The sequence below is a fragment of the Triplophysa rosa genome, linkage group LG15, assembly GCF_024868665.1.
Source record: "Triplophysa rosa linkage group LG15, Trosa_1v2, whole genome shotgun sequence".
Lineage (NCBI taxonomy): Eukaryota > Metazoa > Chordata > Actinopteri > Cypriniformes > Nemacheilidae > Triplophysa > Triplophysa rosa.
In genome coordinates, this window is record NC_079904.1 from 2,502,454 (window position 1) to 2,746,246 (window position 243,793).

The following is a 243,793-nucleotide window of genomic DNA, read 5'->3' on the forward strand; positions in this document are numbered from 1 at the left end:
CGGTAGAGAATATAAAGCAGAATATCCGATGCCAGTCCACCTGCGGCCACGGCAAGAGTGTCGAGTTTATCCTGAGAGTAAACCACAGCGCACATAACAATCACATAAGAGTTAAACAGAGCCGCAAACACGATCAGAACCAGTAACGTCTCCTCCCGCTGGCGCATAAAGTACGTCTGATAAACTTTCTCAAGGGACTCGGGTGCGAAGGTGAGACGCATGAAGCGCGGGAGTGACAGAAAGTCACCGGACCGCCGCGTCGTCTCATGCGTGCCCCCAGCGGTATGCGCGTCCGATACGGTCACCGGACCGTCCTGGATCCCGTTCACCGACATACTCAGGCTGGCTCTAGTGAAGTTTTATGTGTAATACTGCTTTGTGTGAACAATCCGTCACGGTTTTCCGAGTTTATTCCGCTCGGGTTTGAATGTTGTCTGTGTTCACACCGGAGAGAATCAGTCTGTCAGTCCGTAATGATCTCGAGCTCCGTTTCCATGACAAACACATCTCGCGCTGCTCTTCCACATCCTTAAACACAACAATAACAAAAGCACGAGAACTTTAGAGAGATGATCAGAGAAAGTTTTACATAGGGACTAAACATATTGTGAGTTACGCAAAATGGATCATATTTAAAAATCTTTATAAAAATAAATGAATTTGTATAGTGACATAATGATGTTTTGTTATAGCTTTTTACTAACGTAATCTCAACCGTTTTTATTTGAGAATGAAATACAAGTACAAATATAATACAATATTAACGACAACAACAAAAAAACTTTGTTTTAAACGCTCGAAAAGTAACCAAAGTTCGTATTTTTATTATTACTGTGTTTAAATTTAAAAGATAAAATGATAGATTTTAATTCATGAAAGTGCCATCTCAAATCATTGTCCACTAATCAGGTCATTGGCCAAAATGCACCTTTAAGTGACCACATAAGATAGGATACAAGCAGAGCCTTGAAAGAGAGAGTTGCGCCAACGAAGTTCAAATTATTCGCGTACACGTGATTCATGCAGCCTTCAGATAGTTCCAGGAAGTTATGTTTTCTCTTTAAATGCTTTATTTCTTTCATTTTTTATTCATTAAATAACATAATTCTTTGAATGTGTTAAAAGTTTACCTCAGCTGGTCTGTTTAGCCGCAGCTCCAAGTGTTACTAGCAGGGCTGGCTCTAGGCATAGGCAGGGGGGGCTGAGCCCACCTATACGTCTGTCTTGCCCACCCAATGAGAATAAAAAAAACACCAAAAATTGCTGTATTTTCTATTGGCAACACTCTTCACTCACAGAGCGGCTTTAGTTTGTAACAGAGAATCATGCTACATGCTACAGGTGGAAGCAAAGTACCGTGCAAAGGAATTTTAGGCGCACTGCACGTATGTAAAATTAAGCATGTAAAATTAATTGTACAGTAAAATAAAATTCAATTATTGTAATGGGAGTTTTTGCGGTCTTATTTTGTGCTGTTAACAAACAGCCATTATTTGCTTGCAATATAGGCTAGATTTTAACCTATTGACTTTCAGCTCCCGCTTCAGAAATAAATCTGCCTCCCTCCATCTCAAGCACCCCAATTCACGCTGCAGGTGGTAGTGAAACACTGTGCAAAAGAGTTTAGTTTAGGCGCACTGCACGCTCAAGGACCTCATAAACAACAGCAGATACAGATGTAAAGTTCATTGTGCAGTGTAATCAGATTAATTCATTAAAACAGGAGTTTTTTTGCAAAATTAAACAGAAGTCAATGATCATTCAGTGATGGGGAATGTTCTTAGCCTGCTTTCTTTTGTAGGCTTCTATTTATGTCCAGTTTACATAACCGCTTTATTAATGCGTAAAACATCAATAAAATCAAACGCCCACAATTACTATATAAAAGGCAATAATCAACAATAATTATTTTTTGTTTTAATCTTGCAGTCTTCTGTAATGAATTCTTGTTTTGTATATTTATAACATCATAAATCATTTAAATCCTGGATGTACTGCAGTCATATTTCTAGTGTTGAATTCCAACAAAAGCAAACCTCAAGAGTGACAGTCAACAGCAATATGAAAGTCTGAGAGCATGAAAATAAACTCGTTTAAACATTTGTTCGACTTTTTCTAATACATGTACAAACATTAGTTTTCTAATACATGTACAAACTAATTATAAAACGGTCAGTTCTGGTCCTTGGTTCTGATTGGCTGAGCCGAGTTCTAAGCCGTTATAAAATACCCCGATTTATGGCTGACCGCATTACATAGCCTTAATATAATTTTATTTACTTTATTTTATGAAACCTTGCATATGAAATAACCATTTTATAAAAGCAATAAGCCCCGCGAAGCAGTGGCTTACAGTTTATTTTATAACAGCTAAGGGCGTTGTGGCACGACGCGAAGCGGAGTAACCCACTGCTTCGCGGGGCTTATGCTTTAATATGAACGGTTTTTTCTGCGGCTATTTAATGTCTGTGTGATTGGGGTATATGCCCACCCAGGATATCTGCTAGCCCACCTTTCTGCACCTGGCAGGAACCGGGCCTGGTTGATAACTTCCTGGAACTATTGAGCCGCCATTGCTGTGAAAAAAACTGTTCTATTGGAGTCAACGGAGTTGACGCGACTCTCTCTCTCAATGGCTCTGGATACAAGTTGGTAAGAGCGTTTGCTTGTAACCATGGCAACAGTCATCTGCATCACCATATTGCAGATTTACCATAGTCTATGAAACTGTAGTTTAATAGTTAATATTAATTTAAATATACTTAAAAACGGTTTAAAAGATTTTAAAAGACAACTTAAGCACCACAAACCCAAATCTTAAGACTAATTATAAGAACTACACTTTCAAGGTTAATAATAATTATACTGATTATAATAATAAAACAGAAAAAAATAAACTCTTACCTGCATCAGAAGGAAACTTGGCTACCACAAAAGGCTATATTGTGTTTAAAATAAAATAAAAGTAAACTAACGGTGAACAAACTAAATAACTGAATTCTAAAATAAATTAAAAATGACACATTTTGTCAAACATTCCAGTTTTGAGTTTTTAAAAGTTCCATGTATTTCTGAAGGAGCTCTGAAAACCTCTGCCAGAAGACTGAGCCCCAGCAAATCTCTCTCTCTCTCTCTCTCTCTCTCTCTCTGTCTTTCTCTCTCTCTCTCTGACAGTGTTGCTGTAACCAAACCCACTTTTTCCAGGTTGCTACAGTGTGATCTCTCCGGAGGAAGGCTCGCACTTCAGAGGCTACAGAATGTACGGTCATATTAGGTTTTCCATCCTATATGCTGTCATGTTTAACAAGTTGCAGTTTAATTGTTGTTTAATAAACACTTAATCATTTTACTGAGGTTTATCCCTAAATGTTTTACAATAGTTTTGTGTGTTTGTTAGGCCACTTTATTATTAACATGGTCTGTAATTTTTGAGTTGATAGTCACGGACACAGGGGGCAGCAAACACTGTGATATGATGTTTGAATTGAATGTGGCTTGCATCCAAACACACACTGATGTACACCAAGGGATGTACTTATGAAGCATATTAGCACAATTTCCTAGTGTTTCAATATATTTCCTCCTGTGACTTTTGTCCTCCCGACGGCTCCACCTTAAAATGACTTTATTATGTATCCAGGTTAATTAAGTTATATTATATATTAGTTTTTTTGCATAAAACATAATTCAGATGTTTTTTTCATAACCCACACAGGAGCTAGAGAAGATGTTCTTGTACCCTAATAAATCAAAAGAGGGCTTTAAAAGTCCATTCCGCTGAAGAAATGGGTATTGTACATATTTAATTTAGTTCTTCACATGTGATCTTAGATGATCACAGATACAATTTTTTCCTTCTGCCACATTTGAGATATAACACAGCAGTATAAAGTACATTCAGAATGTTGGACCAATTCAACATCTTCAATGAGTCTAATAGAAAAACATTCGCACATAAAATTCGTGAACAGGATACATAACCAACATAATTTTCTTAGAATCCAATCCAGTCATTTCATAAACATTTCACAGAAATAGAATAAAACAAAGGACCATATGAATCAGCAGACTGGCATCTAATGAAATCTAAATTTTAAACATTCATTGTGTCATTGACATGCACCTTTTGCAAATATATAGCCTACGTTGCACACTACAAATAGAAACATGTTTGCGTTTAACAGACATGTTATTTGTACTTAAAGATTTTCTTAGTTTTGTTTCATGAAGGGATTGTTTAAAGCTGCAATCTGTAACTTTTTTGTTAAAATTAATTAAAAAATGGTTATTGACAAAGACCATTGAAATAAAATATAAAAACGATATATAATTTGAGCTGTCCAGACCGATTTCATGGGTCAGCTTGACATATCATTTGACTTCAACCCACTTAAAGATAAGCAGGCCTACATTAAGCAACCTGCAATTTTTTGTTTTATACACAGATGGCTATAAAGAAAGGCAAAAGTTGCGGATTGCAGCTTTATGACCAATGAAATAATAATAGAAAAAACGATGATCTAATTATCACCAAAATCGTTACATTAGCAGGCTTTTGCTTCGTTTCTCTAAGTCATTACGCAGTGGTCACGTTTGTAGATCACTTCAATGACTATTTACGCCGTTTATGACTCAACCAAAGTTCATTGACTGCCGTTCACCGGCAAATTCCGTGCGGAACTCTGACGGCCTCTGTCGGTCAGAGCGGGTAGTGCGGCACGCTGATGTGCTGGTGGAACGCGCCGTGATGCGCGCCGTACAGCAGCTCTGTGGACGCGCCGCTCAAGCCCGTGCACAGCGGCTCGTGGTTGCTCAGGACCGTGGACAGATATTTGGCCTCCTCTGTGAGTCTCTTCACCTCTTTCCTGAGCGCTGCATTTTCTTTCTCCAAATTTTCACTCTCCTGCAACACAAACAGAACCAGAAACACGTCAGTGATCCTCAGTGAACTGGAGCAGACTTACCCTGACTGACACATATTTGAACAAATGCACATGTATTTAGCTACATACTATTAAGATTAAGAGTTATAGCCTAAATAGATATGTACATTATTTTAGTTTGAAAAGTTTCATGGGAATTGTGATGTCAAGGCAAAAGTTTGAATACAAGGGATCACACATACTGATAATAATGTATAGCTTGAATGCACAGTAAGTTGGTTTGGATAAAAAACAGTATAGTGGGGTAACAGTATATGCAGTAATACACCAAAACGGTTATATTTGCAACTCTTTGTTGTTCTGTTGTAATACAAAGCTGAGTCAAATCTAAATATTTTTGGGTTCATTTAACTCACGGTTGGGTTTGTTCCTTTTTTTGACCCAACGCTGGATTAGAGTGCAGGTTTTCAACATCCTGATTTTTTCTTTTATTCATTTTAAAAATGCATAAAAAAAATGAATAAAAGAAAAAATCAGGATGTTGAAAACCTGCACTCTAATCCAGCGTTGGGTCAAAAAAAGGAACAAACCCAACCGTGAGTTAAATGAACCCCAAAATATTTAGATTTGACTCAGATTTGTATTACAACAGAACAACAAAGAGTTGCTCAAATATAACCGTTTTGGTGTATTACTGCATATACTGTTACCCCACTATACTGTTTTTGCTACAGATTGTTTACATGGTTAAGTGCTCATGATGGTTCCCGCTCAAAGACGTCACTGGTCTGCGAGCTTCACCTCCGCTAGATGCTTCACTGCCTTCCAGTCACAGCAGGGTAAAACCCCTCTGACAAGCGTCATTCAGCTTTATCTGCCCACGGCCCATAGCGACACCTTACCAGAAATGACAGCTGAACACTCCCCTCGACAACCCACGTTTCTCAGGCAGGCCTCAAGCAAAAAACACAGCGCGACAAGACACTACAGGAAACGTGTCATACGCAGGGAAATTTCAGCTTCCTGTTTATCAAGTATAGCCGTGAAGAGCGAAACCGCAGATTAACTCACACTGAGCCAGTAGACTACCTCTCATTGAGTTTTTGTCAGCCAAATATTTCATATCAACACAATGTAGATCACCATGAGGATTCTAAATCTGTACGTCTTTTCTTTCTTCTGCAGAACACAAAAGAAGATGTCTCGATATCATTGACCCCCATTGACTTCCACAAACATTTCTCGAAATATCTTATTTTGTGTTCCACAGAAGAAAAAGTCATATACATGTTTTTAATGAGACATGGGTGAATAAATCATGACAGAAATGTTTATTTTGGGGTGAACTATAGCAGGTTTTGTGAACTTCCACTCGAACAGGCCTGAGAATCTCTGAGCTCTACACAAACCACTTGTAACCTTTTCACGTCTACTGACGTCTGACCCACATGCACATTTCTGAAAAGCTGCACAACCTCAAAAATAAATTGATATGCGGTTCCTGGTAAGTGGTGTGTGGCTGTTGGGGAGAATCTCCAACTTTGCGTTTAACCTGATGAATTCAGGGGAAGTCGGATGAGGTCAGTGTGTGTGTGTGTGTGTGTGTGTGTGTGAGTGTGTGTATTATCAGATAACTGATGCTCAGAAGTGTTGCAGGGAACTGTAAGGAGAGCGAGACGGTCCACAAGCTAATAATCAGACCTCTGTCTTCCTGAGAAAATGACTAATATGTTCATTTTGAATTGTTTTCTTTGCAAATCAGACTAGAACTCATTCTCAACCGTACAAAAAAGAAAATTATTTAAGCGTGCCATTAGTATAGTTCTTTTAAACAAAAAAATAAGAAAGTATACGTGCAGTTTACATTTTATGTGTTATACACTTAAAATGACAACTAAGTGCACTTGACTTATACTGACAGAAGTATATTTGGCCTATACTTGTACTTGTAGTTGTGTTTACACTTAGAAATATATTTCAAGTATAATACTAGTATTAGTATACAGTATATTTGGTAGTATACAAAAATAACACATAAATAAATAGTAAACTATAAATATGATTTTAAAGGGTTGGTGCAACCACGTTTCGTGCATTCTGACTTCTTTAAAATGTTAAACGTGCTGGCTGGTCAAAAAACGAGTTGGACGTATCACGTAGTATTTCTGTGCTCGAACCACCCCCCTAGGGTTCGTATAGGTTTCGGAAAGTTTTTTTCGAACATGAAATTCCCTTACGTAACAACTTTTCTTAGTCCCTTATTGGGCAATTCTCCCGGAAAAGCACGCCCACGCGTCAACCAGCAAGAGTCCGCCCATCAATGGGCTTCGTTCGTTGTAGTGAAGTTCAGCTGTGTTTGTTAGTTCACTGCATATCGGCGAGGAATGTTAAATAAATGGTGGATATAACGCTGGATTTGGAGATCGTTTAAAACTGATAGATGGAGCGGTCCCAGCGCTAAAAGATGCCACACACGAAGTGCACGCGGTAAGTGAAGTTTTGTCGGCAATCAGCGCGTACGTGCATTATGTAAACAACATGAACTTATAGTAAATCAACCTGTTATGCAGGGATAATGCGATGATGTATTGTGTGCTGTAGTTCCCCCCCCACCCCGCACGCCTTCAGGAGCTCGCCTGTTTTCGAAAAGTCATCGTACAGCTGTATCTGTCTTTTATAAATGAGATCAAACTAAATACTCTTCGAAGATACGAAGTATGCAATACTACTCTATAGGCACTCAAGATTAATATAAGATTGGCAGATACTATGTGTGCTACCTCCGCTTTAAGTTTACTTAAAGAAGACTTACAAATATACTTGCAACATAAAAACTATTAAACTAGTAGTCTAGTAGAGAGTATACTTCAAAGTGTACTTTCATAAAGTAAAGATGTGCTACAAGTATTGAACCGGCACTATCAATATAAGTTCACTTGTAGTATGCTTGCAGTACAAATACAAACCCTAGTGGCAAACGTATGTACTTAAAGTTTTCTACTGTGAGTAGTGTACCTTTATAAACTAAAAATGCTCAAGTCCCAAGTAGTACAATTCACCAGTGTACTATAGTACACTTACAAGTATACTACTAGTACATTGATATAGTTAAAATATACTTCAGCTTTACGCTAGTATACTAAATAAAATAAACTTGAAGAATACTTATTCCTTGTAACCACAAGGAAAATGGAAAACAGACCTCATTTAGTAGATTTATACTGACATTGTTTAAAAGGGATAGTTTACCCAAAATGACAAATCCAGCATCATCTATTCACCCTCATGTTGTCCCAAACCGTTATGACTGTTTTTTCTGTAAATATATATTTAATCAAAACATGTTTTGCTAACATTGAAGGAACGCTAGCCAAAGTTCCCTGTTGCACAGAGCTGGCTGCAGAAGACATAGCATGCATGCATTCGGCCGATGCCTTTACCCAAAGCCACTTACAGTACATATAAGGTACCGTTTTATCAGTATGTGTGTTCCCTTTGCGCTTCTAATGCAATGCTCTACCAACTGATCACTGTTTTCACCTACTATACAGAAAGGGCCGGATTGAGTGTAGTGTGCACTTTAGTCTGTTCTGTTGAGGAACACTGTGCCTCATGATGAAAGATGCTGAGGAGCAGAACCTTCAGATGGAATGAAAGCACATGAGTAATAACAGAGGGAAACACCCATATAACACAGAGAGAGAGCGAGAAATGCTGAATGAAAGTGGTAGAGCGTTTTGACTAAGGGCCAAATGCAGTCCAAGCGGTTTGATGACTGTTAGACAGGCGTGTGCTCCAGCTCTACACCTCACGAAAAACACACGACAGGCGCACACAGAATAAGTCACGGCGAAATCAGGATTGTTTGCAGAACAGTAACGGAAAAACAGAGTTTTCACTAGGTGTGCGGCCGCTCGATTCAGCCGAGCGTTTCACCCACGCGTTGTAATTAATGCCAGAATCTGAAGCAAACAAGACCAGAGCCACGACAAGTGTGAAACACGACAGAAGCCGTGACGCATCACCACATGGTCAAGCACGGCTCCATGTAAATACAGTCAAAGCAGATCAGAATCAGGCCTGTAACACAGCTGGACACATGAAACACGCGTTCTCTTGTAAGCCTTGTTTGTTTGTTTTCATTTGAGTCTTTACTGTTTTTGTGTTTGGTTGTTAACACTAAAGACGGATTCTTCTGCGTCTCAGATATTTCTACTGAGAAAATGTCCGAAATGTCTCTGTCAACAGAGTTTCAAAAGAGATGTCAACAATGTGTCAAACTGAGCTCAGATTTGTCAAGTCTGCAATCAAATGTCAATATTACTGAAGATCTCAATATGAGCTTCTCATCAAATGTACCCAAATCCAGATTATTTTACCTCTACAATCGACATTTATGTTACACCTTCATACTCTGTACAGAGTTTATTGAGTATAGTTTGTTGTATTAAACACAAGGGTCATAAATTGTGTGGAACATAAGTGATAATCCACGGCTAGCCGTGCATTAAAATCCTTGGAGGCCAAGAACCACGCGATGCGAAGCGGAGAGTGGTTGCTTCCATGAAGTGCATTAAGTAAGGGATAATGGATAGGCAGCCGGTTGTTATCGCAGAAATATTTGCCACATGAGAAAAAAACTGGACATAAAATGTGAATTTGAAATATTTTATTAGCTTTATTAGCTTTTACCGAATGCAGACCTTCCGCGAGGAAAAGCCGTTTAGTTTCGGTTTTAAAGTAAGAAACGACGTTCGAACGTCAGGAACAGGCAAATTGGTTTAATCATTTGTAGTGTCATATATGTTATTAAAAGACATATTTATAATTCATTTTTGTGTAATATTAAGCCGCCCCCCTCAAAATGATTTGCAGCATCCGGGTTACAGGGTGTTATTAGTTTTGAGCGGTTGTTATTTGAAAATAGCAACCCTTCGAATGTCGCGACTGGCCAATCAGAATCAAGCATTCAAATAAGCCGCGTAATAAAATCCTTTAACGCACGGCTAGCCGTGGATTATCTCACTTATACCATGGTCATTGCAAGTAAAAGGCGTTATTGATGTTTACAGTGCAATTTTTGATCAGACTTATTTTCGTCAGTTAATTTCAAACGTTGATCAATCTGACTGGAAATGCCTGTGCATTAAACGGTTTTAATGCACACCTTCCGGCCAATCAGAATCGAGTGTTCAAACAGACCACGGTATAATCTACGGTAAATGTTCAAATGAAGCGCTCACCAAATGCAGATTGTCGGCTTTCTGAGTTTGTCTCATCCGGCTCTTCTGCGCCGCGATTCGGTTCTTTTCTCTCCTCATCACCTTCCTCACGTCATCCGATGAACCCTGAAAACCAGCACACGAGTTCATGAGGCCAACTGGAAAAACTGGACATCAGTATGAAATGGTATTCGTATATTTATTACTTATTTGATGTACTTATAGTGATGTAACTTCTATTACTTCTATTGACATGATGTTAGACAGGTTGCTCTACCTACACAAGTCTAAAACAATAACTAAAGAGTTATTTGCTATTATGTTTCCCGCCAACCCGGTCATGGTGATGTCACCCGTAAGTAGTATTAGAGACCAAACAAGGTATTACCTTTGATTAAATAGTCTGTATATATATACTGTATATATGTATATATAGAGGAACAGAGATGCATATTACAAAATCAATAAGGTCCATTTTTTATCTATTCTTGACCCAAATTTATAACATTTAATGAGAAGTAGAGTTACTTTCTCTTGCACTTTGGTTGGAAGGTGCCATGACTGCATGTTGATCACATGTACTTTAGTAGAAGATAAAAGATGTGACATTTTCAAAAGATGCAGAGCAGTGTTTTCCCACAAGCCCAAGAGCCCCAGCTGAGTGTGATGACGCCCTCTGTTGAACCCACAAGAATCAGACTTTTTCCGACAAATTCCCCACAATGAGAGAGACCCTCTAGATCAGAGTGTGCGTGCGCACATGAATGCATGCATGTTTATGAAAGGTTTCAGATTATGTTATGCTATGAAATTCACATATATAAGATTTATGACATGATTGTCACATAAACACAGAGCATATCCCAAGTTTAACATTTTGCTTTTGTTTGCTAGATCAGTTTTAGTCTCATAAGTATTGACAATTCATTTTAGCTTATGTCAATGTGGTTTTTGGTGAAGGTAGGATGTAAGATCCCCTCAGGTTCACGCGGGTGTCCTAGCAGAGTAGTTTATGCTAACATTTCAAAACCAGCCTCAGAATTCTTTCATTTTATACACTAAGCCTGTGGTTTTATCATTCAAAACTGTGCTTGTTTCTTTGCAACAAATCTGCATCTAAAAGAGAAGAAAGAAAGATTGACAGCGCTGTTCTGGCTGAATATCATCCTCTCAGTGTTTTTTTGCCTCGTCCAGTGAGGTTGGAGAGGATGTGAGCATTGCTCATGTCACCTATAGTTCTCCTGGCCTCGTGCCATCCTAACGACACTTTCACAACCACTAACGTTCTCTCGCGCCGTCTCGCTCACAGCACGCTGCCCATGGACGATATTTCTTACATCTCTATAAAGCAAATCTAGGTCTGAGTCAAGTGATGTTACACGACAGCCTCTCTCTTGCGACTTGTACTCGACAACCTCTCTGAGACACGTGTGAATCATAATCTCGCACGCTTGCACAAGCGCATAGACATGCATGGTTTTTTAAGCAGCCATGCGTTTGAAATTCAAGTGTGATGTACATAATAAGTGGAATGAAGAGCACTAGGTGTTCAGATTATAATGTCAAATGCAAAAGTGGTGTAAGTTATGAACGCTCTTGTTGGACATGTGCCTGTTGCATCGTGTGCTTTAAATTGCATAAACAAAATACAATCATGTACTTTCACAAAACTTTTGCTTTGTAATTATTTCCTGTATTGGTAAAGTGTGTGTCTGTGTAGATGCCGGTTGACGGTTCTCTTACCTGTTTATTGCCTGGCGAGGGAGATTTGGTGTAGCTGGAGTCGTTATTGTCAGAACCCTGAGCCATGCCACTTCAGTCCCCGAGAAACCTTTGACCTCCTTCAGAGTCTGTCTTCTGTCAGCGTCTCTTTCAGTCTGTCTGTCTGTCTGTCTGTCTCTCCCTCTCTCTCCGTCTCAGGGCGAGTGAGAGTACATGTGCTCAGAGGAGAGATGTGAAGTGATCACGGTCCACTGGCGAATGCGTAGAGACTGCAGCTCGCACTCTTTCTTGCTCTGCTTCACCCTCCCTCTCTCTCTCTTGCTCTCTCACACACTGCCTAATTAGCGACGTGTGATGTGGTCTTAGATAGAAAACCTCTACAGCACTAGACTGGAAGTCACATGGTTCCTGGAAACTTTGCATAAAGTCTCTCGTTCGCAGTAGAGCTGATGAACCTTAAGAAAGGGGACAGACACAATAACAGAGCATCACTTTGGACCAAATAAGTATTTGCACACAAAAGATGCACACTTAAACATTTATAAATGTTTGTAAATGAAAATTCTGTCCTCATTTGCTCGCCCTCAGATTGTTCCAAACCTGTATACATGTCTTTGTTCTGCTAAACGCAGAGGAAGATATTTGGAAGAATGTCAGTAACCAAACAGACCTCTTCCCCTATTGACTCCCATAGTATTTATTTTTCCTTACTGTGGGGGATGAGATCTGTTTGTTTACTGACATTCTTCCAAATATCTTTCTCTGTGCTCTTCAGAACAAAGAAATGTATACAGGTTTGGAACAAGTGTATTAGTGAAATAAAGTATGAATAAGTGCCATTTATGCGGTGTAGGATGTAGCTCAGAGATTTGTGTTAGCAGTGCATCCTAAATGCATCGTAAATTGCTTTACTGTATATAAAGATGTCTGCCAAATGTGACCCTGGATCACAAAACCAGTCTTAAGTAGCACGGGAACATTTTTAGTAAAAGACAAAAATACATTGTGTGGGTCAAAATTATCGATTTTTCTTTTATGTCAAAAATCATTAGGATATTAAGTAAAGATCATGTTCCATGAAGATATTTTGTAAATGTCCTACCTTAAATATATAAAAACTTTATTTTTGTGAGTGGATGGTCTGCCACAGTGCCCCTGATTAACAACTTCAAAGGCGATTTTCTCAATATTTAGATTTTTTTGCACTCTCAGATTCCAGAATTTTAAACGGTTGTATCTCAGCCATATATTGTCCTAATCTAACAACTCATATATCTATAGAAATTTTATTTATTCATCTTTCAGATTATGTAAAAATCTCAATTTTGAAAAATTGACCCATAAGACTGGTTTTGTTGTCCAGGGTCACAAATGTTTAACGTCATTTGTGTTAAAAGAAACACAGAACAAATAAATCGATCAAATAAAGAAACAAATGAAACGAGACATAAACACTAAAAATAGCACTATTATTGGCCTCATGTTTTTATTTTACTTATAATTTGCATTATTTTTGAATGCACTTATTTTGCACTGCTTCGGCAATATAAATGTATACTTTTTGTCATGCCAGCAAAGCACACAAAATGTAAACATATTTAAATTGACAGAGACTTCGAGAGAGATGGAGAGAAAGAGCGAGAAAGAGAGAGCGAGAGGGAGAGGGAGAGGGAGGCAGGTGCTTTCCCTTCTGATCTGGAGTATTTCAGCAGGTGCTCACTAATATACTATACCGCCACTTATGTTCAAAAAATTCCATCTGACTTCACCCTCCGCATTACCATAAGATGTACCCAGCCAGATTTTTTTAAGCAGCAGATTTTCATAAATGCTGTCGATGACAGATCTCCCACCAGAAGCCCGCTGGCAAACCGGTGACGCCAAAAACAGCGCGTTTACTGTCAGCGATGCAAATCGCACCCGGTGCCAAGCAATGAAGACATTACACTGTGGGATTTAAACACGGAGATCTTCCCCCAAACTCACAAGGATGCAGAAACGTGAACAAAAGCTGTGTTACGACATTTATATTCTATTGCCAAAGCAGTTGAAATTGCTTTCAGAGAGTCAAGCATCACTAATGCAGTGGCTCAAACTTTGAGTCAAGCCTCAGCATCAAACATCAGCATCGGCCCGAGTCCTCAAATCCCTTTGACTACTACTTTTGTAAACGATAAAACAAACACAAATCCTGTAGACTTACATTGAAGTAGGGACTACAGCCAGATCTATGAGCCAGAATTTGCTCTATTCAACCATCCAGCAGCATCCAAACAACCACTCTGAACACCTTAGCAACCGCCTAGTGCATCACCAAAATGCACTTTGTTTAAAGTTTGCGATACTAAGACAAAGTATAACTGAAATCTGCACTAAATGTGTGCAGGTTTTTGAATTCTGCTTGTGTTTTTTATTAGACGGGCTCAAACAGAGCTGCAGGAATAGATTCGAAACAGCACACTTCATCAGCATCTGCGTAAATCAGCAGAATTCAGCACAAGGCCACAAGGACATGCGCTGAGTGATCTGTGAGGTGCGCGTGTAGGTGGAATATCCAGTAAACGCAACACAATAGAAAAATATCCATTCACATTTCTGTGGCTTTGCATCTTACTCATACACACTGTCCAACATCTGCAATGACTTCAGAAGATTAAGAGTTAAGGCGTTAAACGGTAAAAACTCAAAAAGTTTTGTTCGGTAAAGATGCGAGTGACTTTCCCCACACACATCGCTGCACATGGACTAACCGTCAGAAAGAGGGTTCATTGTGAAAAGTGGACATTCCTACATTTTGAACATAATAAAATCATCTAATCCAATGCAACTAAACTTTAACATTTGAATGTTTGATTATTGGATTTGTTTAGTACATACGTTACAAAGGTTAGATGCCAGGTTATATGACGCAAATGAGTGTGGGAATGTGAGATGTGTAATATGTTTAGGTCGTTCTGATATTTTATGATAAACACCAGTTGAAGACTCTGTATGTCTTAGTTTTCATTTGCGTCATTCAAACATGGCATTTACCCTGACTAAGGAAGAGCTTTAGTTTGTCATGAAACTCAAGGTGATCCTCTGCATGTAAGTGTTCACGAATCCTCTGAGTCAGACTGCATGTGAGATTCCTCAATATATCAGTCCAATATCACAGCTGAATTCTTACTCATTCTTCAGCAGGAATTACCACATAACATGTTAATTATTACAACCACACAACATTTCATGTTCATTACTGGAATCATGTTGGAACCAGGCCCGGCTGGACTGGGGGGCAATCCCATATTCTGGTTGGGCAGATACATATTCATAGTTTATTGCATGCATACTTTTTACATTTTTCTGTGATTAAGATCAGATCATTGTTTCATAGATCATACAAATAACTATTTAAGTATTTCATTTTTACTCAATTTGATTTTTATACAATTTTAGGTAATTTTTCATATTTTAATTGCTCAATAGTTTTGGAGGGGCCCAAGAAAAATGTGGAGGGAATTCCCCCTAGAACAAATACAAATACAAAGAATCCCCAAAACCGAGTACTGAGACAGAGACATACTGATTTATGGCAATATTGATACACTGAAATATTGATAGCTAAAACAACACCGTGAATCATTGATCTCATGTGAGAACTGTTGTTATCAGGTCACTGCGGTGGTCTCGCGAGGGATTTCAGCGCGAGCTGTTTGTGTTCAGATCTGCCTGTAGAAATCAAACAGTTCTCGAGGCAGCACTCAATGGCACCAAACCAGCGTTTTTTTTCCCCGCATGCGCTTAGAGAAACGGGTGAGGAGCAGATTCTGACAACCGCCCACGTGAGAAACCTGTTCTGCCAAAAAGGCGCATTTTTAAGAGGCTGGAACTGCTGAGCAGAAGGTCAGACATTTGATCAAAGCAGCTTTGAAACTCAACCAGACCTGATCTGCCCAAAGCTGACGTGACAAAAAGTACTAAAGACAGAAGATGAAAAAAACAACAAGCAGCCCACTCAGGTCTGCTGTTAAGTGTATAATTATAAAGATAAGAATTCACACCGGCCGAAAAAAAGTTGGACACTTTCACACATACAAAATGTCACTGCATTGGACATTTCAAGCTGGACATTTCATAAATATATGTGGTGGGATTTAGAAGACGACATAATAGATACTCTATACTGTGTTTTGACATTTTCTGGTTGACGAATGTTTAATGTTATATGAATGCAGATGTACATCTGTATATAATTTGGAGACATTGATGATTTTTTAAAATGTTATAGCAACTATATACTAGTGCAAAACAGGACTACATTCTTAAAGGGATAGTTCACCAAAATCATTTCATCATTTAATCGCCTTGATGAGACTTTCTTCTGCAGAACACAAAAGTAGGTCGAAAAACGTTGGTAACCAAACAACCTAACCGTTGACTTCCATTGTATGAACACAAAACCACTGAGACATTTCTCAAAATGTCTTCTTTTGCTTTCCACAGAAGAGTCATGTATAGGTTTTGAATGACATGAGGGTGAAGTAAGCGATTATGTACAGGCAGCCGGTTGTTATCGCAGAAATAAGCCCAGACAGAGTGATCAAGACCCGACGCGAGGCGTCATTTTTACATTTTCAGCAATGAAAAGCCGTTTACTTGTGGTTTTAAGGTAAGAAACGACATCCAAATGTCACGAACAGGCCATTTGGTTAAGTCATATGTAAATATAATGTCATATGTGTTATTAAAAGACATATTTATATTTAATTGGTCAAAAAACCTGTCAATATGATTTGCTGCGTCCGGGTTACCGTGTGTTATTAGTTTTGAGCGGTTGAATAGGCGCTTTTCACAATGACGTCACTTAACTTCCGCATTTTCGCAAAGCAGTGTATCATAACATCCGTCTGGCAACAAACAATAAGAAGAAGAACTTCCGTTTTTCGTCGCGCTGGAATTTAACAACAGTAAAAAAAAACTGACAGAACACTTATTCAAGCACTTATCCTAGCACCGTCGCTAACACAAAAAGAAACAAAACACTAACCTTCATAATCAAACTGTTCAACTTAGAATTGGTATCCTTTCTCTAGGTTTGATCTTGTCGTAAGCGAAAATTTGTTTGCAAGATGTTGTACATCATCTAGCCGTATTTGTGGCAGCTGTGCAAGGGACTTGGTAAACTCCATTCTGAGGCGCTAGCGGAAGTAAGGATACACTGCTCCGCAGCAGAACGGAAGTTGCGTGACGTCATGTGAAAAGGGCCTTACGAACCTGCAAATGTCGCGACTGGCCAATCAGAATCAAGCATTCCAACGAGCCGTGTAATAATAAACGATGACAGATTTTTTGGTGTACTGTCCCTTTAAGCAAGAAAAGGAATAATTTGCAAGCTTATTCGTCAAATCTGATTTTACCATGTGTATTTCTTCTTGTCTGCAGCAACCTGTAATTTCCACAAGACTGAAGCAGTTACAATAATTGTAAAAAAGTGATGAAAGTATTCAAATGATGTATTTGAAAAACAGGCTTTATTTTGATGCAACAATGAAACACAGGTAACAAAAGTGCCTGTTCAACAGACACCCTCATAATAATACAAAAACAGATATCATTTACCACATCACGTGATAGAACAAACTCAAACGAATAACATAAAACACAAGAGTGCAGAATACAACTGAATGTATTAATACGAACAACTGTAAACAAGAAATCCATTGAAACGCCAGCATCAGGGAGCAATGGAGTTTATCAGGCAGCGCCATCTGGCGGCACTTCTGAGAATTTGGCATAAATGTCAAGTTCAATATTTTACATTCCGTTAAACTGAAAGATGCTACACTTGGTTCTCAACAGTACGAACGATCTGCTACCATGCAGATTTATGTCAGAAGTGTCCAAATCTTTTGGCGGATCTCAGGGAAGTTCGCGTCCATACAGCAGATGAGCAAATCCGTTCCCGTTCCCACGCGCGCCGATCGACAGACATCCCTTGTATGTTTTGCAACAACTTTCAGACCCACAGTTTGCAAAGCAGTAGACGTCGTCGTGGTCTGATAATAGTTTCATACTCAGTTTGTTCCTCCTCATCTGTGGCTGTACAAACGTCTCGGCACGCGATACAGACGGCTGCAGTTCTGCTTCTAGACACGTGATCTTCGGTGGCCTCTCTCTCTCCCAGCTGTTTTGGGTAGGTTCAGTCAGACTGCTGTTTAAAGTGACTCGAGACGTGCTCGTCGCTCTCGGGAGTTTTTACGCTGTCAGTGCGGACGATGCATGTGGGTCGATGGTGGTTGAGCATCACAATGAGCTGTTGTTTCTCCGATTTCAGATCCTCAATCTGAGACTTCAGACCCGAGTTCAACATCTCCAGCCGTTCAGACTCCTAATGGAACAACCGGGAGTGTTTGGTTAAATTGCGTCATCGTACATTTTTGTTCCAAATTATTTTTGTGGTCTCGCTTTATTTTACACCGTAGCCTGACCCCTAAATGAACGTCTATATTTTAAAGTCTGCCAAAAATTTAACTATAGCAAACTTAAAATGTCTCTGCACGGGACACATTTTGATTAAAGTCTAAGTACAGTATTATATGTAGTCCCAGTTACGTAGTAATAAAGTGAAATTCATGTTCTTCCCTCTATTGAAAACTCTAAACGTAAGTGAACTGTAATATTTATATTTTATTATAATATTTTATTCTGCTCACCTTCTGCAGAAAGTCTGTTCTTTCCTTTTTTCTGTTCCGACAGCGAGCGGCTGCGACTTTATTTTTTTCTCGCCTTCTTTTCTTGCGGTCGTCATTATCATCATCATCATCATCATCTGTCTGTGAGTCAGAATGTTCAGATCGTTAGAAACACGATTATTCGTTTATGTCTAGTTAAAGTTTCTATTCGTAAGCAACGCCAAGAAATGTTCCACAAAACTGTGACACGCAAGACTATCATTTGTGTCCATTTGGTGTCCACTAGGTGTCACTCTTGAACAGTTAAAGAGCCTTTACAGGTCAAAACTTTTTAAAGGATTCACAAATACCAGAACAATTTTTTACAGACCTCAAGCTTAGTTTTCTATATTTTTAAGACTTTAGAAATGTAACATTTGTTTTAATGAACAAAGTTCAGCATAGTGCATATATACTGTCATTTAAAATTGATTTATAATTATGAAATAATAACAAATGAATCAAATAACAGATCCTAGTCTAACAATAAAATTCAAAACAACTGAAAAGCACAAATGACTTGTTTTTATGATAAGCCTATTTAATTCAGCTATCTGAATTATAAAATAAGAAAGCATTTCATTTCAAAGACAGACTTTATTATCTTCAGTATTTTTATTAATAAACGTTGTGTTGAGTTCTCACCTCACTCTTAATGATGCTGAGCGGTCTCTTGCCATGTCTGTTCAGGATAAGAGGGGACAGAACAGCGCCGAGGCTGTAAAGTTCCGCCAGTTTGAGTTGGTCTGTTAAAGTGGTAGCAGAAATACCAGCCAGTGGACCGATGCTGGGCAGAGAACCGGCGGTGACCGTGGGATCAGGGATTTGACCAGGCATCATTACTGATTCAGAAAAAAAGAGAAGGGGATGTTATCGTTTCTGCACAATAAGTGCCACTACATGTGTGCATTTAAAACAAATATTATCTCTTAAGTTTAACAATACACGTTTTTACTTTGGAAGTTTTTAACAAAGACTGAGAAGCAACTATCAACGTCTTTACATGTCACAACGGAAAGCCACAGAGAATAATTGGAAGTTCATGGAAGTTTCCATGAGAGGAACATAAACATTTTAAATGTGCATGTAAATGTGCTTCTCTTAGAGTTCTAGGAAAACTTCAAGATTCCCAAGCGCACAACAACACCTACGCACATTAAAACTGAGACTCAAAACAGATTTTGAATGGTCTGTAAGGCCCATTACAGGATTATGTAACAGTCAAACATGCTGCAAATTCTCCAAATGTTTCTGTCCTGACAAACTACAACCTATGAGAATGAAAGCAGCCTGCAACAGAGCTGAAAGCACAACTGCAGATTCTCTCCTTTCAATGTTTCCAGTCTTTCCTGGTCGTCCTGTGGATTCGTTTTACCAAAGTGGTGATCTACGCATGTATATGTTCTTCAAACATGGATAGATCAATAAAATAGCGAAATAAAATTACAGAGATATAAGTACCATAGAATTTCAAGAAAGTTATACTAATCTGTACAAAAGCTTTGAGATTTTGGAGCATCTTTGCTTATCAATATCAAAACTGCACAGTGGTTGATAAAAATATATCTTTTTATCATTTAACCACAATTATATGAATTCATACATTCTGTGTATGCGACTCAGTTCAGTGAGTTTAGTATCCCACCGTTTTCACACAGATTTGGCTTCTAATACGAGTTTAGAAAACTGCATGTATTAAAAATCAATTACAGTAAAAATATTTGTTGTAAGTTTGAATGAAAAAAAGTTGCAATATTGCAAGCTACAAAAAACTGCAGTACGATTGTCCATGTTTATAATTAAATATTGTGAATATTCTCGTAATAAAAGAGTAAGGAGTTATGAACAAATATCACCCCCTCACTGAAAGCAAGTCTATATCCATGTAAATCTGCAATAATTCGGAGTGAACACGTTATTGGTTATAGTCTTTTGTTCAGATGGATCTCCACACCCTTATGTAACTGAAGCAAACATCTGCAGGCCGGATGAAACTTATTCGAGTCAAATGTTACAGATGTTTTCAAACACGAAGGATGATTCGACATTTAAATCGCGTCTTGCTTCAACACATTTCGTGCTGTAATTGCTAACACTGTTAAAGGCCTGCATTTGTCATTAAACGATCACAACACAATAGCAATAATGTAAAACACTTACTGGTTGTGCGCTCAGGGTTCGCGTCGGTTCGTCCGTTCAGTTCGTTTGTCGGTTCGTGTTGCATCAGCGCGCTTTAAGTATCGCTGTGTCTCTGGAATGCGGAACTCTGACGTCAACAGACATTATAAAAATAAAAGAGAATGAGCTTTAGGCTCCGCCCCTAGCAACCGAAAATACAAACAGAGCAACGAGTGGGACTCCCTCTTGTCTGACGGGATATCCCATCAAAACAAACACAAGAGAAAATATTGACTCACATAAGAAGCAGATTCGAGTTTCAGTGCGAATATTTTAGATTCCACAGTTCTTGAAAATCAGCAGTAAAAAAAATATGATAACATTTTAAAGTGATGAAATAATAGCTGTAACCGACTGATGAATACTAAATCCAGAAGGGATTTTTCCACACTTTTTGATAGAAAAGTATGTTATAGATTTCAATTTAAAAGGATTGAAAATATGTCAACTTGAATTTATATCTGTTTATGAATAAAGGCAATCATACAGAATGAGGTTAAGGAGCATTGTGATTGTTTTCTGTAACATACATTTGTGTTTTAAAAAGATGTTGTACTTTACTGTAAAAATGCTTTCGCAATTTTCAAGATGGACTAACAAATTCTGAAACTGCGATATGGGTCAACTCAAAAAATGACATTGAAACAACTAAACCGCAAAACCCTTTTTACAGTGTTTGTTATTTAATCTGTCAATTTGACTTTTGTAGCCAAAAGAGATCATCCAACCCAATGGGACTACTTGGTATAATAAAGGTAAATAAATAATAATAATTAAATGTATATATAAGCCTGAATGAAAAAAAATACATTTATGTATTAAAAATAAATATATATAATATAAAAATATTATTTAATACAGCTTGAAAAAACATTTTGCATTAATAAACACGGCCTGAATATAAAAACTGAAAACCTTTAAACGATTAAAACACATATTAAAACATACACTGTAAAACTTTGCTGTAATTTTGCTGCAGGTTTGCCATTTACAGTAGATTTAATTTACAATTTTGTTTTAAACATAAACTTACCTAGTTCTTATATTTTCTTTCATAAAACAAGACTAAATATCTCAGGTCACTTTTCTTGTTATGTTAATGTATCGTAACTTAAGAACCTTTAAATATTTTTACTAGAAAACAAAACAAAAATGCTTAGGAAGAATGTCATTTTTGCAGTGTAATGCCATGAGACCAGTCTCTTATTGCTCATTTTGAATCTCAAAAGTCAAAGTGTTTTAATTTTGATTAAAATAAAGTTTAAGTACTAATTGGAAAACATTAAGTAGATATCAAATCTCCAATAAGTTACTAGCAAACCTGCTGCAAGATTACAGCAAAGTTTTACTGTGTATAAACATACCAAAACCACGAAGAAGTACTCTGTAGAGTTAATTCTCCAAATAACACACAAATAACAAATAAAGAAACATTAAAAACAGAAAACCAAAATTTACATATATACAAATAGTAGGCCTATAGTGGAACATAATGTGATAATACGTACCTGGGTGAACTTGAGGAGAACTGATCTACACAGCCACTGTTGGACATATAATCCACGTTTATAACTGACTGTCTTGCTATTTTTCGCTAGGTTAGTCATTTAAAGGGATACTCCACCCAAAAATGAAACTTTTGTCATCATTTACTCAGCCTTAAGTTGATCCAAACCTGTATATACATTTCTGTTATTCATTCACTACCATGGGAAAAATTATTGTATCATGTTTTGTTGAACACAAAATTTGATATTTTGAGGAATTTAGGAAAGCAAACAGTTCTATGGCACCTTTGATTACCATTTACAATTGTCCTACTATGGTAGTCAATGATGTCCCAGAAATGTCAGTTGGTAACATTTTTCCAAATATTTTTCTTTGTATAAATTTATACAGGTTTGGAACAACTTGGGGGGGAGGGGAGTAATTCATGACAGAATTTTTATTGATGGGTGGAGTCCCTTAAGTTTTCCTGCAGATAATATGATATAGTACATGCATGAGAGAAACAGACTATACCTATTAACCTCATATACTGTATATGACATTATGTCTGGTTTGGCTGTCTGGAGCTGTTACTTTTACAATAAAACTTGTTTAGTTCCATTAAATATGGAAAGGAAGGTTTTTTAAAAGCTCAAAACAAGTACAGCTGGGCTCTATATTTTAAGCCAGAAATGTACAATTATGCCATTTGTTGTCATTAGGACCTCTATGCTACAATTGTTGTATTTAATTGTGTTTTGTCTGTTTAGACAGCTCTGGTGGTATTCATGGTTGTTATATTTTTAAAGATAAGACACAATTTAACGACCGGCAACATTTCACGTACGTTATTTTTTAGTGACATAGCCAGGCCAGATCATGTAAAGTCATCTCCACTTTACGTCAGGTTTTATTTTACAATAATGACAGGCTGACTGTACATAATCTATCATATATCACACCAATGTGAGAGAGGCACTCGCCTATAAAATGCCATTTTATGAACATACGTGCATCTCTTATTACAGATTAAATACAACAGACTTGAGTGGATCTTTTTGTGTGCACTGAAACACTAACAATTTTAGACATACCGCAGACATAATCACCTTACAGTCACAGACACACTTCCTCTTCTAGATTGGTTATCTGACAGCTTTATTGTATCATAGGTACAGTCATCAGGATTCATGAAGTCTAGGATTTTCGGACTGAAGTTAAATGTAATTTAAGAGAAGTTAATTGTGTCGTTGAATTCTAGGTCTTTGTCACACAGAAGTACTAAAAACATGGTTAAATGTCATTACCTACAATAAAACCACTGCAAAGTATGGCCTCAAATAACTTATTTCTTTGTTTAATAGCAGCAACTGATACAGTAATGAATTGACTGACTTTTAATTTTTTATTAAAAGTTACATTTATTTATAGATAAAAATAAATTCTTCTGCCAAGTTATGTGCATTAATCAGAATTTTATCCATTTTAAAACATAGCTCAGTCAGAACTATCTGCTTTATAATTGAATGTTTCAGTACTTTTCTTTATCACAGGAATGAGGATGTTCATGTTCAGCACCTGATGAGCAATGCTGACTAAGGTACTTCTGCGTCTGACAATCATATAAATAAACACTACCGAATGATGAACAGTTATTTTTGATCACCTCAAAGTGAGAAAACAGCAGCCAGACATTGTTCCAACTTTTCGGAAATATGGCACAATTGGAAAGACAGTCATTTGAAAATGCACAGGAGGTCAAATATATTTGAATTCTGACTTACTGGTTTATTTTTATGCATTGTTCAGGCAAAAATTATTTGTCAGTATCTTACATTTAAAAATATATACAAAGACATTATAAAAGAAGGTCTAACATTGTACCATGCAGGACAAATGCAGTAACTCTCATTGATGGGAACCGAAGAGACATTTGATACATGAGCTGTAGTCCAGATTGCTGTATATGTGACTGTAAACTTAATTATAAAATAGATAGTCTGGGATGCTGATACAGGGCCAATACACTTAAAGCACCTAAATAGGGTAAATAAAATTGTATTTTATTTACAATATGTCTGCTTATATGTTATGTAAAATTGCTTTATGTGAATATAGTCTATCTGTATGTTATGTGAATCATGTTATATTGAAACGACATCCTGAATTTGTCAAGAATGAAGGGGAAGTTGGTTTTGTTTTTGCTGCCAGTTTAAACTCATTAGCCCCAGAATATGTTGACTAATCATTTTACACTCTATGTAATATTTTACATAACAAATACAGAATATGTTACTGTATCAATAATCTACGAATTTCTGATATGTGTTTACAACAGTAAATCATCAATATATATTTGGGTCCAAAACACAATTGTTATTTTGACACAAATTAAATTGGAATATGTAAGATTCAGCACTATTTCGGTCACTAATCAAATATAAACAAATGTGTGACACTGCCCATCTTAACTCAGACAAAAGGTCAGATTGTCTTGCATGCATTGAAGCACACAAGATGCTCTTTGGAGCATTCTCAAATCATGATAGAATTGCATGGATCACCAGATTTTGCTCAAATTTGTGGAGTGCATGCTTGCGCCAGTGAATCTGTTTGTATAGAAAAGCAGCAAACAAAGCCTGCTATAATTTATTAAGAACAACAGAGTGAAAAAAACAAGCATTAATAGGCTAAATAAAAAACACAAGTCGTTTAATATTTTTGGACTCCAATGATTAATAAGGTGTAAATAAAAGAACAACAAGTTAATTACTCGAAATTAGCATTTATTTATGGCTAAGTTACTTGTATGCACAAGAGTTTAGCCACACAATATTTTATGATGTTTTTATATAAAATTAATACATTTTAGCAGTGCAGTCAAAAAATATTACATAAATAAGGAAAGGAAAATAAATGCTAAAACATTTATTTTGTTACAAACTCTTCGACCATGTGACCATGAATAAAGGCTGCCGCTAAATGACTGCAGCAATAAACGCTTTAAATATAGGCTACATTTGGTGGCCAAATCAAAACATTAAGACACATGTCGATTGTTTAATAACGGTAAATGCGATATAATGTACATTTATTCCTTTGTTTATTCATTTAGCAGAAGCTTATCCAGTTCCCGTAACCTACCGAGATGTCTCTCCGCTGCCCCTCCTCTCTCTCTCTCTCTCTCTCTCTCTCTCTCTCAGAGAGTGAGAGATTCCGGAAACCTTTCACTGGCGAAACGAGACTCTGGTGTTTCCATAGTGACAGAACAACATCGCATTACATTTCCAAATTTGGGCACGGAAAGCCGAGTGAAAAAAGCCGCGTGCGTAGAAAGACGCACTGACGTCATGCTCTTTTCGTTACGTCCCAGGCGGAGAGAAATATTCCGACCGTGATAGCAGTGCAAGTATCGACAAATTGGTGTGGGGTGAATCGATACACAGATACTTTCAAAAATACACTTTTAGAAAACCGAGCGCGATGATATGGGTTTGCGTGAAAAGAAAGACGTGTGACGCAAGACACGCACGGATGCGTGACAGTGCTGTTTAGGCGCTGTAGAAACGACCGGTGTGCAAAAAATAAAGGTGCTTTTTCGCGTGGACATTTTGCATGTGCAATAATAACCTGTTTGTTCTTTATTGATAGAAATTAGACTTTTACAACTCGCTCGCCATAAATAAAGCAAGAGACGCAACACTCCACACATTTTTCTTTATTTTTCCCTTCTTTTTTTCTTTGTTAATAAGAGACATGCGAGACCACTGAAAGGGAAGCAGAAAGAGCAATATGCATAATGTTAAAGGAGTCGATAGATTTTTTGCCACCATGTTCAGGATCACATTTTTAACAATACCACAAAATACAAGCTGTTATTCAGCTAGTCACACACTTAGACACTGTGTAACACATTGCACAGTACAACACAAAATCACCTGATACAGTTACAAGTACCTACAGGTACAAAAGTGCATGAAATCGTTTATAAGCATGTCTTTCAAATGAACAACAATACTTTTAACATCTGGAAGCAACACATCTGGTACACAGGTGACTCCAGTGGATATTAGGATCACATTACATTGTATGTCTTTATCATTTTTTCACACAGCATTCACCATATTCTGAAGTGTTGAACCCATATTTGAAACACTTTGCATTAGGTTTTTTTGGGTAAGGTGTTTCACATCATTGACATATTCCCCTTTTTCATAATTTCATCAAGATTTCTTTGGCAGCGTTAGTCTTGCTCAAGCCCTCTTTGTTGCTCTCATGTTTCTCCAAATCTGCACCGTTGAAGCTGAAAACAGGCACAGTGTTGCTGCTGCTGCTACAGGTGGGGCTACATGTCAGAGAGGTGATAGGTTCTAACCCGCCTCCCATTGACATGTACAGGGTTTCCCATTCGCTCAAACCCAGAGAGCTCGTGAGATCGATATCCGGCACCAACAGATCCATGTCATCACTGCTGTCAATCACATCGCTTATGTCTTCCATGGATACATCCCTCATATCAATGTAAGGTTCCACCTCAACGGCTCCCAGTTCTGCACTGGAACACAGCAGGACATCAGAGTCCCCGAAAATCGCAGTGCAGGGGGGTTCGGCTTGCTGGGGGGTGGTGGGCACCTGGTTAGGTTCTGGGGTGGTGTCTGGGGAGTGAGGGGGTGTCTGGTCCTCCTGGGCTTGAATTTTCTCTTCTGTTTCTCCTTCTGTGTCCTCTGTGATTTTACAGCGGGGTTTGTGAGCAGAAAGAATGAGCTCCAGACTTTTTTTCTCCTTTAACAGACTGGCGATCTCGGACTTCAGAGCTGCTTTGTCTTCCTCAAGACTGTCGGTTTCCTGAAAACACGTAGTGTTTAACAACGTCATGCAGAAATCTCAAAGGTTATCGGAACATAATCACATGCGTTGATTTGTAAACTTACTGCTTGGAGACTGTTGGTCAGTTCTCGTCTGCGATTTCGACACTTGGCCGCTGCAAGTTTGTTCCTCTCTCTTCTGATTCGCTTCCTCTCCTCTTCCTCTGGTGAAAGCTAAACCACACACACGCACATACATGTTATAGATTGCTGAATGTGAAATCTTTGAGAAAATGGTAATCTCTTGCATAAAAGAAATTTAGAAAACCTTCAAAAATGCATATTTACCTGCTCTTTCGTCCCCTTTTTCCTGCACGTGAAAGTCTTTCGAGTAGCCTTCGAGTCTTTGGAGCGAGATGTGCTCTGTGGTCTTTCATGTCTCGCAGCGCTGCAGGGTGACACTGAAGAGATGTCCGTCGACAGGACCATCCACTTCAGGTCTGGAGCTGAAGCTACAGCAGTGACCGTGGGAACAAAGGGATCATCGGCTGCCTCTGTGTTTAAACACTCGTCCTTCTCAACACCTGCCTTCTAAAACAGTGCACAGAAAAATATGTGGTCATTTGACATGCTCATAAACAGTATGCTCATGCACAATCTTTTTCACACAATTTCAATCAAGAGGGTGTTGTTCAAGAATCATTAGATCATAACCAAAAATTATTAATTGAAGCAAAATGAAATAGTCCAGTTATCATGCAATTCATTTTTACCTGCGTATCCTTCATCTGAGGGTCTGATGCGTGCAGCTCTTCTTCTGCAGACACCTGAGAAACACTCCGACACGCGGATACGTTTTTAGGCATCATTCCTGGCAGACCACACAAAGAGATGACGAGAGCGAGATTAATGTGTGACTAATGTCACCGATTGCAGGTTTTGCGGTATTTTTTCAAATCTAGATTTTGGTCACTACGCAAGAAGGCATCAGCCATCAGCGCTGCTTCTTTTTATAGTGAGGCAGATTTTTATGAATGAAAACTGTGAGACGAGACTGTACCACTGATCCGGAGGGGAGACGGTCAACACGAGCCGACTGCATTTCACATATTTCCCTGCTTTTAACATTTTAATTTATTTCGTAAAATCTGACAGTGCCAACCGTATGCGTAACCTCATCTTTGTGGTAGGTAATTATGTTAAAGCGTTCACATGAATGAATAACATACGTCATTTTACGTGCTTTGTTTGCAGTCTGTGTATATCCTGATATCATTTGCATATTACAGAGATAAACAGTTTAATATCCCGAATGCAGTGAGCTCAAGAAACATATTATTAAGACAAGATGTGCATTTGATATCATCAATAGAAAAGAAGGTGGTATTTAGGAAACGCAAAAATAAAAACTAGCTGATGACAAAAAGGGCAACACGATATGTGATAACAAGCAAAGGAATGTTGTGATAGTTCAACGACGCCCTTGCTATTAAAAGATGTTTTTTTTCTCGCATCCATTGTCAATTACAATGATGGATCTCCCACTCAAAGCGCTCCAGCAACAACCCTGTCGCTAATGTGAGCAGCCAATCAGAGAGCAGCGTGTCCTGACCATATTTGGCGTATCCGGTGTGGAGCCCGTGGCTGCAGCGCTACTGCGGCACAACCTATTTTTATCATATCATGCTTAATTCAATGACATTCTTATGACGATATCTTCACCAAGTAGCCCAAATTAGCGAAGTGTGTGTTTTTCATTACAGGTGTTTATTTCATATCTGCTGGGAAACGTTTCTTATTATTTTCTTGTGAGGCGCATGCAACATCACGCTTTTTTATAATTTTCTAATATAGCCTACACTTGGGCTGGAATAAAACTCTGTTGTTCGTATCCAAGACCTGTGTGAAAATGTCTATTCATAGTCCAGATGAGGTAATCCCGCTTGCACATGAAGGCGAGGGGCCTCCCTGCTGTCAGCGGTCCAAGTGTTTCCCGGCAGATCCGCCCCTGGCTTCTGATCTGTGTGTGTCCTCATGGACGGAAAGGGGCGTTATGCAAATAATAAGCTAACGGTCAACGCAAATGCATTGAACAAGTATTGTCGGTAAACTGTCAAGAATATTAGCCTACAAACACAATTTATTGTGTAAACGTGTCAACCTTGCTTACACTGGCAACCACATCTAAATATATTTTTCAGTAAAATACATATTATAAGATTGTTCCGTCTTCCTCATAGTTTATTCTTATGTTTATTTACTGTTGGTAACAGACGTCTGTTGTTTACAGGTGAAACAGATTTGCACAGGTTCAGGTTGCAGTGACGTCAGTGGGAGAGGCGTCGCTCAGACAACGCGGAAGATCAAACAAAACACGCGCAGAAAAGTGGAGCAGTGAACGTGACGTAACATGGGAACGCTGATAGAGCTGTTTTTAGCTGTTAATTAATAACAAAGGTCATCTGTTTGAGTAATGTTTACCTAATCGTGGAAACATATTGAAATAGCCATGACTGAAAATATAGGCCTATAAAGAACATTTTAGATAAACCTCATAAAACACATAGTGTCGAAAGGTATGACGAATAACCCAAAGGGCGAGTATAGGTGTTTAAATAAACATTATATTGTTGTGTTCCATTTATTTGTCTCTTAAAATCGAATTTACACCATAGCCTGTGTTTATTTCATAACTTGTTTAATGACGCAACGCTAGGATCTTAAAGACAAACTCAGCATCCTCAAAACCTGCTGAGGCGGTTATTCACACTTCCAGCCTACGTGTTTGTAGGTTACAGTTCGGCCATATATTACGCCCTATGAGCCTATACGCAAAGGTACGAACACTGCCTAAGGCCGTGAATGTTGTCTGTGGTTTGTAGAAAGTATGAACCGTGACAACAGTAAACTCTGTTTGAAGGTGAAGTGAAACAAACAATTTTGCATCACAACAAATAAGATGTAGCTAATTTGATCAATTACGTGTATATAAAATGCTATAAGGTTCTAACAAGAAATACAATCGTAGTAGTTTCCAAAGAGTATCCAAAGCAGACTTTATTTTGTTTTTGACAACACTGTTTCTCGAAGTATTCTCGAAGTATCTTTACATAATGCTCTACACTGCACAGAGTATTTCCCATCAGCGCTCCGCCTGTTCAGGATGTATTCCATATAAGGTAAATGACGTCTTGGGATACCCTGCTATGGAACTTCGTGCATTCAGTCCTGTTTTTGCTAAACTCTTCATCTATGAACTATATTTATAATCTTTTCAGAACGTTTTAAGACCTTTGACATAATATGTCTTTTAAACCGTTACATTTTATTGTGGAAAATGTCGTTTTTAATGTTTAAACGCAATCGCTGGAACATAGTCGCCACGCCTTCCCTTGACGTCATTCGGAGAACCCAATAAATACTGCGCCAGGCGCAGAAGCTCACCAGTCAAACTTTGGATACGGACAGAGAGAAGAGCAAAAGACGAACAGGGAACTAACCAACTGCAGTTATTTGAACACGCTTTTCTGGATATTGTAGTACTGGATAGATTTTGCTTCTCGACATTTGACAGGATGATGTTTACCAACCTTAACGCCGACTGTGACGCGTCTTCTCGGTGCAGCACGGCGTCACCGAGCAGCGATAGTCTCGCGTATTACCCCGTCAGCCAGACTCAGGTATATATAACTCTTATTGATATTTAATTCATTCACAAATGTAGAGTTACTCATTCACCAATTATGTTTGAATTGTAGTTGAATTGTTTTTCGAAGAAATTCAAGTAGTCAATGCACCTTAAGAATAGGCTATACGAGCATTATCATATACTCGTTTGTTCAGTAGATTAAACGTGAATTTTTGTTGTTGTTGCGTTTTTAGGAGTTCACAGATCTGAGTGTCTCAAGTGCCTCTTTCGTGCCAACCGTCACGGCGATCTCTTCATGCCCGGACCTGCAGTGGATGGTTCAGCCCATGGTTTCATCTGTGGCGCCATCCAACGGCGAAACTCGGTCCTACAACCCGAGCCCTTACTCAAAAATGAGAGTCACTGGAACAAAAACCCTAGGTTCAAACAAGAGATCCAGAGCTGAACAGGTAAATAATGCATTGATTTGATAGTTTAAGAGATTATTCTGTATTCTTCATATTTTTTATATGTGACTATGCAGGAGGTAAAATGTTCATATTATTTCTTGTGTAGGTTTCACCTGAGGAGGATGAAAAGAAAAGGGTCCGCCGTGAAAGAAACAAGATGGCTGCAGCAAAATGCCGCAACAGAAGGAGAGAACTCACTGATACTCTGCAGGCTGTAAGTGTCCCTCACATCTTTGCTTTCTCAAATTCTTTACAGACCAAAGTATCTACAGAATGCCAGTGTAGTGTCTATCAAACAATCTGACAGTCCTCCTCTTTGCTCCAACAGGAAACTGACACACTTGAGGAAGAGAAATCCGCCATTCAAAATGACATTGCTAAGCTGCTCAAAGAGAAGGAGAGGTTGGAGTTCATCCTCGCTGCGCACAAACCCATCTGCAAGATCCCCTCCGAGATGGTCGTCAGCTTTCCAGAGCAGTCGGTTTCTCCCATCGCCTCCAAATCGGTCCCTGAGATTCACAGCGTTACTACCTCAGGAGTGTCAACGCCAAACGAACCAGTCACAACCTCTTCCAGTACCTCGCCGTTTTCCAGCACACCCTCCACCGACAGCTTCAACTCCACGGTGAGGATCTCCGACCTGGAGCCCACCCTTGAAGAGTCTCTGGAGCTCTTGGCCAAAGCAGACCTCGAGACCGCTCGCTCGGTGCCTGACGTGGACCTGTCCAGTTCTCTGTACGCTCAAGACTGGGAGCCACTCTACACGTCGGCTAACAACGACATGGAGCCCCTTTGCACACCTGTTGTCACCTGCACCCCGGCCTGCACTACCTACACGTCTTCCTTTATGTTCACCTACCCAGAAAATGATGTGTTCCCCACCTGCGGGCTGGTTCATCGAAGGGGCAGCAGCAGCAACGAGCACTCGTCTGATTCCCTGAATTCCCCAACCCTCCTCACTCTTTGAGAGTCCACTATAGACTATTAGCATTCGAATTCTGACAACTTGATATAAAATGGCAACGCAAGGCTATGGAACTGACTCTATCAAGCAATCATCATTGCTTCCTATATTTATCGAAACCATACATGCCCGCCAAATGTAGCAAGATAAGCATGGATAAACTAATTTTACATTAATGATCTATGTTAAGTTAAACTAATAATAGAGTCTTGAGTTTATTGGTGCTAGATTAAATTGTTGTATTAGTGTTCCGAGCAATAGAGAATTAACTTGTTTTGCCTCTATGGTTGATTTTGAATGTGTGAACTTTATTAACTTAAATGTGTGCTGCCTCACCATTGCATTAAATGGTCTCTAATGTCCAAGTATGAAGTTTTCTGTGAAAACGTAGTCCTTTTCATTTCTGGGATTTATTTTTGTACTGAAATGTGTGAACGTGCAAATCATTTGCAAAACTAGACAATAAATATTTAACGTACTATATCTGTTTGTTGCATTTGTTTTACCTTGATCACGACTGACTTTAGACTTCAAAATGTCAATTGCATATCAGTCTACAGTGTGACAAAACTTGCTATTGATGTTTAAGAGCTCTCCGATGTGTGTTTAGGATTTTCCTGTTTCTACGTTAATCGAATTTACCAAAAGGCTAAGTCAAATGATTCTGTAAATGAACATGATTGGGGTTTTAAAATGAGCCATGATTTAAAGCTGCAATCGTTGGTATTATTTCCTTTAACAAATATTGCAGCCGTATGAAATTACTGAGGAAATGACGTTGTTTATGTGCGTAAGAGATGGTGATGCAATCACATATTGCACCTTGGTCACTTCCTTCCCTTTTCATTCTATCACAGTTACACCCATTTGAAGAAAGAGGGAGCAGCTGTAAAACTTCATCAGCTGCTTCTCTTCACCCTCCCTCATAGCCACAGATTTGTAGTTTCAGATGCTCCATTTTGTTATTCAATTGCTTATTCAGGTGAAAACTATGCCTTCAGTTGCATAGAATACAAAAGGAAATGAGGCAGAGACATATTAAAGGAACAGAATGAAAATCAGATGCTAAAGAGATGAAAGAAAAAACTGATAGAGGTTATGTTCAAAATTACCACTTTTAATCACACAGCCAGTCAGAGACAGTTGTGGCCATGACGTGAAATGACGTGGAATGTAATAATTCTCTGTCTAATAATACAATTGGCAGACCCCTGAGAGAGGCAGAGACAGAAATAGCAGGTGCGCTGCCTTCACCATCAGCATCAACAGCAGTAAAATTAGAACACGGTGACGCCAACCTGCGTTGATGCTGAAGCCCAGGGGAGAAAACAGGCAGCCAACGTATGCTGGAGAAGAGAAAAAATAGGAGAAAAAGGGAAAAAAGAGAGAGAATTCAAGATAAAGATAGACCATAATGCATTGCTGCCTCACTAAAGATGGATAGACACAGCTGGACTGCCACCATTTCCTACATCAGCTATATGAAAATGATCTAACCGAGCCATGAGCAGAAGAGATTTTTAAGAGAAAAAACACTTTGCATTCATTATTCTAGACCATGTGTGTGTGTGTGTGTGTGTCTTTTTTAAAAATGGTGAACTTCTGATTTGAGATTACAAACATTTTGTGTTGCATTTAATCTTTAGTCTTTTTCTTATTACTCTTTGTTATTATTCTTTACAAATTTTCTATACAGTTTTATAAGTTATATATTAGATTTATCTTTCTAGTCATTACATTGTAGGCTACATTATGTTGGGTGCTGCATTTGTATTGTCTTCACAAGTAGATATAAGTTTCCAGTGGTCTCATTCTCAAGGTTCGTAAGGTCACATGACAATGTTGTGAAGTAGTAATTTTCCACTGTCTTTGTTTGTATAATAACACCTGCTCAATGTGTTTTTATTCAGACAGAGTTAGAATGAGCGATGGAACTTTGGAGTTCAAGATGGCATCTAAACACAACTATGATTTTGTCCATAATAAACTATGCTCATTTTATAATATCATCACTTCGTCTCCTGCCTGCTCCTGCATCTTAGACATAAGTCGGATAGTTCTATCTATATTTTTTGGTTTATGAAAAAGATTTGAACAACTCTACGGTATCATTGTGGATCAATATCAAGATAGTATAATAGTTTAATATAATCAGATCTATCCAGAGTTAGATGATTTAGGTTATGGGTTATGTTTTCTATAGAGAACCCACTATGTAAGCAGTAAGAGGGAGGTTAATGTTGTAAAAAAAAAAAACATTCTCCCAGATATCATCTATAGGAAAATTAAGACATAGGAAAAGACTTTCTTTCTTCTGCAGAACACAAAAGAAGATATTTTGAAAAATGTTGGTAACTGAAAAACCGCGGTACCCATTGACTTTTATTGTACAGACACAAAACCAATGCAAGTCATTTTCATTTTTAGGTGAACTATTCCTTCAACCCCTTAAGATTCACAGCCCTTTTTGAGCCTACATGAAATGCACTGTTGGAACTTCAATGGCTATAATGAATTCTCATGAATTCTTTGGAATACATACCTAAAGTTGATCTCGTTTGAAAGAAAAAAGGGCAAGATTATTGCTGAAAAAATCACAATATAAAATAAAACAAACAAAGTTATTTTAGGTTACGTTTATTGCAATAAAAATATAAAAGTTTTTCTTTGAAAAAATAATACATACAAAATATCAGCCCAAAAATGTTATATGTCAAAGTCCCAAGTGTCACCCAAGTGTTGTATCTATTTTGGTCTTCTTGATACACCAAATTATGACGTGTCAGTGAGTCTTTTAGCTTCTGTACCACAAAAATCCACTAGGGGGCCCCTTTGTTTTTCATTGGTATAAAGGGATACTTCACCCGAAAATGAAAATTCTGTCTACATTTACTCACAGTTGAGTTGTTCCAAATGTGTATACATTTCTTTGTTCTGATTAACACAGAGAAAGATATTTGGAATAATGCTTATAACAAACAGATCTCAACACTTTGCAGTTCTTTTTTCAATTTTTACCATCAAAATTAATCAAATGAAAATTGGTTTCAAACTTTCATTTTCAATGTTCATGGTCACTTCACAAATGGATAATTGTCTCTCAGTTTCATTTTCAATTATACGTGTTTGGGTAATTGCTTCAGAATTTCAGATTTTCGAACAAACACAAAAATTACTGTTTTTTCTAATTTTACATTTATGTGCTTGCGCTTGCAGCTGGATCGTACCATTATCGCCGGTGGTAGGGGTTTACAGTGCGTACTACTGTTTATATCAGATCACCGTTACCTTTGCACGTTAACCACATTGTCTGGACAATGAGTGAGTGGAGTGCGCTTGATTCATATGAAAGTGTGATCCGTCGGTTGGTAGAATGTCCATCTAGAAAACATGTCGCTTTCACGGTTAATGTGTATAGCCTAATTATTATGAGACGTCATATTTATGGAGGACTAAACCTGCAAAAATTATAAATAAATAAATGTATAAATAAATAAATATATAAACGAATAAATGTAATAATATGAAAATAAATACAGGAATGAATGGTTTGATAAAACAAAATAATTCGTTTTAGCTATTATTGATCTTAGCTTTAACTTTTCTTTTCATTTTTAAATTGATTTATTATTTTTTGTGTCCCTTTTTAATTATTTATAATTATTATTATTTTTTATTTTTTTATTATTTTATTTATCATTTCCTTGTATTTTTACATTTATTTATTTATACGTTTATTTATTTTTATATTTATTTATTATCGCATGTATTTATTTCCACTTTTATTTATTTATTCTTGAATTTATTCTTACTTTTCTGTGTCTTGTATGATAATTAGATGGGTTGGTCTTGCCTACTATTGGTTCAGCGTAGATTGAAGCGTTTGATCGATTACTCTTGACTTGTTTTGGACTAACGTCACGTCACTCACTGATCGTTTGCTTCGTGTATAACGTTAAGTAACTATGGCGGGCGCACAATTAGCTAGAGAGTTACAGCATTTAGCCAATGAAGTCGATAACCATGCATCAAATGACTGTGTGTCATTCAGATTAGATGCATTTATTGATGATTTATTACAGATTGACGGCGAGATAAATGTTCTTCAAAATCTGTGCGAGTCAGGGGGTGCTAAGGTGGTGACCAAGCTCCGGTTACAGGTCCTCTGCCAAAGAGTGCATGAACGACCTCAGCAGATTCGTCGATTCTGAAAGCACAAGACGACTTGATATTAAGATGTCTAATAAACACAGACTTTCTTGTTACATGATTTTGACATTCTTGTTAAGATTGCAAATTATTGGTATGATCGCCCGTAACGGCTGAAGCGAGGTGAAAAAATAAATAAAGCGATTTGACACGGGATTCGTACCCATACAATAATAAAGCGAGGCAGCGTGTCACTACGGTAACAATCACACTAAGCTATTTCGCAATGCTAGCTGCTGCAGATCTTTGCAATAATATCAAGTTGTCACACAACAATATGCAGCTGGATGAATCAAGGGAATATGCCAGTTTTAAATTGTGACCTCTGTGTTATTAATCTCTTATGGAATGTAGTTTACGAGTACCGTTTAGTAACCACGTCTTTTTAGAAGGAATGGTTTCCATTTGATGGCCCCTGTAGTGAAAGAACGATGCTCATTACTACCGTGTTAACTTGTGACTTAAATTCACTATGTCTCAATTCATTTACATTATGTTACATTAAATCTTTACGCTTTTTCTAACCGAAAGGCTGCTTATAACTATCACTTTGACAAAGCGTTAGCTTGCGACTTCGGTTTACAAGCTCATCTGTGTAGTTAAACCTTATTACATTTTGTGCTTTATGATTTTCACCAGTTGAACTGTAACGCCACCATAGCATAGCACCCTCTGACTCGCACAGACTTTGAATGTGCTGCAAAGAGGCTAACAACCGAGGGAGAACTTTGTCATTTATCTCGCCGTCAATCTGTAATAAATCATCAATAAGTGCATCTAATCTGAATGACACACAGTCATTTGATGCATGGTTATCGACTTCATTGGCTAAATGCTGTAACTCTCTAGCTAATTGTGCGCCCGCCATAGTTACTTAACGTTATACACGAAGCAAACGATCAGTGAGTGACGTGACGTTAGTCCAAAACAAGTCAAGAGTAATCGATCAAACGCTTCAATCTACGCTGAACCAATAGTAGGCAAGACCAACCCATCTAATTATCATACAAGACACAGAAAAGTAAGAATAAATTCAAGAATAAATAAATAAAAGTGGAAATAAATACATGCGATAATAAATAAATATAAAAATAAATAAACGTATAAATAAATAAATGTAAAAATAAAAGGAAATGATAAATAAAATAATCTAAAAATAAATAATAATTTAAAATAATTTAAAAATGGACACAAAAAATAATAAATCAATTTAAAAAATGAAAAGAAAAGTTAAAGCTAAGATCAATAATAGCTAAAACGAATTATTTTGTTTTATCAAACCATTCATTCCTTTATTTATTTTCATATTATTACATTTATTCGTTTATATATTTATTTATTTATACATTTATTTATTTATAATTTTTGCAGGTTTAGTCCTCCATACATATTATCCCTTTATAACAAGAAAATATATCATTTAAATGCCATATTATCCCAGGGACGTCATTTCCACAGGGGACAGGGGGAACATGCTCCCTCACTTTCCAAAATCATTTTCAAATGTGTTTGTAATGATTATTTTAACCACACGCCGTCATCGCCGCACGGAGATGTAGCCTACTAGGAACGAGCAGGACACAAAGAGTCTGCCTGTCAATGCGCGCGTTGCGTGCACACTAAAAAAAGATCACTGAAAGATTGTTTTCAATCACGTGGTTTTTATATGAATTGAATAGAAACCTGTTTTTATATGGTCGTTGTTTCGGTAGGCTATAAGCTGTTTCCTTGTAATGGACTTCTGTGGGGAAGAAACGCGCAACGCGTGATTTATTACTTTTTTTTGTTTAATAAGGACTCGTTTTTTTAACAGCAGTTAGTGTTTATAACAAGGCTTGACATGACAACTGTACGTTAAACCTCGTTAAGCATTTTAGAAAGTCATCCTCGTCTCCTTCCGACCGCAGATTCAGGTTTACAAGCCCAGTTTTCCTCCGTTTCTCAGTCAATACTCGCATTTCCCCCTTCATGAACATCCACTTTTGCTACACAATAAAAACACATTTTGGTTTAATAAATTTAAACAATCAAAAATAACGCAAAATATAGGTATTTTGAATTTGTGATAGGATTCAAATCAAAAACATTTCTCCCCATTTTGTGTCCCCCCACTTCTCAAACCAAAGTTACACTTGTATTATCCCGTCAAAACTAGAAAATATATTGTTTTAACGACATATGATCTCGTTATTATGACATAATAAAATGTATGTGGCAGCAATACGCCACTGTACGTAATATCTCGGGCTGCGACTGATACAAGTTATCCATCACTTCTACTTTTTGTGCGTGCACTCACTGCACTTGCTGCCCGGCCGTTCCCAATGACATACAGATCCGCAGCATTACCATCTACTGACTAAAACCAAAACGGCAACCGATGTCGAATAGATTAATGATTACAGACCAGACAGTAGTGTTAGTAAAAATATATTTAATACATGTGTAATACATAAGGGAGATAAATATGATTAGATAAACCGTAGGCCTTTCATAACGCGACAGCGGTGTGGGTCCGTGGGCGGCTGTAGACTACACCCCTACCACCGGCGATAATGGTACGATCCAGCTGCAAGCGCAAGCACATAAATGTAAAATTAGAAAAACCAGTAATTTTTGTGTTTGTTCGAAAATCTGAAATTCTGAAGCAATTACCCAAACACGTATAATTGAAAATGAAACTGACAGACACTTATATAATTCATTTATTCGTTTTTGTTTTCAAAACAGAAAAACGAATAAACCGTTCATTTTTTACATATTCCACCGTATACGAGACTAATTTTGGGGTTGTTTTCCTCAATATTTCTTTAAGTGCATCAAATTAATATACAACAAAACCAAAACGAAACATCAAGTATTTTTCTCAACAAAGCGCATTTTAGTCCACCGGAAGTTCAGCTGCACTGCCGCCTCTGGCGACGAGAGGTGGTAGCACAAGACCACTCTCTGAATTATACATATGTTTTCAGTGGTGTGTGCCACTAAATCCGTAAACATCCATACAGACACATAGGTAGACATTTCTGTGCAATGTAGAAGTATACACGCAGTTAATGAAACGGTGTTTTACGTGCAATTAATAATTATATCCTCCAGATAATACACTATCTATTTTTATACAACTTTTCATGTAAATTATATTTCATTCATTCTGCTGTATATAGCACATACCTTGTACTATAATAGTCTATTTTTATTTTTTACTTGTACATATTTACATACACGCATAGTTTACTCTCTATAGCTTTATCTTATGTTTATTGAATTGTATTTCTTAAATGTTTTATACCCATAGGCCCTTATTTAAGTCATCTGTGTACTGTATTCTATTGTGTTATGGTCTCTGTGTACTGTTGTTGCTGTTTCTGTGTTCTGGATGCTCCTGTCACCAAAACAAATTCCTTGTATGTGCAAACATACTTGGCAATAAAGCTCTTTCTGATTCTGATAACAGAATGTTGCCAGTTTCCGCATAAGCATGAAATCGACAAGTTAAAGCGTGAACTGGAAGTGAACAGTTAAAACACTTAAAACTGCGACTGATTCTGATAAAATAAAGAATGTGTGTGTGCGTGCGCGGGCGGGTGCATACATGCTTGCAAAGCTGACAGCAAGGGAGGTTTAACCATAGCCCCCATTTAAATTCATAGTGAGAGCAGCTCGTTTTGCACGTCTGAAACAAGTTTGCACCTTTGTTTGCACTAAAAATGTGAAAGTTCATGAAAATGTTAAACATAAAAGACTAAACATTTCTATACAACTCTACATGTATGATAGCTGTTTACAAAAATAAGCTGAGTTAATCAAAACCTGTCCTTATCATTGCATATTACATTATAGGCTAGCTGAGTTTGGTAAAAAGTTATAACTACTAAGAGATTGTACAAATAAGCAAAGTGAGTGTCTAAAATAAAGGTTTGTTAGGAATGAGAATCACCAGAGACTGCTCTCACTCTCGTCACGGTCTGTTTGAACTGTTGCCATCTGGCAGGCGTTACAGATCAGCCAAAACATACACTAGCCGATTTAGAGACAGTTTCTATCCCAGGACAATACATATCCTAAACAGTTATCTACAGTAAATGTTCAAATGTGACTCTGCTATCTCACTGCACTTTAAGATCTCCCTTATCTGGTCTATTACCTTGTTGCTCATTTTACAGTGATTAGTCAAAATGCTGTTTTTCCAATTTTTTGCACTTTTTTCAGAATCAGAATCAGAAGAGATTTATTGCCAAGTGTGCTTTCACACACAGGGAATTTTCTTTGATGTTGGAAGCTACAGACATTCAACACAATGACAATACAAATGTAATAAGATTTACAGCGTAAAAGATTCTAAAATATGCATATATAAAATAAAACACTATTGTACAGAAAATGGGGGATAATAACATATAAGAGACATTGTACAGGGTAGTAGAAAATACATATTAACAGATTGTATGTACACTTGTGCAAATGGATAATGTAGTAGAGGTAGTGTTATATACAGTACATGTATAAATGAAATGTACATATAATAAGGCACAATAGTGCACACTATAGTGGAAGTGGAATATTGCTCTTAAGGAGCAGTTATCTGTTTAGGAGGGAGATTGCCTGGGGGAAGAAGCTACTTCTGTGTCTGGAAGTCCTGGTGTTTGGTGCTCTGAAGCGCCGGCCAGAGGGCATTTTTGTCGTATTATATTACAAATATTTATTTATGTTTTGTGTTACCGGTGCTCTAAGAATTTCGTTGTTTGCTTTGCCTGCAATGACAATAAAAGCTATTCATTCATTCATATTCAGGTATGCGAATGTAAAGGTTAACCGGTCATAGTGACCCATGATAAAAGAAGAAGTAAAGTGAAGAAATAGTTTTTATAATATACAGTCTGCTTGATCAACATGTAATGTCTCATACACACCACTCACTACATTTTATTAAGAATAAAAAAACAATAGAACCCTACCCAAAACACAATAGAAAATGTAATGGATTTATTAGTTATAATAGGAATTTAGTTTTGGTTTTAATGCATAAAAACCCAAAGGTTCATAATGGTACTTACAAGGAAACCCATTACATTTTCTATTGTGTTTTGGGCGGAGTTTTTGTAATAGAATGTAACGTGCAATGAAAAGTACAGGTTTTTTATTAACTCATCTTATTTTTATAAACATAGCATCATGTATGTCTTTCTACATACAGTATAAAATATAAAAGACAAAACAGTTCTACATACAACAATTGTATGTAGAAGTGTTCAAAAATTGCACTTTGTTTGCACTGTTCGTAAAAATGTTAACATAAAAGACAAAACACTTCTACATACAAAGTGCAAACTAAGTGCAATTTTTGAACACATTAAAGTGCAAGACGCGCCTCTCTCACTATCCATTTTAACGGTGGCTATGGTGACCTCCCCCGCTGTCAGATACATCGCTGCCACGAGCATTGACGCATGCGCGTGCGCGTCCATATAGGTCCATTCTTTATTTCATTAACTGCGTGTATACTTCTACATTGCACAGAAATGTCTACCTATGTGTCTGTATGGTTGTTTACGGATTTAGTGGCACACACCACTGAAAACATATGTATAATTCAGAGAGTGGTCTTGTGCTACCACCTCTCGTCGCCAGAGGCGGCAGTGCAGCTGAACTTCCGGTGGACTAAAATGCGCTTTGTTAAGAAAAATACTTGATGTTTCGTTTTGGTTTTGTTGTATATTAATTTGATGCACTTAAAGAAATATTGAGGAAAACAACCCAAAAATTAGTCTCGTATACGGTGGAATATGTAAAAAATGAACGGTTTATTCGTTTTTCTGTTTTGAAAACAAAAACGAATAAATGAATTATCCGAAGGTACACGGACCCATTAACTCCCATAGTAGGAAAATTTACTTTTGTTCTGTTGAACACAAAGACATTTTGAAGAATGTAGGACAGCAAACAGTTCTGGGGCACTTTTGACTACCATTGTTTATTTCCTACTATGGTAGTCAATAGGTGTTGAGATCTGTTTGGTTATAAGCATTATTCCAAACATCTTTCTCTGTGTTCATCAGAACAACTCGAAGGTGAGTAAATTATAGAATGAATTTTCACTTTTGGGTGAAGTATCCCATTTAACACTTGATCTGACGACATTTGACCACAATACAGACATTAAGATGCTTTTTCACTTTTTTTCACTTTTCAAATAAACAGACACAATGAAAAAATACAAAAGCACAGAAACATGTAAACAAAACATTATAAAAAACATGACATGTGTATCAAACTATATTTTTGATGCACACTCATTTTTTAATAAATTATCATTTATGAATCAATAACTCTTCCTACATAAATTATTTTACAAAACATTGATCAAATATGTGTTCTAGAGTCTTAGACCTTTCCAACGATACAATGTTTTTCATGATATGATAAAAAGTATTGAAGTAAAATAGGCGTTCCTCAGGCTGTACTTATTTTTACATTTACATGATACATAGACTATACAGCTTTTGATTTAAAAATGTATTAGTAAATGTTGAAAATAACATTAAGAAATGTTAGTTCCTGTTAAATAATAATATTAAAACGAATGTTAACAAATGGAACTTTCTATTAAAGTGTTTAATGTAGTACACCATAGGGCTGTCGCAGAGACCACGACCTGCCAGCTAATTCATTGATATCTGTGAAGTAATAGGGATGCTTTATGCGTAATGTTTTTAAAAAACCTTTACATTAACAAAATATATATTACAAAAATAAAAATGACAACGTTTTTATTAAAAAAAACGGTGTTCTAAGGAGCACTGTTTTACTCACGCATCTCCACAAGGTGGCCCTCAAGATTACGAGAAGCATCAGAATCAGTGCGCATGCGCTGTGCGAAGGCGCAGGCGCAGGCGCAGTGGGTTGAGTGTCCGGGGCCTGCAGCAGTGGAGCGATCGGCTCGTCATGGCGCGGTTCGGTGTGTTGTTGCTCCCGCTTTTACTATCGTTCGTCGTTCAGTCCGTCGTGTCGATCTCGTTCTACCTGCCGGTGCGCAGCAGAAAGTGTTTGCGGGAGGAGATTCACAAAGACGTGCTCGTTACCGGAGAATACGAGATCAGCGAGCAGCCGAACACGAAAACCAACCTGAAGGTGACGTCACTACAACTCTACGGGATTAACCATATTAAAATAAAAGCAAAGAGTCACTAAAGCTAAAATCAACTATGCATACACGTTCATACTGAGTGTTCGGTTAAATCGCGATGATTTTAACGAATCTTTTGGTTTTAAATCGAGGCCGTATGCTAGCGCTACATGGCGCTTCCTGGTTGGACGGTCGTTTTATGACACATATAATGTGTCTATGTAGCTTTAAGTAACGGTCAGCTGATTAAATAAATGTAGTTAATCTGATTAAATTGAGTTTTGTTGTTATTTTGCAGTTTTGAATTTGTTTAAGGGGTCTATGTGGATATGTTTCAGTGTTTTTTCCGGATCTCATTGAATGGGATTGTAACACGTCAGTCTTTTACACACACAGGCATTGGACAGAACTCTTTACATTTTAGTATCAGCTCTTAATGTTTGTGTTTACCATGTGTTGTAGGCATTTACTAAATATGAAGTATTTTACTCAATGTTGTTAGATTACTGATTCCTCTGGACACACCCTCTACTCGAAAGAAGATGCAACCAAAGGCAAGTTCGCCTTCACCACAGAGGATTATGACATGTTTGAGGTGTGCTTCGAAAGCAAGTCTCAAATGGGTGAGTATATCTGCAGAATAACTCCTTCTTATAAAGCAAGTCTTTCTTGAGTCTTTTAAAACTTTAGTTTTGAAAAGGAGAGGTGTTTTATATAGGCAACTTGGCTAACATATGTTAAGCAGAAAGTGTTATAGCATGTAGGTATGGGGTGATGTTAAATAAATAAATATCATAGGATAATGTATACATTCATTCAGAGACATGTTTTTGATGAAAAAAATCAGATTTTTTAAGTTCCTTACTTATTTTTCCCTGTTTTTTAGGAACTGGAAGAGTTCCAGACCAGCAGATCAACTTAGACATGAAACATGGTGTTGAGGCCAAAAATTATGAAGAGGTTTGTAGATATTTGTTGGTCTTGATTGATATTTTAATTAGTTTTAGAATGACAATTAAAAAGTATTTTGGTAGTTTTTAAGTTTTTCGGTATTTGAAATGTTGTGAATCACTTCTTCGTTAATTGCTTAGAATCATTCTGATGACGTCGCTTTGTTCAGATTGCCAAGGTAGAAAAACTGAAGCCCCTGGAGGTGGAGCTCCGTCGGCTAGAGGATCTGTCGGAGTCCATCGTGAATGATTTCGCTTACATGAAGAAGAGAGAGGAGGAGATGAGAGACACGAATGGTAAGATTCAACATTGAAATGTAGATTGATGAGGATGTCAGGATGATTTGAAATGTCATTTTTATGAAAAAATTTTGTACGTCTTGTAAACACAGCGGAAACATCAGCGATCAGTTGTGTAATCAAAGACACTTTGACCTGCTAGTTTTGTTATCTGGACCAGGATCTGTTTTATGCGTTTTCTGATTTTCCATTTGTCGTGTCTTACAGAATCCACCAACACACGTGTGCTGTACTTCAGCATCTTCTCCATGTGCTGTCTCATTGGTCTGGCCACGTGGCAGGTGTTCTACCTGCGTCGTTTCTTTAAGGCCAAGAAGCTCATTGAGTAAATCCTGCTTGAACAATCAGGGACAGAGAACTACTTCCTGACATCACAACCTTCGGCCCCTGACATTTGCTCTGCCTCGGCAATTGCTTCCGGTTGCCACAGGCAACTTGAAGTTCATCGGAAGTGGACGTGCATCAGGGAATTCTCTGGGAATGATTGATGCTTGGCGGCCAAATTTGTCTTTTCAGTGCGTTTTTGATACAAGATCGCTCAGTATAATTTGGGGGGGGGAAACGCAAAGTTTTTGTTCTTTTTTTGCAATGTATTTATATAAAATAACAGCACAAGCCCCTGTAACAGCTAAGAGACGTGCAACCGCTCTGTGAGAGAAACTAAAAACATTCTTTGTGGTCATCGGATGTGTGTGTTAATAATTACTCTTGATTCAGTGCTTATATTGTACTGCTTTAATCTGTTTTGGATTCTTAGATTTTTTTGACTGATTATCGTTATTTGAAAAGAATGATTGTGTCAGCCTTTGCATACAAAGTTTTCACAAACCGATTGTTGACTGATGTGTTTGACTGTCTATTCTTTGTTAAAATGACTAGTGTTTGGAATTGCAAAGCCATTTTAAAATTCAAAATGAAGTCCCACACCCTGCAATTGAAGCGAGTAAAAGCACATCAGCGCTTAAAGCTGTCATACATCGTTCTAACTTTAGGAAAGGGATTTACTTAGTTTTTTTTATCTGTTTTATTTTGTGTGGTTGCATCTCTTTTTAGTGTGTGTGTAGAATGTAGCTTATGGGAAAGGTTGAGTTGATCTATGATTTTCTTTTTTTGTTGTTAGTTATTGGTTTCTCCACAGATTGAAATAAACATTCAGTTTAACAGAATTTGCATTGGTCTTGCGGTTAAAGCTAATGAAAAATGGCATTGCTGGTCCCGTTATTCTAATAATATTAAAGATTTGCCTATGGGTTCTACCTGTATTGTGACAAAATTCAGACCGTGCAATAACTGCGGTTAGTATTCCTCTTCATTTGTAATGTATGGAATAGTGGTTACACATATTTGGGGTGGAAGGTTAGGATTTGGTTTATTCCCGGATGTTTTGGTCCAGTGTTAAATCATTTTCAACAGCAATGTTTTTTCTCTGAATAATATTTGGTGGGAGTTGATTTCAGTAAAATCATTGGCTTGTCATTCAATAAAAATTATTACTAAAGTAGTTTGAGTTTGTTTGTTAATGATTAGAGTTTTAATATGAACAAAAATCTATATTACAGCACCATTAAGGCATTTTAGAAGAATATTAATATTAATTAATTAATCTGAAACAACTATTATAAATTAAAGAACATGTCCAATTACTCATTAGAATAAATAATACATTAATGTTAAAAATGTCAATAAACAGCGATTAAACCTAAAATTAATACACCCCTATATATTTTAGTTATTTTTAATATAGACATTACTATTCAAAAGCTTATTGACACTTAGGCTTAAATGGTTCTCTAACTGCAATCCCATCAAAACTGCGTAAAAACACAAACCTAACACTGGAAAACATGTTGTGACTAAAAATATTCAAAATAAATTAAACGGTCTGTCGCTTTTTATCAAACACCTTTTGATCATTTTTCCATTTGTTCAAACAGCTTATTCAGAAGAAGTCATCCATTAAAAAAAAGTTTCAGTCAACTGACCCTACGATTCTACACAGTCCGCTGTCCTACTCGAGGGGTAAATTATTATAGCGTTTAAACGAACATGTTTACCTTTTTGAGTAAAGGTACATTTTGCAAAGTAATTGTTAAAATGACTGAATGGAAGACCGACGGCTGGCAGCGCTGTTAAAGAAGCGCATCGCGTGAGTCAATCGACGTCATGTGGTGTTGCGCAGATTGATTACAGTATGACATCAAAGTATCGCGAGAGTGACTAGAAAGCTTAGGTTTTGGCACGCTCTCGTGATACTTTGAGGTCATACGGCCATCGGTCAAGGCAAGGCCGCAGCCGAACACGCTTGTAATAACCCGGACGAGCTTTGCGTATTTAGTTCCGTGAGTCAAGTGAACACCAGTTTGCATCAGCGGGGTTTTTTTACATTATTGAAGATGCCAGGAGGAGATAAAGAGACGGATCTGTCCGAGCGCATTGAAGCGTTTCTGGCGGAGCTAAAGCGATGCGGCAGCGGCACGGGATCTCTCCGGGGCTCCGCGGAAACTGCCCGAGAAACGACCGCTTTACTCCGCAGAATCACCGCGCAGGCCCGCTGGAGCAGCGCTGGTGAGTTACAACCATAACACGGGGAACCCATAGAGATCAGAAGAATGTTCTGGACACGGGAAACCAGAACCAGGATCTAGATGGTTAAAACCAGAGATCGTACAGCAGTCTTAGACATCTGAGATCAGAAGCCTGGCGATGTTCTAGACATGACAAACTAGAACCCACAGCAGTTCTGAAATCAGATGCCAACTGTTGATCTGTCAAAAACCAGAACCTTATTTTTGATATTTAATCCTGCTGGAACCCATATCTGCTGTTCCAGCCACAAGTAACCAGAACCTTACAGCTGCTGTGGACACTAGAGATCATCCTTCTGATGTTCTTGAAGCTTGAGAGGAGAACCCACCTGACATTCATCAATCCATGTGCATAATAATGTAGAGAAGACAGTTTTGCGCGTTTCTTCTGGCTGTGGAAGATCTTGACGGTTCTAGTGTCATTTTCCAGGTGAGCTGATGGAGATCATACGGAAAGAGGGCAGACGCATGACAGCAGCGCAGCCATCAGAAACCACCGTCGGGAACATGGTCCGCAGGGTGCTGAAAATAATCCGCGAAGAATATGCGAGGTGAGTCTTGCACATGGTCTGCGTCAACGTTTCCCAATGCATTGAACTACATGGCCGAGCGTCTCAACCCTGTCCTGGAGAACTGCACTTGTTGGATGGCTCCCTTATCAGATACGTCCCAATTCAGATCTTGGAATCTCCACTAATGAGTTCACTCAGGTGTTAGATGAGCGATACACCCAAAAGGTTCCAGGACATGATTGAGAACTGGTTTACAAGATGCCTTGTGACGACAGATGCGCTGAAGCCCCACTCACTGGAAAGAAATCATAGATGAGATCTTTTTAGTATCGCAGTTATTTCTCCTAGACATCGATGAGATGAAATGAAGTCTCTTGGCGTTTCAAATATTTGTTTATAATTCCAGCTGTAGTTTTTTTCTCTGAGTGTAGATCTTGTATCATTTCTCAGGTCGAGAGGCAGCAGTGAGGAGACGGATCAGCAGGAGTCGTTGCACAAGCTCCTGACGTCCGGAGGATCCAGCGAGGACAACTTCAGACAACACTTCGCCCATCTCAAAGCCAATGTCATCGAAGCCATCAATGAACTGCTGACAGAACTGGGTGAGAATCCAGACACGCGCAATAGCTTGTTTTCAGAAGAGTGCGTGTTGTGATTCGTGTGTGTTTCTTTAGAGGGAACCACAGACAACATCTCCATGCAGGCTCTGGAACACATCCACTCGAATGAAGTCATCATGACTATCGGATGCTCCAGAACAGTGGAGGCTTTCCTTAAAGATGCAGCGCGGAAGCGCAAATTTCACGTTATCGTTGCGGAATGCGCGCCCTTCTGTCAGGTCAGTGCTTTTTTATTGTAATAAAAAGTTGATTTGACTAAAACCTCTTAAAACTGGCAACTGCAGAATAGACGGCTTTGAGTTAAACCGACATGCTTTAGATGTTAAAATAATGTTTAATTATTGTTAGGAAGAGGGTGAACATATTTCAAGTTTTATGCGGTTAGTTTTGAGTCTTTTTTCTAAGATGCATTTGTCTCCTGTTGTCCATCAGGGACACGAAATTGCCACAAGTCTTTCCAAAGAGGACATCGAGACGACAGTCATACCAGATGCTGCCATCTTTGCTGTGATGTCACGANGTACAAGGTATGTGCTATATACAGCAGAATGAATGAAATATAATTTACATGAAAAGTTGTATAAAAATAGATAGTGTATTATCTGGAGGATATAATTATTAATTGCACGTAAAACACCGTTTCATTAACTGCGTGTATACTTCTACATTGCACAGAAATGTCTACCTATGTGTCTGTATGGTTGTTTACGGATTTAGTGGCACACACCACTGAAAACATATGTATAATTCAGAGAGTGGTCTTGTGCTACCACCTCTCGTCGCCAGAGGCGGCAGTGCAGCTGAACTTCCGGTGGACTAAAATGCGCTTTGTTAAGAAAAATACTTGATGTTTCGTTTTGGTTTTGTTGTATATTAATTTGATGCACTTAAAGAAATATTGAGGAAAACAACCCAAAAATTAGTCTCGTATACGGTGGAATATGTAAAAAATGAACGGTTTATTCGTTTTTCTGTTTTGAAAACAAAAACGAATAAATGAATTATCCGAAGGTACACGGACCCATTAACTCCCATAGTAGGAAAATTTACTTTTGTTCTGTTGAACACAAAGACATTTTGAAGAATGTAGGACAGCAAACAGTTCTGGGGCACTTTTGACTACCATTGTTTATTTCCTACTATGGTAGTCAATAGGTGTTGAGATCTGTTTGGTTATAAGCATTATTCCAAACATCTTTCTCTGTGTTCATCAGAACAACTCGAAGGTGAGTAAATTATAGAATGAATTTTCACTTTTGGGTGAAGTATCCCATTTAACACTTGATCTGACGACATTTGACCACAATACAGACATTAAGATGCTTTTTCACTTTTTTTCACTTTTCAAATAAACAGACACAATGAAAAAATACAAAAGCACAGAAACATGTAAACAAAACATTATAAAAAACATGACATGTGTATCAAACTATATTTTTGATGCACACTCATTTTTTAATAAATTATCATTTATGAATCAATAACTCTTCCTACATAAATTATTTTACAAAACATTGATCAAATATGTGTTCTAGAGTCTTAGACCTTTCCAACGATACAATGTTTTTCATGATATGATAAAAAGTATTGAAGTAAAATAGGCGTTCCTCAGGCTGTACTTATTTTTACATTTACATGATACATAGACTATACAGCTTTTGATTTAAAAATGTATTAGTAAATGTTGAAAATAACATTAAGAAATGTTAGTTCCTGTTAAATAATAATATTAAAACGAATGTTAACAAATGGAACTTTCTATTAAAGTGTTTAATGTAGTACACCATAGGGCTGTCGCAGAGACCACGACCTGCCAGCTAATTCATTGATATCTGTGAAGTAATAGGGATGCTTTATGCGTAATGTTTTTAAAAAACCTTTACATTAACAAAATATATATTACAAAAATAAAAATGACAACGTTTTTATTAAAAAAAACGGTGTTCTAAGGAGCACTGTTTTACTCACGCATCTCCACAAGGTGGCCCTCAAGATTACGAGAAGCATCAGAATCAGTGCGCATGCGCTGTGCGAAGGCGCAGGCGCAGGCGCAGTGGGTTGAGTGTCCGGGGCCTGCAGCAGTGGAGCGATCGGCTCGTCATGGCGCGGTTCGGTGTGTTGTTGCTCCCGCTTTTACTATCGTTCGTCGTTCAGTCCGTCGTGTCGATCTCGTTCTACCTGCCGGTGCGCAGCAGAAAGTGTTTGCGGGAGGAGATTCACAAAGACGTGCTCGTTACCGGAGAATACGAGATCAGCGAGCAGCCGAACACGAAAACCAACCTGAAGGTGACGTCACTACAACTCTACGGGATTAACCATATTAAAATAAAAGCAAAGAGTCACTAAAGCTAAAATCAACTATGCAAACACGTTCAGACTGAGTGTTCGGTTAAATCGCGATGATTTTAACGAATCTTTTGGTTTTAAATCGAGGCCGTATGCTAGCGCTACATGGCGCTTCCTGGTTGGACGGTCGTTTTATGACACATATAATGTGTCTATGTAGCTTTAAGTAACGGTCAGCTGATTAAATAAATGTAGTTAATCTGATTAAATTGAGTTTTGTTGTTATTTTGCAGTTTTGAATTTGTTTAAGGGGTCTATGTGGATATGTTTCAGTGTTTTTTCCGGATCTCATTGAATGGGATTGTAACACGTCAGTCTTTTACACACACAGGCATTGGACAGAACTCTTTACATTTTAGTATCAGCTCTTAATGTTTGTGTTTACCATGTGTTGTAGGCATTTACTAAATATGAAGTATTTTACTCAATGTTGTTAGATTACTGATTCCTCTGGACACACCCTCTACTCGAAAGAAGATGCAACCAAAGGCAAGTTCGCCTTCACCACAGAGGATTATGACATGTTTGAGGTGTGCTTCGAAAGCAAGTCTCAAATGGGTGAGTATATCTGCAGAATAACTCCTTCTTATAAAGCAAGTCTTTCTTGAGTCTTTTAAAACTTTAGTTTTGAAAAGGAGAGGTGTTTTATATAGGCAACTTGGCTAACATATGTTAAGCAGAAAGTGTTATAGCATGTAGGTATGGGGTGATGTTAAATAAATAAATATCATAGGATAATGTATACATTCATTCAGAGACATGTTTTTGATGAAAAAAATCAGATTTTTTAAGTTCCTTACTTATTTTTCCCTGTTTTTTAGGAACTGGAAGAGTTCCAGACCAGCAGATCAACTTAGACATGAAACATGGTGTTGAGGCCAAAAATTATGAAGAGGTTTGTAGATATTTGTTGGTCTTGATTGATATTTTAATTAGTTTTAGAATGACAATTAAAAAGTATTTTGGTAGTTTTTAAGTTTTTCGGTATTTGAAATGTTGTGAATCACTTCTTCGTTAATTGCTTAGAATCATTCTGATGACGTCGCTTTGTTCAGATTGCCAAGGTAGAAAAACTGAAGCCCCTGGAGGTGGAGCTCCGTCGGCTAGAGGATCTGTCGGAGTCCATCGTGAATGATTTCGCTTACATGAAGAAGAGAGAGGAGGAGATGAGAGACACGAATGGTAAGATTCAACATTGAAATGTAGATTGATGAGGATGTCAGGATGATTTGAAATGTCATTTTTATGAAAAAATTTTGTACGTCTTGTAAACACAGCGGAAACATCAGCGATCAGTTGTGTAATCAAAGACACTTTGACCTGCTAGTTTTGTTATCTGGACCAGGATCTGTTTTATGCGTTTTCTGATTTTCCATTTGTCGTGTCTTACAGAATCCACCAACACACGTGTGCTGTACTTCAGCATCTTCTCCATGTGCTGTCTCATTGGTCTGGCCACGTGGCAGGTGTTCTACCTGCGTCGTTTCTTTAAGGCCAAGAAGCTCATTGAGTAAATCCTGCTTGAACAATCAGGGACAGAGAACTACTTCCTGACATCACAACCTTCGGCCCCTGACATTTGCTCTGCCTCGGCAATTGCTTCCGGTTGCCACAGGCAACTTGAAGTTCATCGGAAGTGGACGTGCATCAGGGAATTCTCTGGGAATGATTGATGCTTGGCGGCCAAATTTGTCTTTTCAGTGCGTTTTTGATACAAGATCGCTCAGTATAATTTGGGGGGGGGAAACGCAAAGTTTTTGTTCTTTTTTTGCAATGTATTTATATAAAATAACAGCACAAGCCCCTGTAACAGCTAAGAGACGTGCAACCGCTCTGTGAGAGAAACTAAAAACATTCTTTGTGGTCATCGGATGTGTGTGTTAATAATTACTCTTGATTCAGTGCTTATATTGTACTGCTTTAATCTGTTTTGGATTCTTAGATTTTTTTGACTGATTATCGTTATTTGAAAAGAATGATTGTGTCAGCCTTTGCATACAAAGTTTTCACAAACCGATTGTTGACTGATGTGTTTGACTGTCTATTCTTTGTTAAAATGACTAGTGTTTGGAATTGCAAAGCCATTTTAAAATTCAAAATGAAGTCCCACACCCTGCAATTGAAGCGAGTAAAAGCACATCAGCGCTTAAAGCTGTCATACATCGTTCTAACTTTAGGAAAGGGATTTACTTAGTTTTTTTTATCTGTTTTATTTTGTGTGGTTGCATCTCTTTTTAGTGTGTGTGTAGAATGTAGCTTATGGGAAAGGTTGAGTTGATCTATGATTTTCTTTTTTTGTTGTTAGTTATTGGTTTCTCCACAGATTGAAATAAACATTCAGTTTAACAGAATTTGCATTGGTCTTGCGGTTAAAGCTAATGAAAAATGGCATTGCTGGTCCCGTTATTCTAATAATATTAAAGATTTGCCTATGGGTTCTACCTGTATTGTGACAAAATTCAGACCGTGCAATAACTGCGGTTAGTATTCCTCTTCATTTGTAATGTATGGAATAGTGGTTACACATATTTGGGGTGGAAGGTTAGGATTTGGTTTATTCCCGGATGTTTTGGTCCAGTGTTAAATCATTTTCAACAGCAATGTTTTTTCTCTGAATAATATTTGGTGGGAGTTGATTTCAGTAAAATCATTGGCTTGTCATTCAATAAAAATTATTACTAAAGTAGTTTGAGTTTGTTTGTTAATGATTAGAGTTTTAATATGAACAAAAATCTATATTACAGCACCATTAAGGCATTTTAGAAGAATATTAATATTAATTAATTAATCTGAAACAACTATTATAAATTAAAGAACATGTCCAATTACTCATTAGAATAAATAATACATTAATGTTAAAAATGTCAATAAACAGCGATTAAACCTAAAATTAATACACCCCTATATATTTTAGTTATTTTTAATATAGACATTACTATTCAAAAGCTTATTGACACTTAGGCTTAAATGGTTCTCTAACTGCAATCCCATCAAAACTGCGTAAAAACACAAACCTAACACTGGAAAACATGTTGTGACTAAAAATATTCAAAATAAATTAAACGGTCTGTCGCTTTTTATCAAACACCTTTTGATCATTTTTCCATTTGTTCAAACAGCTTATTCAGAAGAAGTCATCCATTAAAAAAAAGTTTCAGTCAACTGACCCTACGATTCTACACAGTCCGCTGTCCTACTCGAGGGGTAAATTATTATAGCGTTTAAACGAACATGTTTACCTTTTTGAGTAAAGGTACATTTTGCAAAGTAATTGTTAAAATGACTGAATGGAAGACCGACGGCTGGCAGCGCTGTTAAAGAAGCGCATCGCGTGAGTCAATCGACGTCATGTGGTGTTGCGCAGATTGATTACAGTATGACATCAAAGTATCGCGAGAGTGACTAGAAAGCTTAGGTTTTGGCACGCTCTCGTGATACTTTGAGGTCATACGGCCATCGGTCAAGGCAAGGCCGCAGCCGAACACGCTTGTAATAACCCGGACGAGCTTTGCGTATTTAGTTCCGTGAGTCAAGTGAACACCAGTTTGCATCAGCGGGGTTTTTTTACATTATTGAAGATGCCAGGAGGAGATAAAGAGACGGATCTGTCCGAGCGCATTGAAGCGTTTCTGGCGGAGCTAAAGCGATGCGGCAGCGGCACGGGATCTCTCCGGGGCTCCGCGGAAACTGCCCGAGAAACGACCGCTTTACTCCGCAGAATCACCGCGCAGGCCCGCTGGAGCAGCGCTGGTGAGTTACAACCATAACACGGGGAACCCATAGAGATCAGAAGAATGTTCTGGACACGGGAAACCAGAACCAGGATCTAGATGGTTAAAACCAGAGATCGTACAGCAGTCTTAGACATCTGAGATCAGAAGCCTGGCGATGTTCTAGACATGACAAACTAGAACCCACAGCAGTTCTGAAATCAGATGCCAACTGTTGATCTGTCAAAAACCAGAACCTTATTTTTGATATTTAATCCTGCTGGAACCCATATCTGCTGTTCCAGCCACAAGTAACCAGAACCTTACAGCTGCTGTGGACACTAGAGATCATCCTTCTGATGTTCTTGAAGCTTGAGAGGAGAACCCACCTGACATTCATCAATCCATGTGCATAATAATGTAGAGAAGACAGTTTTGCGCGTTTCTTCTGGCTGTGGAAGATCTTGACGGTTCTAGTGTCATTTTCCAGGTGAGCTGATGGAGATCATACGGAAAGAGGGCAGACGCATGACAGCAGCGCAGCCATCAGAAACCACCGTCGGGAACATGGTCCGCAGGGTGCTGAAAATAATCCGCGAAGAATATGCGAGGTGAGTCTTGCACATGGTCTGCGTCAACGTTTCCCAATGCATTGAACTACATGGCCGAGCGTCTCAACCCTGTCCTGGAGAACTGCACTTGTTGGATGGCTCCCTTATCAGATACGTCCCAATTCAGATCTTGGAATCTCCACTAATGAGTTCACTCAGGTGTTAGATGAGCGATACACCCAAAAGGTTCCAGGACATGATTGAGAACTGGTTTACAAGATGCCTTGTGACGACAGATGCGCTGAAGCCCCACTCACTGGAAAGAAATCATAGATGAGATCTTTTTAGTATCGCAGTTATTTCTCCTAGACATCGATGAGATGAAATGAAGTCTCTTGGCGTTTCAAATATTTGTTTATAATTCCAGCTGTAGTTTTTTTCTCTGAGTGTAGATCTTGTATCATTTCTCAGGTCGAGAGGCAGCAGTGAGGAGACGGATCAGCAGGAGTCGTTGCACAAGCTCCTGACGTCCGGAGGATCCAGCGAGGACAACTTCAGACAACACTTCGCCCATCTCAAAGCCAATGTCATCGAAGCCATCAATGAACTGCTGACAGAACTGGGTGAGAATCCAGACACGCGCAATAGCTTGTTTTCAGAAGAGTGCGTGTTGTGATTCGTGTGTGTTTCTTTAGAGGGAACCACAGACAACATCTCCATGCAGGCTCTGGAACACATCCACTCGAATGAAGTCATCATGACTATCGGATGCTCCAGAACAGTGGAGGCTTTCCTTAAAGATGCAGCGCGGAAGCGCAAATTTCACGTTATCGTTGCGGAATGCGCGCCCTTCTGTCAGGTCAGTGCTTTTTTATTGTAATAAAAAGTTGATTTGACTAAAACCTCTTAAAACTGGCAACTGCAGAATAGACGGCTTTGAGTTAAACCGACATGCTTTAGATGTTAAAATAATGTTTAATTATTGTTAGGAAGAGGGTGAACATATTTCAAGTTTTATGCGGTTAGTTTTGAGTCTTTTTTCTAAGATGCATTTGTCTCCTGTTGTCCATCAGGGACACGAAATTGCCACAAGTCTTTCCAAAGAGGACATCGAGACGACAGTCATACCAGATGCTGCCATCTTTGCTGTGATGTCACGAGTCAATAAGGTAAAATGAAAAAACAAAGAAGGATAAAAAAGGAGAAGATTATTTATCTAGAATCACATGGCAAAAATAGACTTTTTCATGTTTTTTCTTGGTCTAGAAAAAAGATCTTTGCTCACATTTGGCTTCTGAAGCCTGGTAAATAATTGTATTTATTATGTACGCGTGTGTGTTGTGTACTCCTCAGGTCATCATCGGCACACAGACGGTTCTGGCTAACGGAGGTCTGCGGGCTGTTAACGGCACACACACTTTGGCTCTAGCTGCCAAACATCATTCAACCCCTCTTGTCGTGTGTGCACCCATGTTCAAACTCTCGCCGCAGGTATCTGACACACTTCCCAATCACACTTGAATGATTTCGTAACACTAAGTCAGTGTAGATGAACCACTTCATCATATTATTATACAACTCTCAATTGAAAAAGCTTGTTTCTGTGTTATCATGGATAACCGGGATGTTGTGCAGATGTCATTTTTGCTCAAAGATCAAACTGTCTCACTTATATTAGTCAGATACTTTGCTTCGAGTTTAAGCGTCTCGCTTCCTTTTCAGTTTCCTAATGAGGAGGACACGTTCCATAAATTTGTTTCGCCACATGAAGTTCTGCCTTTCAGTGAAGGTAACATCACTACTAGAATTTGTTTTGTATATACAAGCAAATTACATATAGAAAATGTTTAGATTTGTCAGATACCATCACAATATAATTTGACATGAAATGACTCTTGTTTGCAGGTGAGATCTTGTCTAAAGTCAACGCTCACTGTCCAGTATTTGACTACGTGCCTCCAGAACTCATCACATTGTTTATATCCAACATCGGTGGAAACGCTCCGTCATACATTTACCGTCTGATGAGTGAACTTTACCACCCTGAAGATCACGAACAATAGACTAACAATAAAGAATCTCTCACTCGCATGTGTGTTACGTTTGACTTTCAGCATGATGCAGTAAATATTTTGAAGATTGAATGAATTTTATTGAAATTGTATGAACTATTTATGGAGTAAAGACAACACTGTTTGTGTACTGGTACTGTTTAATGCAACAAAGATATTCTGAAACAGCTTACAGAAGGCTACTGTTTATAAAACGTTTTGTTTTAAAATTTAATCAGAAAAAAAAAGAAACGTTAAAGCACCAAATAAATTCTGGCTCATGAAAAGGTCACAGGAAAGGAAGCTCTGTGTGAGAGTAGAAACATTCTGTAGCTCAGTTCTGAACATTCACGGACGCTGCGTTCACAACGTTGATACGTCTCAGCTGTGAGAAAAGAAACGGATGCTGTCAACTAAAATGCACTCCTCGCATTACAGAAGTGAGATTATCTTGACACATTTCACTGTAAGAGTTTGTGGTACCGGCTAGGTGTTTTGGTCCATTTTAGAGCACTTCTGGGCGGCACACCGACGGCTGGATGGTAGAAGGTGCAGTCAGTACGCTTACACCATGTTGAAAATCTACACGGCTACACCAAACAACAAGAGAATAAATTAAATTGTCACGAAACTGGATATGACATCATATGTATGAAATCACCAATTTAGTATAAAATCAGCAATAAAGAACTGCATACTAAATATAATACACTTCAATTTAGATCAGGAAAACTAAATGGTGTTCAAACTCACTTTAGGGTGATAGAAAGGACAGTCCGTTTTTTTACACTCTGGGAAGAAGCGACACGTGTTGTTATTTGGTGCTGGAGCTGCAGGGTCAGAGGTCATAGGTCAAATCTTAATGTCATCATCAAAACTGACACTTTTAAAGTCGGCATGAAACGGAAGTAGCGATTGTCTTTTTTTCCATATCGTGACGTACATCCAAGTGAAATGACTTCTGAAATGAGGGGAAAAATGTAGGGCGGGACTTGATTTCGTCCACCGACAACTGATTGGATCGTTAAAAGGTGAAAGATTTGAACGCCAGTTTGCAATCTGTCAGTCATTACAGGCCCGCCCTCGCGCCATTCCTCCTGACCAGAAGTGAAGAGAGGTCATTTCGAGAGGGGGAGGAGGTTAACGTTTTTGATTAAAGATTACAAGTGCAAATGAATTAAAAAAATGTATAATGTGCACAGATAAATAATTCATAATAAATACTTAACCGCTGTGTAAAACTACTAGAATGATCATTTTTTTATTTCATGCCGACTTTAATACTTTCCTGTGTATTTTCTCTTTCATCACACATGCACACGCACACACACCTGCTATGGTGGGGTTGTTGTGAAGTCGCCGGCTCACGTGTGTGAACGGACAATCTGTTTTGGTGCACTTTGCGTCGAATTTACAGTTTGGGTGAATGAACAAACATTTGTCGCCAAATTTGCAGTTGGGGAACATTCTGCAAGAGAAGAGAACACAACCGGTAACATGTTTTTGGGGACATGCAATACTATAGGATTCTGGTTTCTAGCGTTATGAATGGCTGGTAAAACTTTACAGAAAGGTTCTTTTTGTTAAATCATATGAAAAAACCTTGCTTGACGCATTACATTAACACAAATTAACAATAAAAACCATTATATTCACATATTGAAAGCATCAATTTAATGAATTATGCTGCAAGACTGTTTTTCATTGCTCACTGGAAGAGCTGATGTTAACGAACTGAATCTTATTGAAGTGTCTTAATTGAATTATTTCATAATAAACAACTAGCGTTGTTTAACAACATGGTGTATATGTTGTGTGCCTTCCTCACTTGCACGGTGTGTTGGGGTGATGGTACAAACACTCGTCTCCACTCTTGCATGTGGGCCAGAACTTGCAGCGTTCCAGAAGTTTCTGTCGTTTAGTCTGATCTGGACTTACATCCATGTCTTCCACTTCATCTATCTCTCCATCTGAACAGAAGCAGGAGAGAGAAAGAGAGAGAATGAAGGTGAGCAGGAAGCAGATTTACTTTTTGTGAGATTTCCGTCACACGTGACTCGTCTATAAGTGGACACACATATATTCCTCTTACTGTCAGTATTCACAAGGTCAGTGCCAAGTCTGAGGTGGACGGCAGGTTTAGGTCTGTCATTTTCTAGAAGCTCAGAGGTCGCGTTAAACTCATCCTCAGGCTCCATCTCCTGCTCGGTACGACTGGCTAACGGACTGGGAACTCCATCCAAAGTCACGATGAACTTTGGACTTGCTCCACCTGCAACCTCCGTTCTCTCTCTGCATGAAGATGGATCTTAGATTAGGTGGTTGAGAATTCAACGAAATGTTAATCTGAATGACTATCATACCTGGCCTGCACCATTCGAGAAGTGATGGGCGGGTCTTCGTTCTGACTGACGATGCCAAGCCGGCTCCTGATTGGTGGTCTCTGATCAAGCTCTGGTTTTCTCATGATGAACGAACGAGTGTCAAGGGCTTTGAGTCTCGCCGCCTCTAAAACCTGCAAGTCTGAGTAAAAAGACACATCTAGAGTCAAAAATCAAACTCGGCCTGAAATTAAAGGTGCAATGTGGACCAAAATAAATTTTTCAAGTTTTGAGTAAACCTTTAAAACAAAGAAACCTTAAATATGGGGTAACACGCAGTTTCTGCAAATCTCATATTAATCTTGAGTACCGATAGAGTAGTATTGCATACTTCGTATCTTCGAATATTATTTAGTTTGATCAAATTTATAAAAGAGAGATACAGCTGTACGATTATTTCCGGAAAAAAACGAGCTGCTGGAGGCAGGCAGTGGGAAGGAACTCCAGCACGAGCACACAATACATCATTGAATTATCCCTTTGTGTTGTTTACATTATGCCCGTACGCGCCGATTGCCAACACAACACAGAAATGCGAGTTAGTTTGAGTGAAGCGGCACTGATGGGCGTGACGCGTGGTCTTTCGCTCTGTGGATGACGCGTGGGCGTGCTTTTCTGGGAGACGAAAAAGGGATCCAGACTTATAAAAAAAAAAACTTTCCCAAACAAGTTGGAGTGCTGGGGGAGTGTATCGAGCACAGAAATACTACGTCATACGTCCAACTCGTTTTTTAACAAGTTGACCATGTTAAGTGTGAGAAGCCAGCACGTTTAACAGTGTAAAGAAGTCAGAATGCATGAAATAGCATGTTACCCCATCTTTAAAACAAGGTCAAATCACTCACCGTATTCATCACGCTGCTGTCTGCTTCCCTGCTCAGGAATCTCCAGCTGCAGACAAGAAGATAAAGCTCTGGAGTGTGCTGCAAAATACGAATAAAAAAGAGAGTGAGGAAGAAACACTTAACATTATTATTATTAGTGTTTTTAGGGTTTGTCAAGATCATACTCAGATTTAATGTTTCGAATTTATCCAAATTAGCAAAAATGAAAAATGTCATACTTCAGCTTTTGAAAAGAGGTTTGATATTACATTTCTAAGCATTGAGTCACAGCCAGGGACCTAAACATTAGAGCTTTGCTGTTTGTATTTGGCACCTGTGTTGTCATACTGACTGCTTTGCAACGTGTCCTGAGGTGTGAGAGCCTGCAAGTGCTCCTGGACCAATCGAACGGCTGCATTACTGATCTCGTCGCTGGCTGAACGCGTCCGTGGCGCGACTGGAACTGTCTGACGCTGGGAAACTGAAATAACACAGACAGATCAACTTCAGGTACAAAATATGAATTTAAGAGCTGGTCGGAATAACTGGTATTCTTATTTGTCATATTAAATGTCTATCGTGAAACCTGAATATCCGGTGGTCCTATTGATGGAATCCTGAGCTTCTGAGATGGCTTTGAGGATGAGATTTTTGTTGGCTTGTTTGGCTGGTGGAAGCGAAGGCCTGTCGAGGAACACGAACTTCTGTCAGTATTACTCAAATCTCATAGAAAATTTACATTAAAGGTCCAGTGTGTGAAATAAATCTAGTGGTGAGGTTGCGAATTGCAATCAACGGCTCACTCCACCCCTCGCTTTCGAAGCACTACGGTGGCTGACACAGGACTAAGATGTCGTCACGTTTTTGCCGAAGGAGATAACGTATTTACGAAACACGCTCTGTAGAGCAGTTTGTCCGTTTAGGGCTACTGTAGAAACAACATGGCGAATTCCATGTAAGGGGACCCGCGGTGTATGTAGATAGAAGTAGCTCATTCTAAGACAATAAAAACATAACGCTTCATTATGTAAGGTCTTTATACACCTCTGAAGACATACGTGATTATGAATATTATATTGCATTTCTGTCAATAGATCCTCCAAAAAATAACACATTGGACCTTTAATGCCATAAAACCCTTAGTTTCCAGAAGGACGCACTTGCGCTCTAGTTTAGCAGGCAGCGACACTTTGCTGGAAAGACCGTAGTCCTCCTCATCTTCATCCTCCTCCAGATCTTCACTCTCCTGCCCGCGGTCGTAACCTCTGTGGACCCGAACCACTGAACTGGCCATGGGGGCCTTGCGTTTCCGAAACATCTCCTGCCACGAGAAGAACATGGAGCTTTAGGTGCATCACGGAACAAAAACACACATTTGTGACCATTCACATCACATTGAACATGTTCTTGTGTTTAAAATGAAATTGTGTATCTTAACTGGCAGAGCGTTGAGTTAGCACTAGCGGTAAGGGCCTTTAGATTAAAAAAATCTGCCAAAGGCGTAAATGTAAGAACGTAAGGTGCAGAATTGAAATCGGAAAACATGAAACTGGAAATAACAAAAATAGCTAAAAAGCAGAAGTGACGGCTAATACTTTTAAAATGAAGGGACAAGATTCTAGCCAAGGCCATATGTGACCTTTGCGTGAAATGACTGGTAAAAATAACATAACCGGCTCTAAACTCTCACCCTCATGAAGTTCATGGAGCTCTATGAAGCCCATACAACTTATATGAAACCATACGACAGCTTTGTGCAAAGTAAAATTTACGTTGTTTTTTACCAACCACCTCTGCCGTTTTTCTCAAATCCTACCCGCAAAACTATTTGCAAATTCGGCATTTCAAGACACTTTGCAGCAGATTTTATGCCAATAAGTACTGGGTTTTATTTTCTTGACCAAACATGACACACTATTTGAATATGCTCATAAGCAAATGTGCAAATAACTAAAATTTCAACCTGTTCATCATACAAAGCTGCCATATAAATTCAGAAGCTTTGAAATATAGTGCACAGATCTTCTAAGATATCTCACATATAGCAACTACTTCTGTAATTCAAAATTGCTATTTTTGTTCCCCTTAAGAAGTCTAATAAGTTTAAAACAAACTGTGTGTGAGTAAATAATCACAGAATATTCAACAACATGTTTTGCTTATATCGTACAAAACTTCTCACTCTCATTATCACTTACCCTGCTGCTCTCCCCTGAGCTCCTGTAACCCCGTCCATGGCTGGAACTTGACCTTTCCTGACCTCTCGTGACATCCGAGGACCTGTACGCCTCTGCGGTTCGTACTGACATCTGGCCGGACGATGCCACCGCCGGCCTCGAACACTCCGCAGCCGAGCGGCTGTATAACCCCCGTGTGTAACTGGAGCTCAGGCCCTGCTCTAAGGGCTCATCGGTGATGAGGTCATCATCCAGGTCAGGTTTGATGTCAATCACAGCTTCAGCTGACGCTTCAATCAGAGGTTTGACGGCAGATGTGAGTCTAGATGGTCTTTCAGAAGAGCCTCTCCTGTGACACAAAATAAAACGAACAACGGCTTGAACACATGAATAGCAAAAGTGTAGGTTCAAAACAAAAAGAAATAAGTTACCTGCCACTGTGCTCATGGGCGGAGCTAGACACCCACCCCTCTACCTTATCGGAGCGGGAGCTGGACACGGCGAGGGTGCGAGGCTCCTCCCCACTTCTGACATTTGCCGTCGGGATACTCATCTCAGTGTGAGGAACCGGTGGGCATGATGGGGGCTCTACTACAGAAATAAAAGAAAATATATTAAAATAACAGAAAAGACAACGGTATCGTAAGCGTAAACAAGGTCAGTGGCAATAAGCATACCGACTGCAACTGATCTCAGCTTCTCCAGAACACCATGTAACCTACAAAAAAACAAAAGATGACTTACTTTTTTTTATTTTCTCTTTGTTGGCTTTTGGCTACTGAGCTCAAGATTAATTCCATTTTAATCTGAAGTGTTAAAGTTATAACAATCAAATGCGCATGCACTCTTTGGTACAAATATGTTGAAGCTTGTTTTAAAGTGGACCAGTATAAAATAATGCCAAATATTGCATAAAATGGCATAAAATGCATTATCACATATCCTCTGTGAATTTTTTTTTTCGTGTTTGCTTTTTTTTGAGGACATCAAATGTATAAAAGAAAACGGTCACCTACCATACAGTGAACGTAATGGTGTTGTTGCCTAGAAACAAGGACAGGTCCTCTGCCATCTGCTCCATGCTCTTCTTATTGGCCACCATGACCATGATGTAATCTGGAAGCTCCTCGTCTGACAGAAACACACAATCATATTTTTACACATCAACAACATACATACACACTTTTACCAAGTTACCACCAGTCAATAAAGTTTAAAACTGATCTAACATGACATTTCCAAACTACAAGACTACAAGTTAATAAATCTAATGTTGCACATAGAATAAGAGAATGTTATTTCTTTTTTCAACATTTCTAAATGCAGCTGTAAATGTTCAAAACTTAAATATAAAACACAAATTATATCCCACCATTGAATAAAACTGAAAGTGACAGTTTTGTGTTTAATTTGAAATGATGTGAAATCTTACCAACATAAGCTCCCAGCTCCTGTAACTTCCCTTTGATAGCAGCCTTGAAAACAGGAAATGACATCATTACAGCCGAAGTTGAATAAATGAAAACTTAACTTAAGCGACACAGAAACTAACTACCATAAAAATCCTTAACATAAATAACTGAAGAGCTTTAGAAGGTAATACCATGGTACCCCGTCACATACTATGGTACAGAGTGATTACCACATTCACATAACATAGTATGCACACGGTACTTCTGAAATCCTTCAAAAATAACCTTTCTGTTTGTAAAGATCACCCAAATACACAATACACACCAACAGCGCAGAAAACATTTCAAACATACTCAAAAACTCATTTAATAAAAGAAAAACACGCCTAAAACGACCAATAGCAGTCAAACACACTTTTAGAGCAGACAAACGGCTAACTTAACACAGCTGTTGTTAAGCTAAGGTTGCACGCTTAACACGTTTGCAAATGTTAAGTATTATAATGGTTTTACCCGTATTTTCTTGCTAATTTCAGTTCCGATCTCCATAATTATTAGATTCGACGTTTTCCCCGACAGAGGAGTTTAGTTAAAGAAATAAAACATTGAAGAAAGACGGAAGTGTTAGACGGTTACTAGGCCTGAAGGCCTCGAGTGGAGCGTATGTTTCAAAGCGCATGCGCAGTCCGTTAAACGAGAAACGAGCAAAACGATGAATCGTAACAACAACAGTATTGCATTTATTCGTTTTGAAATTAAACGATTCGTAACATTTACATTTGTTTAATATTTAAAATATAGTTAAATAACATTTTTACTTGTAAATCTTCCAAAGGTGACAGGAAAAGAAAACAAAAACGCATTACTCCTCCAATCCAGCAGGGGACGGTAATGAGAACGCGCACGCACACACACGCACACACACATACGCGTTAACGTCTGTCATCAGCTGTCAAACGGCGTAAGTTTGATGCTCTCCATATGTTTAGTGTCCCTTAAAGTAAATTAGAAAAAGAAGACGCTCGGAAGCTCTGTCTATATCTGTGAACGATGAGTATAACGTTCCACGTGAAAGTGAAAGCGAGTCAGTTCCACGCTTGAAGAGGGCTGATGTGCTGATAGCGGATCATTCAGGTGGATTTCACAGGCGGTGAATGATGAGCTGGTTCGGCAGAAACGCAGTGATCGGTCTCGGAGTCGGTGTGACGGTCAGTACCGGTCTGATCGCGTTATTAATCATTAAAGACACTCTGAGAAGGAGAACCCGCCGCCTGCTACTGCACGACACGAGCTCCGGGCTGCTGAACGACACGGGTATGAATCAAGTACAATACAAACACTAATGCTTTCCATTATGAAACATCTACCATTAAATCTTTATGCTTCATTCCCGTAGATGTTCTGTTCATTTCTATTCACCACGTAATATCCCAACAATAGAACCCAACACCAGGACCATAATAGTTTCCATAAAAACCATTATAAAATCCATTGAAAATTCAATGATGGTTTTCTATTGTTTCTTAGCAGACAAAAGCACACCACATTAAACGGACACGTTGCTCTATCTGTGTTTATGTGATCAGTTGAGACGGCGGCCCTCTCTGCAGCGGTGAGGGGTTTGTCCCCTGAGCAGGACGTGGAGCTGAGGAAGACTCTGGAAGATGTGATGAAGAGCGTGTCCAGTCTGCGGAATGAGATCGCTGAGATGCGCGAGGGTCTGAGGGACATCACCACCACCATAGCTGAAGATGTGAAGTGAGTGAACAGACAGTTGCCTTGTTCTGTTTACTTACAGAGTCTATCTGCAGTCTCGTCTGACTGTCTGTGATATCTCACCTGAGTCTCTCCTTCGTCTCATCTGAATCTCTCTTTTCAGGAGGACTGTGGAGGAGAGTCGGAGATCTAGGCGGCGACGTGCCTTTCTGCCAAGGGAGCGTTCTGAATCCGTGAGCTCCAGCTCCATTTATTTCACTGCCAGCGCGGGACCGGACAGTCTCTATGGCGACAGTGAGGTTGGGTATGTCTGCTGTTTAACACTGCCCGTCTGTGTGTCAGAATTCTGTTTCCACGTCAGAAATGATGATGTCATTCACACAGATACTCCACGGCCTACTCCAACGCTGAGTCCGACTACACGGACAGGGAGACGGATAAAGACGGTGAGGACGAGAGGGACTCGGACGAGGCGGAGAGCTGTGCCACAGTGCTCACGCTGAGACAGGAAGATGATGAAGACGTCGGGTTGGCGGTGGACTCTTTGTTGGAAGTTCCCAGCGTTGAACTCGCCCTCCTGCTCGCCCAGTCTGATCTGCTGCATGCAGGGGATTCTGGGAAAAAAGCAGAGGGCTTTCAGTTGTTGACGGAGAACAGGCCGCTGGTGAGTATCAACACAGGTGCACGACCAGATGTGAGACGATGTTGATGCTAATGTATGGAGTGCAGGTGGATGATGTGGGTGTGATTGATTTGTTTCACTTTTTTTTTGCAAAATATTTTATTATTTAAATATTATATCTGTACATTTTATATATCTTTAAACTACATCTATAAAATCCACAAGCGCTCCTTTATTTATTGAGATATTTTTACAGTGGACTGATAGGACCACACCTTATGTCGCAGCTGAATGTTTAATAAGCGTCAGTCATATCAGCTCTGATATAAATTGTGTTCATGTGTGTTCTTGTCGTCAGTACGGCGATAACGTGGAGTTTGTGTGGCGATTGGCTCGTGCCTACAAAGACATGTGTGAAACAACAGACAGCAGAGAAGAAAAGAGAAACTACGCTGAGCAAGGTGAGACTGACCTCTGAAGTGATGACAACGTGCACAACTCGGGGTGCATTACATATTTGTTCTCTTTGTCAAGTAAACTTTTATATACATCCCCTGCTGAGTTCACAGGGAGCAGTGAACACTACATAGATGACCACGGATTATGATTTACTTACACGTTTTTTACCCCGAAGGTCATTATGAGGTCGAGGCGGCGCTGAACAGGAACGGACTGAGCGCTGAATGTCACAAATGGTATAAAAACAAAACGCGTACACACTCTCTTCATCTCTTCTGTGTGATGTGATTTGGAGATAACTGTGCACTCTCGCTCTCGCTCTCTTTCTCTTACTTGTTATATCTCTCTCAGGTTTGCCATCCTGGCACATGTGTCTTCACAGCATGAGAGCATTCATGGAAAAGTAAAAAGCAGTTATGTACTGAAGGTGAGGCAGTTCAAACACAATGAATCGGCGTTTCAGATAAACACCAAATGATCTTTCAATAATTTTTTCGACATGTTTTAATGGTCTGTATGTTAACGATCGTGTTTATTTCTGAATGACAGGAGCATCTGGACCGAGCCCTAGCTCTGCATGATGATGATCCCATATGTTTCTACCTGCTCGGCCGCTGGTGTTTGGAGGTCAGTTTCTTTATTCTAACTCTATTGTCATTTCTCATAACTATCATTTATATAAACTCCGAATGTTATTGCTCCGTATAAAATGCAGACACGGTCTTATACGTGTGCTTGTAGATGAGTTCTCTGAGTTGGTTGGAGAGGAAAACCGCTGCTACGCTTTATAAAACTCCTCCCATGACCTCAGTGAACGACGCTCTGGAGAACTTTCTTAAGGTATCGAGAAGTTTAGCGTTTTTAGAACAAAACTGTAAAGTTTGTAACTTTACTGTTAAAGATTTAACGTGTTTGGTTTGATATCCAGGCGGAAGAGTTAAATCCAGGCTCCTCCAGAACAGTGAGGCTTTATATTGCCAAGGTAACTTGGTACTGTCTAAATAATGTTTCACGTGTCCTGTTAAAGGAACTTGTTAACCAAAAAATAAAATCTCATTGCGCACTAGTGAAAGACAGATTTGGTGGATTATTGCTTGAGAATTGTTTGTTTTGCAGTGTCATAAGGAGCTTGGAAACATCTCCGAGGCCAGAAACTGGGTCCGGTTAGCACTGAGCACATCAACCGAAACAAATGAGGTGAATCACGCTACTGTTCTCTGTAGAGGATCATCAGTATTCATGATTCCTTCTTCATTTGGAAAGATGTGATTCCGTTTTTGACCTTGTTTCAATGATTGTTTTGTTTCTTTAGGATGCTGGAAACATTGCTTTACAGGAGGAGCTAAAGGCTTTGATTGACAACACAGCTGACCTATCGACAAGCCGTTTGAATAATTAGGGTGGGGTCTCAGCTGTCCTCAAATCATTCTCATATTTCACCTGGCAATTGCTTGATTTTAATACTGTGGTTTGCGTTAAGCTGCCATGACTGTTTGCAGTGGATGTTCATTTATATTTTCCATGCAGAAAACTATATTAGTATTAAATACAACATTTGACTAGTATTATGTGAAAATGTTATCAGTAACATCTCTACGTCCTGCACAATGTCCTACATTTCATTCCTTTTAAAAATAATTGAAGGTAGCATTAAAATCATTCCTATTTTTTCATATTTAAACATGCTTATGTAACCATTCACAAAACTGCCTTTGTTCATATTTGATTTTATATGTGGTGATATGAAGTGAATCCCTAAAATATGAAAATAAAAAATAAACAACTCTGAATTGCTCGTTTTTTAAATTATATTTTAATGTTCCACTGCTCTTTTTAAGTAAATATATATTTAAAGTCAACAAATGTTTGTGTAATAAAGAGTTCAACAGTTAAAATACTTCAATTCAGTGTAGTTTATGTACAAGAAAATCACCCGTTCAAAACAAATACAACAAAAAACATGTAAATAAGAAAAACAGTTTTCTCCACAGCGGACCTCAAATAATAAGTGATTTAGCTCTGTAAAACTGTACAGAAATAAACGAAAACACCATCACACAATGCTGTTAATATTGCGATGTATTATAGAAGCCGCTCTTCTGTACGGTGCCAGTTTCAGGCGAAATTTCACCTTTCATTCTCTTTCAAAACCTTTTAACATTTCCAGCCCAACAATGTGTATCTGAGAAACCGTCAGGTCACAAACACTTTCCTGGTTTCACACAGTAATAAAGGTTTCTCTGACCAGCATTATTTCTCAGTCTTTGGCATCACCCACTCCATCTGCATTGATGGCGAACATGGCTTCAGCCTCGGGCAAACACGGAGAGTCATAAATCTTACAGATCCGCGTCTCACCTCGACCCTTCCGCAGATACAATCTACAAGACAAACACCAGGATAGAAGATTATCAAGCTTTAAACAAGTTTATCAAAGACAACAAAGCTAAGTTTTACCGAGTAGTTGATGCGTGTGCCAGAATGTTTCCACCAATCGGCTTCTTGGGATCGGCAGAAAACATGGCCGCTCCGTCCACCTGCGCCACCACCTGGTTACTGATGACGACAGCCACACCAAACTACCAACAAGAGAAATATTTCCATCAGCTCCTCTCAACACATACAGGACACCTTATCTTCCAGTAATTTTAACTTTACAGTTATGCATTTGGCAGATGCTTTTGTCCAAATGCAACACAAATCGTACTCTGTAATCAGTGAGCGTTAATAGCTTTTCATGATAGTTGTGTAGTCCCTGCATTGTCCAGAAGAACTACAGACAGTCATTGATGTTTAAGCAGACAACAACAGATAATATAAAGAACCAGACTGTAAAATTGAATATCAAGCATGCGATCTCTTGCGTTTTACCTCATCAGCGAGACGGAGCAGCATGCGTAGAAATCGCCCCAGATGCCCCTGACGGGCTGACAGTTCTCCTCGCCCAGAATAATCTGTTCTGTAAAGTGCTGTGGCGCTGTCTACTATCAGCAGAGCGTATCTGGAGGAAGATTTACAATAATAAAAATGCTACTCTGTGTATACTGTATAAGCAAAGACAAGAATGAGTGTAGAGCACATTGTTATGGGTCAAAGATCACAAATAAGATGTATGCCAGGTAAAATATTAATACAAATAAATTCATCAAGTAAAGTAGAAATGAAAGAATGAATAAATTGGAGCCTTTGCACGTTACCTGGACTCGGTCATCATGGCGGAGGCCTGGTACAGCAGCTGTGTTTGATGGTCTGTGTTGAAGGCTCTAGCATACGCTACATTATCCAGCACATCGCTGCCCACCAACCCGTACCTGAACCACCAAACAGAAACGCACGTAAAAAAAAAACATTTCATACACCGAGAACAGCAAACAGAAACCGAGGAGTGTTTATGAAGCTGATCTGACCTCTCAGCCACAGCCAGGAGTCTCTCTGGACGAAACGTTCCTTCCGTGTCGATGTACATGGCTTTTCCCTCCCCGCCGCCCTGATCGATGGGCAACTGAGAAACACAAACATGAGAAACGGTCAATTCACTTTAGCCAATAAGGTCTGGATATGTGTGAAAATGTTTTAACCTATAGTTACAACCTACAGTTATGGTTATAAAAAGCTTCAACAACTGTATATTAAGCGAGGCTGTTGCACTGCACCTCAACAACTCCAAACGGTTTATTAAATATTGGCATATTTTACTTCTTTTATATGCTCTGCAAGAGTTCAACACAAAGACGATTCACAGTTAAAGAAACGTTCAGTATTTCAGTAATCTGTATAAAGTGACAAACGGACAATAAAAGTTGCGAGGAGTGTTACCTGGCAGGTGACGGCCAACGTGTGGCACAGCTGTGTCTTTCCTGTACGGAACTCTCCGAACATCTCAGTGATGGATCCCGTCTCGATTCCTCCTGGAGAAAACAGACAGAAGAGTTTTCATTTCTGTGCGAAATCGGGAGAGTGTTGTACATTTAGCTCCTGCTTATAGTAACTGACTGACGTACCCTGCAGGAGATTATCCAGTTCTTTGGATCCAGTGGAGATCTGGATTATTTCAGCTCTGCGTTGATGGAACTCAGTCGCCGTCGTGAATCCCATGGGAACCATTTTAGCAGCCTCAGTCTGTTTATTAAAAAACAAGACGCATAACTATTTCGTTCCTGGGAAGTATGAAATGCATACAAATTTATACAGAACTCAAACAGACGTGTATATTAAGCACATATGCATGTCCTCGGTAACACCACAACCTTTAAGAAATCATGCATGTCTGCGATACATAAAATACATACAAATGTTCAATACTTGGGATGAAAGTTGCGTTTAAATTTAGTGAGATCTCACCAGGATCTTGTCGGCTTTGGCTTCACTGATTCCCTTGATGTTCAGCAGTTCTTTCTTGGGTGCGTACGCCACGGCCTCAACAGTGTGAAAGCCAGCGTCTTCAAGCTTTTTGATGTCACTGCTACTGATGCCAGATTGCTGCAGGATGACATGAAACACATCATCATTAAATACAGACTGAGATTATAGTATGCGGGTGTGTGTTTCGACAGTCATACCTCCAGACGGGAGACAGGCTGTGGCCCAAAGTTTTCCTCCTCCTCACCCTCTGCTTCCACCTCCACCCGGGACGCATTTCTCATAGCCATATTTACTGCTTAAAAAAAGAAAAACAATACATCACATCACATCCACATGCAAAGATTCTCGTGTGCTTTCCATGACTTTTGCTTTTCTAGGCCTAGACTTTTTCTGTTTTTATTCATTTGCTTATCTTGTGCTAGATTGTTTTCCTGGTATTTCATGACTGTGGTTTTCCTAAATGACACACAAAGAAGCACCAAAAAAAGTCCCTTAGTATCAACTCATATTGAACAACGGTACAGCTCCTGTACTTTCTTTGCAGTGATCAAAATCAGCAAACGAACAAAAATATTAAACAATGATAAATTCTGTGTCAGTTTAAGACCGTCAATGTAACGTTAGTTCATGTTGTGTGTTACGATACAAACACTGTGCTAATCTGGTACATACAATCTGTTACACAAAACGTTCAAATATAGAACTGCACAAAAATATCATGTTAAACGTATACGCTGAATTAGAAAACCCTTTTACATCTCGATTATTGTTGTTTTTCTCGCTCACCCGCTCAGCTGCTCGCAGGCTTCTCAACTTTCCCGCGTGCCGCCGTCACCAACGTAATGACGGCATCACGCCACTGACGTAGCCACTTAAAAATACCGCAGATAAGTTTTTATGTTTATTGTTTTTCCTTACCTAGCTTTATTTGATCCTGTTAAACTGTATGAAACAAGGACATATTTTATGTAAAAAAAAGAATTATAATAAATGTCATGTTTTGCATCGATTTTAGCCTATAATAAAAAAACGTTTCATTTTAAATTATGTTGACTACTATTACACTGTGTAATATTTTGCATTAAATAAAGATCTCTTTTAAAATATTTTAAATACATTTTTAATTATATTCATATTAACATTAACAAAGACACCAGGAGAAAAGTCCCATATGATTTAATAAAAGTCCCATACGATTTAAAATAAGCACACAGTAAAGTAAAACAACATTTCAAAAATAATGCAAATAATTCGTTTTTTTATGTGAAACAAACTCATTAATAAAAACAAAGAATCATTTAACTGAACAACATTAGTAACAATATGCATTAGTATTATGTGAAAAAAAGTGGTCTAGATAAACTGAGCTTATTGCTGTTTTAACCAACATGATATCAAAGTAACAGTTACTTTCCCATAAAATATATACAGTCAGCCGCAGAAAAAAAAAATTTTTCATTTCAAACCAGCATTTCTAGATGTATTGTGGCAATACCAGTCCAGTGTCTGTTGTATTTTAATAAAATCAAAATCAAAGCTATATAGAGATAAACTGGAAATGCATTTCACATTTCAATTCAATTTCCAAATGGCAGCACTGTACAACGATTATGCCCAACTCTGTTAAATAGCACTGATTACAGATCATTCTTATAGAAACAGATACATGCATTACAGAGAACATTTTCTAAAATAATAAATTGCATTATAAAGAAAAAACGTATGTATGACAAATATGTGGCAATGTTTTGGTGGCTGTCTGTAGTTAGTTAACATATGGATTTTCTGTAGTGGTGTCCTCAGATGTCTTGCTGCATTCTGAGGATGCGGCATCCCCAAAGAGGGTGCTCGATTTTATGTAGTATATGAATAAGAAGAATCCTACAGGAAAAACAAGTCTCATCAGATTAAGCATAATGCTTTTTACCAACCAAACACCTTGTGAAAAACTGTAAACACAATATAAACGACAAACCAACAGTTTCTTTGTAAAACAAAACAGCTCAGTATACTGAAACTCTAAAATGAACATACGCTACTGAAACCCTCTCACCTTGGAAGGAGTTCAGGATGGTGAATATGTAGTACGAGGGCACGCGCAGAGCTCCGAAACTGAAGAAACTGAAACTCCAGGTGAGTCCCAGCATACAGCAGAGACCCATGACGGTGACTACGTCAGAGGTGCCGGTCTTCGAGCCATTTATCTTCTCCATCTTGTTCCATCTTTTCTGCCTCAGCATGCAGATCCATCGCAGGATCACAATGAAGGTGCTTAACGTGAAGATGAAGACGAAACAGTAATATCCAATGTTCACCCCATAATGCACAACAGGGTCGTTGATCCAGCACCTGTGGGGACAACAGGAGATTTTTTGTAATGTTTTCTCTCCTTATGTGATGTAAATTGTAGCGTGACAGTGAGTGAAGCTTACATCGTTCCATTGTTGCTTGTTTCAGTCTGTATGGTCTTCTCACCGTATTTGCCCAGAAAATACATGAAAGTCACGACAAGAGCCGGAGGAACTTAAAAACACAACAGAAAGAACGAGTCTTGATCAGCAGAGATTTCAGTTTTGTTGAAAAAATGCTCCGTTATTTCAAACCATGGTTGAGTCAAATATGAAAAAAATCAACCATTGGGGGTAAATAATAAATGATGACAGAACTTTAATATCCCTTTAACCTAAAATATTGAAGGAGCAAAACTGATGTTCGTCCTAGCCAACTCTGCTTATTATGAAACATCAATCGTCCACATCCTTCAGCGTGCATACACAGAGATTTATGAAACCGAACTCACCCCATCCAACAACAGAGATCTTGGTGATGTAATGGTCGATGGTGACCGTGGGTTTGGCCATTTGGAGGCAGAGGTGAAAGGCTTCCACAGCAAACCAGGTGAAGCTGGCCAGCATGCAATAGTGCATGAATCCGGCCATGACCCGACAGGCGGTAATCTGATTCATGCGTGCAACGTACTCGTTGGACAGGAAGGTCAGATTCAGCAGGAACAGTGCCACGAAGAGATTTATTAACACGTGGACCGAATTACTGGCTTTCGCTTTCCTGAAATGTACAATGCAAAAACCAGTAAAGATCAGAGGCTTCAGATGTTAATCCTGTTAATCGCTTTTGAACTCAGATTTACACTTTTATAGCTTATACAAACTGTGAAGCCTCTATTGCTGTAAAAATATACATATTAATCTAGGTTGTTCCTTTCGTGTCTATTTGTGACTCAATTTGTGACTTTGGTGTCTCACCTTAACAGAAAGTGCATGAAGAGACCGATGCCCAGGAAGAACATGGACAGGCCGCAGCCGATGTAAGTGATGTAGGAGAGAGCGACGAGGTCTTGGTTAGAAATGGGTGTATCCACAGGGCTCTGTGTGAAACAGAACATCACCAACGTTAGTTTTTAATTCTTTTGGCTGTGATTTGTAAGCGATAAATAAGAAACCCTGCACCACCAGAAGACGTAAAGTTCCCGACAACTTCTTGATCTGGTGAGAAAAGGACAGAATGAAGACTGAATCGCAGAACCTACCATGAGCACAGCGAAGAAAGTCAAGTGATAACATGAACATGTTATCTTATCCTTATCATAAGTCGTGTTACACCCATCAGTGATCCAAGTTGGTTTGCTTCCTGATAAGATGATATTGGTTAGTTTTTAGACATTCGTGAAAAATAATACATAAACCGTCATTAATCCCACAATGACACGTATGAACAACGTAAAAAAGAAACAACACAAGAGCATCACAGACCATTTCCATCCCACGAGACACAGACAGGACGTGCTTTATCCTGCAGAGAAAAATCAGTTGCATTTCAGTAAATCGTGTATTGTATCGTATTGTTGTCATTTTCATACATTACATTTACGCATTTAGCAGACGCTTTTATCCAAAGCAGTTTACAGTGCATTTAAGGTTGATGTATATGTGCGTGTCCTGGAAATTGGACCCATAACTTTAAAAAAAAATTACCTCTTTATACTGGAAGCGTAACTGGATACCCTCAGTTAGATTAGAAATGTCTGTCCCCATTTCAATTGCATAAACATCATTATTTAAAACCTCACTGTTGTTTTCATCCTTAAAGGAAAGTAATGAAAAATAGTTAGGAATTGGAATATATAATCTCAATACAAAGAAAACATAAATGGAACACTTTCAGAGTCTGGCATTACAGAAATGAATAGATATTTATTTTTTACCTTTGTCATGTTGGAAAACCGGAATATGCCCAGAAGAGCTTTTCCTTGGGTTTGATTGAATGCTTTCTGAGCAGCTTCTTTTGGAATGATGAAAGCACCGGGGAATTTTTTTATTTCATCCACGTCATCTAAAATCTGCAAACATTGTCATCACTGTAATACAATTTGTTTTTTTTAGATTCACCCTTATTCATCTGAATAAAATTGAATGGCATTGCAATCTATAATGTACAATTATAAAATACAATAAAATGCAGTGTCAAGCAAATAAAAGTCATTGTTTTTTTAAGACCGAAGCCATCCATCTACTTACAGTGACCCCGTTTTCTGACGAGTATATAAAGGCAACTGTTGTGATAGCTTCTTCAGTGTCAATTTTCTTCACAACACCCTGAACATCACCCATACACACACATACTTCAGTCAAATTCCCCATCAGAGGCAGCAATTGTTGGAGGTTATCCATGACCTTACTGTAGGAGAAACAAGAAATGTGACCCAGACTGTCAAACCCCAGCTAAAGTCTTCTTTTGTGATAAAAAAACCCGTTTTTTTCTAAGTAAAATATAATGTAAAGAACATTCTGTGAAAATATAACCTGGATATCTTTAATGTCAATTTGTGAATAAAAGTAATCAAACCTATGAAATAATAATTGAAGTATGGGAAATGGTGACCATAAAATTAAAAAATCTTTTATTCAACTATACGCAATTAATGTAAAACCCTACTCCTCAATTAAAATAACTGCATAACAAACCCTGTTGTTATCAAATTCCCCTTATGTTGTACTGACCAAAAAGTATTTTTTGAATTGAATTTGAAGTTTATTTAGCTGCACTATTTAAAAAATATTTCGTTAATAATATATATTGTTTTTTACGTACTAATTTCAATTTATTTGGCTCAAATTAAAAAAGCTGCAGATCCAACAACAAAAAGGAAATGACCATTTAGGTTAACCATTGAACACATTTGATTCTACACATAAATGCACAGAGATAAAGAACTTATAGAACAGGAACAACATTCAACAAACATGAGATCCCACTTAGATTTTCCCAAAGTACAAACAAAACCACCACTGTTAAACCTCAACAAATAAAACTCCTATGTACTTACGCTGCCTTCCCAGCATCTACCTCTTCTCCTTGAAATGTCTGTGAAGTATTCAGCCTAATAGCTGTCAGATTTTGTACAGGAGATCCACACTTATAACAAGTAGCAGTACCATTCTCATGAATCCCAATTATGTTTGTATTATTACTGGCTGCATAAGACACACACACACACACACACACACACACACACACACACACACACACACACACACACACACACACACACACACAAATCAATTAAAATGATACAAATCAAACAGGTAAGATGTTGGTTATGTAATATGTTTAATCTGAAGACATTTTGATGTCACTCTTACTGGTGCAGCTTTGTGTTTTGTATTCTGCCTTCTGACATTTCTCCGTTGGTTTCAGGCAGGTTATATTAGGCTCTAACAACACAACACACAACAGAGCAATATTAAGAGCTTTAAAAGACATCAGAGCTTACGCAAGAAATAACTTTTCGTGAAATGTTCTTTCTCTTCACAGAAATGATAACATTTTCAATCGTTACTCAAAAAATCCCCAGAAACCTTTAAATACATATTTAAGAGAAACTGAAATATATGTTTAAGCCCTGAAAAGAGAAAAGTTATTCCTCTTTTACATCGTTTCACATCTGTGTCATGATTTTTTCCCCCAAGACCATTAGATTTTTATGAAACCATTTTAAGAAATCATAGGAAGCTGGTCTGACACCATTCTGTAGAAATTAAGTCATCATTTATAGTTAATTATAGATGTGCTAGTATTAATAATAAATAATTGACACGTGGTTTTGCCACTGACAGTGTTAATATTACTGTCTGTAATGATATAGTGGTAATTTACAATAAAGTTCCGGTCCTTCACATTAGTTAATACCTTAGCTAACATGAATAATGAGCAATATAGCATACATACAGCCGCAGAAAAAATTAAGAGACCGTTTTAAAATGATTTTCAGTTTTTCTAAGTTTACTATTTCTAGGTATGTGTTTAGGTAAAATTATAATTTTTGTTTCATTCTGTGAACGACTAACAATATTGCAAATAAAAATATTGTTTCTATTTGCATTTATTTGCAGAAAATGAAAACTGGAGAAACAGGTCAAAAGAAAAGAAAAGATGCTCTGTAATTTTTCAGACCTCAAAGTCTGCAAAGAAAACAAGTTCATATTCACTTTTACTGTAAGCAAGACAACAGTCATATTTCTATAAATGTATTTAGGAAAAGCTCAAAAATTGTTTTTTAATGTGATAACCTCGAATTTATCACAGTTTTTATGTTTCTTGTCATGCTGTCAGTCTTTCACATTGCTGTTGGGTGACTTTATGTCACTCCTGCCGTTTGATTTTGTTGGACACAATATACACACAGCTAGAAATGTTGATTAAATGGAAATTTGGAATGGTCTCTTAATTTTTACCCCGCTGGATATAATGATCTTTTTCTTAATATTAGTTAATACAAATATAATTGTGGATAAACAAATTCATCCACAGTTATTTGTTGATACATTAACATGTTTCAGCCTGCTTCGTTCAAGAACGAAAAGAAAAGAATCTGATTTCAGTTGTTATTGCCCAACATCTTAACTATCAATGTATTTATTCAAGTAGTCGAAAACAAAGTTCTACTCACTGTTCAGTTGTACTAAGGATGCAGTATTTGGGGTGGGCCACTTACATACTTTCACAAAGAGAACGGATAAAATGACATATTAGAACTATCAGACCTGAAAACATTTTCAAATTGAATGAATGTCATCTTTTTTCTAAAGTTACTTTGTTTACTCAGTGTTGAGGCAGACAGATCAAATGACAGAGCGAAAACATTTGATTGATAAATAACTTAACTTGCACAACTGTATTTAAATCTAACAAACAAAAAATGCACAAAGAAATAAGTATAAAAGTGTATTTCTTACCAAGACAATTTGTACTGTCTGTGCTGTCAAAAACTGCAAGACAGAAATAGAAAGGGTGACATTTATTACCATTAATATCCACACAAGCAACAGAGCCCACTGTTGTGATTAACAGGAATATAAAACCTAAATTCTTTACCCTCTTTAACCCATGACCTTCCTTTAATCAGACAGACAATGGCAGGCGCATTATTTCTGCTTACGCTCAGCTCGTACACACTGGCCATTTGAAATAAAGACACACCAGGATCTGGAAAGCAGTGGGTTGAAAACATTACTCTACCCTCATCTTTCTGGGCATAACATAATTCTAAAGTTCAACATTTTACTACTTCGGAAGAGCCATCAGTCTCCAACACTCACCATAACTGTAATTTGTTTCATATGATCCATTCAGAATTGAACTAACAAACAATACTTTCTTGTCATCTGAAAGAAAAAGCAACAATAATTTTAGGCTGATAGGCCTACAAAGCAAGATATTGTGCTCTTGCGAGATTTGTGGTCTCATTTTTATACCTACTTTTGAACATTTCAAAAGACGATTAATTACATAAAAATTCTGTTGAAGTTGATTCACATCCCACAGAATGAAAAATTATATTTCCATTGAGATAGTATTTTCACATTCCGTTTCTTACTAAATAATAATTTATACTGCTCTGATCTCATTTACCTTTTTGCATTTGTCCCACAAAACCATCTGTACCCATTATGATGATACTGTCATGATTTTTCACATCGTGCCTCTTTCCAGCTACAAATAATATGTGAAGCATTATAACAAAACACAATCCTTAAACTAATTCTTTATTTCATTTATTGATTAGTATTAAATAAAAAAATGCTTGATTGTTTTCATTTGTTTACTGCTGAATCAAATTATAAGATTTTCATACAAAGTCCTTATAAACTTACAGGGATTGTTGATTTTTGATTGATTGGCATCATTTGTTGAAGAAGTAAATATGTAAACGAAAAGCAAATGTTTGCAGGTTAGCAGCTTCATCCCTCTTGAATCCATTTACTCAATAACATCTACACAACAGCAAAGGAAACAGATTAAACAGAAAGCACTGCGTTTAAAGAAGTTAGCCTACCTGTAAGATACTGACCAACACTTGAAAAAAATAACAATTAAATATAATTTCAACACAAAAAAATAATGAACTAATAGTCAACTTTTCCTGAAGTGTTTAGGTATGGATTATGGTTCTCAGTTGGTTTCGCTTTAACCAACTCTGCTCATAATTCATTTCCAGATTTGATATAATGTATCTAATTCGTTGACCTTCAGACATTTGAAGTGTTCTTACCTGGTGAAGAGTCTGTCCAAATGCTGCGTATGTGTCATTTCGTCAGTCACAAATGCTCCATTATTTTGCATGTAGCATTTCCTCCCTGTCGCTGTGGTTTTCTCTTTTGTTAATCACATCTCACATGCAAACCAGCTGTCCTGCAAACAGTTGCACTGTCACTGAATAAACTGTCGCATTCTTAACTCTTCAACAGCAAAAACATAAATCAAAAACTGGGCAGGTCATATAAAATTAATGTCGTAAAGTTTCTTGGTCTTACACAAAATGTGTTAGCAGTCATCCACCAACAAAATTCATAGAATAAAGAAGAAACATTATAGGCAAATTGACTTATGAGGAAGTTGTTACTACATTTTTCACTAGTTTGTATGTTGGCTTTGAACACATCAAATAAAACAGAGTAATTATTGTGAATTCTAAAACAAATCTGGAAAAATGTTGTGTGGTCCTAAACGACTCATATCAATACTTCATTAGAGTATTTATTAATTAATTTACTAAACTGAGCTATTAAAATCATATCAGTCGGTGCATTTGCCACGGTCTTGTGAATTAAACATCAATACATTTGAATCATAATAAATTATTTATGGAAAACACACCAATGCTCCAAAAAGCTCCTAAGAACTTGAAATTCTCAAAATAACTCTTTGTTTGGATGACCTGCGATCATTATGTAGAGTACTTCTTCTAGTCAGACAGCTACATACGGTAACTAAACAAATAATGGTTCCATATAATGACTGTGGTACGGCAAATATGACCTCATCATCTGTTTAACAAATGAGATGTTCCATTACAGATTATATCAGCAACGAACAAAACATAGGTTTAAACAGGAACATTCAAAAGCTTTTGAAATAAACAGAATACATATATAAAATCTGAATATATCTGAATGTTATAGCGTTTGATGACACAACCAATGGTACTAAAATACTGTCACTCAATTGAAATAGAAATGCACATTTTACCCCTATATTCCTCACCGGAGAACCTGACTCAAATCTTTTAATGCATCAGTTGATTCATTTCACAAAACCTGTTGGATTAGGTCATGTATTCTATTTATTTGTTTTCTTTTTTACTCGTTTTAGTTGCAGATACACACGAGGTGAAGTATGTTAGTTAATCATTTTACAGCTTGATGTATATTTTAGTTAGTCCTCACACAAAGACTCAAAAACTTAGTATTGACCTTTACCATGGTATTTACATACTAAGGTGCCATGTCCCACAAACTAGTAAAATGGAACATATTGGTACTATTTTTGTAGGGAGAAACAGATCAGACCTGCACTGGGGTAAGAACCTGGGTCACCTCAATTTCTTTGTATGTTTAATGGGTCATTGCTGGAGAAGAGATTGAGAGTTAGCTCAGTTTGTTCATATAGTTTAAATAGCTTTTAAGTTTTTGCATTATATGATTGTCAGTTTGTGAACAGGATATGTCAGAATGAAACAAAAAAAAAACTATACCACAAAACATCACACAACCTATACTTCTAAAATCACTAATGTTTTCCCCACAAAATCTAACTTAGAAAATAGAAGAATTGTAGTAAAATATCACAAAAACAAAAGTTTTACTGTAAATGATAAGGTATGAATAAACTGTAACAATTAACCATTAATATGTATAAAACTATGCATTGGTTGCCCATAACAATATTCACAAGAAATCAAATGTAGTTAGCAACACTTCAATTAATTTATGAGAACAAATAACCTGAAATATTTCTTTATATAGCTATATTTTTCTAATATAGCTCTCAATTTAAGACATGAGTTACAAAATTGTGATGACATTTTTCTAAACTTTTAATTATTTTGTCCAAAAGTTTTACACGTGTAAAATGGGTCCAGGAAACTACTTTGTACCAAACGACACGTGACAACTGATGTAGTGACTCAGTATCGCCGGTAGAGGGCAGAGAAGCGCATAAAATAAACTTCAGCATTCAGCCAGCCAGTCACCAAAGTTCAAGAACACGTACTTTTCATATGAAATATATTTTACAAGTAGATTCAAGTTGTTTAGGGCAGGCTTTGATAATGCTGACACACACACGTCTGGTTTACTATCTCCGTGGGGACAGTCCATAGGCGTAATGTTTTTTATACTGTACAAACTGTATATTTTATCCCCTACCCCTAAACCTAAAGATCATAGTCAACTTTTTGCATTTTTAGATTTTTAAAAAATTACACGTTAGGGTATTAAAACTACAAAGTATAAAGACAATTTTACGATGTGGTTTAGCTCAACGTACTAACTTGGTACTCATTTACCATGTTATAAAGGGTGTCCTTCACATAACTTTACTGGAGACAGTTCGAGTCGTATTCTACCATGTCTGCATGCTCGTGCCAAAAACTCTAACCATGACAGACAGTAATGTATTAGTGCAATCTAGTTACTTAAATTGTGTTCATTTCCAAAGAGCCACTGGTATAAATATATGTTTTTTGGGGAAGGTAAGCGATCGCCTTTAGTTCAATCTATGCACGCGTCGCTTTACGCTGTAAAAGTGGGATTCAGGCGCAGACCTTTTCCGTTCAAGTGGAAAGTTGTGGTAAAATTTCTCGTTCCAGAAGATAATGTAAAGTAAAATACCGAACATATGACATACGGTTGACCACAAACTTTATTCTTCATAGCTAGTTTAAATGGATGAGTTATTTTACATTTACAATAGCATTGTGCTGTTTGTACACTAGAGGGGGCACTATAGTACACAATACACATTAGTATTATTTTTTACCTGTGAGAAAAACATGAACTAGCCTGTGTCCGAAATAGCCCCCATACCCTAATATAGTGCACTATTTGAGCGGACATCCCTTTTTAGTGGTGTCCGAATTCATATTGGACATTATTGAGTGCACTCATTCAATCCCATGATGCATCATAATAACGAGTGTACAACCGATGTACACTCACGGCTAGCCAATGCTCGCGCTGAAAGAATTCCCGCGTCTCGGCAGAAGATGGCGCCCGCAGCATTACCAGTGCACCGACTGTCCGGATTTACTCACTCGTTTTCACCTACTCCAAGTGGAGTATATTATTGAACTAATGTAGGGAATAGTGAATGAGGGTATAGTGCGCGATTTCGGACAGAGCCTAGGTTACCTGTTACTCGTTTGTGGACGAATGCTTTATCTTAAATCGTGTTGAAGGTGCATAACTGACTAAGTACATTCAAATACTAAGTACATTCAAATACATCCAAAGACACTGACTATGACAGAAAGTGAATAAATGTTGTATTGTAAAATATCTTTTTTGGGTGGTGTTTTCTCACAACAGCTTCAAAAATACAGCGTTTCATACATGATGTGACCAAATATCATAAACAGGATACTTTAAGAACACATTTGAAAAAAAAACACATATCTTAAAATTAGAAGTATTAAACAGACTACCTTGATTCCTGAAACAATCCGATCATTCATATTCAAATCTGACACATTCAGATGTTTTCTAAAGCATGATGTCATGCAGTCTTTGCCATGATGTCACCTCTGATTTATCAAGTGAGCTGCAGTCATTTGTCTGGGGACTCATTCTTCTTTCTAGGTGAATCAATTGCAGTTTCCTAGCATACTGCTCTGTTTAAACATCAAACAGCACCCAGGATGACTTTTCAATACTTTGTGGACAATAAGATCTTCACCGTGAAGTTGTAATTGTTAATAGAAGCCGTGATGTTTGTGATTCATAAATAACAAAACACATATTTAAAAATTTCTCAATAAAACTCTTTCTTGTTCAGAAGGTTTTCTAATAAGATAAAAAAATACTTCAAAAATATGTGCTGTTGAAAAGACACTAGGTACTATTTTCGTATACATTTAGTTTAATAAAAATTAAAAAACATAAAAGTTGTGCAAACTAGTATCATAAGCAGTTTGACATCATTTGTATTATTTCTTTAAGTTTGCGGAATTACAACATAATTGTGATATAGATTTTCGACCTTAATTTGGGGATATAACAGGCAAAAAAGAGTGTGATTTTTGGTTAATGAATGCCTGTTTGTTACACAATTCTCACCAAGAGCAGAATGGCAGCAACAACATCATGTTTGGCCAGCATTTGGATGATTGACAGAAGTCTAACTACACCCTGTTTTAGCAATTGTGGTTTGTTACTAGGAGTCCACGTTGCTGCTCAGCCAATCAGGATGAAGAGAAACTGACCTTCTGATGTGGGCGTATCACTTTGGGCCAAAAGAGAGCAGATACTAAACATATGAATGACTGAGAGATCGTAACCAGCGGCCAATGAGGATCGAGCACGGATCCCACCAATCAGAGCTGGTTTCTGTTCTGCCGGACAGTTACCAAGTCACTGTTTCTGCCTGGGTTAGCTGGGACTGTCTGCCATTGGCTGTAAGTGAAGAAAACTCTGTGCCTGATTGGCTGAATAAACACACGCCGTTGCTAGGGAGCCGAACCAATCACGGTGAGGCAGAGGTCAGCTGTTTGGTTTCTAGGCAGGATTTACATGCAGAGATGTTTTGGCGGGAGAGCAGTGGGGATGGGGTGGGGGGTCTTGTAGAGCTAAGTGGAGCATGTGATTTGTGTGTGTTTAGCTAGTAGGATCTTTCTGATGCAACATGCAGTTGTGAGGGAGGTGTCTCCTGGGCCTCTTGTGTTTTTATTTTTTTACAGATCTTTACTATGAAACAAGAACCAATGATGTAGCTGTTGCCACGGAGGCAGCGTCAGTGTTTGTTTTGCCTCCGTTATCATCTCCCGTACCGCCTCATCCACAGTTACCGTAGAAACAGAGTCACTTCGAGTCTATTTCAATCCTCTTCTTCTAGTCCGTGATTTGCTTCCTCCTCATCTAAAACCATCCCAATCTGCACTTTCTAGAACACTCAAATGCCTGCCAGCAATGTGTTGGCCTGTACTGAATAACTTTGTATGCCTTTAAAGCATAACACAAGCTTTCACAAAAACAAACCTATTTTATTTACGACTCTCCTTTTTTGCCTGCAAGTAAGCTTTTTTTTCTAGAGCACCAATTCATCTTTTAAATGGCCAGCACGTTTTCACAGTTCAGAACTGCAGCAACAGTGTGCAGGAATGCTGAGCCCGAAGGCTGCCAGAAAAGATGATGTCATCGCAACCGAGTGAGAACAGGAAGATGTTCATGTAATATGCAGGTGACTCACTGCCCATTAATAACACAAGTGCACTTGAACTGAAATGAGTAAGTGTGTACAAACCACAGTAGCTTTTTTTAACAATGCAAAAAAATACAAAAATAAAAAGTAACACATTTTTATGCAATGTTTAGGGAAGTCACAATATACCAGTATTAATAACGTTGTGATTATTGATGTCAAGTTTATACTACACATATGATAAAACTGTATTTTGTAGTGGTATCGTGTTGACAGTTTAACATATATAGGTGTTGGCTTTTGCACCACCTCCCTGCAGTCATTGGCCAAAAAAAAGTGAAAACAAAAAGCAAACAAAATAATGATGAATTTGACTAATAAGGTTATTAGTTAACAGGCTAATAATGGTCGCTGTGCAGTATGAAAAGGTATTCGGAGTCATAGCTATTACTATATTGTGTATTTTAGCATGACTGAAATCTTTTTAAGACAAGAACTCTGAAATCTTTTTAAGACAAGAACTTTGCTATGTCAACGTCAGATTAACATCAATTACATTTAGGGGCGGTTTCCCAGACAAGGATTATCTTAAACCAGGACTAGGCCTTAGTTAAATTAGGATAATTAAATTGTTTTAATAAACATACTATACAAAAAAACATTATTGTGTGCATCTTGAGACAAAACAATTGCAGTGATATATTTTAAAACGGTCATATGACACGGCTAAAACAAATATTATTGTTTGTTTTAGATGTAATGCAATGTGTATACACGATTTAAGGTTCATAAACGCTGTATTTTCCACATACCGTGCATGTTTGTATCTTCTATTTGTCCCAACTCTCTGAAACGCGCAGATTTTTTACAAAGCTCATCGCTCTGAAAAGCGAGGTGTGCTATGATTGGCCAGTTAACCAGTGCGTAGTGATTGGTCGAATACTGCGTGTGACAGATATGTAAAGCCTCTTACCATATTTGGAACATCAGGTTCCAAAGCAATTGTACTGACAGGTACGCCCACCTTACTTGCGTATACATTTGGGCGGTCTTAGTCAAATCATACCACGAACTGATGTAGATTTGTGGGGGTGTGGTTACACGAGGCGTTTTAGGCAGGTCTAGGTGAGCATTCGCTTTTAGATAGAATACATCTTTTGTTCCGACACTTACATTTTTGCAATTTTACGTGTCTAATACATGCATGGGCAACTTATAACACACCAAAGACACAGAAAAGTGTGTCTTCTGTCTGGGCTGAGCCCACGTAGAAGCCGCGCTTAACGGGTCTGACTGTCCCTACTGCGAGCAGATGCCAGTCAAGGCCCTCCGTGCTAGGATCTCTGTGATCCTCAACTGCACACCTAACCCAGTGCCCCCCCCTCTGCCGCTGCCGAGCCGTGCAGCCATGTGCTGTGGGCCTCTCTGATGGGCGCATGTCGACCTCTGTCCTGCATGCTCATCATTTAAGAGGACCGCGGGTATCCTACGCGGAGCTCACCCTCAGCCCCATGGAGGATGCGCAGGATCAGTCGTTTGGGGCTGTGGCTGGAGACGACAGTGACTGAGCGATGTCATCTGCGGCCTCTGGATCGGATGATTGGTCGTCCCGCTGCACTGAAACATGTGAGTCTTCAGCCCAGGTCGAAGAAGAGCTGATGAGGATCCTCACCGAAGTTGTTCAAGACTTGGGGCTTGAATGGTCGCCCCCCGAACAACCAGCCAAGAACAGGCTGGACATGCGCTTTCTGCAGTCGGGTCGCCAGGCTGCCCCACCCCAGAGACCTGCACCTTTCTTTCCTGAGGTACACGACGAGATCTCACGCTCGTGGTGCTGTCCCTATTCTACCCGGATCCAACCGGCGGGATCGCGCATGTTTTATGCTGTCGACGGAGCCGACTGCGTGGGTTATTCGAAGCCGCCTCCTATCGAAGAGGCAGTCGCGACTCACCTCTGTCCGGCTGCAGTTGGGTGGAAATATGCTTTTTCCGCCAGCTAAAATTATACCGCTAGTGCTGCACAAGATCAGCGAGGAGAGACAGACTGTGCTGTTAGTTGCGCCGAATTGGCCCAACCAGCCATGGTTTCCAGAGTTGGTAGGGATGCTGACGGCTCCCCCGTGGCCGATCCCCTTACGGCAGGATCTCTTGTCGCAGGTGAGCAGCTCGGTGTGGCACCCCAGACCGGAGTTATGGAACCTGCATGTTTGGCAGGTCAGCGTGAGGAGCATCTGCTGAACGTTCCACAACGATTTTTGCATACGATCGCGGAAGCGAGAGCCCCATCGACCATACATATGTACAGTTTGAAATGGCAAGTTTTCGTTTCATGGTGTAAGACGAGAACGAAGATGCAGCTAGCTGTGACGTATCGGTCATCCTGTCATTTCTGCAGAATTATCTAGATGCGGGGCGCATGCCATTCACACTGAAGGTGTATGTGGCTGCTATTTCGGCCTTTCATCTGCCCATCGATGGCCGTGCAGTCAGAAAGCATCATCTCATCGCTGGATTCTTAAGAGGTGCACGGCAGTTATGCCCGTTTCACCCCAACATGATGCCTGTTTGGGAGTTATCCTTGGTGCTTAATGCACTCTCCGGACCGCCCTTTGAGCCACTGCATACGGCAGAGTAGAAAGTGCTCTCATTTATGATGGCACTTTTACTCGCGTTAGCGTGTGGTAAGAGAGTGAGTGACTTACACGCACTGTCTACAAACACTGCTTGTTTGCAGTTTAGTAAGGATGACTGTATGGTCAGGCTGCAGCCTAGAAGAGGATATGTGCCCAAGGTGCTTTCTACTTCGTATAGAGCGCAAGTCATTACGCTGCAGGCCTTTGCTCCTCAGAATTCGGAGCCGGGGCCACATCCACTTTGCCCAGTCCATGCTCTATGGATTTATCTGGACAGGACTAGTCATTTCAGACTGGCGGGGCAGCTGTTTATCTGTTTTCGGGGGCCGCTCTAAAGGGCTGCCGATATCAAAGCAACGGCTATCACATTGGATTGTAGAGGCGATTGAGTTGGCGTACGCTTCTAAGAAAGAGCCTTGTCCGTGGGGAGTGCGCGCCCACTCTACAAGGAAAGTCGCCTCATCTTGGTCTTGGGCAAAAGGTATGTCGATTCAGGACATTTGTCTGGCGGCAGGATGATCTTCGCGAGACACTTTTGCTAGATTTTACAACCTCGAGATTCCATCATTTGCACCGCATGTTCTGTCTGTGCAGTGATATGTCTTGGTATTGGTTGTTGCCGGAGCTTGTCCACGCCCCTCAATGAGTGGTAGTGGTGGATACTAGTTGTGGTAGTAGTGGTGGATACTATTAACGTGCTTAGTTCCACTCAGGTTGAGCTGAAGGGCATTTGTTATCCCCGGGGAAAAGCAATCGGGCTCGACCCTATCGGGTCTGGCTCTTTAGGCTGTCTTATAGAGGCGGGAATACATCAGGATTTTAAGCGTTCCCCATAGCGTAAGCTATACGCAATGTAGAGAGACCGAATTGAAAGGGAACATCTCGCTTTTTTCTTGTTTTTGCAGGTACAACTTTGATTGTTTTGCTTGTAGTCAATGTGTCTCATGTACAGCTGCTTTGTAACAATGAAAATTGTAAAAGCGCTATATAAATAAAGTTGAGTTGAGTCGGTTACATATGTAACCTCGGTTCCCTGAAAGGAGGGAACGAGACATTGCGTACGCTTCTGTGTTGTAAATCTCAGGGTTTTATCCATGTTCGTTCAGTCAAAAGATTCTGAGTCAATGCCGCTCGTCGTAGACCTATATAGTGGGTGGCTCCGCCCATAGCTCGGCGCTCGAATGTCATTGGCCGGTAAAATTTACCGGCGCGATGCAATCAAGCTTCAGTATTTGAGGAAGGAGGGGGAACCCCCCATAGCGTAAGCTATACGTAATGTCTCATTCCCTCCTTTCAGGGAACCGAGGTTACATACGTAACGAGACATTTTTTTCAATCAAGGCATCACTCACATTTAAGTTAGGCTTAAGCCCTGTCCGGGAAACCGCCCCTTAAGAGTTTGGGCATTTATTTAACTATTTAACTAATTGTTTCTAGTTGGATAAAATGTTTACTTTGCAGAACTATTTGAGTATACTTTAATGCCCCTTTTTTGTGGAGTTTCATGGGGTAACTGTTAAGTTTCCAGAGAAGCATGAATATTCTTATGGTTTGGAATAACATTATAGAATAGTTGACAAAATGCATTTTTTTAAGAAACTATCACCTTACACAATATATTATTTATGGTGAGTTTAAAAACAGTGCATTAATAATTTCTTCATAATTGCCTATCCAAGGATTTATTTCAGATAACGTCACAAGACGAATTCAAATCTAACTGCCAACATTTTTTTAAATATTACACAAAAAATATTAATTCACTGCCCTCACGTGCGCCAAGACATACGCCTGAATCCCCAAAACCTTTAATCTGATTAAAATTCTCGTCTGTGTTTAAGAAAAGAGATTCTCTACTCAACACGTAAACCCTAAACTGACCTTTTCCCTCGGGCGCCAACTAGGGATGGGGATTCGTCTTCAAAAGAGTCGATTCCTCGACTCTTAATGTCCCTTATGTCATTTTTAATGTTGTCATTGACTCAAATCAGTTAAATTGTCTTTGTGATTGGTGGAAAGCAACGAGTAACATTTAAAAGCAATCACGTTTAAGGTGAAAGTCATACCTCCACTCTCTCTGACTGTACACGTTTACATCTGATCCAAAACACTGAGGTAATCAGAGCATGAGAGACGCCTGGTACTCTCACAAAAGGGCACGCAATATTTCCTGTTCATTCTTCACCTTCAATTCTCACATTCTTATTAAAAACTCAACTATATTTCATCTGTCCCTCTTCAAGCTTTTATTTCTCTAAACAGCTGTTAAGACTTTGTGAGTTGCTTTGAATGAAAGCGTCGCGCAATGCTTAAATGTGAGTCTGTGCGCAGAACTGGACACAAATCAAAATCAAAGTTTGTGAAAACAAATTAGCCTATAAAGCGTTTCATCCAGCTTAAAAACTAAAAAACCAGCAACAGCCATGAAGTCACAAATCATAAATCCAGTTCTTGTTGCTGGGTTGTTATTATTATAACATGTTTGTTGGTGGCATGTTGATCTTTTAAAGCACGTTTTATTGTTAAATGCCCAACACAGAAAGACAATGAGTTACATTAAGAAAAGAACTAGGCCCCACGTCTTTTCTCCTTTTTTCAAAAAAATTGTTGAAATTAGCCTAGGGTGAATATATAAATTCTTAAACTAAAATAAATAAATAAATGTTTTAGGCTTGTTTAGTGCGCATTTACGGAGCCTCAATCAAAACAATGAAACGCGGTGTCCTACAAAACATATTAATTTGTGTAACTGTAACTCTCCAAAATCGATGCACTTTAAAAATAATAAAGGAAACTAAATGTTTTTTTTACCATAAGTCTATAGCTACGGACCTGTGCGCATGGAAAACCAAATCGGTTTAAGACCAGAAAGGATTAACTGGTCTGTCAGCACAAAAAAACTCTCCGTGATGGTGTTCGTTGCACAAATGCATGTGTATTTGCTAGAGATTGGTTGCCAGCCCAAAGTTCCCAAACTTGTGAAGTTACTTCGTTTATTTTATATTCGTATTCCTGAGCCCGTTTTGAAAGGCAGTAAATGGATTCCATCGACTCCAAAAGTGGGAGTCGAGAATCGGGGTCGACTCCAAAAAACCCGGAACCGAACACCCTTTCCAACAACACACAGCGACGCCCCGCCCCTCCCAGAGATATTTCCTTATCCTGTGAGGTCACCGCCGACGGGCGTGGCCTCACGCAGCGCTAGTGTCAAACCACTCGCGCCGAAACCGTGTTAGTAAACACGAGCATGTTGAGGAGTGAACACGGATTAAAAGAGCATTGACAGCGTTTACGGAATAAAAACAGCTCTGAGAGACACATTCGCGCATTGGCGGTGAGGGTCTCAAGTTTCTGTGACTCATTTGCGTCTTTCTTTGTTTATTTATTTTTATAAGATGTGAGTTGATTTGTGCTTTTATATACGGTAAAAGTGTCATTTTCCTTGAAGAGTACGTTTCGTTCGAAGTGACTACAGAACAAAGATAATCTAAAACACAAAATTATTATTACTTTCAGTTTAACCCTGAACATCAAACAAATAATCTGATATGTCTAACGTTATGTCTATTCTGTTTATTTGTTTTCTAAACATTTAAAGCACGCATCTCTAATGGTGACTTTGACATATTTTATTGTATGTGTTTTGTTTTCTTTTAAGACTTTGTAATAAATAATCATCTGTGAATATCATCTCTCAGCATTACACACAATAAGATAAACACAGGAATCACTTTCAAGGGTTTTTGTAGGGATTTGTAGCACTCCTGCACTGTAAACATGTTACATGTCTGTGCACGTCTCTTGTTCATGCAACTTGTCCTTTCACCCTTCGCCGTAACCATTGAACCAAAGCGAGTTCTTCTCAGTCTCGGCACAACAGATTTGTTTTAATAAGGATTTGAGATTGTTTTCTGAGAAACACAGTAATACAACCCTTGAGCGGAGGCCTGAGTCTTCCTTTCATTCAGATGTCACTTCTTTAAAATGTGTCTGTTTGTAGCGAAAGGCTTATCTCGGTGATCTCACCCTTCTTTGATTCGAGAAGTTGCACTTTTATGCAGATCTACTGTGAGAATACTTCGTTCTTAAGCAACCCAAAACCGCCTTTAAACACTTAAGCGTCTCTTAGATCAGTCACTTTGATTTATGTTCATGTGAATGTATGATGATGAGAATCTAGAAAAATAACAAAACCTGCATCAGCTGACCAAAACACAAACTGTGATAAAGTGTCCGTGTGATTTTATGTAACGCTGACCGATCGAGAGACGTGTATGGCAAGCCGAATTAGCTTTTAATCATTCTCAGGATATGAATTTTTGATATCAACTAGTAAACTAGTAAAAATTTACTTTTTTTTAAATTTAAAAAAAGTTACTAGTAAAAATTATAATTCTTGATATCAAGAATAGAATTTCTACTAGTAACAATTGCTATTTTTGATATCGGTAATTACATTTTCATTATTAAAAATGTGAATTACAATGACGTCATCACTCGCAGAAATGTGCATTCTTGATATCAAAAATTGAATTTCTACTAGTAAAAAACGTCATTCTTGATATCTGTAATTGCATTTTTACTAGTTAAATATCACAATAGGCTGCCATTCAAATTCAATTTCAGATATCAATAATTCATTTCTTACACGTTACAAATCTTATTTCAGATATCAGAAATGCAATTCTTACTAGTAAAAAACATAATTTTTGATAACAAAATGTAACTCGTTGCTAGTAAAAATGCCAATTTTGATATCAAGAATTCAATTTTTACTAGTTGAAATGCTCATTCTTGATATCTGTAAATGAATTTTAACATGTTGCATTTGGTATTTCTGATATCAGGAAATATATTTCAGATATCAATAAATCTGAGAGTAATTGTAAATATCTAAAATGGCTTTCTTACTAGTAACAATCGCATTGTTGATATAAAGAATTAACATTGTCACTAGTGAAAATGTAATTACTGATATCAGAAATTGGCATTTTTACATGTAGTAATTCAATTGTAGTAAATCAAGAATAGACATTGCCACTAGTAACCACACAATTGTTGATATAAAAAATTATGTTTTTTACTAGTAAGAATTGCATTTCTGATATCTGAAATAAGATTTTTAACACGTAAGAAACGAATTACTGATATCTGAAATTGAATTTGAATGGCAGCCTATTGTGATATTTAACTAGTAAAAATGCAATTACAGATATCAAGAATGACGTTTTTTACTAGTTGAAATTCAATTTTTGATATCAAGAATGCACATTTCTGCGAGTGATGACGTCATTGTTGATATCAAGAATTCACATTTTTACTAGTGAAAATGTAATTACTGATATCAAAAACAGCGATTGTTACTAGTAAAAATTGAATTGTTGATATCAAGAATTATAATTTTTACTAGTAAAAATTGAATTGTTGATATCAAGAATTATAATTTTTACTAGTAAAATTGAATTGTTGATATCACAAATTCATATCCTGAGAACGATTAAAAGCTAATTCGGCTTGCCATAGGACGTGTGCTTTTTTTAGCTGCAGTGTGGACACAGACTGACATTGTTTGTGTGTTGTGTTTTAAGGCGGCTTTGGTGCATCTGATGGAGGATGATGAAGAGGAACAGCTTCCTCACAGCCGTGAAACGCCACTGACAAACCAGAGCACAGAGAACAGAGACGCCTCTCGTGAACAAACCCCTACCAGACACGGACGGTTCGAAAACAGATCCACGCAGACTTTAAATTCAGCAAGAGCCGGAGAAATGGCACCGTTCCAGGGTCCTGAAAGAGGAACATCATCTCACTGTGGAGATGCGGAGGCCAGGACTGCCTTTAGAGGGCTTTGTGGCTTCGCGTCATTTGCGACGGCCCCTGGGGTCCCGGAGGGGCCAAGAGCACTTTTTCACGGTAGGGAAATATAATGTTTTTTTTATAATGTAGTAAGTAGGTGCTTTACAAGAAATAAGCAACATAAATGTTTTTTTTTCCATCTTGAAGGCAATGCTGGGTTTCGTGCACACTTCCCCGCCCTGTTTGAACCCGTCCCGGATGCAAACTCGGAAGAAAGCGAGGTGGAGGAAAGGAGTCCAGAAGACAAAGACGACGAACACGAGGCAGGAACCAGAGTGGAGGTTCAGATCGGCCGCAAATTACGGGAAATGGGTGACCGCTTTCAGCGCGAACATCTTCATCTGGTAAGAATGACGTCAGACTGGTTCAGATTCAAATGCAAGCATGTGATTTAAGAGGGTAAACAAGGTTCACAGGTGCTTCAACCGAGACTGTGGTTTTCACCGCAGTGGTTCCTGTCACGATGTGCGGTGACATCATTCTCTGTTGTTACTGCTCTGCTTAATATGCAAATGCTTCAGTGAACCAATGACATCATCATTGGTTCATTTTTAAGCTCTGTTTACATATGTCCTTCCTTATAGAGTTTTTCAGGCGGTTCATTCACTTTAACAAAAGAGATGAGTAAATATTAATATGAAACTGAAGTCACATGAGTGTTGATGACGTCATTTGTGATCATGGTGTTTATGTATAAGTGTATGTTTAGGTACATATCATAACAAATTCAGGTTAATATGAAGATTAAAAGGATGAAAAAAAGTGCGAGGGTGAACAAAGAGGTTGAAGATAAAATAGTACAGTACAATAAAATGGTCAGTTTTGATAGAGGCACAAGATGTTTGTGAGCAAGTGACTTATAAGAGAAGTAGTAACTCACAACCCCTGAAGTATATTTCTTTCAAAAGTTAACATGAATACATTTAGTCCTGTCAGGGGTTTCAAATAAGCCGGTTGAGTTTATCATCCCCGCCGGCCGGCTGTAGTTTGTGTTGTGCGATTTCCAGAAGAGGAAGTGTGCGTTTATACTGCTGTCTAAATTTAGACTCTGACGTCAGCAAACATGTGACCACTGTATCAAACACATGTCGAAGTACACTTTCTGTAGGCCTATGTGTTATGTTTCGAACATTTCGACTCAAATGTGCCTTTTAGATCTCACTGGAGAAAACAATAGCAACTATGACATCATTTCTATTGTTTTGAATGGGAATTGTACTGGTTTTAATGGAACTAATAATGCTCTCTGTTGGGTTCTATTGGTGGGATGTTAACTGAGAATTGAAACCAATAGAACACCATTAAATCCTTCTAGAAAACACACAACATTTTGTATTTGTTTAGAAGGTAAACAGCTGATAGTTCAAAATAATATTTATAATTTAAACCATTATAATTTGTATTGTTTTTAGCAAGGTACGTCATGGAAAAATGTGTTCCGTTGTTGTGCCAATTTATGCTACCCTGTTAAATTTTGCTATCTCCATACAAAACAGGACTAACCCCTCCCCCAACCCAACCCTTACACCTAAGGCACCCCTCCCCCAACCCAATCACAACACGAGGGTAGCAAAATTCTATGGGTAACGTTAGCATAAATTGACAGAACACCGTCACGATCTCAGAAACATGAAAATACACATCAAACAACACATTTCCACACATCAAACTAGATAAAAATGTTAAAAGCATTACATTTTAACTGGTTTGTTCTGGGATCACTAGTCAATGGGAATTAAAGTTTGCTAGCTCACCTAAAACCAGTCGCTTACGCAACACCCTGCAATCGAGCTGAACTGTAACGCCCGCCCACAATCGCGCTGGCCTGAGTGTAGATTGGACACTTTAGCTGTCCATCGTGGAGAGCGAGAAGCGGCGGTTTAAAGTGATACTCGAGGTCACGGCGACATCTAGCGGCAGACACTAGCAACTGAACTAAAACAACTGAAAATTTGTATATACATCATGTAAGTGTAAATTGACACTAGGTAATTTATAAAAAACATTTTATTATGCAATTAAAATAGGTACACGTTACTCCAAAGAAAAAGTGGTTGATAAATAAAAATGTAATAATTCCTGCTTAAATTCTGAAACATTTACATTTAGTCATTTAGCAGATGCTTTTATCCAAAGCGAATTACAGATGAGGGAAACAATGGAAGCAATCCATTGTTTCAACAGAAACAACTTTCTGTTTCAATTTGTGTTACTTTATAACTTACTTGAAATTTACATCTCATTGTTGTTTCTTTTTGCAGTTCACACAGCATCAAAGGGGCCAGATGGGTTTGTTCCAGCTAGTGACATCACTGTACAACTTTCTATTTCCACAAGAAGGACCCCAAAATGTCGGAGCGCAGAGATGAAAGACCACCACACCTGTTTAGGACGCAAGTGTGTTCAACACAGCACTAAAATCTGGATTATATGGCTCCAAAACAGTGGCAAGAGGAACACTGGAAAGTTGCTGCTGGTCGGAGACTTTCCTGCTTTTTCATTGTCAGAGTGGAGCGTTGGAGCAAGTGTGACTCTTTCTGGAGGTTGCATATCAATATAAAGATCTCAATAATCTGCCTTATGTCTCCCCAACATTTTTATTCCACATGAGCGACTCTCGTCAGCGGATGCTCAGGCAATGTCTCTGCTGAAGACACCAGAAGAGATTCTTGAGCTTTCTCTGCTGATTCACAGCTTGACTCACGAGTGTTATTGGGATAGAGTTGAAGAATTTTGTTCAGTCTCAACGGATGATGTCTTAACCAGTACAAGGCTGGTAATCCAGATGCCAGTAACGTGCTTCATAAAAGACAGACGCACAGAAAAACGTTAAAATGTTTTACTACCTGAAAATCAAAATCGAGCCATTTTTGATAACAAGAAAGAGAGAGAAATATGATTTTTGTTATTTAAAACTGATACATGTTGGTCTTTGCTAAAGAAGATGTTTTCTCATTAAGGGTGAATGTACCACATTCAATTCACAGATGAAAAATATGCGAACTAAACATCTAGCATGCTTCTTTGTTGAACAACGAAAAGATTTTAAAACGTATGAATTTGCCTTAATGAATTCCCCTGTTCTGCATTTCCATTCTGCTGTTTTATAGCGCGGATATATGAATTACTTAATGATACTTAGAGATGAAATTCATTTCTCTCAGGCACCGCGGTATAAGTTTAGATGCCAGTGTTTTAAACCACCTGTTAAATAATTGACCCTTTGCTATGCCCCACCCTAAAAACATTACTGACCAATACACAATACATGCTTTGTTTCTAAAGCAGGTCTATGGAATTGACACAATAAAAAAAGTATTATTAAAAACCTTAATCAAGAGGCAGGACATAGAAAAGGGTAGATTGTGGACAACCGGGAGTTTAAAAACCACCAAACCATCTTTTACAGTTTAACCCAAGCGATACATGCAATCATAATATTTATTAAATGCATATTTGTATATAGCAATCACTGGTTATAAAGAGGAGCTTTTTATGACTGTAAATGTATTAGAGGGAACGTGTCCTCCTCTATAAGGCATAAATATGCTTTGCTTAAAAACGAGGACAATAATGAACTCAAGAGATGTAGATTTCTTCTATAAGCGTCCAGTGAAACGGCCAGACTGCGTCATGAGCTTGGCTTATGATCTGGTGTCTGTTAATATTTTAGAGTTTGTATTTGATAAGTAATTATTTATTTTCCATATATCTTAAACCTATAATGTAAAGTGAAATGAATATAAATATGAGATTAAGTTCTAAAATCTTTCCATTTCCGATTTCTTATATGCTTTCTTTGTGGTACAATCTACTGAGGTGCCTGTACCTTGCAGTTTACAACTTTATAATGTATTTATAATAATAGCTTGTGCATTATTGATAAAGGGATACAGTTTATGACATATTCATGTTTTCTATGATTGCATATTATTTTCAATTCCAGACCATTTTGTTTCTTGAAAACATTCCATGGAGGTTATTTCCAGTGCTGTGATGTATTGTTGTCCTGTTCTTTTGACGGGTGTGCCTGTAACGCTTGTGTGTTGATATCAACAACACTCGCAGACAATCAAACAGCTGAAGGTGCCTTAACAGCAGGCAGGTGATGAAGATTCATGACATCATCACCCCAAACAGATCTGAGCGTTGCGAGCGCTGGTTCTTTGGGTCGAGGGAGACTGCAAAAATGACCTCGACCTAAATGACAGAGACTATCAGATTTATCTCGCCAGCTGAAGATTCACGGGATAAAACCTCTGCCATCTGATTCCTCCAGTATGAAATGCTGTTACAAATGCACTTGCTTAAACCATTTTTTTTGTCAAAGTCGATAAATCGATGATGTTATTTGGAATGTTTACGGGACTTTTTTAAATTTCGGTACTTTGTCATAGACTCTGAGAAATGCACAATTCTCGTATTAAATGCTTTTATGAAAATGTCTTTTTTTATCATGCATCATAAAAGCTGTCATATAAATGCTGAAAATTTCTGCAATTACCTGCATTAAAGTATTTATGGATACTCATTTGGCAGCTTGTTTGTTTTCTATATAGGTTGAAAATGAACCATGGTTTTATCCAAAATACCTATAGATCTCATTATTACTAAAACTGTGGTGGTTTTGAGTATGTTTAGTTCTTTTTAGCATAAAATGAGTGAAATTAATATAAAAGTTATTAAGAATTAAGTCTGAAATATGGGTTTCAGATTACAAGAGCTATAGACAATAAAAAAAAAAAACAGGGGAAAAAAGTTCATAAATGTTAAAAAGTATTTATGTTTTATTCATTAAAATTTCTCTGGCTTTTTCACAACCTCGATTAGGTAAAAAATACAAAACAAGCAAACTAGAAAATGGTATTTTTATCAAACATAAAACCAATACTTTATATTACTGCATAGATTTTACATAGACTTATTTCTACTCTTTAGTTCTTTAATAACACTGATACTTTCTGAATTCTTGTGGATTTCATAAGAGAATGTTAACATGAATATTTCAAATCAGCATTTGTTAAAAACTAAGCTATGAGATGATATCTTGAGATGATTAGTTCAGACAAAAATAAAAATAATAATTTTGTACAAACATACTTAAATAGCAAAACAACACTGTGTTAAACTACACGTACACACAAATAATACATCAGATTGATGCACGATACAGAAAACATTTCAGCCTCGACTGAAATAAAACGACACTTACAAATTTATAGATAAATAATCTAAAAATTCTAAAACAGATCCGTTCTCCGATCACATTTTGAGGGCAAAGATGTGCACGTGTTTAAAGTCTGGCCTCATTTACAACAGAAGGTTGTGCAGTCGTTCTGTCCAAACGTTCCTATGAACAAAACACATTACAGTATTAAACATTACAGTGTGTGAAACAGCGGCCCCTGTCTGTCTGTAACGCACGCACGCACACACACACACACACATGTCTGTAATTCACATATGAGCTGAAGACCTGAGATTCACATGAATTAATAAGGCTAAATACAACAAACGACAGAACAAATCTAGCTATGATACATGTGTATAGAGCTCCAGATCAAAGTTTTATTAAAATTAAAAGCAAAGCATGTGTGCATCAGTGCAGAAGCCATAATCAACATGTGTCAATGATTGTGAATTAAAGAAGCAGATTGGTGCGTGTAGCCAGTACCTGAACCCCAGTGTGTGATAAAATCAGACAGTGAGTGATTGATCAGATGTGTGTGGACGGGAGGAGAGAAGCGTCGCTGTGATCCTTAACGTCTGACCTGCCTGCTGAGGCCTAAAGACACACACACAGAGGTCTGATCTGTAAACATGAGCACGGGTAAACTGAGAGGAAGAGCCAAGATGGAAGTAAACAGGAAAAAGCATAAGCAAAAACAGGAAACGGGATGAGGGGAAACAGGAAATGGATGAGGATAAATAACAAAAGAAAGGGTGGAAAAAGTACATGGATGATGACAAAATAGAAAAGGGGAGGTAAAGAACAAATCTTTCATAAATTCTGTCATTTGATCACAATACTGGAATCTCGAATTGTGGAAGAATTCACAAGTGTGCTCAGAACATCAGACGGATGAGCCATAAGAGTCATCATATGAAGACGGTCAACGTCCAGCTGTGGACTTGTGGAAAAAAACAGCTAACAAATCAAAGAAAGCTTTTAATCGACAGATATAAACGAATGACTAAAGCTTCAGTCACAACAACACAGCAGAAAATGTTGTAAATCGATTAAACTGGAAGGTATGTTTAGCACTTACAGCTGTCAGTGCCTGCTGGTTTGCCATCTGTCTGCGCAGATCTGCTTTAATACAACCTGAAATAAACAAACACGATGAGACAAACAGGACAGCTGTAACACTGAGTCATGGGAAAACCTCTGAAAAAACAAAACCAATCCTAGATTCTAGTTTACTTGATACAAAAGTGTGAATATATAACACACCATAGTCATGTAGTTTCACTGTAAATGAAACTAAAAATAATATTATGTTTAAAGAAGCTTAGGCTTTATGTGTGTTTGTGGGTCTCCTCGGTTTTTACCCCTAGAAACAGCCTTTATTTTCTTTGTGCAAAGCATGCATGGCTTGCATACTTTATTCAAGCAATTACAGAGCAAACCGAACACTGGAGAGTTAGTGAGATCACATCCTGCTCTTTGTTTGAGCCCCGAGGTATTCTGGCTGCAACAACACCAAAACATCAGCGCTCGCTCCAGAATCCAGTGTTTTTCCGTGCATTTAAAAGCTTGTACATTAACCATTACATCACATTTACATTTCATGCATTTGGCAGACGCTTTCATCCAAAGCGACTAACATTGCATTATACTATACATTTGTTTTTTCTAAGTATGTGCAATCCCTGGGATCCAACCCAAGACATTGGCGTTGCTAGCGTCATGCTCTAACCACCGGAGGACTTCAATGTCACTCATGTTGTATAAATTTTAATAGCAAATGCATTCTATGAAGCATTATCATAAGCGGTGCCATTACACTTCACAGAATGACGGTAAAAAGCAGTTACACAATAACCAAATGAGTAAACATTTATAAACACACTTTGAAGTAAAGAAAAGAGGAAAAACACACTCGAATAAGAATAAGCCAGTTGAATTCTGGTTAAGCTGATGATATCGATATGCACCTGTCATGATGGTTCCAATGAGCAGGAAGACACAAAGGAAGAGATTTCCAGCCAGAGTATTAAAGGAGTCCATAATTTTCCCCTGAGAGATTGTGAATATGATCCCAAACACCTGCAGTAAAGATGGGAGAGATACTTTTAAGGATTTGGAATAATGTTGTAATTCACCTGGTGATGATGCTGCGCATCCTTTAGTGAGCAGGCAGATTTTTCAGAGAGGTTGTAATTTGGACCATCTTAACACACACACACACACACACACACACCCACACACACACACACACACACACACACACACACACACACACTTGTGCGGAGCAGTTCAGCAGTCCCGAAGATGTTCCCTCAGACTCTGGATAAGTCAGTTCAACAGCAAACTCGAAGCCGAGAGGAAGATATCCCGTCATAAAGAACCTGCAATGGAGACACATTATTTCAGTAACATACAAAGCCATTGTTTACAATCTTCCACCTCATTTGTTTTTTTATGTATTATACTGAATTGACGATTCTTTTCAATACAAACATAAAAGTGAGGAAGAATGTTTCTCGTACCCGAGGGTTCCTGCCGTGATGAACACCACCCACAGGTGACCCAGATTTAAGGTGAAAGCAAAAAGCACCAAACCCAGAAAAGACATCAGATAGACGGCTAGAGTGGTCTGTCTGTGTGGGCATCAGAAAACATCGTAACGGTTAAGAATAATTCTGAATCTGGAATAACTGGATGGAGAGATGCGACAATATGACCAAAACATTCACAGCAGCTGCAACTATATCAGAAATCATCTTATCTGTATTTGCTTTTGAAAAAAATCGCCATCCTTTCCAGTGTGTGACCTTAGTAAGAAATCAGTTACATTTACTGAAAAAGTAAAAGACCCGTTGATTGTATAACGGCTTTTAAATCTGCAGTTTTGTGGTGTGTGTTTGCGGCACATGGTGTCATGTAAATAAAGCATTTTGTTGTCCTGAAGGGGAAGTCATGCTGCGTGAGGGTCAGGCACAAAAGGTCACGGGTTCCCCGAAGTCCACATCAACACACCTGATCAAACAGAGTCACGGCAGAGAGAGCTCAATAACAAACTTATCTTCCGCTGTGCGATCGATGACTAATATTTTATGACTGCTGCCTCCCACTAAAGGCCGTTTCAGGAAACACATTTGTTTGAGATTGAAGTCCAGTCTCTTACTTGTATGTTTTGGATTGGTCCAACCAGATACCGCAGATGAGGGAACCCACCATGCCCGCGATCACGATGGTGAGCCCGATCCGGCCCGCGTTCACTTCCTCTCCCTGCAGAACCACGGCAAACATCACACACGTGTATATTGTCCACATTCAACGCATTCGCCCACCGTAATGCAGTTGGCGGGGACTTACACGATAGTGTTCGATGATCATGCGGTTGAGAAGTGTACCGACGGCATAAAAACAGCCAACGTTCAACCCTGAGGAAAGACGGACAGATCAGACAGCCAATCAGAAACAGGGCTAAGGCATGAAGTACAAAAACAAAGTCCAGTATAATGTGCAAAAAAAGGTCACGTTTTTTAGACTACGGAAGTTATATAACGTTCTGGCAGCAAAACCTTTTTATAACCTGATAGCTGATAAGCAGTTCTGTCAATGTTCAGCCAAGTTCAATTCTGCTACAAACGTCCCGGCCCGTGTGTTTGGCGTGTATCGAGGTCATAAATTCACTTAATGTTGTTCCTGTAGCTCAACTGCTAAATCATTGTGTTGGAAACAAAAAATGACCCCACGGAACGCACGTACGGTCACGTTGGATGAAAGCGTCTTCCAAATGCATAAGTGTCAATGTTACGCTGCGAGGTCCTGAACGGGGGGATTAGGAGTCGCGTGCAGGGCGAGGCGAGACATTCACCGTAAGTGATGGCGAGGAGGATGAAGGCTTTGTTGCGGAGCAGTCTGAGGATGGAGGCGGTGTACGAGTAGCTTTCCGGAGAAATCTGACGGGCCGCGGCCTGTGCGTGTGTGGGGGGGATCTCTGGACAGTCCTGAAACACTGACGACAACACAAAACCACAAACTCGTCCAATCAGCAGTCGGAATTACATTGGTAATCTTCCAAATCTTAGTGAACCGAAATCAGGCAAAATCGCATGGTTGTTTTGTGAGTAAAAGCAAGCAAGCAAAAAGGAAAGCATAAAAGAACATTCTGACATCTGCGGTTGTTTGTGTCGAGTAGGAATTTAACATGTCGTCCCCAAAACTGCAGGTGACTGAACTGAACCGAACTCTTTTTCAAACAAGCTTCAGATATAAAACCTCTGAACTGTAGGAGAAAAAGCTTTACTTAAGAATCACAGGACAGAAGAGACAAACGGGGTTTTTAAGGAAAACTAACATTTTAAATGCGTTGCTTCTCGTTCCTGTTTTTGAGCAGAACGGAGTTCACGTGTTCCTCAAAAACGTGATCTGCTTCCTGCGCACGGCTTGTGGTCGTGTCAAGATAGAAAACATGGCAGCTCAGCATTTTACCAGCAGAAACAAAAAGCACGTGAGAGATGTGTGCGAGAGAGAAAGAAAGAGACGGATGGTGAAAAAAGACTTCTCTGATTTGCACTGTATCGGTTTATCAAAGACACTTCGTTTGACATGTTTTTGTACATGCAAGAACAGGGTAAAGCAGAAAAACAGGAACAGACAGACAAAGGAATAAAAACTGCACTCTAAACTGCAAAACACTTTACACATCACCAAAATGTATATTATGGAGCTAGTTATAAATATGAAATATCACATTGATTTTACTGTAAAATGACTTAAACATCAAGCTGTCTTTAAGCAAAATGATCAGAGAGCCAGTTTAATGTAAATGCACTGTGTGATCATAGCCACTGTGACATCGGCGCGATTGACATGAGCACTTACCAATCACAACCAAGACGAATAGGAAAGTGGCCACACCCGCCGTGATGTAGAACATAATTCTGATGTGACCTGCCAGCTCATCCATATCATCCACATTTGGAACCAGGATCGGTGGCACGAGGAAGCCGATGGCAATTCCCAACTGCAAAGTAAACAAGCATGTTTAAAACAATCCGGACACACGTGTCGAGCATGTCGAGGAACGCAAGGGTGAATGCCAAATGCCATTTTTGCCCCCATGAAGGGCACAGCAAGAAGGGGACACTATTCTGAGCCAAATACCAACTGAAAGTTTACAAAGGAACACCGTATCTCTTAACAACGGTCAATTGCAGACAATGTTCACTTCATGAAGGTCATGTTGACGTGCATAATCATGTGATTCTGAGCATTGTTTAAGTCACGATTGAATGAAACGTTCACTCGTATACCCAAGAAATATACAGTGTATTTCCCCATATAATATCATTTATTCCATTCCATTCAATATTGTAAATACAAATTGATTAGTATCCAACATGGTATTAAAGACTGTAGATATGTTTTATTATGACCTTAGTCAGCGATTTTCAATATATTGGGCTTCCTCATTCAAGTAGATAGAATTTGGTCTTGAAGAACTTAAATAGCTGCCTGGAGGTGTTGCAAATATGGCCACCAAATGCTGAGATTTCTTTCAAACTTAAAACCGTGACACTTGCTTGTCATTTTTATTTGATAAACATATAAGAGAAATCACATTTCTAATGAATTACAGTGGTTTTTGATGATTTCGCGTTGGCTAATGCATTAACTAATTGGTTACAAATACAACCCTATAGTAAAATGTACCAAATCTTTTTGACTTGTAAGTCTATATATTGTGCAGGACTTCCCCGTTTCACTGTTTTTTTGGCCTAAGCTCTCATCCTACAAAACTATTAGTTACTATGTAGGTGTGTTAGATTAAGTGTTTATTGATGAATGTCCAACATTTGTGTACATTTTCTTAACATTTTAAAACTGACGTTTTTAATCCAGTCAATGTTTTCTGTACCAAATACATCAAAGGGCCCTCCTGCTTATTAACTTGATTTTTAACCAACCCTTGACTGTTTTATTTAGATGACCTCATCACGGAGTTGTTGTCATAGCAACAGGTAGATCATCGCAAACCTGCTTGGCAGAAATGGATTTACCATATTGAACAGTGTAGACATAACTAGACTTTAATCTCTGTCCATTTATTGGCCAATGACTCATTCAGAAAAAAAATGAAGCTGACATTATCATCTGACAGCCCACAGTTACATTTAAATGCCCATTCAACATTAAATCCTTTTCTCACTCATTTCACGTGTGGACACGTTAACCAATTATAACACTCTCTTTTTGGAAATCCCAACAAAAGCAGAAAATGATAGAGAAAACTAACGTCGTTCCATTATTTTGTTAAAACCCACCTGGTTTCCAAAGACCCCGATGGAGCACGCGGTGGACACCTCATCCGAACCGAACCAGACGGACGCGATGCGCGAGGGCATCCCGAGGATGAACACCTGAGCGACCGAGCATGTCAATTGACCAAGAAACGTCACCGGAAACAAGTCGGGTCTCGCGCTGGCCACCTTGATCCACGTGCCCGCGCAGTTCAGAGCAGCAGCCACGAGCGCGATGACCCGCAGCCCTTTCTTGTCCAGGAGCCACGAGACGGGGAAAATGAGCGGAATGTACGTTAGCATGTAAATCATGGACATCCAGTCGATAGTGAAAGAGTTGACACCGTAGAAGCGCATGAAGATGTTGTTGATTATTCCGAATTGGATCCATTGATATGAGTTACAGAGCGAATACGAGCTGAATAAACACACGATGAGCCATCTCTTTTTATATAAACGCGTTGCTGGAGGCTCCAAACGCGCGTTTGAGTCGGTCACCGCTGGGTTTGTGAAGTTGTCGTTTACCTCCCGATCCGTTGACTTCGATTCATCGCCCATATTTTCATTCGTTTACACAAACGAATTCACTAAATCTTTACCTGACGCTTTTAATTCAGTCATTCATTCAAGTTGAGTCATAGATATCATACTGAAAGAGACGCAGGTTAAATTATCTGCGTGACCAAATAACATGGCAAACTCTTCTGAAATACCTCACATGACAAATAAGTGATATAAGGCGTGACATTAAATGCTTAATAAACTCCCCATATCAGTTTTAGTTATGCTCATCTCCACTTAAAGATCCGCTGCTTGGACTGGTCTCCGACTGCAGCACCGGAAAATCTTCAAACATTCGCTTAAAACTTTCGACACGGTTGTGAAAGTCCTGGCAGAAGAATGAGAGTGTAGAAGAGCGATTGCAATCGCAACAGTCACGAAATGGGCGGAGCTTAACTGTTTGGACGTTCTGTCAGTCAAAGGTGCAAGTTAGCCAAAATTGTAGTTTAATTTCAAGATTTGATGTTCACTTTTTATTTAGCTAACAGTTTTACATTGTTGAAAAGTCTTTTTTTTTTTTTTACAAAAAATACATTTTAGGACAAAAATATTATAGACATAAAAATACAGAAATGTATCGCTGCTGTCCTTCTGAAACCTTGTATCTCCATATTTGGTGATTTTTATTAGTCACCCTTTTTGTTCCTCACCGGGTTTTGCAAATATATAACCAAAAAGCATTAAAAGTGTTTGTCAACTTTGAAAACAGTTTTTAATCATTTAAAAAGTAGGCCTACAGTCCTTTTCCATTTTCTGAAAACAGAGAATTTGGACATCCGAGGTTTTAGAAGGACAGCAATGATAAACAGTTATAAAAACATAACAGAGAAAACATCTGCTTTGATTACAGATGATCTTGAATAACGTCACTATGTATTTGTGTGTGTGTGCGTGCGTGCGTGCGTGCGTGCTTAAATCCATAAACGTTTTTGAAAAGTTTAATACAATCATCATACATGCTTTACGATAATATTTTTAAGCACTTAAAATAAATACTTTATTTAAACAAAATTTGTTCTATGAAAAGTCTTCACAAAAACATAGTTTATGTCGAGTCCTGTGATATTAGGGAGTGTGGACCAATCACAGTCGTTTGTGGTTACTGGATTAGGCATTTTAATCTGTACTTTAATTTTTACAGAGATGTTTGGGGGAATAGTCAACTGTCTGAGCCGCAGAGCGCCCCCTGGAGGAATTGAAATATCACATGAATCCGTTATAAGATAAAAATCATAATAGTGGATCAAGTTGCCCCCATTATGGGGAGGGCAAGACCTATAAAGTCCTACCCTAATGTAATGATATATACTGATTGTGCCTGTTGTTCATTCCATCACATGGGAATATGTTAAATAATATGGATAAAAGTTCCAACAACTAGTAGAATAACCACATGTTGAAGTGTTAGTAAAGAATTAATTACAGACACGTTGAGATTATACGGTCACTTAACAAAACACATAAGGTAACACAATTTAATAAACGTGTAAAATGTTTTTCCCCTCAACAACATGGCGGCACTGTGCGAAGGCTGCGCTCATGAATATTAATTAGCCTCACTGACGCTCTTCTAGTGAGTCACTGAACGTATTTACATTTCATAGACGTCATTACGTCCTGTAACGTCGCACGCCGCATTGGCCGCTGGATCGTATGAAAATCTATCGTACGCCAACTTCGCCATATTGGAGCGGGCGCTATAATTCGTAATAAAACTGGAGCAAAGATGCCAGACTCGTGCGCAGCTTGGGGCTGTAAAAACCGTCGCACAACCCAAACCAGATCGCGAGGAATTACTTTTCACAAGTAAGAGTAAACGGCTGTTTATGAACATTGTAATATGTTGGCCACCCCAGTCAGCCTAACACATAGCAGCTAGCAATAACGTTAGCAAGCCGAGACTTCAGAAGAAATGATGTAATGTTCAAGCATGCAGGTCTTAGTTTAAATTATTGTTTCTAATAAGAAACCAAATCGAAACTTTTATCTATATTCTTTTCTCCAAATCGACGTTTACAATGAGCTTTAGATGAGCGACGGACGTGTTGTTAGTTTGCTAGCTAACTTTTCTCCCACTTCAAAGGTTTCCTAAAGAGAAGCATCTGAGGAGGCAGTGGGAAATCTCTGCAAGAAAAAACGTAAGCGTGCACTCCGTACTATGTAGTGAACACTTCCGGCCGGAGGACTTTGACAGGACAGGTCAGACTGTAAGGATCAGAGATGGAGTTAGACCATCTATCTTTAGTTACCGGACCTGCAAAAAGGTATGTGCATCCATGGGATAAAATGTTTTGGTGCTTGTCATTCTGACTCTGTCTTTTTTTCTTCCACTTTAGCCCAGGAAAACACGAACATCACAGAAGGCTTTGGAGGAGCTGCCGGTGGACTATTCTATAAAAAAACAAAAGACTGCACAATCACAGAAGACTTTGCAGGACCTGCCAGTGGATTATTCTCTTAAAATCCGAAAGATTTCACCAGATTCCAACACTCTATCAAATTCGAAGGCTGTACCTCATAACATTGTGAGTATGTGTGGATGGGTTACAGGGACAAAATTTAGCCCCCCTCATGCCATCCCAGTTGACCACATTTCTTAAATTCAACACAAATTAATTTCTCTTTCTATATTTTCCACTGTATATTGTATATACATGTTAAAATCACATACATTCATCAAAAAGTTGCCCCAGTGACTCCAGTGGGTCAATAATAAATGGCCCGGTTTCATAGACAAGGTTTAGCCTAAGCCAGGAGTCAGGACTATTCCTTAGTTAATTTAGGCTATTAGGTCGCTTTTATTAAAATGCCTTAGAAAAAACATTACTGATGTGCATCTTGAGACAAAACAATGGCACTGACATATTTTAAAGGCAGGGTGTCCGATATCTCTTAGCCGTTGTTGATGTTCAAATCACCAAAACAAACACACCCCTACCCCCATCTTTCGCTTTCGTCAGCGCTCGGCTCGGCTGATGTCCATCCTGTGCACCTTACTGCTGATTGGCTACAAGGTTGTTTTGGTACTCGGCCCGACTCAGTTGTCTAAAGCGTAATTCGGAAATCAGTTACCCCGCCTTTAAGATATGTCAGGGCAAGTTATTTTCAGTTGAGACCGCTCAAAATTCCTTTTAGTCTGGGACTAGTCTTAAGCCTTGTCTGTGAAACCGGGGCAATGTCTTTTAAAGTAAAGCAATAGGTGTGAGTGAGAAAAGTATGTACATTTTGAGCATATTTATCCAAGTTGAAATGAAATAAAAAGTAAAAATGACACGCATGTTACATTTTTGGGAGGAATAATCTTTTAAACTGAAACAGTGATATAAACATTTTCATCTTTTTTTTCCAACCAGGACCACTGCTATGCTTTGCCGTCATCTCCCGCTATTATAAAGGCAAGACTCCATGAAGCCCTGGCGAGGGTAGAGAGTCTAGAGCGAGAGATAAGGAACATGAGGAGCCGAGAACGGAGGGCAAAGAATTCAGTGCACGAGCTTCTCGAGGATCTGAAGCAGAAGAACCTCATAAATGGGGAGCTGAAAGACAAGCTCAAGGTCTACTCGGGTAAAAATCCAAATACAAAAAGTCTATATCTTATTTTTGTCTTTTTTTATTTTGGGGGATTATTATTGCAAGAGCTCGTACTAGTTTGTGCTGACTGCATTTCAGAAATTCCGATAGACCTCCTGGTAAAACAAGGCCATGAGTACACACAAGACCAGAAGGACTTTGCCATTAATCTTCACCTGCACGGTCCCAAAGCATACAACTATCTGAGAAAATCTCTCCATCTCAACCTCCCACATCCATATACATTACAAAGGTGTTTGTCACATATGATTGCACATTTTACATTGTACTGCTTCTATTACAACCCACAACCATGTTTTTGTTTCACAAAGGTGGATGGGTACTGCAGGTGACAAGACTGCCCCAAACATAACGTCAGAAACATGCTGTATAAGCCAAGAGGAAGACCTGGGTATGTACCTCTCATGACTATTAAAAACAGTACAACAGGGGATGATGTGTAGATTTTTAGTGAATAATGCATCGTATGTACCATATCTCTGTCACCAGATACACAGAATGTCACGGTGGTGCAGTCGCTGGAGGAACTGCATGAGCGTGGGATAAGAGTACTGTGGACGGTGGATGACCTTCCCTCTGATATTAGTATGTCTACCGAAATCGACAGTTAAAGAGGGGCCTAAGAACTTTTTTGGCTAATTTAAAGACAGTGTTTGTGATGACTGGTGCGTGTCACGTGTTGAAGGCGGATTATAGTCGAATATAACCAGCACCACTGGCCAGATCAACAGGACATACATGATGTTCAAACAAAAATGGACAGCATGCAGCCAATGAGATATCAGACAAAATGTGTGTTTTGATGGTGTCCCGGCTGCACAGACACTAAGACGCTCGGTCACAGCAGCTCTGCGCTCAAATACTCGCAGTTTAAACACTGTGATGAAACGGACATATTCATTGAGGTTCTACAACATACGGACATGTTTAAGTCCAATGCTTTGTTATTGCAAACATTTAAGATGATCGACGGCCTCTTTATTGTAATGAACAGTCCACGTGTTGAAGAGTTCAAAGCTTCTCTGTGTTGTTCGAATTGGACTCATAGAGATCTTGCTGGTGAATACTTCAGTTTCTGATGATGAGGTAATCATCAAAAGTTTATACCTTTTTTATATTTGCTGTTCAATTCGTTATTTTGACCATGAAACATGCCCCGCTGTTTATTTCAGTGTGTAAAATGTGTATTTTGTAAATAAACTGTAAATCTTTTTCTTGGACGGTAACAGTGAGAATGTTTAATAGCTTTATTGTCACGTGACCACATCGTGTCGCTTGGAATGCAGTTATCATCTCATAAATAATATTAAAAATCATCTTAGCTGAAGAAATAGTCTAGCATGCGATCTTAAACATAACCACTTTCACTAAAATGCATTTCATCCTTACAAATGTAATCATGATACATGTGCAAAGATTCTAGTGTGGTGCTGTGTAAAATGTCTCGCTTTTCTATGTCCTCAACGTCACCAAAAGCAGCTGTGATGTTCAGAACTCATGAGTGTGTAAATATGACCTACCGTTTGATGTTGGACAATCCTAACCTTTTTAACTTTAAGGATTTGTTGGGGAATTTCACGGCTCTGTGCTTACCTGTGAAGATAGGATGTTAAAAAATGTACCAGACATTCCGTTAAATCGCTTTGACAAAATAAATGGTTTCATAAGCAGGTGGCAGAAACATGCGGACCTGCAGAATGCTTTGAATCTGAACCGCAGATCATTTACGACTGGGAAAGTGTTTTTAGACATGAACATGGATCTTACTTCTAAAAAATGGCTAATGTCTTTGCAGTCATAGAAAATCTTTTTATTAAAGAAACTATTCGACGAGTTGAGCACCAATGGAACCTGGTGAACCTTCGCCCAGATCTCGATGAACTTCAAGACTTTGTATTTTGGCAGAAGAATCTGTTCACTGAGAGGATCGAGGGAGACCTCGGGTGTCTTCAATCACCCGTATGACCCAAATATTGGTGTTTGCTGTGAGAATTAACATGTTACATTGAAGTCATACCTGAGCAAAGCAAGCACTGTGCAGGCAGATGAACATCAGTCACTCCTGTCCGTATTATTCCGTCTGCTGGCGACTGGATGAATACCTTCCCTATTTGCTTTAACAGGTGATGGAGAAACATCAGGTTTGGTGCAGAAAAGACTTGCAAGAAGAGATGTACATGCCAGGGACTGTGAACTGAGTGTAGCTGGGCTTCGGGTTTAGAAGAAAGCTTAAAACATCAGTCTGTCTGAATTTGTGCAATGTTTATGTTTGTATATGGCTTATCTGTAGAATTAAATAGTGAATCACAAAAATTGTCAACAAGATGACTGCACATTTAAAAAAAAGGTGCTTAAAAGGTTCTTCACAATGCCATCGAAGAACCATTTTTGGTTCCACAAAGAACCATTCAGTCAAAGGTTCTATAAAGAATCTCTTTCTTACCTTTTCATAATCTAAAGAACTTTTTTTCGCCACAGAGAACCTTTTGTAAAACAGAAAGATTCTTCAGATGTTACATGTTCTTTATGCCATTTAGACGAAAAAAATATTTTGAATCAACTTTATCATTTTTAATTCTTTTTTTTTAATCTTAATCTTTTAATTAGCATACTGTATATATCTGAAAAAACAAATAGTATTTAAATATTTTATACTACATTTAATTTGTGATATTTTGCTGAGTAATAAAGTGATGGAAAATGTCTATTCAAATTAAATCACAATTTAACAATATTCATATGAATCTGGACATTTTCCACGAGATTTACCCGAGTAGTATGTTAAGTCTATGGCTAGACTGGAGGTCTAGAGTACGTCTATTATGGCGGAGATATTGATTTATCTCACGCTGGTAGCAGACAGACACATTTTAACATGTTACCGTTATACTGCTATAGGCTGTCTACTGTGTGACGACAGACATAACACTGATTTATATGTTTGCGAGGGATGTCTGTACATTTTCACTACAAATAGCATTCAATTCTGGCAAATATTATAAACTGGACAAAGAGACTGAAAACTCAGTGTCAAGTTTCAATTTAATGAAATACTATTCACCAATGAATAGTAATTAGATATTGTAGATTATACATTAATAGTGTCTTTAACTGTATATTTAAGACATTGAGAAGAAACAATATTAATGTGGATAAAAAGGTTATCTGACATTTAAAGCAACATGAAATAATCTAAAATCTGGAAAGGGCAAACATAAAAACAAAATATAACAAGCAATAAAAATACAACACAAACAAATTGTGATTATGACTGGATAGCAGATTAAATAAGAATAAATTGTCAATAACATTCCTCAATATTTTGAATACTATTATTTTAATACTTCATGTAATTTTGTGATAAGAAATCTGACAATTTTATTCGAAACAACATCTGTGAAATGACATTTGGAGCCAAAATTCAGAAGCATCATTTAAACATCAGCCTCTGTGCAAATGAAACTGAAGTTGTCCTGTCCGAGTCTCAGGTAGGTCTGCTGAAAGCTCTCAGGACATTGACCCTGATGAACAGAAATAAGAACTCAAACTTGTGTTTTAAGGAAATGTAGTCATTAATACTCGGAGAATCAGAGCTTACCAAAAATGCTCCGTTACATTCGCCCCAGCATGTTCTGCATTTGCTCCATCTTTCTTGTCACAGCAGCGAGTGAAACAAATGTTAAAGTGATTGCTTTTTTAGGATTATATGACATACGAAGATAAAAAGGTTATTTTTCGGACAATGACACAGAATAGAGACTGGGCTTTCAGAAAGGATATGTTTGGCGTTGAGGTCCTGAATGGAGGTTTGTGTTTGTCTCTGGAAAGCCAGTCTAGCCTCACACATGCAGGGATCCTGAATGATCTCCACCTTCACCTCTTCACACCACAGTCAAGCAATAAACATCACAAACAAACCTCTCAAATGGCGTATATGATTTAAATGATCTATCCTCAAACCCAAAGTACGTTGTTTTATAAAGTCCATTAGTAACTTTGTAACACTTTGCAAAACAGCTTATCCAATGTTGGGTTTTTGTAATGTTTCCAACATTGCGAGAGTGTTACAATGTGTGTTTAGTGTTTAACCGATTCAACATGTCAGAAATTATACAGACACAGACAGATGAGATTATTTCCTTAATGCGTCTTAGATTTTCAATGTTCTCCAATGTTTCTATTGTGTTTTTATTATGCCTCCCCGGTACCTACAATCTATTTATAGTCACTGGCGATTTATAGAGCTACGCAGTTGCACGTATAAAGACAAACAATTATAGGCCCATATAGCTTGAATACATATTTGATTTATTCTACAAAACTATTCAACATTGTTTCCTAAAAACAGATCATTCCTCAACCATGAAATGGACAACCAACATAAAATACTAGATTTTCAAATGTTCTGTAAGAATAAAATTTGTCAGCCAATGGAATTTATGATATTTTGGTGTATGTGACATTCATGGTTACAGGAAACATGGTTCATGTTGAATAGTTCTCATTTCTTACGTTTTTTGGAACATGATTTCTTGTCTTCTTTCAACACAAAGCCCCTCCGGCATTCACAGTGATAAGAAGCATCGCCGCTAACGCAAATGTGATCACAGCCGTGACCCCGCCCACAGTAATCCAGACCTGCAATAAACCGAGCCCTCAACCTAACAAACTTTTGTAAGAACACATGAAGCACAATAGAACTAAACTATCTGAAATGTGTCGTTTTCCTAAAGAACTTTTATATTCGCATCATCTTTCACAACAGCTACAGCTACAGAAACCATCATAAAATGGTATAAAATGATTCGTTATACCATTTATGAAGGCTAAAACTCACTGGCACTACCAACATCATGGTCACTGGCTTTGAAGCATGATCTCCTGTCCTGCATCAGTAGAAAACCAGTCAGACACGTGCAGTAAAAGGAAGAACCGCTGGTTACACAAGTGTGTTGGCAGTCGTGACCCGACGCACAGGCATCTACACCTAAAACAAGCCATAAAAGCAGCTAACACATGCTACTTTCATAACTCCCAAAACACTAGCTCTTATGTTTCTTCCACATGGCCAACCGAATCAGGACACCTGGCAATGTTTCAATGCGGAGCAAAATTGTATTTGCCTTGTCAACTGCTTCTAATTCATATACATGACTGGTACTTGATTTTATATTTCACATCATGAAATGGCATTTAGGAGCCATTTATGATTGTGAATTCATTAACTCACTAGCACTATTATCTCCATCTTGGTCGCCACCGGTGTAAGCACCAGCACTTCTAAGGGAGCATGTTTTCTTGTCGTCGTTTAAGAGGAAGCCCGTGTGGCACTTGCAGTGATAAGAGTTCCCACTGCTAACGCAAATGTGTTCACAGTTGTGTCCTATTTCACAGGCATCCATATCTGGAACAAGCCACATGACATCTACAGTGACATGAAAGATACTGGGCACAGGAGTTAACAAATAAAAGAAACCCAATGGAATATTTGGGTATTCAAAGCTTAATCTGTACATCAAATATCATAATAGTCTAAAAAATCTGGGGTGATTTCAACCCATGGTTGGGTCAAATATGGACATGTTCTAGGTCCGTTGGGTTTGTCCATAATAACCCAACCATGGGTTGAAACCACCCCAGCATTTTCAAGTGAAAGTAAAGTGGTTCTAAAGAAGACCAAAGTTGTAAAATATATTTGAGATGTATTTTAAGTTTTGGTAAATGATACTTTTAGGCCATCATCTGTCTCTCAGAGTGCCGGCATCACACACAATGATGTTGCTGTGAGGTTTCAGTAACATCATGAACAAGAATATGTCCATGATAATTCAACAGTGATTTAACATGGGTTGGATCATCAGTGATCGGAAACCAGCTGAATAATAGAAAAAAATGTTACATTGCACACGTATAGCTGACTTATACAGCTCTGTTCCAAAACCTATAGTGAGCAGCCTACAGCATTTCATTTGGGATAGTTCACCCCAATATTGAAATTCAGTCATCATTTATTCACCCCCATGTCATTCAACATCCATTAAGTCTAAAATCTAAAGCAGTGTGAAATGTATTCTTAACAGAGAATGACAAAAAAAGAATCCGAAAGAGTGGTCTATTTGAGTGACGTATGGAGAACTTTTGAGGGCCCCTAACTAGGTTTTGAAACAGAGCTTTCATGTAACTTCATGTAAATTGCAAATTAGCACAAACAATAAAACTGATGAATCATCGATTGGGACCGGATGATATCAAGCAATACAATAAGAACACATGTAGACTCGGTGGAAAGCAGATCAACAATTGCTAGCTAAATGGGGTAGTTAAATAGGATTAAGTATGGTTATAACGTTAGCATTCGCAGTTACAGAGCTTAAATTAGTTGCTGTTAGTGAAAATCCAATGTGTTTGTACTAAGTATGTCTTCAAAATCTACAGTAGAGCAGTTAGCAGAATCTGCTGGCTCTTACGTTTCAAGGAACATGTTTTCTGGTCTTCGTTCAAAATAAAGCCATTCCGACACTTGCAGTAAAAGGAGGGGCCACTGCTGACACATATGTGTTCACAATCATGTCCCATAGCACAGGAGTCCATACCTGGAACAAGCTTTCATTACTCAATGAGACCGCTAGCACTCGAGCAAGAAAAATATATGGTCAAGCAACTGGATTTAAATTGAGCTTTTAAGAAAAACAACCTGATCCTACGGGAATTCGTAAATATTTTACGAGGGGGCTAATTTGTTTGAATTTGTACGAAGTGAACTATCCAAAAATGAACAACTATTAGTAGAAAGCAACACTTGGGTGAAAGCAAACCATACTAAACCATACGGATGAAATACGAAATCATGCGAATTAGCTAGCTTGAAAAATAGTTACGAATTGCCAAGAGATTGCGTCGATGCATTGATAGGGTAATTCAAATATTAAAAGATTTAATCTACAAAAATTAATGTCAAGTCCCAAAAAGATTCATTGGCAACTACATTTCAAATATAATCATCTATACTGAGCATATTTTATATTTTAGTTTGCATGCTTCAATAGCATTTATGTCAGTATGCTGACTAGCTGACAGCTAGCTGTAAGCTTTGAGGGAGTCGCTAGCACAGCGCTTCACTAGCATGGCACTTGGTTGAGTCATTTTAATATCCATGAACAAAGTTTGACTCTTGTCCTGAAAAAGACAAACAATTTGAATTATCCACAAACAGTCAAATATTCAAAGCTCTCTGCAACGAGAATCATCTAAGGGTGAAACACATTTGATCGTGAAAAGACGTTGAAATATTAAATACTGAGAGCATTCCATTCAAAGATATTCATTCCACAAAAAATAGACAGAGAAGCACACACATGAGCTGATTTGAAGCATTCATAAGAACCAAGAAATGATTCTTTGAATGACCGTGGGCTTATCAACACTCTCATGCTAAAAAACATTTTCTTTAGAATGTTTTACGATCCAACAATTCAAATGTCTGGAGAACAAAACAAATGCTTTAATAAAGTCTACAATGCCATATCATCATGATCACAATGGTTACGTTAACTATATTTATAAGACCAAACTGTTTTCCAGAGAATGAATCATACAGGACTATTACAGATATATTCTGAAAAAAGAATAAAAACCCATCTCCCCCTCTTTTGCGTGAACCCTACCGCACAGCGTCTCCCGGAACTTCGAGGTGAGCTTCTCGATCACCCCATAGGTCTCCACGTAGAACACATGGTCCTCAAGAGGGTTGCTGGCCATGAGGTTCAGCGAGCGCATATCAGCCCTGTCCACTCCAACCGCATAAATCTCAATCCCCGAAGCCCGTGCGGCAGCCGACACCTCTTCCACCTGGTCTTGAGGACGGCCATCGGTGACGACAATGGCGACCTTTGAAATGTTCTTGGATTTCGGCCGCGCTCCTGACTTATCCGTAAAGGCTTCATCCATGGCTTTCTTGATGGCCATACCTGTCATGGTTCCCGCTGCCAAGGGGCCGATGCGGTTGATGGCTTGCTTTATAGAGTCCTTCGTGAAATGGTTCTTCAGCAGGAACTCGATTTTGACCGTGCTGGCGTAGTTAACCACAGCGACACGTGTGGCATCTTGACCGACATCAAGAGTGTCAACCATGTCTGCAAGGAAGATCTTGACCTTCTCAAACTCACCTGGACGCACGCTACGGGAGCTGTCGATGATGAAGACCAGGTCCAACGGACGGCTTCTACATTGGGAGTCTGTTTCTGAGTTAAGCAAAGAATAAACACTTTTTTATGTCGTGGCTTAGTATCATGGTGGTGTTTAAGTACATTATGGCATTAGTGAGAGAAAATTAAAGTTGACAGTCATTGGTTTGACCCAAAGGAATGGCCAGTCAAGCAAAGTCATGCATGCAAGTGCTAGAGAAACAAGTCTTAACGGTGCCTAAAAAAGGTGTGGAAACTGTACCAACATGTTATACCAATGTATATTGCTTTATTTCTGGGATCCTCTACTGGATACATTTGCTTAGAAGCGTGTGAAATCATAAGATTAGCAAATTAATTCAAATAGAAGTGCCCACTTCTAAAACAAATTTCCATACGTAGACCCAGCAAAATGACACCAAAGATTCTTGATACTACTAGAATTTGAAAGGGTTTTTCATACTTATGATACGGCAAAACAGTAATAGTTTCAAAAATTGAGAGTACTTAAATAGACCAGTAAAGTCATTTTGGCAAGTCCACCTATGAATGTAGAAATTGTAAGCTTCCTACTGCTTTTTCTAAAGTATTTGGAGGGTTAACCAAACATCAGATTATTAATGGATTGATACCTGTCCCCTCTTCGATGACTATCCTGCTGTGGACAAGAATCCTGTCTGGTGTCTCTGGTTTAGGTAATGATTCTTGCATCACAGTAGACATTACTGGCAATCGTTGCGATGCGGTCTTACGATGTAGCTTGTCTGTCAGAATTGATGTTGACATGGACTGGGGTGCGATATTTCGAGGACGTAGCTCTTGGGTGTCTGTGATCTTTGGCAAGAATTGAGCTGAAGCGCTTTGAGGATAAAGGTCTGCTGTCAGGGTGGAAGCAGGTAGGGATTCTGGGATGGTACTTTGAGGGTAAACCTCCAGTGTCAGGGTAGAAATGAGCAGAAATTCGGGTGAGGTGTCTTTGGGATATGTGTTGGGTTTTAGGGTAGATGTTGATAGGGATTCTGGAAAAGTACTTTTAAAGTAAGTCTCCGGTGTCAAGGTAGTTGACAAGGATTTAGATTCGGATGAGGGATTTGGGGGAAATGGGCTTGGTTTTAGGGTTTGAGTTGGTAAGGAATCTGGGACGGTACTTTGAGAGTAAACCTCTGGTTTCGGGGAAGATATTGGCAGAAAGTTGTCTTGGGGATCTGGGTTTGGTTTCAGGGTAGATGTTGTGAGCAATTCTGGTAAGACATTTTGGGGATATTGCTCTGGTGTTATGGTAGTAAATGATTGCTCCACACGAGACTGATCTGGGACTAAAAGGACTGTTGTGGTAGCGGTGGAGAATTCGGAGTGACCGCGGCCAAGCCTGTACCTTCTCTCAATTGTCCCGTAACTACAACCGTTTGTCGCGGATCTGGAACTTTTCTGCAAACAATTGGTACCCATTCGCCTTTCAGCTGCCTGCGTGCCACGGGAAGAGATCGGTCTTTATTTGTATTGTGTTGTTTAGTGGATGATATGTCGTTGAGCTGAGAAAGTTTATTTCGAGCTGCAGGCCCTTGATAAGCTACTGGGATAGGATGGGGTATAATCTTTCTCCTCTGTTTGTGCAGTCCATTTAACTCGAATTTACTCCGGTATACTATTAGAAGGTTGGAGTGGAAAAGGAAATTGGACAAAAAGACGATCAAACAAATACAATTGTTTGCAAGTGTTTATCTACAATACATGCCATAATTATCCTTATTATGTGTAACGTTAAACTCTTTACATAAAAATAAATGCACATAGATCGACATTAAAAATACATCCCACTTAAATGTCGTACAAATGCTTTTTTGTAGCATTCGTTTCAAACTGAATGTATTTTCCTATGCTATAATAAATGCACAACACCCATTTAGAAAATTGTTGTGCATTTCAGTAAAAATTACATTCATAGATGTTACATCACACACAAAGTTATTCTTGTGCCATGTAAACTGAAGTGCATTGAGGAAAATAATGAAACAAAGTTTCATTTCAGTGATGCAGCGTAAAATAAAAAAATTCAAACTTTTAAAGTAACAAAAACAAAATCAGTACATACGATTTGGAAATAAACATACCTGCTGGGTTCAGCGTCCGGTGTGGCAGGGCATTATTTCTCCTCTGTGCATAACTTTGGGCTAAGATGTCTGATGGATCGTGAGGGTCGTAGGATCGAGCAAGATCCACCAGCAGAAGAGAGAAGCAATAAACCAAACTCCCAAAGGACTTCATTATGTCTCTGTTCTTCTTGAACTTATTTCAGGTCTGTTCCGTCCTCTCGGTTAACTCACACCAGTGTGCTTCTTACAGCACCTGACCGCGCTTTTGAAAGGCTGAGGAACAAGGCGTCACATTTTTCATCCAATCCAAACACAGGAGGCGTTCCCGCTCATCTCAAATTGCTCAAATTGACTGACTGGTCAAAAAGTGCACAAAAAAGTCTGATATGTTTTGAAATGTTTATTGAATTAGATACAGAACATGTACAAGAAACAGAACACAAAATAAAATAACATGCATCCATTGATTTAATACAGCACTAGCAGTTTCCTTTTTTAAACTCTAGAACATTGTCTCTCATGAGAGTTTTCACTCATCAGTCGTGTGTTAAACAGCATTATTCTGCAGTTACCATGACAACACTATGATGGCTGCTAATGAGATGGTGCACATGGGTTCAATGGATGGAAAACAATGCTAATTCTATAAACAAGATAAAAAGTGCTTTGCGCTTTCACTTCTGAAAGGATGAAAGTCTGACGTTCACTATTAAAGTACACAATGGAAAAAATATAGATTTTAACCATCACACTGGATTGTCTAAACAGGTTTATACTAGCAAAACAGATTAGCCAAGGTTGGCGATTTTAAACGCCCTGTCAAACTGTCAGGCAGTGTTGATTTCACAATACTTCCTCAACTAAGACATCAGCAAAACAAAAACACAAGCTTTGAAACATTAAAAATAAGATCTCATGATGGGTGGAGCTTACGGCGAAAGCTTTCATTGGTAAAAATTTCAAAAGACGATTATTAGCCCCGCCCCAAAGAATCATTTCATTAGCAACAGACTACGAATTAACTACACAATTCTGTCGTAAGCATGATTATTGCAGAGCCCGAGTCGTGGTGTCCACAAAAAAGAATGGTATATCATATCGCGATACGCTGTTGAAAACAAATCCTGCCACAGTCGCTCCCTTCCGCAACCGCCTGGCGCTTCAAAAGATTACACGTGGTTTTACAAAAATAGATCTGCAGTGAAGTGTTACGAAAGTCATGCGAAAAAAAGTCACGGGCGAGTCTATGGGATGTGTAAAGCTGGTGATGATGATGACGAGTGTGGACGCTGGGAGTCTAAACGCCCTCTGTGAGTTGGAATGGAAGGCAGGATCGAAAGGCAAAGATGGGTGTTTGCACTGGCTCTTACTGCAGGCGCCAGGCTGGGGAATTTAAGCTGGCATGTAAGGAGGAGGCGGCTCCTTTGCTGGCATCGTCATGGCCATTTCGTAGGTGGGAAGGATGTACTGTGGGAAAAAAAACCCAATGTTAAATAAGATGTCATTTATCTGAAAGAAACTGTAGAAGCAATTTTACAGCTGATGGGTCTCCTCCAACCAGAATGAATCACTACTTAACCAGTTAGTTGTGTTGTGCATTACTTTGAAGTTACAGGTGTGTTGTGCTTAAAAGGCTCATTCAGACGCAAAGAGCGCCCTCTACTGTAAAACAGTACTGAACTTCCTATATAAAGAGATTTTAAATTATATACTTCTTAGGCACAGTAAGACATATACATTTTGCACATGCAAAAAATGGGTATTAAAATTAATGTACGCCAACTGTCCATGCACATATGGGGATTTATAAAAAATAAATTTATACCTGCACTAGGGATGCTCATACACTGACAGTTTAACCGTTAACCGATAGTAAAAAAAATTACCGATTCCGATTAATACTATCAGTTTTTTTAAGTTGAATAATATTAATATATATTTTTTAATAATATCAATAATGTAATAATATTAAATCATACATGTTTTTAGTTTTCTGTATAGTGAAATATGCTATACTTATGTTAACTCACGCGTGCAGACGCGTGCGACCAGGTGTAAATGCCCTCCTTTTAGACGTGACGTAAAAATATGAATGTGAAATATGAATAAATAAATAATGATGTTTGTATTTTGCATGGGTATAGCAGAACGGATTTATATCTGTTTAGCTAAGACACATTTTTGTCCTCTTTGGATATTAATCCTGGCTGATGGAAAGCAAATGAAACACGCTTCCCAACGCGTTATCTGTGCATTCCCGGGACATCTGCGGGTCTAACTGTCAACAGGCTCCAGACTGTCCCCACCACACGTTACTTTATTAAATAAAAACTAGCCAAGCTTTGGATTGAGGTAGGCCTGCTAGTTTTATTTGATGAAAAAACTTTCTGACGGAAATAAACTTTGCCAGTTCTTCTGTGTTTTCGTTTTGTCATAATTTGTTCATTATTTCTTGCCTGTTTATTTTATGCTTTGGATTTATATTATTATTGTCCAAAACGCTGCAGGTTCTTGAAAATGTGATAAGGATGCAGGTGCTGTTGTTGATATATTCGTTATGCTGCTGTTTGCATGTTAAAATAAAAATGTTTGTATTTTTAACGTGTCACAGACCCTCATCAACTGTAGCTGTGTCTCATTTCGAAGTCTGCATCCTCCGGATGACGCATGCGAAGGCGTATGCGGCGGACAAACGCGACCTCCGGAGGACGCCTTCGAAATGAGACGCAGGCACGCAGCATGTATTTTTATTTCATTAAAATTTAATATTAAAATCTTATCAGTTAACGGTTAATGTTCGGATAACGAGTGTCAGTTCTCGGTTAGGGAAGTTAACCGAAATGAGCATCCTAACGTGCACATTAAACTCAAAGCAGACTGGCCAAACCTGAGGTGGGGTTTCAAAAGCAGGATAGACGGCAATCTCTGGAGCGTTCCTGTTGTTTATGTACTTGTAGCAGTTCCACACACAGTTAATCAAATAAGCCTGAAAAAAGGAGAAAACATGCAGCTATTAATTTATAAATATACACTTTATTATAAATAAAAATACTATCAACAGATTCTGATCTTTCGAGAGTTCAATGACATTTACCTTAAGGACGATGAGAATGGCAAAGAAGACAAGCACAAAGAGCAGGAGACAGCTGGAGTCCAGAGAAAGCAGGTTGTCTTTGTAGGGGAAGTCAGGCTGAGAGAGACAAGAAAGAGTTTTTTTAATAACCTGTCTGTGATAAACAGATGGTAAGAGGCGGGGACACTGACCAGCTGGTCCAGGTAGTCCTTGATTCTGGGCAGGTATGTCAGAGAGCTGATAGCTACCAGGCAGCTCAGAGCGAAGTCAAAGAGCTGGTAGCAAAAGAACGGGATGAGCCAGCCATCACGATTCTGTGCAGGTGGAAAAAGTGTGTGATGTCATCATCCAAATCAACACTGAAAAGAACTTTCTCGATGTGGCAAGCTCTATTGGCTCGATTGGCTAGCCCCTGCCAGTTCATTTACATTTGGCAAATGCTTGTTTGCCTACCAGAGAGATTTATAGTGCATTCTAGGTACATTTTATCAGAATATGTGTTCCCGGAAATCAAAGCTATGACCTGGCTATGTGGGACTGATGTATGAGTGTTAGTCCCAGCAAGTAAGAATCAAGGAAACGATGAATCATCTGGTTCTGCTATGGCATGAAAGGGAGTTACAAGCAGACAGGGGTCTAAAGGAACAACAGCCTTTTACAATCTATATGCCTAAAATGGTAAAGGACACAGTGGATCTAGCACAATGTTCACTACAAGTAATATTCAGCAAGGACAAATGTGCATTTAACTGTAACTATTATAATTTCACTCGGAAACTATGGGATATACTTGTACTATGTGTCACACATCCACAGACTCAACCTCTTTCTGATGACATCATGAAGCAAGACTGTAAAGAACAGATTAATATACAATGTTGAAACCTAGCACATTTGCACAAAAATGAGGTTGAACAGTAGTGTGTAATGACAGACACCAGTTTACTGTTTACCATCTCATCTGTTTATTTTCAGGTTTATATTAAATCCTGATTTTCAGATTCTCTTTTATTGAACAAAAAATATATATATTAAAGATGTTTTAAATTATTTTAACTTACAGTAATAGCTCCATACACCATCATTGCACTGATGGTGAGCATCAGAAGAGAGATGGCAAAGCCCACACAGGCATTCTCTACAGAGACAAAAGGCAAACGATAAGCAAATATTAACATAATAATCTTTTAACTTTTTTAGTCCATTACATTTGATTGTCATTGAAACAAAAGTGTACGTGGCTTTAGGTACATACGAAACATATAGCATTAAATAATTATTAGATATATACAGATATTTTAGCATTCTGTTGGTTTTGAAACATAACATCAGCAACATACCTGACATTCTGTCTGAGGCAAAGTAATGCTCAATAACCTCATACTGCAGATCAACCGTAGGGACGTTTTCAGGCTGGGTAACCGCCACGGTCAACAGAATACCCATCAGCAGGTTCACCACCTTTAAACAGAGATACAGTTCAGCAAAAAAAGTCAGTCTAATTACTCACTGCATCATGTGACCTTTCTGGAAAGTTTTACTTTTGGAAAGGAGGTCAACGGCACTTTTATCTAGGAAAAACTTCGTTTCATAAAGAAAAAATCTGCATGCTCCAAGTTGAAACAACCAGCTGACAACACATCAGTTACTTAAGTTAAATGGAAACTTTGGTTTCCTGTAAACATTGAGCCCAAACCCTTGACATGGAGGCATGTTCAAAGACGTTCCATTGACAGATGTTATGAAATAAGATGTTTTACCCACAACACCAGTTTATTTACAGATACTAGAAGTCGCCAAGCAAACCTATAAATTCACCTGTTTCACCTTTACGTTGTCAATCAAACAGCAAAGCAGAATATCACAAACATGATAAGAGCTTTAATACGAAAGTAAAACCACAATCACATGCACTTTCAATTATATAACACACAGTTGTTGTCAGTTTACTGTAAACAGTATCAGTATATCAGTCCCATGAAAGGTTGGTAAACTCAAACGTAGGCCTCTGCTAGCGCGAAAGCTAGTTAGCTAAACACACTTATATGAAAAATAAAACATTTTAAAACAATCTCGGCGATTCATTTTCTCACTTATACCAATGTATAACAACGTAACAATACTTGAAGGCGATTAACTCATGTCTAACCTCGATTACGTGTCATGTTTGTCGACAGTTTGATTTCAAAACATTCAGTTAGCATTAGCATCGCGCTAACGCGGATCTGTCAGCCGATACATAAGCAACAGCAAGGCGTCATTACACAAAAGTAGGCCTGATAAGTCTTACGTTACGTATAGATTACTGTCATATTTTCTTTGGGTTGACAGTTATACAAAAAAACGATGGCATGTAACGTTATGCTTGTCATGTTTTAGTTCTCGTACCATGTACCAGGTGCCCAGAATGATGGTTCCGGTGCGCACGTGACAGCAGCCGCAGCAGCGAGCGCTGTACAGTCGGTCTCGAGACGGTTTGAAACGCATGTCGTTCTCAGTGCTTTGAAGAAACTTCCAGAAAAAGAAACGAGACGAGTGTCTGCCGTCCAAAACAGCAGCTACGAGCGGCCACCGAGCTCTCGAGCAAAACTCCGCCTGACGGGAGACGGGGGCGTGGTCACAACGGAATCATGCGAGAAATGGAGGCGTGGCTTGTTGTTTAATCACGCATTGTATATATCTCCATTGTAGGGTCCTTCAGGAGAAGTTACGCAGAAGTGATGATGGTGTGTCTCAGCCCATTCAGCCATAGACAGATGTATGGAAATTTATAGCTGGTTGATTTTCAGGGAAAAGCTTTGATGGGTTGGGAGGGGTGTTATATAATAGATAAAATGATGGAAATTATATAAGGATGAGATGGATGTTGGTAATATTGGTAATCTCACTAATCTGTCTCTTCCTTTCTTTTTGCTGCAAGGATTTGGTAACATTTTACATGATCATAATGTGTATATAGGCGAATGCAGTCTGAGGTCTTATGAATTATCAATGCACTAAGCTCTTCATTAATTATGAAAGAGTTTATATTATAGTAGGGACAAAAGTAACATATTCATGTCGATTTATAATTTATATTTGGGTTGATATACTTAATGCTTAGGGTACACTAAGTCAAAACAATATACATTATATTGTTTGCAGTTTACAAATTTATGACTTTTGGTAACACTTAACAATTAAGGTTGTATTTGCTAACATAAGGTAATGTATTAGCTAATAATGAATAATACTTCTATAGCATTTATTAATTTTAGTTTATGTTAAATTTAGCGTTAACTAATATTAAATGTTGTCACTGTTACAATTGGTTAATGCTTAATGAACTAACATTAGATAATACAAAATATAACTGTTTTAATGAACTAACAAAAAATTGATAAATGCTGAAAAACTGTATTGCTCTTATTAGTTCATGCTGCTAATGTATATACAATCTTAAAGTGATTTTTTGCAATAATGTTTAAAATACGTTGGCTCTTCATAGCAAGTATGCAGAGCTGTAACGGCTTAAACATGGTACAACAATTTGCATATTTCCATTTGTGTTCATGTAGTATTTATGTAGTGTGATCAAACCTTTGTATAGTACACGTGCTCTCACATGAACTTAAAGGACACAACGCTTGCCGGAAACAGAGTTTAACTAAAGATCAGAACAATGTAATGATGTATCTCAAGTCCTAGCTGTGTAAATCCTATGAAATGTTCCAACGTTAATTTTACAGATGATAAATGTTGATTTGCCTTTGTAGTCAGTTCAACAAAAGCCACTCTGCAAATCATTGACTTTCAGTTGTTTTAATGGAGACACTGATTAACCTTATCCTGTGATGAGTTACACGAATTCCCATAGTTTCCGACTCACAGCCAGACTTAGAAAAAAAAAGTATATCAATATGTTGCTGTTGCAAAACTAAGGTACATTATTTACACTCCAAAAAATGAAAACATCAAGACAAAATAAAAACAGTGCCAAAGGTTTTAGAGATGGGAGTGAATACTGAGCCTACAAATGGCAAGCTAAAGTTCTGAAATGTGTCCCAGAATGACTGATGCACGCTGGGGTCAAAAGCAAAGACCGGAACATTAAAAAACACTTAATTAGGAAACAAAATACTCAAACAGACCAGAAAGTAAACTGTTCCTGATCTTTTGTCTTTCTATCTCTTTGCCGTCCATTGCAGTCGCCCGTCTGAAGCAGTGAGGGTGCCGTGCCCAGGAGCACCAGTGGTTCGACCTGTCGGATCCCGTTTATTTTTAGCACTTGAAAACAACAGGTTTTTAATTTTCCGAAAGGGGAGGTTAAGAAAAACCGATGCTTGTTAAACTGGAGGAATGGATGGATGGAGAAACATCTACAGACACACGACATGGGCGCTTTTTGGGGGAAATGTGTGCAAACATGTTTCCTATCTAAAATATAATACAACATGGCCATTTTTGTTTTGGCATTCAAGGACTGGGAGGGACATAAAGTGAAATACTGGAGTGCTTAATAATTCCGCTGCCATTTTAAACACAAGTCTTCAGTCTCTGGTGTTACTATTAGTCCCCAAAGGGCATCAACTGCAGTAGTGCATAAACAAAACAAACAAACAAAAAACGAAATAAACCGTCATTTTGTTTTCCTACAGCTTGAAACCATCCAACAATAATAATAACAACAATAATAATATTAATAATGCTTCAAAGATGCAGGAAATTATTGCCTAAGGCATGATTCTATACAATATTTTCAGTACATACTTTGTAAGTGTTTGAGGAAAACAATCCTTGTATCTGCTACTTGTTCCGAAAGAATATACAGCTCGATTACTCTAGTTTCGTGTGCCTTAGTCCTCTTTGTTGCTTTTCACATTTTTGACCGATACATTTTGTCTTTTTTTACAGCTTTAGTTCATTGGCAATTTTAGAGGCGATGTTCTTGAAAGCGATGGATGTTCCTGATATCCGCTTGAAGCGCACGCCGTTGAGCGAGAGGCGGGGCAGCTTGCACACTTCCATCTCCCATTGGACCAAGCTCTCGGCGTGGCCGTCGCCGTGGACACACAGAAGCAGGAAGCGCTCGCGCTGCTCGTAATCGCAGTTGTTGGCGTCCAGGACTTTGCGGATCTCGCGCATCATCTCCGTGGGCTCCATGGACGAGGTGGTCTTCATGCTCCAGGTGAAGCGTAGCGAGCGCGGTTTGGAGTCTTTCTGTTCCTCTTTCTGATCCCCAGACACGTTACGACTGTCAGAGAGAAAGTAGAAGAGTTAGAACAACGTATATTTACGTGTGTTTGTTTGTTTTTTCACACATTTGTGGTAATTACAACATTTAAAGGGATAGTTCACCCAATAATGAAAATTACTTCTTTGTTTACTCAGACTCGTGTTGCTATTTCGGTTTACAATGGAAGTGGATTGTGACCACCCTTTTAAGGTTCATAAACACACAACACTTCATCAAATAAACGAACTTTAAATAACTAAAATATAATGAAATCAAATAAACTCCATTTCATTCTATATTCTAGAAAGTTGTTTTATGAAAAACAAACCTAAAAAATCCTATATTTAATCAAAGTCTCCTTAAAAAAACTTAACTAAAAGTTTTAAATGACACAAGGGTGAGTAAATAATGACCACTACTATTTTTATTTTGGATGAACTATACCTTTAAAGACATGTTTTACATAGAAACAAATAGCATAAAATCAAGCTAGAAATGTTAACGTGCATGTGTGGTGTATATTTTGGGCGTTGAACGCATGCAGAGAGATACTGGTGTGAGTAAACAGACCGAGTAAAAAAGTTCTCCTCTAATTGCCATTTTTCATTTTCAGTCATAACACGTCATGCAATAAACAAGCTGGACTAAAAGTGCTCAACTGATCTTGCTGTTCAAAAACCACAGATGGGCAAATACAAAAGATGCCGGGATGGGGGGATGACAACAATGAAAGGATACAGTATATAAAGGAAAACCTGATATCCTGTCTCACCTTGAATCCTCATACCTTCCATTTCTATCGCATTCTGCCGGCACTCTTAAGAAATGTATGACAGAGAGAACAAAGTTTAGAGGCAATACGTTTTCAGTTTCTGTTAATAACGGACGAAAAGCTAATCTAAAGACATCCTAGAGGAGAGAAAGAAAATATCAAAGACAATGTTAGAGAGGATCTCAACACAGAACGCCCTTTTTAGACCTAGAGACCAAAAGATAACTTGTGGAGTGATAAAAAGACAGGAGAAGATACACTTCCTGTATCCTAGGATTCAACTTCCTGTTCTAAACAAATCCCATTCAGTTGATACAACTGACTTTGTGTGGACTGTCAAAGAAAAAAATTAAAAGTCAGAAAAAAATAAGCATTTCATGACAATAATGGTATGTAACATGTAAAGGTTAACCTCTTTCGCTCAACAGGCAGTGGTCTAGCTTTTGTTGAAACTAGTAACTTGGTATAAGCACCTATAGTATTATTGCTCCTGTATGACATATCGCTTTATTGCTCCCTGAACTCTCTTTAAGTCGCTTTGGATATCAAAGCGTCTGCTAAATGACAAAATGTAAAAGTAATAGTACAGTTAATTAAGACATCCCAGAGAGCTAATAAAACAATACTTTTTAAATACAGACATATTCAGACTTTTCTTCTTCATTCTACACACTACAACACGAAAAGTGTGTGGAATGGTCATGCAATGGTATGGACAATGTGCAAGAGTCAAAGGAGAAGATATGAAGTGAATATAAGCAGACAGATGCAGGACACGCTCTAACATGACACATTTAGAAGCCAAATAAATGACTTTCACATGGATCAACATCTATACGTTAAAAGTCTCTTTAGACTTACAAACACATCTTTTAACTATTTAAAGTTGCCTGAACTGTTGTCTTTTCCAGAACGAGTAACTCGAGGTTATGCATTATACATGCGAGTTTTTTTGTCTGCAAGACTCCTGGTTTCTAAATAAAAGAAACATTCTCTCATTTATAAGAAACAAACCTATAATGAAAACAGCTCTGTCTCTTTGGGAATAAGCAGAAGCGGCCTTTGCCGAAACAGTTGGAGGCCTCCATTTATTTGATAAACACTGTATTTAACTATTTATATTTCGGCCAGTAGCGCATTAAACAAACTATTTTACAATCACTAAAAGATTCTTTTGTTAATAGAAATCAAGTAAATTTAGTTCAGTCGCTACAGATGAATTAAGCCGCGTCTGCGCTCCATAAAGCGCATGCTGTGCAGTTTCTTTTTACAGTCAGGTGCGTCAGGACGATGGCGGAGACAAAAGGGCAAGAGAAGGTTTGTTAGTATTTTGTTCGTTTAATGTCAGGGAATTTGTCTTTGTTTTATTGCTATTGTGTATTTATTCAAATAAAAATAATTTATTTTGTGTTGTAACGCTTATATTATGAATATCCATCTTATTCGTTTTTTTACGTTAAATATAAGAGGGTTTGTCATAGTAGCCTACTGTTTTATTGTTTATGGATTATTTGTTAGGAATAAAAATGAGCAAATATTTTGAGCATAGTTGTTAAAAGACAATGTAAGCTGTAAAGATCTAATGTTAAAGATCAAAAATGTTAGCATATTTTCCCACGTCCCCCGATTACGACGCTTATATCATTGTGTGTGCTGCAAAAGCTCTGAGAAGATTTCCTTTATCCAGCGATCTCATAATGTTGCATTTAATGCCATGGAGGCATATATTTCAATTTAAAATAGCTCTTACAGGATTTTTGATCTTGAAAAAAAAGTTTCTTTTTTAAATCATTTTGACGACACTTTACTCTCAAGTCCCCTTAACATTTCTCCAGCTGCATGGTGCATGAGCGGCGTGATGGCAGGGGAAAATTCTCTTTTTCGAGTGTAGGCGGAGGCCCCTTCTGTTGTGAGGCCCGTTTCATAGCAAAGGCCGCTACTGGGAATAAGGCACTTGAGAAAGCTATTGAGATGGAAGACATCTATTGTCTTTAGGGAACACTTTGAGAGTTGTCTGATCAAACACAAAAACAGCACTACGAAATACAAAATATACAAAAGTTGTCGAGCTGTAATCTTTTGATGTCGTAACAGCACTGGCAGGAATAACAGAAGTGCTGGGGCTGCGAGGCCACCTGATGAAGCGACACAGGGAGGTCAAAAAGGAACGTCCTATAGGAGAATTCTGGAGCATGAGGGCTGGAACAAGAAGGGAGGGGGATCAATCTCGGTACCTTACTGCAGAAATGTTTCCTTTTTCATTCTCCACATCTGTCAGCAGCTAAATTAAGAGCCCAATAGGGTGGCCTGAATTACACAACCAAGAGCAATTGGTTAACTTATAGCGGGAGATTGCTGGAGGTAGTCAGAGCAGACGAACAAGTAAAGTGATGTAGACCGTGATGTCATGAAGTAGAAATGAATCATTTTATAACTGTATGGGGGAATCTTAGAAACAGGCCAACAACGCTTAAGAAAATGAGCCCTAGTTTTACTATAGTAAGAGTGTAATGTGTTTTCATTTTGGTGGATTGCTTATCATCATCACCACAAATATAATAGCTAAAAACGTTTAAAACAAGCAAAAAAGTTGACCAGGTAAGGAAAATAAACTTAAGTAGGTACTGAAGGAAAAGGTAAAACTAAATTCAAGTTAAATTTTCTTACCCCACTGGCAGATTTTTTGCTTGCTTTAAACATAAACTTACTTAATTCTTAAATTTTGTTTCATAAACCAAAACTAAATATTTTGGGTCACTTTCCGTCTCAAGTAAATGTATACTGATTTAATAACTTTTAGATAATTATACTAAAAAACAACAAAAAACGCTGAATAAGAATACAAATAAAAAATGGTTACTATGGTTGAACTAATCATTTTTGTAAAGTGACAAGTCATATATCAAATTCCATTGCTGTAATGCAAAAATAGAGGTTAAAAATGTTTCCTTTTTTAAATAAACAATTAATTAAAGTAAATAATATGAACAAAAATATGTATACATGCTGTATATTTGTTTATACAAATACAAAGAACATAAATACAAAATAAATAAAAAATGATGATTATGATGAAAAAGATGTGACTATAAATAAACAATTAGACGTAACTTAAAAATGTATTAAAAGCCCAGAGGGGCATTGACATGCTTTGTGTCTGAATTAAGAACGCACTACTGAAACAAACGTTTCCTCTATTGTACACTGTAGCAACAACATCTAACCTAAAAACCAATCTTCCTGAAAGGCAAAAGCTGTGAAGGAAAAATAAACTCTATAATATTTAATACTGTAAGGAGACTCTAGAGTTATGGTTGTGCTCGGTGGTATCCTGTGAGAGGTCATGCATTGAAGATTAGTAAAGTTCTGCTCATGAGACGTCTCGGGCATGCTCCATCACAGTCCGAGTGAGACAACAGTGTCAAAAGGTGAGTGACAGGCAATTAATCGAAACACGTATTTACACAAGAGTTAAAAGTTACGTTTTTAGAGTTCAGTTAAAACGGTCAGACGTTAAAGTTAACTGCATACAGAGCCAATTGTGCGGCCTACCTTTTGGCAAACCTGAATGACATGTTTCTACAAAACAAACAGAGAAGAGAGACATCGATCAACATCTAGAGCAGACGTGTGGTCTCCTAAGGACATGAAGGGGAATCTGATGCCAATGGTATATTTCAAAAATCTAACCAGACGAAAACAAATCCAGGTAATATTACGGGGACATTTGTGTCCAGGAGTTACCGGATGCGATAATGAGGTTCGGTTTTGCATTGACGGCGTGGAGCGTTTGCTTACCTGCGCGTGAGCTTGGACGTCAGCTTCGTGAAGAGATTTGTCGATCCGCGGCTTCGGGACTGCGAGAGAGGCGTGGCGTCGTGCGATAAGGTGGGAGAGGCGGGGGGTCCGTTGTAAGTGGCCGTGCGTCTCTCTCTGAGCTGACCTCCGTGGAAGGTGCTGCGGCTCAGCGTTCCTCGAGGGAACCGCAGGCGATCCGGAGGGGTCACGCTACTGATGCTGTGGGTGGAGGCTCCGGGGTTCCTCGGAGTCGTCTGAGCCGTGCTCGTACTGAGGAGGTTTGGGGAAAAATAGGAAAACATCAGAACAAAAACAGGTGAGCGACTCTTATGGGGGATATTCTGATACTTTCTGGGGTTGTGATATAATGCTGTCGGATTTCAGTTCAAACTGAATGGAACATTTGAATCCCCTGAGATTCCTAAAATCCTGGTTGCGTAAGGTACATGACATGTGCCAGTAAAGGTTTCCATGGTTTAGCATCTGTCTTTCGTTTCATCCATAAGCTCAGGGTTTAGTTCCGCATGGTTTAATTCTATAGCTGACCTACAGCTTCAACACCAATGTGAAAACTCAAATCCTTTGGGTTTATTTCATGTATATTCATAAAGGAGTGTGAGGTCACCCTTACTTGACCCTCAGTGTCATTCGGTCAGGCACTTACCAGGGCATGATGGGAAGACCACAGACTCTTAAAGGGTTGGTTCATCCAAAAATGAAAACTCTCATTTCATTCCAAAATGCATGTTTTTTCTTATCTTTCATGAAATACAATGGTTCAGTATACAACATTTTTCACAAATTATTCCACAAATAATTTCTTTACCCCTTTTGCATATTAGTTCAACGAAACGACCATCAAACATTTAATACATCTTACTAGTCGTTTTACAAGGTTAATGAAGTTCATATCCTATATTAGTGGGTTATATTAGACACAACGGGTTAGTTTTCATGGCTCGAGTGGGAAAATGCAGGAATCTCCTCGACAGGTCGTATGTGGCGGGGCCGCACGGGATGAGACGTGAGGAAATCAGAGACGCAGACATCAGAAAGGTCAAAGGACGTTAGAGCGAGACACACTAAGATTAGAGACAGACGGCGTTTACTTAGGCCTGAAGAGGTCAGAGGTGCGGCAGGTGTGTCCGGAGGCCGACAGGGACGCGGCCTTTTGGTGGGGCAGTCGGACCGAGGCTGACGAGGCGGCGAGAGCCACGGTATACGCCGTCGGGCTTGTGCTGACACGACCCGACATTTCGCTCAGGCTGGCCAATGGCAGACGGGCAAATAAACAGCGTTGGCCAGAATCGGAGTACGTAGAACAAATTAGGTGAAAGTAAAGATAAGGAAAAAAGAATCAAAATAGTTGAATAAGATAGGGAGGGGTTATGATGGAGAAAAATGACAAAAATGCTTTTTTGGCAAACATTCTTGTACTCCATTCCTGCAAAAATCTATAATGTTTGCCTTTCTATCAGTGTATTTGTTTAAAACATAAAATTGCAGGTGACTATGCACTTATGTAAGTTAAATGACGTCAATCTGACATATCCTATGATAACATAATCGACAGCTTATATTATAAATCATTATTATAAGCGGACTGTTGTTAATTGAGGCAAAAATGTACATTCATTTTTATCTGCACTTGCTTAATAACAAATTTTTGTTTTATTTTTAACAAACAAAAAAGTTACGAATTATAGCTTTAATTAAATCTCATACCATGCAATTAATTTGGTTAAAAACTATATTGACACCTAATTTCTTTACACAAACATTTAAAGGTCCAGTGTGTAATTTTTGGGATGATCTGTTGATAGAAATGCAAAGTAATATACATAGCTATGCATTCAGAGGTGTATAAAGAGCTTACAAAATGAAGCGTTATGTTTTTATTACCTTAGAATGAGCTATGTACGTAATTCGCCATGTTCTGTCAGCCGTAGTAGTGTTTCGAAAAGGGAGGGGTGGAGTTGCAATTCGCAACCTTGCCGCTAGATTTCACTAACTGGACCTTTAAAGCTGACAGCACCGAAAACCATTTTGTTAAATAATGAATAAAATAATGAATCTTATGTTAACCTCCAAACTCGAGTACAATATAAGTCGCTTGCTTGGGACAAATTAGTCGACCAGTCATTCAGGGAACCCACAAAAAAGATTTTGGAAGTTTTGCAATCCTAATATGGGATGTGGGCCATGGGCTCTATTTCTCCGGTGGTGTGCATGGCAACGCTGAGAGGTTTATCATGGCAGACTGGCACAACGGGGATGCCCATCTTTTGTGTGAGATGTAATAGCCGTGAACAATGGCTTCTTTGTGGCCAAAGACCCTGAATTCCAAAACATCTAATGCAAATTTTCCTAATTATTCAAAAAGGCTCATATAGATCATATCCTGGTGTGTCTATGTGCGTCATATTCTCAATCTATATTGTACACATTGAATTTGTAAGACTGTCTGTGTGATGGCTAGAATGCAGTTTTCATAAACCCACTGGTTATAAAAGAGTTGCTACTTAACAACCAGATAAAGTGGCTCTCACCTGTTCTCTTTGCCGTTCTGGATGACCGAGTGACGGTCCGCTGCGTTTCTCTCACTGCACACGTACGTGTTTCTTCTCGTCATACCGCTGGACACAGAATTGCTCTGCGGAAACACAAACTCCTGCACTGTAGATTAAGTCTCATTTTAACACCAAACGCGAATTAAGCGAGTAAATGACATGCAAAGACATGAATAGACGCGAACGATGGGGAGTGTTTTCACGCATTCGGACGTATTAAACAATAAGTGTCAATTAGCTCTTTGCACAAATTTCTCGCTCGAGTTAAACATTTTTTTAACTTGCGCTGCCCGATCCGGCTGAACTCGCTTTTTTTTTACTTGCTGCAACCGCGACGCCCGAACCACCAAAAACTTCAACTCGAGCAAGAAATTCGCGCAAAGAGCTTATTGACACCTATTGTTTGACAGGTCAGGACGCGTAAAGACCGCTGCGCAATGTTTTTGGCAGCACTTGCGCGAAAATAAACCATTCCCGCGAGCAATAAAAAGCAAGGAGCGTGATGCTTCGCGTTTGGTGTGAACACAGCATTATTCTTCAACCCAAGTGCGTCTTTCATACTAAAAAAAGTCATCCACAAAGATTCTCAGAAGTTGCCTTCTTACCCCAGGAGTACCGGAGCTCTTTTTCCGGTCAGGAATGTCGGCCTTGTTGGGGTTGTTGGCATTGCCCAGCATGGGGCTCGGAGGGCCCATGCCGCGGCTCCCAGACGAGCTGGACTTGCGTGCCGGAGCGCTGCCCTCCTCTTTATGCTCACTTTCTGCAGAAGTGGTTTGACTCCTCTTGGGATGTCCAACCGAGGGAATGGCTGGACCAGCTGCGGATGGAAACATTAGAAAGAATGGAGATCAGAAAGGGACAGGGCATCGAAAAAACAGAGTAGAGATGAAAACAGTGCTTACCCTGGTCACTAAAGCGACGCTGCTTCTGATTGGAGGAGATGCTCCTTTGGACTTTGAGGTGAGATGGTGATTGGCTGTTGTTGTGCTCGCTGTTGGGTCGGGCTTTGGCCAACGACAGGTTACTGTTGGAGCTGGAATCGCTCGCCTCCAACTGTGATTCGATGAAATAAAATGTATTTGCTCTGCTAATGCAACATGCATCAGATTCGTTCCTTTCAAATAATGCTTCCACACCTCCCAATAATACAACCCAGTCAAAGTTCTCTTGACATTTGTGTGCATATGCATGAGACACAACAGCTCACCTCTGTGGACTTTCTGCCTAAGAGGAGGTATGTAGCCGTGATTTCATCGTACTTCATCCTGGTTAGAGATTCGTGGATCTCCTCCCGCGAGTAGCCCATGCCCACCATGATATCTGAAATAAAACACATTCCACTAGGTTATTAAAAACAAGTCGGTTAGTTGCGAACAAAACACACGTATATGATACGACACAATTTTATGGCTGTCAAATAAGACAGTCTAACAGTACCTATCAGTATACCGCTAGTCAAATAAACAGCGATTTAGTATAATTTGGAAAATAAGTGCTAAAATCATTTTTAATTTTGCGAGAAAAAGCTTTCAATCCCTTAAATTGCTCACACAATGTCACGTTTTTTCTTGTGTTAGATTAAATGTGACTCTCAGCTCAGCTGAATTGTTCTTGCACTAGCAGCAAATGCTGTCAGGAACACAGAACTGGATCAATACAGAGTTTGAAAGCCAGACTGCCCTGAGGTATCAGTGAAAGGAACGGGTCCAGTCTGACATCATCGATCCCTGGACTCAAAGCCAGTGATGATGATGCCCACAGGCACGCCAACCGCTATCAGCATCAAGTTGAAGGAAGCATGCTGTTCTAATGGCTTGTGTGGAAAAAAAAACGATTTACCATCACACACACATTTCCAACATCTGAGGGATAGGACTTCAGGCAATGCAGTAAAGCCTGATTCTCTCTTGGTGGTATTTCTAAAACATACGCTAGTTTAACCCTGTAAAAACTGACCTAATCTAAGAATCCATACACTTGAAAAACTTTCGAGGACTATGTCTATAAATTTTGATTCTGTTTCGTCCACCTGGATGTAAACACCGTATAGTCAAACTGTTGCTTTTGGTTCAGCAACAAACTAAAAAGAAACAAGTACACAAATACAGTAACTGCTACTTTGTTGTGACTGAACTCTTTGTTTGTACAGCGAAGTTCTGCTTTTTTATTCAAAACAATGCTGTGGAAACTGTGGTAATGTGCATGTGATCATTTGCCCATGAAAAAAACAGATTTTTGGCTTGCCCACATAGTGGTTTGTATTAAAACCAGTGACAGCAACCCGACGTACCAAACAAAAACAAAAAACTTTTTTACAAGCAAAATTGCATCATCGACCCGCCGTGGGTAGACAAATAAACCTGCGATGCTTAATCAATTGTTTTATTTATTTATGGGTACATTAACAGAATTCGTTTCTGCCATTGTCCCCTAATGCATTACTGCTTTTAGCTCTTTCTGTTCAACACTTATGTAAAGCATGATATAAAGGGAAGGTTTAAATCATACATACTGTACATAATATGTGGCGTGTATAATGCAGAACTATAGCTGCAGTAACCACTGTACATATGAAATAAAACACACCCTTCCAATTTCGTAAGAACAGACAAATCACGTAAAAGTTGCTGATTTTATACCGATTCTCTTCTGGTCCGTGATGTCCAGTTCCGGCTCAAGAAAGGGTTTAAGTTCGTCCTCCTCACTGCCTGCATTGATCCACCGATCCTTCATGATTTGCTGAAACAGACACACACACACACACACACACACACACACACACACACACACACACACACACACACACACACACACACACACACACACACACACACACACACACACACACACACACACACCACACACACACACACCACACACAACACACACACACACACACACACACTCACACACACACACACACACACACACACACACACACACACACACACACACACACACACACACCTGTGTGAGATATTCATCTATCTGCATCTTTTAAAATTGGCTAAAATGTCTTAGTCGGAAATCAGTGACGCAAACTATACAATCTGTTCCCTAACGGCTTGTTTTGCATTTTTTTGAGGGATAAACATTGCAATACAGTGCCATGCAAAATAATTATCACTCGGATTATTCACATCTATGCAAAAGCAAAAGCATTGTATTATAACGATCTATCCATTATACAGATTTCTATTTCTGTCTTCTTTACTGTAATGCAGTTTCTATTGTTTTGCATTTGATTTCTCAATTATATATAGATGATATGCAGCATGTGGGGCATGGTTAAATCCTCAATAATTTTAAATCAAGGTAAATCAGCAAATAATCACCCTGCAGTTACATCACACGAACACTGGGGGCGCTGTTTCACTGGACCTCTATGAGTCGGAAACAGGGTGTGTCTGTTCTTCTGCGCTCATGTTTAATTAATGAGGGTGGAGAATGCATGCTGTGATGAAAGTGCACTCAGGGCGAGGGATGCCACGGAGAGAGGATAAAAGAGGATGATGGTTTGTAGGAAATGAGAGGTTTATGTGTCAAATGAAGGTATAATCCCTCACCTCGAGCGTGCCCCGTTTGACTGGATTCAGCACCAGGAAGCGTTTCAGGAGGTTCTCGCAGTCAGTGGACATGTAAAAGGGGATTCGATATTTACCCCTCAGCACTCGCTCGCGAAGTTCCTGTGGAATATTTTATTAAGACATTATATTAGCACTGTACAAAACACAATTCAAAGCAGCTTTAGAGAAAATGATCCTCATCTGAAGAATGATTTTAACTATTATAAAAGATGCAATCTGTAACTTTTGGGATTAAAAATCGCCAAAAAACACACTAGCAACCAATCCAGAGGCATGTGTCTGCGTTCAGTTGTATGATTCTCTGTGAAGGTTTAGGACGGTGACCTTTCAGTACCGAGAGCACACTAACCTTTAGATTCTGTCCATCAAAAGGCAGCGATCCGCTGACCAGCGTGTACAGAATGACCCCCAGACTCCACACGTCCACCTCCGGGCCATCATACTTTTTACCTTGGAAAAGTTCAGGGGCAGCATACGGCGGACTGCCGCAAAACGTATCGAGTTTATTCCCGATTGTGAATTCATTACTGAAACCGAAGTCTGCGATCTTAATGTTCATGTCTGCATCCAGCAGGAGGTTTTCTGCCTGCATGAAAGATGCAAAGAAAGAGAGAAAGGTTTTTAGCTTTTGCATTTATGCATTTGGCAGACGCTTTTATCCAAAGCGACTTACATTGTGTTGTACTATACATTTTTTCGGACTATGTGCAATCCCCTGCATGGGATCAAACCCATGAACGTTGGCGTTGCTCGCACCACGCTCTAACCACTGAGCCACAGGAAAGCATTTACACATTTGGCGGACATTTTTATCTAAAGCGACTTGATTTAGTCAGTGAGCTAACAACAACTAGTCAAACCAAATTAATTTAGTTTTTTGAGTTTGTAAAGAGTTTTCTTATATTTGTTAGGGTGGGAGGCCCACGATTTACAGCATCAAATACATATGCAAAACCTGAAGAAATAAATAAAATGCTGTAATACAGGAATAAGAATCACCACTGAGAATAATGGCAATAAAAAAACATCCAGGCACACTACAGTAGTGAGAATATTGAGGGAAAACTGACATGGAAATTTTACCAATTTACTTTACACCAAATGTAATTTTTTCTTTTGATTTTGTAGTAAAGTGTGAGTCCTTCAAGAATCACAAAAGAACTCAAAGAGTTTAAGTCCAATGGAAATGTAATGCCCCTTCCGTTGACCTCCCCCTTACAAACAAACATAAACGGACAGTTACACACAGTAAAGGTACAGCATACAACAAAATAAAGAGTTACGCTTCAGCAGACCCTGATTTCCACCTGTCTTCCCTCACGCGAGTGCTTTCGACGGCCTTATGCATCATTTACTGAACATCAGTCTGGAAAGGATATTGTAGTGCGAGTAATGGAGTGTGGCGGCGCTGAGGGGGATGGACGAGGAATCTTTAAAAGTTATGCTTGCATTGGTCTGCTGTTCTGCTGATGTTCAACAGACACACAGACTCCAAAGGGTTTGATTATTTACTCTAAAACAGAGTTCAATTACACCAGCAGATTTCTCCTGTTCAGACTGTATTGTATCTGGCCTCCAACCGTGTTAAGTTTCCGTCATTAATGCAAGTACCACTGTGAAAACTTGCGGAAGCTAATCAAATTTTAGCTAAGTTCTAACCTGTAAAAAATTGCTGGTTCAACTAAAAAAAAAAGTAAGTTACCTGGTTGCCTTAAAATTTTGAGTTAATTCAACTTAAAAACATCAGTCAACACAACGAGTTTGCATTGAATTCATTGAGTTAACTCATATTTTTAAGTTTACTTAAGTTGAACCAACAAAAAAGGACAAATAATGCAACAAATATATATGTCGGTTCAATAGGCATTATGACAAACGTCACATGCAGAAACATGAAAACATGTCACATCGCATGCTTTTCAGGTCTTTTGTATGCGTTTCCTTATTTATAGAACCGTTTCAAAGATACCAGAAATAAACGTAATTCACAACATACGCAGATTCATATCTAAAACTGCTCTTCTTCTCAAAATAGAATAAAACGGCAAAAAAAACAGGTATAAAGGTATAAAAGACCCATTATAAGCAGAGAGTGATAAGTGGTAATACATGTTTAAGTAAAAATAAAAGATTTTTGTTGTTTAGTATGAATGTTCGCCTTAAGGAAATAATTTATCCTATAAACGTATATGCTCCAAAACATTGACCGCATTTACATTTAGAAGATATAGGCCTAAGGATTTAAAACTTTTCAATGATTTTTATGATAATCATTGTGCACTTAAGCTTCTCATCAAATTCCAAGCTGCTAGGTAAACTAAACCCTACTGGCTGTTTCAAAAAGAGGAGGAGCCGCAATTTTTAAACTTTTGTTTTAAAACAAAAATGGCTGATAATCACAGTTTTGAAGAAAAATTTGTATCATATGGGGCAGGATTTTGAGAGATCTATAGAGCTATACCTGAGGGTGTTGATATCTCAACCAATTTCAGAAAATGTTTGATAAGGTTTAAATACCTTTTATATAAGGTAAATAGTGAAGGGTTACAGTCAGATGATAATCTTACCTTGAGATCTCGATGAACGATGCGTTTTTGATGACAATACTGAACAGCTGATACAATCTAAAGTTGAAGAGAAGAAACAAATAAAAGTTAATAAAGTGGGTAAAGAAACTGGTGATTGAATAACAGACAGCGTTTGGTGAGAGATTGAGGGACTGATAAATTCAAATCAATTCAAACAAATTCCTTAATTTTCTACATTTATTTCACATTTTTTTGAAATGTTGCAAAGCAGCTTTCAATATCTGAAGATAGTAGTAAATGATTTACAGAAATTTAGCTTTGTCTCAATGACAACATAAAATGAAAACCGTCCCTATCTATTTTCATAATAAAAGCTCCTGGTTGAAGTCCAAGATCACTGTCAGCAAAACCAACAAATAAAAAAAGACATTATTCTTATCGGCTATTTTTGTCATACAAATAAAACTGGCTTATGATATCAGCAGTGATCTACTTTATATACATCTCATTATTTTGTCTCTCTCTTCTCATTTTCAAACAAAGATGTATAATATTCATGCAATCGTGTCCCAGACATCAGATGCCAGGACAGATTTCCATTTCTTCCTCCGGCTGCTGGAAGAATCTGGTCGTTTTTTCTGCTCCGCTAAGATCTCAGTGGTGTTTCGTGCCTGACCCAGATAAGGTGTCTCCACAGCAGCAGAGGACGGAGGTGGGGGGGGCTTACAGGGAGACCCCATCACCATGACTACAGATGTGAGCATCAGCTGTGGGCTAACCCAGCGTACGGGCACATCAGACTGATCAACACAGTGGGATGAGACACAAGGGTCATTGAGCAAACACATGGAGTAAATGATGCTATTGGTGTGTGTTTGTCTATAGTTAGTCAGAGGTGTTTCACTGGACACTTTATTTTTGTTGAGTATATAGTGGATTTAAAGATCTGGCTATAATCTATAAAACTATAATCTCAGAATAACCATTTCTGCAGTATATAGTATATATAACTGTACACACAAAATACTAATCCCACAATGCAATACGCTCAAGTGCAAGTAATTATACCCTTATTTAAAAAATTGAATTAAAAGTACAAAATTGTCACATCGAACAGCAAGTGGACAGCGTGTCAACATGTTGCGCAATAGTCTTTATCTGACTCTATTCTATTCTTCCAAAAGTAGCATATGACTCAAAATGAAACAATGCTTTGTTACACTATAATCACATAACCTAATTCCATAATAAAAAATGTATTTGTCAGATTGGAAATGCATTGTGAGATGCAACATCTCACACGGTGTGCCCTGTATTACTAACGCATATTTTGCATCACAATGTTACTGCAATGTCGGCAGGGACACTTAACAAGGATGTTTTCCGTAAGCAGGTCTTAAACTTTTCAAACCGTATTTAGTTCGTGACCCCAAACCAAAAGTCACGTATATGGGTCACATTCAGCCCACTGGGAAACCCTCCGCCCTGCTACTACAGGATTCACACCATCTACTGCCAATCACACCAGCGTTACCCAATAGCATCTCGCTGCTTGATGTTTCCACGGCAACCGAAGGCAACGTGAATGAGCAGGGCGGTGAGGGTAACAAAAAAGTGGGTGGGGCAATATTGAGTACACTGCAGTACAGTACCTGTCTAAATTTAGCTCTGGCCTCTTTTTCCTTCATGCGCCCATGCGCTACGAGGTAGTCAAACACCTCCCCTATGAAGAGAAGAAACGCATTTGGTGAATCATATAGCCCACGTGCATTCAGTACGATGGGGACGGTGATTAATTACAGACCCCATTTGTGCAGGATTACATAACAATACGCAACTGAACACACAAGTCACATAAACTTCAAACTCACCACCGCTGGCATACTCCATAATCAGATAAAGTGTCTTCTCTGTTTCTATAACTTCAAAGAGCTTTACTGTAGAGACAGACAGAAAGAGAGAGAAAGACATTAACATTGATCATTACTTAAACAAGTATTTTTATGGTACATAGTCCTATAGTAACCATGTTTTTTTTAGTTTTATTTCTAGTAAAACCATAGTCACCACAAATCTCCTACGTTCTCACTATAAAAGCCATAGTTAACCAATGATATTTGTATGTAACAAAAATGCAAATCAATCTGGCAATAATACATAATTACTTCATTTTTACGTTAATAAAACCAAGGTCGCTTTTCCCAAGGGATGGCCTATATAAATGTTTAGGACTCTACACTGTTATGGATGCAGCATTATGCATAAAATATATGCATAAATTATATATATATTTTTTCTAAATCCATCCAATAATGGGCGTTAATGAGATCAAATGCACTTGGCCAGGCATGTGATCTCAAAATGGCAGCTCCCATGAGGAGGACATTATGTATTACATAGAATACAATAACTTTGAAATGTACATGTTTTGAGAAATATTTGCCATTTCTTAATGTGCAAAACTTTCATAATCTTGAAAAATTAAGTGCATCTTTAAAAATAGCACACATTTAAGCAAACAATGGAGAAAGAACAAAAACAGAACAGAAAAAGAACTGGACTGAGAAACGTCACATTGCATCAGGTCACAATTTTTTATTTTTTTTGACTGCTGACAAAAATATCATAAGAATGTGCTTAATTGTCATGAAAATCACAAAGCAAAAACGTCTTCTCGGTCATAGAAACAGGGTCTAATAATATGCACGATAAAAGTCCTTCGATTTGGGGTTGTTATATGACCCAGATTTTCGAATATCCTCCGATTTTCACTTCAAGTAATGATTCACCAGCCGAAATCCTAAATGTCTGAATAAACTCAGATGTAATTCAGTGCATTGAGCCGCTGTTCCCTGTTGACCCACAACCCCACAGACATTCACCCGTCCGTCGTCTCTCCAGGAAAACACTACTGTAACTGAAGTTTGTTTGAAATGTGACTGATGGGCCAGGCTGTAGTAATACTACCCGACGCAACGACATCAAAGACGTACTCACCACACACGCGCACCAAATATAGTCACATCCTAAATGGCAGCGAAGGCAAAGCTGTGCATCTGTGACAGCTCTGATAGATTTCGGTCAACACGCGCGCATGCAAACACACTCAAGCTTGTGTGACATTTATTTATTTTATCTTTCTCTGTTGACACAACTGCATCTACTCTGAAAAAAGACCATCATACAAAATATTCTAATAAAATGTTATTATGATCTATTAACTAAATAATTTTGTCATTCCAAATAGTATTTATATACTTTATATATTCATATTTTTAACATTCATTATTCTAAGTAAAATGCCAGATAACAAAGAACATAAAAATTGCAAACATTTTTTTTCAATGTTGCTGTAGGTTTATTTTATTTTATTTATTTAAAGTTAATAATTTTAGTGCTTTTAGTGCCTCAGTTTAAGGCTAAGGCAACAATACTTATTTTAGCTTAGTTTAAGTTTTTTAACTAATATTCTGGACTATATTTTATTTGATTCCAATTAACAGAAACGTTTAAATACTGAACTACATTAGTTCTGGTATGGACAACTTTTAAATGACTTCAATTGACCTTTTTGTGTTATTCTTGAATCTCAACATGTGCGGTCACTAAGAATTATCATTGCATGGCAAAAGTTGCGAAACTTCCAATTTTGTGTTCCTAACAGCATCTGGATCTGGTATGACATGAGGTTAAATAAATGACAGAATATTTATTTTTCGGGAAGCAGTTTTGTCCAACGCTGTCCTGATTGTGCCAGGCCTTGCGTTTGACACAACCAGATCCACAACACACATCCTCTCCAGGCAACCCGCTCTGCCTTTTTCCCTCATATGTGAGAAAAGGACAAAAAGTAGGTCATCGCCGGGGCCGTGATAGCGTGTGACCAGACGCCGTGCTCTCATGGAATCCAGACGGGAACACAGAGCCGGGCGCTCAGGCTGAGGTAGGCGATGCCCGAACATATGCCAGCGCGGTCCAGAGCAGATAATTGCAGAAGGGACCACAAGTGGCAAGCGTTGCCATGACAACCATTGTGTTCCTCAGCCCACAAGTTTCCTGGAAAGATGCTCCACAGCAGGTAAACTAAGGACTGCAGGTAAACTAAGGACTACTAAAAGACAATCAAACAAACTTTTCGAGATACAGCGGATATTCGAAGAGGATAGCGGAGGTAAAATCTGAATGAAGGAAAGGTTAGGAAGCGTGTGGGCCGAGCTGAGAGTTAGCAATTACCTTCACTCCCACTCACCGCTAAAATCTTACTTTCACCGCTAACACATCAATCGCTTTCACTGGTTCAGTCATTCATTTGTGAAACGTGCATTCACACTCCAATGCAACAGAAACACAAAACTAAACCCTTACCTAAGCACCACACATAAAAACAACAGCGTCTGATTCAGTTAAACAAATCAGTTCGTTTGGATGGTAGAAAAATGATTCAGTGATCCGAGTCATCACTTGTGTTCCCAGAAGTCTTTTTTTGTAAAGAATAAATATTTAGCGAAATGCAGTCATTTATCAATGTGGTTTTGTGTTCAGGTATTGTGCCAAACGTTCTCCATGGTTTACGGCACCAACATGTCACCAGCCTCGTAATTTTACCTCAATCCATTATCAAAATGAACCAAACCTTTACTGGCAAAAAAACACTATAAATAACCACAATGATTTTAATGCGGTTTAACCATGGTAAATCTGTGGTTATACAAAGTTGCCAAAAATCATGTTACACTACTTTTACTGTGATAAAACCACAGTAAATTTGCAGAAGGGATACACTACGAATAAACATAGAGAAGATGAATGAATTAACTTTATTCAGAACAAACGTTGCAACATAAAACAACAAACAAACACTCGCTGCGTCCGAAATAGCCTCCTTTCATAATACATACAGTAGTAGGATGAAAATGAGTAGTACGTGTTTTTGTTGTTACACGTGTAGGTTGTTGTTAATACGTCATAGGTTAAAGAGCATACGGGTCACATGACCATAAAACATGGTGGACGCTGTATGTCAGAAATGTATTCATACTACTCCCACTCATACTATATAGAACGTACTGTTTTAACGGCCGATAGGTAGGTACTTATTCAAATTCAGTACGTACTGTCACAGTATGCGATTTCGGACGCAACGACTTGCACGCGTCCCGGAATGGCGGACGGGGGGTAGCTTAGTGATTTAGGTGAAGGGGGGTTGAGGGGCCAGGGGCCACCCAGAGATGACATCATGAGAGATGGGGGGAGGGAGAGCCATGTGCTGGCCCGTCAGATGATAGATGCTTAACAATGACACACAGAGAGACACACAGGAGTGCTTTTGTGCTGGCGGGAGGAGCCGGCGGGTCGGATGAATGGAAGCGGTGTGGCGGCTCTGGGAAAAGAAGAGGGAGTTCCTGCACGGGGGATTATAGAGGCCTCCGCTACCGTCCGCTCTGCGCGACACATTCCTAAACATCTCCACAGACACAAATCTGAAAACAGATTAAACTAATGTGTGATTTACCAATATTTGGATGATTTAGGATCTTCATGATTCGGACTTCCCTGAAGAGCTGCAGAAGAAGACAGAAAGAACAATTAACTTTATATAACTTTCATGTAATGAAGAAAATATGAGTGGTGCTTGTCTGTCAAAATGCTAGAATGTGGTGGTTTCTAGGGGGTTGCAATGAGGTTGCTATGGTAATATGGTTTTGTTAAGTGATCGACCAAAAAAGATGGCTTTTGATATTATGGTCCCATGCACACCGTGAACGATAACTAGAGTAGCACTTACGCAATCAGAGGATAACGTGGTGTATTTCAAGCTTTCACATTTTCAATGCATGAGCCCTTTAAATTTCAATGGATTTTAATTGGCTGTCAATGTTTTATTGTTCAAAAGTTGGAAAAAATGAAGATCATGATGATATCAAGATCCCAATGATATCATTTGTCTTTACTGTTATAGTTGTGGTGTGGACGGCACTAATCTCCTTAGTTTAAAATGTTTTTTTTTTTACTTTCTCTATAAATAAAGTACTTGGAGTGAATGGGCCTGACGTCTAGGGATTTTCTTTAGTACTCATTTTATAATCCACCAGGTAAAGAACATAAATCAGACAGCACACCTCATTCTATTTGTTGTTTTAAACACATAGTCCGGAACAGTGCAGTCTATGATGTCATCATCATTCCCCTGACCTTCTCTGACCCTACAAGATCCGACTGCTCACATACGACCTCATGAAACCTTGAGGGAAGTCGTCGTGATTTGTTGACTGTCACATTTACTGAACCAACACTCATGCTGATGAACCGCCTAAAATGACCTCAACAGGCAACTGAGGCCGAAGAGACACGCTCTGTGTCCTGAAGAAATGCCTCACACAGAATCTGCATCTGAACTTAAGTAAAAAAAAATCTAAATGTTTTTTTCTGATTGGTCTGTTCTTTAAATTACTTACACACCGCTTGTTTTTATTTCCCTTTTCTATTTATTCTTAGTCTTTTAAAACATCTCTTCAACAAACAAGAAGACAGATCCTTAATGACATCATCTCTCAGGAAGTGACATCATTTTTGGCAGAAAACAATACAAACAAGCTCTGGTGTTCTTATGCATGTCTTTTTGAATTAGCTGGTTTGTCTAATTCTGAATGTTCCACCCTTTTACATAAAATTAAAGCAAATATGATCATATATCAGAATTAAAATGAAATAAAAAATGATATCTTCTTAATGTTGACACCTTCATGTAGGCTAACTCTGAACCGCTTACTGAGCAATAGCTAAAAAAAGAAAAAAGCTTCTTTCTATTCATCCTATTAACAAGTTGTGCAAATAAAGATATATATTTGTGATAAATTAAGTTTAAGTGCCCAAAGCATATTTCTGAAAGTATGACATGCCCTTTACATGGAAATACTGTCATGAACACAACACAAGCAAATTCTATTTTTAAAAGGAGTGAGAGAGCAAAAGGTACAAATAACAGGAATGACTCCACCTTTCCTTCATCACATTCAATTTTCCATACATATACTCTTTCCTCTCTGCCTTCATCTCTGCTTAGCTCTCTCTCTCTCTCGCTCTCTCTCTCTGTACATTATCGCCATATATATTTTCACCTCATCTCTCTTTCTCTCCTCTAGATTTATAGCCTCCAAGAAGCACTTTAGCCAGACTTCCTATTCCTTTCTTATGAAACACACACGCCTCTAATTATTTTCAAGAGTCTGGCATCTGCGTCATTCTGACGCGTGCAGTTGCACACAAAAAGCTAAAAGCGTGAGAAACAGCGAAAGGTGCATGTTGTGTGTCCAGTTTTACAAAGTTCAATAATGAGTGGTCAATGCAACGACAAAAAAACTACCAAAATCGATATGCCGCTCTGAGCGCAGGGTAAATGATGCTCTTAGTCACACAGCAATGTTCTATACCCGCCGATCTATACAAAAGTACAAACACACACACTGTTCTTGTACAACACAACACATGGACAGGGTCACAATAGCCTAAACTGATATCAAAATGGACGTTTGTAGCTGTTTGCCCTAAACTTCAACACTACGGTAGTAACGATACAGTAGCCGCCTGGAGCGGGCCAGATACAAACGGGGCATCTAGTTTCCACATCAACGGGCCACAGCGTAAGACTAAATTTAGCCGTAACACAATCTGTTCATCCAGCCCTTCGTATGAAGGAGTATGTGAGATTTTCGTTTACTAATCTCTCTGTAAGGTAAAGAGATACAGAAAAGTTCTTACCGGGACAGATGGACCTAAATGTTCCCTGGGGTTTTCGCATGTAATCTACAGCACCATGTTATGTAATTGTCCCATTTCTATATTCATTTTTTATATACCTTTTTCTATTTTTATGTTCAGTTTTTGTGCAAGTTTTCTGTAAAGATGATTTGCAACAATGCACACTGCCAAAAAAAAAAATAAAATAATAATAATACAAAAATAATGAATGAAAACAACAAAATTGAAATAAAAAGTGCTATAGACATAAATTGACATTATGGCCAAATGAAGTTGAATGAATCATTTTTAAATCATTCTGATGAAGGTAACTATAGTAAACTAAAGGTAAATAAGGTAATAGATAAATTAAGGTAAATAAAATAAAATGACTAAATCCATAAGAGCATTAAAAAAATTAACATTTAACTCACAAATTACATGTCATTATTTGAAATGAAACGAAAATCGTTTTGTGTGCTAAACGTTTGTGACACTTAAAGCTGCAATCCACAACTTTTTTTGATTGAAAATAATAAACGAATAAAATCAAGTATTAATCAAAAAATTGTGTTCATATTGTGATTCGCAACTAAAAAGTCGAGCTGTCGCAAATGGTTTCATAAGAAATGTCAGTTCGGCGTCTTGCTTTTTACTCACGTAAAGATAACATTGTTTAAATTAACCTGCATTTAAATGTTCTAAGAGAGATATCGATGGAAAGGCAGATAGCAATTTCTCATCATTAATAGCTATTTGCTCATACAACAACATCATTTTCATTTTTGGTACCCCCAATAAACAGAACACAAACACGTAATTCGTTATGAAAACCTCATCTTAGCACAGCATAACAACAGACACAAACAAGCGCCAGCTGATATCTAAACTCCAAACGCTACCAGGTGGTTCCATGAGCGTCGCGCCGCTGATAACAGGCTAATGACATTTAAACTGGCAAGACAGATTAGTGAGGTCACGGTCTGGGGCTTTTCTTTATGACTGCAGAAAGCGGGATGCTGGGAGCACATGTTTGAGAAAAGCGCACGCAGCAGTAGGTTCAGCCCGCAGCCACATATTACAGAAGAGTAATTAAAGAGAGAGAGAGAGAGAGAGAGAGAGAGAGAGAGAGAGAGAGAGAGATCCCCGCTAATGAGCGGAAACCATCCAGACGTCTACAGCGGAGCTGCTCTGAGGTCTGATCATCAGCTGTTTCAGAAATCTAACACGGGTACGACACGCTGAAGGTGCCGAGGGCCACCCAGAACGTTTAGACAACAACATAAGACATTACTCGTGTGACATCAGCGTTTATATAGCTCATAGTTATACAGAAATCATTTTGTAAATTGTTGGACCTGTTGATTCACAGTTCAGAAATCCTCTGATGTGCAGCTACATTGAGAAAGTTTCCCAACACACATGTATGCACTTTAGATAAGGACGCAATCTCATCCGTTACAAACCTACAAGCATTTAGAGAAGCATTTTAAAGTCACGGGCTGCACGTGCACATGACTGCGGTGCATCGGTGCACAACAGCAGCGAGCACTGTGTCCATGTGTGCACATTTCTGCACGTCTCTATAAACGTGTGGTTTTCTCGTGCCCAGAAGTGGCAGCTACTTCCGCTGTTTCACTGCGAATACACTCAATGGTGTTCTGTGGGAAAAACACACAACGCTTCTGAATAATTCAGTAGTTTCACAAAATGACGAGGCGTTTTTGTTCTTGCAAATATTTAAGACCATGGTAATATATTTCACCGCAAAATGAAAAATCTGTCAACATTTATTCACCCTCATGTCATTCTAAACCTGTATGAGTTTCTTCTGCACATCACAAAAGAAAATAGTTTGAAGAACGTTGGTGACCAAACAACACTGGACAACCCCCATCGACTTCATTGCATGAACACGAGTGCGACATTTCTCAAAATATCTTCTTTTGTGTTTCACAGGAGAAAGACTCGTATACAGATTTTCAGGGTGAATAAATGATGACAGATTTTGGGTGAACTCTGCTCAAAAAAGACTGATGAACTTTTCATTAAAATGTCATAGCTTTCAAATTGGTTGTGAAAACGGTTTCCTGTTGACTGTTGTACCATCTTGAACATGACAAGCATGTTGATGAGCCAGTGAAGAAAAAGCAAAACTGCAAGCTCATTTCCTGAGGGTAGTGAAAAGTTCCCACCCACTCCTGCTAAATACCAATCTTATCATGCTGGACGCTGCAGCGAGTGGTCAGGAAACACTTCTGCCATCCCGCAGCAGCTCAACTTACAAACAGGAAGTGACTCATATTCTGACAGATGCAGTCGTTTAAAACCACAAAAAAGACAGGTCAATCTACATCACACACAAACGTGTTACCACTGTAGACTTTATATCTGACATCAATTCAACAACACTGATAATATTGTTTATTGAGAAATAGTAAATAATAAAAATGTCCTCCTGAATGAATCGATACTACCAGGAAAACACAGGCCCCAAAAATGCTAAACAAAACATGCCATGAATTAGAGAGGAACATTTTAAATAAATGTCCGTTTTAAACAGTTCATGAATTGGGTTTACGGTTTGATGGCACTCAAGGGATACTTCACCCAAAAATGAAAATTCTGTCATCATTTACCCACCCTCAGATTGTTCCAAACCTGTATAGATTTCTTTGGTTTGCTGAACACACAAGAAGATATTTAGAAGAATGTCAGATCTCGCCCCACATGGACTATTTTCCCTACTATGGGAGTCAATGGGGAGCGAGATCTGATGTTTCCAATGTTCTTCCTGTGTGTCTAGCAAAACAAAGAAATGTATACAGGTCTGGAACAATCTAAGGGTGAGTAAATGATGACAGAATTTTCATCTTTTGGTGAAGTATCTTTTAACCTTTCATGATTTAAAGGTGCTGTGTGTGATATTTAGGAGGACCTATTGACAGAAATGCAATATAATATACATAACTATGTGTTCAGAGGTGTATAAAGACCTTACATAATGAAGCGTTATGTTTTGATTACTTTAGAATGAGCTATTTCTATCCTCATACACCGCGGGTCCCCTTACATAGAATTCGCCATGTTGTTTCTACAGTAGCCCTAAACGGACAAATCACAGAGCAAGTTTCGTAAATACGTTATCTCCTTCAGCAAAGAAGAGAAAACGTGACAACATCTTAGTCCCGTGTCAGCCACCGTAGTGCTCCGAAAGGGAGAGATGAGCGACGGAGTGAGCTGTTGGTTGCAATTCGCAACCTCACCACTAGATGCCGCTAAACTCTCCACATTGCACCTTTAACCATAAGGTCCAAGGGTCTGTCTTGTATATAGAGACATTTTTGCTTTAAACCACAACAGGAACAGTGTAACACAATGCAAAAACACATAGGCCTACTGCATCACACAAACATGCACATCATCAGCAATATGTCACATGACAAACAATATTTTCCATTTCAGATTCAGTTAAAAGAGGAAGAAAGCTGTTCCTCAGTAAGTATAAAGTAATGGCCTGATGACAAATAAGAGTAAAGAGGGAAGAGTTTACAGGAAGGTGTTCACAAAAGCACAAGAGAGACACTTAAAAGGTAATCCACAACAAGTTTGGGCAGCACATACAAGTTTGGACACACCAACTGAAGAATATAATAATGTGTTCTGAAGACAAACTCTCTGATGGTCTGACTGGCCTCGAGCCCACTTTCCCTCACGAGGCTGTCAGTGTGTTTATGTCTTTAACTTCCTCCGCGGCTCATTTCCCCGTTTAAGGTGCGCAAACCAGCAGTTACTATTGCACATTCTCCTCAACATCTGAGAGCATAAAACGCTTTCAAATGACTCATGAAAAGAGTTCAGATAAGTGCTTTAACTGTTTGGCGGCAAAAATACTTATACATACAAAAATACAAATATTTTGTTGTCGTGACATAGACCACCTGATTTTAGGGAACGCCACAAGCTTCATTTAATATTATTACTATGAACAGAATTGTTTTAAAGGCTTATCAGGAACTAGGCTATTTTTATGGCAATTAAAAAAGTAGTAAAGGAAAATCCAACATTTAATTGAAATAAAATTGTGTAAGACATGCAAGATCTTTTCCACCTTGTTTACTGTCCACTCAGAAATATCTGACATTAACAGTGAAGCTCTCCTTAAAGGAATAGTTCGACCAAAAATAGTTCTTCACAAAAATTTGGTCATCATGTATGCACCCTCATGTCTTTCAAAACCCGTCTGACTTTCTTTTGTCTGTGGAACACAAAAGAAGATATTTTGAGAAATGTATCAGTGATTTTGTGTCCATACATTGAAAGTCAATGGAGTCCAATGTTGTTTGGTTACCAAGATTTTTCCAAATATCTTTTTTTGTTCTGCAGAAGGAAGAAAGAAAGTCATACGGGTTTGACATGACATGAGGTTAACTAAATTATAAAAGAATAAGCATTTTTAGGTGAACTATTCCTTTAACAAGCCTTTAACAACAGAAAAAGTGATGCTTGTCTATAGAAAGCTCTAAAACAGTGGTCACCAACCCTGCTCCTGGAGATCGACCGTCCTGAAGATTTTAGTTCTAACCCCAATCAAACACACCTCAAATATCTAATCAAGGTGTTCAGGTTTGCTTGATAATGACAGACAGGTGTGCTGAAGCAGGGTTGAAGCTGCAGTCTGCAGGACGGTCGATCTCCAGGAACAGGGTTGGTGACCACTGCTCTAAAATAAGCAGCACACAAATAAAAATAACATTCGTTTAATTTTTGACAACAAAGATCAGACGGTTTTTATGACAGTAAACGTCGACTTGCTGGACTCAAAATAGATGCTTGAAGATCCGAACATTCAGAAGTTTTTGTCATCTGGAGAACCTGGGTTCCCATGAGTGCTGTGCGGAAACACGGCTGAATCAGACTGCTTTCATCTCAACCAACTGTCCACGAATCAGTCATAAAGCCAGACATCAACACAAGACGAGACGAAAATAACCAACGACAGACAAAATAACAGCTGATAAAACAAATAACTAAACCTCAAGATCAAAGAGGCAAAATCATGAGCTACGATGAATAACTGTCCGCTATCCATTTCTATTTTCTATAGATACAACCTTGAGCATGGTGACCTGTAAGGTCTAAAGTCAAATAAAACTGTTCAACATTTTCCAACAACAAGAGGAGAAAAAGAATCAACTGGATGAAAGAGGAAAAGAAGGCAGCATCAGGACCATCTGGGCGTGCACATCCTCTGTAAATGATGTGATGCAGGCTGGTTAATCCTCACCCCCTTTTGCTTCAGTCAGAAGTAGACCTGATGATTAAATGCATTAAGGACATGATGTTTTCATCCCTGTGTGTGCATGTTTGGAGCAGAGAGAATGTGTCCTAATTTGACTGTAGAATATCCCTCACAGACTCGGAGGATTAAACTTCCCCTCGTAAATATTACTGTGATGCAAACGTTTAAACTCATCGCATAGATTTGATCTGTCCTGTGCTAAAGAATTGCATATAATCGGCACACCAAAGCTCCAAAAATATAAAAAATGTCTTAATTAAAAGACTTTAATTAAAATCTTTCCTGTGCTAACAATACCAGGGTGACTCTCACAAAAGCTGCCAATTTTTTAGTCGTGTACAGTTTCATCAATATGAAAAATGCTTCTTTTTAAAGGAATAGTTCACCCAAAACTGAACATTCTGCCCTCATTTATTCACCCACATGACATCCCAGATGTATAGGACTTCCTTGTCAGTTGAACACTTTTTAATAAAAATATTTTTTAAGCTATTTTATTTTAAGCTTATTTAGCAAAACTGAAACCAAAACTCAATTCAATTTGATTTATATAGCGCTTTTCACAGCTTTATTTAGGCAGTAGTTACTGTAGGAAAGAGTTATATGAAACATAAAGAAGAAACAGAACACATGCTATTATTGCAGACATTTCTATTCATAATACTAGCAAGCGCTGTGTATATCTTTTTCCATGGGAAAAAGCGAGAGCACTAAACCATGCTGAAGAAAGTCACATAAACATCTGAGATGGCATTAGGGTGAATAACCTACGAATTTTCAATTTTGGTTGAACAACAACTGTAGAATAACAAATGATGTCAATGAAAAGCACAATTTCTAAATGTTTCCATTGGAGGCAGTGCGTGGTAATGATGAAGCATGAAAACACAAATCCGTTAACGGAATAAAAACAGGAAGTGGAAATTCCATAATCTCAGAAGCAAGCAAATGTTGAGAACAACTGCAAGTAGCCACTTGAAAATTTGCATGTCCGGCTAAACAAAGTATTGCCTGAGTGCTTCATGTGCTTTAAGAGTGAAATGTGTCTAGAATTTTTAAGTCTAATCCAAGCTTCACAGACAACTACAATTACACAATTTGCACACTGCACATAGCATCTGGAAACTGTACATTGTAAGAAACAATAGGTTAAACCTGTAAATAACACATCTGTACACTCTTTTAAAAAATTATGTTTTTTTTACTATATATTTTCACTTTTAGTACATAGTGCATTATTGTTTTTATTTAATTCTCATTTTTTCTATATTAATGTATATTTGCACTGTGTGTACACTTTCTTCTGCACTAAGCTCCTGTCACCAAATCAAATTCCTTGTGTGTGTAAACATACTTGGCAGGGCTCTACAGTGCGACAAATTTGGTCGCACATGCGACCTAATTTCTCAATGGTGTGACTAAAAAAAATCTGAGGTCGCACCGGTGCGACCAGCCGTTCGAGGGGAAAAAAAGTCTCTGCGAAAGTCTCCCTGTGGTTCAACAACAGACACATTAGGCCCATATCGTGGTCTAAACCAATCAGAGATAGTGAAGGGCGGACCCCCCTCTGATTGGCCGTGGTCCAGATATTCCTGTACGTGTGTACGTTTGAAAATGCTGTGCTGCAGTCAGACAGAGAGGTGAGTAGCCTATAGGCCCGTCAGATAAACAGAGTGGATGTAGCCGCGGATGATGAGAGAAGATGACAAGAACGATTGACAACTTTTTCGTTAAGAATGTTAAGTTAAGGCCTGATCCGTCCGAAAATCATAACCAATGCTCTGACACGCTAGACTGCGACTAAATGGTCTCATTTTGCGACTATTTTTCCTGCCTGTTTTTCTTAATGGTCGCACCGGTGCACTGTCAAACTGATCAATATATAATTTTTGCGTATTATAAATTTAATGGCAGAAATGTTATATTGCGCAAGCGCGCATTCAGTCACTCATTTTCGTCTCCCCTCCTTCAACCATTCACTTATCTATCAGTGCCCCCGCCCCCAAAGACGTAATTCGCGGAACGCGAAGGACCGAAAGAGCAGACGAGTGAAGCGCTCAATCTTGCAACTTAAATAAATATGCAGAATACAAGAATTTCCCCGCTAAGGTACAAAACAGCAAAGATAACGAAATGTGTTGCAAGTATTGTATGCATGTGAAGCTAATGCAGGAAACACGTGTTTAAACTTTAAGCACTGAACTATTGTATAAAGATCTCTAACAATACTGCAAAGCATACAAAACGTTATACATCACGCTAAATACTATTTATTTGTGAGTCGCTATTGATAGAAGCCAAACGTGTATCAATGCAGCTTTCATGAAGAATAATCACTAAAAGCCTTCAGGTCTCGCGGGTTGTTTGAGATGCGCGCGCCCAGAGAGTCAGAGCACAAAATACTAAACGGAGTTCTCTTTCACGCCTTCTTACTCTGAAACGGACATATTAACACAAAATAACCTAAAAATTCCCATATTAACAAGAAACCTTGTAAAGGTATTCAGTTTGTTTCGTGACCAAACAGTTGGGAAACAAAACACGTGTTCCAGTATATTGCGCGAGCTCTTAAAGGGGCAGCAGCATAATAAAGATCTCTGTTTATAATGTTCATCAAACAACAACGGACGGGCCCAAAAACACTCACTGATATTAAAGGAATTGTGTTCTCTTATAGGAGTCGTTCACAACAAATAAAGGAAGAAAGTAGCTTTAAGAAAGATGTGCTTTAAATATGGTAAAGTGTTGAAAGAGAGTTTACATATGTGACCCTGAACAAATGGTCAATTTTTCGAAATTGAGATTTTTACATAATCTGAAAGCTGAATAAATAAACTTTCTATAGATATATGAGCTGTTAGAATAGGACAATATCTGGCTGAGATACAACCGTTTAAAACTCTGGAATCTGAGAGCGCAAAAAAATCAAAATATTGAGAAAATCGCCTTTGAAGTTGTTAATCAGGGGCACTGTGGCAGACCATCCACTCACAAAAATAAAGTTTTTATATATTTAAGGTAGGACATTTACAAAATATCTTCATGGAACATGATCTTTACTTAATATCCTAATGATTTTTGGCATAAAAGTAAAATCGATAATTTTGACCCACACAATGTATTTTTGTCTTTTACTAAAAATGTTCCCGTGCTACTTAAGACTGGTTTTGTGATCCAGGGTCACATATAACAACCAGTACAAAAAGTTAGTCTAGAGCCCTGCTTGGTAATAAAGCTCTTTCTGATTCTAAATGTAAAAATGTAAAACTACATTGGAAATAAAAATCAAACCTAAAATCAAACAATTTGTCTTTAAAACATACTTTCATATAGCCTAACTATGTTTTTTTTACTTGACATGCACGCACAAACACATAGACAGCCTTACCAGAAAGAAAAAAGGATTGATTATCTCAAATCTTTGGACCTTATTTCAATCTGATTATGCAGTGCAAACCAGTAAACTACTATTCTTTTCAACAAATCATCGAAAAGATGCTGATGATCGCAATGACAGTTCATGACACCGCCACAGAGCGCAAAACTTGACTCTTGGACTCATGAAAACACTTCCAGACTACAGAGGAGGTTCTGTTAGTTTGTAAACATTCCTGTGGTTAAATCGCTCTCATTCTCCTGAAAACGGTTCCGTACAGCAACTGTACTTCAGGAGACACCCTTGGGCACCTGGCCTGTCCTCACGACAACATACACACATCTGTGGACCAGACCAAAAACAGGACTGAAACAGGTTGGGGTTGGACTTACAGCTCACGTAAAAATAAATAGGGTCATATTCACAAACTCGTGTGACGTAAAATCTTTAGCATTTGAAAGTTTGAAAATCTTTAGCATTTTACGAAAACTTAAAAAAATTATTCTTAGTTTTTGTGTGACCTGATCCTTTTCTTCAGAATGAAACGGTGACTCATCACATATTCAATCACATCCCCTGATCTTGAATGTTTCTCGTACACTGGTTAAAAGCTCTAAACACGTGTTTCCAGGATACCGGCGGCATGAAAATCATCAGGAATCTCTGAAACCATGTTCTCTCTTACATCGACGCCCACACACGCCATCACTGAACGTGTAACGATGACGTCAATGCTCTCTGCGCTGCTTCTTTAACCGCTCAACCACTTCTGTGCTTCCATGCTCTCAACCTTGATTCAAACTACATGCATATATAAAAGGTTCATAAACGTGGACGAGTTGCGTAAGTGGTCGCTCAATAACGCAAAAACAAAAGCATGGCATTGATTTGAGACTATAAAAGATCTTGTGCAAAGCACAGAAGTGGTCAGTGTCTGAGAGACGACACAAGATGTGTGGGTGGACGACAGAACACAAGCATGAAACAAAAATCCCCGGAAACACGCCTACAAAATCACTCGCTGCTGCCCGATCTTTGAGAATTATCCACTCAAGTTTGGTATCTTTGTAAAGTTGAGAATTTCCGCTTTCGGGTTCATCTACTCTCTACGTCATTACAGTAGTAAACCTATAGAGAGTGCTAAAACAAACCAGTTTCTTCTTAGCAATGGCCTACTACAGGCAATTTTCTCAATATTTCCATTTTTTTGCACCATCAGAATCCAGATTTTCAAATAGTTGCATCTTGGCAAAATATTGCCCTATCATAAAGGTGGATTTTTACTCTACGCCGTAGGCAACGAGCCGGTTTTCGTTTATACAGGCAATGGCTACTAGGTGTCAGTATCCACAGCCGTGTTTCTTATGTAACCAAGACAAGAGCCGAAGAAGAAGCGGTTCGTTGTGTACGCTGTTTGAGAAGCATTTAGCAGTGATAGCGGCAAGTAAACAAGTCACTTTTGCAGGTTGACTGTTAAATACAGAAAAACATGTAATTTATTTAGATAATTTATTCGGAAATGCGTATGAATAAACCCGATGCTATCGCAGAGCTTTTTGACCTGAAGGGAGGGGGTTCAAGCAGACCAATCACAGCGCTTGCAGTCTGCGTCGCATTGACGCATGGTTACATTTTTGGAGAGGTGCGTGTCAGGCTATGGCGTAGGGCAGGGGTCTTCAACTACTTTTCTTTGAGGGCCAGACTCCAAAAGTATAAATAGGATGCGGGCCAGTTTTTTTTTTACCAAATCCTCATTTCTTCTGTTATTTTGTATTTCTGTTATTTATTTCGTTTTGTTGCTTTTATACTGTTTTTGTTGCTGTTACTTATAGGCCATATATTAAAACATGCACACAAATATTGCATCCAGTATTTGTGCCTTTTCATGATATTAAATTAAAAGGGATATTGTCTTTTTAACTGTATTTTATATTCCTTAATGCATTACATTACCCAAAAATAGCTACTAATTTACTCACCCACAGTCCTCCAGTACATCCAAGATGTGGGTCGCATTGTTTTTTCAAGAAGATATTTCTGAAGATATTTGGTTGAATTAATTGAAGTTAAATCAATAAAAGTAAAAAACGCAAATACATTCAACACAAAAGTAATCCCTGCCGCTTGTGACGTTAAATAAGCGTCTTATGAAGCGAGTCAATTGATCTGTGCAAGAAACTGAACGCTATTATCACATCTTCGGGTGAATTCCGATCGCATTCATGCGCCCCACGCACTTATAGGGCAGAGCCTTTGTATAGTATAGTGCGAGTTCTGGGGGAGATGAACAGCTGTTTTTCGTAAATATAGCCGTTATTCATAATGAATGCAGTAATAAAAACAACACCGTTTTCCCATTATCTGAGACAACTTCCTACAGTTAGCCTACTTTCAAGGGCACAAAACGTGTTTTAGAACGAGACCTATCGCGTGCGCAAACCGATTGTGGCTGTGCAATGCATTGCTGATTATAACGTTGTAAATAACATTAAGATTCTTGGACTGACCGATCAAATCGCTTTATAAGACGTAAATCATTATGAGCCGCGGGAATTACTTCCGTATTGAATGTAGCAGCGTTTTGGACTTCTAAAGATGTGGCGTCTCAGGAGGACGTGCATTTAAAGCACACTGTTCTTAAAGTCTGTCCACTTATTTGAAATGTTAAGGCGGGCCAGGTAAAGTTGATTGACGGGCCGCATTTGGCCCGCGGGCCGCCAGTTGACTAGCCCTGGCATAGGGTACACATCTCTGTGCAGGCTACGGCGTAGGTCCGACGCGGAAGTAAAATTCGCTTATCAATGATAAGCTTGTATATTCAGCTTTATTGTATAAATCTCAATTTAAAAAAATTGACTGTTATGACTGGTTTTGTGGTCCAGGGTCACATGCTGTCGAATAGTTTTAGTTGAATATGGAGTATTTAGCTTTCTGAATCCGAAATACATTTTTAGGCTGACTGAACTGAAAACACATAAGCTGTGTCCCAAATGACATACTATGCACTTAAACTATGCACTATGCACTCAACCATCTAGTAACGTTATATGAATTTCAGAAGAGTAGCATCGTCCCAAATGGAATACTAAACGGTTTTATACTAACCGGAAGTATATCGGTTTCCCAGACGAGCGCCAATTACGTCAATCGCACACCACAATGCGTGTGAATAAAAATATACTTGAACATTGTACATTTAATGTAGTTTTCATCTGTTTTGCCCAGCATTACTTTAGTCATCATCAGATTGAAGCATTATCACTCTGCAGGAGAGTTTTGCTCGAGCAGCGTCTGATAGCCCCGCCTCCCTTTCGCCACGTAAGCGAAACTGCGACCGTTGAGTGCGTGAAGTGCCCACAGTTCCACACTTCATGTTTTCGGTCGAAAACATGCATCATCCGGGTACTTAAAGTGCACTTCTTTTTTGAGGATTTTCAATGTGAACGCACTACTCACAATATTTATACTACAAAATGGCGTAGAATAGTGCATAAGTGCGCGATTTGGGACGCACCTATACAAAACAGAAAAAGTATACAACCAATGAGTGAAAGCCACTCCACCAATTAACATCATTTAGTTTCAAGAAGATTTTATTTGGTCATATCAAGTGTAATTTAATTAGCTAATCTTCGGAAAACCTACTGAAGCAACTGATACAATGTTGATTATGGTTTTTCTTCGATTATGAAACACAAAGAAAAAGCCTAAATGCTAGAAATATGTATCTTGCTTTCCTTATGCTTTCTCTTCATGTTGACTATTTGACTGAAAATCTGATGCATTTTCTTCCTTAGTCTGGATTGTGTAGGCAAATATGCACACAGAAATCACAATGAAACAGAAAAACAATCTAAACCAATTCTGGAAGTTCACACGAGAGTTAATTTTGCTATCTTGAATCCATTCTTGTATTACTGCAACTGTCGTTGAAAGCAAGAAACAATTTAAGAAAATACTGAATTACACCTGTGCTGAAAACAGAAATGATCATTAGGAACTATCACGCTAACAAGTTCTTACATTTGCTCTGTAGGTCAATCGGGTTATTGATCAAGAAATGTTTCAGCATCTAAAATCTGGAAAATAATTTGAGAGTTTATTGGAGACATCAAAAAATCTCCTTATACCTACAACATGATATATTGGGAATACTTTCTAGTTTTGACATATTTTCCAGTTTGTTAAAACAGCATTAAAGCTTGCTACTATGTAGATCAATCAATTGTACAATCTGTATATTTTCCTGACTGGTACTCATGCAGTAGACAAATCTTTCCATTTCTTCAGACGTAGCAACATAAAAAGATGTTATTTCTGCAGAGTATTGTGCATTAATTTACTCCAATTCTACTGCAAGCTACTTTCTTTATCAGGTTATTTGTCTTTATTACTTTAGAGGTCTCATGACACGTCATCATCATTCCCTGACCCAGTTTTGTTTGAGAAGCCCCGTTTCCTAACGCAGACACATAAGGAGGAGTGTAGTACTCTTTTTAAACTATTTTCAATAAACCTTGCTCGTATTTTCACAACTTATCAGTTTCTTGATTGTACCTCAAGTGACTGAACCTGCAACCTATCCTTTCTATCTAGTCTACCCCAACAACCCTTTTCCCATCATAACACGATGTTTAATCATGAAGCGGCAGACCTGTGAAATGTCAAACAGTGAGAGCGAGTTACGACTGCAGGATAATGAATCAGTCTCTCGCCCAGGACATCACTTAAGAGAAATGGCAAACATCTTTACAGAGGTGGAGAGAGTTACTAAAAATGAAACTGTATACCGTTTAACACTGTATCGGTATCTTAAAACAACATAAGAATTATTATCAGCCTATTGACATTTAGAACAACAGGTATAAAAGTTCAACAGCTTCAACTTAGATCAGCTCAAAAATATTTTTAAAGACGAATAAGGAACTATTAGATTACTGAGAAACTTGTAAACGTTATCTGATTACATAAAGAACTGAAAATGATGCTGAGCGCATATCTGTAATGTTATCAAGTTAATATACCCATGTAGATACACTACCAGTCAAAAGTTTGGAAAAACTTACTCGCTTTATATTTTTCCACTTTTTAGAATATATGTAAACACATAAAAACTATAGAGTAACACAATTGTAACCGATGCAATTATGTTGCAAATAAAAGCATCTCAGGTACATCAAAAGTGTTATATTATATCGTCTTCTAAATTGTTCTCTTGCCATTTTTTCATCTTTTTAAGGCTTTCTAAATCATATTGAGAGTATTCTTTATTATTTGGTACAAATTCAAAACTATTTTTGCTTTCTAATGGAAGATAAAGATACTGTTCATCAGCACAATTATGTTTTTGTCAATAAAAGTAACTTTAAACATTTAACCATACACTTTGAGATTAAAAGATTTGTAAGACTATTAGAAACATTTCAATAAAGTGTTTCCAAACCTTTGACCGGTACTGTACCACAACATTGTGCAGCCTCTGGTTGTAAAACCACAGAGATCTAAATTCCCAAAGAAATGGGAAAACAGGTGATAACGTTTGCACTGTAAAAAACCCAACTCAAAAAAAGTTCAAACAACTAATTTTGTTGTGTTGGTTGAGCAAAAGTCCATGAAAAAGTTCACGGAACTTCTTTTAATAACTTCATTCATTGTAACCAAACATTTTCTTCATTAACTTAAAAATATGAGTTGTGTGAAAAATTCTTTGCAAGTTCACTCAAAAAGACCTCTATAAATGTAAAAAATGTAGTTACGTCAATGTACAATGAACAAACAAGAGTTTGAAAGTTCCCAAGATGCACTGCAGCATGATCAATTCGGTGTTTCTTATTTGTTTTTCTTTGAAAGATTAGTTTTTAGTTCTTGCTGGAATAATTTATGCTTTAATCTTGTTGTTACTGTTTGTTATCTGTTGTATTTAGAGTTTTTTTAATGAATGATGTTTTTTGATTGTTACCATGGTTGAGGTTTAAGTGCAGACCCAACGTAACTCAAACTGTTCAAGCAGTTGTTTGATCAAAGTTTACTCAAATTGTAGTAAAAGACAAAAATATTTGTTTATTTTTAAATAACCAATTTACATTATTTATGTTCAGCCAACAAAAATAATTTGTTATGTTGTTCATTATGTAAACTTGACTATGTTGTGACAACTAATGACTTAAGCATAATTTTTTTGTACCTCTCAAGAAAACTAATAATCCTAAATTACCTCAATTAATTATTTTTTGTATCTCTAATTACAGTACTTGTTTCAAGTCAGTACAACTAATAATCCTGAGTTATCCCAATGAATTACTTTTTGTATCAGTACAACTTCTATTTCAAAAAGTTGAGTGAACAAGAAAAAGCGAGGGGAAATTAGTACTAAGATTTTTTGTTGTTGTGAAGGCTTAAATTATTTTACAGTGTGGCTTTGTGTTTTCAATTGCTCTCGATATTCATACAGTAACTACAGTTGCAGATATAGTGAGCACACTTTTGAGTGTTCAATATGGCTGACGACATGCATGTAGCGGCCCATAGAAACAGCCGCTAATGATGCATCTATATACAGTATATACATCTGTGATTGCATCTATAAATGATGTCATGGAATGAGCAAAATACTTGCCAACAGCTGAATTATGCCAAGAACAAAAGATATGCAAATAACATTCCACTTTGTGTTCATTCAAAAATACAGCAAAACTGTGTAAATCCTGTGATGTAATTTGCACACATACATATAAAGAACACATAAATATACACAAATTAACTGATAAATGAAATGAACATTTCTGGTAATTAGGTGAACAACTTCATCTACAGAACAACAAACTAAAGATGGTATTTGTCAATATTAGCAAACAATCATAATCTGTATCAAACTTTTAGAGGACAAAGAATAACAACATGTGATCGCAGATAAGCAGCAGGTCAGCGGCGAGCTAAAGCTCAAACATCCGGTATTTGCCCCCTATGCCCCAAACTGATCAGACCCCACCCTCCGGAGACACGACCCGAGCCACGAGATGTCAAGCGGCTCGCAAACGGAAAACAGCCAAAATCAATGACCTGGAAAAACAAGTGCCAGCTAATTATAGGAGAGGACAGTCAATGACAGAGAACATCAGCACCTCACATTGACCTCCATGTGACAATGTGATCTATACGGTCCGTCCAAAAAACAGACGAGCGAGAACGAACCGAAACATTGAAAATGTCCATTTCCAATGTTGCATCCAAACCCTGAGCTTTCTACTCTGGCACATGTGTGTTTATTATTCCAAACCGTTCATAAGGATTTCTCTGCTCCGGCTATTATTAGCGGCTTCTGAAATTGAAGTCCACTAAGCGCTCAGCTCCTGTTCTCCCATCATGCAGCAGTTTGCACTTTTATTTCTGCAATTCCGTGTTGAAGGAAATTGAAGAAAAAAACAATGAAAAAGTTCGTCTCGGTCTGAATTCACAGTCCTTCAGGCTGACTAAAAGAGAAACACTCACCACATATCTGGTTAATTTTTCTCCAGGAGTGAAAACAGAAGCTTTGTTCAGAGTATTGTCGCTTGCATGCTCTTATCTGTAAACCGCTGAAAGAAGGGCAGTAAAGCACAGCGGAGGTGGAGAACCGGGCGGACAGAGTTTTTATAAGCTTTATAAGCTCAGTAGCAATCCTGAAATGTTTACCTTCTGAAGGCTGGTTGGATTAAGCTGCGTCTTATCAATTATTTTTATGGCCACCTGCAGGAAAGAGAGAAGACAGAAAAAAATCAAGTTTATTGCCATGAATCGTTTTACTGAGAGAGAGAGAGAGAGAGAGAGAGAGAGAGAGAGAGAGAGAGAGAGAGAGAGAGAGAGAGAGAGAGAGAGAGAGAGAGAGAGAGAGAGAGAGAGAGAGAGAGAGAGAGAGAGAGAGAGAGAGAGAGAGAGAGAGAGAGAGAGAGAGAGAGAGAGAGAGAGACGACAGAGAGAGAGAGAGAGAGAGAGAGAGAGAGAGAGAGAGGAAGCAAGGGAGGAAGAACATGCTCAACATCAGTCAGCATCATTAAGCATATCTGGGTCGTTCTTAACACAATTCTCAGCAGTGTAATGCATTAAAGCAGATTTTTTTTTTAAACTTGTGATTTTTGGAATCATGGTAAAAAAGATTTGGGTAGAAAATGTGCTAAAGCATAAAAACACTTCTAAAGGTCTTTCAATGGTTCAAAAATAATTTTTATTTATACAAAACAAAAATTCAAAACTTGTCATTTTTAAACTATGTTTTTGTATCTGTAAAAAGCTCACCTCTCGTCCCGTGAGAATGTGTCGTGCCAGTTTGACCTTGGCGAAGTTGCCCTTGCCGATGGTTTTGAGCAGCCGATAGTTGCCGACATGTGGCTGCTCGTCGGCACAGGAGGCGATGGAGTTTCGGCAGCGGGCACCTGACCGCCCGGGACGGGACGCCACTTCATTTCGCCCATCTGATTGTGATGTGTGCTGTAGAAACACGAAAAGACGGACATAAGAGGAACAGGTTTATAAGACGTGGATCTTTTAAAATGTTCCTTCTTTCTGACAAAGCGAGAGGCGTAACAAAAGAAATGTATTCGTTGAATTGAAATGACAATGGTGAGCACTAGGGCCTTTTTAGAAATGGACAACAGTAATTAATTTAATTCTTTTATCGACAGACTTCTTGGCTTTTATTCTATACCAGTGAATGTGCAGACATAGCCAATAACTCAAATTTGAAGAGCAAATAAATTCAAAGTCATAGTTAAGGGCTGGTAACTGTAATTGTAGGTTAAAAAAGTAATAGTAATAAAATAAAATAATTATAAATAACAATGTAAATATAATAAATTATTTAAATAAATATAATTCTATTACATATAAGTATCAATTATTGAAAATAATTATTTAAATTCTAAAGAGTGCTGGTGATGTGAAAGCAGTTAAATGCCACGCAAATAAAACTTTAGGGAATGTCAAACACTGTTCAAATGAAAAGATTTTTGAACCCGACAACCTCAAAGAAGAGGAAATATCTTCATTTCCTGCCTACAAGGATATAGTTAGGTGAACTGTGCCAGTCAAAGCGTTCTCATCTGTTTGCACTCGAGGAAGGGAGACACGTGAATCGTGTAATCTCTCCAAAATGTCAGACGATTTCCTGGATTTTTGTTTGGACTTCATCTTGCACTGAAAAACACTGGAGCTCCATCCTTTCAGACAGAGCGAGGTGCTTTATAAAAGCAATGTATTGAAAATACCAAACCTCTGGTATACGGGCCTTCACAGAAATGGGGAACAGAATTTACCTTCATACTCTCTCGGTTCCCCCCAAAATAAATTTTAATCTATAATTTACTCATGTCATCCCAGTTGTATATGACATGCATTCTACAACTGTACACAATTTGGGTCATTTTGAAAGATGTCCTGACTCTTGGCAATGGCATTGGACAGTGCCCCATTGTTCCAAATGAAAAATAAGTGCATCCGCCATAAAACTAAAATGAATTGCAGTTTTATGTTAAAGCAAAATTGCAATAAGGTGTCATGAAACTTCGCTGATCAAGATGTCAACATCTTAAAGAGTCCAGATTGTCGCAGCTCCAAAGGAAATGCCACCCATCCACCTCAGCAGATCAATACTTGCATTGGATGAGTGATGATAATTAGGGCTCGTGGTCGTAAAAATCTATTAAACAACATGTCAGAATGTCCGAGCAAACAAACGGCAGAGATGACATGACACCATGAGCTCACACACTGAGGACTCATCTATCATACGCTTTCAAACAGCATGCACGTCCATCTGGAATACAGGGACTTACATTAGCTCACCAGAGCTCAAACAGATATCTTAATAAAAATATCCAATGCAGAGGAGCACACATGCTGTTGAGAGAAAGAGAAAAGAGCGAGATATCTCAATAAAGGCGGCAGGGTTTCAGGTATGACGTTCCTGGAGATTTAAACAATAAAGATGAGAAGACAAATCAAGATGTTGACTGTCGGTCGAGTTTTGTCAGGAGGAGTCAACTAGCGGTTACAAGATGTCTACGTCATGTGATGTATGTTGACTCCTTAGTTTTGACAGTCAAACTCAGATCAGTTCCTCATTCAAACATCATCTCTCATAAGTGCGGTTACTGACTTGATCTATAACAATCGACAAAAGAAAAGCTACATGCTTGAAAAATGATCACGGATTTACTAATCTGTCTTGCCATACTGTATATGATAATGATTAAAGCTCATCAAATTAACTTCAATTAGATTCAAATACACTGAAACTATACTACTATCATACACATTTCACAATCTTTATAGGAAGTAAAGCATCCCTCTTTATTCTCGTGCTATTTTGCCCTGTTTAGTAAATCTGGCCCTAAGGTTCATGAAACAGCACTGAGATGATCTGCATCATCCGGAATCACAAATCACATGATCATTCGCTCTATATTAAAGGGATAGTTTATAGCTGAACACAAAGGAAGATATTCGGAAGAATGTCAGTAACCAAATAGATCTCATTCCCAATGTACTGCCATAGTAGGGAAAATAAAAACTATGGGAGTCAATGGGGGATGAGATCTGTACTGACATTCTTCCAAATATCTTCCTTTTTGTTCAGCAGAACAAAGAAATTGATACAGGTTTGGAACAATCTGAGGGAGTACATGATGACAGAATTTGTGAACTATCCCTTTAAAGTTTCAGCTTGACGTCCATATCAATAACCTTTCAGCAGTCCTACCACAAAATAACAGCGCATGATACGTGTGACAGCTGCCAAGACCAGAGTAAAGTATATATTCAAACTTTATAATAAAAAACAATCAAAACCTATTTTTATTAGCATGACAATTTAAGCGAAAAGGCGAACTGAAAAACTGACTTGAATTTCAGATTTCTTTGTATACAGCATGCGCTAAAGTCGGTTTAGACTCCACAAGTTTGTGGCACACCACTATCCCAGCATGCTTTGAGAATCTTGCAAAAGCATCTTGGGTGCTCAGTGGAAACAAGGAAAATGGAGTTAGTGCAATGAACTTACCATTGTCATTGTCACAAAAATCTAGTTTTATGGTACCTGACTGACCAGCAAGTGTGCGGCCCATTAAGAGTTACTGTCGCTCGGCATTCTGAGTAGGAATTGAAAACACTGTGTGAAGCAATTTCAGGAACAGATCCCAAACAAGTTCCTAATACTGGAAACGCAATACCGTTTCCCAGAAGTAATCGTCAGGCCAAAACAAAAGAACGTAACTTTACATAAACAGACACAATAGACGGCTGAGGAATGACACTCATAGGGGGACATTTTAACCCAGCCAGCATCATTCTGTCACGTGTAATTTATGTGATTCATCTCAGCAGCATTGTTGAGCACCAAAATGAGTAATAGGGCACATATTCTTAGCAACTACAAACGGCAACGAAATTAAATGAACAACAATATGAATTGGTTAGAAAAAATAAACCGTGGATTTAATAAGTGTGACATGATTTGGAGAAGCAGGTGTTGAGTCAATCCCTTTGTAAAAGCAGACATACTCTTCTTCTGACTCACAAATGGGCAACACGACAAAACTAAAGATGGTGTAGAACAATTACTCCAAATGATTATATAGCACCATGAGAGAGAGCCTTAAAAAGACAGTGTCCTAAATTCTTCCTCTAGGACACACTTGCATCTAGGACAAGCGAGAACATGGAGTAATATTTCTTTATCAAGCTAACTATAAAACATTATTGTTGATGATAAAATAGACATTTTTGCACTACCTCTTTAGTCAAGGCATCATTCTGTCTATAACGACTCGGTGTCAAAATGCAATCGGTTTGTTTTTAAGCTTTTTGAGAGGTTAATTACACAACCTACTTAAATTCTGATTACAGATTTGCCAGGAATGCTCAAAAACCTCTAAACACGAACCAAGGGCGAATTCAATCAAAGCCTTCCGCAGTCAACGAAATCTACTTTGTGGCTTGGCATATTTCTAAAGACTCATTTTCAACAGTCCTCTTTCTCCATCCTAAATTTAATCCGCCTCATTAGAATGGATAATTAGCACTTACTATAGTTATGCGGTGCCTCTTGACAGAGTGGGAGCCCTTCATTCTAGCATTGGCGACGTGAATGCCGTCCAAACAGACAATCGGCCCGTTTTTGTGATGCTGACAGCTTATTGATCGCCTGGCACAAACCGATGCTCAGACGAGCGTGAAAACATTTCCAACACTTGTCGTCAGAGGTCCGAGGGGTGCAAATGAATGACTGGAGCTTTCTCTCTCTTTCTTCAGCTCTCTCTAAAGTTCCTCGTCACTAAAGGACTAACCAGTGGAGAGACTGGGTAAGAAAACAGGTAAGATATGCACCCGAGGACTAATAAGCTAAAACGTATATTAAACTTTAATAATGTCCTATGAAGTGTGATGGAAAAAATATTTTAGACACAAATCTATCAAACTTTGGATGCTATTTAAAACGTCACTCATTTCCTATCTCTTAGTTTTGTTGTACAATTAACTTATGTCATTTATTTCTATTCATATCGATTGAACAGCTTTATTATTTGGTTGGCCAGCAGCACAATTTAAAGGGTAACTTCAGCCAAAAATGAAAAATCCTCATACCCAATGATGTTTCAAACTCGTATGATTTTTTACTTTTCTATGGAACACAAAAACAAGAGAAATTTAGCTAAATTGTAAAAGTGATTTTTCAAGAATGGTAACTGAGGCGTCTCTGAACGTGTGTGACAAGAAAATCAAACAAAGTAGACGATAGATTTTTGGCTTAACAGAACCAAAAAAACGATGTAAATTAAAAATAATGAAAAAAGCTACGTTCTAATATACATTCATAAATTTAGACATTTTACCCTAAATTCTTGATATTTCAAAATGCGTAATCTTGCGCATCAGCCTGTCAAAGGTCATCTGGACAACAAAAAACATGTCACACAACAGCGAAAATACTGGTAAACAAACAGCACCATTTGATTGCAGTGGACATGAGGATTTGTAGTGTATTATTAAACTGCAGATTTGTGGGTAACACAGTCTCATTCCTCAAGAAATATCCGTCTCACTGTGTTATTGTTTTTAATAAAATGTTACAATGCATCGTGAATATTGTTACACTGTATCTTTGAAGCAGAATCACATTGCAGGAAACTCTCACAGTGTGCTTTATCATATCTGTCACACTGTATTACTATAGCAAGCACCGTTACACTGTATCATTTGATCATACACCGTATTACTATTGCAAAAACTGTTACACTGTGTCATTGTATCACAAACTGTTACGGTGTATCAAGTGGAAGCTTTTTACGCTACATTATTGTAACAGGAAGTCGCACGATGGTGACTTGACAGATCTTTTGAGGGGTTGAAACTGCTCGTGAGAAAGTCACATCGCCCATCGATGTTTATTCTTTAAGTTTAACTGTCACCCCGACAGATGAGACAACGTGTCTGACTGTGACTAACTAGAAAACATTACAACGGTGCGAAATACATATTCATAGAGCCCCTGTTGTTTACCGCATGAATACCGACGCTCGAAAGTTTGAAAGTTCAATACGATTTGAAAAACAACTTGGAATAAAAACGTCTCCTCACACTTACGTTTTCTGTGTCTCTCTCGTTGACAGTAGGTAGAGGGGTCCTGGTTGACATGTTAATGTGTCTTTATTCCCAAAGTCTGTCTGATCGCAGCAACCTTTCAGTTCGCAGGGTGGACAGCTGCCGTGCACAAGCCGGTGAAGATCATGGACCAACATCAACTGCGATGCGATAGCAAATTCCAGCACAAACCTCCAGATTATTGCGATCTTTTATCCAGACGCATAACAGCACAACAAGTCACCCGCGGCGCAAAGGAGCAACTTTCCACAAAGATCTGGACACCAACAGGTCATCACACACGCACACACACAGACTGAACTTTAGAGACGAGAGAAACTCCAGCAGAAACAGTTAACAGGCCCTTCTGAAACTGCACACAGTGTTGTTCAAACAAGGAACAGGGGAGGGGGATCCGCGGAAAACCGGGTCTGCCTCTGGAGGCGCGTTTCGAAATGCGTTAAATCGCAGGTCACCGATTTAAGTCCCACATACGGAGTCCGGATATAATTTCCTCTAAATCAATCCAGGTTGATTAATTTCCTCTCATCCCATAAGTGTGGGCTTTTCCAGCCCAGATAAAGCGGAGTCCAAGATGGCTGCGCGCTGGCTGATGGTGCCAAGCCAAACCCAGAGCGCAGCGCAGCGCAGCCGGAGGAAGTGAGGACAGAGGCGGCTGAAAAAGCTCATTGGCCGTCGAGGCGCTGTTTGTTGTTGCTGGGGTGATTACTAAGGAGAAAAATGTACCTGTTCCACAAAACCCGGCAAAATAACCCAATGGTACCCAAACGGTTCATGGCCAGATCGCCCACTACGATGACGTCTATAACCAGAAGCATGTGAGGCGGCGTTTTTTCCCAAGAATGCACGCGTTGTTTTGTTAATTGTACACGTACTGTAATGTAAAACACTTTGAGGGTACTCGTGTTGAAGAATGGTTTTTATTGTTGTTTCCAATGGTTCAATGGTAAATTCAGATTTATTTCTATTCTATATTTTGCATGTATATAATTTTGCTTGTTGCAAAGCAGCTTGACAAAAACACATTTTAAACAAACATTAAAGACTGTATAGAAGTTAAAACAAGGAAATTACAAACTACATAGAGACGTTTTTCTATTTATATAGTAGTATAATGTATACATATTATCTGTATGTCTGTCTAGTTCTTTAAAGTATGATTAAATAATAACAATGATTAAGACATTGCTAACAAACAAAGGATTAACAAAGATCTCATCTTTATTTTGAGTAAGCAATAAGCATACATGTATCCAAGTATAATATAATAGTAGTTTATAAAAATAAAATTATTATTTAAATAAAAATGGCTGGTTTTGGGGAAAGTTCTCATGCGTGTGCTAAGTTCAATAACTTTGATACCACTGAAAAAAATCGATTTCAATAGATATTCGTCATAAATATTAAAAACAGCTTTGCTTTTATCTTTTTAGATGCTTTTATCATTTTCAGCATGTGATGTGAAAATGAATTTTGTGTGTTCTTTTTAGTCTCTACAGTTCATTCTATTCACTGCACAAAACAGGTGCAAAACTTCTCGTGTTAACATTCTCTTACTAATACTTAGAATTAATGACCATCTTGAGCATGTTCATCTTTAAAAATGCACTTAAAGTAAACTCTCAAAACCTACCAGATGAACCAATACAACCTTTGTTTTTATTTACTGATTATTTACGATTAGTTACCGCCGCCTAGTGGCCATGATAGGGCACTTCACTTGTATGTGTTTTGTGACAAAAAACAGGTCATCAAAGGTCATTTAGAAATCTTAATGTTTGGAAAGGTTTGGGAATTACTTCAGTTTCAGGTGTTCAGATAAAAGCTTTAGGAATGAAGTTTTTTAGAAAATAAAACGCAGACAGAATCTACAAACTGTACACACAACTGTATCAAAAACAGGTAGGACTAGGAAAAACGAGCATGTAGGATAAACACAACAGTGTTTAAACATAAACTTATATCCGAACTTCTCTCAGAAATGACTCATTACACACAACCTTCTTGTCAGACATTACGCTGACATACGCCTGTTAATGTGTACTGACTACTAAACATTAAATTATCCACTTGAGACTTAAATTCATTTGTAACTTTAGTGAACATAAAGGGGCGGGTTTCCTGGACAGGGATTATCTTAAACCTAGGCTTTAGTTAAATTAGGACATTAAGGTAGTTTTAACAAACATGCCCTATACTAAAAACATTTAGTTTTAGCATTTTAAGACAACACAAAGGCACTGATGTATTTTAAGATATGTCAGTATACAAGTTGTTTTCAGTTTGGACAGCTTTATTTTAGTCGAGGACTAGTCTAATCCCTTTACGGGAAACCACCCCCAAATGTTTATCTATGAGAACATACAGTAGACTACACAACACTTTAATTTCTCAGATCATAAAAAGGAGGTAAGCGATTTTGACTTCAGTGGTAGATGAAAAATATGAATATTATTTTTGAAGACTATAACATAGTTTAAAGATACATTTTGTTCTTTTTCATGCGTCTGCTTTTCAAGAAATAAAAATAAACAATTGTAGACATATTACAGAGCTTTGGATCCTAGAAGAATTTGATGAGAATTGTTTGCGACCATATTAAATACTTTTGATTTCACAAATCTAAGCAGTTTGTGACCATATGATATGTGATATGATTTGGGGTTAATTAGAGGTATATAATCATAAAATATTAATATTCTTATTCCTGCATGTTTTAAAAATCCAGGTGCTATGTGTAACAAACATTTAATGTGATAATAATAGATCCAAATAAAATCTAAATACCAAAATTGTATTGTTTTTGTAAGGATATGAACAATTATAAGGGAGGATCTGTTTTTTCGCACATGTGTTATGACAGTCATCGAGCAAAGTTCATTTATGAGTGATCTGTCATCTCCTGCAGCAACAGGCGTGGACAGGCGCGCGCTCGACTCTCCAACTTCTCCAGGCATCTGCGCTTCACCACAATCCCAGAGGAGCCTAAACCATGGACACAAACCAAGAAAACCTCTACGAAAAAGTGGACGGAGACCACGTATATGACAGTCCGTATGAAAACATCAACACAGAGGCGAAATACGAGAATGTGGCACACGAGAGCGCCGCGGAACCGGTGTACAGCGAGATCCACCGGATATCTCCAGATTACATAAATACAAAAGAGACAACTCAAGATGAAGAACGAGACACACCATCCTCAGATGAACAAGAGAAGAAGGCCGAAAGCCCGATGGAGGAGGTTGAAGCATCTATGACCGATGGAGAGGGGTCAAGGCGACAGTCCTCGTCTTCAGAGAGCTCCGGGGACCCTTGCGATGACCAGCCTTTATCGGTGAACGATGACCTGCTCATGGCTTACAGTCTCCCAGCGGACTCATCTCCAGAACCAGAGGAGATAGTTGACTACAGCCTGAAAAACGTTGAGGAGAGTACGACGGAAGAGACCGCGACTGTTTCTGATCCAAATCAGCCCGACATTGCGCTTTTTGTCAAGGTAAGGGTTGCTCGTTTATTTTGGGCTATTTATGACATCGTTATGACATTAAATAGATATCATAAATTTGATGTAATTAAAGAAAGAAAGCTTGATGGTAAAGTCTGAAGGTCAATTGGGTGTGTGTTTGATAGCCCTCATATTTCCGCTTACCTTTGGCCTTTGGAGACACCGTGAAGACAATCCCACGATTCATCTCTCTAGCTCACTTACTATAGTTTTACTCTATAGCTCTTTTTGTCATCCGAACCCCTGTGACACATTTTTGCATTTTTATATCTTTAAATAAACATAAATATATAAAATTACACGCATTAATAAATATAATAAAATTGGAAAGATATGCCATTCAAGAAAACACCTATTTCCTATTTTACCTGTTTTGTTTTGTTTAGCTTTGGCATTTTAATTTTAATCTAGCTCTTAGAAGAAAAGGGGTCTCAGTCAGGTAGTTCATAATTTTATGGTGAATACATTCAATGTTTAAGGTAAGTAAACTAACATTTACAAAAAGACATCCGCAGACTCGTTCAGCTTTAACTTTCTCTTAAAGGTTCACCCAAAAATGAAAATTCTGCCATGAATTACTCACTCTAGTTGTTCCAAATCTGTACAAATTTCTTTGTTATGATGAACACTGAGAAAGATATTTGAACGAATGCTTGTAACCAAGCAGTTCTTGTACCCCATTGCCTACCATAGTAGGAAAAATAAAAGTGCCACAGAACTGTTTGCTGTCCTACATTCTTCAAAATATCTTCTTTTGTGTTTTTGAGAACAAAAAAATGAGAAAGTAATTTTTTCTACTATGGTAGTCAACGGGGTCCAAGAACTGTTTGGTTACAAGCATTCCTCCAAATATCTTGACAATGATGACAGAATTTGAACTTTAAACATTAAGGGACGGTTTCTCAGACAGGGATTATTTTAAACCAGCACTAGGCCTTAGTTAAATTAGGATATTTAAATTGGTTTCAAAAACATACTTTACAAAAAAACATCTTGAGACGAATCAATCACACTGACAAGATATGTCAGTGCAAGTAGTTTTTGATCAAGACACCTCTAACAATGAAATTCATCTGGGATTAGCTTTAAACCCTGTCAGGGAAACCGCCCCTAAATGTCTGAAGGGATCTGCTTGTTTACAGTGTCCGTTTGGGAGTAGATAGACATAGTGGACTAACTTCATTATCATCAGTGACAGTGGAGTCTCCATTCACTCGCTTTGTAGGCGAATTGTCACTGGAAAGATTTAACACGAGTTGCATAAACCGATGAATCATTAACCTCGAGTCCATACAGTCATGGAAACCAGAATGAACTCCAGGCTTGAGCAAATGAACCCATGGCACTTGAATTTATTTGCCTGACTCGATCGACTGATTGAAGAACTGTGATTGTGAAGTTGAGATTGAGTTTGAGTTTGGTAGAGGTCAATGTTTCATTTATGTTTATGTTACGTTTTCCGGACGTAGAGATCAATGCATAATCACTCTTGTTATATTAATATAACTAAGATTATTAATTTAGCTGCAGTTGAATTGACTGCAGAGACAATGATCGTGGAAAATCTTAAACGTAAAATCATATGTTTTAACAGACTGTGGATATTGTACCAGTGAATAACACGTGATAAATGGTTTGGTCTTGTGAAATCCTCAGGAATAGTTCCAACATAGTCATAAAGAAGCAGCGATAAAGAGAGTATGTTCTCATCGAAACTAAGACGTTTATAATCTCGTTTGACCCTCACACGAATGATTGCAAACATAAATTCCCTATCAACGTTTATGAAAGATATGTTGGCCGTGATAATGAAAGAGATTACCTGCTCGTGAATGCCTCAACGACCTGCCAAGGTGGACCAGAGTTTATCATGTCTTAATGCTGCAAATGTTATTTATTACTTTATTATTCTTTTTATTAGTCAATGTTTACATTTTCATCATACTGGCTGGATTTACAATATAACTATTAGTCACAGTATTCCTATAAACTTTCTCAAATTCTTAGTAGCCTATAGACTTGCTATTGTTGAACTTTTTTCATAAAAAACTTTATGCTGTTTACCTTTAGCTTTAATAGTATCCCTACTTGTGAACATAACATTGGGTACTATACTCATCGTTGGCTTTTAAGACTAAATGTTGAACACTCCCTCATTGGATCAAAGTGATAAATGAATGAATGCAAATGATTGCCTGTGTAGTTCTTTGAATATTAGAAAGTTTTTAAGTTTCCCATAAAACACTAGTAACGGACGGTTTATAATGAATCAAAAAAGTTTTAGAGTGTACTGTATATTTCAAAAATGAGGATAAAAAATTGGATTGTGAACTGTGGGCTGAATATTGTCATTTCTACCGATAGAGGGAGCTGTTCAGCTGAAGTTAATGCCGTCATACATACTCTTCTTGTTTGAGAATAATCTCCGAATTTCGTCTACATCATTTGTACCACTAGAGCATCTTAATAAGATGTAAAAGCATAATAGAATGAGCTACACAATTTAGGACAGACATTTTAAGGCTCTTTTAATGAAAGAGACAGATAGTTGTCTTTTAGTCATGGATGTCTTGATGAAGAACGCAACATCCGTTTATGGATTAACTCTCACACAGTTCAAACCAGCACAGATCCTAAACCCCTAGACCCCTGCAAGTAATTTATTACACTACTTATACAGTAAATTGTGGACGGGCAATCTCTATACAGTATGTAGTGTTTCACCTGTGTTTAGAATATTGCCTACAAATATTGTCTCCTTATTTAAAGATCTCACGCTGGCAATATACATTTGTAGAAAGTGTTGGGCCACACAGCCGTGGTGGTTTACTTGTGGATTATTATCCAAATGTCTGGAAGCCAAATGATTCATCCTAACTTGACAGGCCCATATCAGCCACATCCAAAAACTTCGGACGCAGGTTCACGCTATAAACCAAAGCCAGCTCATACAATATTTAACAGGGAATCTTATTCTCCTGGGCTTGTCATGCCGACGTTGCCTGCGAGCATTAAATATGCATGTAACTCATTCCTCTACTTCAAGTTTCTGGACCAAGAACACGTCACATACTGTAGTTACACAGAAAAGCATGAATGTTGCATGATGAGCGCCTCATACATCTTTGAATATGTCGAGTCGAAAAATTGAACCATCATAGACAGTTACAAGGTCATCTAATATCATAGTTTGGCTTATTGTCATCCGTCACTCATCAGAACTTTGTGTGATGGGGCGGAGCTTACAGAAGCCCCGCCCCCAACCACAGCCTCACACCTATTCCTTCTCTTTACATCACCTGTGTTTGGGATAGAGCTAGATTCACCTTTGGTCAGGGCTGAAGCTGACGTCACACCTCGTGTCCAAAACAGACAAGAACAAGCTTTCAACATTTAATCCGAAACATCAGCTGGGTTTGTGTTTGGAAGATGTAGGTCACAGATCAGCCAGGAGAATTACCTCGCTCTCAGAAAGTGTCCATAATGGGAGACGGCCAAGAACCTGATATTGAGTTGTTTGTCAAGGTAAGGAGAAAAATGTAGTATTATAGTGTGCAGACAGAAAGCTTAATTGCAGTTATGTATGCTGAAGCTTCTGTAATGTGCTCCTGATGTTAGTGTAACTCAATGGGAGTTCTAAAGTAACGCTTGTGAATTTGACAAGGGTCATGACCAGAAGCACGCTGCGTGAATGGCAGTACGTCTTGTACGTTGAATTGCAGATGATCAGTTAAAGTTAAAGTAGGTAGACGTAGGCAGCCATTATGCACGGAGTAACTTGTTTGCATCCCACGTAATGTTTGTGTTTTGTATTGAGCTTCTGAAATGTTGGCGGGTGGAAACACACACACACAGTGACTGCTTTTATTTACGTTCCCCTGTACAGGAATCTGACATTGTAAATCTATTAAACATATAAAAATATATATACAGTATGTATCATCGATATACTGTAGATATTCACTGTGTAGATTTTTCAGATATTAAAAATGTGCCACATACCATTATACAGTACATTTCAAACATGTTAAAATACTATCACATGTACAATATAATGCTTCAATTTTGTATATATTCTTCAAAATATATGCCTTGAACAAATAGTGAAATTAGACATATACTGTATACGATACCTATACTGTGTACATGTTTCATATATATTGAATTTTTATACAGTGAGTGAAATTTAGCCAGTTCGGTCCAGTCTTTGGCAGTCTACTCAATGCAAACCTAAATTCACTGTATGTTCATGTACAGCCATTCATCAGATTTCTGTATGTCACCAGGTTAAAGCAGAACTGGCGTTGTATGCACCAAAGGAAGGCTTACATGTATTGGAGCATCTCACAATTAAAAAATCTAAAAGGTACAAACACATTTTTCTGAATGCTCAAAGAGTTAAATGCAACATTCCAAACACTACAGTGCAGAAGGCATTGTCACATCCCAGCTATTTACAGTGCTGAACCGCTGCCAACCACAGCACCCCGTCCCAACGCTAACCCACCAATTGTCCTGCACATTCTAGATGGGATCAGCCCATTGTTCTGCTTCCAGTGGATTTTCTGTGTTGAATTTGCCAGAATGGACAGATGATGACATCTGTGCTTCATCTTACGGTGTTATTCAATTCACGTTTTTTAAACAGATCTCAACACCCATTGACTACCGTAGTAGGAAAAAATATTTTTTTGTTTGTTCTGTTGAACACAAAAGAAGATATTTTGAAGAATGTAGGACAGCAAACAGTTCTGAGGCACTTCTGACTACCGTTGTTTTTTTCCTACTATGGGAGTCAATGGGTGTTGAGATCTGTTTGGTCATAACGAAGAAACTCGAAGGTGAGTAAATGATGACAGAATTGACATTTTTGGGTGAAGTATCACTTTAAATATTACATGCTGTATATATTGTGCTAGATACATTGTGCAATATATGTTATATATGTAGATTACTGTATATAGTGACTGTAGAGGGTGTTGATTTTTTGGAGAGGTGGTACCATTATAAAAAGTTTGGGAAACACTGTTAACATCTACACAAAAACCTCTACACAATACAGTGTAATATACAGTCAAGAGTATATATTGAACAGCAGTGGTGATGGAATATTGACATTCAGTATTAGAGTTAATGATTGCTGTGTGCATAATTGATATAGTTGTGGGTATTGTGTGGCAGTGTAAACTATAGCTGATCTCGTGCTCGTGCTTCTGTTGGTTCAGGACATCTGATCTCCTCCTGCAGAGACGGTCTTTGTGGTATAAAAAAGTTAACCTTGCCGCTTTATTGAAACATCACAGTGTCAATGTGATTCAGCTCAACTCAAAGAGACTGCCTCTCAAGAATAACCTGAGCCCTGCTGTAATGAGCAAATGAACGGAATTGATTAATGTTTCTCATCAAAAATATTACGTTTGGTCATTTGTAAATTATAATACTTAATTTGGATACATATAAAATGTGTAAACATAAATATATGTACATTTGCTGATGCTGCTTGTATTAGTTTCATGATGACCTCTATTGCAGTAATATTCACAGGAGGTTTGCACCCTCTAGCGGATTTGTGGTGGTAATGCAGGTGTCCGCCAAACTGAACAAATGAATTGAAATATGCATAAACCAAAAATCGGATGCTGCAAGCAAAACTACATTTAAATACAGTTTACATTGTCTTTTCAGCATACCTTGTTTTTTAATTTAAATGTAGATAAAAGCTAAAGGGCTTTTTACTATTACAGCTGTTCATCATTTATTCTCTTGAATGCTAAACCGTTAAAACATCAGCAGAGGGCACTGTGACACTTTCTCTGTCCCGTCTCTCAGCTCTTGGTACAAAGTATCTGATATATGACAGATAAAGATGATGCCTTTGTGTTTGTAGGCTGGCAGTGATGGTGAAAGCATTGGAAACTGTCCATTCTCCCAGCGTCTCTTCATGATCCTTTGGCTCAAAGGGGTAGTCTTCAACGTCACCACTGTTGACCTGAAGAGGTAAGAATTCATCCATGCACTGCCTTACATTTTAAGTACAAATTGGCTTGAAAATCATTCAATGTCTTCAATATTTTTTTTCAAAAGCAACTTCAACTTATTTTAAAGCAACTCAACACTGGCCAAAATAAAAGAAGTTGAAGTGACACGGAAAGTCAACTTGATTGTACTTAAAAATTGAAGGCCTCTGGCTTTTTTGTGTATGTTATCCTTGACCGTTTTAAAATGTGTATGAATTGCTCTTTTGGGCTTGTTTGTATTGTGTTTTACATTTTTATGTCAAATAAATGAATCAATGAATCAAAAGCAAAAACGTTTTATGGAAAAATTGCAATTTACCAAAAACTGTGTTTCAGTTTCAGCACAAAAGATCGAAATCTGTAAATGTCAGTAACGACGGACATGCCGTCATGTTTGTAAAATAATAAAATCTCCCTGAAAAAAAATATTTTGTGTAGTCCCGTTAAGGTCATTGAACATTGGTATTGTTTTAATATAATAAGCCAATTGGCATGTCAACCAGATCCTTAGCAGAATGGAAAGGAGACTAATCTAGTTGAATCTAATTTCAACATACAAGGCCTGATGGAGTTATAAAATTAAGAAACGCATATATTATTTCATATTTATTCAGGAAACCGGCTGATTTGCATAATCTGGCCCCAGGCACCCACCCGCCTTTCCTGACCTTCAACGGTGAGGTGAAGACAGACATTAACAAGATCGAAGAGTTCCTGGAGGAGGTTTTGGCTCCACCAAAGTAAGTTCATTTCTACCAATACACATGAGAGGAATCATGACTGCACGGGAACTCTAGACTACACGTCCAAGGTTTCCTTGCTTCCTTTCAGATGAATATCTTATTAAACATCATATTAAATTATTATGAATTGGAAAGAATATTGACATTGTGTTGCTTTTTTTGTGTGGAAGGTACCCCAAACTCGCAGCCAGACACAGGGAGTCAAACACAGCTGGGAATGTCATATTTGCAAAGTTCTCGGCTTTCATAAAAAACACAAAGCCAGATGCCAATATAGGTATGCATGTCAAAGCCGATCAAACTGATGGAATGAATGAATGGATATACTGTTTTCCTCTCTGTGTACTGAAGCTGGACAGAGTTTGAGTCTATATTAAATCCATAGTGCTGGAAACATGCTAAATATCACAACATCACAGTGTTCATGTAATTCAAAGTGAACACACATATTGATCAACTGTATACGTTTTTATCCTGTTGCTTTAGATAAAGAAGTGTCCACCAAATGTTTACATTTATTACAACTGCTAGCATAGATGTCAATCAGAAACTGACCTGTCAATAATAATAATATAATAATAAATTATGGCTGATATTCATATATCATGTATTTTACACTATATATGCTTTTTGGGAATTGTGCATTTTTGCACGTTAGAATAGAATTGTTCGATATCACTAGCTATATAAAATTGATATAGTTTGAAATATAACTTACAGTATATACAATATATATTTACACAAAATATAATTTATATACTGTATCTAACTTTGGATTGGGTTGTCACAATATGATATAATATTGACTAATACAACAATTTTTACTTCAATAGATATCGCGATAAAACCACGATAACCGTGTGTGTCACGATAACCGTGTAGTAACATCTGATGGAATATGAAATAATAAGCATGTGTCTGATCAAATCAACATCAAACGAACACTAAAAAAACCTCACATTTTGGCTCTATAGATCTCAACTAGCGTTCAGCTTATTGGAAATTATCGTCTTTTATTATCCGTTTCCAATATTGGCCTAATGGTACGCAATGCAATATTTAAAAAAACATTCATATTTGCCAATACTGATATAATGTGCGTGTAGTACATCTCTAGTTTTAATATGTTTGGCTGTTAAATATATCTGATGTTTTTGTTAGCTCTGGAGAAGGCTCTGACAAAAGCCCTGAAGAAGCTGGATGAATACCTGAACAGTCCCCTGCCTGATGAGATCGATGCCGACAGCACAGAGGAGGAGAAGAGCTCAAACCGCAGGTTCCTGGATGGCAAAGAGCTCACGCTGGCAGACTGCAACCTGCTGCCCAAACTGCACATAGTGAAGGTGAGCTCAACCAATCACAGGAGGACAAATACATAGTTTCTTAACACTGTCGTTGTGATGATACATTTATGTTTAAAGAGTTACTATCGGTTAACCATGGTCACCACAAATTCACCATGATTTTACTACAGTAACCATGGTGTTTATAGTAAAACAGTGGTTACACGAATGGCATTCAATCTGCCAAACAACATTGTTATACTTTTACTAGAATAAGATGGCCTAGCGGTAAGCGTGCATGCTCAGATCAAAGTAAAATTTGAATTATAGACCCTTTTAGTGATGTGTTCGTCTATTCACTTTTTTGCAGGTCGTGGCCAAGAAATTTCGCAACTTTGACATTTCCAGCGATTTAACAGGCGTGTGGCGTTACTTGAACAACGCGTACGCACAGGAAGAGTTCACCAACACGTGTGCGTCCGACAATGAGATCGAATTTGCATATAAGGATGTGGCTAAGAGGCTAGCCAAGTAAAGAAACAAACAAACAACACAACCTGACTTGGGGTAGGGTTATAACCGAAGGCGTGTTTGCCATGTATGTCAAAACTATTAACCCAATATTTTTACTTTCATTTGCCCACGGCCCTGATAATAAAACAGCAGTTTCATGCGCTGGTGCTGTAATCTAGTATTGAAACACAACATGTTATATTTACAACTGAGACCATTTCAACATTCTGTGCCGTCTCTATTTAAAGAGATGCACGTCATCTTTCTTGCTCTGTGCGTGACCACTAGCTCTTGCTGTTTTACTCCTTCATTCGTATTTTTTCATCATGTGTTTTTTTTATCAGTCATAATGCTGTAGCACTTTTAAAAACAGGCTTGTTGATGCATTCAAAATCTTCAGAATGTGTGAATTTTTACTTGGCTTTAACCTTAATATCTAATCTTCCCTGTCACTTTGAGTTTATTTGCTTTCAGTGATGTTTTTATTTTTGTGTATAACGAACGAAAAGATCTAATTCAAGCAGCAGGATAACCCCCCCCCAAAAATGAGCCATTATTTACTCATTCCAGATTGAAGCTTACATCCAGTATTTAAAAATAGACATTTGGTTGTCACACAGTGGACAGAGAATCCTTTATACAAAGCTATTGTTTGACACAGGTTGTATGAACAAGTTGCATGATTTTCTTAATTTTGTTGATCTTTGAAAGCCACTGGTCACCATGAGCGATTTAAAAAAATGTCTTTTGTGTTCGTTAGACAAAAGCAGCATATGAGTCTGGAACATCATTTATATGAAGTTTTCCTTTAAACTGGAAATGTCTGACATGTGTGCGTTTTTTTATTATTTTGAAATAACATTTTTTGTGTTAAGGTATTTTTTAAGGTGTACTTAAAATAGTTTGAAAGTATGAAAAGCAACGTGCCTAATTCCTAGCAAGGCACACATCGTATTCATACTGTTAATGCTTTAACACGCACACACACACACACACACGCGCACGCACGCACGCACGCACGCACACACGAACAGTTTACTGAAGTTTCCAAGAAAAAATACTTTTTCTTCAGTTGCTTGATGTGCTTGTAATTTCTTCATTTATTTTTGACCTTATCTGACACTGTTTTGCATTAGTTATACCTAAATATTTACTCACGATCTATATGACGGGTAAATAATGAGCTGAGGGAGCTCGGACATTCACAGCGGACAGTGGTCCACCGAAATGGAGAATAAGGAAATCTGATTGGGCGTCTCTCCAGGTCTCCTCCCCTCCACTTAGAACTGCTGGAATATCACAGCGCTTGTGATGGGTCCTCATGGAGCTCTCGCTCTTGTGTGGTTTGGAAAGGGTTTGATATGAAATGAGAGCGTGGCGCCGAAGAGGCCTGCTCAGAGCGAAGCTCTATGAGTACAATAATATTTTCATAGATTGACTCGCATTATTCCTTTTTCCCCGCGCACACGCTTTTGCTAATTGATACGGTGTTATGGGGCAGTTTCTAAGGAAATGGACGTTTATTGTAATTGAGTGATGTGTGCTAATTGTGTGGTTACGTTTCTGTGATAATATACATCAACCTACAAGAAAGTGAAATCACAGACAGGGGTTTCTCCTAGACATGAGTGAGATTCAATGGAGAGCAAATGGAAACGTTTGCTTAAGTCTCATTTGCGTCTCAAATATTTCTCCCGAGAAAAAGAGCAAGACATCTCACAAATGTCTCCAGTAGAGCTCAGATTTGTCAAGTCTGCAATCAAAAGTCAAAGTTATTGATCTCAATGAAGGATGAACTCAAACAGTTCTCATCTAATTTACCCCAATACAGATTATTTTACCTCTACATTCATTTCACACCTCCGTACTCTTCATGGATTTGAACAATTGTCACATTTGATTCTGTTTTTATTTCTTTTTTTAAGCATTTTTGAATAACATCTGAGATTAATTTGATAATGAATCACAACTGAGAACTCTATAAAATCTCCATCAAGATAAAATGCTCTTCGGGTAACACAGAGATAGCTATCTGTGTGTTTGCGAAGATAAACATGTGTATATATACAGTTTATATAAAGTAAAGTAAATATAGGGTATGTTGTGAAGGTGGTGAAAGGTTATAGCCGATGGCGATGTCTCGGAGACAGTCTCCATTTAAAGTGGGTTTCATTGTCCATTTAACACAAAGAAACCGACTTTGATGTGATGGTTTCATCGTCGGGCAGAAAAGAGTAATGTCTGCTAACAGATTTAAACATGAGCTTTCAGGCCGCGGATCAAAGCTCTCGCTTCGCTTCCACTCTCTCATTATGGCCAAAAGCCATCCAAGCCCGTCTCTATTTTTCCTATAAAGAGCCTCAAGTCTCTGAAGACCCGTGCCCGTCAGATTTACAATAGAGAATGTGACTATTTACCCAAAGCGGGAGTCATCCAGAAACAACAGTCCAGAAAAATAAATGGAGCCTGCTATATTTTTCCACACATAAGAAAATATGCTACGGGACTCGTGCCTCATTCTTTCATAATTGGCTCTTAAACATTCTCTGTCTCGGATGTCTGCGTATACATTCAGCGTTTTTGATAATATACAATGCGGCATTAATGTCAAACATCTCTAGCTGTGATCCAGCGCTGTAACTCTAATCTGTTTGTACAGACTCGAGGGATTCACAAGTCCTCCCGTTTCAGAGACGCACGCAGAGATGTCGCCTTGATTTCTTTCTCCAGGTTGATGCTCAAGAAATGTGTACCTTTATGAAGAGTGAACAGTGTTTTAATGGGGCAAGTTATTATTGAGAGAATAGCCTACACATGGAGGAAAACATTAAATCTCGTGCTAATCCTCAGATCCTGCCAACAGCTACGGGACTAAAGGCAGAAAGTCAACATGTAAAAGTTGGCCTTTAAATCGTGCAGTTTTTATGAGGTAATTGCTGTACGGGTCACTTCCTAAAGCCAGCTTTACAACCAACACCAGGCAGGTAGACTTAAGCTTCCTAGTATCCTCACGTGCAGCTTTTAGCTGCTGTATTCTTTTAAGGATCCACGCCAAAAACATACTAGCACGCTTATCACAGAAAATAGTTACAATTAAAAAGAAAGGGATTGTTCAGCCCAAAATAAAAATTCTTCATCATTTACTCACCCTCGTGTCATTCCAAACCTGAATGACTTTCTTTCTTCTGCAGAAAACAAAAGAAGATATTTTGAAGAATGTTGGTAACCAAACAACATTGGACCCCATTGTCTTCCAATTTATGAACACAAAACCACAGTAGAAACCATCACAGGAATTCAAATAGATTCAGTGGTTATAATGGGAATTGTATTGGTTTAAATGCTATAATGATCTCCGTGGGTCTCTGGTTTGTGCTGGGGTCTGCTGGGAAACCAATAGAATGCCATTAAATCCTATGGCCCAAAACACAGCGCATAAAGGATTTTTACTGGTTTAAACAGTAGACAGTTAATGGTTTATAATGTTTTTTTGTGGAAAAAATAAAGTTCGTGGTGGCAGCAGAGATGCAGATGTAGAACACGTCCAGCAGATGGCGATATTACAGCTACACATCCTTTGAACAACTTTCTTACATTGTATACAACTGCAGTCAAACAAACGTTTAACTCGAAACCACATGCGGTATTAAATGACAGCAGTCACTGACAGTTTGGATTAATAAACGAATGAATGAGAGTCTGTTAAACTTGACTTCATAAACAAGCTGACTTCTACAACTTACAAAAGTAAAAAATGGATGTCTTCACATTTATTGAGTATACAAAATCACATATTATCACTGGGCTCCCTTTTGTTTATATGTTTGAAGTTTCTCTCTGGATTTCGGTAAAAGTTGTTAAGATCCCATGTAAGTAGGCTGCACTATTGAGATGTGGTCGAGCAGAATGACCGGTGTCCAGAATTCTGACACAAATGCATTATATCACTTTTATTATGACAAAGTGGAAGTAACATAAATCCAGACTTTTCTTGGGGAAACCAAATATCTGCTTTTTCCTGAGAAAGAAGCTGCCATGTGACTGACATGCGGTGGGATGTGATGGAGAGTGTTCATGTGACAGACACACGCCTGTGGCTTCAGCAGAACGCTGACGACCAAACCAGAGACATATCTGGATCTGCTGCTGTACTTCAGTCTGGCAGGCGAGCCGGACATCAAAGCAGAACAGTAGGACCTGAGGAGGACCACTCCAGATTCACCATCACCACACAGACACATCTAAGGATTTTTGGTCAAACTATCAAATTGATGACGTTTGTATACTTCAACATAAACAAACGTGGCCCAAACTTAACTTCCGGTAGACCTCCACAAAGTATCAATAGCTGTTGACTGTATGAATTAATAGCCTATACAATAAAATAATAATTCATATGAATATAAATTAAACATAAAATAAATTGTTATAGGCTATTATAACCAGAGCCGAACACGCATGCAGGAACTTCGGACCAGGCGCGTGCGTCCTATGAAACCGTTTATAGGCTAATTGAGTGGCTCAGAGATGACGTATTTAGTCTAACCCGGAAGTAAGCGCCGCGCTGATTCCCTCGAGCGAAAGCCTTGAAGCATATCTTTCCTAAAGATCTTTGATCGCACAAAATAAGATCTGTGACTAACAAATGTTCATGACGTTTGCACGTTTTGTCTGTCAAGATCATCTGTACAGATTAACACAATATTTGCTATTTTTGAAGCTACAACCGGCATAGGTAAAAAGCTAACACGATGCTATAAACAGACAGACTACACTTTAGTCGCTCGATATCAACGTCACCACCACCAAGCCTCCGACAACTTTCTCAAACTTTATTAAAAACGTGTTCCCTGGTACTCCATGAATGAATCCCCAACAATGATTTTAGACGTTTGTGCCCATGTTGCATTATAGTATGCGCGATGACTTCTAACGTCCCCCATTACGAAAATTTACCATGGTTTTACTAGTTAAAAAACCAAAAAACCATGGTTACTGTAGTAAAACGATGGTTATCACAAAATAACCATGATTTTGAAAACCATGTTGTTGGAAAAATATTATTAGCCTAAACGATGGTTACTGTAGTAAAACCATGGTTTTGCCCAAAGTAATCAATGCACCAAAAAACCATGGTTACTACAGTTGTACCACACAAAAAAAACATAAGTTAATTTTCGTAAGAAAGAAAGTAGTCGCTTTTATCAACTTGTAGCAAACGCCGTTTTAAAGACACAATAAAGGTTTAAAAAATCCCAAGCGGGTTATAACTGCTGTGTTTTATGTCATAGATTAAAACGTGAAAATATTTAGAGGTTTTGTTTGCTACAGAACTTATTTCAGGCGATTTACCAAAAACCCATTAAAAAACCCAAAGATTTTGGGGCGATGGAACCGGAAGTCTTAAAATGCTAAGCGCTAACTCGGCTCCGGGGTTTGCATACAAAAATACGTCATCTTTGAGCCACTCCATAGGGGTGTGTGTGCGTGCGTACGGGTGTTAAAAAAAGTGTTTATATTTTACCCACATTTTACAACACTACCAAGCACATTGAAAACAATGCAAACACAAATTTGGGAATCCTTTTATGACTGAAAAATTCCTAAAAATGTCAAATGTTTTATTTTAGCATCTCCAGCATCTGTTGTCTGCCTTTCTTCATTATTTAGTCAAAGTCATCTATTTCAAAGACATTTGTATTAAACAAAATTCTCATAATGAAAGAAAGTTATATTTTGTCTACAAAACTAATTTTAGACATTAAAGCACTGACACACTTCAGATCAAGTCAAGAGGTTGTATATGAACACAATATAGCCTATAAAAATGTAGAAATATCAGCGTTTAATTTTTTTAGAAGCAGCGCAAAGCTTGTAATGTCAAATTCAAATATCCAATATAATTGACAGCTAGATTTCGGACAGAACGCTTGCAAATACTTAAAATCACAGCTGAGTCGATGTTGAAAACGCACAGCTTCATAAATGTATGACTCTTGATATATTTCATGTTGAGTAATAGTCTGCTGTACCATTATTTTCCAGCAAGCGGATTGATTAAATCCAGCGCTGTAAAAGAGATTTTCTTCATTAGCTTAAACATGGATTCATATGGCGAACAGAAAGGCCGATTATATAGCTTTAGTAGAAACAGATCGTCATTTGACTTTTTAATTGAAGTATGAAAATGTTGCTTTTCCTGTATGGGCAGGATGTGGCTCGACAGACAGCTGAGGACTCTAATTCATTTAAGACACGACTTGGTGCCTGCGTAAAGATCCAATATACAGCCGAGGTGCTTCATCATACATTATATCTCTTCACACAAGAGCACAATATGTTACCCACAGAAGTCCTCAGCTGTCAAGAAAATTCGTTTTATCATTCAGCCATATAAATCATCGCGAGCTCCACAGGAAATCGAGAAAGTTTGACTTTCCAGTCATAAACCATAAAATCTGTCATTAATATAATAACATGCGTTGGGATATTTGGAGACAGAAATGAGGACCAGACCTGGGCATCGATAAAAGCGCTTGGCTTGCCTCGCCGGGTGAGATTGCTTCGTCGTTTTCCAAAATACAGTATCAGAAACAAGGCGTAATGTCACTGCTACTTTATGTCACTCATCGCAAGAGATTTTGGGGAATGGGATTTCACTGTTTTGTATTTCCAGTTCATTAGATCTCAATTAACACCCAGTCGCCTCAGAAGGTTTATAGGGCCGTTTGTTTGACGAGAAACATGTCGTTTTGCTTCTCCGTGCCTGGCACGCAGTCAAGATGAAGTTTCGTTTCCAAATAGTTCACATTTTAGTGTTTGGCTCAGTTTTGTGGAAAAGGGCCGTTTTGCATGAATATTTGGCAAGCGACGGGATTCTGTCCATCATGTGCAAGTCGATCTTTGCTGAAACGCTCGGTGGTATCGAACGACCTTTGACAGGTTTGATGGTAGATAACTCGAGACTGCTGGCACATCCAACAATAAGATGCATTGTTCACGAGGTAGCTGTCCATGGTACTGATGTCAGTACATTTCTTGTGGGTTTTACCAAGCAATTTGAGCAAAATGTATCACATCTGTACATTTTCAAAACAACTCGACACCGAAACTGTCTGAGGACATTAAAAGTAGCTTTACTTGAAAAGGGAAATAAATAAAAAACCAGCGAAGGGCTGTACGTTTTAAGCCTCGTGATGCTTATTTAGAGTCTTTAGAAATAATTGAATCGTGGTTATATGAATTGGTTACTGTAAGAGCAATGGGTCAATCTCCAAAAAACTTCAGCAACATAAAATGAAGCAGTGCGGTTAGTCACTAGATGGCGCAATCGAGCTAACGTGACTGTCACGCGCTTGTTCGTGTGAATTTCATCATTTAAAACGACGAGTCTTATAGTTGTTCAACATGTAAAATATATTGGTAAAAAACTACTGTATGCCACCAAAAACAGCTTTGTTTGTTTATGCAGCAACGAGACACACTTGTACACACCATACACTTCTAAACTGTTTAGTCTGTGTTGGAATTTAAAGGAACGTTGAGGATCAAGTTATCACCATTGTCCTTTGGAACAATGCTTGCATTACTTTCTTGTCTCCGTGGGACATAAAAGAAGATATTTTGAGAAATGTGTCCATGGGATGGAAATCAATGGGATTCAATGTTGTTTGGTTAACAATGTTCTTCCAAATATCTTTTGTGTTCTGCAGAAGAATGTCATATAGGTGTGAAATGACATGAAGTTGAGTAAATGATGACAGAATGTCATCAAGCATCTCATATCGCCATGCAGTATATTCCTTTTTTTTACCTTTCAACTGTCTTAAGTCATACTTGTATAACGCATTGGATGCTGGTTTATTTAGTAGCCGTCCTTTCAAACTAACACAGATCATTTACAACCAGAATGAAGTTTGTACTGGTCTGCGTGACACAGAGGTGCTGACTGGTTTGTGGGTGGACTCTGTCTCTTCTGAACTGGAATTCAGAATCTAGTTTAACCTGGAAGAAAGTTTTAGGATTTGAAACAAAGGAATGTTATAATCAAATAAGCAAATGTGTCACACTGACCATATAAAGGCATAGTTCACCCAAAAATAAGAATTCTGTTATCGTTTCTTCACTTCACGTTGATCAAAACCTGTGTGTGACACTTTCTCATGTGGAACACAAATAATATATTTTGAGAAATGTGTCAGTGGGTTTGTGTTCATATGTTTATCAACATTATTCAAAATATCTTTGAATAGACAAGAAAGTTATACAGGTCAGGAATGACATGATAGCAAGTAAATGTTGAAAGAATGTTTGGGTGAATTTGTACAAAAGGTCAGATGATCCCCACAAGATGCTCTTGTTCTCAAATCACGCTCAAATTCATGGAAAATCTGTCTTTAACTTTTGACTGTAATTGTCATGATGATATTTCTAATGAAAACATGCCTTGTCAGAAAAATGCAAAATAAAAGCATATTCACTTGTGGTCTCAGACATTTAGACTCCACTGTATCATTGGAGATGTTATTTCTCGGTCATCACATCGGTCGGTTCCTCGTCCTCTCCGGATCATTATTCTAATTGCTGGATGCAGATCGGAACGTTTAGAACCCGAAACCATCTCTGCATTTCCAGCCCAGTTCACATCGAGGGAAATCCCAGGATGGCTCCCGGTTCAAATGGAGATGGAGCGCTCTGTGATTATGTCTTGAAATAATGTGTAACAGCCCTCGTTTCCTAAGCTTGATTTAACAGAGATCAGTACGAGACGGAGACAAATACAGCACACGAGACCGGCCGTGCACTCGCAGGACTCTCCAAAGCAAATGTTGATGCAGTCTGTGATCCAAGTCGGTACGTCCTACAGTAGTGCACGAGCCCGGAGTCTCTTCCCGGCTTTAATCTCAGGCCAGCTATCTCCGAGGTTCAACGTTAAGGCAATGAAACCGCTTGTAAATGGAACGACCTGATGTGGACCTTTGCCCATTCGTCTTCACGAAGGTCCCGTGGCGACTCTTAATCAATGTCAAGGGGAAAAAGAAAGAAGAAAGTTTAATGATGGAGATGATATATTGTTACACGAAGAGTAACGTCAGGACACTATGATAAATACTACCACTCACACAGAGACGAGATCATTGCAAAATCTTTTATTTCCCTTACAAAGAAAACTATAATATTAACATACAGCAATCAAAAAAGCCAATTTCTTTCACTGTTGTCATGATTGTGTTCTCTTTAAACCGTGGATAAAAGCAGAGGGGGTTCATGCGGAGAAAAAGCAAGATCGTTTAAACACGGTTGTGCGAAGAAATCAAAGCATGCAAGAACCAAGTTTGCTACAAATTGCCCACGGTTAACCTGTCAGATAAATACTCATTTACAAAAGAAGAAATAAGATAATAACGTAACGAAACAGGGGTGCGTATTTTCCCCCGTGATATACAACATACACTGAATGTTGTAAACAATTCGCACACACTCACAGCTATTCAAATGTGTAGGTTAACACCCTGATCATGTAAAGCAGGGCTGTCAACGGTGGGACAACTGGGAATGTTGTCCCAGACCCCCTCTTATGAAAAAGAACCGTGGTTTCTATAGTAAAAGTGTCGTTATACAAATGCAAATCAAAACCATAGCAAAAACATGGTTAACACACTTACTATAATAAAACTCGTGGTTTATTGTGGTAAAGAAGGGGGTCGCCGTAAAGACGTTGTCCCTACCAGACAATCCCTACAAGAGATGTAATACTGGACCACCGTGCAGGTAAGCAAGATTAGAAAAATATTGAACATAAAAAAATAAGAACTTTGGTTTGTTTTCATTCGATTGCTTAAATAAAGGCTTTACAAGCAGTGTTTTATTAAAGCTTTCGGTTGTTTACTGAGGTTTGTATCGTTTTCCTAAGGCACTAGAGGAACATAAAGCCTCACGATCGCAGATGGATAAATGATTCTGTCCATGATGGAAATCAAGACGTTGATCCAGAACCTCATTTCAATACGGATGATGTAAATGAGCAATAAATTACATAATTACATTATGTCCCAAATACACAATTATGGATATCAGCTTCATTGTTGGTCAATATGGTGCCATAACCGAGTGTCTTTTCGGGTATATGAAGCGCTCCAGTTATCAAGAATCCAGAATCTTTCAGTATTCCCCATTGCAAACCTTTTCCAGCTTCTTATAAAGCAATATAAGTGCTAAATAAATAACCCCAGCACATGCACGCTACTCAAAGAAAGCTTCATCTAACACATTGGCAAACACTTTAAAGCATTCGTGACCATTTCTTTCATATAAAGCTTTTAAAAACTAAAAGCATTTGGTACCAAACAACATCGACTGAAGAACAGTTCAGTTTTTGTTTACAATGTACTATACACAGACAGAGAGACCCGATTTCATTTTCAACGCACTTGAAATTGATAAGGCACAGAAAGTTAAATTACTTGCGTAAACTTGAACATAGACGCTTTACAAAAATATCCCCTCTCTGACTCAAGTTACAAATACATTAATTCATCTATGGCTTCATAAGTTACTTAATATCCTTTTATCAAACACGTATAACTTAAATGCTTAATTTAAAACCAAAGCACAAAAAAGCGATTTTGACTCAAATCGTCTGCTGTTCAGTGCTTTCATTGACATATTAAAGACGTGCCAAGTAAGTAAAAAAAAAAAAAAACGATGCTAATGAAACACTCGAACCGTCTGTTCCTTCAATTCCACATAACCCCGCCTATAACAAAAACTCCCAGAGGTCAGAAAGTCCAGAATAATGTTTGACAGCCACAGAAATCGACGAACAACTGCACAAGGCAGTTCCGTGTAAAAAAGACTTCCCTTTAAAAGGTTCATAAATACTCCTAAAACTGATACGTAAAGACAGGCAAGACAGGATGGAAATCCTAGTAAGGTTGTGCTTTAAAACCATGCCGTTTGTTTTAATAAAGGACTGTGCCGCTCATCCCGTCAATACGGTCGCCAAACGCCTTCGTCCATCCTACCGGCCGGATTGAGAAGAGTGGGGGAGTTGCTATGACTACCGTCCCCTTCGACTCCCCCACCTCCGTCGGCCTGGATGGGGAGATTCGGGTTGACGATGCTCGTACCCGTGGAGGCGCTCGTACAAGGCGGCATCATCCGGGTCGGCGAGCGGTCTCCGCCCGGGACCATTGAGAATTGGTACGAGCCGGACGAGGCACCGTAGTAGAGATAGGGTGTGCTGCTGCTCTGGAAGGGTCCACTTTGGTTCTGGGTGGAGCCGGGGTAGGGCGGGGGCAGGTAGGTGTGGTAGTGGGCACTGCCGAGTGACATTCCGGTGGTGACGGGGGTCGGTGTGTAGGTGAAGGTGGCCGGGTAGTGCATCCTTGGATTGGAAAATCGGCTTTCTGTGAGCGAGGAGAAACCAGGAAACTGACGTTCAAATTGGCCAGGAAAAGGACTCAAATCCGTCGAACCTGCAGAAAGCAAGCACAGAAAGATTTCAAGATTTTCATTTTTGAATGGAATACAATATAATGGGAATCACTTATAAACAACTTTTTGCCTCTTTATCGCCATCTCTGGCTGAAACATAAAATTGCAGGTTAATTTCCATACTTTTTTCAGGTGTAGTAAAGTTAAATGATGTCAAACTGACCTTTCCTGTAAAAAGGGTATAATGTGATAATATGTACAGCGGAGGGAAAAAGGGACCATTTAAAAATTATTTTCAGTTTTTCTTAATTTAATATTAATAGGTATGTGTTTAGGTAAAATGTTCATTTTTGGTTTCATTCTGTGAACTACAGACAATATCTTTTCTAAATTTCAAATAAAAATACTGTTTCTATTTGCATATATTTGCAGAAAATGAAAACAGGAAAAACAGGTCAAAATAACAGAAAAGATGCTCTGTATTTGTTCAGACCTCAAATACGGCAAAGAAAACGTAATTAAGAAATAAAAGTGAAGTGTACATGTATTTAGGAAAAGTAAAAAAAACTGGATTTTTCTCACAATTTTCATGTATATATTATTAACTATTTTCTTTTGTTTATTGTTCAATTTTTGTTTACGGTTACGGATTGCAGCCCGGCAAAGCTCAACTAACCCCAAAATCCTGTAAAACAGATTGTAACGTAATTTTACCTTTTTGCTTGTTTTTAATAACAAGCACACGCAGTAGAGACCAGTTTATCGATTAGCTGACTTCACTCCACTGCGGTTTTTCTTTCATCACAGACAAGCTCATGTGTATGTGTATTCATGTATGCGGTTAAACGTCTGGGTTCATCTGTGTCTCCAGGGCTTTTCATATGCATGTGTACGCTTGTCTGCATGTTTAAATTGTTTCTGTGAATGTGCATGCGTGTGTTTGTGTGCGTGTGTGCGTGTGTGTGTTCGCTCGCCTACAGCACATTTAGGATGCATAATCGCTTGCACATTTGGAAGCATTTTGAGGGGCGCGAAGCGGAGACAGACACTGATGTGGGCTCCTGCTAAACTGTCCATCTGCCCTTCTGTCCTTAAAATATTCTTTATTTCTCTCCAAAAATCAGAAACCACTAATGGTCTGTAGCTAAAACTTGAGCCAAGAAGGAACAAACAGAACCCCCGCTCCCCCAACCTCTGGAACGCCGACTCTTCATAAATCACGGGGCGTCTTTTCTGTCATCGTGTTTGTGCCTGTGGTCCGACCGGGTGGCATGGTTAAACGCGGGCCGTTTGCGGAGGCACGGGTTGTCGCCTGCGCCCTTGTGGCGCTGATGTTGGCCGGGCTCGCCTTTTTCTTTTATATTCAAACTCTTTGGTTTGAACCGTTGACAATAATGGGTCTCTCGCCCCGGGCTACACAGAGTCTGTGCGCTGAATAAAAGGCCCCGTGATAAAAGCGAATGTTTTTTTTACATACAACACAAATGAGGGTTATGCAGCGCTGCATTGAAACATTCACTGAAGCTAGACACCACAAATCCAGAGAGGAGACGACTTTGTTCTTGAGAACAAATGCTGTGTATGTTAAACAAAAGATGCATTTGATGGAATGACTCATTTAAGGTGAACCAAACAATGATGGGTTCTTTACAACTTACAATCTACATATAAGACATGACGAGATCTTACAATACAAAGCATTCGTTTTCTTTCATTTTTTAATTAAAAACTACCTACATTTGTCAAGCATGGAGGTATGTGAACGTAAACGCTACTGTTTATGCATGCTCAATTTTACACGTCAGTGGATTACGAATATACTGAACCACAATTCATTACACAACAAGGGCTTTAGTGAGATTTTTAAACAGCAAATTGTCTCATTCAGGTAAGCTGCTATTATGGCGAAGCAACAAAAGAGAATCTCGCTGAGCGAGTTGGTGAATGTTTATAGCCGCAACCTGAATAACAACACATCTGGTTTAACTGCACGGAGATCTAAAAATATTCCTACGCTTTGTTACCGGCGCAACAACAGCGCTGTAAAACAAATTAGAGATGAAGTGTGCCATTTCTGTGCCACTAACATCGCCGAACAAAATAGCAACAACGGTTATTTTTTAACTTTCGGCTCTCTATCGCCATCTCCGTTTGAAACATAAGATTGCAGCTTATGTTACATGTCTTTACGTGGGTTTCATTTTGACATTTTAGGGCGATCGTACCTGGCAGCTCGACTTAGAAATCGTGATTAATATAAACTTACTGCTGTGAATCACAGAAGATCATTTTTCAACACCAATTTTATATGTAATAATTCCTCAAAAACAGATTTTGACCAAAAATATATAATATTTTAAAAAGTATTTCCAGGCGTTCCTCGTCTTCCATTGGTCTGCCAAACAGATAGCCCCGCCTCCAACTCACATCAAATTGTCAATGTTTTGATAGCAATAACAGTGTTGACTTCAGGTAAGTCGACTTAAGAATACCTTACTTTTTCTCTGCGTACTGAGCCGAGATAAACTATTTTAACAATTTGTGAACACAAATCTCTTCACATTACATACACAGAATGCGATGGCCAGGCATTCATGTGTGCATTTGTTTTGTTTTCGGACTATGTGACTGGCCCGGGGCTAATACTCTTGCGCTCTTTTATATCTGCGGTACACATCGTCAACAATGCATATTTTCACTGTTACTCCCCACGGTTAAGCACCCACAGCAAAACACATCAAAGAAGCGTGTCCTTACCTCACATTAAACCTATTATTAAGAAAAGCTCAAAGTGTGCCAGCGCGGAATGAAAGGATGAAATAGGCAAATTAATTAAACATGACAGGGCGTGTGGACGGTATCCAAAACCTGCCGACCGGCTCTTAGGTGAGGGAGATTCTTATTTAATCACTTTAAATCAATCCAAGTTCTCAGGAACGAAAAGGGTGTAGAATGCCGGTAGATGAGAGGGAGAACTCTTACCTGGCATCGAGTCAGACAGGTGTTTGGAAGTGGAAACTTGTCTGTCTACATTTATTCTTTTACAGGGTACGTTTCTGGGTGTGTGCGGGGCACGCGAGGACAAATCAGCTCATGGGGTGCAACTCGGGCACCGAGTGGCCTTTAGTTCCCCGAAGGTTCTCTCGGAACATTTCTCCGCTATGAAGTTGCTTTATTTGCCTGCCGCTGGCCTGTTATTATGTCTCGGTCTGTTATTAACGATATCCTACGCAGGATCAAAGTCGTGGAAAGAGAAGAAACCGTCTTTTTTTCTTCCCCGAGTTTTGAAAATATGCTCTCGGCTTAGTGTCATTTTAAAAGCGTCTCGGCTTACATATCGACAGCGCTATTAGCTAATAAAACCTGAGCAAACGTGAGATTGTGTTTCTAATGAATTATGACATGACCGGTTAAGTCTACCATACTTCAATATGATTGACAGACCATTAGAGAAAAATGATCGTTTAAGAACCCAAAAACGTTTTTTTTCTTCGAGTCACATGTGACTAACGCTTCTATCAATGCACCACAGGCACGAGTGTCACAAACCCTTTCAAATGTGTGAATCACGATAAAACACGTGCCCGCCCCATCCCACTGCAGTGTTGTATGGGAGGGATAGGGGGCGCACCTGCTGGAGGTCTGAGGCTGAAGGTTACCTGGGAGACGTCTGGGCACATCGCTGATGGACGGCAGGCCCGTGGCTCGGCTGGACGACAGCGGGGCGGTGGAGTGCACGGACGGAGAGGCCATGGGACTCAGGTAGGACGAGTACGTCTGGTCATAGGACCACGGCGGAGAAGACTGAGCGTGACGTGGATCTAAGAGTACAGATGAAGAACAGGTTAAAAATGGCTTTTGTTTCAAAGAATGCATTTGAAATGCATGTAATTACACCCGTCATGCCAAGTTCAGTCTGAAAGAAGAAAAATGATGTTTCAAGGAGATTCAGCACACAGTCCAGTAACAGAAGCTCTCAGATCAGTAATTAAAGGACAGGCGATATCTCCTTCTCTCACTGTGACAGATCGCACTGCCCCGGGCTGTCCGGTTTCCACGTGTCCATCATGTCACAGTGTGCGATTTCAGCGTAGATAAACCACTTTGAGCCAAGACGAATAGGCTTTCGGAGTTACACGGACTGGATAAACTGACATGGGTGAATGAGTAAATCCTGTATAATGAATGAAAGTAAAGGAAAACTTGGCCAAAGAAATCAATCTTTTTAAAGGTTAGCGGTTCCTCCTAATGTAAGTAATAATTTGCGTGCCGATGATGCAAAAACATGAAAATAATTGTGTAAAATTACGTTGCATTATAGATCGAATTTAATGGACGCCAACCTTTTCGAATCAGTTTGTAACTTGTGCATTTCTATTGCTATTTCCGTTTGAAAAGAAGGTTATTTAACATATTTTTATGTGGGTTACTCAGATTTTTGTTTCTTTTTAACCAAGAAAAGTTACTAACCTGCTTTAAGAAATGATATAAACATGCAGGTACAGCGGGGACAAAAAGATTGCTGTAAAGAATAACACAATGTGTCTGCACAATTCGAAAGCCACAAACAAAAACAAATGCATGCTAAGTTGTGGCATGGTGTATGTTTTTCTTGCTTTCTCTGAAGCACAAGCCATTCTCAAAGCATGCTGGAAAGCTACTTGGTTTTCCAAAGTACAATATTACATGTTCTCTCTCGATGAAGTCGTACAACGCAAAGTAAATTTAAGACTTTGAATTGCTTCATGATATACATTTGGATGGATTATAGCACATCACTGCAGGCCGGAAGAGAACACAACTTTGTACACGAGTGATTTCAGGTCTGGCACACAAAAGCTTTTGATTTTGTACCTGAAATCTGTGTCTGTCCCTGGGCGTTGAAGGAGTTCGGACTGCTGAGCGTCGGCCGTGCCGTCTGCGTTGGCACGGCAACCCGCATCGTGCTCTGTCGAATCCGCTCCAGTTCACTCAGCCGGTCGGAGAACAGTCCGGCTTTCGGCGAGTCGTCCAGCTTTGGTCTGTGTCCTGCAATCACGATAAAGACCAAATATAAGCAAAAACAAATCTCTATCTTTGAACCAGTTCTACCTGAAATAATCAAGCTCTCTTATTTTACATTTTGCTATGTAACGTCTACTTTGGCAACAGAACTATACAACAACATAGTAGAAAACTTGATTGTGAATGGCATTTCATGTTGACCGTACCATGATGTATACGGCACAGGTTTGATCATGAAACAGGTGTTCCATTTCCCCTCCTCATAAGAGCTTTCTTTTGCCCCGTGGCATTTTAGCCTTTTAAGCCACAATGTACTATGACTCCGCCATGGACGCAAACCACATCTAAATTCATTTCAAAAATAGCTTCACGTATTACTTATTCCGTATCCCACAAATATCATCTATTAATCCGTCCCATCAGGCCGGGGCATTTGGCTTTGACAATTAAGTGCCATGCTTGGCATAACACGCAGTTGGCACACGACCCGAACACTCAACCTTCCCAAACATATATAATACAAGACCGTGTGCACTTCCTCGCTGTAGGATGTCCCGACACTGGCTAGCGTCTTTCTGGAAAGCCATTACAAGAGCATTTAAGAGTCCATAGCCTGAAGTCTATTCTCGGCAAATTAGAAGAGGGATAAACCCAATACACAACTAGGCCCTTTTTCCACATTAAAATGGCCCTGTGTCAGCCTGTACTCGTTTTTTTCTGAAAAGGCAGTAAAGTAAATATTAAACAGGAGAGAGAGAGCAAGAGAGAGAAAAAACTACTGCTGGATTTGGCTGCAGTCCATTTGGCACGGAATGAGCCAGCTACCTTCAGATCTAAAGTAACCGGACTGCACTGGAAGAACAAAGAGAGATGTTTCGTGATTAAACCTTCACCTGTGTAACTAAAACAACAAGGTTATTTATTCATTTATTTCGCACACAAAGGATATAAAAATGTGTAAATGTAATCCTATAAACTGCTTCTTATATAGAAGTATATATAGTGTATGGATTTCACAAGCCATAAAAACAATTTGTATGAATTGACGAGACAATATGGCAGCATACATAAAGTAGCAAAGTACAGATAAAGTGAAAAGAAACGAGAAGAGGCAACAATTTAACACCCTGTGATCATAAATCACTGTTACTGCGTATTATGTTTTCATACTAATATTAAGGACCTGACCAGTCATCACCAAACAAGACGTCATCTCTGCTGTATTCAGCTACACGTTGTCTGTAAATATCGTTCAGCTTTAATCTCCAAAATGAAACATTTATACTGTATGTAGACACAGCAAAGCTTCTGCGAGATTTGCGACAAGTGTACTACCCTTCAGGAATCGCTTGCAAAGTTGGTTTTTGCACATAGCCATCTTAACGAACTACTCCAAATAGTCATGAAAAGCAAAGACAAAAACTGTACCAAAACTCATGCTTAACTTGCCATGACTTGTGGTTTCCTAGCCTGATCTTATGGGAATGCGTAACTATTTTACAGTGCGCAACCCTAATTCATATCAATTCGTACGATTATACAAAAATGCCATACTGAAGCCTCTCCCCAACCCCATTCCTAAAACGCCACTGGCTTAAAATCAAATCGTACTAAAATGTACGAATGAGATCGTACGAATTATCCCCCTCGTAAAATAGTTACGAATTGCCATGAGATTGTGTTGGGTTACTGCAACTGGACCATCACGTCCGTCCCTTCACGTCTTAGATTTGATTCCTTTTTTGTTAATAATATTTATTTATATAATTCAAAGTATCATAAAAAAATAACCAAAATCAAAATGATAATAAACCTTGATATAAATTAAACGTAATCCTTGTTGGCACAACCCACCCGATGAGTCTAAGACCATGACATTATTGCACAGTACTCTTTACGTGAACGTGCTACTAGTAAAAACAACAGGCAACATGACATATGTCGACGGTAAAAGCAAACATATCATAACCTACTGGGAAGAGCAGTGCTTAAACAAACTTCCACACAAAGCCAATGTGTATAACTATCATTTTTCATGACAAGCTGAATTCAGACACTGATAGTAACATAAATTCTGCCGGGGAAATAAAACGGACAAAGATGTGCTTTGTGTGGACTTATTTCCTACAGATTCACATTAAACACAGTGATCCGCGTTTGGAAACGGTGAACCAGTAAATCTCAATGTGCTTCCATGTGGATGGCAAATGAGCGCCGAGTTCTGTCTGTCTGCTAAAGGCGCCTGAAGACATTTCTTTTTTTACGGGGGGTGTTAAGACCGAGACACTCCAAATCACAAAGTCAGAAGTTACAATGGGAATTACAGAATGTTCAGTGGCTTTTTTCACATTCTGAAATATTGTGTAGCCATCTCAATTTGGATGATGCATCTGGTTACGCTCCTTCTCCAGAGAAGCGCCTCATGGGAGAGGTGAGGCCAGCCAAGCGGTTAAAAATCTGGGCTGCTAACACAGAGGTTTTAAGTTCAATCCCAGAGGTGAGGATAAAATGTGAACCCGGTAACAAGTCTTACCTCCATCACAATTCTGTTGAACTGTCTCAACAGCAGAAAACTCAAGGTTGCCTTAAGGCAGCTGTCCTTGGAAGCACGTCTGTCATTTTATTCACATAAAGAACTTATTTAAATAAGACTTATTTAACATTTTTCACAATTATTTGGCGTTTCTTTACCAAAATATGTTTCATATTACGGTATTTCACCCCAACACTGTATCAATATTCTCATGCCTATAATTCATATTTTTATTTTAAAAAATTTGGGGGGGACAAAACAACTATTATTTCTAATGCAAACTCAAAAGAGGCCAATCTGACACAGATCAAAATGAAACAAATCAGTAAAATCACAATACGTCGCTTTTTAAATATCTATATGTTAAAAACTGGAAACCCAGGGTCCATGAGGGCCTCTACAAACTTCCAAGGGGGTCAAGATTTCCAAAACTTTATTCAAACAGACAAAACATTAAACGAGCTAAAATAACTAAGATATTTCTTAGTGTTTGGTTATTTTTGTAATGAATACACTGTACATATTCCTTATGCCAACATCTGGAAGTCAAAAAGGTTGACATCCACTGTGCTATTTACAAAGAATCTCAATATTTTGAACCCCGGATTGTGACATTTCAAAACACTGTGCCCTATTTTATAAATAATAAATATAAAACTTTTCGATCGTCGCAGAAATGATCCCAGTGAAGACATTAGCAGAGGGCCATCATTTGTTTGAGGAAACGTATTTATAAGGTCCAGGAAAGCAGATGAAATCACCGCTGGAGGGAAAGTCCCCAAAATTCCCATCATCCCCCCACCGAAGGAGTGAGATTTTTGATAGCCAGCACTTCCCTGTCCAATCACGGAGCGGAAGCGCTAACACATTCATTCCAGATGTTTAAATGGCCCTGTGGGATGTGATCCAGTCCTCTGCTGACACAGATCTTATCTCAGGTTGAGAATCACAGAGCACAGATCAGACTATAATAAAGTAATTCCTGTGTTCGGGAGTTCTGCGATGACTGGGGAGTCTGTTTATCCAGATTAACTGATCCGGGGACAATGAAACAAATGAAACGGGTGTGAAATATATGATCTGGGGGTTTGTAGATCAGCGTGAGGGTCTGTTTGGACAAGCGAGTCTAAACAAACACTGACGATCCGATAGCAAATCGGTGGAATTAGGAAAGCAGCTGTGCACTTCCGACAGAAGATGAAGGAAAAGCGGTTACGGATGAATTTAGACCACAGTGTGTGTGAATTCGACGGTGACTTCTCAGCCACGGGTGCTGTTATTATATCACATATCTTAAGAATGGCTGAAATGCGTCATTGAACAATCAGCATCCAGTATCTGTTTTATTAACTATAACAATAACGATAACTATAACGCAAACTATGAAGATTTTTTCTAATTGTTTAACCCATCTGATGAACACTAAAACACTGACAACCAATCAAAATACAGCGGTGGCGTTTATGGATAATGCTTAAATGTGAATTCTTAATTTGCATATTCAGCAGACAGAAAGTCAGACCGCGTCTCATCAGTTTCAAGATGCGGTTAAATCGGATTTGGTCGGGTCACCTGCATCCCTGTAATCCACAGAAAAGATTTTAGAAAGGCGCTCCATTTTGGAACTCATCCTGTGGAATCGTCTCATTTACATCCCGATCCATCACGTACTTTAAACATTAAAATGTACAAAAACATCTGCGAAATGTTCACCGTAGCATCCGACAGGTAATGTTTTAGAGACACACAGTGTTTTAATCTTTCTTATAAAAACGCACGCCTCGAAACAGACGGCGTGGCGATGCACGCGTGCTAACGGGACGGGCCCGGAAATTCTGGAAATTTATCACCGCCCGTCATCAACGGCCTTTTTGAGAACGTCAGAGGAAAAAGGAAAGATGAAATAAACTGGAAAAGAGAGAGGGGGGAAATAGAAAAAGAAAGTGAGAAAAGAAGCCAGGCCGTGGTGGAGCGCTGCCAGGTGTCTGTGTGGTCTGTACGTTTCAGCATTTAGGAAACAAGCCAAGCGGGGACGGGGTACACACACACACACACACCAAAAAGCCCTCGGCCCTTTTCAAACCGCAGGCACACGTCTTCATCACCTCCACACGGATATGAAAGCGGCGAGACTCGGAACACAAGCCCATCAGTTTTTCTCAGCTTCTAATGATGCGGCACCGGTGTACGAAGCAACCAGATGCAAACACACACACACACACGGGCGACTGGCACCTTCACGCGCAGGCCCGGCGCTTTCCCAAACTGGAGACTCGCGGCTCTGTTTTTCTAGACTTCTTTCTTGTTTGGGTTGGTTTTATGTGCGCAGTTCCCATTGTAAACTTGACTCGCCCCAAAGTGACGCCTTTGCCGAGCGAAACCGACTTCTTTCTACTTTCATTGCGAGGTTAAATAATGTCTGTCGGTCTTGTGTGGTCTGCCTCGAAAGCAAAGCGCCAAATCTGCCGTTTTTCACTGTAATATCAGCCGGTGTTATTGCTGAATCTAAATAATTATCCCCTTTCAACTCCATAGTGTGTGAGATTGTCAAAACAATAAGATGTATGCATTGGATTTGGAAATTTCGGTTCAAGCTAATCTGCTCGAAATGGGATTTGGAGCAGATCGTTTGTGGCCTGCGTAACTTCGAATGTGCCGTTTGACTGTTGGGATTGAGCGGCGTAGACAAAGATGCATAGAAAGTGCTTCCTAAAGGTGTTACAACGGGTGACACAGAATCTATGATTACACACAGGGCCCCCGTGTTAGTTTAACCAACCCCACCCGACTATTAGATCAAATGATGTTTAATGAGCGCTATTAGAGTTCGTGTGTACACAAAGATTCAAACAGACGCACACAGACATACTTGATGGAGGCAACGGAAAACCAGGGGTTAAATTGGGCCGGGGCCTGTGTGCGGCTCTTCTGGTGTTATGGAGCGGCACTGAGTCATGCCCCAGTATAAATCTCAAGTTTAAGTAACAATTTACCGTTTTTGACAGTGTATAAGCTTACATTGATAATCGCGGAAAAAACGGATCTGTATGCAACGTAGTAACCCAACTCGCAGTCGTACATTAACCGAAATCATTCCCTGCGCTCCATTCCGAAGTGATCATTCCTATGCCCTACTCTCTTCGAAGAGTAAAGCTCTTGATGTGTAAGCTCTACAGGGAAAAACGCAATTGTCCGTTTAAAACTCACTCGGCAAAAGGAGCAATAAAAATACCGTCATTTTCTCTTTATTTGGTGATGTTTTGTATGGTGTCCCCTTCCCTAAGGGCCCTTTGGAGGGAGATATTTTCTGTTTGGAACACACCGCGTGTCTGCGTGCAATGTTGTTTTATAGTTTAAAGTCATAATGACCTGTTTGTGAGGCTCGACTTCCAAATGATGTCATTTTAATCAAATTCAAGCATTTAAAGGGGTTGTTCTTGTGTGTGCGGCAGCAACGATGCACAAGTTAATGGGTCATCTCAATCATTGTGAATGTTGTATGTAAGTTTTGTAATATAAATAATAACAATAATAATATTTATTAATTAATGAAGATATTTAATATTGACACAAGGAAAGGTCAAAGGCCTACAGAAGGATTATATTCTTAACACACGTAGCTTTGTAAATGAGTTTGTTAATAGCAAATGACTCTCTCAACTTATATTTGACTGTTTGTCAATTAATACGATTATAAGATTCGTACGCACCCCTCAAAATCACCCACAGAGCCCCAGTACATAACAAATCCCAAATTAATCCCTACTGAAAACCACTCGGTATTTGGAAGCAGTCATCTCCTGTTAGACAGTGGAAGCTGGAGAGACGTAGGACAAAACTCAACGGCTTGCAACACTAAGCTTCAAATTTCACACATACTGAAATATCTCTACGGCTGTATGAACTGTAACTTCGCTTTTTTCCTGTCTACAACACACTGTAATGCAAAAATGTATAGGGTAGTCTTTAAAATAAGCAATAAATGACGTTGGCAACATTACGTCACTTCCTTTTTCTAAATATGGATTTTTGCAGGCTCGAGATAAATACAAGAACTTAAACAAAACATTAAAGATAAACACAATATCAAATTTTCCAGCACTTCCAATTGTCTAAATATCGTCGAAAAATGATATTTAAAAAATCCCTTTAAAAAGTGAACTTAAAAGCAAGCAAGCATATTTCATTACATTATGAATCGTATACCATTGAATGAAAACTTTTATATATATCAAAATTATCAAAAAATATCAAAATGGCCGATGCAGAGAAAGTGGCATGCAAATGTTGGTACCTATAGGTGCATTATAAATAATGTGAAACGCATGTTTGCTATATGATTTTCAGTTTTTAAAAATAGTAATTGATTTACAAAAAGCATTTTAGTATCGCATATCACATTATTTAACATAACACTTTTTTTTATTTATGTTTTCTTTAAAGGTGACATGGCTGAATAGAAATTCCATATAAGCATGTTCAGGCTTCAGATGAACACTTCTGTATTTTGGTTGACAACAATCTTTATAGTACACATGCACTAATATATCAATGCGCTCTGTGGTTAAAATAACAAAAAAATCAACAAGCATTTGCTGGTTGGATGGCCACCAAAAACTGTTATAATAACTACAAATACCTCTCTGCATCATTCTATCCAAGAATTATGACAACAGACCTGCATTGTTATGATTGATGTACAATAAAAAACAGGTGTGCAGACGAGCATTTCTGAACACCCCGCGTGTGAGCCGATCAAGAAGGGAGGTCAGTCATAGCTACACACTCAACAGTCTCATTGTCCCGCACTCTCGACGATTCGAGGTTCTGAGTTTCGTCCTCTGGCAGAATTCATATGGCACCCATCAAGATCTATTAAATACACAAACACATTAATACGCTTCCTGCGCTGGATATTAGCCTCAGAATGAGGTCTGTGTGGTGGGCGAGGAAAAACACCGGCTAATTGAACATTAGAGCCACCCGTACAGAGCGTAATGAGAGCAGCCCATTTGGACTGAAATAACAATAATTGGATGTACGAAAACATGTTGCAGTTATTTCTACGATTCTTCAAAAATACAGCTACAGACAGAAGAGTCACTTTGTCAGAGAACGTGTCGGCACGCCCGTACACTGTGGGCATTGTCCGAATGTGCGTGACGGCCTCGTCCTTCATTTTCTGCTCATTAACACCAATTAGAGGTTTAGTAAGGCAGAATTGATGGAATCAGCGCAGGGGAAGAAATGTGAAACTATTAAGAGGAGGCATGTGATTACTTATAGAAGCAATCGCATTCAGATCTGCACATGCATCTCAGAATACAGGTTATTCTATTATATCTGTTTATTATATCAATAAAATGAATGCTGTCTAATCGATTCATCGCAATTTGTGTTTATATGTGTGTGTGGCGTGTATATTTATATGTACAGTATATATAAAAGCACAAACATGTATATATTTAAGAAATATATGAATCTTATATATTTATACATAATGTGAATTATATTTTAACAAACATTTATATAAATAAATGTTATATATACACACACAAACACGTATGTGTATGCATTTATATACATATAAACATACACGCCACACAAATATGTTATACACACACAAGCATTACTTTAAGAAACTATTAATCCCGATTAATCGATAGCACTTAAATAAATCATCATAATAAATCATAATTTTACTCTTATCTTTGTAAATCAGCTCCAGTAACAGATTTTCATTTACTTTTATCAAAAAGAGGCTTAAAAAAACTAAAATAACTGGAACACTTGTTTGCTGCTGCATACTATTTCTTTAACAAATAGTCAGAAGTATGCGTTGCACACAGTCTATTATCCAGTAGGCAGTACAGAATTTTAAGTCATGTGCTGTCAAAAAATGTCAAAAACTTCGGAATGTAATAATTCTTAGGATACATTGAAAATGTGGCACTCAGACTTGCAAACTCACAGCTTAACGCAAAGCACACAAGAGAAGTTAAGACGCAGCACAGGCAGGAGCTTAACAATATCAGATCAGCCCTAAACACAAAAAAACTGCCTTTAAAAGACCTCCGGTACTCCGAAGCTTTCATCTGTCTCCACACACAATAACACGGCCTGCAAGCCTTTCAAAACTTCACGTATAGATAAGGCAGAACGAGAGGAAGTCTTCGACATCAAAGGCGAGGCCTGTAGTCGCTAGAGGCCATTGTAATACAATGAAGAATCAAGACCATATACACGCCGTCGTATCCGAGTACCTAGTACCATATGTGCTCAGTGAGAAGTGAGAGAGAAAGAGAAATAAAGAGAGAAGCAGAAATGTTGCTAGGGATGTGATAGGCTTGAATTCCACGCCAAGATGAAAGTGTCGATTATTTTCATAATAAAGTAAAACAGCTGCCTGCCAGACCGGTTGGCACTGACAGATGTAGTATATATATTTTTGCTCTTTTTATAAGGGCCTTTAAAACAAGCTGATGCAAGCACTATGTTACTGCGTTGAAACTTCTGTGCAGACGAACCGTACGGCCAGACAGACAGCTTGTTAAGATAACACTACCAGAGCGGACGGCTAAAGTCACAACTTGGAAAAATGTGTGAACTGAATGTGGAATCATTTCTCAACCCTCAGGAAAATCAACCACGGGTTAAGTGTCCATGTTTTGCTTGTGTGTGGATTGACTGCCGTGTGAAGCACTGTTTAACTACAAATATCATGATTAAACTGTGGTTACTATAGTGAGACCATGGTAAATTCGTGGTTACAATGGTTTCAATATAAAAAAAATAAAAAAACGATGGTTACTATAGTAAAGTCATTGTTATTTTTTGTAAGAAAGGAATGCATAATCTTGGTCTTATTGGGAAAGATTCACCACAGTGAACCACTACAGGATCTTGTTGTTGCAGTGGGAAACCAAACAGAATGGCTGTACTAGAAAAACATTACAAAATGCTCATATTTAAACCCTTCCAACCACCTGTCTCTCGTCATCTTGTTTTGTCATAGTTTTATGACTCAATTCTCAAAGAGAAAACAGAAAGGTCATCAAAACAATTGCTAAAATAAATCCACAATGTCAATATTTGTCCATAGTCCCGTAACGATACACCCACGGTTCAATAAAGCACACAAGGCTGGGTTCACAGAACAATAGCATCTTTTGAATGGCCCGCTTCCAAGATGAAAACACTTGTCCAGGAGGACTTTCAGTTTCATTTTTTTATTTTTTTTTATTTTTAAAGGAGCAGTTCACCTTCAAAATGAATTCAGAATTTCAAACCTGTATGACTTACTTTCTTCTGCAGAACACAAAATAAGATATTTTGAAAAATGTTGGTAGCAGAACAGCACGCTTCAATTGTAACCACTGCAAGTGAATGGAGGGCTGTTTACAACATTCTTCAAAATATCTTCTTTTGTGTTCTGCGGAAGAAAGAAAGTCATACAGGTTTGAAATGACAAGAGGGGCTTGTAAATGATGACAGAATTTTCATTTTGAAGGTGAACTACTCCTTTAAATCTTACATATATAATTACATCTTAAAGATATTCATTTAACATTTTGATTTGGTTATAAATGTTCTGGTGGTTGTATTCTGGTGGTTTGTGCAATGTTAAAAAACTGAAACAGGAAGTTCTTCTAGCGTTGTTTAAGTTTTCCGAAGTGGTCCATAACCTTAACATTTTAGTTATGCTTACAACTTATATTAACAACATTATTTGAACCTTCTGTACGCAAATTAATCAATATTAAATAGGACTGTCACTAAAAAAGGTATTTAACATAAAAAATAATTTGGGAAATAAACCCTTTAGAGAAAACTTATTCAAACAAAATTAAGGAAAAAACAAAACGCTAAACATTATAAATGTAGTCAAATGTCACATGCCAGCAGCTCAACCAATGTAATAAAAAAAGACCATAACTCTGAAATACAAAATCTATACAGATAAATAAATCATTTTTGTATTGTAATATATTGTTAAGTCACAAGCACTTGTTGTAAGTTTTATCTGTATTTCAAAGCTGAATAGCCCACATAAACTCCCACTATGAAGACAACAACAATCATCTATCTGTTCAAAATTAAAACACAGGCATTCATCTGAACACATTGGCAATAAATACATAATATCAGGTTTAGCAAGAAATCAATCACTCAACAGCCGTAAGCCTTTGACTGAGGCCCAGCAGAGAGGTGAATGTGATACAGGTGAACGTGTAAGAATGTGATGAAATATAACGTGTACTCACTTCTGGGCTCTCGTGGTCCGTCCACCGTGACCTTAATGGCTCTGTGGTAAGTGGCCACTTGCGGTGGGTTTGTGAATACTGTAATCGTCAGAGTGAAGCTCTTCCCTGTGTAAACACAGACACGTTTAAGGGCTTTACTCTTAATGTACCTCTCAAACAGACACTTAAGAACCCGAAGGATATTTAAAGATTTCAACAATTGGGATGAGAAGCTGGATTTTCTGTATTGTGTTATACTAGGGCGGGAATCAGCAGGAAGATTGAAAAACATATGGATGACTAGACATATTAACATTTACATTCATGTATTTGGCCGCCACTTCTTTGGAACACACAAAAAAAAGATATTTTGAGAAATGGATGAACAGTTTTTTGTATAGTGTCCGATGAGGGCCAGTGTTTTTCGGTTACCGACATTCTTTAAAATATCTTCTTTTGCGTTTTGCAGAAGAAAGTCATACAGGCTTGGAATGACATGAGGGTGAATGATGAAAGAATTCTCATTTATGAGTAAACAAATCTCTTTAGTGCATTTAAGGTTTACATATTGTCAGTTTTTGTGTCCCAAAAAAATCAAACCCATAACCTTGCAACATTATGAAATATCAAAACAAAGATATATTTTGTACCACTTCAGTTTGTTAAATGCAAAATGGTCCAGCCACCCTAAAATACACCTTTTTAAATAGGCACTGGGGCAATTCAGGCCGAAAAGAATAGTGTGTATCCAATAGTTTTATTTATATGCTTTAAATAAAGTCTGGCCGTAAACAAGGCAGTGCGTTTGCTGGGAAACTTTAGCTAAGAGTTGTGCAACGCTTCAGCGTGGCATCGGCAATCTTGGCGTCTGTCCGACAGCTCACTTCCCTAAACAAAGATTCCAGACAATTTGTGCTCTCTGGTGGTTTAATACGGGGGAACAAGGGATTAGCATGACGCTCCGATGGTTGCTACTCATGAATGCCCCTGGTTTGCTGGGGAGACGGGAAGCGGTGGGCGGAATGCTTTGGCAACGCTGGGAAACAGCTGGCGGGAATCTCGGCACCACAAATCTGCTGACACTGATTTCATAAGACCGTCGATTATAAAATATTAAAAAACCACCAAAAAACGTAAAAATAATTTGAAGACATTGGTAATACAATATACGACATGTCATGGTGGCCTGGAATCTTTTAAAAATCAAATAGACCTCAAGTATCAAATATCCTGAAGCTTTATGAATAAAATATTTGAAGGAAGCAAAAGATTCCTGCTGCTCATTTATTTATTTATTAATACTTTTTTTTTTACGGAAATGTACAACATTACACTGTGTTGCTATCAAAACATTTTCTTGGGGCGGGACTATCTGTTTGTCTGACCAATCGGAGACACAAGAAATGTTTGGAAAGCATAAACAAAACAGCCAGGAAATGAAAGCGTCCTGTTACGGTTAACATATCTGAACAATGAGCAAAATGCATTTAATAAAAGTCTTTAAACAAAATTCATTACTCAACATAAACTGCATGACAGTGATAGGCGGGCACCGACGAAGGTTACTGCTGGCGTACCATATGAGTAACCCAAGTAAAGAGCGCTGGCAGACCTGTAATTTAATGAGTGCATTCTTACCGTCAGTTTGGTGATGTGGTTTCAGAACGGTGTTGACTCGTAACCGATAGCAGATTACACAGACTGACTATGATTATTTTAAGAATGTCATGTGTCCCTGTGTGACCTTGTGGCTGTTGCATCTCCCTGCAGCTTTGCTTCACATCACATTTTGTATGTGTAAATAACATTATAAATAATGAAGTCTAATAAGAAAAAACTAAAAAGGGTGAACCTTTAGAAGTAAAAATTGAATGCATGTCAGCTTCCAAAGATTTGGACAAGATTGCATGTACGCATATAGTTTTGTAGGTAAACACATATGGTTTGACATTGTTTTCTATACAAAACTAGCTTTTTACATTTTTGGAACGAGTCAAAGGGAGACGACTTTAAAGAAGCTAAGATATATTTTTTTTAGGTCATTACATCTTTCTAATTCGTCTGTTTGTGTTATTTTCAGTTTCATTATAGTTTTTGAAATGTAGGAAAAAGTAAAAGGTATGGGAAAAAAAGTTAAAGCATGCGATGAGCGAAGAATAATTAACCTGCCAGACAGCACAAATGTAATGTTGATAAATGTAGAAAAAACAACCTGTAGCATGCATACAGGATTTTAAAAGCTCCAGCAGACATGGAATTGGCTTTAGTCATTCTGTAAATATTTCAGAAAGGGAAGACTGACCTCTTCCGCTGCGGCCCACAAATCGTAGGTCATTGAAGCGGGCCACCTGGTTCTTCATAACACCTGAGGCGTTCCTGAGCTCTGCGGAATAATTCTCATCGTTCCCGGCCATCACGGTGACCACCGTCCCATCGGAAACCTCTCCCAGGGCGACCACCTGCACAGACGACAACGGCCACAGTAATGACGCAACCGTTCTAATGCATATTTCATTGCGTTGCGTGTGAACACAAATGCAGACACTATGTTTATCAACAGCTTCTTTGGAAACGTCCTTCAAGCTCTATTTCATATGAGCATTTGTGACAGTGCATTTATATAAAATAAAGAAAATTAGACAATGACTTTTGTTATTTACCTTAATTTGCAAAATCTGATTCATTAATGCATTAATCTCCCCAAGGGGATATATTAGAATATGTTCTTGCAATTCTTACTATTTCAACATGACTAATCTGTCAATTACTTCATACTTTTAACCACACCTGCATAGACCCGGCCATAAACAGAAGCCAAGAGCAATCAATCTGCAAGAATTACTCATCAAAAACACTCAGTAATGTGAGCATAATTTATATATTTCTTAATAAAAAAGGACCCGTTTGCTTCTGTGTGTTGTGTGTGTGGGGCAGAGTTCAGTCCACGCACACAGGTAAACCCCAAAACACAGTTAAAAGACAACCAAAAACTCTTCATGCATGACAAACCTTAATTAAGTATCTAAAATTATTAAAAAGTTAAATCTGATGTGTCCCTATAGGGATAGCAAAGGTCATAATAACAAAATTAATTTAAAAGGTAAAAATAATAATATGCCTGTTGCATTTACAAGTTACAACACCCCTTGACAGTCAACAAGCTTAAATATTAATGTGCATTGTAAAATCATTAAACATGTTTTTTTATTTCTGTTTAACAGTTTTCTGTCACGTGTAGTCAGCATTACGACTTTTTAAATTGCAAATATTTTCTGTCCATAAAGTTACGTCTATATTAAAAACGGACAACAATCATCCAAATGACTACGACATTGCGCTTAAATAAAAAAATCCCTACATTTACAGCCATAGCTGATCTGTAAATACGATCATACTCTTCAATAAATTACACAATTAACACTAACGTAAAGCCTGACCAATGCGTCTTTGCGCGCGTTCATAAAGTCTACAAATTTCCTGTCCCAGATAAACATAAAAAACAAGTTCTTACCTTAAAAGCGACCGGAAGGGTTTTATTACATCTCCAATGAGAAGGCAAAACCGAGCACAGAAAGTTTGGACTGTCGGTCCGCACCAGTTCGGCGGGGTGATCGGCGATGATCTCGGCCATGGAACGGTTCTCCTGCGCGCGAAGTCTCGGCACCACCGCGCCGTCCTGCTGCTGCTGTCCTGCGCTCGAGTTCATATCGTTCATCTTCACCGATACCGGCGGACTAAACCTCCGGCCGGCGCTGGGATCTACGGGAATGCGCATCACAACGGTCTCAATTAGCCAAAGCGAGGTAAAACTATCCGGCAAGCCAAAGACAAGCGTCTCTCTGCTGAGTGGAGCTCAGTCCGCCCCTCTCCGTGCGCGCTGCGCTGCCAGTCTGCGATGAGTTTAGGAAGTGCTGCGGGATACGCACACGCAACCAGACTTCAATTGGCGCTTTGTGCGCAGTCGTCATTAACGACGTTTTCCTGTATTAAAAGGTGCTTAATTCACCCTCACGAGGAAAGCGGGAACGATTTGGTCATATTTCCAAACAAGTTTCTAAGACTGTATTTTATCGTAGCAGATTAGAGATATACAAAATACATTTGGGAAACACCACTGATTAATTACGCACTGACGTATAAAGAGTCCGAATAAAAACGTAGGATTTCCACGCACATCAACAATATCTGTTACATCAACATGTACTATAATAAATAAATTCTAACGCATTTAATATTTTGCTTGTGGTGTGTCAGGGTGCAGTCCTCGGGAACTCCTTGGAGAGCGCGCAGGATCATATTAAGCTTCTGTAATTCAGACAGTTGCGGTAAAGAGGATGAAAGGAGCTCAGGAGGCGAAATGTTTGTTGCTTCCAATGTGGTTGGTCTTTGAAGACCGATATTTCTTTTTTTTTTTGGTGTGGTTTATATAGTTCCAGCATCGTGCAATCATTACACCGATGCCACTCCAACACGTGCTGCCTCGGTCACATTACAAAAACTGGAGAAAATGTTCAACTGCGTGGCTGTTTTTATATATCACATTTGATTAAAAACAGGGCAAACTGCCCACGTGGGGTTTTAGGTGCCATGGATTTCCCAGTTTTGGAATAGTTATACATTACTGTATAATGAGAAAATATTGTTCCACTCTTGTTCTCTCTCTAGAGTGAATAAATAACTTTGACGAATGCCATCTCATTGTTACAAATATAATAACAATTTTATGTCATCCATCAAATCAGTCACGATAAGGTTATTATATCACAAGTCCAGGGCCAGGCACTTTTTTAAAATGCAAATTGGCAATGGAATATGCACACACAGAAACTAAAGCCACATGGAGAACTTAAGAGTTAAACATAACGTGCAGTGTTTTAAGATACTGAACAACTTTTCAAATGTAATGAAAATCAGGGGGTACTATAAGCAATTAAAACTAAAAATGTAACTACATAAATAAACTACACTTACTGTAAATATAATAATACCAAAATTTTGCATGAACAGACAGCAGATAAATAGATCAACCACTGCACATTTACTATAGTGTGAATTCAAGTTTTTTGCATATGCCTTACCCAAAAAAGTTGTCCCATATCCCTGTATAAAAGTCAAAATCTACATATACTGTAAATGTATTATTTATCTACTGGATAACAGGAAGCAATTTTTACACTTTTTAAGCAAACACCTTTTTGACTTTTTATCAACGTGCCCATACACAGCTGTCTATGCTCTGGTAATGAAATTAAAATGCATATAGTGTAGAAGCGTTACTGTAGATGGCAATCTCTGCCTCCAATTTACCAACTCATGGAGCTCTTAACTCAAGCCAGAAGTGTTGCAGGAGGTTTCACACGTTTCCAAAATTTTCCAAATAATAGGTCCAACGCTTAAATGGGAACTCGTACATAGCCAATAAACAAAATAGGATTTAAAAAAGGTATGTGACTATTCTTGACAAAACTTGTTCATTGGCTGATGCCTGTCAATCAAATTCTGTCATGTTTGTTTATGTTTTGTCATTTTTCAGTTGTGTTGAAATGAAGTGTAAAATGCTTGGAACCTTCTCCTGAATAAGGAATAGCAAAAATATCTCAATAAAAAAGTTTATTAGTATGTGATTGCTTGTGTATGAACACAGATTCATAACAAAACCTTCTACTTCCTCTCAAATGTTGTAAATGAGTAAAGTGGCTTTGTAGAGCTGAGCAGGACTGACGTGTGACAGACAGGGTGGCATGAGGGAGGGAGGGTCTCTTGGGCACGACGTGTGTTTGTCTTGTATGTGGGAGGGATATAAAAACGTTGCATTGACATGTGTCTGGCACATCATTACGCAGGAAAAGGTGTAGTCTGAGTTATACATATTGCGATTAAATTACACTCCCTCTCTGCTTGCCCCGAGCGCAGAAAATGTTCAATGTTGGCCAACATTATTGAAGATCAACTTCCAATTCATAAAAAGATAAATCAGAATAGCTGTAATTAAAGTCACAAAAGTTTTTCAAACACACCCACAACTAATATCGCTCCACATGTGACTCAAACAGTCACGGACATTTGACAGTTTAGTCTAATTCTTAATAAATCCCGATGGAAAATTCAATGATTTATGTTTGTCTTCGTGATAATTCCTCGCAGATGGACGCCAACCTGTCCGTCCTCGCTAAGAATCGGTCAGCTCTGGTCCGTGTGAAAATCCCGACAACACAATGAAGCAAATAAAACCTAATAAGAGAAATAAAGCGCCTGTCAAACACGTCCAAACAGAGAGGCGTGTAAAATCACATACACGCGAAGATATCAAAAAGCATGCGTCACATCTGAATCCACTTTGCCCCACGGAATATGGCCGCCATCTGCCAGCAATATCAGCGTGGAGCACGTAATTTCACTCCAGAACGGGACTCTGCCTACTTCTTTTCGGGCGTCTCGTTTGATCTCCTAATGAGCCGAGGGGAGCCCACACAGCTGGCTATGATGTGCTGCAAAGACGAGGGGTTAGGAGCCGTCCACCGAGCAAGAACCTGGGATTACCGCGAGCTTTCCGTCACCAGACACTCACGCTGGATCAGAACCAGCTCACGCACTGATGATGTGATAAGCCAGATGTAACAGAACCCTTATCTCCTACGCCGAGCTTGTAACGGGGTTGACAGCGTAATCCGGCTCATCAAGCGGCCATTGGAGCGGAGTCTACTGAAAGAGGTACTGTCACGACCGTTTCGACACAACCAGACGAGTAGTCATACAATCATCAGCCAGCCAAACCCCCGCCCCCCGACACAAACACACAGTGATCCACGGCATTACAAGTGATGACACAAGACAAAGGCACCATTGTTGGCTGGTAATGTAAACATGAAGAGACATTGAGCTCTAGGGCTTTAATGATATCCAAATGACTCCAATTCAGATTCATAAAGCCTCGGGATTATGTAACGTGCTACATGAATGTTTTTTTTTTTTTTTGCTTACTCACATTCTTTCGTCGGTTGAGAGGAAAAGTACAGCCACTTAAATCCCTGGATCACGGCTCCATTTCACAGTGGTGCGTTTTTGGAGACACTTAATTATGGGGAGCAATTTGATGGGGCTTCCAATTTGAAATAGTTACTTTCCATCCCTGGCACGCTTTTCGAGAACAGCGATGGCGAGAGGGAGACGACGGGGATTCAGACGCGGAACTCAAACCCTTTACCTCATCGGGAAGACCTTCTCGACCCCCGAGATTTAATCTGAGCCTGTAACTGCCGTTCTGTCATTGGACGGTTTATGACATCAGCGCAGTAAACGGACCACGAGGACTTCGGCGAAAGCGGGACAAGATTGTGGAGTTTTTGACAAACCGGGAGGAAATGGGAAAGCGTGGGGTGATTTCCAGACCGGGGAATATGTGTGCTGTCCTTGGACGAGTGCTGTGTTCGTTATGGCAGTTCGGTCTGGAAAGTGTGGTGGTGGGGGGGCTGTGGTGGTGATGGAGAAGTGGGGGGGTGGTGCACTACAAAGACAATTTCCTCCTTGCTCTCATTGGCATAACCGTCTGCCGCCTGTAGCCTTCACGGAGGTCTTTAATTGAGATCACTTGTACATAAAAATAGGAACAGAAAAGGAACTTCTGTGGCTTGTGGGGGGGTTATAATATGTGACGTAGGCTCCCATTAAATAACTTTTAACAGTGAAGTCGAGTATGGAGACAGAGGGTCGTTGGAAGTCTGTTGCCATGGCGATGGCTAGGAGTTTTGCCATCCTCTCCGAGTATGTGTGGGACTAGCGTTTGAGTTTCTGGAGGAAGATGTCATATTGATATCCTGATGTGAGGAAGCTTTACCTTATAAGCAGTTCTTGGTGAGGGTGTGCGTTACACTATGTAGTGGTGGTGGTGGTTTAGGGGAGGGATTCTTAACTCTTGTGCCCATTTTGTATGTCTCCCTTATTTAACACACCTGATTCAAATCATCAGCTGATTAGAAGAGCTGATCTCCATTGCTGCGTCCCAATTCGCCTACTTATACTATGCCCTTAAAGTATGTACTGTTTTTGTTTCGTCACTAAACTGTCTCGCCGCGAGTTGTGGGTAATATCAGCCGTTAAGTGTCCATGGATTCACACTGAAAACAGTAGACCATCCGTGTACTTTGAGAATACTCATTTCAGCATACTGTGATTTGGGATATAATAATTCTATTTTCGAATACTATTTAAGACGGATAGTATGCGAATTGGGACGCAGCACATGCACTTAACTAAGCGGGTCAGATAAGAAAGACTTACAAAATGTGTTCCGGTAGACCCCTGCAAAGAATCAATAACTGTTGAGTCGTTTTAAAATAATTTAATACAATGAATCTACAAAAAAATGAAATATAAAATAAACTGTTATATTATAACCAAACACAGACTGGAAGTTAACTTTGGGCCAGGCACACAGACATGCGCAAACACACACACAATGCGCGCACACACACATCTAAATACACACACACGTGCACACACATCTAAATACACACACACGCACACACACCCACGCACACATGTCTAGTTTATTATCTCCGTGGGGACAGTCCATAGGCGTAATGTTTACATACTGTACAAACTGTATATTTTATCCCCTAAACCTAAAGATCGTAGAAAACTTTTTGCATTTTAGATTTTTAAAAAATATTGTTCTGTACAATTTATAAGCTTTTTTGCCCATGGGGACCTCAATTTTGGTCCCCACGGTGACACGAGTCCCCATGTGTTGGTGTGCATTCAGGTTTAGGTCCCCACCGGGATATACAAACATGAACACACACACACACACACACACACAATATACACACTCTTATCATCACAAACATACGTATACACATTTAAACAAACACTCATATACAGTGATAAATACACGCATGCACACACGCGCACACACACACATGTTGGGTTTCCATGTTTTATGGGGACATTCCATAGACACAATGGTTTTTATACTGTACAAACTGTATATCATATTCCCTACCCCTAACCCACCCCCTAACCCTAACAATCACAAAAAACTTCCTGCTCTTTTAGATTTTCAAAAAAGTTAATTCTGTATGATTTATAAGCTTGTTTCCTCATGCGGACAAAAAATGTCCCCACAAGGACGTTCCCACACACTCATACCACACATACAGTACACACATCTAAATACACACATGCACACACATACATTTAAATACACCAACACACTGATCACTGATCTAAATGCTAACACACATCTAAATACACACACATCACACATAAATGCACATCTAAACAGACACACACACATCCATGTAAATACACACACGAATCTAAATAGACACATTTATGCATCTAAACAGACACTCTTTATACACACTTTTAAATAATACAGCTGAAGTGTTGTTTCCAATGTTGAATTATTTCTCCTATCCCGGTTTTTGCATTTTTCAGGCCACAAATTCCTTGTCATTGCGTAAATTTACAGAGGTCATTTTAAAGAAGATGGCGAAAGGCTTGTCTTTTACACGCATAGGCTAGAGTGCATTACCAAATAATATCTACTGTGTAATTGAGCGATTGTGGATTAGTGAGTTTGAGGAATAATCACGGGATCAGTCCAAAGCAGACCTTCACAGAAGGCACCGCTGAGCGCAGCTCGGGTATCAAGTCTTTGCAAGAGCGTGCTTATTTTGGACCAAATTAACCTTCAGAATTCCACCTCACACTTTTCCCTTCCGCTGTGGATTGCGTCGCGTTACTTCCTTTCTGAAACGGCCAGGTTAGTTGAAAAATATTTATAGTTATTACGCCGTTCTCATGTATCCACAGTCGTTAGTTCTACGTTGTGCGCGAGGTAAAACTAACAGCAGATTTATGTTGGGGGATTTCACCTTGTCCCGCAGTAGATTGGGGATGATTTATTGGCTGTATAATGTGAACCACTGATGGATTGAGTAACTGAAGGACGCCCAATAGGCAGGTATCCAGAAAGTGATTCGCGAGGGAGCTATCACCTATCACCTCACCGCTTCGCACAGCTCCGGCTTTATTTCCCTGTTTGGATGCGGGAGGGCTCTCGATCAGGTGTTTCGAAAGGAAAAAACAGGAATATGAACGCAGCTGCGCTCGCGCAAAACGTTTCTCATGAAGGTAAACTTTTGGAAAGGGGTAAAATGTAACCTGGCCTATGTGCACAGCGGTGGGTTAAATGAATTATTCCAGCCCGTCAAAAATCACTGGGACCAGGTGATTTGCTTGGCTACTAGTCTGATATTTCTCTCGCGTAAAAATAAGGCCGCCATTGTCTGCTCGAAATCGAATCATTCTCATGGGGTGCAAATCTGTCCGGCTCTCTATTCTTTCTAGACATTTCAACGAGAGCTGCTCGTTCCCAACGCTTAAGGGAAAACGGTAACACGACCCGAAAACGTTTCAAAAATAGTTTAGTCTTCCCAGTCTCCGATTCTCGAGACGGTAACAGGCCTAATCGGATGGATGGGGGGGTTGGCGTAATTGAGAGAAAATGCTACTACAAGTATAGGGTAATGATACTACCGCAATGTCTTTAGGGTCTGAGAGTATTTTCTTTAGGAACCGACTCCAGCCTGCACGGATTACATCCGACCTCTCTGAACTCTCTCACCCCGTTAGAACATCCACTGCTCTTAAGTATGGCGATCGTATGAATGTAACGTAATGTTTCCAAATAATAACTGGCTCACGTCACACAGATGTCTCATTCTGATAATGCATCATCAGGATGAAACCGAGTTTTCCTCACAAGCTACCAACTGTCCACGAGCCCTTCGGAGAAAAGACTAAAAGCAGGACGGAACGCAACTGGAACAGGTTGTAAAGATTGAAATGATTAATGACTGCGGTGAAACTACACTAAACGTACCTCGAGACGTAGTCATTTTTCTCTAACGGCCTGTTTGGGCCACATTTTGAAATCCAAATGATATCTAATTTAGGAAACTCAAAGGGATTGTAGCCCACGGAGGATCATTTGACCGACTTCCCGAATCCCATCGGGAGAATTTATATTATTGGTAATCGCAGCACTTTAGGAGCGATACGCCTGCGGTTCGCTTGTGACATACCGATGCAATCTAGACATTTTCACAATTGACCAAAATGACTATTTGGCATTCGACTCGGGGGATCTCAGATGTCTCCGATTTACTGTCATTTAACTCTTAAACTGTGACAATAACCTTTCTGACCTTATGACAGTCCCAGTAAAATGTTTTACTTTTTGATATACAATCTCCACGCGTGACAATTTCATGAACATTTATTCGTAACACTCAAAGAAGGAGTTAAATAAACGAAAGGCATTTTAAATAGCCACCCAGTGAATGGAAAAACGATTTGGTCTTAATCATGCTCATTAAGATAATGCAACACATCTAAGTTGAATTAAATCAAGCTAATGTAGTCGACTGGTTAAAGATCCCGAGGGCAGTTTAATTATCACTAATTACTGATGTTATTTTATAACCTTCCCTCAGGGTCAGCGTGTCTGATCAGTAGAAAACACTGTTTTCACACTTTGAATAAAAATAAACCAAGCGCTGAACAAAGACACATTGAACATTTTAAGTACGCTAACCTTTTCAGAATTTCCCCTCAAGAAACTGTAAATCAGCGATTGAGGTGGCAGGTCTGTTCTGATAGGACAAACTTTCCAAAATGTTTTACAGTGACGCACCCCCTCTCTCTAGACTCAAACACAATCTGCAGTTAGATAAATACTATATATTTCCTTCGAACAATTAAACATGGTTTTGCTATAGTAAGCACTAAGCATAGCTTTTTTGAAGTTTATATGTAGTAAAATCATACCACGACAAGTTATTAATAGTTATTAAACTTGTACTATAGTAAAACCATGATTAACGGTTAATACGGGATACATTGTATAATGTGATGGGCATAGGGCATCAGGTGAATAGGATAAATATGCATGTCTGTATTTTCTGTTCATTATTAATCAAAAATCACTCAAATGCACCAATGACAGCACACTCTCAACACGACATCATCTTCATCGTATATTTTTTGATTTTAATACATCAAGGGTCAAGCGACGGGGCTGTGTTAAATGCTATACTGTACCATTGTATTTTTGGGTTAGCTGCACTGTAATTTTGAGGCCTTGAGAGGTATCCCAGCAGCCACTTGGGTGTTGTTTACCATCGAGATAAATTTCACTGTCCCTGAAGGGAAAGAACATGGGCAGCGTGTAGGCTGAGTGTGTATCCCGTTGGTTGTGTAGGTTGGTATGAACATGTGGCCAGAACATGTTCACATACAGTATATGTGGGATTATTTTAAGGACTTTTAGATGAAACGGGGCTGCTTAGTTTCCATGGAGAAAAAAAGTCAGTCAAATAGTCAAAATAAAGCTAGAGCGAAAACTTCTGAGAGAGATTTGTTTTCTGCAAACAACAATAACTAAGAATGAAATGTTTCTCCCAGTTTACTATTGCTTTTAAACTAGTTTTGATTCATTTAAACTAAGGCATGTAACAAACGAGACACCATTAAAATAGAAAGAGACATGGAGAAAACATGTTTGTGTCAAGAATAGTCAAGAATAGCCTTCAAAAGAAGAAACAAAAATGGCATTAAAAAGAAAAACGCTACAGACCTCAAAATTCCTCTGTCTTTTAAGAGGTGTCATTCTTTCTTTGAAGACATTTTCTCACAGAACGTCTGTGACTGTGATGACTGTGTTCCAAATTCTAGTGAGATGCCTACGTAGTAACCATTGTAAGGCCTCATGGGATATTGTGAAGGCAGCATAACCTTTTTGTTTTCTGTTCTTGTCTTGTAAGGGACCAAAAGTGACCAAAATGTCTCTTTCATGGAAAAAGCCATCACATAAGCCGTGGAAAATTTTAAAAAGACCATTTCATCATTTTTGTTTCATTCTGTGAACTACCAACCAATTTCTCCCAAATTCAAATAAAAATATTGTTTCTATTTGCACTTTTTTTTGCAGAAAAGATTTTTCAGGCCTCAAAGTCTGCAAAGAAAACAAGTTCATATTCACTTTTAAGCAATAAAACAGTAATATTTGAACGTGTAGGGAAAAGTTTAAACACAATTTTTTATGTGATAACCTGGATTTTTATCACAGTTTTTATGTGTCATGTCATGCTGTCAGTGTTTCACATTGCTGTTGGATGACTTTATGTCACTCCTGAGGTTTGATTTTGTTGAAATTCAACAGACACTGGACTGGAATGACCACAATACATCTAGAAATGCTGATTAATTTTTTTTTAATTTCCATGACTAACACATACAGTATACAGTATATTATAAATTTAAAGGTTCTTCTGAGGTTCAATAATGATTGCGATACTGCTTTAGAAGGCTTACTCATGAAGTAGACAGCAAGGCAGCTCACTAGGTTTTGGAACAGAGCCAATGTGAAAATATTTCACAATATTCATTTTCTTGTTCCTCTGGGAAGTTTCTTGTAAAATCTGTGTTTTTGCCGTCCTGTGCCATTCTCTCGCAGACATTCCATTTCCCACATACACATGGAAACATCGCACATGGAGACATGCACGCCACCAACAAATCAACTAATGTGCCATAATTATACATCGACGCTTTGAAGTCTCTAGAATTTGCTGCCCGTGCATATTTGTCGGTACTATACAAAGAACATTAAAGAGCGTCGAAAATAAAACTTGAGAGAACGTCTATTCGATCTGTCGAAGTGTAAAAAGACCCATTTAGTCAAGGGCGATCGTTTCCATGTACATGCAACAGACTCCAGCCAAAACCTGTGACTAAAGTTCAAAGTGCTGTCAAAAGATTTGTTTTTACTTTCAATCCCTTCTGAATGTGTTGAGTAAAAGTCAAACGGGAGCTGAAAAGAAGCACCCCGCCCCATTTCTCCCCATGCACAGATTTCCCAGCGTCCCTCAGGACACCTTAAACATTGTTAGAGCGACATCAAAGGCAATTTCTGAACGCAGTGCCAAGGTGTGCGCTCTCCCCTTCGAATTCGGCTTTGTGCCCCATGCATATTTCATTCCGGCCTTTGTGAAAGTCAGCGTGTGTGTGGGCTGCTGTGGGCGTGAGCGCCTCCCAGAATCCTTTGTGTCCGATTCCAGAACGCAGAGCAGGTGGCATGTCAGAGATTTAAGGGACTTTTTTATAACAGGTATGGGGCTTTTGTGCCGAGCACGATTGAGCTATCGCATTTTAACGCGGGGGAGGCGATGCAGATGGGACAAAGGCCTCTTGCCGGCGAAGCAGGTGGGTGGCGTCTGATCTGCCGGGTCATCTCTTGTGACACTACAGGAGCAGCTCTGAGGCGCAAGGTGATCCCTGCCTTTTTTTACAACTTCCTGTTCTTGTCATCGGTCAGCTCAGATTACAGCATGGAGCTTGTGTGGGCGTCCGTGGCTAGACTTAGCGCTCCAATGCCAACAAATTAATTTTCAGGTGTGCAATTGATCTAACCCATCCATTTAACACCTTCATCCTCCAGGGAGTGTGTGGGTTGGTAATTGAACCGAATTAGGAGATGGTGCTTGTTGTATCGCGACTGTAAAGCCATCCCTTTTATGGAGCGTCATTTCCGGCGCGCTGCATATGTTCTGACTGTGACAAAAGGGATTAGTATTATGTTCTTGCGCTGTATGACTAAGTGCATTAATCAAATTGCATTTTCCTATTCTCATTCATCTGTTCCTATCAGTTTCTTAAGCAAGATCAAAGCCTGGTTTGAATGGACAATCTAATACATCCCACCCAAAGTGTAGAATAACCTCCAGTATTATGTAAGTATAGTATACACATTAAAAATGTAACATTTCACTCATGTATCTGATAAGAATGCGAGACGGCTTCTAGTATAATTGCATATAAGCATTTGATCAAAGAGTTTTTGGTAGTGGGCTTTTTTTTTAGTTCACCAAAAACAGAAAATTGTTCCATCATCTATTCCAACTCATTTTATTACAAACCTGTATGACTTTCTTTTTTTCTGCAGAACACAAAAGAAGATATTTTGAAGAATGTTGGTAAACAAACAACACTGGCCCCCGTTGACTTCCATGGTAAGAACACAAAAACATTGCGACATTTCTCAAAATATCTTCTTTAGTGTTTCACAGAAGAAAAGAGTAATATACAGTTTTTAAACAACACGAGAGTGAATAAATGACAACACAGGAGCCTTATCTTACCATTTTAATATCATTGCTGTCTAACATAAACAACTGAGGTATTAAAGAGATCTCATCTGTAATTTATCTTTCTCATGGGGATGATGGATACAAAATTAGTAACATTTAAACTGACATATAGGAACAAATATATAGGATGTATTGTGCTTTGCTAATTCTTATTCAGTGTACAAACTTTCAAGTTATAAATGACGAGTTCTTGTGATGGTTCAATCTGTTTCATAGGAAATTACTGAATACTGGCGAACTATAAAAACTAAATATAAAGTCTGAAATTTACAGATATTTTTTTTTTCACAGCAAAGACAAATCACAGACAAGATCTCCCTTATACCTCTATTGTTTTCTTTCTAGACAACAATAAGATTAAATTGAGACGTACTTAAGTCTCCTGCTTCTCACATTTAGAGATCTCACTAATATCAGGGCCTGCAATCAAAAGTCATACATTTCAAGAAAAACCATCAAATTCCAAATGATCCAAATTATGCACTCAAAAAAATGCTGGGTTATTTTCAACCCAGTGTTGGGTCAAAAGAGACAAACCCAAACGTTAGGCTGTACATTAACAAATGCTGGCTTGTTTCAACCCATTGTTGGGTTAAATCTAAACAATTTTCAGGGTTAATTTAACAACATCTGGGTTTATCCCTTTTTCAGAGCGTGCCTTCCTCAATAATTTAATAGCTTTATAACAAGTGTTTGTGTCTCTTTTATTGAATCTTTTTTAAGAAAACCCTCTGATGCAAAGGTGATACTTGAATAAAACAAAAATGAGAACTGCATAAAGTCTAATGAGCTACGAAAGAACAACATTGGAGCCACAAATCTTTCCTCTGGGGTTTAACGTGCACACACACACAAAAACACACACGAAATCTGCCTATTAGCAAATGAATACGGTCCAGGGAGCGTTCAATATCTAAAAATTGCTGTTAAAATTACATGTTTGCTCGCCAGCTACAATTAAATAGCTCTAAATGAATATGCCTTTGATGATATTTTTAGATGGTCCTTCCCTTCACAGAAGCTGCACTCAGTTCTTAGAGATTTCCCTCCGCTTCAATTACCTATTGATGAGAAGGTTTCCCTGCTCTGGAAAAACGTTGTCTGGTTCGCTTTTAAGATGTCAGCGGCGGGATCTAAGCGGACAACAGAAGCTGCCTTTTAATACTCATTTGATGTTCCTTTTCGACTAATTTAGGAATCTCGGATTCTTTGGAATGATCGTGGAGTAACTAAACAATCATATTTTCTTTCATCAGACTTTAGTTTTAGGTTTTTTCTTTCTATCTCTGTGGCGTTCTCGCTAAATGATAATTGCTACCATGGGATAATTGTCAATACTGTAACTGCAACAAAATATGCCCCGGAGAAACTGAGCGAGTCTGTCTTATGCCACACATGTAGACGATTACTCCACACCCATCTGCCATTAGGCAGAGTTACAGAGAATGTTTTCTACTTAATTAAATCCAAATCTCTCAATAGTGGAGCCTGAATGAAATATAATGTGTCTGGGTCTGTTTTTGTTCTGTGTTTTTTTTTTTACGTTATGTTGAGTATGTAGAAAACACTACAGAGTAGCCTGAAATCTAAGGGTTAGGTTTAAATCATTTAAATACGTGAAATGCGTGAAATAATAAAATGATAAAAGTTTTGCTCCCTATTCTAAGTGCTATTAAAAACAGTTTAAACCCTCACGTTCAGCATGTGGATCCTCACTTGACTTGCTGTATAAAATAATAACTAGTAATTTTAAGAATCAACTTACTATTTCAATATTTTCCTGGTCAAAACGTATTAGGCAGACTATATTAAAGTTTGAAAAAATATTTTGAAGTTACACGTGCACGTGGAGTTGTTAAACATTACAGTACAGTAAAAGTTAAAACATTTTTATAGCTAACGCATGAGAGAAAAAAGGACCCGAACTGAATCTGAAACATTAAAAACTGATGCTTTAAAGCAATAGTTCTCCCTAAAATGAAAACGATTTTATTGTTTACTCAACCTCGTGTCATTCCAAACCTGAATGACTTTCTTTCTTCTGCAGAACACAAAAGAAGATATTTTGAAGAATGAACCTGACTTCCATTGTATATACATTTCTCAAAATATATATTTTTTGTATTCCACAAAAACTCATGGTTTTACATGACACAAGGGTAAATAAATGAGAACATATTTTTTATTTTTGGGGTGTACTATCCCTTGAGTGCAAAACCAACATTTGTGTTGTGGAAATTAAAACATTTTAAACAACCTACTGTACATCTCACATTACAAATGTGGGGGGCTGTCTTAGGTCGGCTTTTTGACTAACCCAAACTCTTTTCATCTGCACATCTCTATGCTAGCCACAGCAAAGACAGGCGCTAAGCTTTACTCTGTGCTCTTCTCATCCTGGTCTAGTCGTACCCCAGAGAGCCTGCCGAGGGTCAGAGGTTAACATGCTAATAGAGGCTGCTGATTGCTGCGAGTGGCTCTCTGTGGTTCTCGGCACGCATGCGACAGAGCTCAGCGCACGCTGAGGGGAACAGGCCTCGCACAGCTGTGTTTGGAAAGCAGACATTGAGACCTGAAAACTGCTTTACAACATTTCTCTTGGAGGAATCAGCAAAACCCATAGATCAGCCCTGAATGAATGGGCTCTCTTACTTTTCCTCCGTGTGACACGGGAAAGTCGTATTTCTTTATGCACAATATGGATTTGCGCTTGTGGCTGCCTGTTAGATTTGTGTATTTAATACATTTTTTTAATAGCATAAAAAATTAAGACATTCCTTTATATTTCTGCTCGGCATCAGGTGTCAAGAATTATAAACTTTTCATTATAATATTTTTCTGCTACAAGATAATCATAAAAATAAAAAAACGTCAATGTTCCTTTTTGAGTTTTTTCAATTGAAATGAACAGTTAGATTCTGAAGCTCACAATAAAAATAAATGCGTACTTGCAAAAAAATCTAGTACGATTTTAAAGCTTATCTCAAATCTTTAAAATGATTTTCTCTTACCCCATGTGAGGGCCAGTTACATCCCACAAATTGACTTTAAGCCTGCACGCACCCACTTACCCAATAGTCCATGTCAAACATTTACTTATTTGCTTTATATTGGATTTCATATACCCTCCTTTTTTAAATGCATAATATTATATATCCATTAGAAAACTCTCTCCAGTATTCAGGCTTTTCTAAAACAGTTCATACACCCATTCAGCTTGTCGGCCTCTTGGGGAATGTTTGTAAACATCAACACATGAGATGCAGATCCTTTACAAAGTTTACCACGTGGAATGCTCAAAAACAGAGTAAATCGCCGGGCACTTACCCCAGAAGAAGCTCTGCTGACACGGGGTCACAGAACTGAAGAGGCTGTTGGATGCCATGTCGCCACAGTTGGTCACTTGGCGTACAGATTTTTGCTGCTTTGCGGTTTCGCTGACCCTTGATGCGTCTTGGGTTAGGAACACGCGGCATGCCAGGGGAAGATGCAAAAAAACATCCGCTAGAAATGCGTTTCTGTATCAACTATTTTCGTGACCACAAGTAATGACCAGGTCTGGTTTACAGAAAAAATTGTCGCCTTTTTGGACGTGATGGAGCTAAGCGTACTGCAGAGTATAGTGCGGTTGAAGTGTACTTACTGGCTGGTGCGCTCCTTAAACCTGAAGTTGACCGACGACAATTAACCATTTACGCGCCGTCCCGTGCGAAAATCCTGAGCCGAACTTCTGCGGTTCTGTGGTCGCTCGTGAGGTGAGCGGAGCCTTCACACAAACCCAACAAGGCAGCACGAGCCTTTAAAAATCTCTTTTCTCATTCCCTGTCACTGGAGAAGCAGGGTCACATGCTCGTGACATCACGGGAGCAACAGAGTTGTGTGGGCCAACTTGCTGCTGTGGCTTTTGGCTCCTTTTTTTCATCCTCCGCCGCCTTCCTCTGTTTTCCTTCTGCTGGGGACGCGTGGTTCGGCTCTTCCTGGCATTCAGGAGGGGCCACGGGGAGGGAAGGGGTGGGTGTGATGCTACTCACCCCTTGTGAGTCATGAGGCTTCGGAGGGGGCGTGAATGCTGAGCAGCCTCAGCAAAGAAGACTTCTTTCCTCCCTGCCCTCTGTCTACCTCTCCATCTTCTCCTCGTGTCTCTTTCTCGCTGGGTCTCGGTGCTCTCGGAGCCTGCCGGGTGGCACGCCGGTGCCTTTGCTGTCGTGTCATAGACTGACCCCGAGGTGATGTGAGGATAGCTGGTTTTAATGCGGAGGTGTGCTTCTGCCTGAAGGCTCAGCCTCTTGATGGTTCCTTCTGTTTTCTTCATACTGTAAAGCAACAACACATTCATGAGTCTGTCTGGAAAGCACCGTAAACTATGCATCAATTCAACTCAAAGAATGTGAGACAATTCATCGCCTCAAAGCACCAAGTAATCTATTTTAAGCTCTTCACAATGAGAGAACTTCAAAGTTTATGAAACAGGGTATGTCAGATTTACATTTCAGGGCTCTGGACTAACTTTTTGCACTGGTTGCACTGGTGCGCCTTTTTCTTAGGTGCACCAGCACAAAAGTTAGGTGCACCCACATTTTTGACCGCACCGCTTTTTTTTTTTAATCGCTGTTCGTATAGGCAATATTGACTTGTAAATGATTAACTAACAATCTGGTCAACATAAAGTTCTTTATTTGAAGCACAATTCTACAAGAAAGCAGGGCTCTAGACTAACACTTGAGAGAGGTGGCACTGGTGCTACCAAGTTATTCAGTTGGTGGCACCAGCCCTTAATTTGATAGCACCAGAGTCGTGGGGTGAGGTAAGAAAAAAGAATCACTAAAACTTAATTAAAATGTATTTAATACATTAAAAAATCAATTAGAAATTAATACAAATCATTGTTTATGATTGAATTATTTTATGGTATATGTAAACTCTCTCTCAACACTTTACCATATTTAAAGCACATCTTTCTTAAAGCTACTTTCTTCCTTTATTTGTTGTGAACGACTCCTATAAGAGAACACAATTCCTTTAATATCAGTGAGTGTTTTTGGAACCGTCCTTTGTTGTTTGATGAACATTATAAACAGAGATCTTTATTATGCTGCTGCCCCTTTAAGAGCTCGCGCAATAAATAAAACCATGAAACCTGAGTCACAGCCTGGAATTTGATAAGAAGTTCAAGTGCAGGATGATGTCATAAAAGTCACAGATCTGTATCGGCGGAAGTGAGAGACCGTACGTTTTAAATGCTTAGATCTTCAAAAAAAATGAATTCTCTCAATGTTTTGGAGAACAATAGTTTACTGATATCAGAAAGGCAAAATCATACTATACAAAAAAAAACGTTCGTTCTGATCTCATTGTAGTACTTTGTCTAACGTAAGTAAGAACTCTTGAAACTTTAAAGTAAATATCATCACGTAGTGTCAGTACACACCAAACAAGGATTTTTAAGTGCTTCTTTTTCAGTATGCAGGCATGTGCGGTCGCTCGGATGAGTCGGCCTCTCTGTTCTCTAACAGGTTGGAACCGAAGCGAGTGATTCCTGTAAGAGGCAATATATAATGTTGTACCTGTCAGCTGGGTGTGTGAATAAAAGATGCCTCGCGAACATGTGACAGACCGCTATCACGCACGCTGACTCACAGGTTTCACACGACACGCTGACTGTTGCCTGGAAATGGCTCTGGAGTTGTTTGACCGCACTTGTAGCTATTTGTTTAAACAGATAAGGTATTCTGTTTATACGAACGGATCGAGAGTCTGGAATGTGAGGAATGCTTTAGGTATTTTCTTTCTTTGCAAATTCTTCCTTGTAGAACACAGAAATGTGTCACTAGCAGCGTAGACGGGAGGAGAAGAGTCAAACAATGAACTCGGTATGCAAAAAATTAGATGCAACTGTATAAATTCTTAATGTTTTTGTGCTAGGAAGACAGCTACTGTAAAAACTCATTACCATGCCCTTTGTAAATATTTTTCACCATCACCGTTAAATGCATAACACTAATGTAAATGTTAGCTTAATCGCTTATAAATGAATGCATAAATGAACATTATAAATTATGAATAATATAAATGATAAATTACACTTTACAGAAAAAATGTGTAGTCACAGTACACATACATAGTTACAATGTTTTGCTTCCATGTCATCATCAAAAGCTAAATATGATTGAATACCTGAAAAAATATTTATGAATCAGTTTTCATTTCTATTAAGCTGTACTTCATGCATTTTACTTACATTTTTGCCAGTGGAATACAGTAAAAAAAACTGTACAGTTTTGCTGTGAATTTGCATGAATATGATTTGTTTTTATCAAAAGTTTGTTGTCCCCAACTCATTTAAGGCTGTTAATTTTAGAGGTGATATTTAAAATATGTAAATATGAGGGAGCAATTTGGCAGGCAGAATGTTTTCCAAATGTTAAAAATAAATGTGCAATAACAGAGATCACACACACACACACACACACACACACACACACACACACACACACACACACACACACACACACACACACATATACATATATTTATACACATACACGTTCAGATTTGGTTTGATATCCTGCCCATCGCAAGACGAAACGAACAGGCAGGTACAGTGATTTAGTTTAACAGGCTACATCTGTAAAACGCCAGGCTAGTTTACACTGTGGCCGCCTCTGAATTAACATGCTTTTATAGGAAACAAACACCACTTGCAAGCGGTTCCTGCTGGCAGCGGCTACAAATACAAATATTGAGCATCGCTGAAGGTGGGGATCTACTATATTAAGAAATGCATTCGAAAGCTGTGCCGTATTTAAGAGGAGATGGACTCTGAAGTACCGTTCACCTTCTGGAAGGTCCATGGCATAGCCAAGCAGAGTAACGTAATATCTGAGGTAATATTTCCATAAGGATGTTTATATTTGATGGGAATTGTTCGGTATGGTCTGTAAGGTATAATTTAAATGAAAGTAGATATTTTTCTTTTGCCGTCCAATGAGTCTACATCTTTGAGTGACCTAGAGGGCCTTTCTTGTGGCGTCTGGTCGACTGTTTTTGGAGTTGCAGCTTGGAAGGAAAATAAAATCGCCCTCGGCGTACGTTGGGGGGGGGGGGGGTTGGGGGGGCGGAGGGGATGTTTAATATCGAATGGCTCTCTTACAATTACAACATGCTTTAAAAATAACTCCCGGAGTTGAAATTAAATCAAATCTTTTTCAAGAGAAAAAAGTCTAGAAACAGCGCAACAACATTTTGCTAGAGACGGTATTTTAGTTTGGTGGCCTAAACCACTGCAAACTCAGGCAATTTCTTCCTCTCTGCCATTTTAATCAAGAATCCCGTCCAGAACAAACACAAATCTATCTACACAGCAGTTCAAAACGCCAGCGTCTCAAGGGAGCTAAAGTGATGATTTCCAAGGTTTCCTTCACACGTTTAATTACTTGCTTGAGGCTGTTGTGGGTAGTAGGTAAATGCTCAGCATACAATTAAGTTATCTACAATTTTTAAATGTCCACTTGAGCCATACAGACATTAAGCACAAATGTGATATTCGTATCAAGCTATAACAACAGCAGAATAACTTAAAAACAGATCTAATTTAGATACAGATAGATGCCTAGTGCTTAGTTATTATGCGAGGAGTGTTGCACTATATTTCCACTGACAGAGCTCACTTTAAAAGAGAAACAAGGCTTTATGACACTGCGCGCACGGTAAACAAAAACGAGAACAAAAAGATGTCTGTCTGCTCAAAGAGCTATTTTACACAGATTGGATGACTGGGTGGAGAGTGACTCCATTTCAGATTTATAGTTAAACAATGATTCTCCTAATGTGACAGGCATCAAGACAGACCTCTGACACTGTTTAAAAGAACTGGGTGTACCAAGATAGATGGGGGAATATAGTTTGTTTGAATTAGTCCCAGGAAAGACTGAAAACACAAACGTCTCCTTGACTTGATTTTGAAAGAATATTTACTTTCATTCTGTCGTCAAATGAGGCATAATATGGAGTGAACATTTAGACACATATTTGATTCCAATTATAAATGCTGAGCCTTTAGTCTTTGTGTAAGTTGTTTGAAATGTGATATTAGGCAATATTTTGGTGTCTACACTACACTACATATGTCAGAAGTCAATAAACTTTCGAGAAGAAACTTATTTTGTCATTTCTATTACATTTTATTGTGACTGTCTGTTTGTTGAAGCAAATAAATGACGTCACGGCAACTATTTCCATACACCTACATAGACAAAATGTCAATAAATTATATTACATTACCTTCACAATTACTAACCAAGAATAAACCATATTCATGTTTGACATTTCAGAATTTTTTACGATTCTTATGATAATCAATAACGTACTGTCCAACGAATTATATTGAGATTATAATTAACTGGTAACAGATTTTTTGTACACTACGCAGACCGTAAACCATTCAAAGCTATAGCAAAATGCAAACGTTATTAAAATATTTTATACAGCAAATCCGCAGCTCTCCACTTACTTGTATGCGTTTATTGCATAGTTTGCCCGGTCCAATATGGCGCCGATATTGAAGTACAATTCGGCAGTCAGTACAACGCCTAAAAGGCGAATTACAAGCGTTGTGCTTTTTGCAATGATACAGAAGTTTACAGTGTTTTTCATAAGAGACTGATAAACTGTCGTTGTGTTACCAAAATATCACGCCGTGGTGCAACAAAGTGTCGTTTAAACAGCACCGCAGCAGATGTGCGCGAGCATGTGGCGTTCGAAGTGTTTTTGCTTTCTTCTCAGTAGTACCCTGACTTAAAACTCTCTTGACTAACAGTAATGAGACAAATAGCGACCAAACATTGGTAAACATAACCAAATCTAAATAAAACGAAGCCCAAAGCATACCTCAATCTCAACTGGATCATCTTTCCCTGAAGCGCGCGCAATTGGGCATTGGACAACTCACGTGTACACCTATGCTGCGTTCATGTTATGTCGTACTTACGAATTGAGTTGAGCTGAAATTACATGAACGGAACCGCAATGTCGTAAAGACGAGTTGGATTTCTATGTGCCCGGAGCTTCCAAGTTGAAGGTGGGTGTTTCAATGCCAACACACGAGAGAGATGTCTGTAGTTGACGGTAAAATTGTTGAAATTATTCATGTTATTTTATTTTAAAAGCTGGTTTGGTGTTTTGTATATCCAAATTCATAACAAGCAGCAAACTGATAAATACTGAAATGTATAGTGTGTAGCCTATAAGCGAAACTGCTGCGACTGCAATGGCGTTTATATTTTTCGTTAACTACAGTAACGTTACACATCTTGCTCCAACCAAGTTGACTTAAAAGCACCATCTTCACAAATTTGAAGACGTCTTCTCATTTCCACGACTGCCTTTCCTTGAAAGTAAGGTATCTGCACTTTACTATTATGAAATATAGCCATACCATTCCTCTGTGTAGAAAACAACTCGCAAGTAAGTTACTCTCGAACATCGCAAATTTATGCGAGTCACTGTTATAATGTCAATTGTATAATTTAGTAAAATACCTGTTTGATATAATGGTGGTGTTTTATGCTAAGTTAAACGTATTGCATGAAGTTAATATTAATGTAACATATTATATTATACTTGTGGGGATGTTATAAATTTATCTCTGAGTGTCTGTGGCCTGCACAGTTGGTGCTCAAGGGTGGTTTAACAACCATTATACCACGGGGCTGTTGAATGCTTCATTCTGATTGGCTGACGAACGTTCGACGGGTGTGCATTATTTTTCAGTTAAACGCACACCTATGAAGGTGTTCCAGGTCTGCTGACCGCATTACAGTTCCATATCACTTCGCCAAGTTTAGCCTACTGTCCACCAGTGAATATGTATTTAACAACAGACACAGTGACAGGCAAATTCCATTGTCTGAGAAGAAATAACTATTAATATTTATGGACAGCATGAACATTTGAACAACAATGGCGAGAGCACTGTACAGGACTGTTCAGACGAAAAACTAAAGCATGTATCAAAGGTAACGGCAAACTACATGACACAATCAGCGGGTTAAAGATAAAACACGAAGCACAAAAATAACAACAACAACAACATGTTAAATTCGTCTGTGGAATGGGTAAACGGGACTTAAAACACGCAGGAAGCTTTCTATGCCACTGCGAGAACCGCAGCTGGCGCAGAAACCTCCATGTCACTTTTTTCTCTTAATACTCTTCTTATACGACAGGGGTGTTAAATACGACGAAAACAAATCAAATATACTGTAAATACTTGTCTTTTCACTCTCAGTGAAGCAAACGCGTGTGCATGTGCACTGTCTGTCTTCCTCTCAATCTCGGAAAACTGCATGCAGGCTCAAGCAACGCCTTCAGATGAGATGCGTAAGAAATTAGTCCTACCAGCAAGTGCATTCCGGGACAAATACCATACAAATGTCTTGAGATAAAACATCGTAACAACGTCTTGTGGTATCAGAACAACGTCTTGTGGTGTTGTGACCGTGGTATAAGCGGAATAATTGACTCCGGTCCGTTCAATTATCGAAAGTTAATGCACACCCGAGGTGTAACGGCCACTCCGCTTCGCGTCGTGGCCGCATTACCACCTCGGGGTGTGCATTAACTTTCGATAATTGAACGGCCCGTCGTCAATTATTCCTCTTATTACACGGCTCGTTTGAATGATGATTCTGATTGGCCAGTCCTGACATTCCAAGGGTTGTTATTCAAAACTAATAAAACTGCTAATCATTTTGAGAGGGTCAGTTTAATATTAATTATCAACACAAAAATTAATTAAAAATATGTCTTTTAATAACATGACATTATATTTACAAATAATTAAACCAATTTGCCTGTTCCTGACGTTTGAACGTCGTTTCTTACCTTAAAACCGAAAGTAAACGGCTTTTCCTCACGGAAGGTCTGCATTCGGTAAAAATAAAATATTAATAAATAAAATATTTCCAATTCACGTTTTATGTCCAGTTTTTTTCTCATGTGGCAAGTAGCCGTGTAATAAGCGGGATAATGTACAAGCAGCCGGCTGTTATCGCGAAATAACCCCCTTCAGTGTGATACACACCGTCGGGACTTATTTCTGCGATATCAACCGGCTGCCTGTATATTATCCCTTGATTTGAAGTCAGACACTAAAAAATGCCACTAATGTTACAGAAAAGACAAAATTAAAGGATAGGATGGACTGCACTTGTATAATTAGGAGAAAGTGAGCATGTTAGCTGGACCAGCCCAAAAAACGCTATTTTATTTGCATGAATTTTTTTATTTCATTTGAACTAAAGCAGCACAAATTGTGGTACATTTGCTGTCACATTTTATTGGTATGAAATTTGTTTTTGCAATAGAATCTGAGATTTTAGTCTTACCCATTTACCAAGTAGATACAGTCGGAGCTGTACTTTCATGACTGAAAATAGTTGCCTGGAGGTGTTAGGAATATGGACGCAGATGACCTGCTTCAAAGGAACTTCAGGTTACTGCAGAGGGGCTTTCCCTATAATAGGAGCTTTGAAGGGATTTTTATAAAAGCATCAATTAGGAATGTTTGTGGGGCAACTCAATACAACCAATGTCCAGCTAATGCTTTTTATTTGGGAAGATTTATATCAATATATAAAACAGATATTCAGTCATAACAGTTACGCAGTATAGTAAAACTGCAGGGACCTTGTTTACTGTAGGATTGCAGACATTGTGATTAGAGGTTGTACGTTACCACCATAAAGGCATCTTTCATTGAAACATGTTGATGAAATGAATACCTTGGTGATATGGGTCAAAACATACCTGCATGCAGTGTACCTGCATGCGTTAAATTAGCTGCATTGTGCTTAGTAGGATTATGTTATTTAACATGCTGTGTGTAATGTTTAGGAATTTATATTGACAGAAATGCAATATAATAACTGTCATCTTCAGAGGTGTAAAAATACCTTACTTAAAGGGATACTTCACCCAAAAATGAAAATTCTGTCATCATTTACTCACCTTCGAGTTGTTCCAAATCTGTATAAAGTTCTTTGTTCTGATGAACACAGAGAAAGATATTTGGAAGACTGCTTATTACCAAGACAGATGTTGCCCCCCATTGACTCCCCATAGTAGGAAAAAATACAATGGTAGTCAAAAGTGCCCCAGAACTGTTTGCTGTCCTACATTCTTCCAAATGTCTTCTTTGTGTTCAACAGCACAAAAAAAAGTTAAGTTTTCCTACTATTTTGAAAAATGTTGTTAACTGGCCCCCATTCACTTGCATTGGTTTTGTGTCCATAAAATAGAAGAGAATGGGGTCCAGTGCTGTTTGGTTACCAACTTTCTTCTGAACATCTTCTTTTGTGGAAGAAAGAAAGTCAAAAAGTTTGAAATGACAAGAGGGTGAGTGAATGGTGACAGAATGTTTATTTTTGGGGTGAACTATCATTTGTACCATACATTTACATTTATTTTCTTTAGCAGAACTTTAATGCTAAATTTGTCTTGGGAGTCAACAATACGCACAAAGCTACCTTTATGTAATTTTTTTACAAGATTTGTTATACACGATTACTTATTTTACTAAAGAATTGTTCATTAATTTCCGTGTGAATCAGTCGATTAACTTCAGTAAACTGGTTATTGCAAAGGCTGCACTGTTTTGAAAACAGCACTACTAAAAATATAACAGTTGAAGGGCCTAAAACTAAAAACCAGACCATTTTATTTTACAGTGAAGTTTTAAATAAGTAGTAGCCTAATAAAGCATAGTCTAAATTGTAAAATAAGGCTTTTGCACAATTTTTCTGGGTTGAGAGGAACACCACCCATCTATATTTTATTACACACCTATGAAGCAGTACAAACTCCAAATTGTCACGGCAAATACCATTCCCCTTCATTAATGAAGAGCTTACGGCTTTTTCCTGATTAGTTTGTTTGTTTGTCCAAAGTCAGGTCTATCCTTTTGGACCGGCGATGTTTTATTCCCGTTTACTCCAGGGATACAGAGATGTCGAATTCTTCTGATGATCTGTGGCTGGTGAATACTCTCTATTCAGTCATTTAGCCTGTAGTGGTGATTTTGGCCTGGGCCCAGGACTTTACCTTCAGTAAGTATTACTCAAATATTTACTCTGCTGCTATATTGAGATGGAACCAGGCAAAGATGATTTAATGGGCTCACCAAAGCGTCTGCCTCGGTGCCAGCTATTCTCCGTTTTGGTGGTCTGCTCAGTCTTCAGAGTTCATACACTTACGGATGGTTTTATCGCCCTGAGAGATCGTGATTCAGTGGTATTCTTGACACCCCTTCAGCTAGTGTTGGATTGTGGGTAAGGAAGAGAGCCTGTGGAGAGCGATGTTTAGCGTTGTACTAAAACGTGATGAAGATCACAGATGACTGGATTTGGGATTTCAGGACTGAAATTCATTGAAACTTTAATTTGTCCGGATGCCGTTATTGTCCGGATAAGATTTTATGAAAATGAACCGATGGTTATGGCAGTTTTGTTCAATTGTTGACGTGGATTTAGTGTCGTGCTTATTTATTCGTGAGCTAGAACCTGTAAGGCTGAATGTCTTATACAGATTTGCTGACCATATAAGTGACTGACCTTGTTCATATTGCCGAATGCAGGACATTCTTTTAACCAAATGTCCTCATTCAGCCCAAACACATGGAATGGATTTCTCATTTTGACGTTTAGAAAAACAGTGTTTTTGTTTAGGCATGCAAAATGTACCAAGCTCTTCTAAAAAAAAGCACTGGGGAATTTCATGGTTTGTTTAATTCTGCCTTTACCTCAAGCTATAGCTGCTGATTCTGTTGTGTTCATGTCTGAAGACATATTACACTTTTGGTAATGAAACCCAGATCATATTTTGCTTTTTTTGGCTGTATTGGTAGCAAACAGCATTTACAGTACATTTGACCTGTGCATGACTTGAAAATGACTTTCAAGGCATCAGCTGTTTATTATTATTTTTATTTTTTATAATTGTTTTAGCGTAGACAGTAAAGGCATTCATGAGAGAGGGGGCATAGGAACTTTTTACATTTTTAATTAAATAAATTAGATTCATATTATTAAATTAGTATTTCTTGATTTTTTGCTAATTCCTTTATTTAAATAAGTTGTTATTTTTATCACAGTTCACATTTTCGGAGTGCAGTTTGTTAAGGCCTTTTGAAGTAAGAACTATTTTTTAAATATATTTTTGTAGGTAAATGTAAGTGTTCAGTGTTGTGAGTGTTCAGTTTATTTGTGAGTATCTATTGTATTTAACATCACTTAAAATATGCGGATTTGATTAACTTGTGAGCTAACTTTTATACTTTTTTACATAATATACAAAACTACTTCGTACATGTACAGTATATGCATAAATTTTGGCTTTACGAATGGGGGTAAAACGCTTGCGTTCTCTCGACATACAAAGGACAACAATAACAGCCCCGACCAGGAGCACCTTTCTTTCGCCCTTTCATTTTGCATATGTGTCATATTTAATGTTGCCGAAATTGTTCTTTGTGTTGGGAAAGATTTCGGGAGTCGGTATCCGATATTCTCGGATTGCTTGCTTTGGAAGCGTGAGGGCAAACCTTGGAGGGCTGCTGACTCCGGAAACAGTGTTCATTTCAAAAGAACCTTCCATTATTGCTATCCTTTCAAGGAAATGTGTTATTTTTTTCCTTTTAATATCTTCCCTGTTTTACCATTACACTTACGTGTGTGGTCAGTATACGCCAGCCTCTGTGAAAATCTTCAGCATGGTCTGTAGTAAGATGAAGTGACACCTCATTCGTGGGTGGTCATAATGAGGGCTGTTTGACTTTTAAAACAGTCTGCATGACAACTTATTACATGTGTTTTTCCCTTTGTCTGTATTGCTGTTTTAATTTCTGTTTCGGGAGGCAGGACATTAGTAATTTCCCCCCACGGTTTTACTGCAGGTCTCAGTCATTGGGTCAAGTTTGTAGTAATGTAAAGAGAGCAGTTACACTTGTTATGTACGGCCATAAAACCTTTGTGCGCTTCATTAGATTTGTACTTGGCGATGTCTCTCACTTTTTACCTTGATCTATTTAACACAGCCTGTTTCACGCTGCATTAGACATGTGCCGGTATTCAATAATACAACATATTGCGTTAATGAACATGAATGGTAATGTTATTTTGCACACTTCAAGTTACAGTGAATAAATGGAAGTACCTTATTTTCCGAATTGTTTAGATTTTTAAGAACTTACATTAGCTTCTTTTCAAAATAAATAACACTGCATGTGTGATGTGTATAAGGGGCTGAATGAAAATGCTTCCGGGTGTTAGTATGAATGCGAGTGACTACAGCATAATAAAAGCATAGACTATTCATAAATTACAAATTCATAAATTACTTTCTGTCAATAAGATATTTGTGTTGTAGTAAAACAGAGATAAAATCTTTGACATTTTAATCTTCACTAAAACATACTTGTAAAACATATTATTTCTAGATCCCTAGATATTTAGTGAGTTTTTTAAAAAGTCAAACTATTAACGACACAAAAGTGTTTTAACTTGTTTTTTAGGAATACAATAACGTGATTAGGCATGGGCCAACTGCTGGTTTCAAGGTATACCACGATTCTATTGGTGGGGAAACGCGGTTTTAAGACCACTAAATTTCCCCGTTATACCGTTCTTGAGGTGTGAGCAGTTTTTTTAATATCTCATCAAAGATGGAAAGCGCAGGAATCCATCAGGTTCTGTGCTAAATTTGTTGTTTGCTCATTTGCATTTAATTTATTTATATTTATGTATGCATTTAAGTTTAATTACTAGAAAGGGGTATCATGCTTCCAAAAAGTTTGGGAATCACATATTTAACCTGACATACTGTACATGTTTACTACTGTTTCAAATATTTTGTGTTGCTTAAAATACAAATTGAGTTTAATTAAAAAAGCAGTTTTTTACCAGACAAGACACAAAAAACACAACATTTTAAAGCTGTAATTGCAATACAGTTATATCGCAAAAATTGTTTTGCTCAAGGTTATCATACCGTCAAAATGTGATACCGGCCTATGCCTAACTGTGATATTACAGTGTACGGTCACGGTGATAAAGGTTCCTGCAATTACTTCAATATAAAAAATGTATACAATTGATGCAAATTGATGCGATTTCACATTGACAGCGTTTCTGCTGTTTAATAGTCATGCACATTACATAATAATTATTATTTAATAAAACGTTTAGGCTTTGTACAATTTTGCATGTTTATTTCTGAGAAAGAGGCTGCAAGTGCACTTTAGAGTTCATCTTTTGTTTATGAAGTGAGAAGCCCAGCTTAGCTACTGAAGCTCATCGTCAAATCTAATAGAGAGTGAATAAAAACAAATGACACTCGCTGATGATGACGTTTACGCGAATCTGATTCGTTGGTTTTGCGGTGAATCGAAGTCGATCTGTAAACACTCTTAGTAATGCTATGGCTGCAGAATTAAGAGAGATTGAGCGATTGAATGATGCACTCTTTTCACTCTTTTATCGCTTTATCATGTAACACTTAGTTTAGAAGATGATGATAAGCTGCAAGGTGGACCAAACCATATGCTGCTAGTCACGATCTCCGTTGTAACGCTCAAGCAACACTTACCACAACGCACACCGCTTCAAGGTGATTCGTCAGTAAATGACACCCTTATGTCTCTCATTTCACATATGGTTTGAGTGCTGTAGGCAAAGCCGATGAGAGCGAGCGAGCGGTATCTAAGAGTCTCAGTAAACCCACAGAGTCATTGGCAAATCTGAGTAATCGAGTCCAGACGATGTGGGGAGCGAATCCTGGTCCATCATCCACGTGGCTCCGCACCATATCTCGCTAGCCAAGGTCCAAGGTCCTCACCCGACTGCATTGGCCATGATTTATAGATGTGTGTTTAATGGCACAGACTAAAAATATATTACTCAAGTTAAAAGCCGACAGGGTAATTAATGTTGGCGTGAGTCTAATGAAGAATCGCTGAATGGAACATGTATTAGTATGAAATACAGTGAGGATAATACTCTGTGGCCCGATTCTTCACTCTTGAGCCTGAAAATGCCCATTTTAAGATTTAGTCACTGAATGTGTTTTTGACTATCCAAGTTTTCCTGTGCTGTTAATCACTTCTGTGAAATAAATCTACTACCGGCTCCGTTGTGTAAGTACGCGGTCTGTTGGCTTACCGCACGTTTTGACGCTGTATTGTATGTAAGGGGCAGTTATACAAGGGACAGTTAGAGGAAAAACACCCAATTATTCCAATCAGAAATACTGTAAGCTAGACTGATGACACAGACTCACTGAGGACTTTTCGTCGCCAGAGGAAAAGATGTGATTCTTGTGCTTCGAGAGAAATGTACAAAAAATGATTTTGATACGTAGAAAAGGTTTTTTACTCTTTTGGTTATGTCAGCAGAAACGAAATAACAGGGACATTTATTAAGGCGTTTAATAGACTCAACTTTGAGTTTTATATTATAATTTATAATATGGTAAATGTTCAGAAAGGCCAAATGTCTGAAGGCCACAAAATCAATTCGAAATGGAAATGTGATTTTTGGATTATTTAAATCCTGGGATGTGAGGTCTGCATTTTCTGAAAGTGTTTTGCTTTTACTTTATTCAGTGCTTTATCTCAACAATTCTGGAACTGAAATTTGTGTTGTGCTTCAAGAATCTAGAGATACGTTAGGGGTTTGCCTCATATTTGCATAAAAAAATACTTGTCCAGGTGTGTCCTGGAATGAACCCGTCACTGTAGGTTGACATCTTAGTCATCTATTAAAGGGATATTTCACCAAAAAATAAAAATTCTGTCATCATTTACTCACCTTCAGGTTGTTCAAAATCTGTATACATTTCTTTGTTCTGATGAATTATAACCATTGACTCCCATAGTAGGAAAAATTACTTCATAATTTGTTTGTTCTGTTAAACACAAAAGAAGATATTTTGAAAAATGTAGGACAGCAAACAGTTCTGATGCACTTTTGACTACCATTGTCATTTGTCCAACTATGGTAGTGAATGGGGTCCAAGAACTGTTTGGTAATAAGCATTCGCCCAAATATCTTTCTCCGTGTTCAACCAAACAAAGAAATTCAGTAAATTATGACAGAATTTTCATTTTTGGGTGAACTGTCCCTTTAAAGTAACTAAAAATTAGAAAGTTGCTTTGACAATGTGTTGCATCCATGATTTATTTGCATGTCATTCTAAACCTGCATATGACTCTTGTGTCCACATAAAGGAAGTCAATGGGGTCCGATGTTGTTTGGTTACCAACGATTGACAAAGGTGAGTAAGTAATGAAAGAATTTTGATTTCATTTTTGGGTGGGCATAAGAATGTCAAGAATTTTGAGATAATGAGGCGACGTCAAAATCAAATAAACAATCAGAACTGAAATCGATCAAAACACTGACGGAAGATGTGTGCGAATGTCATTTGGGTTCACTTTGGCCTTTGAGGAAGTTTTAAGTGGGTGGTTCGAAGCCCAACTGCGGTGCAGATATATTTCTGGTTTTGCTGTGGGTTAGACACTCCCAAGATCCTCACCAGAACTATGCGGATCAAGGCCGCGCTATGGA

At 38.5% G+C, this 243,793-nt stretch overlaps 20 protein-coding genes and 1 long non-coding RNA gene across 39 annotated transcripts in view; 10 read left to right on the top strand and 11 right to left on the bottom strand.

Annotated features, from left to right (window-relative positions):
- Positions 1-403, bottom strand: part of LOC130565735 (adenylate cyclase type 3-like) — a 9,801-nt gene extending 9,398 nt beyond the window's left edge. Inside the window, 1 exon segment of the mRNA XM_057352765.1 lies at positions 1-403. This exon segment is cut by the window's left edge and continues 298 nt beyond it. Coding sequence (XP_057208748.1) covers positions 1-335 — 335 coding nt within the window. The 5' untranslated portion in view covers positions 336-403.
- Positions 404-3,773: 3,370 nt separating this feature from the next.
- On the bottom strand, positions 3,774-12,150 carry batf (basic leucine zipper transcription factor, ATF-like). Its single transcript, XM_057353115.1, has 3 exons — positions 11,849-12,150; positions 10,127-10,231; positions 3,774-4,903 (listed from the first exon to the last, which is right to left on the bottom strand). The coding sequence occupies exons 1-3, from the start codon at positions 11,912-11,914 to the stop codon at positions 4,700-4,702; spliced, it is 375 nt and encodes a 124-aa protein (XP_057209098.1). The 5' UTR covers positions 11,915-12,150; the 3' UTR covers positions 3,774-4,699.
- Positions 12,151-17,323: 5,173 nt separating this feature from the next.
- On the bottom strand, positions 17,324-20,815 carry jdp2b (Jun dimerization protein 2b). Its single transcript, XM_057352885.1, has 4 exons — positions 20,701-20,815; positions 19,186-19,382; positions 18,523-18,642; positions 17,324-18,197 (listed from the first exon to the last, which is right to left on the bottom strand). The coding sequence occupies exons 1-4, from the start codon at positions 20,762-20,764 to the stop codon at positions 18,009-18,011; spliced, it is 570 nt and encodes a 189-aa protein (XP_057208868.1). The 5' UTR covers positions 20,765-20,815; the 3' UTR covers positions 17,324-18,008.
- A 5,100-nt stretch (positions 20,816-25,915) lies between these two features.
- On the bottom strand, positions 25,916-28,800 carry si:ch211-153j24.3 (protein c-Fos). The gene is made up of 4 exons (XM_057353677.1): positions 27,785-28,800; positions 27,360-27,602; positions 27,138-27,245; positions 25,916-27,051 (listed from the first exon to the last, which is right to left on the bottom strand). The coding sequence occupies exons 1-4, from the start codon at positions 27,878-27,880 to the stop codon at positions 26,419-26,421; spliced, it is 1,080 nt and encodes a 359-aa protein (XP_057209660.1). The 5' UTR covers positions 27,881-28,800; the 3' UTR covers positions 25,916-26,418.
- A 1,644-nt stretch (positions 28,801-30,444) lies between these two features.
- On the top strand, positions 30,445-32,556 carry fosab (v-fos FBJ murine osteosarcoma viral oncogene homolog Ab). Its single transcript, XM_057353678.1, has 4 exons — positions 30,445-30,691; positions 30,894-31,109; positions 31,216-31,323; positions 31,438-32,556. Exons 1-4 carry the CDS (start codon positions 30,587-30,589, stop codon positions 32,074-32,076), a joined length of 1,068 nt encoding a protein of 355 aa, XP_057209661.1. The 5' UTR covers positions 30,445-30,586; the 3' UTR covers positions 32,077-32,556.
- A 10,609-nt stretch (positions 32,557-43,165) lies between these two features.
- Positions 43,166-46,159, top strand: tmed10 (transmembrane p24 trafficking protein 10). Its single transcript, XM_057353752.1, has 5 exons — positions 43,166-43,413; positions 43,911-44,031; positions 44,295-44,368; positions 44,529-44,655; positions 44,866-46,159. Exons 1-5 carry the CDS (start codon positions 43,228-43,230, stop codon positions 44,985-44,987), a joined length of 630 nt encoding a protein of 209 aa, XP_057209735.1. The 5' UTR covers positions 43,166-43,227; the 3' UTR covers positions 44,988-46,159.
- An 826-nt stretch (positions 46,160-46,985) lies between these two features.
- On the top strand, positions 46,986-49,918 carry LOC130566025 (translation initiation factor eIF-2B subunit beta-like). The gene is made up of 6 exons (XM_057353229.1): positions 46,986-47,223; positions 47,674-47,794; positions 48,206-48,357; positions 48,430-48,593; positions 48,808-48,895; positions 49,911-49,918. The coding sequence occupies exons 1-6, from the start codon at positions 47,052-47,054 to the stop codon at positions 49,916-49,918; spliced, it is 705 nt and encodes a 234-aa protein (XP_057209212.1). The 5' UTR covers positions 46,986-47,051.
- Positions 49,919-50,413: 495 nt separating this feature from the next.
- Positions 50,414-53,407, top strand: LOC130565771 (transmembrane emp24 domain-containing protein 10-like). The gene is made up of 5 exons (XM_057352829.1): positions 50,414-50,661; positions 51,159-51,279; positions 51,543-51,616; positions 51,777-51,903; positions 52,114-53,407. Exons 1-5 carry the CDS (start codon positions 50,476-50,478, stop codon positions 52,233-52,235), a joined length of 630 nt encoding a protein of 209 aa, XP_057208812.1. The 5' UTR covers positions 50,414-50,475; the 3' UTR covers positions 52,236-53,407.
- An 826-nt stretch (positions 53,408-54,233) lies between these two features.
- Positions 54,234-57,045, top strand: LOC130565574 (translation initiation factor eIF-2B subunit beta). Its single transcript, XM_057352406.1, has 8 exons — positions 54,234-54,471; positions 54,922-55,042; positions 55,454-55,605; positions 55,678-55,841; positions 56,056-56,151; positions 56,336-56,473; positions 56,705-56,771; positions 56,888-57,045. The coding sequence occupies exons 1-8, from the start codon at positions 54,300-54,302 to the stop codon at positions 57,043-57,045; spliced, it is 1,068 nt and encodes a 355-aa protein (XP_057208389.1). The 5' UTR covers positions 54,234-54,299.
- A 259-nt stretch (positions 57,046-57,304) lies between these two features.
- Positions 57,305-64,508, bottom strand: zc3h14 (zinc finger CCCH-type containing 14). Of its 3 annotated transcripts, none has more exons than XM_057352402.1 (17): positions 64,341-64,508; positions 63,848-63,890; positions 63,432-63,546; positions 63,093-63,133; positions 62,847-63,003; positions 62,437-62,764; positions 61,399-61,559; positions 60,825-60,922; positions 60,573-60,719; positions 60,260-60,337; positions 59,397-59,556; positions 59,126-59,325; positions 58,862-59,003; positions 58,365-58,501; positions 57,787-57,863; positions 57,492-57,623; positions 57,305-57,418 (listed from the first exon to the last, which is right to left on the bottom strand). In XM_057352402.1, the coding sequence occupies exons 1-16, from the start codon at positions 64,374-64,376 to the stop codon at positions 57,495-57,497; spliced, it is 2,049 nt and encodes a 682-aa protein (XP_057208385.1). In that variant the 5' UTR covers positions 64,377-64,508; the 3' UTR covers positions 57,305-57,418; positions 57,492-57,494. The 3 variants fall into 3 exon arrangements, with proteins under 3 accessions (XP_057208385.1, XP_057208384.1, XP_057208387.1); XM_057352401.1 differs by having other exon boundaries at positions 62,847-63,006; positions 64,341-64,507; XM_057352404.1 differs by having other exon boundaries at positions 57,314-57,418; positions 57,517-57,623; positions 62,847-63,006; positions 64,341-64,507.
- Positions 64,509-64,650: 142 nt separating this feature from the next.
- rmdn3 (regulator of microtubule dynamics 3) lies at positions 64,651-68,371 on the top strand. Its single transcript, XM_057352405.1, has 12 exons — positions 64,651-65,141; positions 65,414-65,585; positions 65,707-65,847; positions 65,928-66,207; positions 66,524-66,626; positions 66,800-66,860; positions 66,976-67,051; positions 67,174-67,251; positions 67,366-67,464; positions 67,553-67,606; positions 67,741-67,821; positions 67,937-68,371. Exons 1-12 carry the CDS (start codon positions 64,982-64,984, stop codon positions 68,021-68,023), a joined length of 1,392 nt encoding a protein of 463 aa, XP_057208388.1. The 5' UTR covers positions 64,651-64,981; the 3' UTR covers positions 68,024-68,371.
- A 113-nt stretch (positions 68,372-68,484) lies between these two features.
- Positions 68,485-95,378, bottom strand: LOC130565571 (DNA repair protein RAD51 homolog A). Of its 4 annotated transcripts, none has more exons than XM_057352396.1 (28): positions 94,943-95,378; positions 79,556-79,695; positions 79,158-79,277; positions 78,916-78,996; positions 78,603-78,668; positions 78,379-78,489; positions 78,240-78,272; positions 77,954-78,001; positions 76,647-76,718; positions 76,331-76,478; positions 75,522-75,681; positions 75,209-75,343; positions 74,979-75,086; positions 74,757-74,796; positions 74,534-74,634; positions 74,250-74,371; positions 73,787-74,052; positions 73,419-73,509; positions 73,040-73,335; positions 71,184-71,281; positions 70,966-71,103; positions 70,626-70,743; positions 70,441-70,532; positions 70,032-70,126; positions 69,822-69,935; positions 69,496-69,625; positions 69,082-69,203; positions 68,485-69,005 (listed from the first exon to the last, which is right to left on the bottom strand). In XM_057352396.1, the coding sequence occupies exons 3-28, from the start codon at positions 79,261-79,263 to the stop codon at positions 68,882-68,884; spliced, it is 3,015 nt and encodes a 1,004-aa protein (XP_057208379.1). In that variant the 5' UTR covers positions 79,264-79,277; positions 79,556-79,695; positions 94,943-95,378; the 3' UTR covers positions 68,485-68,881. The 4 variants fall into 4 exon arrangements, with proteins under 4 accessions (XP_057208379.1, XP_057208381.1, XP_057208383.1 ...); XM_057352398.1 differs by lacking the exon at positions 94,943-95,378 and adding an exon at positions 82,988-83,126; XM_057352400.1 differs by lacking the exons at positions 73,040-73,335; positions 73,419-73,509; positions 73,787-74,052; ... (14 more) ...; positions 79,556-79,695; positions 94,943-95,378 and adding an exon at positions 71,773-71,817.
- Positions 90,533-97,713, top strand: bmf2 (BCL2 modifying factor 2). The gene is made up of 4 exons (XM_057352407.1): positions 90,533-90,666; positions 92,921-93,245; positions 93,336-93,532; positions 95,450-97,713. The coding sequence occupies exons 2-4, from the start codon at positions 92,939-92,941 to the stop codon at positions 95,555-95,557; spliced, it is 612 nt and encodes a 203-aa protein (XP_057208390.1). The 5' UTR covers positions 90,533-90,666; positions 92,921-92,938; the 3' UTR covers positions 95,558-97,713.
- Positions 97,714-97,953: 240 nt separating this feature from the next.
- flvcr2b (FLVCR heme transporter 2b) lies at positions 97,954-105,561 on the bottom strand. Of its 3 annotated transcripts, XM_057353683.1 has the most exons (11): positions 104,688-105,560; positions 103,246-103,387; positions 102,236-102,376; positions 101,731-101,798; positions 101,540-101,643; positions 100,902-101,012; positions 100,655-100,760; positions 100,347-100,458; positions 99,458-99,513; positions 98,863-98,973; positions 97,954-98,538 (listed from the first exon to the last, which is right to left on the bottom strand). In XM_057353683.1, exons 1-10 carry the CDS (start codon positions 105,219-105,221, stop codon positions 98,905-98,907), a joined length of 1,443 nt encoding a protein of 480 aa, XP_057209666.1. In that variant the 5' UTR covers positions 105,222-105,560; the 3' UTR covers positions 97,954-98,538; positions 98,863-98,904. The 3 variants fall into 3 exon arrangements, with proteins under 3 accessions (XP_057209666.1, XP_057209669.1, XP_057209667.1); XM_057353686.1 differs by lacking the exon at positions 102,236-102,376 and having other exon boundaries at positions 104,688-105,561; XM_057353684.1 differs by lacking the exon at positions 98,863-98,973 and having other exon boundaries at positions 104,688-105,561.
- Positions 105,562-106,850: 1,289 nt separating this feature from the next.
- si:ch73-130a3.4 (uncharacterized protein LOC664763 homolog) lies at positions 106,851-110,656 on the top strand. Its single transcript, XM_057353102.1, has 7 exons — positions 106,851-107,030; positions 107,308-107,488; positions 107,561-107,749; positions 108,578-108,788; positions 108,894-109,047; positions 109,127-109,206; positions 109,305-110,656. Exons 1-7 carry the CDS (start codon positions 106,951-106,953, stop codon positions 109,424-109,426), a joined length of 1,017 nt encoding a protein of 338 aa, XP_057209085.1. The 5' UTR covers positions 106,851-106,950; the 3' UTR covers positions 109,427-110,656.
- Positions 110,657-112,230: 1,574 nt separating this feature from the next.
- Positions 112,231-119,263, bottom strand: matn3a (matrilin 3a). Its single transcript, XM_057353726.1, has 6 exons — positions 119,110-119,263; positions 116,480-117,055; positions 115,283-115,408; positions 112,596-112,694; positions 112,414-112,482; positions 112,231-112,336 (listed from the first exon to the last, which is right to left on the bottom strand). The coding sequence occupies exons 1-5, from the start codon at positions 119,261-119,263 to the stop codon at positions 112,427-112,429; spliced, it is 1,011 nt and encodes a 336-aa protein (XP_057209709.1). The 3' UTR covers positions 112,231-112,336; positions 112,414-112,426.
- Positions 119,264-119,476: 213 nt separating this feature from the next.
- laptm4a (lysosomal protein transmembrane 4 alpha) lies at positions 119,477-124,798 on the bottom strand. The gene is made up of 7 exons (XM_057353768.1): positions 124,553-124,798; positions 123,505-123,625; positions 123,226-123,302; positions 122,356-122,478; positions 122,186-122,281; positions 121,979-122,077; positions 119,477-120,558 (listed from the first exon to the last, which is right to left on the bottom strand). Exons 1-7 carry the CDS (start codon positions 124,649-124,651, stop codon positions 120,484-120,486), a joined length of 690 nt encoding a protein of 229 aa, XP_057209751.1. The 5' UTR covers positions 124,652-124,798; the 3' UTR covers positions 119,477-120,483.
- A 1,151-nt stretch (positions 124,799-125,949) lies between these two features.
- mark3b (MAP/microtubule affinity-regulating kinase 3b) lies at positions 125,950-170,778 on the bottom strand. Of its 10 annotated transcripts, none has more exons than XM_057352229.1 (19): positions 170,664-170,778; positions 165,321-165,512; positions 164,721-164,774; positions 146,147-146,195; positions 142,506-142,571; positions 142,287-142,357; positions 140,674-140,730; positions 138,456-138,692; positions 138,086-138,205; positions 137,159-137,258; positions 135,727-135,839; positions 135,422-135,572; positions 135,125-135,336; positions 134,499-134,602; positions 133,059-133,214; positions 131,950-132,219; positions 131,704-131,730; positions 128,152-128,196; positions 125,950-127,397 (listed from the first exon to the last, which is right to left on the bottom strand). In XM_057352229.1, the coding sequence occupies exons 1-19, from the start codon at positions 170,712-170,714 to the stop codon at positions 127,052-127,054; spliced, it is 2,421 nt and encodes an 806-aa protein (XP_057208212.1). In that variant the 5' UTR covers positions 170,715-170,778; the 3' UTR covers positions 125,950-127,051. The 10 variants fall into 10 exon arrangements, with proteins under 10 accessions (XP_057208212.1, XP_057208213.1, XP_057208217.1 ...); XM_057352230.1 differs by lacking the exon at positions 170,664-170,778 and adding an exon at positions 169,107-169,291; XM_057352234.1 differs by lacking the exon at positions 133,059-133,214.
- A 782-nt stretch (positions 170,779-171,560) lies between these two features.
- On the top strand, positions 171,561-183,553 carry clic5b (chloride intracellular channel 5b). 2 transcript variants are annotated; one of them, XM_057352246.1, is made up of 7 exons: positions 171,561-171,627; positions 173,590-174,180; positions 180,077-180,186; positions 180,821-180,946; positions 181,120-181,226; positions 182,111-182,292; positions 182,603-183,553. In XM_057352246.1, exons 2-7 carry the CDS (start codon positions 173,674-173,676, stop codon positions 182,765-182,767), a joined length of 1,197 nt encoding a protein of 398 aa, XP_057208229.1. In that variant the 5' UTR covers positions 171,561-171,627; positions 173,590-173,673; the 3' UTR covers positions 182,768-183,553. The 2 variants fall into 2 exon arrangements, with proteins under 2 accessions (XP_057208229.1, XP_057208230.1); XM_057352247.1 differs by lacking the exons at positions 171,561-171,627; positions 173,590-174,180 and adding an exon at positions 177,614-177,714.
- An 8,329-nt stretch (positions 183,554-191,882) lies between these two features.
- Positions 191,883-229,137, bottom strand: runx2b (RUNX family transcription factor 2b). 2 transcript variants are annotated; one of them, XM_057352243.1, is made up of 8 exons: positions 228,820-229,134; positions 228,504-228,629; positions 213,473-213,720; positions 212,264-212,420; positions 209,983-210,087; positions 199,036-199,209; positions 197,841-198,002; positions 191,883-194,222 (listed from the first exon to the last, which is right to left on the bottom strand). In XM_057352243.1, exons 1-8 carry the CDS (start codon positions 228,866-228,868, stop codon positions 193,735-193,737), a joined length of 1,509 nt encoding a protein of 502 aa, XP_057208226.1. In that variant the 5' UTR covers positions 228,869-229,134; the 3' UTR covers positions 191,883-193,734. The 2 variants fall into 2 exon arrangements, with proteins under 2 accessions (XP_057208226.1, XP_057208227.1); XM_057352244.1 differs by having other exon boundaries at positions 194,061-194,222; positions 197,813-198,002; positions 228,820-229,137.
- Positions 224,048-227,682, top strand: LOC130565498 (uncharacterized). The gene is made up of 4 exons (XR_008964383.1): positions 224,048-224,297; positions 224,678-224,759; positions 224,972-225,038; positions 227,583-227,682. It is a non-coding gene; the product is annotated as an uncharacterized LOC130565498 (long non-coding RNA).
- Positions 229,138-243,793: the final 14,656 nt, after the last annotated feature.

Excerpts from the sequence above, each read along its gene's own strand:
- tmed10 (XM_057353752.1), top strand. The coding sequence starts at position 43,228 with ATGGCGCGGTTCGGTGTGTTGTTGCTCCCGCTTTTACTATCGTTCGTC. Across the intron at positions 44,032-44,294 it reads CGAAAGCAAGTCTCAAATGG|GAACTGGAAGAGTTCCAGAC; the intron begins GTGAGTATATCT and ends CCTGTTTTTTAG. Across the intron at positions 44,656-44,865 it reads GGAGATGAGAGACACGAATG|AATCCACCAACACACGTGTG; the intron begins GTAAGATTCAAC and ends CGTGTCTTACAG.
- zc3h14 (XM_057352401.1), bottom strand. The coding sequence starts at position 64,376 with ATGGAGATCGGAACTGAAATTAGCAAGAAAATACGG. Across the intron at positions 63,134-63,431 it reads ACCATTACGTTCACTGTATG|GTTACATGGTGTTCTGGAGA; the intron begins GTAGGTGACCGT and ends GTTTTTTTGTAG. Across the intron at positions 62,765-62,846 it reads GCCCATGAGCACAGTGGCAG|GAGAGGCTCTTCTGAAAGAC; the intron begins GTAACTTATTTC and ends TTTGTGTCACAG.
- jdp2b (XM_057352885.1), bottom strand. The coding sequence starts at position 20,764 with ATGCAACACGAACCGACAAACGAACTGAACGGACGAACCGACGCGAAC. Across the intron at positions 18,643-19,185 it reads TCAGCATCATTAAGAGTGAG|ACAGATGATGATGATGATGA; the intron begins GTGAGAACTCAA and ends TCTGACTCACAG. Across the intron at positions 18,198-18,522 it reads GAACAGACTTTCTGCAGAAG|GAGTCTGAACGGCTGGAGAT; the intron begins GTGAGCAGAATA and ends TTGTTCCATTAG.
- LOC130565571 (XM_057352396.1), bottom strand. The coding sequence starts at position 79,263 with ATGGATTCAAGAGGGATGAAGCTGCTAACCTGCAAACATTTGCTTTTC. Across the intron at positions 78,669-78,915 it reads TGTGGGACAAATGCAAAAAG|ATGACAAGAAAGTATTGTTT; the intron begins GTAAATGAGATC and ends TTTTTCTTTCAG. Across the intron at positions 78,273-78,378 it reads AAGGTCATGGGTTAAAGAGG|TTTTTGACAGCACAGACAGT; the intron begins GTAAAGAATTTA and ends TCTGTCTTGCAG.
- fosab (XM_057353678.1), top strand. The coding sequence starts at position 30,587 with ATGATGTTTACCAACCTTAACGCCGACTGTGACGCGTCTTCTCGGTGC. Across the intron at positions 30,692-30,893 it reads ACCCCGTCAGCCAGACTCAG|GAGTTCACAGATCTGAGTGT; the intron begins GTATATATAACT and ends TTGCGTTTTTAG. Across the intron at positions 31,110-31,215 it reads AGAGATCCAGAGCTGAACAG|GTTTCACCTGAGGAGGATGA; the intron begins GTAAATAATGCA and ends TTTCTTGTGTAG.
- runx2b (XM_057352243.1), bottom strand. The coding sequence starts at position 228,868 with ATGGTTAATTGTCGTCGGTCAACTTCAGGTTTAAGGAGCGCACCAGCC. Across the intron at positions 213,721-228,503 it reads TCAGCAGAGCTTCTTCTGGG|ATCCCAGCGCCGGCCGGAGG; the intron begins GTAAGTGCCCGG and ends GCATTCCCGTAG. Across the intron at positions 210,088-212,263 it reads TGTGGGCCGCAGCGGAAGAG|GGAAGAGCTTCACTCTGACG; the intron begins GTCAGTCTTCCC and ends GTGTTTACACAG.
- LOC130565574 (XM_057352406.1), top strand. The coding sequence starts at position 54,300 with ATGCCAGGAGGAGATAAAGAGACGGATCTGTCCGAGCGCATTGAAGCG. Across the intron at positions 55,043-55,453 it reads ATCCGCGAAGAATATGCGAG|GTCGAGAGGCAGCAGTGAGG; the intron begins GTGAGTCTTGCA and ends ATCATTTCTCAG. Across the intron at positions 55,606-55,677 it reads TGAACTGCTGACAGAACTGG|AGGGAACCACAGACAACATC; the intron begins GTGAGAATCCAG and ends GTGTTTCTTTAG.
- mark3b (XM_057352229.1), bottom strand. The coding sequence starts at position 170,714 with ATGTCAACCAGGACCCCTCTACCTACTGTCAACGAGAGAGACACAGAA. Across the intron at positions 165,513-170,663 it reads ACGAGAGAGACACAGAAAAC|CACACATCACAATCAGATGG; the intron begins GTAAGTGTGAGG and ends GTGTTTCTACAG. Across the intron at positions 140,731-142,286 it reads CCAGAGCTAAATTTAGACAG|ATTGTATCAGCTGTTCAGTA; the intron begins GTACTGTACTGC and ends CTTCAACTTTAG.
- flvcr2b (XM_057353683.1), bottom strand. The coding sequence starts at position 105,221 with ATGGGCGATGAATCGAAGTCAACGGATCGGGAGGTAAACGACAACTTC. Across the intron at positions 102,377-103,245 it reads ATTCGTCTTGGTTGTGATTG|TGTTTCAGGACTGTCCAGAG; the intron begins GTAAGTGCTCAT and ends TGTTGTCGTCAG. Across the intron at positions 100,459-100,654 it reads TGCTGAACTGCTCCGCACAA|GTGTTTGGGATCATATTCAC; the intron begins GTGTGTGTGTGT and ends TCTTTACTGCAG.
- bmf2 (XM_057352407.1), top strand. The coding sequence starts at position 92,939 with ATGGAGGATGATGAAGAGGAACAGCTTCCTCACAGCCGTGAAACGCCA. Across the intron at positions 93,246-93,335 it reads GCCAAGAGCACTTTTTCACG|GCAATGCTGGGTTTCGTGCA; the intron begins GTAGGGAAATAT and ends TCCATCTTGAAG. Across the intron at positions 93,533-95,449 it reads AGCGCGAACATCTTCATCTG|TTCACACAGCATCAAAGGGG; the intron begins GTAAGAATGACG and ends TTCTTTTTGCAG.
- laptm4a (XM_057353768.1), bottom strand. The coding sequence starts at position 124,651 with ATGCGTTTCAAACCGTCTCGAGACCGACTGTACAGCGCTCGCTGCTGC. Across the intron at positions 123,626-124,552 it reads TTCTGGGCACCTGGTACATG|GTGGTGAACCTGCTGATGGG; the intron begins GTACGAGAACTA and ends CTCTGTTTAAAG. Across the intron at positions 122,479-123,225 it reads TGGTGTATGGAGCTATTACT|AATCGTGATGGCTGGCTCAT; the intron begins GTAAGTTAAAAT and ends CCACCTGCACAG.
- rmdn3 (XM_057352405.1), top strand. The coding sequence starts at position 64,982 with ATGATGAGCTGGTTCGGCAGAAACGCAGTGATCGGTCTCGGAGTCGGT. Across the intron at positions 65,142-65,413 it reads CGGGCTGCTGAACGACACGG|TTGAGACGGCGGCCCTCTCT; the intron begins GTATGAATCAAG and ends TTATGTGATCAG. Across the intron at positions 66,861-66,975 it reads AGCGCTGAATGTCACAAATG|GTTTGCCATCCTGGCACATG; the intron begins GTATAAAAACAA and ends TATCTCTCTCAG.
- LOC130565771 (XM_057352829.1), top strand. The coding sequence starts at position 50,476 with ATGGCGCGGTTCGGTGTGTTGTTGCTCCCGCTTTTACTATCGTTCGTC. Across the intron at positions 50,662-51,158 it reads ACACGAAAACCAACCTGAAG|ATTACTGATTCCTCTGGACA; the intron begins GTGACGTCACTA and ends CAATGTTGTTAG. Across the intron at positions 51,617-51,776 it reads AGGCCAAAAATTATGAAGAG|ATTGCCAAGGTAGAAAAACT; the intron begins GTTTGTAGATAT and ends CGCTTTGTTCAG.
- batf (XM_057353115.1), bottom strand. The coding sequence starts at position 11,914 with ATGGCTCAGGGTTCTGACAATAACGACTCCAGCTACACCAAATCTCCC. Across the intron at positions 10,232-11,848 it reads CCTCGCCAGGCAATAAACAG|GGTTCATCGGATGACGTGAG; the intron begins GTAAGAGAACCG and ends GCTGGTTTTCAG. Across the intron at positions 4,904-10,126 it reads AAGCCGACAATCTGCATTTG|GAGAGTGAAAATTTGGAGAA; the intron begins GTGAGCGCTTCA and ends TTTGTGTTGCAG.
- si:ch73-130a3.4 (XM_057353102.1), top strand. The coding sequence starts at position 106,951 with ATGCCAGACTCGTGCGCAGCTTGGGGCTGTAAAAACCGTCGCACAACC. Across the intron at positions 107,031-107,307 it reads CGAGGAATTACTTTTCACAA|GTTTCCTAAAGAGAAGCATC; the intron begins GTAAGAGTAAAC and ends CCCACTTCAAAG. Across the intron at positions 107,489-107,560 it reads GTTACCGGACCTGCAAAAAG|CCCAGGAAAACACGAACATC; the intron begins GTATGTGCATCC and ends CTTCCACTTTAG.
- clic5b (XM_057352246.1), top strand. The coding sequence starts at position 173,674 with ATGGACACAAACCAAGAAAACCTCTACGAAAAAGTGGACGGAGACCAC. Across the intron at positions 180,947-181,119 it reads GAGGTTTTGGCTCCACCAAA|GTACCCCAAACTCGCAGCCA; the intron begins GTAAGTTCATTT and ends TTTGTGTGGAAG. Across the intron at positions 181,227-182,110 it reads AAAGCCAGATGCCAATATAG|CTCTGGAGAAGGCTCTGACA; the intron begins GTATGCATGTCA and ends TGTTTTTGTTAG.
- matn3a (XM_057353726.1), bottom strand. The coding sequence starts at position 119,263 with ATGAAGTCCTTTGGGAGTTTGGTTTATTGCTTCTCTCTTCTGCTGGTG. Across the intron at positions 117,056-119,109 it reads CCGGACGCTGAACCCAGCAG|AAACAGACTCCCAATGTAGA; the intron begins GTATGTTTATTT and ends TGCTTAACTCAG. Across the intron at positions 112,483-112,595 it reads TCAGGACCTCAACGCCAAAC|TCGCTGCTGTGACAAGAAAG; the intron begins ATATCCTTTCTG and ends CATTTGTTTCAC.
- si:ch211-153j24.3 (XM_057353677.1), bottom strand. The coding sequence starts at position 27,880 with ATGATGCCTAAAAACGTATCCGCGTGTCGGAGTGTTTCTCAGGTGTCT. Across the intron at positions 27,603-27,784 it reads CTCAGATGAAGGATACGCAG|AAGGCAGGTGTTGAGAAGGA; the intron begins GTAAAAATGAAT and ends GCACTGTTTTAG. Across the intron at positions 27,246-27,359 it reads AAAAGGGGACGAAAGAGCAG|CTTTCACCAGAGGAAGAGGA; the intron begins GTAAATATGCAT and ends TGTGTGGTTTAG.